This window comes from Hyperoodon ampullatus, assembly GCF_949752795.1.
Source record: "Hyperoodon ampullatus genome assembly, chromosome: 3".
Taxonomy (NCBI): domain Eukaryota; kingdom Metazoa; phylum Chordata; class Mammalia; order Artiodactyla; family Ziphiidae; genus Hyperoodon; species Hyperoodon ampullatus.
Genome location: NC_136916.1, coordinates 80,494,671 through 80,783,028, shown reverse-complemented (window position 1 = coordinate 80,783,028; position 288,358 = coordinate 80,494,671). Strand labels below are relative to the sequence as shown.

Below are 288,358 nucleotides of genomic sequence, written 5' to 3'. Positions count from 1 at the left end.
CTCTGGCATTCCTGTACACTAATGATGAAAAATCTGAAAATGAAATCAAGAAAACACTCCCATTTACCATTGCAACAAAAAGAATAAAATATCTAGGAATAAACCTACCTAAGGAGACAAAAGACCTGTATGCAGAAAATTATAAGACACTGATGAAAGAAATTAAAGATGATATAAATAGATGGAGAGATATACCATGCTCCTGGATTGGAAGAATCAATATTGTGAAAATGACTCTACTACCCAAAGCAATCTACAGATTCAATGCAATCCCTATCAAACTACCACTGGCATTTTTCACAGAAGTAGAACAAAAAATTTCAAAATTTGTTTGGAAAAACAAAAGACCCCGAATAGCCAAAGCAATCTTGAGAACGAAAAACGGAGCTGGAGGAATCAGGCTGCCTGACTTCAGACTATACTACAAAGCTACAGTAATTAAGACAGTGTGGTACTGGCATAAAAACAGAAAGATAGATCAGTGGATCAGGATAGAAAGCCCAGAGATAAACCCACGCACATATGGCCAACTTATCTTTGATAAAGGAGGCAGGAATGTGCAGTGGAGAAAGGACAGCCTCTTCAATAAGTGGTGCTGGGAAAACTGGACAGGGACATGTAAAAGTATGAGATTAGATCATTCCCTAACACCATACACAAAAATAAGCTCAAAATGGATTAAAGACCTAAATGTAAGGCCAGAAACTATCAAACTCTTAGAGGAAAACATAGGTAGAACACTCTATGACATAAATCACAGCAAGATCCTTTTGGACCCACCTCCTAGAGAAATGGAACTAAAAACAAAGATAAACAAATGGGACCTAATGAAACTTCAAAGCTTTTGCACAGCAAAGGAAACCATAAACAAGACCAAAAGACAACCCTCAGAATGGGAGAAAATATCTGCAAATGAAGCAACTGACAAAGGATTAATCTCCAAAATTTATAAACAGCTCATGCAGCTCAATAGCAAAAAAACAAACAACCCAATCCAAAAATGGGCAGAAGACTTAAATAGGCATTTCTCCAAAGAAGATATACAGACTGCCAACAAACACATGAAAGAATGCTCAACATCATTAATCATTAGAGAAATGCAAATCAAAACTACAATGAGATATCATCTCACACCAGTCAGAATGGCCATCATCAAGAAATCTAGAAACAATAAATGCTGGAGAGGGTGTGGAGAAAAGGGAACACTCTTGCACTGCTGGTGGGAATGTGAATTGGTACAGCCACTATGGAGAACAGTATGGAGGTTCCTTAAAAAACTAAAAATAGAACTACCATATGACCCAGCAATCCCACTACTAGGCATATACCCTGAGAAAACCATAATTCAAAAAGAGACATGTACCAAAATGTTCATTGCAGCTCTATTCACAATAGCCCGGAGCTGGAAACAACCTAAGTGTCCATCATCGGATGAATGGATAAAGAAGATGTGGCACATATATACAATGGAATATTACTCAGCCATAAAAAGAAACGAAACTGAGCTATTTGTAATGAGGTGGATAGACCTAGAGTCTGTCATACAGAGTGAAGTAAGTCAGAAAGAGAAAGACAAATACCGTATGCTAACACATATATATGGAATTTAAAAAAAAAAAAAAATGTCATGAAGAACCTAGGGGTAAAACGGGAATAAAGACACAGACCTACTTGAGAATGGACTTGAGGATATGGGGAAGGGGAAGGGTAAGCTGTGACAAAGCGAAAGAGAGGCATGGACATATATACACTACCAAACGTAAGGTAGATAGATAGTGGGAAGCAGCCGCAGAGCACAGGGAGATCAGCTCGGTGCTTTGTGACCGCCTGGAGGGGTGGGATGGGGAGGGTGGGAGGGAGGGAGATGCATGAGGGAGGGGATGTGGGAACAGATGTATATGTATGACTGATTCACTTTGTTATAAAGCAGAAACTAATAAATAAATAAATAAATAAATAAATAAATTTAAAGGAACCAAAAAAAAAAAAAAAAAAAAAGAATGGTCCCCGCTCACCGCAACTAGAGAAAGCCCTTGCACAGAAACAAAGACATAACACAGCCAAAAATAAATAAATAAATAAATAAATAAATTTAAAGAAGAAAAAAAAAATAGAATTTCTGTAATGATTCAATTTATGCAAGGAAGGGCTTGCACATTAGCATTATCTATTCTTTTTTTTTAATTTACAGTTGAACAACATAAAAGAGATGATGGTATGCATCTCACCCATAGCCTGCTCCTAGGGTGGGAGGAAAGAGTGGGAGGCTTGGAATCACCACAGAGACAAGAAGTTTGAAGAAATGGTCCATGTTATGTAGGCACTGGGCTATTGGATCTTCTTTGCCTCTGCTGGGCACCAAACTCACCAATCCCATTAGATTATGTCCTATCTGATGGAATCTGGAACTTGGGGCAAGGCTTGGCCTTGCATGCTTTACTCGTGTTCCCATTCTGGACCCGATCCTCCCCCACTGCTACGTTCTTCACCCTGCAAAACATACACAATCTCCCATGTTTGATTCCCTTGAAACAATAACTGCATTGCCCTGCTGCATGACCTTCTAACAATGGCTAAACTTTTTAGAGGATTGGGACACAGTGCGAAGAATCATTGAAAAATCTCCACAAAAATTGAGTTGTAATAAGGAATCACACAATAGCTAATTTCATTCTAAAGAAATGATTTTTCTTATTGAGTGAAGAAAAAAAATCTGGTGGAATATATGTCAGACAATTAACAATGATTACTTCAAGGGGTAGGATTATGGCAAACTTGGACTTTCCACATTAAAAATTGTAGTTCTATAATTTTTCTAATTTTTTGCAACAATCATGTTATATACGTTAACTAGAAAAGCCTTTAAAGATAAATAATTTTAAAATAAAATAAAACACAAGGGATATAGGAACTAATTAAACAGCAGCACAAGGAAACAAACTGACAAATCCAAATGTAGGATATATTCTAAGACAATTGAACTAGTTTTTGCAACATGACAATGGCAGTGAAAGGGGATAAGGGGTTGGTTTAGATTTTAAAAGAATTAAGGATCAACAAGCAAATATAATATACTGACCTTGTTTAGATCCTGATTTAAGCAAATTCTCTAAAATAAGACTTTTTTTAGGTAAAAAGGGAAATTTTATCATGGACTGGAAGATATCAACTTTTGTTGAGTATGATTATGGTGTTGTGGCTATATAAATAAGACTATATTATTAGATATGCATACTAAAGTATGTGGCAGCAAAATGACATGATCACTGGAATTTGCTTTTAAAAGAAAAAAGGAATAGATCCTTATGTGGGAAAATTTGATAATTATTGAATCTGGGTGAAGGGTATATAAAGGTTCATTGAATTATTCTCCTTATCTTTGTGTATCTTTGGACATTTTCATAATTAAAATTTTTAGTGAAATTTAAACATTACTTTTAAGAACTAAATTGCTAGTATTGGTAACTGTTGAAGAGAAGTTAACCGCCAGTAGCAGAGATTACCGGTCACCAAGGCTTATTTTGTATTGTCTTTCATCTAAGACCTTATCTATTCCTATGTTAACTTTACTGAAAAATAAGTATATGCACTGGTTTTCATTATGTACAAATTGCAAAGAAAAAAAAGACCCTAAGATATAAGTAATAATTTTAATGAGTTAACGTTTATCACATGCTTATCACAAGCATTTTCTAAGAATTAGTTCTTTTAGTTTTCATAACAGCTTCATAAGGTAGATTGTAAGATATCTTCAGGGGGACCTAGGTGAGAATTCTGGGCCACATAACTCAGACCTGTGGTCTGGAGTCTTAGCTCTGTGCCAGTCTACCTCAGGAATATTACAGATTTCTATCTCTTACCATATGTTAAAGAGTGTAACTCAGTGACCCAATGTTCATTGCAGCACTACTTACAATAACCAGGACATGGAAACAACCTAAATGTTCATCAACAGAGGAGTGGATAAAGAAGATGGGGTACATACATACAATGAAATATTACTCAGCCATACAAATGGACCTAGAGACTGTTACACAGAGTGAAGTAAGTCAGAAAGAGAAAAATATCATATATTAATGCATATATGCAGAATCTGAAAAGATTGGTATAGACGATCTTATTTACAAAGTAGGAATAGAGACACAGACGTATAGAGAAAAAACATATGGATACCAAGGGGGAAAGGGTGGGGGGAATGAATTGGGAGATTGGGATTGAGACATATACATTATTGATACTATGTATAAAATACATAACTAATGAGAATCTATTGTATAGCACAGGGTTCGAACCCTGGTCGGGGAAGATTTCACACGCCTGCCACGGAGCAACTAAGCCTGTGAGCCACAACTACTGAAGCCCGCACGCCTAGAGCCCGTGCTCAGCAACAAGAGAAGCCCCTGCTCACCGCAACTAGAGAAAGCCTGTGCACAGCAACAAAGACCCAATGCAGCCCAAAATAAATAAATAAATAAATTTTAAAACTCTAAAAAAAAACATATATATATTCTTTTTCAGATTCTTTTCCATTATAGGTTATTAAAAGATATTGAGTATAGGTCCCTGTGCTATACTGTAGGTCCTTGTTGGTTATCTATTTAACATATAGTAGTGTGTATATTTTAATCCCAAACTTCCATTTTATCCCTCCCCCCTCGTTCCCCTTTGATAACAATGAGTTTGTTTTCTATGTCTGTGAGTCTATTTCTGTTAGGTAAATAAGTTCATTTGTATCATTTTTTTAGATTTCACATATAAGTGATATCAATGACATTTGTCTTTCTCTGACTTACTTCACGTAGTATGATGATCTCTAGGTCCATCAATGTTGCTGCAAATGGCATTATTTCATTCTTTTTTATGGCTGAGTAATATTCCATTTTCTATACATACCACATCTTCTTTATCCATTCATCTGTTGATGGACATTTAAGTCACTTCCATGTCTTGGCTATTGTAAATAGTGCTGTTATGAACATTGGGGTGCATGTATCTTTTCGAGCTAGAGTTTTCTCAAGATAAATGCCCAGGAGTGGGATTGCTGGATCATATGGTAACTGCACTGATTTTTATATGCTGACCTACCCTTGCATTCCTGGGATAAATACGCCTTGGTTGTGGTGATAATCCTTTTCCTATGTTGCTGGATTCAGTCTGCTAGTATTGGGATGAGGAATTTTGCATCTATGCTCTTAAGAGATATTGGTCTGTAGTTTTCTTTTCTTCTGATGTCTTTGTCTGGTTTTAGAATAGTAGAAAGAATGAGAATATTTTCCCCTCTTCTGTTTTTTTGGAGGACTCTCTGAATGATTGGTATTTATTCTTCCCTAAACATTTGGTAGAGTTCACCAGTGAAGCTATCTAAGCCTAGGTTTCTTTCTGTGGGAAATTTTCTGATTATTAAGTCAATCTCTTCACTTTTTATAGGTCTATTCAAATTTTCTATTTCTTCTTGAGTCAGTTTTGATAGTTCGTGTCATTCTAGGAATTTGCCCATTTCATCTAGGTTATCTAATTTTTTGGGATACAGTTGTTCATAGTACCTCCTTATAGATTCACATTTTATTTCTGTAAGATCAGTCGTAATGTGTCCTCTTTCATTCCTGATTCTAGTAATTTGAGCCCTCTCTGCTTTTTTCTTTATCAGTCTAACTATAGGTTTCTGAATTTTATAATTATGTTAATGAGATTAGAAACCAAAATTTTCACTATAAGGGAAAACAGGTACAAGGATAAAACCTAAGAAGTTACGTAAATGCCTTGGAATGATCAATTGGAATTGTAAGTATCAGTATTAATGCATTATTTATTTGTTTGTTTGTTTGTTTATTTTGCCACTAAAAAGGTCTAGAAGCAATGAAAAAGCCTGAACAGTAATACAGAGTATTGCACAACTCAGACTGTAGTCTCCAACAACGATTCCTCACAAAAGTAACCAGAGATCATGCAGAAATACCTGGTTCCAGATCTGAGGAAGGAAATGCCTGCGACAGCTATGCAGAAAGCAGGGAAGCTATCTAAGAATAAATAATGGGATCATTTCAAAAGGACACAGAAGCCAACTTAAAAGGATCCTCATTGGCTGTAGACGGTACAGTGTGAATATCAAAGGCAATTAAGGGCTTTATTTGAATAAACTTGGTTAGTCCTTACATCAACCCTGTGAGTTATCTCCAGACTATAGATGGGGCAACTGAGGCACAAAAAGAGGTTAAAAGTCACTTGGCCCCTTTCTCACTGTTGGGAAGTGGTGGACCTGAGCTCAAACCCAGGCCCCCAACCCCAGAATGTGCACTTAACTTCCATTTTTATCTGCCTGTCAATAGTTATTTTATCATCAGAAAGAGAAAATGTTGTTTTTCAAAACTCTTACCATATACTCTGTAAGTTTCCTAAAGTTGAAATTATGAAACTAGCACTGACTTTTTAGCATTTGAACTTGGCTCTTTGGGTGAAATGCCTCAAACTAATGGTAGAGGCGGAGCATTATTTAAGATCATGGCTTTCATACTCTTTGGCTTGGTAAGCAGAACTGGGTTCCAACTCCAAGGTGCTGTCTGGAGGTTGCCCAGTTCTGTGCTGGAGGCTTATAAATAGATAGATACATCAAATACCAGATATTCAATCCATGGCAGCTCTTATTAATATGAAGATCCCATTTACAAAGGGCTTTTTCTACCCAATTGAATTGGCCCAGTAAAGTAATCCTGTTGAAAAGAAAAACCTGTCTCCAGAGTCCCAGGAGGAGTTGCATGTTATTTCCATAGATTTGCATATTAATTAATAGCTGGTGAAATTCCTCATTAAGGGGTGGATTTCTCCAAGCTACTGAAATCCAAGGAGGCAAGTATTTTTCAACTAATCAATGTAGTAGATTGGAAGTAACCTCTCTTTCCCTGCTACCAACCTCTCACCTCCAAAAAATAATAATAGTAAGTCTTCACCCCAAACCCAGGTTTTCCCTGGAAATTCTAATATGGGGTTGGGAGCTGGATGTCCATTGGTTGAGGATTCTGAAGGAAGGAGGCAAGAAACACACTTTAGGCCAGGAGCCAGCTCAAATCCAAAGGTAGCATCCTTCTCTGAGATCCAGACCCTGCAAAGGAAGCCCAGACCAAGGGCAGGAGCCCCTGGCTTCTCCACACCGTTTCTTTTCTCTGGTGTTCCCTCTCAGTTGCCTTATCTGATTTCCCTCTGCCTGTATCCAAAATTCCTTTAGTTCCATCCTTCCTTTCCCTCACATTCTTCCCCTCATCTTCAGTGTCCCCCTCTATAAAATGAGGAAAACAATAGCATGACCTCAAGGATTAAGGAGGGAAGGCCTAGCTCTATACATTTTTTTCCGAAAGTTTTATTGAAAAATAGCATCTGTGGCTAATTTAGGATACAAATTTGGATTATTTTTGGCTCACATCTTATTTGGCTTTTATATATATATATATATTCAGAGAAATTTTTGATTCAGCAATTACTTATGAATAAAAAGAAAAGAATATAACAGAGGTAATTCCCTCTTGGTCCAGTGGTTAAGAATCCACCTTCCAATGCAGGGGACAGGGGTTCAATCCCTGGTTGGGGAACTAAGAACCTACATGCCACGGGGCAACTAAGCCCATGCACCGCAACTACTGAGCCTGAGCACCACAACTAGAGATCCTGTGTGCCGCAACTAAGACCCAACACAGCCATAAATAAATAAATATTTTTTAAAAAAAGAATATAATAGACAATACTTTTGGGAAAATAGCTAATGCTAATCATAAATATTAAAATCTAAGTGGCTGGGATCACATTGAATCTGCAAACCAAATCATGGATAATTGACACCTTAACACTATTATCTAGCACTATACTGCATAGAATAATCAAGAAATGTTAGCTGTTTGTCTGGGTTGTCTGCATAAAAAACTGCCTTATGACTTAGTGACATAAAACAACCATTTTGCTTGCTCAAGATTCTGTGAGTCAGGAACTCAGAGAGGGCTCAGCTGGTGGCTTTTCTGCTCCACATGACATCTCCTGGGGTCATTCACTCAGCTGCATTCGGCTGGTGCTGAACTGGAGTGGAATTCTCAAGGCTTCATTCCTCTGTGCTTTTTCATGTGGCTTCTCTCTTTTCACATGCTTAGCTTGGGCTTCCTCACAGCATGGAGGTCTCAAGGTATTCATACTGTTTACAGTCTGATTCAAAAGGCAGCATTTTGAAGATGCTTCAAAAGAAAGCATTCCAAAGAGGAAAGCAGAAGCTGCCAATCTCTTAAGGCCTAGGCTCAGAAGTTACACAGTGTCACTTCCATTGCTTTCAGTTGGTCAAAATTAGTCCCACAGCTAGCACAGATTCAAAGAGCAGGGAAATAGGCTCTACCCGTTGATGGGAGAGTGGCAAAGAATGAGCATCCATCTTTTTAATCCACCTCATCGTTGTTTGGCAATGTTGTCCACTTCTATGCTCTGACTATGTGACTATCTTCTAAACATTTATCTATGGCCCTGGAAGTTCTCTCAAACCTGAGATCACAGGTCTTTTCAAAACACTCACTTAAACATGTCATCCTCTCTCTATTAAAGCCTTCTAGGTTCCCACTGTCTATGGAAGAGAAGCCAGATTCCCTAGCTTGGCATTCAAAACCTTTCATAAATTGCTGAGCTCTGCAGCCTAACCTCTGGCCACTCCACACACACACATGTGCAAACATATTTCCTCCCAGAGACACTCTCACACAAGCAAGCACGCAATACACACACTCAAACACACACACGCTGTTGACTGCCAACTTCCCAGAAGGACCACCAGAATAGCCTGTGCATCACACAGAGCCATGTCCTTTACCTAACCGCAGTCAGAGACAGCTCTACCCTGACCAACCCCAGGAGGGTCTCAGAAGGGGGAGACCAGGGCAGATACCTACTGGTTTTTGGGGTCTGAGCTCAAGTGGTTCAAGACTGGGAAGAGTTCATGATGTTATAGTTTACGACTGGTGGCCACAGCAAGGCAAGAGCCCTAGAGCAAGTCTTTATAAGTAAATGGTTGTTTGGCTAGTGGACTTCTTGCCCAGGTGAGCAGCCAGTTGTTCTGAGAATGGGGCTATGTGCCCAAATGTACAAGTCCTTATTAAATAAACTGGTTTTCAGGAATTTCCAAAGCAAACAGTGAAATAGTTAATTGTTTACAGTTTTATCTTCCTGTGCAAGAACTTTCTGGAATACACAGCAATCTTGTTGACACAGTTGGTTTCAGTCTTCCATCCTGAGAGCTAACCCAAGTGTGTCTCACTCCTAGCATAGAGTCACACGCACTCACCTCAGCCAGACTCGGAGTGGTCTTGCTCTTCCTCCAGCTTTGCATTTTCACGTGCTCACTCTCTTTCCTTATAAAGTTTATTTTCTCTCTTTGTAAGTGTAATGTGTGCTCATCCCTGGAAAGTTTGACAAGAAAAAAGGTTAAAAGAAGTCATAGTGTACACCTGGGGGTTAATGGAGAGAGATGGGGTTGTGTTATTTTCCTAGGGCTGCCAGTAACAAATTACCACGAACTGGGGGACTTAAAACAACAAAAATGTATTTGCTCATAGTTCTGGAGGCTAGAAGCCTGGATTCAAGATGTTCGCAGAGTTAGTTCCCTGTGGAGGATGTAAGAGAATTTGCTCCATGCTTCTCTTCCAGCTTCTGATGGACCCCAGAAACCCTTGGCTGTCCTTGGTTTGGGTTTGTCTTAACTCCAGCCTCTGCCCCCACATCCACCTGGCCTTTTCTGTGTGTGTCTCTGTGTGTTTTCTCTCCTCTTCTTACAAGGACACCAATCCCTGGATTTATGGCCCACCCTAAATCCAGGATGATCTAATCTTGAGATCCTTAACTCAATTACATTTGCAAAAACTATATCCAAATCAAGTCACATTCTAAAGTTCCAAGTGAACATGAATTTTGGGAGGCCACTATTCATCCACTGTAGGAGTATAAGAGATTCAAATCCTCATCTACCTTATCAGGAAGCCAACAGATGATGTCTAAAATTGATAAATCAAGAAATGTCAACCTAAGCATTTTATCGTGACCTAGGGGTGGGGAGAATTAAAGTCTTGAACAGGGTTCCCCAGGAGACTAGGGAAAACTTGGACGGGGGACCATTCTTTTTCATACTTAATGTTTTCCAGTACTTCTTGACTCTAAATTATCAGATTACATTTTTTGATAACCCAAAATTAAGAAGAAAGTCACCCATGTGCTTTTTATTCATTATGCTTTTCTGCACTTATCTAGAAAAAATTTTTTTTAATTTCAAGTGAATGAAAATTCCTCTTACCCGGTGATAATTAGAGTTAGCATGTTGGTGTATATATATTCTCCCCAGATTTTCTAGGTTGATCAGACTATGCAATAGTGAAACCAGTTAATTTCCACCTAACTTAATAATATAAACATATCTTCATGTTATCTTTGTATCATAATGAACATTATTTTTATTGGCTACATAAAATGCCATATAGTAAAAGAACCATAATTTACTTTAAATTAGTTCCTATTTTTTCACATTATAAATAACAGTGAAATAAATATCTTTGAGCAGTTTTTTGCTGTATTCAGATGACTTCCTTGAAATATATTCCAATTTCCAGAAGGTTCTATTACAGAGGTGTGGCTGTTTTGAAGACTTTGGATATATTTACCAAAGTACATTTTGGGGGAGAAAGAGGTAACAATGTGTCCTACCACCAGGTCATATAAAATTTTGGTCTTTCTTCTCAACCTTCTCTTCTCAGTGAAAGCCTATATGATAGGATATTGATTACATTTTTCCTGCTGCCCCCAAATTTTACTTATAGTCCCAAAGCAGAGGACTCTGATAGTACCCACAGGGCTTACTGAAAAGTAGGCAAACTGTCCTTCAATGCTTACCTCCAGCCAGCCAATAGAAGTAGAAAACTGAAGTCCTTTTGACAGATCCCCATCCATTTTTTTGGTTTTAGTTTCCTTCTGTTCTGTTTTTTGATCACTTCTTTACTTTCTGTCACTACGAGGTGAACCAGGGTCATCTTATATTTTCCCTACCCCAGCCCTAGAATCAACCATTTCTTCAAGGAGCCCTAGTTCCTTTTATTGGAGAATGTGGTTTAGAAATTAAGATGCGGGCTTTGAGTATGCTCATTGTTACCTGAGTGTCACTCTTTCAGGCCCTCTGGGCAGAAAGAGCTAGGAAATATATGTATCCATACCACCTTATGTTATTAAACCAGCTTAGGGCATTTTTTGCTTTATACTGCTAAACTTCAGGTGCTGAGGAAAACATCAGGGCTTGAGCCATCCTGAATTTTCTCTGTCCAAGAAGGCAACCTGCTAGCGAAAAAAGGGACCCCAGCAATTTTTTGTTGCATGTACTACTGTGGTAGATAAAATAAGTCTCTCAGTTAAAGTGGCATTTCAGATAAATAACAAATAAATTTTTAGTATAAGTACGTCCCATGAGAATATTCTTTATCTGAAATTCCGATTTGCATGGAGTCTTATATATATATATATATATATATTTTTTTTTTTTTTTTTTTTTTTTTTTTTTGCGGTACGCGGGCCTCTCAGTGTTGCGGCCTCTCCCATTGCGGAGCACAGGCTCTGGATGCGCAGGCTCAACGGCCATGGCTCACGGGCCCAGCCGCTCCGCGGCATGTGGGATATTCCCGGACCGGGGCACGAACACGTGTCCCCTGCATCGGCAGGCGGACTCTCAACCACTGTGCCACCAGGGAAGCCCTGGAGTCTTATATTTTTATTTGTTAATTCTGGCGACCTCACAGTGGGGGCAGAAGTTGAAGTAGGGGTTATAAGAGCTTGACTAGAGGAAGCATCATCACATCAAAGAAGTACAAAGACCTGAGCTCCTGCATAATCTCTGTACCTGCTCCCAACAGGGCCTGTCATATAAAGGGCATCATGAGCCATGAAAAATCTATAAATAACACCAAGGTCAATAAACTTGGTACACCTAGGTGCCCTTCAGAAGGCAGTTCAAATGTCACATCCTCCTTGAAGTTTCTTTAACTCTCCCCCAAGCCAAACAAACAGCAACTTGGCTGTGTTCTCCAAAGCCCCATGTCCACGTTCCCATACAGGCCCTAGCAATCTAAAGAAGAGGCAGGCATTGTTGTTGGACCATTGAGGTGATTGCCCTGCAGGTCTCTGAGCTCTCCGTGTGCAGAGCTCTCACTCTGTTAATCTCTGTAGAAACAGTGCCTACCATAGTCCCAGAAAGAGTCTGCAGAGGCTCTATAAACGTTTGTTCAACGAACAAGTGAATAAATGAATGATCGTTCCCATTTTAGAGATGGAGGAACCAAGACCCAGAGAAATTCAATTCAATTTAAGTCCACACTTTTGTTTGGTTCTGGGTTTTGTTTTTGGTGGGTGGGGGGTCTATTTTAATGGGTCCATCATGAACAAGAATAATAAATGATGCTTCAGAAGCTGGAGTGGAGGACCTTGATGTGCAGTGATGGGCACAGACGTCTGCTGTGAAGGACACTGAGCCCTGCCCTTCCTAGCCTGGGGCCAACATGGCAGTGAAGGTGGCAGGCCAGCTGCTGCCTTTTGGATTGAAGTCAAAAGCTTCAGGTTCCATTCTGACTCTGACCTTGGGCAAATCACTCTGTCTCCATTTTCTCCTCTGCAAACTGCCAGGAACGATCTAAACTAAGCAATCTCTGAACGGCTTTGGGCTTGTTTCTCTGTTTGTTCATCAACTAGCATTTGTTGAGCCCCTTCTGTCTGGATCTCTGAGGATACAAATTGAGATACAGTCCCTGTCCTCAGGGAACTCGCGGCCTACTGGAAAGACAGAGAAGTGAAATTAACTGGTCTGCAGTATGGCTGGTACCATGATATTAAAAGCAGTGGCCTCCATTTACTTTGCATGCACACTCACCATGTGCCAGCCACAGCACCAATTCCCACTGTCGTCTCATGACTGGGTGTCATTTTAATCCTCATTTAGGGAGGTGACATGACTTGGTCAAGGTCACTTAGCTACTAATCGCTAGAGCTGCCATTGAAACTCAAGTTTGTCTGATTCAAAAAACTAGCACTCGTAACCAATCAGGCATGCAGCTTCCCTGATAAAAGTATGAAAAGAGCAATGGAAGGTGCAAAGTAGGGCATAGGGAAAGTTTCTTAAGGCCTTTCTAACTATGACACAAAATCTGGGAGCAATTTAAAATAATTTAAATAATAATAGGTATCAAATATAGAATTTACCATGTTCTATAGAGAGCATTGTTAAAACTCTTTAAATATATTAAATATATTAAGCATTTAATCCTCAAAAAAGCCATATGAGGTCGGTACTATAATCCCCATTTCACAGATGAGGAAGATGAAGCACAGAGAAGCAAATTTCCAAAGTCACACAGCCTATTTACTGGCAGAGCTGGAATTTGAAGCTAGACAGTTTGGCTCCAAAACCTGTGCTCTGATCCATTATGCTATACTGTCAAAGTCAAACGTAAATGACAAATTGGAAGAAAAACAATATTTGAAACTCATATCACAAAGGGTTAAACTCCCTAATATATTAAGAGCTCCCCCTAAGAAAAAGGCCAACAACTCCATAGAAAAATAGGCAAAGCTTATGAATAGACAGCTCACTGAAATAACTACATATACGAAAAATGCAGATTTTAAGTCTGCTGAGCTACCATTTCTCACTGACCAGATTGGCAAAAACCCAAAAGTTTGACAAAACACTCTTTTGAGGCTGTGGGAAATGGCCTCACATCCATTACTGGGGGGAATGCAAATCAGTATAAGATCTATGGATGGCACTTTAAAATGGCAAACCTATATGTTTGGCAATTCTACATCTAGAAATTTTTCTCCAGGTAACTCTCCCATGCAAAATGGCATTACTGCAAGGCTCATCTTGCAACCTTCTTTGTGACAGCAAAGTCCTGAAAACAACCTTAATGCCCGTCAACAGAAACTGGTTGAATACATTTGGCACATCCATATAATGGAATACTTTGAACTTTAAAAATGTTGAAGAAGCACTGTATGGATTGATATGAGACAATTTCAAGATACATGAAGGAAAAAAGGTGCAGAACAGTGTGTGTGACATATTATTCTCTTGTGTATATTATATATTCTTTTGTGTAAAAAGAGAAAGAAAGGAATATTTCTTGTATTGACTTGTACAGATATAAAAAATACCTTTGGGGCAAGAGAGGAAAGGGGTAGATGGAGGGCAAGGATGGGAAAGAGAGCTTCCTTGTATACCTTTTGCATTTTTTGAGTCTTGAACCACATATTTGTATTTATTATTTTTAAAATTTAACAAAGAATTTTTAAATGAAAAAAGAAAGGCCTTTCAGAGGAAGGGTCATTTTAGGACTCTGGCTCCAAGATGACAACTCAATGGTCCCGTAATGAGATAAACTCTTAATGAACCCATCAGGGTTAAAAAAACAAAAGGGATATTAAAGATCCCCATGGGTGCAGGGAGATCCATTGCCTTTCCCCATTACGCTCCTGAGGCTCATTCAAAGCTAAGACTCGGGCTCCCCTGGTGGCGCAGTGGTTGAGAGTCCGCCTGCCGCTGCAGGGGACACGGGTTCGTGCCCCGGTCTGGGAAGATCCCACATGCCGCGGAGCGGCTGGGCCCGTGAGCCATGGCCGCTGAGCCTGTGCGTCCGGAGCCTGTGCTCCGCAACGGGAGAGGCCACAACAGTGAGAGGCCCGCGTACCGCAGAAAAAAAAAAAGCTAAGACTCAGGCGTCACTGACATCTGGTAACATAGGTAACCGTGGGCAACCAGGCTTCTCTCATGGTTGTCATGGCAACGGTGATGTTCCTACAGTTGGGTTTTCATTGTGAGCTAATTATCAAGCCTTGTGGTGGGCTCCTCCACATTTGCTGTTATTTACATCAATGACTGTTATGTATGAGCTTAAATCAGCTGCAATTTCAATCAAACTGTTAAGAGAGGCTGCAAATTGAGTCAGATTTACATATCTTTCCAACAAGGCTGGCAAACCTTTTGAATTGTATGCCTGGTGCAGTTCAGGGATGGAGGACCACTTGCACAGCAGCCATCAAGCCGCTGGATGGCCAGAGACCTCCCATGCTCCAACCCAAGATGGGCAGTCCTGTCCTTTCCTCCCCATCCACTGCAAGTCGTAGGAGCTGACCCAGCAGGCTCTTGGTTTCAACCCAGTATATAGAACAAAATTTCTGATTTATCAGAACTTTGTTAAACCCATAGCCCTATATAATTAGCCTTACTTTACACTAGAGAAATCTCAAGTTTCTGCTGCCCAGAGCATCTCCCCTGGAAAGTGATGGACCCAGGATCATTGCCACATCTCCGAGCTCCTTCCACTCTTGCTACCTCACTCAGGGGCTGGAGATGAAAATTTTCTTTGTGTTTGGAAAGTGACATTGATTTTCATAAAGTTCATGTGTCTTAGTGAAAAGAACAAGTGCTTCTGCATCTACCAGCCAAAGGTCAGTAGGAAGTGGCTTGGTCCTGGCAGCCAAAGATCCTGCTTGTCTCTGACAAGCTCCCAGTGACTCTTAACCCCATATACACCTTTCACCCCTGATTGGAGTGGATACATTATGCTCACTGTTGACTGAAAAAAATTGCACAACCTAAAAGTTGAGAATTGTGTTTTATTTGGTGGACTTACTGAGGACTTAATCCTGGGATACAGACAGCCTCTCAGATAGCTCTGAGGGACATTCCGAAGAGGTAAGGGAGGAGCCAGAATATATAGGAGCTTTTGCAAAAAAAAACCAAAACAAACAAAAAAACCCAGGTGGTCAAACATCAAAGATTACTGCTAATTAAAGAAAAATCTCAAGTTAATGAATTTAGCAATTTTCTATGCATGGGAAGATGCAAGAGCCTGGGCTTAATGAAATTATTCCTTTGATAGGCACCTTAGCTATCTAGGGCCAGTATCCCATTTTTCTCCATCCTGAATCCCCTGAGGGTGCATCATCGGGGCAGCTGCAGTGGCTAATTGTTTGATGGCAGCAACTTCCTTTGTTTATTAATATGACAGATGCCAATCTTTGTCCACATCACCCACATTCAAATACATTACCATCTCTCCCTGCGCTGTATTATTTGACTCCTCTGCTATGTACTCTCTTAGAAGTGAATCCATTTTGATGGCCCATCATTGAAATACAATTAAAGGAAGGAAACAGAAGAAAGGAATTATCTGGTAGGTTTTTTTTTTTTTGGCCGTACCTTAGTTCCCTGACCAGGAATTGAACCTGTGCCCCCTACAGTGGAAGCTCGGAGTCTTAATCACTGGACCGCCAGGGAAGTCCCAGAACTATCTGCTGTTCGGAAGAAGCATTGACTATTCCCCAACCTGTCCACACTCCTGCGCCAAGTAGGTGACGTATGGCTTCCTTTGAGCCTCAGTCATGTGGGGCAGCTCCAACAAGAAGAGTTGGGGATGAGTGAGGAGGACAATGGGGGCAGGGACCACGCACTGCTCTTAGCTTTGACTGGTCCTGCATGTGTGAGTCCCAGCAACCAGCTTTTTGGCTTCAGAAGGAAAGAGGATGGTGTCAAAAAGCCATAGAAAAGCTCCACATACATTCTACCTCTTATCGTTTTGTTTGGATCAACCAACCCTTCTTGACAGGCAAAAAAAGTGCCCTGAAGAAGTTCCACTCAGGCAGCCTTCATCCTCAGGGTCAGGGCAAAGGTTCTTAACCTGGGATTGAGCCATATGTCCTTGGGTGGGTTTCCAATACCAATGAACCCAAGGATAGTGTATACAAAATGTTCCACATGCAGCAGGTGTGAAGCTGCAGCCACCAATTCGGGTGTGTGAGAAATTTAGCAATTCTTTACTTTTGCTCAATGGATTTAAATCTGTGTCTAAACGTTATACATTTGGTTTGGCCAGAAATTCAGACATTATTGGTCCTCCTACCATACTATCACCTCTACCTTTATCTCACACTTCACCTCCATTTTGTGATGGTCTTGGCCCACGTGCTGCAAAGAGGCATTAGGAAGTCCCCTTGGTCATCGATTCATACTGTTTATCACTGAGATGTCTCCTGTTCTAGCTCACATGGTTCTCAGATTCTGGAACCGTGCTGTGTCTGTGCCACATTTGGGCATTGGCTCTCCAGGGTCCCCTCTGAGGACTTAGATCCCAGGTACCAGTGGGAGCCTTCAGATCCTTGACCTCAATACTAGGATTTAGAACTGAATTTGTGGACAGCAATAGGATATACTGTGGGAGAGGGTGATATAAAGCAGGGGTCTTCAAACATTTTTGAAGAGGGAGTGTCCCCCCAAAAGAGTTTTATAAATCTGTGCCTCTTCAGAAATTTTAAAGTTAGCATGCAAATGTTTTCATTCCCCAACTACATAGTTGCAAATTACATAATTTCCAATATATTAAAAGAGCAGCATTTTATTTTTTCTTTTAAAGTTATCTTTTCCACCTTTTTTTTTTTTTTTGGCTGCATTGGATCTTCGTTGCTGCTCACAGGCTTCCTCTAATTGTGGCGGGCGGGGGCTACTCTTTGTTGCGGTGCACGGGCTTCTCATTGCGGTGGCTTCTCTTGTTGTGGAGCATGGGCTCTAGGCGCGCGGGCTTCAGTAGTTGCAGCACGTGGGCTCAGTAGTTGTGGCCTGTGGACTCTAGAGTGCAGGCTAAGTAGCTGTGGCGCACGGGCTTAGTTGCTCCACGACACGTGGGATCTTCCCAGAGAAGGGCTTTAACCCATGTCCCCCAAATTGGCAGGAGGATCTTAACCGCTGTGTCCCGAGGGAAGTCCCAAGAGCAGCATTTTAAAACAAAATTGTTACACTACTCTTTTAAACATAGCCAGTAGAATCTAAATATAGTGAGTTGATACCCATCATTAGTCTTTTAAGAAATACATGAATGAGCTCTTCATCAAAAAGCAAAAAACTTTTGTCAGTGCTCCCCAGCTAAAAATGATCAGAAACAAAGCTGAGTTTATTGACTTTTCGGAGAACACTTACCATGGGGAACTGTGGGGCATCTCAGTGTCAGGGTATTAGAAAGGACCCACAGGATTTGGCTCGTGTTAGGTACTTTACGGAGAATTCAAGGAAGTGGGTCTTTGCTCTGAATTAGATGCTGTCAGGATGCAGTGGTAATTCTATGTCGGGTTAAATAAATCTTAGCTAGAAGGAGGGAAGAATAAGGAAGACTAAAGCTTTCATTGGTAGACAAGCAATCACTCATAGTAGCTGGGAGAGCAGAATTATATTAGTTTTCTTGCTTCATACAAATTACCGCAACTTTAGCAACTTCAATCAATACCATTTAAACTTTTTTTTTTAATTTAGTTTTGGTTGTGTTGGGTCTTCGTTTCTGTGCGAGGGCTTTCTCTAGTTGTGGCAAGCGGGCGCCACTCTTCATCGCGGCTCGTGGGCCTCTCACTATCGTGGCCTCTCTTGTTGCGGAGCACAGGCTCCAGACACGCAAGCTCAGTAGTTGTGGCTCACGGACCTAGTTGCTCCGCGGCATGTGGGATCCTCCCAGACCAGGGCTCGAACCGTGTCCCCTGCATTGGCAGGCAGATTCTCAACCACTGTGCCACCAGGGAAGCCCTATGCCTATTTTATTTTTTATTTTTTTTAACATCTTTATTGGAGTATAATTGCTTTACAGTGGTGTGTTAGTTTCTGCTTTATAACAAAGTGAATCAGTTATACATATACATATGTTCCCATATCTCTTCCTTCTTGCGTCTCCCTCCCTCCCACCCTCCCTATCCCACCCCTCTAGGTGGTCACAAAGCACCGAGCTGATCTCCCTGTGCTATGCGTATGCCTATTTTAGATCACTGATCCCCTACACATGGATAATTAGATGGCTTCCAACTTTCTGCTATTTCAAACAATGTTGCAAATTAAATCCTTGGATAAAAATTCATTCTCTGTATGAAAGGATAAACAAAATATGGTATATACATACAATGGAATTACTCAACTTTAAAAAGGAAGGAAATTCTGACACATGCAACAACAGAAATGAACTTTGAGGACATTATGCTAAGTGAAACAAGCCTATCACAAAAGGACAAATACTGTAAAATTCCACTCATATGAAGTATCTAGAGCAGTCAAATTCATAGAGACAGGAAGTAGAATGGTAACTGCCAGGAAATGGGGAGTTAGTGTTTAATGGGTACTAAGTTTCAGTTTGCAAGATGAAAAATGTCCTGGAGATGGCTGGTGGTGATGGTTGTACAACAATGTGAATGTACTTAATGTACACTAAAAAATAGTTAAGATGGTAAATTTTATCTTATGTGTATTTTACCACAATTTTTTAAAATCCATTTTCCGTTTTCTTATTTATTCATTCATGCATTTGTCTAATCATTCCATAAACCTATGTGTGCCAGAATCACACAGAGTTATGTAAGGACTTATCCTTGAGCTAAGAAAGACAAAAAGGAATTAAACAAGCAAAGAAATGACACCGGGACATTCCAGGCAGAAAGTTCAGGATGTCAAAACTCAAAAAGCTGCACTAGAGAGAAGAGGATGGAGAGGTAAGCAGGGGCCAGACATAACAACCTCAGGTAGGGACTTCCCTGGTGGCGCAGTGGTTGAGAGTCCGCCTGCCGATGCAGGGGACACGGGTTCATGCCCCGGTCCGGGAAGATCCCACATGCTGCGGAGCGGCTGGTCCCGTGAGCCATGGCCGCTAAGCCTGTGTGTCCTGACCCTATGCTCCGCAATGGGAGAGGCCACAACAGTGAGAGGCCCGCGTACCGCAAAAAAAAAAAAAAAAAGAATCTGCCTGCCAGTGCAGGGGACGTAAGTTCAATCCCTGGTCTGGGAAGATCCCACAGTCCTTGGAGCAAATAAGCCCATGAGCCACAACTACTGAACCCGCATGCTGCAACTACTGAAGCCCATGTGCCTAGAGCCGGTGCTCCACAACGAGAAGCCACCGCAATGAGAAGCCCACACACTGCAACGAAGAGTAGCCCCCGCCTGCTGCAACTAGAGAAAGCCCGTGTGCAGCAACCAAGACCCAACACAGCAAAAAAAAAAAAAAAAAAAAAAAGACCTCAGGTACCTTTCTAAAAAGAGGGGGTTTTATTCTGTAAGAATAAGTAAATATTCTGAAAGGTTTATACAGTACATCAACCTAACCTGTGTGTTACAGGGCTCTGGCTTCTGTGTGGAGGCTGGATTCGAGGGGGCCGGGCAGGAGGCCAGGCCCAGAGGAGATGGGTGAACAACCCTGCCAAGAAATGATGACAACCTCCACCAAGGCTCTCAAATTCACACATCCACACAGGCCAGGCACAGACATTCCCAAAAAGGCCACATGAGCCAACACTGTTGGACCACAGGACCTACAGCGGCCACCAGTGTAAGACCTCTCAGCTGGCCATGGCAGATGTTGTTAATGAAGTCCTCCAGAGCATCAGACGAGCCAGACCCAGGTTCACTGACTGCTGCCAGACAGGAGCCATAGAGACTGAAGCTGAAAAGGAATCCCTCTGTCCTGCTTTCCTCCAAAGGGGGAAGAGTAGCAGTGATGCCTGGGGAATCTTGACCTGTCCAGACAAAGACAGAAAGCAGGAAACAGGTGGCAGTAAATTAGGGTATAAGTCTCTGCTCTAGCAGTTTTCAAAGTGTGGTCTCTGGATCAGCCACATCAGTGTCTCCTGGGAGCTGGTTAGAAATGCAAACTCTCAGGCCTTCCTGAATCAGGAACTGTAGCATAGCCCAGCAAGCTATGCTTTAACAAGCACAGGTGATTCTGATGCAAGTTCAAGCTTAAAGCCATATCCCTAGAACATAATTCACCACAGGTGTCTTTTAAATAGCATGTTTCAGGCTTCTCTGGTGGCGCAGTGGTTGAGAGTCTGCCTGCCACTGTAGGGGACGTGGGTTCGTGCCCTGGTCCGGGAAGATCCCACATGCTGCGGAGCGGCTGGGCCTGTGAGCCATGGCCGCTGGGCCTGCGTGTCCGGAGGCTGTGCTCCGCAACGGGAGAGGCCACAGCAGTGAGAGGCCTGTATACTGCAAAAAAAAAAAAAATTAATAAATAGCATGTTTCTTACTCCTCCACCCAACTTGCTGATTAAACACTCTGGCTTTTTTTTTTTTATTGCAGTATAGTTGATTTACAATGTTGTATTGGTTTCAGGTGTGCAGCAAAGTGAATCAGTTATAGATATACATATATCCACTCTTTTTTATTTTATTTTATTTTTTTGGTTGTGCCACAGGGCATGTGGGATCCTAGTTCTCCATGCCATGCAGCATGTGGGACCTTAGTTCCCTGACCAGGGATCGAACCTGCGCCCCTGCAGTGGAAGCATGGAGTCTGAACCACTGGACCACCAGGGAAGTCCCTATCCACTCTTTTTTTAGATTCTTTTCCCACATAGGCCATTACAGAGTATTGAGTAGAGTTCCCTGTGCTACACAGTAGGTCCTTATTAGTTATCACTCTGGCTCCTTTTAACTTACTCAAAAAGTAGCCCATTTACTCAGTAGATAGAAAGAAAATGTTATCAGGACTTCCCTGGTGGTCCAGTGGCTAAGACTCCTAGCTCCCAATGCAGGGAGCCTGTGTTCGATCCCTGGTCAGGGAACTAGATCCCACATGCATGCTGCAACTAAGAGTTCGCATGCTGCAACTAAAGATCCTGCATGCTGCAACGAAGATCCCACACGCAGAAACCAAGATCCTGCACGCAGCAACAAAGATCCTGCGTGCTGCAACTAAGACCTGGCATAGCCAAATAGAAAGGAAGGAAGGAGGGAAAGAAGGAAGGAAGGAAGGAAGGAAGGAAGGAAGGAAGAAAGAAAGAAAGAAAGAAAGAAAAGAAAGAAAGGAAGTTCCCTGGTAGCACAGTGGTTAAGAATCCTCCTGCCATTGCAGGGCACATGGGTTTGAGCCCTGGTCCGGGAAGATCCCACATGCCGCAGAGCAACTAAGCCCATGTGCCACAACTACTGAGCCTGCGCTCTAGAGTCCACAGGCCACAACTACTGAGCCTGCATGCCACAACTACTGAAGCCCGTGCACCTGGAGCCCGTACTCCGCAACAAGAGAAGTCACCGCAATGAGAAGCCCGCGTACCGCTACGAAGAGTAGCCCCCGCTCGCCGCAACTAGAGAAAGCCCACACGCAGCAACAAAGACCCAGCACAGCCAAAAATAAATAAATAAATAAAATTAATAAATTAATTAATTTTAAGGAAAAGAAGGAAGGAAGGAAGAAAATATTATCAAATTTACCCCCCTAAAATTTACTTGCATAAACTTGTCACGAATATAAAGCAAAGAACAACTGTTTCATACATTTTACGTATATTCTACGTGGTTTCAAAAAACATTCAAGGTGGCTGGTAATTAATGTAATTAATATTTACCACACTTCTCAAAGGCACCTTTTGAAGACTGTTAAAAAACTTACTCCATAAAAGATCTGAAACTTTGTATGACCTGAAGGCCAGAGCTGCCTAGGCCAAAAAGTCAAAAAGCCTAGGAAGGATGCACCAAGAGAGACCTGTGAACCATCCAAAAAATACTGGGTATCAAATTGTCCTGGGGCCTTTAAAATGAGAGCATTCACCAGTTGTAGCCTAACCAGAGAGCATTCGTCTGTGAATTCGGACGTGCTATTGAAATTCCAGGAGCCCCATAGGAAGCTTCTCTAGCTACAAAATATATTTTCTGCCATTGAAGAGAGTTTTGTTCAGTCCTTCTGCAATCACTACAACGATTCCAGTTTTCTTATGGGTACATTCTATGTAATAAATGGCAGAAACACAGAAGCAGTGGGGCACAGTGGAAAAACACAGGCTCTGCATCCTGGCGTTGAATTTCAGGTCTCTTTACTAGTGACCTTGGGAAGGCAGCTTACACGCCCTTTGCTCAGGTATCAGGTAGGCAGTGTTGTGAATGCCTACTACAATACCTGAAACAAGGCAAATACTCAACAAGAATCTATTATTCATGTATCGATTCACTTCTGGGCCGGGAGTACAGCGACAGATCTCTGTAAAGCGAAATCAAACGACTGAGAATGGGCCCAGCGGTATAATAAACATCAGTCACCACTAGATGGCAATAACGGTGCTAACTAATTGGTTATTAACGTTGGTCCTCAGAACTCAGCACTACTTCTGTTACTGGGTTTTTGCTCCTTCATTCATTCCACAAGTATGTATTCAATGCCTGCTGTGTCCCTGGCACCACAGTTAGGATACAAGAATCCGCAAAGGAAGACATAGTCCCTGTCCATGGCCCTTATGGTCTAGGTGAGGAAATGGACAGAGCATCTCATCAATAAAATAACACACCTTAGTCAGTGCTGTGAGAGAGCACAGGGGGAGAACCAGCCTGCTGGGGAGGGGGGAGGCGTCCCTGAGAAAGGGACGAGGAAAAGGTGGAGGAGCCTAGATCCCGGGAAGAACAGGAGTTGGTAGGTAAGGGGTGGGAAGGTAGTGCTCAGGCAGATGGGATGGCCTGTCAGTGGCTCCTATTGAGCAGGATGACTGTTAGGCCACTTGGCTGGAGCCCAAAGAGAAGGGGTACAGGATGGGAACTGCCCACCCTGGAGGGACAAGCAGGAGACAGGCCATGCAGGGCCTTTGTTCTCTGGGGGGATTTGGGTCTAGATCCAAACAGCAGCAGGAGCCCATTGATGGGTTTTAAAGCCCAGGAGGGGAGAGAGCCGGATGACTAGAGTGTATTTGCATTTGACAAGGTCAGATTTGCATTTTGACTGGGTGACTGGGTCTGCTCTGGGGATTCAGCCAAAGCAGGAGCCTAGTGGATGCCCCGGAGAGCAGTTAGAGAACTACCATTGGAATCCAGGGAGGAAGGATTAGTCTTGGATCAGGGTAGGGGCACAGAGTTGAAGGGAAAGGGACTGAGAGATGGGGAAAGTACCAGAACTCAATGGCTAGGGTTTGTGCAGAAAAGAGGGTTGCCAGAGATGACTCCCCAGTGTCTGGCTCAGACAGGCCAGCAGGTGGAAGGGAAACTGAAGGAGGCAAGGGGTCTCAAATGGTGACTGGGTAGTAGAAAAAGAAAGTCATGAGTTCACTTTTAGGCATGCTGACTTTGAGGGGTTTTTGAGATATCCAAAGGGAAATTCCAGAAGGCAAAAGAAACTTTAAGTCTAGAGTTCAAAGACAGAATTGACTGAGTCAGCTGGGCTGGGATGAGACCACCAGGGCATGAAGACAGGAAAAGAAGCAAGGTCACCTGGATGAAGACCAACAGCTTGGGCACTGGAATCCAGCAATTGTCCACTGAAAGAAGGATTTCCTGAAGGCAGCATTAGAAATCTAACAGAGACAGAGATTGGGATAGAGATAGGGAAGGTTTCAAGAGAATTAAGGCATAAAAAGAACAAAGACTTGGAGATAATAGATTATAAGAAGCATGTGACTCAGTTCCCTTCCCAGCAAATTGCTCTCACTTTTCCCAAACTCACTGTCAGAGATGAGGGATGGCTCCTTTCCATGGTCCCCAGTCGCTGCAGGGGCTGTTTAAAAAGCCGGGTCCAGAAAACTCCGGACTACATTCCGGACACCTTATCACACAGTCAGGCTTCAGCTTACATGCTGTGGGAGGAGAGGGACCTGGCCCAGTAGGTCAGGGGCTCTGAAGCGGGGTTCTTAACATCTGAGAGACACTTCCCTTGTCCGGTCCTGTTTCAGACGGTTAAAGCATAATCAACTTGACCATCAAATCAACACCTTGTACACCTTAAACTTACACACTGTTATGTGTCAATTATATCTCAGTAAAGCTGGGAAAAAAACAATTGACGAATCTAGGGGATATGGCTGTTTATGAGACTATTCTTGTAATTTTTCAGTAGGCTTGAAATTTAAGTAAAAAGTTTTGGGGCATATAAAACTATCTGGCGGAGAGAGTGGGTATGAGTATAGATTAAACAAGATTGGCCATTAGTTAAGAATTATAAAGTTGGTGACAGGAGACTTCCCTGGTGGTCCAGTAGCTAAGACTCCACGCTTCCAATGCAGGGGCCGCGCGTTCGATCCCTGGTGAGGGAACTAAATATCACATGCCTCAACTAAGAGTTCGTATGCCTCAACTAAAGATCCCACATGCCACAACTAAGACCCAACACAGCCAAATAGATAAATAAATATTTTAATAATAATAAAGTTGGTGATGGGAACATAGAGTTTCATTCCATTATTTTCTACTTCTGTATATTCATTGTTTTTTTCATAACAAGTTTTTAAAAAAATACGGTTGCCCTCTGGGGTAAAAGATATGCAAAGTACCAGCACATGGTTGTTTGGTTAGTGGAATTGTCCTTAATCCCTTCCCATTTATTTTCACTTGCCCTTCTGCCCTAGGGAACACAGGTTGCCCTACAGTGCAATTTTCTTTTCAGATTTACTGTAATCGTAATTTGTTGCTGTTGTTGTTGTTTTCATTTTGTCTTAAAACAGCTGAAAATTGCTGATGACTTATTGGAAGCTTTGCACAATTCTTGGATTTAAGGGCGTGACAGCTGAATGGACTTCCCTTCCTGCAGGCATACCAACCCTGAGCCATAGAAAGCCAAAAGAATGCTGGGGAGGTAAATGCAGAAAGATAGAGGTGCCCCTTAATTGCACATTCACCCCACACTGCTCTGGCCAAATTCTGAGGTTCCCAGAGTCCTTCCTCTTGGCTACCGGGGCAGAGGCGGGCTGGGGGGGGCTGGCACCTGCATTGAGAAGTGTCCCTGCACTTCGGAGGCAAGTGCCTCATCTCTTGCCCCACTCTTCCATCACCCCACATTCCAGCCACGTTAAGGCAGTTCCAAGGTGGACTTGGCTCTCTCCCACGGGTATGTTTTTGCCCTTGATCATACAGTAGCTCACACCTGAAATGCCCCTCCCAGCATTTCCCTAGCAACCCTGCTTTTTCACTCACCAGCTGGGTGAAATTAAACAAGCTAGTTAACCTTCTAAGCCTCTCTTTTCTAAGGGGTTATTAATACCTTCCTCCTAGAACTGTTTGGAGGATCAGGAGAGATGGCATATAGAGATGGCACTTAGCACAAAGAAACAGCTCGACAAATATTTATTATTATTTAACACTTATCAGACTCTACTGAAATTATCTTATTCCCACATCTTTTCCTTGCTAGATTGTAGGCTCTCTGAGGACAGGAAATGTATCTATTTATCTTCTTTGCATCTCTAATGTCTATCATAATACCTGGTACATAGCAGATGGATGGACTTGCAAATGTGAAAGAATCATATGAGGGTCTGGTTTCTTTTTGTGTCAAAATACAGCTTCCTCGGCCCCAGCCCTATTGGGGAAGGGGACCTGACTTGTTCACAGCAATGACAGCAAGGAATGACCCTCTGTGATCTTTATCAGTAGCTAACCTTCATCTCTAATATGGATCTTTGCTAAATCATATGTAAAGTGCTACTTCAAAACAAGTCTTGTCCTACCCTGTATGAGTTTCCTAGGGCTGCAGTGACAATTTACCACAAACTAAGTGGCTTAAAGCAAGAGAAATTTATTCTCTCATAGTTCTAGAGGATAGAAGTCCAAAATTAAGGTGTTGGCAGAGCCATGCTCTTTCTGAAGGCTCAAAAGGAAAATCTGTCCCACACCTTTCTCTCTGCTTCTGGTGTTGCCAGCACTCCTTGGCATTGCTTAGCTTGGAGACTCAATATTCCAATCTCTGCCTCTGTAGTTACATACTCCTCTTCTGTGTAGTCAAAACTTCCTCTGTCACCCTCTTATGAAGATACATATGATGACAATTAGGGCTCACCCCAACAATCCAAAATCATCTCCCCATCTCAAGATCCTTAACTTAATCACATCTGAAAAGGCTTTTTTTTTTTTTTAAACCAAGTGAAGTAAATTCACAGGTTCCAGAGACTAGGATGTCTTTTTGGGGGGAAGCCATCATTCAGCCTCCCACACACCCGAACACCATCAGATTAAATTGAGGCAGATTTATAAGCTTCCCATGTGATTCTAATGTAGCTATGAAAACCATTGAGATGGGCACTTACCGGTTTGCTGAATGAATGAATGAATGAATAAATGAATGAACAAATGGCTTCCTCTACTGTAGAAAATCTCCCTCTTCTTCCATCCACCTCCTTCACTGACTTTGGATATAGACCCCCAGGCAGAGAGACCCTCCTATAATATCCCACTCCTAAAAAGGTCTAAACACACACACACACACACACACACACAGTTTTTGGAGTTCCTGACTCCAGAAATACAATGGGTCACAGACACCTACCATCAGTGAAGAGTATGCCCCGCCCCCCATTTAGTTCCCATTTGTTCATGATGCAAGTTTCCTCAGGAGGGTTAGATGTCTGCCCAGACTGCCCAGTTTCTCCTTTGTCCCAAGAAACACTTATGCAGTACTGGACTGATTCACCCAGGAAAAACTCATGATCCACCATTTGTTTATAGTTTGGTTTGATTAAGAGATTAAGGCTGTTGAAACATTGGCCCCAAGGCCACTAAGGGACTCCTGAGTCCACGTATATTGTAACACTGGGCAACCTGAGAGGAGCTAGGTGCCTTCTCTGGGCTTCTCCCAGCAGGGCCTCTGCTGTGGGGTGACAGGCTGTGGTATGCTGATACATGTTTAACAAGCAGTTCTCCAGGGCAAAAAACCTTGGATCTGTAGTGTTCACCTATTTCTGGGGAATAAATAATCCCATTGTGACTAATTTCAAGCTGCCAAAATGATATCACTGAAAGTACAGCTGGGAAGAAATGTGCACCATCATTCCCACCAGCTGACCCCAGCATGTCACTGCAGCTCCCAGCCACTGACTTATGGGAAGCTCAGTCTCCTCTCAGAGAAAATTTGCAGGGCCAGGAGCTGGACAATGTAGCTTTTAGAGCATCACTACAGAGAGCCAATTTCCTAGTTCCAGGGATCAAATACTACTGCTAGGAACAAGTGTCAATTCACGCATCTTTACAATCCCTTCCAACAATAAAGTTCTAGGCACAGAACAAACACTGACATCTTCCTCCTTTGAACTGTCATCAAGTTTTATTTCTACATCTCTTTTTTTTTTTAAGTTAAGATTTATCTAACGTTGACTCTGTGCCAAGCCTTGTTCCAAGGCAATGAGAAGCCCGTGCACCGCAAGGAAGAGTAGCCCCCGCTCGCCGCAACTAGAGAAAGCCCATGAGCTACAATGAAGGCCTGATGCAGTGAAAAATAAATAAATAAAATAAATGTTAAAAATTTAAATTATTTATTTGGTTTTTTTTTTTGGCTGCGTCGGGTCTTCGTTGCAGCATGCGGGATCTTCATTGCGCCTTGCGGGCTCTTTGTTGCGGCATGCAGGCTTCTCTCTAGTTGTGGCACACGGACTCCAGAGTGCGTGGGCTCTGTAATTGTGGCATGCAGGCTCTCTAGTTGTGGCTCGTGGGCTCAGTAGTTGCAGCATGCAGCCTTAGTTTCCCCACAGCATGTGGGCTCTTAGCTCCCTGACCAGGGATCAAACCCACATCCCCTGGATTGGAAGGCGGATTCTTAACTACCACAAGGGAAGTCCCCTTCATGTATTTTAGATATAGATTCATGTAAAAATTAAAAAAGCATTATTTATACATAATTAATTGTAAACGGAACCTAATACATATATAAATATACTGATAAAATTCTTCACAATGATTAATGTTGGGAATAACAGCACTTTGCCATCTCTACTGAAAGAGCTCAAATACCTTTGCAATGAACAATTAATGACACATCAATATTCCTCAGAGGCTAGGCATTACATTTACGGTCTGTTTTATGGTTATTTTATAGCTGTTATTAGTAATGCACCATACAATATGTCATGAAGGGACCAAAATTAGACGTGGTCATTGTTCAAAGGTTAAAAATAGAAACTAAATTTCTAACTAATAAGTATTTCATTATTAATAACATAACAATACTTCAAATTTATATAGCATTTTATGTTTAAAAGCCAGTCACGTGTAGTCAATAGAGTACATGGAATCTGCAGTCAGACCTGAATTCCAATTCTGTTTTCAGTTCTAACGCTGTTCTAAGTACAATTTTTACCTGTTTAATTTTATTTGGAATAAGATATAGATTCATATTGATGAAATAAAATTCATATATACGGCAAGACAAGAAAATTTTAAACATAAGTTTTTTTCTCTGCCCGTTTGGTCCTCCTCCCTCCGGTTAGTGTAGGTTGTCCATCTGCATTAACCAGACCTCCTTAGGAAATAACATTCTTTCTTAATCTCATAAAGGGTCACAACTCCTTAGGAGGCAACCATCCTTCTTAATCTGGTAAAGGGCCATGATGACCCATGACTCACTTTGTACATGTAAATCTGGATTTTGCAAACTGTCTATAATAATACGTCATTTGACAAATAACCCTTTCGTCTCAAAAAACTTATATAACTGTGCTTTGACCTCGAACAGGTGGCACAGTCCGCAGAGTTTTCTGAAAGAGTGTCTCCCAGGTTATAACCCTGTTGGCTCAAATAAAATTTTCCATTTCTTTCTTACATCAACTACTGATTAATTTTTCATCAACAATGTGACAGACACTCAAAATTTACAAAGACTTACAGAGGGGGAAAAAAAAAACTCTTCCCATCTCAGTCCTTCTAGCAACCTGCCTCCTTTCCTTGGAGGAAAGGCAGCATTAACTCTTGATAGCCTTCCAGGGATACTTTATGCGTATGAAGTACAAGCAAATACAATAGCACATGTAAGTTGACACCATTTTATACAAATGTTAACATTTTACCACATAGGATGTTTGCTACAGTTTCCTCTCCTGTAAAAGGGCGTGGAGAGGATTACATCACAGAATTAGGAAAATTCCTAACCCTAGTGCCTGGCACGGAGTTTGCACTCAAAGGGAAGCTGTCTTCCCTTTCCTTACTCTTAATAAGGCTACGAGGTAAGGGGTGTTTAGGGTGCCTCAGAACACGCAGTGTTTGTTAATCACAGATCGTCTCCCGGCCCCTCAGGCTTTCCAATTTAGCAGGTCTGGCGTTGTCCCCGCTATTTGCATTTCCAACCAGCCCCCAGATGCTGCAGGTGGTGCTGATCAGAGTCATATGACCACCTCAAGGCTTAGTGGGAACTTAGATGCCCCAGATTCCAACGCAGGTTCTGACTCTGGACCAAATTACTCACTGGGCTTCGGTTTTGTTTTCTTTTTAATAAAACAACGCTCGTCTCAAAGGCTGTTGAGCATTTTAAATAAGACACAACATATGCAGGGGCCTTTCTCATGGCAAACGCTCAAGAACTGAAATGTGAAAGGAACGTGGATAAGCTGGTAAGGCGGCGATCGCCCGGAACACAGGAATCGTGGCCCTTGGCTGCACTCAGACCCCGTACGTCGTTCCCCACCCCCTGCCCGGAAACGGACCGGGCCATGCACGCGCTCGGGGCCAGGGACCCAGCTGGGATTCGGTCTGCGAGTGGAGGACAGAAGCCACATCTGAAAAGTGAGGTCGGGGGCTCCTGTTTGAAAGTCCTGAAACACCGAGTGCCGCGTGCCGAAAATTCCTGGATGCAGTTGTATGGGGCTTACTGTTTAAACTGCGTGTAAAGGTGCCGATAACCCTCATTTAGCCCCGGTGGAAACGTCCGCGCCCAAGGCTGGGTGCACGGACGCCCCGCCCCGCCCCGCCCCGCCCCTGGAGCACGCCGCTGCGCTCGGCCCAGGGACTCGCAGCGGGGCGCGGACGTGCGGCCGGCGGGTAAAGAAATGGCGAGGGCTGGGCGGGGCGGAGTGCGGCCGGCCGCCAGGGGGCAGCCGCGCGTCTGCGGGCCGCGGCCGGCTGGAACCGGTCTGGCCGGAAGTTGGGGCGGTGCCTCGGCTTCCGCTGCTACGCGCCACGTGGCCGGCCGGGAGGGCCGGGAGCAAACAACAAAATGGCGGTGGCGGGGGGGCGGGGTCATCTGGGGCCCCTGAGGACACGGGTCCCTTAAAGGCGGCGTTGGCTGGGCGGCATGGGCTAAGTGCTGCGAGGTCCCTTTTGTCTAGCGTCCGAGGTCACGCGGCCCGGCCTGCACAGGGCCGCGGGTAGCTGCGCGAGGCCGTCGGGCCCTCCGCCTTCGGAGCCCGTGGGCCCGGACTCTGCCCCCGCCCAGGGTCACCGCGGCGCGTTAGCGTGAAGCCGCCGGCCTGCTTCTCATTCACGGCCCGTTTTCTTTTGTCCCCGCGTTTGCCGCTTTCTGCCAACCAGGGACGGGGAGAAACGCCTTCCTCAGGGCGTTTTCGTTCTTTAGGAGAGATTAGGTGCTGCATATCGAGCCGGGCAGTCCTAGTTGGATCGAAACGCACTCTTTCCAGCAGTTCGGACTGCCTTCTCATGAAGGCAAAAAAAAACTACCCTCAGTGATCTGGGCCTTAAGTTAGCTTCCTGGCCCTGTGCAAGCGTGGTCGGAGTTTGACTTGTACACAGGAGCTGCTCTGGGAGCTCGAGTGTGTGGCAGTCTGAAGTTCTGTTACTTCATGTCTGCCACCTTGGATGTGTTTTCAGAAAGACTAATGTAGATGTGGGTTGTTGCATATTATAAAATGCAGGAAATAAAGCAAAATCAACTAGTTAAAGGCCCGCAGTCTCCCGTTGTTGTCCAAGGATCTGGAATTGATAGACCGAGCCCTTCCATCTCTGCCTGGCCAGTCGCCCGGCTGGGTTTTCATTTCTCATCCCGTTTCATTTTACATGAGTTGGACGCTGGAGAGCCAGTGTGGGTAAAAATAGTTAACACAGTCATTCGGCTTGTGGTGGTATATTTAGAATAAAGGAGACGTTTGTCCTTGGTTTCTTTTTTTTAAATAAGTTTCTCATTTTAGAGTTAGGATTCTTTGTCTCTCATTCTCGCTAATTTGTGAGGCTGTTGGCAGACCTGAAACAACGTGACTTTTGTTTTTAAATAATGAAATTTGCCTCCGAAAGGTTTGGGAGGTTTAATAAAAATTTCTGAATGTAACAAGGGCCCTGCTACAGTGACAAATCTCGAGAAGGACATTACTTTCTCTGTGAAGGAGCCCTTATCGTTTCCTCAGTCTGGTAGAGATTTTAACACTTGTGCTGTGATCAAAACTGCGTTGCTGTCAAGAAACAGTATAATGAGATCAGGAAGGGGGAAAAGGAAAAAACATGCTCAAGGTTTTAGTTTTAAGGCTTAAATGCGGATTTTTTTTTTTTTTTTTTTTTTTAACCCAGAGATTTGAGAGAATTTCCCTTCGGCCCCTCCATTTTGTAACCGTGCCTTCAGAGGTTTCCCTTCAGACTTGTCCATCATTTGGCAGGAAAAGGGCTGGACAGAGTTTCCAAAGAATACTTTTACCTGGAGGGGTTAGAACCTTCCCTTCCTGAGCATGGGAAAAGAATGCAGCTTCCTTCACAGCATTTCTTCTGAAGGAGCCTGCCTCGTTGTGTTTATGTTTTGCAGTGATTACCCGCTTCTCTGTCTCGTTTTGTACAAACAATTCAGATAGAAACTTGGGCAACTTTTTCTGCAAATGCCCCTGATATACAGGAGCACAAGAATTAGCATCCTCAGGCCTTCAGTTATTTGTTTACAGAATTTCACTAGCACTGCCATCCTGTTAAAAGGAGAAAATGTATTTTAATTTTTTTAATGTTTTATTATAGCAAATTTGATTTTTTTTTCAAAAAAAGGAAAAGTAAAAAAATTTAAAAGAACTGTAGTCTAACAATTCAGAGATACTTGTCCTTGTAGGCATAGACTGAAGTTTTGGGGAGCTTATGTTTGTACAATTTGTTACCTTCTTCACTTGACTTTTTAAAGTATATTGTTTTAGTTCATATTACTTAAAACATTATGCTCAACACAAAACAAATAACACAGAAGAATACGAAGAAAAAAAATCACTCAATGCCATTAGCAAGGAATAACCACTATTAAACAAATTGTAGTTGTCTTAAAAGAACACTAAACCTAGTTTGTAACCTACATTTTGCATTTAGCAACTTGTAATGTACATTCTCTAAGGTCAAATAAGAATCTTCATGATTTTTAGAGCCTGCATGATATTCTATCAGATGAATATACCATAATTACCCACTAGCTTACCATTGGACACCAAATTTGTTTGCTATTTTTTGCTCTTATAAATATAACATTGGTATGAGTACTTCTGTACAAAAAGCTTTTTACAAATTTCTGTAGAATACAGCTTACAATGAATCTGAACTTTTTAAGGTTGGTTGATACATATTTGACTCCCCAAATTATTGAATTCATTGTGTTCCATCTGGAGTCTTCAAATGACTGTGCATCAGCATTCCAACCGAGGTAGATCCCATCTGTCTTACTTTTTTTACCCTCACTCTTCTAAATTTATTTTTAAATTATAAATCATATATTCTTTGTTATTTTTGTCTCTTCTTTTTTTTAACTGAAGTATAATTGATTTACAATGTTGTGCTTTGTATATTATTTTTGATATGAGTGTGTGTCTAATAACTACCAGACATGGATGTTTAACTTCAAGTTAAATATTTAAGAGGAGTCCCTTCATTGTCAGTCTATTAACAAGACCTCGAGGCCTACAGAGACCTATTTTCCTTTTAACAAGTTACTATCTATGTATAAATGTGGTACAAAAGAAACTAATTCCTGACATTTTCTTTCCAATGTACAGCAAATATAAAAACTGTAGTTCTCCAAAATTATCTAATATAAATGAACTTTGGGGTGGGTTTTTGGGTTTTTTTAGGGTAAAATCGTCTAAACATCATCTATCATCATTTTATTTGCTATTTTCAATTGTTTTATTGTGAGTATACTGCTAAAGCTTTATCCACAGGACAGGAAAGACAGCTCTGTTCAAAGCAAGGTGATCAATTAATTCTGTTTCTCCTCTATATTAGTTTAATGATACTTGGATACTCCTTACCAGGAAACCATTCCATAGCCTATTCTTCCAAAATCAAACTCTATTTCCCACAATCTTTCCTCTGCTCTCTAAAAATGATTTAGAAAACACAGAGAAGTACAGATGAATAAAACAAACACATGAATAATCGGAAAATATCAATCAGCACCCTTTACATGATCATCTTAAAATCACCAGAGAATGTGACCCTCTTTCGGGGAGTAATGTCAGTTCTGATCACCACATATACTTTAATCAACCCTAGTTTCTCTTTAGATGAAGTCCTTCTAATTACTATACTTGGAATAAGATACATTCCATTAAAATGGAGAACATCGTTTAAGAATATTCAAAAGGATTTGGGGCTTTAAGAGCTACTGTATATGGCAATCATTATTATTCTGTAATAGTCTTCCTGTTAGTGACAATACCCCAGTGCAGAGGCTTATGACTGGAAATATAGCATTTGAGGCCAGTTACTAAATAGTCTAATTCTACAGATAGACAGCAATAAACATACAAAGATTTTTTTAGCTACATCAGCCCTGTGTGTCTGAGATTAAAGTCTATTATCAGAGGTTCATTCACTGTCATCCTTTCAAAACAGCTCTAGACTTGTTTGTTTGTTTTATCATTTAGATTTCATAGCTGATACCCAAGGCAGTAAATGGATGAGTATTTTTCATTTTAGTTATTTTAAGGGGCATTGAATTTGAATAGCTTTTGGAGACTATAACTCTTAGAAACCTGTCTCCTAGGAGCTGAAGTTTAAAAATCTGCTGATATAGGACTTCCCTGGTGGCACGGTGGTTAAGAATCCGCCTGCCAATGCAGGGGACATGGGTTCGAGCCCTGGTCTGGGAAGATCCCACATGCTGTGGAGAAACTAAGCCCGTGTGCCACAACTACTGAGCCTGTGCTCTGCAGCCTGCAAGCCACAACAATTGAGCCCATGCACCGCAACTACTGAAGCCTGTGTGCCTAGAGCCCGTGCTCTGCAACAAGAGAAGCCACCGCAATGAGAAGCCGCAACTAGAGAAAGCCCATGAGCAGCAACGAAGACCCAACACAGCCAAAAATAAAAGTAAATAAATAAATTTATTTTAGAAAAATCTGATATAAATGAAGAAGTCGGGGGAGAAGAAAAATTATATTTTATTTCCAGAGCCTTTGAAAACATCAAGATTCCACTCTCAGCAAGGGAAGGAAAAGTTCTTGTAAATTTGCCCCTTAACTCAGCACTACCAAAAATCAAAGAGGGAATCTAGGTTGTCTCCTGTCCTAGACTTTAGGCCCAGAGTCTCGGCTGCTATGTTGGCAAGTTGTGGGCATGTTCCAACAGGGTCAGGGCTCTCCAGGCCTCTGCATCACTACCTTCTAGTCTCCCTAATCTCCCTCTCTTCCCCATATTAAATAAGCCTAAAGCCCTGCTTTTCATTCTTTCAAGGACCCTTGAAGCAGCAATTAAGAACTGGGGCTTGGGCTTCCCTGGTGGCGTAGTGGTTGAGAGTCCGCCTGCCGATGCAGGGGAGACGGGTTCGTGCCCCGGTCTGGGAGGATCCCACATGCCGCGGAGCGGCTGGGCCTGTGAGCCATGGCCGCTGGGCCTGTGTGTCCGGAGCCTGTGCTCTGGAACGGGAGAGGCCACAACGGTGAGAGGCCCACATACCGCAAAAAAAAAAAAAGGAGTGAGCAGTTCTATATGTACTGATTTCCAAAATATATTGTTAAATGAAAAAATCAAGGTATAAAGAGCTGAGTAGAAGATGCCTCCATTTGGCTGAAAAGAAGAGGGAGGATGATGCATTTATATTATATTTATATTAATGGAATGGTGGTGGTGACCTGATGAGCAGTCAAGGGTCTAGGTGAGGAAAGATTTCCTTTTCACTGTATACTTTTTTGCTCTGTTGGGAAAATGTGTAACTATTTGCATGAAGTATTAAATTTATTTAAATTAAAAAAAATACCTTAATTCCAGCATCACTTCATTTTGGGAAGGCTTGGCTGGCCGTCTCCCTCCCTTCCCAGGGAGTTTCTACCTCCTTCTTACTCCCTGTGGGTTTTTTTTTTTTTTTGCGTTACGGGGGTCTCTCACTGTTCTGGCCTCTCCCGTTGCGGAGCGCAGGCTCCGGACGCGCAGGTTCAGCGGCCGTTGCTCACGGCCCAGCCGCTCCGTGGCATGTGGGATTTTCCCGGACTGGGGAACGAACCCGTGTGCCCTGCATCGGCAGGTGGACTCTCAACCACTGCGCCACCAGGGGAGCCCACGCCCTGTGTTTTGAATGTAACTTAAATCCTATTGTAATGGATGTAACTGTCCACATGACTGGTTTCCCTGCAAAAGCCAGAGCATCTAGCAGGTAGGTTTTTGGGGTTTTTAAAAATAAATTTATTTATTTATTTATTTATTTTTGGCTGTGTTGGGTGTTCGTTGCTGCATGTGGGCTTTCTCTAGTTGCGGCGAGTGGGGGCTACTCTTTGTTGTGGTGCGCGGGCTTCTCATTGCATTGGCTTCTCTTGTTGCGGAGCACGGGCTCTAGGCACGCAGGCTTCAGTAGTTGTGGCTCGTGGGCTCAGTACTTGTGGTGCACGGGCTTAGTTGCTCCGCGGCATGTGGGATCTTCCTAGACCAAGGCTCGAACCCGTGTCCCCCACATTTGCAGGCAGATTCTTAACCACTGTACCACCAGGAAAGTCCTAGAAGTTAGGATTGATACTGTATTCATTTTTATGTTGTAAGAATCCAGCACAGGGCTTTCCTGGGGGCGCAGTGGTTGAGAGTCCGTCTGCCGATGCAGGGGACACAGGTTCGTGCCCCGGTCCGGGAAGATCCCACATCCCGTGGAGCGGCTGGGCCCATGAGCCATGGCTGCTGAGCCTGCGCGTCTGGAGCCTGTGCTCCGCAACGGGAGCGGCCACAACAGTGAGAGACCCGCGTACCACAAAAAAAAAAAGAATCTAGCACAAGATGATACACACACACACGCACACACACACACACTGGGTTTTTTGTTTTTGTTTTTGGAAAGAATGAATTGAAAAGGTCTCGTATCACTGTCTCTCCCACCACTGCCCTGATCCTATTCTGGTTGTCCACAGGAGAATCTGAGCTCTGTCTAGCATCACCTTTATAATCTGGCCCAGCTTTTACTATCTGACATTCCCAGCAAACCCTCTTGCAGCTCCGGCTACACCTAACTTTTCACTGTTTTTGTAGTTGTTGGTTTGTCTTTTTCTGGTTAATTTTTTTACAGTGGACAGTGTCTTCACACTTCTTCCCTTTGTACATGTAGTTCCCTCCACTAATGTCCTTTCCTACTTCAGCAGCTTAGTCTCCTTCATTTAAAATCACTTCCTCTTTGAAGCCTTCCTGTTTTTCTCCTGCCTTAGTCAGATAAACTTAACGTTCCCATGAGTCTCTGATCAAACTCGTCATCACTGGTAGTTATTCCAGTTATTTTACCTGTTAGTCCACATGACAAAAATAAGGATTTTTCAAAGACAGGGATTTTTACCTTGTTTATCTTACTCTTCCCAGAATTTATGCCTGCCATAAGGCAGGCACTCAATCAGTATTATTAGTTGGATGAATGAACAAGGCAATAGTAAATTTTTCTAAATATCAGCCCTTCATGATATTTCGAAGGGCTGCACGTGGTGGCCGTATACAACTTATTTGGGGCAATATACTTGTATGCTGTGTGTATTACATTCACATCTCAGCCTGGCACCTTGAACCAGAAGCTTTTGGTGGTGTCACCACTCTACCCTTTTTCAGCCCCTTAAAGCAGGATTGTTAGATTTAACAAATAAAAATACAAGTTGCCCAATTAAATTTGAATTCCGATAAACAACAAAGATTTTAATGTGATTATGTCCCAAATCCCACTTATACTTAAAAAAAGTATTCATTGTTTATCAGAAATTCAAATTTGACTGAATGCCCTCCTGTATTTTGTCTGGCAGCCCTACCTCAAAGACCGAATTCCCAAACCCTGTCTTCCTGCATTCAGACCCAGTAATTCTTCTTAAAAAATGTTATGAACTATGCAATTTTATCATCTTTATTAAATATAAGCAACCAAAATCTACCAACTCTGCTTACTAAAATTTTCTGCATATTTAAACACTTTGCCTTCTTCCAAAACTTTAATTATATTTCAACCATCAAATTTATATTCTAATTTATTTGAATTTAGCCTCTTAGCACTTAACAGTAGAATTGTATCTGAGAGGGAAAATCCAGATGACTCTCTACATCTGAAGTCTCTCTTTTTTTTTTTTAATCTCTATTTTGCAGTAAATTTTAAGTAACAGGAGATTATCTCTGGGCTCGGTAGGGCGATAGGGCCACTCTCAGCCATTAGAAACCCCGCAGCGCTGTTTGGGCTGTAAAATGCCACTTCCCTGTGGAGGAAAGGTGGTAGCCACAGTACCCAGAGCAGTCACCTGCACTGGCCAGCCCTGCAGCCACTAAGTATTATTACAGACTAGGTTTTCCACGACGAGACTATTTTAAAAATTAGAAACATCATCTTATCTGAAATGGGGCATTTTCCTATTTCAGTTTCTTGGCATTGGTAAACGATCTTGTAAGCAAAAAGAAATGCAAGCACCAAATGCAGCTGCACCTATTTTTGTTTCAAAGGCACAGTTCCCTTTACATCAAATCACATTCCCCTGCAGCTTCAGGATAGATGACGACTCTACACGACACAACTTCTGGTTACATGTAATTAATTAGTTTTCCCCGTGGTTCTGGAAACTAAGATAATGTCACAAGTGTATCCCTTCTTAACATCCAAACTTGAAAATTACAGGCTAAACAACGTCCTAGGTGTCTAAATCCATGCAAAACATTTGCTTAGTACTCCCATGTCTCAGCTCTGCGTTCTGAAAAACAAGAAAGGTTCATCAAAAATAACTAAGAAGTGGCGATTGTAATGTGAAGGATAAAAAGGGACGTGTTAAAAGGGGACTGGAGTGAAAGTGTGGCTTAACATGGCCGAGAAGCTTGGGGGAAATGGCTCAGTTGGGAGTGGAAAATCAATTTGCCAGGGCCATGATAAGACTGGACCATCACCTCCACAGTCGTGAGAATCCACTCTGACTCCCCCACTACTGTCTGCAGCCAGAGCCTGAGGACAGGAGTAGTAGATGGGTACGCCTGATGCCAGTTCACAACCGAAAAGACAACTGCCACTGAGCAAACCATCCGAGGAGGAACCGAGAGAAGGACGGTCTTTCATCCTTTCAAATGGAATGAAGAGACTTAAAATGTGAAGAGCTTTACTTCAGGGAAGACCAGTATCTCCATTTCATCCAGTTGTTACCAGGATGGCTTCTAGTAAATATTGCTTGGTAAGGGGACTCATTTCAGAGCCACGGAGAATATATCTTAGACGTTTACGTTACAAAAACCAGGAGAATTATGCTATTTATCTATCTGTTCGTTCCGAAAAGTAAGACAGCACTAAACTACCGCTTAACTTGTAAATCAGAAGAGCTTCCAACATGGAGAAAAAGTCTTTGACGACTAAGAAGCAGGAAAGAAATCCCAGAGATTATTTTTTTGTACTGTAAAAACCGATCTACAAAAGGATAAATTTTCTGATGCATGCTAAACCCACCCTGTTGCTTCTTACACACGTTTATTCTGGTTTTTGGTAGTTTTTAGTATAATTTGTCAATCCGTTTGTCAAAAATGAGTTTGCTTCAGGACCAATCATTTTTAAACCTGTTGCATAGTCAATGTGACATTATTCATGCAGTTGTTTCTTGCGTCCCGTTCCTGTGTGTTCAGTAGCTTTCTGCACCAAGAGTCGGTATTTCAGATTTTCAGTTTTCTTTTCTCAACTCGGTTAAGAAAAAGCCTGTTCATTCCGACATTACTTGCCTAAGTATAGACTAATGCTGCCCTGGAAACTGCGAACTAAATTTTATTTCCTCTAGGAATATAAAACGGACACGCCGCTTCTACAAGGGAGACTAGCGCCGAGGCTCCAAGCAGGAAATGTGCGGGCGCCTTTAAAAGGAAGCGCGGTAATTTTCCACCGCCCAGCCAGCCCTGCCCACGCGGTAGGTGGCTGGGCGCCGCGGAGTGCGGCTGCGCAGCGCGCGCCTCCCGTTGCCTGGAAACCACCTCTTCCACCCCCGGAGCCTGAAGCTCTTTTGTTTCCAAAATGGCCTCTGCGTCCTGTCGTAATACGCTAGGTACAAGGCCAGTTGAACACTCTTGAATTGAGCAGAAAGCAGGAGTCGTATGGCTAGTTTTAAGAGTGTTCTGTGTCAATATTTATTTACTTTTATAAAGTTACAAAAATCCTTTTAGTTATGTTGTCTGGGTGGGAAAAAAAATCAGGGAGTGCCTCAGGGTGTATAAACCATGGTCTCTTAGCCTTTCCGTGGTAGGGCTTTTGGCTTCAAAGTTGGTCATACGTTTGTTTCTTTTGATAAGATCTGGCTTTTCCTGCTAAACTAGCTCAGGAAGAAGTCTTCTTAGATTTAAACTAGACTATGACGCTTAACCACGGAGGCCATGTAATTACATGGAGCTCAATTAGGGTAATAGCCCCTGACTCTGTCCCCGCCCCTTTAAAAATACCTGTTGATTTTTCTCTTTCTTGAGAAGTTAGTTTATGCCAAAATTAATGGTACCATTATAGTTATTATAAGATTGTAAATTCCTCTGGGGATAAGTAACTATGTTTTCTCCATCTTTGTATCCCAGAAGTGTTTCTGCCTATAACAAACCTTCAAATAATGTTGTTAAATAATTCTAATTAACTACTGAGGCTTTATACTCTGCAAAGCACTGTGCTATGAAGTAGGTACCCGCATTTTGTCTCCCGTTTACAGACAGAGAAACAAAGACACCAGCAGGTTAAGTACCTGAAGCATCACAGCTAGTAAAGGATGGAACGGAGAGTCAAACCTGGACAGTCTGAGAGCCTGTGCTTGCCTGCCATTGTGCTATACTGCTGTCTGTAAATACTGCAGAGAGTACATGATATCTTCTAATTGCAGCACTTCAGAGAGGAGTGTGAAAGTCTCTTTCTCTGAAATATGTTCTGCTTTGTCATGAATAGACTTCCCACATTTTTATCAGTCAGGGCATTTAGATGCTTACCATACCCTGAGCTGAAAGACCCAAACCTAGCCAACCTTGGTGGCAGGTGTTGAGGAAGTATAATTAAAAACAAAATCTCCTGCCAACCCCAAAAACCTCTCCACAGAAGCAGAAGAGAAAGAAAACCGTTTTACTATTGAATAAGCATTAAACCAAAATACTATGTGCATCACAGGCAATCCAGTTAGAGATTGCAAAGACAGAAAGGAGTTTCACTTGTACAGAGCTAAGCAGATATATGCTATTACTACCTGTTCTCAAGATAAACAATAACTAGTAGAAGGACTTGACAATACCATTTATTACATAGTTCATCCTAAGTTCACCTCGGTAATTGGCAGCTGCTATCTGTGTCAACTAGTTTATCCAAAGGAAAGATTAACTTCTTATATTTTTACAACAGGAGGTAGGTTTGCAACTTGGAAAGAGGGACCTACCGAAGTTAGACTCCTACTCTCCCAGGGAGAGTAATCTTTCCACAGAGAGGAAATAGGGATGTTATCTTCCTTGATGATTCCATTTCAAAGAGATGGCTCCCAGGTCATTGAGAGAGATGTTTCTGTGTTGTAAAGCTGGCAAGAGGCTTATTTAGCTTTTAAAAAGGTTTGTGTAATTCTCAAAGGGACAGAGAAAGAATTTACAATCACAGTATTTCTAATGTAAATGGTGAAAGAAACAGAGCTGGGGGAGGGAGAGTCTCTTTCCCTTTCAGTGCTAAGGAAATTTATTTATTTATTTAGATTTGTATTTACCCTGACACAGGATACAGAAACAATTCAGTCTAGTTCTTCCAATCAAAGGGTCAGCTTGCATTCAAATTTTCACCTCACTGGCCCATCATTTTCACAGACATAATAGCCAAATATAGGAAGCCAGGAGAAGTGTATTACCAAAGGTTGAGGGTTGAGTTTTCTATTCTGATTCAAATTCTTACTTCCTAGTTTCTTTGAAATGACAGCTAATTCCTAGCAGATGCTGAGTGAATATGCGTCCTGCACCAGCCAGGAGAAAGTGTCGGAGAACTGCCAAACAGACAACTGGCTTTGATGTTTTTTGAGTTCAGTCTTCAGTCTTTAGTCCTCCTGCAGATGCCTGACAGGGAGGACCTCTTCCCTCCACTGCCCTCCTGAGTCTCAAACTTGTATCTTAGCTTCTTTAACAAAAGGCACTGGCTGCTTATGGCTCCCACACCTTAGCATGTGCTGATACCTCAGCCTGGACCACCACCTTTCTCCACCGTTTCTGCTTGCTTGGCTCAACTAGCAAGATAGCTCAGCTAGACCATCCTTCAGGAATTCTTCCCTGACCCTCTTCCCTACCCACTCACCTTCCTCTGATTTGGTTTCCCCGGGCTCGCAGACCACTTGGTAATTTCCCCTGTTACAGCACATACGTAGATAAGTGCATGTACTCATGTACGATATACTAGTCCATAAATTTTGTGAGAGCAAAAATCTTTTTTTTTTTAATCGTTGTATTCCCAGCATCTCACAGCAGAATACCTAGGTGAGCAGGTCTGAGATCTCAAACTGGTTACGTTTTTGTTTGGCTCTTTCTCAAATTTATTTTTAAAAATTTCAGGTCACATTTCAAAATCTGGATTTGCATACAAACCAGTGTCTTTGACTTCTCTTGAAGAATAAGATATGGCCCCTCTGGGCCTGTTTCCACATGGTAGCTGGCGCCTGGTGCAGAGATGGTCCCCTCTGGCTGAAACATGAGCTCTTCACTTGATTTCAGTCTTTGCCACTCCCTGTTGCTTCCTCATTGAGGCTCAGTGTGAGGTGTCATTTATATTGAATGTGCACTGATATTTTTCTTGGAGTGAACTATCTCTCAGTACCAAAGAGAGAACAAGACTAAAGCATCTTTCAGGAATAATGGGGGAGAGCTCATTTCTTGGTGGGAATGAAGAGTTGCCTCTGTGTTTATTAGGCACATAAAAAGTGTCTATCTCCATTTTTCTTAAATCCGCCTGCTTTGCTTAGTTACATTATCTTCTTGGCCCCTATAGGTATTTGAGTTTTTGACCCTTAGGATAGATACTCAAAAGCTGTTTGAGGAAAGAAGGAAGGAAAGAAAAACAAGTTCGGCAAATGGTTAAGGTTGCAAACTTTTAAATCCAGCTACTTAAACAGACTTCCCAAAATACCACCTTTAGCCAATCCTTCAATTTCACCCTGAACATCTTTTTAAACATTTGTTGCATTTTGGTTGGGTGTGCACATGATACTCAGATCCCTATAGCAACTACCTTATCAAAAACCAGTGAGATAAGTTCACATATATGCCCTCTGTCCTTAATGACTCAACAGGCATAGAATGCACACAACAAAAAAAGGCTCATTTATGCAGGTAATTAATTTTCCAGATCATTATCCACAGCACCTTATATATGACAGACAATGTTTGATGGGTAGAACTGAGAACTATTTTGTAAAACTTAGAAACAAGAGGAAATGGTTAGTCCTGTTATTATCAATGCTTACCCATCAAAATGAGCATCTAAATATATATTGTCTTCGTAAAGATACATGCACCTCAATGTTCATAGCAGCACTATTTATGATAGCCAGGATATGGAAGCAACATAAGGGTCCCTCAACAGATGAATGCATAAAGAAGATGTGGTATATTTATACAATGTAACATTACTCAGCTATAAAAAAGAGTGAATTTTTGCCTTTTGCGAGAACATGGACAGACTTGGAAGGCATTATGCTAGGTGAAGTAAGTCAGACAGAGAAAGACAATACTGTGTGATATCACATATATGTGGAATCTAAAAAATAAAACTAGTGCATATTGGGTTGGCCAAAAAGTGCATTCAGTCTTTAAGTAAAAATAAGACACATTTTTCATTTTCACCAAGAACTTTATTGAACAACGTATCCACCTTTTTGTTCCACTACCTTCTGCCATTTTTCAGGCAACTTCATAATTCCACCTTCCCAAAACTTTTTATGTTTTTGAGCAAAGAACTGTTCCAGGTGCCTTTTACAGTCTTCCAGGGAATTGAAATTTTTTCCATTAAGAGAATTTTGTAAAGACCTAAATAAATGAAAATCTGAAGGTGCAATGTCTGGTCAATACGGCAGATGAATCAGAACTTCCCAGCCAAGCTGTAACAGTTTTTGCCTGGTCATCAAAGAAACATGTGGTCTTGCGTTATCCTGATGGAAGATTATGTGTTTTCTGTTCTAATTCTGGACACTTTTCGTCGAGTGCTGCTTTCATTTGGTCTAATTGGGAGCAGTACTTGTTGAAATTAATCGTTCGGTTTTCTGGAAGGAGCTCATAATAGAGAACTATCTTCCAATACCACCATACACACAACATCACCATCTTTGGATGAAGATTGGCCTTTGGTGTAGTTGGTGGTGGTTCATTTCACTTGCCCCACCATCTCTTCCATTCCTCATTATTGTACAGTATCCACTTTTCATTGTCCGCCGCAATTTGTTTTAAAAACGGAACGTTTTCAATACATTTAAGTAGAGAATCGCTTGTGGAAATACGGTCAAGGAGGTTTTTTTCTGCTTAACTTATGTGGAACCCAAACATCAACGCGATTAACATAACCAAGCTGGTGCAAATGATTTTCAACACTTAATTTGGATATTTCGAGTATGTTGGCTATCTCCCGTGTGGTATAATGTTGATTGTTCTCAATTAATGTCTCAATTTGATTGCTATCAGCTTCAACTGGTCTACTCGACTGTGGAGCATCCTCCAGCGAGAAATCTCCAGCACGAATCTTCACAAACCGCTTTTGACATGTTCGATCAGTCACAGCACCTTCTCCATACACTGCACAAATCTTTTTTTTTTGCATTTCGGTTGCGTTTTTACCTTTCCTGAAATAATAAAGCATAATAATAAAGAATAATAAAGAATAAAGCATAATATGCCGAAAATGTTGCTTTTTTTCTTCCATCTTCAATATTAAAATGACTACACAAAAATTCACCAATTTTAATGTCTTTTTTTTAAATGCACACTGATATGATAGCTGTCACATACAATCTAACAAAATTGTTTCAAATGAAGTTAAAGACAACTACGTGCTACTAGAGCCATCTTATGGAAAAACTGAACGAACATTTTTGCCAACCCAATATAACAAGAAACAGACACAGAAAACAAACTAGTGGTTACCAGTGAGGAGAGGGGAGAGGGGAAGGGCGAGATAGGGGTAGGGGATTAAGAAATGCAAGCTGGGCTTCCCTGGTGGCGCAGTGGTTGAGAGTCCATCTGCCGATGCAGGGGACACGGGTTCGTGCCCGGTCTGGGAGGATCCCACATGCCGCGGAGCGGCTGCGCCCGTGAGCCATGGCCGCTAAGCCTGCGCGTCCGGAGCCTGTGCTCCGCAACGGGAGAGGCCACAACAGTGAGAGGCCCGCGTACCGCAAAAAAAAAAAAAGAAGTGCAAACTATTATGTATAAAATAAATAAACTACAAGGATATACTGTTCAGCGCAGGGAATATAGCCAATACTTTATAGTAACTATAAATGGAGTATAACCTTTAAAAATTGTGAATCACTATGTACACCTGAAACATATATAATTTTGTAAATTAAAAAAAAATACTATCTTTTCTCTCTAAACACTAGTGAGATGAGAAGTACTGATGCATGTACAAAGTAGAAGGATATTATTATTCTGTCTCGCATAAAATATACCAAGACAACAAATCCATATTTAAGAAGTTATAAATATTGTTTTTAATTCCAGAGATTTAACAGTGCTTTTGTTTTCAAGGAAAGATTTAAAATTATTATTTCCTTCTAAATTCTCATAGCTTAGAGTTACCTTATTTGAACAACAATCCTATCTGGTTTAGTGGAGTAGAAAATCTTTCTGAACACCTGGAATGTTCCCTGTCCTGTAATATTATTGAGTGTGGAATGATGATGTGGAGTCAAGTCAAAGTGTTCCTTTCTGCTCCACACCTGCTGTGACATAATAATATATAACTCAAGTCATCTTTCCCCTTCTTCTTGCCTGGGATTTTAAAGTCATTAAATTATTGTTTTTCTTGGCCTTATTAGTCCTTTCCAAATGTGTAGAATTATTAGGGCCGTCGTTGGGGCTTGGATCAGTTATGAAAGCCTCGCAGTTAATTCTGACAAACCCTGCCCTTAAGAACCCCCAGTTTTCCTTTTAGGCTCACTTACAAACAAGTCAAGGGTATACAACGGGGTTCTCAAGGGAAAGGGTGCATCAGATAATTTTACATCTATTAGACTCATGACTAAAGAATTCTATGGAGAAGGAGAAAAAACAATCAGCTATGCAAAATGCTTTTACTTTGGACTTGAGAAAAACAGAATGAAGCCACCACCCACTAGCAAGGACCTAAAGCAAAGTTAGAGTCCTAAGACCCGTGTTTTCATGAAAAGACTAAGTAGGGATGAGAAGGTGGCTGTACCAAAGAGAAAATGGAAATAAGTCTCCTCAGAACTTAGAAGCTGCCCCTAAATTTATTTATTTTATTTTATTTTATTTATTTATTTTATTTATTTTTGTCTGCGTTGAGTCTTCGTTGCTGCACGCGGGCTTTCTCTAGTAGCAGCAAGCGGGGCTACTCTTTGTTGCGGTGCGCGGGCTTCTCATTGCAGTGTCTTCTCTTGCTGCGGAGCACAGGCTCTAGGCGCATGGGCTTCAGTAGTTGTGGCACGAAGGCTTCAGTAGTTGTGGCTCGCAGGCTCTAGAGTGCAGGCTCAGTAGTTGTGGCGCACGGGCTTAGTTGTTCCGTGGCATGTGGGATCTTCCCCGACCAGGGCTCGAACCCGTGTCCCCTGCATTGGCAGGTGGATTCTTAACTACTGTGCCACCGGGGAAGTCCCTAAATTTAAATTCCAGTCTCTGTTGGAAGAACCAAACCACATAGCATATAGTAGGGTTGTGTTTTTTCTACTTGTTTGAAGTCATCATCCTCCAGATGTTTCAACAGTTATGCTTGATTATGGTGTTGGTACAAGGACCACAAAACCTTTAGTAGCTAAGGAAGCTCATTGGTAAATAGATTAATTGTATATGATATAAGACAGGCTCATTCAGAGAACTACACATTTACTTGTGGTTAGATGTGAGAAATTGAAGCCTTGAATATTGCCATTTCTCTAAGCCTGCTGCAATAATTGTGTCCTGTCTACAAAAATGAAGTAATACTTAATCTTTGGAGATTTTCATTCACTTCAAAAAGGGTATTGCAAATACTTTGATACCTAACCTTATTTAAATTTATTCAGGGCTGTTACTTCATTTGATGAGGAAAACACTCTGCTGCATGCTTACCTCCCAGGTTCAAGTTAGAATCCAGGTCCTGAATCTACACAGGATTTTTTCCTATCCTTTCTATATTTATTTCTTTTTTTCTACGTTTTCCTATTTTGAATATTTTCCTTTAAACACCCAAAAATGTAGTTAAGTAGAAGAAAGAGGCCAAAGCAGCAAGAGTTCAAAATCTGTTATCTATGACACACTTGCAGAAAGGTAGTCAAATGTGTGGTCTGTCTCTCAAGCTTTTGCACTGAGATGTCTCATGAAAGGCAGAAGATTTCACAGTCCAGGGAAATCTACTGATCCAGTCTCCCAAGGAGAGTAAAACTTGCTGACATCAAGGAAGGGTTCCATACACGAAAATGTGAGGTGGTGCGTGATGATTAATACCTGCTTTAGAACCAGGAGTGGACGACTACAAGTCTTAAGTTTAGCCACAGGAAGTGATTGGTCAAAATTTCCGTTTATACAAATCACTGGTAATGTAAAATCTAGTACTGTAGCCAGCCAGGCCACAGGCTTAGGCAGACTAGAGGTTTAAACTAAGTTTGCTTCATTTTATAGGACCGTCACACAAGCTGTAAATCAAAGAACCCCTGGCTTTAGGCCTCTTTCTGTTTGGGGACGTTAAATTTAAATCCTTTGTCCCCAGAACACCAACTCAAAGCAGTAACCTTGACTACTGCTGCTGCAGATTTCCAGTTCTATATTCAGGTTTAGAAAACTGGTTATGGTGAAAGGAAAAAAAACGATTTCACTTTGCCTCAGTTATTGACACCGAGAAGTACTCCTAAGACTGTTCAGAGGGGAAACAATGAGTCATTCATGCTGTCAGCCCAGGTGGTGCATGAATTCCAGACAGGCCGCTGAGTTAACCCCTGCAGGCCTCCTCTTGGCCCTGGGCTTCCCGCAGCCTCCGGGGAAGCAGGGCGGCCACAGAGGGGCCCTGTGCTGGGCAGCAAGGCCCAGCCAGTAACCAAGGCACTACCTCTGCAGTGTCAGTCCCAGAGGGCCTCTGAGCTATTTGTCACCATGTGATTGGCTCCAGGAGAGGGGTGGAGAAGTGAAAACACTCTGCCCAGGATATATTTAGTTGAAGTGCAGCTGGGGAAGCGTTTGAACAAGGGAGCTTTTGTCCTCATGCTGAAGTGTTTTTCTTAACTCCCCAAGGGTGAAAAACTCAAGCCACCCACTCTATTTTCTCTTCTTTGGGGGATGTTCTTATTCTGAAAGTTTAGAATTATCTAGGGTCTGTTGTCTACAAGGAAACTGAGCAACTTTGATGCAGCATTGACACAAAAATTTCAAGCAGACACCCTTGTTGGAAGACACAGTTAAGAGATTAATTAAAATGCAGATAATTTCTGAACACATTATATGTGTTTACCTTCTTGCAATTAATTTTCTTTTGGTTCAAACTGGAAATTAGGTATTTTCAAATGTCTTTACTGGGACAAATTTATGGAGTTAAAAACATAATTAAGTTTTATAAGCTGACAGAACCCTGTTTCACTTGAGTTGATTCACACTTTCCAGTAATGAAAGATTTACTTCTGCGCTGATGAGCACAGCTTCTTTGCAACAGATTACTGATGAGCCATGTAATGGCTCCTGCTCATGTCCTCCTCAGAAGACCACTGAGAACTGCCACCCTATGCAGCCACTATGTAAGTGTTGTATATCAAGTGCACACTGCCTACTATTAAGAAGTAGCACAGGAAGTATTTTACATGAAAATCCCATTTGCAGTTACAAACCAAGGGCAAAAACTTCTGGTCAAGAAGCTCATGGTTTTGGTGATACTAGAAAGCCAGGCTGTATTAGTCAGGGTTCTCTAGAAAAATAGAACCAATAGGGTGTGTGTGTGTCTGTGTGTGTGCTGAGAGAGAGATTGATTGGTTGATTGATTTTAAGGAATTAGCTCATGTGATTATGGAGGTCAAGTCCAAAGTCTGGAGGGTAAACTGACAGGCTGGAGACCCAGAAAGAGCAAGTGTTGCAGTTCAAGTCCAAAGGTAGTCAGCTGGCAGAATTCCCTCTTGTTTAGAGCAGGTCAGCCTTTGTTCTATTCAGTCCTTCAACTGATTGGATGAGGCCCACCCACATTATGGAGGGCAATCTGCTTTACTCAGAGTTCACTGACTTAAATGTTAATCTCATCCAAAAATATCCTCACAGAACCATCCAGAATAATGTCTGACCACATGCCAGGCACCATGGCCCAGCCAAGTTGACACATAATATTAACCATTTCATAGGCTAACACACTCATTTTGAAAAATTCAGTTGTTAAATTACAAGGTTGCTTATCAGGTTGAAGCTGTCATAAGGGTATAAAAAAATGGGTAAGATAGGATCTCTGTTTTCAGGAATCTCCCTCTCTCTCTCTCTCTCTCCCTTCCTCCCTCTCCTCTCTCAGGAGGCTTGCCCTGGGAACCCAGGCACAGTGTTGTGCAGAAGCCCAGGCCACATGGAGAAGCCATGCATGTGTATTCTAGACAATAGCCCCCAGCCAACACCAACATCATCTACCAGATGTGAGAGTAAACCAGCCCTCTGGGGCTCCCATCCCAGCCTTCAGTCTTCCAGCTGTGCCCAGACATGATGGAGCCAGTTGCACCCTGTCTCAATCTCTGATCCACAGAAACAGTGAGAGATTTTTTTAGAAGTTAATGCTATTTTAAGCTACTAAATTTCGGGGTAATTTGTTACACAGTAATAGGTAACTAACATATAAGATTATGGTTAACTTTGTAAGAAACTACCAAACTGTTTTCCAAAGTCATTTTAGCATTCTACAGTCCTACCAGCGGTATATGAGGGTTCCATCTTTATTATTATCATTATTTTTAAAATAAATTTATTTTATTTATATATTTTTGGCTGCATTGGGTCTTTGTTGCTGCACGTGGGCTTTCTCTAGTTGCGGCGAGTGGGGGCTACTCTTCATTGTGGTGTGTGGGCTTCTCATGGCAGTGCCTTCTCTTGTTGTGGAGCACAAGCTCTAGGCGCACAGGCTTCAGTTGTTGTAGCACACAGGCTCAGTAGTTGTGGCGCATGGGCTTAGTTGCTCCACGGCATGTGGGATCTTCCCAGACCAGGGCTCAATCTCATGTCCCCTGCATTGGCAGGCGGATTCTTAACCACTGCACCACCAGGGAAGCCCTGTTCCATCTTTATTAACACTTGGTATCTATCATTGAAGTCTTTCTAGTGGGTGTGGAGTTGTTTCTCATTGTGGTGTTAATTTGCATTTTCCTGATTTGCCACACCTACTTTTGATCAGAAATATTATTACCCAACTTAGAAACAAACCTTATTTACCGTGATATTTCATAGTCACATGTCATAAAACCAACTCATCCCCGCCCCTGCTATCAGAGAGCTTGTGCTGACATTTCCAATTTGTTTTAACAATAATTGCTACTACAATGAATCTGTATAGTTAAGAATTATCCACATCTGCATTTGTCAAGTTAGTTTGCAAGCCCCTGGAAGAGTGAGGAATAAAAGCTATCTAGCCACAGATGTGGGACTCCTGGGCCTAACAACACCATCATTTGTTGTTAATTGGTATTAATTTTTTTTTGAGAAATGCTATGTGCCAGGCATTTTACATGTAGAAGTTCACTTACCACAACACCACTATGAGGTCCATGTTATTATCCTCAGCCTATTCCTAAGGAAGAGGAGGTTCAGAGAGCCCAAGAAAGTTGGCTATGGCCACATGCTGAATTTGAACCCAATATCCTTTTACTTGATCTAAAACAGATTTCTCCTCACTTCTTTCTAATTTTATACCAGAATGTAAGAAGATATGTTGGCCTAAAGTTAACAGTGTGAAATATTCTAGACTGGGAGTTGGGAGATTAGGTCTTACTCCTGGCTCTGTCACTAATCAATGGTCCCCTCTTGGGCCAGTCCCTCTGTGGACCACAGTTCCTCATTACTAAAAATAAAAGGTTGGGTTAATACATTTTCCAGCTCAAAACTCGCTATATACCAGGCACTATTCTAAGCATTTTACAAGTGTTAACTTATTTATATCTCAGAAAAGCCCTATGATATAGGTACTGTTGTTTTGCCCATTTTACAGATGAGTAAACTGAGGTACAGAGATTAAATAACTTTCCCAAAGTCACAAAACTAGAAAATGGTATAGCTATGGTTTATTTATTTATTTATTTATTTTGGCTCTACCGTGTGGCATGTGGGATCTTAGTTCCCTGTCCAGGGATTGAACCCACGCCGCCTGCAGTGAAAGCTCCGAGTCCTAACCGCTGGACCACCAGAGAAGTCCCAAGTTGTTTATTCATTTGTTTGTTTGCCGGTATAGCTATGATTTCAAACCAGGCTGTCTGGCTCCAGAGGACGTAATCTTACTCAGTTAGGCAACATTTATGGAACGCTTAATTTCATTTTATTTTTATTTTATTTTTTAAGGAAAGCTTAATTTTAACAAAGACTTTATGACGTCATTAGCAGCATATTTCTCTCCCCATCCTCACCCTCCCTCCTACTCTTTGAATGAAAACACTGAGGCTTTAAAAATTTATGTCCCTTGGGACTTCCCTGGTGGCACAGTGATTAAGAATCTGCCTGCCAATTCAGGGGACATGGGTTCGAGCCCTGGTCCGGGAAGATCCCACATGCCACATGCAACTAAGCCCGTGTGCCACAACTACTGAGCCTGCACTCTAGAGCCTGCGAGCCACAACTACTGAAGCCCATGCGCCTAGAGCCCGTGCTCTGCAGCAAGAGAAGCCACTGCAATGAGAAGCCCACACACCGCAATGAAAAGTAGCCCCCGCTCGCCACAACTAGAGAAAGCCCGCACACAGCAACAAAGACCCAACGCAGCCAAAAATAAATAAATAAATAAATTTATATTAAAAAAAATTAATCATGTCCCAAGTCTCACAGCCAGTCAGTGGCAGAGCCAGGATGGGAAGCCCAGGCAGCTTGTCATCAAAGTCTGGGGTGAAGTGTCCCCAGGAGTCAGAGCCCTAGAGAGTGCGAGCGACCACAGCTCTGCTCACCCCTGGGAATCTTGCCAAAGGCCCACATGGAAGCACCTACAGTGACCTGACATGGCCACACCTTCCACTCCAAACTCCATCCCGGCTGGTTTGCCCTTCTTTCTCTTCCTCCCCTCTTACCAAGCCAGTTGCCTGGAAATTAGAAATTAGAGCTGCAAATGCCCAAGGGAACCTGCCCTGGGGCATGGGTGGGGCGGGGGGCCTCCCAGAACGAACACTGCTGCAGGCTCTTGAGGTCTCCCCAGCAGGTCCTCACTGTGTGATGTGACCTGGTCTCCCACCCTCCAGATCCAATGTTGAATTCATTTCCTGGGACTCAGGAGAAAAGGGAGCTTAAGCAGCCTGAATACTATAGTTCTGCTGCCTTGAAAGTCTGGCTTTGTTTCTACTTTTTCTAGGTAAGTAATTTTTTTTTAATAGCAAATATACACATGATAAAAACTCAACACATAAAGCATATTATATCTAGTGAATATGATTCTTCATTTTAACCCTGCCCCTATCCCCAAACATTAAGCCAACCTTTCTTGTCCTTCCAGCCAAAGATATTCTGGCATTTCTAACCATAGAGGTATATATTTTTAACCGCACATACCATACACTATTCTGTGTCTTCCTTTTTATTTTCATTTCTAATGCTCAGTATAGCTTGGAAATTATTTCCTGTCAATACCTAAAGCACTCTCTTGCTTTTTTAAAGGAGCTGCGTAGATTCCTATTGTAGGGCTGAGTCATAATTTATCTAACCAGTCCCCTGTGAGAGCGTTTAGGTTGCTTCTAATCGGAAGCTCCGACAAGCCAGCACCGTGAATCTGCTTGTTTTTTTGTTGCAATGCCAGGTAGGCCCCTCTGAGATCTTTAATGTCACCTGTAGGGGGAGGGAGGGCAGGAGAGGAGTTGATGGCAAGCCCTCTACCAGCCAGCAAGGCATACATTACTGCTGGAGTTTCCTCCTTGGGGCTGTAGTCAGAAGAGAATTCATACGGCTACATGGGGGTACAGCTCAGAAAAAGCATCCAGATGGCAGCTCAACTGATCACTGAAATCTGGCAGCAACAGCAGCAGCGGTAATGGAAACACACCACAACTTTTCCCAAATATGTCTGGCCAGCATGCCACTGCCATCTTTTACAGCAGGACCTTCAGTCCCGGGGACTGGGCTGATTCTGTGACTTGTGCAGCTGGAGGCACTGCTTAGAATCCAGGGACCAAGAGACAGGGAACGAATAGGATGGGGTTCTTTGAAGGTTACCTACCCGAGGCAGTTCCTCCTGTGAAAAGACCTGGGCATCCTGATTCAGCTCAGTTCCCCTATTCTCTTTGCTAAAATCAGAGCGTTTGGTAAGGCTAGTGGTTCTTCCTAGAGAAGCTGACAGCTGAATGTCTGCTTCTGCCCAGCTTTGTCTGAAGATGCCTCACTCGACCGACTGCCAGCCCTGGGTGAGCCCCTCCATGATTTTCCTCCCAAAGGGAGACACCAACACTGAGAAACCACACCCCCACTGCAATCCCAGAATACATTCAGCCAGGACAGAGGAGAAACCTTCTTAATATGGTGTCCACTGTTAACAACAAAAATTAGTTAAAAGTGACAAACATAAAGCCATTGATTTCCCCCACCAACGTTTTATCGTGTTTATTACAAACAAAAAGAGGCATTGAAAGAATTATGCAGTGAACACCCATCTAGCTACCGCTTAGATTCTGCAATGAACATTTTGTTGGATTTTCTTTCCTTATGATACATCCTTCAATCTCTCCAAGCTACTGATGTCTGAACCTTTTTAAAAACCTGGCTTAAATATTCAACTCACTTGCTTTTAAAACTTCAGAACCGGAAACGTAACGCCTTGTTTAGTGAACACAGAATAATTTAGTTCCATTCCAAATTAGGCTAGTAGGGAGGGAAGAGTGAAAGAAGGTTAGAGGAGAACGGAGAGGGAGAATGCGGCCAGGGAAGGCAAAGAGAGGGTGAGAGATGAGAAGGGGCCGCAGAGGGAGGGTGTGAAGACACAGGGTAAGTGTCTTGGGGTTTGCAAATGAGTGTGGATCAGGTCAAGAGCTGGGGTGTAGAGGTTTTATACCCAGGCAGCAGCTGCTACGCGGTGAGGGTAATGCTGAGGCCCAGAGCAGCTCCCAACACTGAGCATGCCTGTTGACCTCCCCCTGCCATGGTCAGGACAGCCACAGGCAGCTGCCCCAGCACTCCTCGTGGAGTCCTGGCCATGGAGCTCAGCTCTACAGACAGCGGTCAAATGGAAGAGATCTGGGATTTGAACCCCACCCGTGTTATTTACTCCTGACACACAAGACCTTGTACAGTTACTTAACCTCTCTGAGCAGCTATATTCTCATCCATAAAATGGGCATATTAAGAATATATACCGGGCTTCCCTGGTGGCACAGTGGTTAAGAATCTGCCTGCCAATGCAGGGGACACGGGTTCAAGCCTTGGTCCAGGAAGATCCCACATGCCACGGAGCAAGTAAGCCTGTGCGCCACAACTACTGAGCCTGCGCTCTAGAGCCCGTGAGCCACAACTACTGAGCCCGCGTGCCACAACTACTGAAGCCCACGTGCCTAGAGCCCGTGCTCCGCAATAAGAGAAGCCACCGCAATGAGAAGCCCACGCACCACAACAAAGAGCAGCCCCCGCTCGCCACAACTAGAGGAAGCCTGCATGCAGCAACGAAGACCCAATGCAGCCAAAAATAAATAAATAAATAAATAAATAAATAAAAAAGAAGGGGGGAAAAAAAAGAATATATACCTCATGGTGTGTGTGTGTGTGTGTGTGTGTGTGTGTATGTTGGGTAGGTAAACAGATGAATGCATATATGTAATAATGGTTAATGTGTTGCATGCCAGCTGTCTGCCAGGAATTGGGAGAAATGGCTTACACACTTCATCTCATCCCATCCTTATATGAGCCCTAGGAGGTGGACTTTATTGTTGGCCTCATTTTAGAAATGTGGAAACTGAAACTCAGATTGGTGAAGTCACTTCTTCAGGTGGCCCAGCTGGTAATGGTGGAGCCAGTCCAGGGCCCCCTGCCTGCAGAGGCCCCATGCTGTGCTGCCCTCAGCACCATGCCTGGTACAGACCTTATAACGTGTGACTAAACAGGTCTGCCACAGAGGGTTCTTGCAAAGTCAAAGTGAGACAACCCATGTGAAAGTGCGAAAACTACCACATCCTTTAAAATGTTTGTTGAATGACTAAATGAATGTTGGTGAGCTCATCAAATACTTGTCATATTCTTCAGGGGCTTTCTCCAATCATTAACTCTATGGACGTTTCCCTGTGATGGGGATAACCATGATGAAAAATCTCCCTAATCCCGCACTATACAAATGTTAGGTTTAACAAACAAATTACAAGGGAGTTGATCTTCTTTGTGTTCTGACCTCATTGATGTAACAGCAACATCAAACCTATTATATGTTTTGCCTGTTATCAAACGATAGGGCAGCAGATTACAAATGCCAGGGTCTAGGGCAAGCCCTTCCTTCTCTTGCCTGCTCCAACCTGGCATTGGACTTCTCCAGTATGCCAAGGGCAACCCAAAACCCAGGACAGCCCCAGAGAGCAGAGCCAGGAGCCTCTTCACCCTGTGTGACTTTGGTAAGGCCCCTCCATGGACTGGTTGCAGTGGGATGCTTTGCGTAGTAGTTTTCCACTTTTTGTGATTGACGTCCCTTTCAAAACTCATAAAATAATAACCCTATGCATTTATCCCTAACTGTAATAAAGATACATAGAATAAAGCAAGATCATCTATGGAAAAGTACTTTGAAAGTTTCTTTACAATTTTTATTCAAATGCAGGACTTAAAAAATCAGTTCAATAGCCAAAAAATGGAAGCATCCCAATCACCTATCAGTGGCTGAATGGATAATGTAGTCTATACATACAATGAAATATTATTCAACCTTAAAAAGGAAGGATAGTTTGACACATGCTACAACATAGATGGACCTTGAGGACCTTACGTTAAGTGAAACAGTCACAAAAGGACAAATACTGTATAATCCCACTTATATGAGGTATCTAGAGCAGTCAGATTCATAAAGTCAGAAAGTAAGATGGTGGCTGCCAGGGGATGGAGGGAAAGGGGAGTTATTATTTAATAGGTGTAGAGTTTCATTTTAGGATGATGAAAAAGCTCTGGAGACGGATGGTGGTGATGGTTGCACTGAACTGTACATTTTAAGATGGTTAAGATGGTAAATTTGATGTTATGTGTACTTTACCACAATTAAAAATAATAAATAATAATCAGTTCATTTGCGTTATGGTGGTGGTTTTGTCTCATTTCTACCTTAGCCAGTTAAGAGGACATTATATTTTTCACTTTTAGTAAGATACAGGGACAGGAGCGAGGAAAGAGACCGAGACAAGGACGAGGTACAGGACTTAAACCCGGAAGTTAGGGCTCTTAGACGCAGCTGTGGTCCAAAGATGACTGCAACTGCTTCCCTGACTGTCCTTCCCTGGAGTGGGGACCCGGTAGTTTTCAGGACTGAGTGAATGATGCCTAATTGAGGAGTGTTAGGAGAGAAGAGATTTGGAATGACAGGAGGTTCCTGGGAGGGTTTGGGACCATAGTACTGTCCTCTACAAAAAGAGGGGCCTTGGAGCCTGTCTTCGTTCCTTCTAGCTCTTATGTAGCATCGGCACCAACAAAGAAAGAACTCAACTCATAGACCTCTGCTTTTAGACAAGACCACAGTAAGCCAATTCATCAATTTTAAGGGATATGTGATGTTTGGAGAGAGTCAGAGCAGAAAGTTCCAAGTTAAGTGTTTTCAATTCACCTCTGTAGTTGTAAACACAGTGTGTTACCATTCCTCCTTTTCGGGGGGAGGGGGGTGATGATTTAAAATATCAGCAAGTCTCTACAGTCTAATTTTTGTATCACGGAACACTACATCTCTTTCCAGCTTTTAATTTCCAGGACAAACTAATACTTTTTTTTTTTTTAAAGGCCAGGTCTTTTAGTGTGTCATTGTAACTGGTTGTAATTTCCATTTCTATGTGTTCAGCATTGATATAAAGGAGTTAAATCTTTTCCATGCCCTTCATTACTTCTTTCTCAAAGGTGAAATTTAACTTAACGTTACAGCAACATTTCCGCAAGTTATGTCCCACATGCTGATTTCCCTTTACACATTGACACTGCTTGACCAAACCGAAGCTAACAGATGTCCTCTTTGCTGACTGTTGAACGTTTCCGTATGCAGCAGGAAAGAGGTGGATTATTGTAGTCAGGTTCTAGTCCAGCTCCACCCCTTCATAGCTGCATGGCCTCGTGCCTCCATCATTATAAAATGGGGATAAATTAATACTGCTTTGGAATTGTAGAGAGGAAAAAAATGAGATGATATTTACATATATATTTAATTCATGTATAGTAGATTTACAATGTCTTAATTTCAAGTGTATGGCAAAGTGATTCAAATATATATATATATAAATATATATATATATATATTCTTTTTTAGATTCTTTTCCCTTATAGATTATTACAAAATATTGAGTATAGTTCCCTGTGCTACACAGTAGGTCCTTGCTGTTTATCTATTTTGTATATAGTAGTGTGTATGTAATAGGGAAGAATCTTTTGTACTCTATTACAAGTTAATCCCTAAAGGTATGTTGCCTATAAGCTTAATTTATACATAATGGTCCATTTCTGGGAACCCTGCCTCCCAGGTAATGAACATTAAGCTAAAATACCTTTGTTTAGCTCACAGGAAACATCCTGACCAGGCCCACCTGTGAAGGGCTGCAGGGAAGACGAAATTAACAATCCCCTCTGGAGGCAGATGGGAGCCAGGAAGTGTTTGACTTTCCTCCCTCCCCTTTTAGTATAAAAGAAGCCTGAACTCTAACTCAGGCAAGGTGGTTCTTTGGGTGCACGAGCCCATCTTCTGGGTTTGCTAGCTTTCCAAATGAAGTCACTATTCCTTGCCTCCACAACTCATCTCTCGATTATTGGCCTGTCCTGCGGAGAGCAGTACAAGCTTAGACTCGGTAACATATATGTGTTAATCCCAAACTCCTAATGTATCCCTCCCCCGAGATGACAGCTATAAACGTTAGCTCCTGCCTCTTCCTCTTAGCCGTTTCATTCTTGCTTATTCTCTGTGAAATGAGAATTTCTTCACCTTTTGTTTTTTTCCTTTTTTCTTTTCTTTTCCTCCTTTGTTCCTCCTTCTTTCTCTTTCTCCTTCCTCTTATCAAGGGAAACACTACGGAAGCCACAAGAAATACAGCACATGGTTCCCTCTCCCCTGATGAAAAGGCACGCCCTTCAGATTTTACTGGGCTGCCTTCCCGGATTTCTGGCCTCAAGCTAGCGATTAGCAACCGGTGATCTGTCAGTTGGTGCCCTGCGATCTAGATACAGGCCATTGTTACCAGCGTCTCAATCTTTATTTTCTAGTTTAATAAAATTTTCCGATTTCCCGCCATCTAGTTTAAGTGCATTCCAGCGCATCTGAGGGTTTCCTTTCATTGAGGAATTGTGAAGCAAAGTCCCCTTCCACTAGCTGGGAGAACTTGGCTCACTTATTTTTTCTTTCTTTCTTTTCTTTTTTTGTTAATATCTTTATTGGAGTATAATTGCTTTACAACGTTGTGTTAGTTTCTGCTGTACAACTAAGTGAATCAGCTCTTTGTGTATATATATCCCCATATGCCCTCACTCTTGAGCTTCCCTCCCACCCTCCCTATCCCACAAAGCATCTAAGTCATCACAAAGCACCATTTGCTCATTACTTTTCAATGAATTTGGTCCTCCTCACTCTCTTGTTAACAGATCTTATTTGCACCTCTGCCTCCAATTCTGTGTTTTGTACTTCACTCAGCATCAAAGTAATTTCTTCTGTGAATTTCAGAAACAAAAACAGATCCTTTGTTCAAAATTTCCTTCATTCTCTTCCTCAGGCTCCCTCCCCCACCCCCCTCCCGGCTTTGTTTGTACTTTGTATCGAATAGTGGCTGTACCTTCCGGAACAGTCCTGAGCTGTTTTATGCTATACAATGCAGAGAATGCATTTTCTCATAATCTGGAGTTGCTGGCAGAGCAAAAAGAAACAAACAAAAGCTGCATTTCAGGAACTTCATTTAGTGAAATACACTTCCCTTTTGTAGTCTGCCAGTGAATTTCCTCAGCCCTGATGATATTTTGAAAGTAAATGGCTATGGGAAGTGGGGGGCTGTTAGTCAGTGAAAGGAATCAATATACTGAATCAAGTGCCAGTTTCAAATGATGTTATCATTCATTCATGAAACTGTAAAAAAGAGATAAATTCACAGGTGGATGCAACTTATTACCCTAACTGCTCTGTTGCCTGTCTCTCATATAGAGGAGAATAAAGAAAGAAAGAAAAAAAAACTGATGATAAAGGGATTGCTGTAGATTACGAACACCTCACAAACTATATTAAAACAAACTAATCTCTTAGAAATGCTCAAAATGGACCCTATATTACAAGGGTTTTTTTTTTTTGTAATAATTAAAACTTTGAGATTATATGTTTCCCTGCTTGTTGTTAAGGGGTCTTTAAATTAATTCAGCTATTAAGATTACAGGATATGTAGGCATTAAAAAGGTATTTTGCATTTCTCCATACAGAGTTTCATCAAAGAATTTCATCAATTATCTTGTTTTTCTCATTGGCAGATTAGCAAACTATGGTATAAAAGATATGTAATACATCTTAAAACATACAAGTCAGCGTTAAAGTAATACCCAGAGTGATTGATTTTAACTTCTACTCCCAGGGTCTTTAAGCACCAAATTATGTTATTTTCTTTCTTTTTTAAAAAAATTATTTATTTATTTATTTATTTTTGGCTGCATTGGGTCTTCATTGCTGCACACGGGCTTTCTCTAGTTGTGGTGAGAGCGCGCTACTCTTCGTTGCAGTGTGCGAGCTTCTCACTGCAGTGGCTTCTCTTGTTGCGGTGCATGGGCTTCAGTAGTTGTGGCACGTGGGGTCAGTAGTTGTGGCTCATGGGCTCTAGAGCGCAGGCTCAGTAGTTGTGGTGCACAGGCTTAGTTTCTCTGCGGCATGTGGGATCTTCCCGGACTAGGGCTTGAACCCATGTCCCCTGCACTGGCAGGCAGATTCTTAACCACTGTGCCACCAGGGAAGTCCAAATTACATTATTTTCTGTTCAACAGGTGTTTTTGAGCCCCCATTATGTGCCCCAATTGTGCTACACACTGTAGAAGAATGCAAAGAAATAGAAAACAATCCCTTCCCTTGAAGAGCTTTCCACATTCAGGAAGACGAGACACCCGTGAAATCCCTTGAAAACAACTCAAGACATCTCTATGAAAAATAAGATTAAATTCACACCATGCACTTTCAAAACGTTGGCAAAAATCCATGGACATGTTGAAAAAATTCAAGATGGTACAAAAGAGTACAGTGGAAAGTAATTCTCTCTCCTACCCCTTATCTAACTGATTTTCCAAAGGCAATCTCTGTTTTGAGTTCCTTGTACAGCCTTCCAGTGACAGTATAAACATGTTCAAGCACGTATAAGTTTATATATAATCATATACATCTATTTATTTACACAAATTCTACGCACTTTTTAAAAGAAGGCCAATCTAGAGCACCTAGCCATTGTTTAGCAATCTCAGGAAATGATCACGTAGTGGGCACCCAAATATTTCAATGACTAAATGAATGAACCATTCCTCTTTGTTAGGACACTTTGATTTCTTGCTATTTTAAATTAATCTGTGTGAAACATTTTTGTGATTCAACCCTTCTTTAGGTAGATATTCCCACAAGAGGAATTTCTAGGTTAAAGCTTTTAGGTATTGCCAGATTGCTTTCCAATAGGCTATTTACTCCCATCAGCACCATCATGGGTAGTTTCATTTTTCCTATATTTGCTAATTTGATTGATGTAAGTGTGATCTCATTGTTGCTTCTGTTTGCACTTCTTTTAATTAGTGGGGTTGGGCATATTTTTGCAAATGTTTGCCAGCCATTTATATAACCTGTTTTTGAGAGTTACCTGGTAGAAGACTCCTTTGCACATACATCTATTGGGGTTTTTCTTACTGAATGTTAAGACCTCTTTAAATACTAAGACTGGGCTTCCCTGGTGGGGCAGTGGTTAAGAATCTGCCTGCCAATGCAGGGGACACGGGTTCAAGCCCTGGTCTGGGAAGATCCCACATGCTGTGGAGCAACTAAGCCCATGCACTGCAACTACTGAGCCTGCGCTCTAGAGCCCGTGAGCCACAACTACTGAGCCCGTGTGCCACAACTACTGAAGCCCATGTGCCTAGAGCCCATGCTCTGCAATAAGAGAAGCCACCACAATGAGAAGCCTTGCACCGCAACGAAGAGTAGCCCCCGCTTGCCACAACTAGAGAAAGCCCGCGTGCAGCAACCAAGACCCAAAGCAGCCAAAAATAAATTAATTTAAAAATATTAACCATAAATACTAAGACTATTAATCCTGTTCCATGTTGTTAATAAATAGGTCCCCTGATCTAGTGTTTGCCTTTTGAGTGTTGATTTACTTAGCTTATTTTTGGCCTAGAAGATGTACATTTTTATTTGTTCAGTTCTCTCTACCGAGTCATCCATAATTCATTTCATTGCCTTTGAGACTAGAATAACCTACTTATTGCATCTTTTCAAGAACTGCGTAGAGGTGGAAGGAAAGTCCATCTTATGCTTATAGCCTGTCAACAGGGGAATTTTCTAAGCATTTATTTGTAGAGGTAAGTTTAGAATTCATACCATCTTTGGATCTCAGGTATGTGGACTTAAGAAAACATCTTAGACATCCTTCTGTTAAGGACTTTGCCTTATTGGTGCAACTTCCAAGTGGGAAGCAGATCATTTGGAGTTCTCAAATGCCATTATCTTTCTCCTCTCTTTCTCTACTACCCAGAGTGGAAAATTACTAAAGATTTGGTTTCTAGCCTCTCAATTAGTTCATCTCAAATACTTCTTTCAAACTTATCCTGTTCTCTAGGCTACAACTAAAAAAGAATCTGATCATGTCAGTCAGGGTTCTTGAGAAATAGAACCAATAGGGTACACACACACACACACACACACACACACACACACACACACACACACTATCTCTCTCTCTCTCTCTCTCTCTCTCTCTTTCTCTGTCTCTCTCTCACATTAAAGCAATACTGACAGTGAAGCACAGAGAGAGAGATTTATTTTAAGGATTTGGCTCACAGGATTGTGGGTGTTGGCAAGTCTGAAGTCCAAAGGGCAAACTGGAAACTCTGGCAGGATTTCCACATTACAGTCTTGAGGCAGAATTCCTTCTTTTCCGGGAAAACTTAGATTTTCCTTTTAAGAGATTCAACTGATTTGATGCAGCATTATCAAGGGTAACCTTCTTTACCTAAAGTCAACTGATTATAAATGTTAATCACATCTACACAATATCTTCACAGCAACATCTAGACGAGTGTTTGACCGGACAACTGGGTACCATAACCTGGGCAAGTTGACACATGAAATTAAACTTCACACTGATCTTCCCACAGGATTGACTTTCTTTCTTTATATCACACACTTAGTCTTCTTTTCCTTTAAAGGTCCCTCTCAGCCCATGCTTCCATGACCCTGAAAGCTTGTCTGTGAGTATGCAGCCCACCAGCTTTTATTAAATACATTGTAAGAATGTGTTAGTACTCACTTGTGAGCACAATCACTGCCAGAATGTTTCTATGGTTGGTTCACTGGCTATGCAAATGTACCGCTCTGAAAGTAGAATTTCAGTGAATTCCATTCTAGGAATTAGGAATACATCATGTATAGCTTTGACAATACAGTTATTGGAGAGTTTCAGATCTAATAGCACATGTGATAAGAGGGATTGTTGAGTGTGCAGTTATGTACCCCTTGTCTGGGGTTGGTGTGGAGGCTTGGGCTAAAAACATTAGCTCTGCCCTTTATTAGTCTTGGGAGAACAAGGCAGGGCCTGGGAAAGGGAGACTGGAGTCATTAGTTAGCCAGGGTGCCACTAAATCAGAAGGAGAATATGGAGCTAGATGTGAAAACCTGCAACTGCTCAGGTACTGGGAGGGTGAGGGGTGGGAGCTATGCCATCCTAGCAATGGGGGTGGAGCCATGTGGGTAGCTGCTGCTAAGCTGGTAATGAAGCTTAGCTTATGTATTAATACAAGGATTGGAGTTGGGTGAGAAAAAAGGACTTTCCACCACCAGCACTGATGGAGACAGTCCTGAATCCAGGTTCTCATCCAGACAGAAGAAGTAAAGTTGGACCTGCTTCCCTCTCAGCCTATTGAATAGGACAGGTCCCCTCCTTCATCTCCTGGAGACTCAGGAAGTAAGAGCAGTAACAATCACCCTTCCTAAGAAATCTAGAATCTGAGGTCCAGAGAGGGTAAATCTCTCACACAAGGCCATTTACCATAACCACATTCACATGTGTTATGAGTTGTGTCCCCCCCAAATTCATATGTTGAAATCCTAACCCCCAGCACCTCAGAACGTGACCATACTTGGAAATAGTTCCTTGCAGGTATAATTAAAGATGACGACATACTGGACTAGGGTGCGCCACTAATCCAATATGGCTGGTGTCCTTAAAAAAGGGGGAAACTTGGACACAGACATTGCACACAGGGAGAAGTCATGTGAAGATGATAGCAGAGAGCAGGGTGATAAAAAAACACCAGAGAAACACCAAAGATCACAAGCAATCACCAAAGATCACCAGCAATCACCAGAAGCTAGAAGAGAGGCTAGAACAGATTCTTCCTCACAGTCCTCAGAAGGAACCAACCCTACTGACATCTTATCTCAAGCTTCTAACCTGCAGAACTGTGAGAATAAATTTCCATTGTTAAGCCACCCAGTTGGTTGTACTTTGTTACAGCAGCTCTAGGAAGTGAACAACATGGAAGCATATATTACTCCTTTTTTTGTTTTTAATGAAGGGAAAGTTCTAGGCAATTGATTCAATTTCTCATTTTAAGTGAGAATATTTTTTGCTTAGCAAATTGAAACAGAAGCTCTTATAATAGAACAAAGATAATGGCATGAAAACTCAGACACTAAGTGTGTACTTATGCTATAGAGAAACCAACAGCTTTCTCAATGAGATAATTTGAAGGGGTACCTTCTTTTTTATGTGAAGCTGTTCAGAATGCCCACAGAAACTTTGAGAATTGCTGACTTCAAATCACAATCTCCGATTGTACAGGAGTTTCAGAGACCTACTATGTAAGGGAAGCAGGAACCAACATTCAAGTTTCTCTACAATCCATCATGAAACTAAACTATATTTTTTGATCTTTACTTTCATGATCATTTGCTCAGTAAGAGCTGTTTTGAAAGTCACATTGCAATTTCATCTGAATGAGCTGGAGAGGTTCATTTTAATTAAGTTTTTAAAAAATTTACTGGAATTTGTAAAGATTGAAAGAATAACCATCTTTCTGTATATTTAGCAGCAGCAGCAGTTGCTCAGGAAGACCTCTGGCTACACAGACATTTTAAAAATTTGTCACTCCACAGAATAATATGAAAGACAGCTAACTAAAGGGAAGAGTTTCTTGGTGAAATCTAATACGAGAAAGTTTAAAGTATCAAAGTAAAGATTACAGTCCTGTTTGGGAGATTTTTTTGCTTTTGAAACGGCAAATGGTCAATCATAAATAGTCAATCACAAGTATAAAAATGCTTAAACCAAAGGTAATTGAACCATTCAAGGCTACCTTGGAAATTTTAGCCTACTCTGTGGTCCTTTAATGTCCAAGAATGGAATTCTGTTGACTGGTTTGAACACTGTTTAGGTACCAGAAACAGGAAGTCACTTCAATTTGCTTATTTACTTTGTCATCTTAAAGTTAAGTAACATACCTGATGATCTTACAGGAAGAGAACAAGGAAAAATGTTCGTAGAGAATTTCAAGCTAATGCATACCTTTTAAAATTATTATCTAATTAAAGTACATGCTGCTTTAATGCATTTTTCATAAAAATAAATTCCATTAGAACTATTTTCTTCATGTAATAATTGCATTTCAAGGTCAAGATAATCTTAATTGTCAATAAAGATGATTGCTAACATTAAAATACTTAGATAATTAAAAAATTCACTGAATTTATTTATATTACATGCCTGAAAAGGAACGACCATCAAATAATATGTTAGGGGCTTCAAAAGCATCCAAATTCCCCAGAAAATTATGAAGTTGAAAAAATACAGGGAAATTATGGTAGCAGGCAGCATAATCAGAGGACTGACCAGGTTTCTTACCTCTCATCCTAGTACTGCACCCAAACAGGAGTCAGCCTAAGAAGCGACTAAAACAGTGATGTCTTAAGATTTCCCTGTGTTGAGAGTCCCCAAGACTGTCCCCGGGTTCAATAATTTGTTATGAGGACTCATAGACCTCAGCATATGGTTGTATTCATGGCTACAATTTATTACAGCAAAAGGGTACAAAACAAAAGCAAAGGGAAAGGCTCTCAGCTTGGCTCAGGCCCAGCGTCACAAATAGCTCCTCTGTCACTTCTACCCTGGTTTTGATTTGTTTTGTTTTGACTTCACCCTCTTGTATTGACTCTGTTCCATCTCTCTCAAGGCTCAGTTGCAGAAACATCACCCTCTGTTCCACCTTCCACTTCTCATTTTTCCTCCCTTTCCTCCTATAATAATAATAGCCAAGTCTCATAGCACTTAAGACACACCAGGCTGCTCTAAGTGTTTTGTATACTTACTCAATTAATCCTCATAGCAACCCAATAAGGTAGGTATTATTACCTCTGTATTAAACAAGAGAAAATGGAGGCAAAGGAGGTTAAGCAGCTTCTCAAGGTCTTAAAACTAGTAAGTAGCACAACTTCAATTCAAAGCCCTGCAGTCTGGCTCCAGACCCAAGCTCTCAACTCTGTAAGACTGCCTCTCAGACTATCACACTCTGAGCTGCACATAGGCATGCGCCCATGGCCCAACACTGAGCTGGTAACAGACTTTCCAGACACAGTGAAAAACAGGAACACTAACAGGTTTGAATAGCTGCTATATCAACATATTAACTTTAAAATGTACGGCTTTTCAAAAGCATGGTGTAGGGGGACTGACGGCAGCCCTGCTGCTTCCTACAGGTAGGAGCATCTACCTTCTACTTTTGCTTACCCAGGTCCTCACAGCTGAGGGTAAGTCCCCTTCTCTAAGAAGCTCCCCAGGCAATTTCCACCCACTCTGATCTTTCCATCTCTAGACCTCACAGAACCATTCTTATTTAGCCCCCCAATTTATTATATATTTATTTATTTATAATAATAATAATTATTATTATTTTTTTGCGGTATGCAGGCCTCTCACTGCTGTGGCCTCTCCCGTTGCGGAGCACAGGCTCTGGACGCGCAGGTTCAGCGGCCATGGCTCACGGGCCCAGCCGCTCCGCAGCATGTGGGATCTTCCCGGACCGGGGCACGAACCCGTGTCCCCTGCATCGGCAGGCGGACTCCCAACCACTGCGCCACCAGGGAAGCCCTAGCCCCCCCAGTTTAGATCCTTAATCATATTCTGCTTGGATTAGCCACAATCATTTCATAAATGCCCATCTTGCCACCTGACTTAGATGACAGGTTCTCAAGGGCAAGGTTCTTAGCACTTATTTGTGTTGTATCCTCAATGTTCCTGCCAGATTCCAAAAAGACAAGAGCTAGGAGGCTCTGGGAGTGTGCTGAACCCCCTCCTGAGAACATTATTTCTGGAATGAATCAGTTACAACTCTTCTCAGTCTTTTGATTTTCTGCTCAAGATTCAATTGACAGGGAGTTCCACTTTCACCATATATATGTATGGTATATACATATATACATATATATATATACCATATATATATATATATATATATATATATATATCTCCTATTGGTTCTGTTTCTTTGGAGAGCACTGACTAATACAGTGATTATAGTCAAACAAGAAGAAAAGACTAAAATTAATGACTGAAGTTTCCAGTGTCAGAGCTATGTAAACTTAACGTAACTAGGAAGAAGAAAATAAAAATGATGAGAGTAGTAATATAGGAGACAACAGAAAAAATTAAGAAAAAGGCAAAGTTGGATCCTTGAAAAGCTCAATACAGTTGATAAACCCCTTGTTAGACTGCTCCAGAAAAAGAGTAAAAATATAAATTAAAGACGTGTCATCGGTACAGGTCCTACAGATAGTAAAAGCATAATAATATTCAACTGAACAAAGGGGAGAGCAGAGGAGGGGTGAATGCGTGGCTAAGTTTGATTCATGTGCTGGTAGAGGGTGAAGATTTATGATGGTTTCTCTAGACAGTCTCCAATGAGGCAGGAAAGTTTCCCCAAAGCAAAATCAGGTGAAGGGTTGCTTAAATGGTCTAAAGAAAAAAAACCAACGGCCGACATGTCAGCCAACAATGACAATACACTGAAATAAAGTGAGAACAGAGGTATGTACAAAGAGCATATGTCTGAGAACTGTGCTCTTTCGCTCTTGAGCTGGAGGGTAGGGAACAAAGCTGGCCTTGTGCTGGAGCTGGTAGTCCCTGTTTTAAAGGTGAATGTGGAGGAGGAACTGACACAGGTACTTTGGGCCATAATCACAAAGCATATTACTTCACCGATCCTTCCATTTCCCAATGTATAGCACACTCGCTTATAAAGGGAGCAATGACAGAAAACAAACTTCTAAGGTGAAAAAAAATCAACACGAGAGAGTTGCAAATAATTACATTAATTGATAGAGATACATACAATTTGACCACGTTCTTCCGATAATTAGGGGTATTTTGGAACCCTGGTTCACAAACTTTGAAAAAACCTTGGGCATTTTAAGTAAGGCAGACAAGCAAAACCAGACCTCCTCCAAAAGTAAACTCTTCACCATCACTGATTTTTTTTTTTTTTAAAGAAGATGTTGGGGGTAGGAGTTTATTAATTAATTTATTTTATTTTTGCTACGTTGGGTCTTCGTTTCTGTGCGAGGGCCTTCTCTAGTTGTGGCAAGCGGGGGCCGCTCTTCATCGCAGTGCGCGGGCCTCTCACCATCGCGGCCGCTCTTGTTGCGGAGCACAGGCTCCAGACGTGCAGGCTCAGTAGTTGTGGCTCACGGGCCTAGTTGCTCCGCGGCATGTGGGATCCTCTCAAACCAGGGCTCGAACCCGTGTCCCCTGCATTAGCAGGCAGATTCTCAACCACTGCACCACCAGGGAAGCCCCCACCACTGATTTTAACTGCTTCTGTAAAAGAAAATAACTAAAATAAGTAGCAAGAAGAACGGCCTTTAGATTCTGAGAAGCTGGGGGCTAACAGGAACCTCAAAATTCACCAAATTCATTCATTAAGCAGACAGGTGTAAAATGTTAATAATAAAAGACTACTGTACCTTCTCCACTTGACTAAGTGGTCACTGAAAAGCCAGGATTATTAGATGTCTAATTAACTGGACAGATCAGAGGAAGATCTCATCCATAACAGTCAAAAGTTCTTCTGCTGGTTTTAGACAACTTCTAATATCCCTTCCTATTTAGGGCACTATATGGAAAGGGAAGCAATCCTATTACATAATTTCTCAGAAAAAGAAGCCATGTTTTCCTTAAGTGGGAAAAGGGTCTACCAAAGAGAAAAACAAAACAAGATGGAATCTCCCTGGATATAAAAGTTTACTTAACAAAAATACAAATACTGTATGATATCACTTATGTGTTACTGAAAATAGGCATATTCATAGGGACTGAAAGTAGAATAGTGTTTACCGTGGGTTGGGGAGGGAAGAATGGGGAATTATCATTTAATAGGTACAGGGTTTCAATTTGAGATGAAGAAAAAGTTCTGGAGATAAATAGTGGTGATGGTTGCACAACATTGTGAATGTACTTAATGCCACTGAATTGTACATTTAAAATAGTTAAAATGGTGCATTTTATGTTATGTATATTTTATCACAATAAAAAAAACTTAAAAAAATAAGTAGCAAGAATAGCAGTTTTTGATGAGACAGTAATGAGATGTCACAAATAAATTACTTAATTATACAGGAAACAAATAAATTAATGCTACAAAAAAAAATTTAGGTAAACCCTTAATTACTATTCCACAATCCATACTTTAAGAACTTAATATATAAAATATATAGTAAGTATAATTATTATACAAAAAATAATGACATTGTAAAAAACAAATGGAGAAGGTGTTAGCCTGTTCAAAGTTATGATTATTCCCTGCGTACAAGCCTACAATCTGGAAACAGATCAGGCCTGAACTACGTCAGCTGAGTTTCACTTTGTAAAGGATATGGATTGAGAATGGGGATTACATCCTATTTCTGGGTCCTGGAGAGGCAAAGCAGTGGTCAGGGTCACTCTGCTAGCACAGACGTGCTCCAAGGCCAGAACCTAGAAGCGGGATAGATCTCGGTATCTGTTAGCTGCGTGGGGTTTGTGAAGGTCACCATCCCATCAATGTAGGAGTTTACAGCTCAAGCTGGATTTGCTAATCCCTACTCAAAGAGCAGGCTTGAAGGTAAACGATTGCTAATTATTATCCCATTTTGTGTACGAGCTGTTTAAAAGTGTTTTTTTCCTCCGTGATCTCATCTGACCATCTCACTTAACTGTCCTGCAAAGAAAATGGGGCAGATATAATCATCCTTGTTTTAGGACTGAGGAAGTCGTGAGGGTGAGGTCCAGGAAGTCCAAGTCTTGAAGCTTTTAATGGCAGAGTTGAGGTCAGAACCAAAGCCTTTTGGTTACCAGGGTCCCTTTTCTCCAATTCTACCCTAATGGCAGGACTGGGATTAAGGTGAAGGCACTTGCCTCAGGCACAGAATTTAAGAAGCACCAAATCAAGACAAATACTATTTTAATGTAATATTTTAAAAAGTGAAAATTAATGCTAAAATATCCTTGATGAACAAAATATCAAACATTTATTTATTTTTAAAATTAAATTTTATTGGAGTATAGTTGCTTTACAATGTTGTGTTAGTTTCTGCTGTACGGCACAGTGAATCAGCTATATGTATACATATATCCCTTCTTTTTTGGATTTCCTTCCCATTTAGGTCACCACAGAGCACTGAGTAGAGTTCCCTGTGCTATACAGTAGGTCCTTATTAGTTATCTGTTTTATGCATAGTAGTGTATGTATGTCAATCCCAATCTCCCAATCCATCCCACCACCACCTCTCCCCACTTGGTATCCATACATTTGTTCTCCACATCTGTGTCAATATCAAACATTTAAATCAAGACTGGGTGTTTGCTTGTTCTCTGACCCTGCATTATTGTGTAATGGGAATAGCTGTTTCCCATCAGCCTGAGGCTTCCAGGTCCCCTAGGCCAGCTCATCCACCTCTCGTGGGTTTATGAGGGTTGACGATGGTGTGCAAACAGATGGGGCAATGTGGGGCTTTCTACAGAGTCATGATTTTTGATTGTAGAGGAGTATCAGAACGTGACTGGCATCAGAGAGCCAGGGAACAGCCAAGTCCAGGTTGGATCTCACAACTGAGGATGCCAAGGTCCCTGTGCTTTGCTTGCTGCTGTACCGCCTCTGTCCACTCTCTCTCTCCCCAGTGCCTATACCTACTAAAGAGAAAACATGTCAAGGAATCTCTACTGCACCCTGAAAATGATAAGAGCCCAGGTAAAGTCCCAAGGAGTTCTCAGGATGGTGATACTTCTGGTTGTCTGGTCAGGGGCTATTGCATAACATGCCCATGCCTCAGGGAGTCTATCAGAGTGCCAGGGGCAAGATCTATTTTTGACCACCGACATATATGGTGTGTCCTACATTTAAGGAGCTCTAATAAGTGGAAAATTCTATTTACATAACAAGTACATTAAATTGTGATGATTTACTTTGGCTAAATCATGCAGAAGCCCATTCAGTATCAAGGTCTCCTAATCTATTCAATGGAATTTGATTTACAGTTGGTGGGTATTTTAATAGAGCAAATCTTCCATCAGCTGTTATTTGAGCATCTACAACTGTGCAGTGGTAAACACAGTCTAAGTCAAGGTCTCTGCCCCTAGTCAAGCCACGTGGAGGCTACTCAGGGAGATATGATCCATATACCCAAGTAGACAAATATTAACTTACGATAAGAGCCCACTGAGTACTGAATAACATAGCCCTTAACTCATAGAAATTCCAGGGAGGGAAAGTAGTCACTTTGGAAGACAGAAAACAGAATAGTTTGCATGAACTGGTTCTGTCCAACGAGCACAGCCCACTGTACTCACTGGAGATGTGGGCTGCACACATTGGAGGACTGTGCAAAGGTATGGGGCAGTCAGATGCAAGACAGGATCACAGGAGCATGACACCATCCGTCTGGCTGAGTAGCTGCTTTATGAAGCTGGCGAAGCACCAATCTGACGCTTGAAAGTGGCTAGGGGAAGATGACTGAGAAAGAAATGGCTAAATCTCTCAGAAGAAAGCAGGGACAGTGCCATGTCAGGAAGGTCCAGGTCTGAAGAGTTCCAAAAGGTGAGGGGTCAGTGTGTGATGCAGGAGGAAAGTCAAGGAGAGAAACACTTGAGATTGACAGCCATCTCTGTAGAGGAGGGAGTGTCGTGATGGCATGACTTCACAGGGGCTCTACCCATCGGTTTGTCTGATACTGAACTTGCCCTTGACCCTGAAGTCTTTGAGCCAACAGATAAAACATAATCACACTCTAATTCATCTCAGTAGTGTGATCCTTATAATAAAATCTGAAGTATCTTTGGATACTTGACCACCGACATAATATTCCATTTTAATACGGGGGAAACTAGTTACATTAATTGCTTTCAGAGAGAAGTGCTGGGTGGAATGGGAACAGAGGTGGGAGACATTTCACTGTATACCTTTTGTACACTTTGAATTTTGAACCAGGTGTTAACTATTTAAAACCTTTTTAAAAATCAAAACATAAAATCCACATGTGTTGAAAAAAATGAATGAAATAGGAAAAAATGTTTCAGGAGTACAATCTTCGCAGGATCCTCCATCAAAAAACAAATAAGCAAACAAACACAGTTTTGAAATTTTTAAAGAAACAGCCTTATTGAGGTATAATTAACATACGATAAGCTGCATATATTTAAAGTGTACAATTCGATACGTTTTGGTTTTTTTGTGTTTTTTTTGTTTTTTTTTTTGCGGTACGTGGGCCTCTCACTGTTGTGGCCTCTCCCGTTGTGGAGCACAGGCTCTGGACGCGCAGGCTCAGTGGCCATGGCTCACGGGCCCAGCCGCTCCGCGGCATGTGGGATCTTCCCGGACCGGGGCACAAACCCGCGTCCCCTGCATCGGCAGGCGGACTCTCAACCACTGCACCACCAGGGAAGCCCTCGATACGTTTTCATGTGCATTTACATCTGCGAAGCTATCAGCTTAGAAAAGATAACGAATATATTCATTACCCATCTCCAGGCAACCAAAGCACTGATCTGCTTTCTATTAGTTTGCATTTTCTAGAATTTTATATAAATGGACTCATATAGTATGTACTCTTTTCTTTTTTTGGCTTCTTTTACTCAAGCAGAAAAATTATTGAGATCAACACTGTTGCCTGTATCACTTCATTAAAAACTGTTGAGTAGTATTCCTTTTTCTTTTTTTGGCCGCACTACGCGGCTTGTGGGATCTTTGTTCCCTGACCACGGATTGAACCCGGGCCCTTGGTAGTGAGAGTGCGGACTCCTAACCACTGGACCGCCAGGGAATTCCCATGTAATATTCCATTTTATAGACATGCCACCAGGGTAAATATGCTAAGTACGTTTAACTGTAAAGAAACTGCTAAACTTTTCCAAAGTGGTTGTACCATCTGGCATTTTTCACCAGCAAGGTATGACAGTTTCAGTTGCTCTATCTATATCTTCACCACCTGGCAGAGTGTTTTTATTTTTATTTTTCTTCTTCCAGTTTAATTGAGATATAACTGACATATAGTATTGTATACGTTTAAGATATATAGCATAATGATTTGACTTTCGTCCATCATAAGTGATTCGCACAATAAGTTTAGTGAATATCCATCATCTAATATAGGTACAAAATTAAAGAAATAGAAAAAAATTTTTTTTTCTTGTGATGAGAACTCTTAGGATTTACTCTTTTAACAGCCTTCATATATAACATACAGCAGTGTTCATTATATTTACCATGTTGTACATTACACCCAGCTGGCACAATCTTTTATTTTAATTAATTAATTAATTAATTAATTAATATTTTTATTTTTCCTGCATTGGGTCTTCGTTGCTGCACACGGGCTTTCTCTAGTTGCGGCAAGCGGGGGCTACTCTTCGCTGTGGTGCGCAGGCTTCTCATTGTGGAGGCTTCTCTTGTTGCAGAGCAGGGGCTCTAGGCATGTGGGCTTCAGTAGTTGTGGCTCACGGGCTCTAGAGCGCAGGCTCAGTAGTTATGGTGTACGGGCTTAGATGCTCCCCAGCATGTGGGATCTTCCTGGACTAGGGCTCGAACCCATGTTCCCTGCACTGGCAGGTGGATTCTTAACCACTGCGCCACCAAGGAAGTCCCCAGTCTTTTTTATTTTTTTATTTTTTTCTGGTACGCGGGCCTCTCACTGCTGTGGCCTCTCCTGTTGCGAGCACAGGCTCCGGACGCACAGGCTCACCGGCCATGGCTCACTGGCCCAGCCGCTCTGCGGCATGTGGGATCTTCCCGGACTGGGGCACGAACCCGTGTCCCCTGCATTGTCAGGCGGACTCTCAACCACTGCACCACCAGGGAAGCCCTCCCGGTCTTTTATTTATTTATATATTTTAAAACATCTTTATTGGAGTATAATTGCCTTACAATGTTGTGATAGTTTCTGCTGTATAACAAGTGAATCAACTATATGTATACATATATCTCCATATCCCCTCCCTCTTGTGTCTCCCTCCCACCCTCCCTATCCCATCCCTCAAGGTGGTCACAAAGCACCGAGCTGATCTCCCTGCGGCACAGTCTCTTAAGCTTTCAAGTTCCTATTATGCACGTAGTGGCGTCTCACTGTGGTTTCAATTTGGATTTCCCCAGGGACTAATGATACTGAGCATCTTTTTTTTTTTTTTTTTTGGCCGAGCCACATGGCTTGCAGGATCTTAGCTCCCCAACCAGGGGTGAAACCCGGGTCCCCAGCAGTGAAAGCGCCCAGTCCTAACCACTAGACCACCAGGGAATTCCCCTGAGCATTTTTTCATGTGCTTATTTACCATCTGTATATCTTCCTTGGTGAACTCTTTATATATTTTGCCCATTTAAAAACTTGCATTGTTTATTATTATTATTGAATGTTGAGAGTTCTTTATATATTCTGGAAATAATTCCTATCTCAAATAAGTGATTTGCAAATATTTTGTCCCAACCTGTGGCTTTTCATTTTCTTAACAGTTTCAAAGATGAGATGTTTCTAATTGTTATGAAGTCAGGTTATGAATTGTTTCTTTTATGGCTCATGCTCTCCTTCCCCAGGTACTCTGCCCTGGTAACTCCAGCCACCTTGCTCTCCCTGGACTCCCAGCCCATCTCCTCAGTTCAGGGAGATAGTGGGGCTCTGCCTGGGTTACCCCTTCCAGTACTAAGGCTTGGAGACATAGTTGTAATCCATGCAGTAAGCTGGGGCAATAGCAGTGCTCATCTCATTTGCTTCCTGCACTCAAGAATCACAGTCCTTTGTTACCTGATGCCTGATGTCTTAAAAACCCTTGCATTGTCTTGCATTTTGTCTCTTTTTTAAAGCTGTTTCAGGTGGGTATGTAAATCTGGTTCCTGATACTCTATCTTGGTTGGGAAGCACAAATTCCCTTACACTCCCTTTTGAAGTTTGATAAAACCAGACTTTCTGAGTAAAAGGGAAAGAGCATTACCAGAAAAGTCTGGCTTCAAGATGGAAATCTGAGTTCAGTTGCTAAGGTCAAAGGAGAGAAAAGACACTCTTACCCTGAAGTGCTTGCATGGACAGCAGGGGGTCCACGAACCTCCAAAATTACATGAAAAACTGTGTATGTGGGATGTCCTCATTTCTGAGAGTGCCTAAAGATTTCATTAGAACTCAAAGGCATGGATAATTTTTTAAATGACTATTCATCAGTACTCGGAGAAAGTCAAATTTTAAACTACACAGAGATTGAAGTTAACATTTTCACACGCTGCCATGGACCCAGGAAAGATGTTAGTGAAACTATCAGATAAAAGTTACTATATGGGAATGTAAATTGGTAAAGCCACTATGGAAAACAATATGGAGGTTCCTTAAAAACCTAAAAATAGAGTTACCATATGATCCAGCAATTCTGCTCCTGGGCATATATCTGGAGAAAACCACAATTTGAAAAGATATATGTACCCCAATGTTCGTTGCAGCACTATATACAATAGCCAGGACATGGAAGCAAGCTAAATGTCCATCAATGGAGGAATGGATAAAGAAGCTGTGGTACATATATACAATGGAATATTACTCAGCCATTAAAAAGAACAAAATAATGCCATTTGCAGCAATACGGATGGACCTAGAGATTGTCATACTGAGTGAAGTAAGTCAGACAAAGACAAATATCTTTCTTTCATATCAAATATGATATTGCTTATATGTGGAATCTAAAAAAAATGATATAAATGAACCTATTTACAAAACAGAAATAGAGTCACAGGTGTAAAAACAAGCTTATTGTTACCAAGGGGGAAAGGTGGGAGGAGGGATAAATTGGGAGATTGGGATTGACATATACACACTACTATATATAAAATAGATAACTAATAAGAACTTACTGTATAGCACAAGGAACTCTACTTAATACTCTGTAATGACCTATGTGGGAATAGAATCTAAAAAGGAGTGGATATATGTATACGTATAGCTGATTCACTTTGCTGTACACCTGAAACCAACACAACATTGTAAATCAACTATACTCCAGTAAAAATTTTTTTAAAAAGTAAAAAACAGAACTTGTTATAAATGTGGACAGCTAACCTTGGACAGGTTAGCTGGTATTCAGAGTAATAAAAATACATGAACTCTCCCCTACTGAAAACTCCCCCTGCCAAAAATAAAACATGACCCAGATTCTTACAGTGGGTATCTGTTCCCGATCATTTTGGCCACACAAACCTGGGGAGAAAGGCAGTGTTTGCACAGTATTTTTTTATAATGACATCTCTTGGTTTGCTGGTTCAGAATCCATTCCTCCTCCTTTTGGTAGTAGCAACTCGATTTTATTTCCCCCTCACAAGTTTGTGGTGCCCATCTCAGAACTCCAGAGCAATGACAGACCTGGCCGGCCAGCCACTGCTTCAGAGATGGGCATGTGACACAGGCTGAGCCAATCATCAAACATGCTAAGAGCTTTTTGTACAGAGGTCAATGGAAGGTTTAGGAGCAAGGCTTGATTTCCTGGTGGTCATCTTGCCACCACGTGGGAATGGTCTTCCTGAAAGAAGCCGACAGAGTAGAGGGCAGAGCTGAGAGGTGGGGAGAGTCCTGATGACTTACCTGTACCCATTCATGATTGCTCCCTCTCCCTGCCAGAGGTTACCCATTCTCCTGAGTTTTGACTTCATTTGAGTTAATCATTCTCTTTCTTTTTAAAATATAGTTTTGAAAAAACCCACCTAGATAGGTCTCCCCGAACAGTTATCATTTAATTTTGAAAATCTGAGTTGCAAGCACACACCTAGCTATCATGAGATATTGCCAGAGTTAGATGAAGGCTCCCAGGAGAAGACAAAGAAAACGGTCTGCAGGTTGTAGTCTGACTGCGGCTTCCCTGGGAATTTACCAGAACCTCTCCTAGGCAATGTCATGAGTGAACCCTGGAGAAGACATGGTGGCAGCATAGTTGGAGGATTGGTAGGACAAGCGTAGGAGGCAGATGTGAGACGTGTGGCAGTTATGTGGTCGGGGAGTACGCTGCTCTCTTTTTATCTGCTTCTCACCTCAGCCTAGGAGTAGATCAAAGCAGACCATGTCTGTGGGGGAAGAAATGAGTCTTCAGCTGGTCTAGGTGGCAAGCCTTAAAGAGGAGAGAGGAACTTTATCAATACATGGTCCAAGATAGGTCATGTACAGATTAGAATCTGGGTCAGGTTCACCTGGTTATGAACAATGGCAGACAGCATACGGATGAAGCCATCGTCATGTCTGTCTCTTGGATTACATTGCTCCAGTTCTGACTGGTGGCCGTCTGGAGCACAGTAGACAGCCTGGAATCTCCCTGTACCATCCACCCAAGGATTTTGTTTGCCTGCCTTTTGCAATAAATCTCCTCTGTCCTCTATCTTATGACTTCCTCTTTCTTGGTTTGCTCCCTTGTGGAATCCATTTTCCAATAGCTCCTTGAGAAAACATGCATGGGAGGTAAAATTTTTTGAAATTTTGCATGAAAATTGTCTTCCTCCTATCCTCCTATTTACTAGATGATTTGGCTAAGTATAGAATTTTAAGTTGAAATTCATTTTCCCTCAGCATTTTAAAGATGTTGCTTCACTATCTTCTTGATTCCAGTGATGTTACTGAGAAGCCTGAAGCTGTTGATTCCTGGTCCTTTGTATGTGGCTTTTTTCCCCCTTGAAGCTTGCAGAATCTTTTCTTTGCCTCCTATGTTCTGGAATTTCACAATGATGGGCCTCAGTGTGTGTAATTCATCTGTTGGTCTTGTTTGTTGGTCAGCCTTTCCATCTGGAAATTGTGCCCTTGAAGTCTGGGAAATCTTGAATTATTTAGTCGATAATTCTTTCCAATTCATTATCTTTGTTTTCTTTTTCTGGAGTTTCTATTATTCAAATGTTGAACCTACATGACTTGTCCTCTAATTTTCTCTACTAGTGTCCATCCCTGTCCTTTATGCTTTGTTTTCTGCGAGTTTTCTCCAATTTTATTATTCTTTCTATTGAGTTTTCCATTTCTGTCATAATGTTTTTGATTTCCAAGAGTTCTTTTTGGTTCTTTGAATTATTTCTTTCCTTGTTTCATGGATGCAATGTCATCTCTTTTCTTTTTGAAATACTAATGATGATTAAGAAATTTTATTTTTTGATGTCTTTTCCCTTCACGGTCTGTTTTTCCTTCAGGTTATTATTATTTTTTTCTTTGTTGGTTTTGGTCTTTATCTTTCATGTGAGAAGTTTTCTTTAGTTGTTTGCCATTAACCATTTATTCCTGATTAAAAGCACAGATTAAAAGGTTGTTTGGAAGCTCTGAGTGTGTTATTGGGCCTTGTTGTATCTTAGCCAAGGTTTCTCCCAAAGCAGAGCCCAAGAATTACACAGAGGAAGCTCATTTAGGAAGTGATCCAAAGAAGCAGAAATGAGGGATAGTGGGAGGGAAAAAAGCAGAGAGAAAGACAGTATAAGTGTTAGATATGTCACCCAGCTGGCCATTGCTGCAGTGACTGGTGCTGCATTCCATGGGATATCCTGAGTCTTGTGGGATGTGTCTCAGAACTGTCCACTCAGGGGATGAAAGAGGGAAGCCTTTGTCCTCAAAGGTAGCCCCACAGATGTTATCGTCCCTGACTTTCTGGGTTCACAGGACTGAATGCTGATACTGAGTGGTTCTGCAGACCCACATAGACGTTAAAGCTGCTTTGGGACAGAAAGCAAGATTCAGGGAGGAGATAGGTGTAGATATAGATATGATAAGGAATTGGCTCATGGGATTATGCTGAGAAGTCCCATGATCTGCCATCTGCAAACTGGAGACCAGAAGAGCCAATTGTGTAGTTCTAGTCCAAGTCCAAAGGCCTAAGAACCAGGAGAGCCAATGGTGTATGTTTCAGTCTGAGTGTAGGAGAAGACCACTGACCCAGCTCAAAAACTATAAGGTGGAGAGACTGAATTCTCTCTTCTTCTGCCTTTTTTGTTCTATTCAGGCTCTCAACAGATTGGATGAAGCCCAATATCTGCTCTACTCAGTCTACCAATTCAAATGCTAATCTCATCCAGAAATAGCCTCACAGTCACACCTAGAAATAATAGTTAATATCTGAGCATCTTGTGGCCAGTCAAATTGACACATGAAACTAACCATCACACTTGCTCTGGGAAGCTGTACGGAACTTGATGGAACAGTGGCTGCAACTCTGGGTAGAGTAAGAGGTGAGGCCAAGAGGATTAGGAGCAGTGCACAAAAGGTGTCTGATACATTGATCCTGAGCGTCACTGAAGGGTGACCTGGTTGGACCATTGTTAGGAGTTAGGAGGTCCCCCCGTGTCAGATCCTGTGGGCCTTCTTCATAGACTGAGTAGATTCCTCAAAAAGAGTCTTCCAGGCTTCCCTGGTGGCACAGTGGTTGAGAGTCCGCCTGCCGATGCAGGGGACGCGGGTTCGTGCCCCGGTCCGGAAAGATCCCACATGCCGCAGAGCGGCTGGGCCCATGAGCCATGGCCGCTGAGCCTGCGCGTCCAGAGCCTGTGCTCCGTAACGGGAGAGGCCACAACAGTGAGAGGCCCGCGTACCGCAAAAAAAAAAAAAAAAAAAAGAGTCTTCCAATCTCCGACTGAAAGGTGAATGTCACACTGCCAGCATCCTAAGAGCCAAATGGGGCAAGACAATTGGAGTCGCCGAATTTGCTGTGCATCTGGCCTCTGGATCCCCCGATCTCCAGTGTGGTACCTATGCCCTCCTTGTGCCTGGCATCCTTCAGACCAGAGACTCTTCTTGTAGGATAAATCTCCAATCTTCTGCTGGGATCAGGGATGGGATGTGGGATCTAACGTCTTCTCAAACTGCTTTCACTCAGCTCTCCTTATTTTAGCCTTCCCCTCCACCCTCAGTCCCAGTGGTCCCCAGTTCTGGTTTCTGAGCCTTCTGAGTGTAAGTCGGGTTGGATCTCAGCTTTCTCAGGCCTGCTAAATTTTTTTTTTTCCTGAGTTGTACACTTTTTAAAAATTTTATTTTTAACATCTTTATTGGAGTATAATTGCTTTACAATGTTGTGTTAGTTTCTGCTGTATAACAAAGTGAATCAGCTATACATATACATATATCCCCATATCTCTTCTCTCTTGCATCTCCCTCCCACCCTCCCTGTCCCACCCCTCTAGGGTGGTCACAAAGCACCGAGCTGATCTCCCTGTGCTATGCAGCTTCTTCCCACTAGCTATTTTACATTTGGTAGTGTATATATGTCAGTGCTACTCTCTCACTTCGTCCCAGCTTGCCCTTCCCCCTGCCTATGTCCTCAAGTCCATTTTCTATGTCTGTGTCTTTATTCCTGTCCTGCCCCTAGGTTCATCAGAACCTTTTTTTTTTTTTTTTAGATTCCATATACATGTGTTAGCATAAGGTATTTGTTTTTCTCTTTCTGACTTACTTCACTCTGTATGACGGACTCTAAGCCCATCCACCTCACTATAAATAACTCAATTTCGTTTCTTTTTATGGCGGTGTAATATTCCATTGTATATATGTGCCATATCTTCTTTATCCATTCCTCTGTCGATGGACACTTAGGTTGCTTCCATGTCCTGGCTATTGTAAATAGTGCTGCAATGAACATTGTGGTATATGTCTCTTCTTGAATTATGGTTTTCTCAGGGTATATGCCCAGTAGTGGGATTGCTGGGTCATATGGTAGTTCTATTTGTAGTTTTTTAAGGAACCTCCATACTGTTCTCCATAGTGGCTGTATCAATTTACATTCCCACCAACAGTGCAAGAGGGTTCCCTTTTCTCCACACCCTCTCCAGCATTTACTGTTTGTAGATTTTTTGATGATGGCCATTCTGACTGGTGTGAGGTGATACCTCATTGTAGTTTTGATTTGCATTTCTCTAATGATTAGTGATGTTGAGTATCCTTTCATGTGTTTGTTGGCAATCTGTGTATCTTCTTTGGAGAAATGTCTATTTAGGTCTTCTGCCCATTTTTGGATTGGGTTGTTTGTTTTTTTGTTATTGAGCTGCATGAGCTGCTTGTAAATTTTGGAGATTAATCCTTTGTCAGTTGCTTCATTTGTAAATATTTTCTCCCATTCTGAGGGCTGCCTTTGCATCTTGTTTATGGTTTCTTTTTCTGTGCAAAAGCTTTGAAGTTTCATTAGGTCCCATTTGTTTATTTTTGTTTTTATTTCCATTTCTCTAGGAGGTGGGTCCAAAAGGATCTTGCTGTGATTTATGTCATAGAGTGTTCTGCCTTTGTTTTCCTCTAAGGGTTTTATATTGTCTAGGCCTGCTAAATTTTAAGTTACCATTCATTCATCTATTTTCCAGCTTCTGAAACTGTGTTGCTCTTTTCTTTTGCTTTCCTTTCCTAATGAGTTTATGAAAAGAAAGAAAGGAAGGAAGGAAGAAAGGAAGGAAGGAAGGGAGAAAGAAAGGGAAAAGAAATCTCTTTAGTGAAGTTTTGGGATGGAGCAAAATTAGTTGCATGCATACCATCTGCCACCTTTACCCTAGAACTGGCGTGCACATATACACATAGCTGCCTCCTTTGTGTCCTTCCTGCTTTAACTGAAATGTCACCTCCTCAGAGAGGCCTTCCCTGACCACTCAACCTGAAATTAGGCCTCCATCATCATAGCACTTATCACTACCTGGTATTTTCTTATGTATGGTCTTCTGCCCCATTAGAATAGAAGCTCCACAAGAACAGACACCTCAGTCCATGTAGCATCCCCAGCTTCTAAAATAGTACCTGGAACATGGAAGAAACTCAATAACTCTGTGTGGAAATATTTTGAGTATCCAATGAGTTTCAACCCTGTGTGTGATGTACCCTGGGAAAAAGAAAGAAAGACTGCCCTGTGTGAAGAAGGAGCAGGGTGTATCCAGAAATAAGAGAGAGGCTGCATGTAAGTCATGTGAGCATGAGCAGCAAGAGAAAAGGCAAAGAGCAGGAGCAGAGCTGCTGGAATCTGAAAAGGCCTGTATTTGAAAACTGTGTCTCTGACTTGAGTCAAGGTCATCCTGGGTTTCGGCAGAGCCTCCACGATGAGTTGGGCTGAACCTCTCAGTGAGACACCCTAGGCAAAGGTGGACACGTAGGACAGGAAACAGGGAGGAAAGCATATCCTGCTCGCTCTTCTTTAATTACTGCAGGAGGAGAGGAGGACAGAAATGGGAAACAGACCTGGGGAGCTGCAGGGAAGCAGGGAGCACGGCAGGAAGCTCTGTTCTGCAGTGTGTGAGGCCACAGTACATGGGAAATGGGAGCTGCTGCCCATTTTATGTACCAGGGATCCTTACCATCAACGAGGGACATTTCGGGGGCTGTTCACATCCCTGTAGGTATTGAGTGTTGTGTGACCTTTATTTCAAAAAAAAAAAAAAAAAACGTTGCAGGCGTTTAGTGTAGCAAATGCAGATGACACAATAAAAAAAATTTTAAGTTACCTTTCTAATTAGTGTCAGCTTTTAGCTTAGGAGGTTTAGTTTATGTTTTTTTCTTTTCTTTCTTTCTTCATTAAAAAGGTAATACATTCACATGGTTCAAAATTCAAAAGTCACAAAGCGGTATAGAGTGAAAAGTGCCCTTCTCACCCGATTCTCCAGCCTCCTCTGAGGTCTCCTCAGAGGTGAGGCGTGTAAACAGATCCTAGTATCCTTCCAGAAATATTCTCTGCCCATCCAGGTTTTCTTTTGGGCACGATTAAATAGGAACCGAAATACTCAGAGTGGGACTTCCCTGGCGGTCCAGTGGTTGAGACTTCACCTTCCAGTGCGGGGGCAGGGGCGGGGGCGGGGCAGCCGGCGGGGGGAGGGTTCGATCTCTAGTCGGAAAGCTGGGATCCCTCGAGCCTCGTGGCCAAAAAGCCAAAACAGAAAACAGAAGCAGTATTGTAACAAATTCAATAAAGACTTTAAAAATGATCCACATCAAAAAGATCTAAAAAAAAAAAAAACTACTCAGAGCACACACACGCAGAGGCCTTTCCTCTAAGTCAAGGCTAAGGGCTGTGCTCTTCATTTTCGCTGGTAAAGAGACAGCAGTAATAGGACCCAGCGGGGACTGGGGGAGGGAGGGATCTCCTCTCGGTTCATTGGCAGATCACTTAGCATGAAAAGGAACTGTGGTGGAGATAGAATGTGGTCCGCCAGGTGTCAGGTGCTTTTTATTTATTTTTGTTGAGGATGGAGCTAGTCTAGGTTTAACGAGGATGGCTAAAGACTTGGTGTAGATGTGGCATAAAAATGACTGTCATGTGTGACAGGGAAAAAAGTTTCAATGTGGCAGAGAACGGCGTTCTCTGAAGAAGGCGCTGTGTGGGATGTAAGCTTGGGAGAAGAAAGCTGTTTTCTGTAAGACACCCAAAGTGTATCTCTTAAAGGGGAGTCACTCCACAGTTGAACTGTGGGGTCCGCAATCAAACAAGGAGTAAAACAAGAGAACTAGATGGTTCCCAGGTGGCATGCCAGGAGGTTGACAGCAATTGGGTGGAACCCAGGTCTGGGGATTAAGTTAGTATGGGTCTGATATTCCCCAATTGGAGGGAGGCCTGATTCTGAAGGTGAAGCACTTCAGTGAAGTTGGGGAGGGAGCAGCTGGCAAATCAGACAGCTCCCCACAACAGGAGATCCAACTGAACCTATCTGGCAAGGGGGCAGTCTTCAAAAAAAAAAAAAAAAAAAAACTGGGAGAGGCAGAAAGGAAAGGTTCTGGAGTCAGACAACTGGGTTCAATCCTGGTTCTAATAGTTCTTATCAGTGTGAAACTGGGCAAGTTAAACTCCTTGTGCCTCAGCTTCCTAATAGAGATAATACACAGAGATAATAATAGTCTCTCACAGGGGTGTTGTGTGATCACCTGAGTTAACCACCAATGAGGGCTTAGAACAATGCCTGGCGCATAGCTAACTCAATGTTTTTCAGCCATACCTATTTTTTTTTTTTTTAGCCATGCCTATTTTTAATAAAGACCCGTTCAGGCCAGTTTTGCTGGCATAGAGGTACTTGGTGATGAATCTGGACAAGCAGAATCATAGATGGATTTCAGGTAGTGATAGGAGGGGAACAGAGGGGGTGAACAATAGCATAGCAAGAACACATCAGGAAGAATGAGGAAAAAGGGTTCAGGGTGGGGCTGTTTCAGAGAAAACAGCCTGTTGCAGGTCTACAATGTTCAAAGCTACATTGTGTAAGGGAATTCTCTTGGAAGTTAAATGGAGAAAGTTTAATTTCAATTCAAGAAGCATTTTTTTTTGTGTGGCCACTTGAAGCTCAAATTATATTGCTAAGGAGGATGGCCAGTCTGCACAGAAGGAACCCAAGATCTATGAGTCAGGAGACTTTGGTTCTAGTTCTAGTTCTGCCCTAAGTAGCTGATGCCGTATTGATTCAAGTTAATTAACAACTGTGTCATCTTGAAAAGAAGGGGCCAGACCTAGTTCCTAGGCCTCATGAGTATTTAACATTCTCTTATTCTAATCCAAGAACAGGGTCTCAAGAGAATTTCAGAGTTGCTCACCTTTCCCCAAGACTCCTTCTCTCAAATAAATCCATTAAGACTAAGAGTATCTAGCGTTCCTTTACTTTTTACCAGGTCCCCAAAGGAGCAAGATTTCTAAAATGCTGGCATTGGGAGAGAGCCACTTTTTCTCTTCCCATCCATTTCAGGAAGGTTTAGGTTTTCAGTTATTCCTTGGTCTGCCAAGAGTTGCTTCTAGATTGAAGTAGGAAGAAGTAATGAAAACAACAACAGAAAAAAGGTGAGATTTGCTTAAAAGAAGTGAAGCTTGGAAGCTTGTTTTGCCTGATTCTCTGGCAGAAGGTGGTTGGCAGGTAGACTATGATTGTTCAGGTTCAAACTATCCCTTTAACAAACACTCCCTAAAGGGTGGAATCTGGCCCAACCAGGATTATGAGATACTGATTCATAATGCCGATGGACACCGGACATACTAATAGCCTGCTTCTCATAAACGGGGAACAAGAAGCTTACAATTCCTCAAATAAATGGCATCTCAATTCGGATATTGGGCTAGGGGGATGCGCTGGTTTAAAAAAACTGGCCCTAACTCTGTGACCCTTAGGGAAGGACTGGTTGTTTAGAAGCAAAATCTTGAGTTCTATAGCTCCTCAGATATGGCTGCTTGCCCAAGGGCTATGAACCTGCATCTTGTTTGCTCGTCATCCTGTCAATCATTTTCCTTTTTTTAAAAAAAAGAAGACAAAAATCTGAAGTCGAAAACACCGAATTCCAAGCTTTTTCCAGGGGCGAAGCCCTTATCTCTAGGGCACTGTACTAATAATACTGGCCTGGCCTACCCCACTCCAGGAACCCCCTCTAGCCTTCCCCGAGGGGTCCGCACTGCGAGGCGCAAAGCAACAGCCCAGCGCCAAACCCAAAGGTTCCATCACCAGCCAATCGCCAGCTGGGATCCCTCAAGAAAACCAGAAACACCTACGGAAGGTGAATGGCATTAAGACCAACCTATCCGCGGGGACGTAGCTGAATGGGTGGGGTCAGAATTAGCCAATAGTATTGAAGTGGTTGTTGTTAGGCGGGAGGAAGACGCCTGCGAGCGTGCGTGGGGCCGCTCCCGGGAAAGGGTGGAAGGAAGCTCGCAGAACCAATGGCCGCGGCGGGCGGGCGGTAGTGCGCATGCGTACTGCGACCTGGGTCTGCGGGCGGGAGGCGGGGAGGGTGGGGGAGGGGAGCGGGCAGGAACTCGGCGGAGGCTGCTGCCGTCGCAGCAGCCGCCGCCGCAGCAAAGAGGCCATGTTGTGTGGTGTGTGGGGCGGGGGGGGAGGGCCGGGGGGGGGAGGAGGAGGAGGGAGTAAAGCCGAGAGAGGAGACGGGAGAGAGACACCACACACACACGGCACAAGATGGCCGGAGAAGCAGCAGCACCCCGAGCTGTCAGGCGTTCCGCCGCGGCCGCGGGGCCCGCCGGCTGGCGGGGAGTTGCGCCCGGGCGGCCCGCAGGCCCGCGGGAGCGAAGCGGCCGCGGCTGGGGCGAGGCGGGCCGCGCGCCGGGGTCGGAGCCCGCGGCAGAGCCGCCCGGGACGGCCGGGCCCGCGACGCGGAAAGCGCCGCTGCGGCAGCGGCCGCGGAGGCTCCCCGGGGCCCGGGCGGCTCGACCCGGTACGGGCGGGAGGCTCGGGCGGGCGGCCCGGCGCGGGACTCGGGTGCGGGCGACCAGGAGGTGCCGACCGCGGAGCTCGGACCTGGTGAGTGGCTCCCCGGCTCCTTTTATTGTCCTTTGTCCTTGGGAGGAAAAGCAAAATGTCCTTGAGCGTGCGAACAGGAGGGGGCGGCGGGCCGGGCCTCGCCGGCCGGCTCTCCCCTAGCGGCCCCATAGGCGCCGCACTCTGGCTCTCCGGGCGGGAAGCGCCGCGGGGCCCGGGGCTGGGGGCGCGGGGGCCCCGCTGAAAACCGGGCGGGGGGTGGCCTCGTTGCCGAGACCGGCCCCACCGGGAAAGGGGCGGCGGCGGTGACCGCGGGCGGGAGCCTGAAGGGGACTGCGCGAGGAGAGCCCCTTTCTGTCCTGGTGAGTTATTTTGATATTTAGGGTAAAAAAAAAAATCCTTTTCAGGTTCTCCGACGGGGGAGCTTTTTAACTCCTTTCCGGTGAGGTGGGAACTCATCTTCGTTTTCGAATTTAAAAGAACAATGGAACCCTGACTACGTTTCAACAAAAATAAAACTTGTTTTTTTTTTTCTTTTGGGTGTTGGCTTTTAACTCTTTCAAAGCCGATTTTGAGAACGGCTGCAGTGTTGCAGATGAGAAGGTACTTGCTGCTTGTTCAAACCTTTATTGACGTTAAGGTTGTCTTTTAAAAATGCAAGTTGGAGGAGTGCTTCTGGTATTTCAAAAATTACGAAGACAAGTTTACTATGTCGTCAAGGCTGTTTAATGGAAATAGATTTTAATTACGGTGCTAGACGATGACGTTTGATTAAGGTAGTTTATTTTACTGAGTAATTACGCCAAGATTATTTGACATTCTGATGTTTGAACAATGATTAGATCTACTGTTGGTTACTTTTAAAAAGGTCATAAGGAGCCGTTATCTGTAACTTACCACACCTGAATGTTAGACCGTACTTGGGTTAGTTCCTAGACTTTTAAAAGTTTAAGTTCATCATTTGATGATTTTAAAAAATAATGTGTATTATCACAAGCCATGGTCGACAGAACTTTTACAAAGGAATATTCTGACACCAAATCTCTTTGTGAAGTTACTTTCTCGTAGTGTAAATATTAAAGTAGGACTGCTCGGTAATGGGCGATGAAGAGGAGCCATATTTGTTGCATTTGTTGCATGCATAAAAATCCAGATATGCTCAAAACGAAACAGTATTTTAATAGTGTATTTTGGTTTTTAAAAAACTTGCAGAGTCCTCTGTATAGTCTAGGAATTTAAAAAATTGTCTGAGAGGGAATTTGAGTTTAGTGATTTGAAGAACAAATCACAAATGCACAAACCTTTGTGTATTTTAGAATATATTTGTCTTCATCCTGCGGTAGCTCTGGTGTTGTAGAGGTGCAGATTTACGTAAAAATAGAGTTGGGCAGATTTACGTAGTGCTTATAAAATCAAAGATACTGGTGTAATGGACTGTGTTTTTGAGGGTATTTTTGTCAGTGACATTGTTTTATTTTCCTAATAGCATTCATATAGTGCTACACGTTACATCAGTTGCGCATATCTTGATTTTAGAGACTCTGTTGTTTAAGTAACAATTTTGGTTTTTCAGATCAACATTTCTGAAATTTTTGAACACTGCAAGTCGTTTGAAATTAATATTCTGAATCTAGTTTTTTTGAATAGTGAAAGGCAGAATAATTACTAGCAGTTTAACCTCATAACATCTTTTTACATGAGAAATGGGGGAAGGGAGAGACTGAAAATGTTCTAGACCCCAGTTTGAAATTGAATAAAGGTCATAGATACTACATGTTTTAGATTTGCTTTAAAGACAAAGCTAATATCCCACTTGGTGAGATCAAATAACTTGTGGTTTAAAAATTTAAAGTAACCAGTGGCCATTTTAACTTCACTAATTTCTCCTGGAGGAGTTAATTTTTAATTGCTCATAATTGTAAAAGGTATTTCTAGACGGTAAAGAAAATTTTAAGTTGATTTCAGTCTTTAAAAATGGTAAACTTTTCCTTTGTTTTCGTGTATTGCTTGCCATCAAAAGAAGAATAAAAATGAAAACAAGGTCATAATCTTAAATCTGTCCAAAAATGTGAATTTTTTGTTGTTAATCTCAATGCCTTAATCTCTAGTGTTTGTCCATACAACCAAAAGATGAGGAAAATAAAGACTGATAGGTATTAAGATAAATAACTGCAACCTTAAAATGTACAGGTAGCGTGTCGAGCCATTTCTTGAATTTGTCCAATGATCGTTGTCTCTGGAATATTTTCTCATTGTTTCATCACACTGAAACTTTGGCCAAGAAGTGTTTAAAAATCAAAACATTGATAATCATCTTCCTTTTTTTTTTAAAGGTAACTTACAAGATTAAAATTATATTTGGTTGATGATGGTTCTGAACAAATACAGCTCTTTTATTTGAGGTAAGAGTAAATTTTTATTACTTTGACATAAAAGTAAACTTACTAGGTTTTTATTTTCTTTGATAATATATATTTTTAGTGAATAGTGATTATGAGTATGAGTAAATATCTGAAATAATTTTGCAAGATCTTTAAACCTTTTCATTGTATGAAAAGTGTATCTGCATAGCCATTGCAACTTAATGTGCCTTTTGAATAGTTTAAAATACTGAAGGTCCTTTAAGCCTTTGTTTAGTTTTGGGAACAAGAAAAGACTGATTATACTTTGAGGAAAACCATAAACCAAAGATATGCTTTTTCTTTTTTGCTATCTAATATACTGTGTGAACAATTTAAATCTTTTAAATATTTAAAGAAATAATTTTTTTGGGAAATTTAAGCTAGTTACTATTCATACTAATGGATTTTAGGAAAGAATGCTTTAAAAATCGGGTTTTGTGAGCATAGATTTTATTTTTTCTTCTTTGTAATAAAAAGTTTTAAAACACATATTAGTATTTGGCTATTGGTGGTTCCATCAATAAATTGTTTAGAATATTGTTTTTTTTCCCCCAAAAGGTATGCCATTTTGAAGACTGAGACCGTGGAATTTATCCTTGAGGATAAATGAAATCTTTGCGATAGTCTGTATTTTATATAGCAAGTAAGTAAATGTTTTTATCCAACATCTGAAATCTAATAGCTACCAACAGGAGAATATCACTAAAGTTTGTCAGTGCGACATAAACTGTAGACCTTATCTCGAAAAAGGGATCAGAAAAAGCCCATCAAATTCTTTTCCTTACATCAAAGCAGTTTTAATGTTAAAATAGTTGATACATGTAATTTACATCAGCAGTGAGACATTCAGTATTTTTCAATTAAATGGTGCTTTAGAATTATGGTTAAATCAGTAGTTGAGTCATCAGAATTACGTATCTTTACAATCTGAAATGTACATTCTTTAGCCATTTTTTTGGTGATGCAGATTATGTTTTAGAAATGGCCTAAAATTTTGTATTTGCAGATCTTATGATTTATCTTAAAAGAACTATATTTCAAAAACTTAATAGACCCTTTCATATTCTAGTTATTATGTAATGGGTTTAAAATACTCATTTTACCTGTTTTTATGAGTCTTTTTTCCAAACAGGTGCAAAAGTAAGTTATCTTACAGGAAACTAGAATGTGACTAAAGAGATCTCTAATCTATAGCTTAGTCTTTTTAAAGCATAAAAGGAAGAAATAATTTCAACATGTGTATGGTATTTTGACATCTTAAAATTAGGTACATGAATGAAAAAAATATGTACAGAATTTTCAAGAATTACTTCTTACTCTTAAGTTAACACTGAAAAGGGGAAGTTACCGTCAAGTAGTATATATTAGGAAGGGATTTATCAGAGGGAATATATAATGAGATACCTTGGGAAGTTTTAAGAATAGCCAAATAACCAATTAATTAATGTAAGGGCAGGTTTACCTTTGTCCTTGTAATTTTTGTGGAAAATTCATCGTTGGTGTTGGCTTATTCTGTTGATTCAAATAGGTGATAAAGGTAATATTTTTATTGCTTTTGCTTTAGCTTAATTTTTGCTTTTCAGCCGTTTTGCAGTTTGATCAGATTTGTGTTTATTATAGTGTACAAAAGAAAACCAAATGTTAGACCTTTAACAATAATGTTTTAAAGATGTAACATATATAAAAAAGTTAAGACGTCTTTCATCCCAAGGTCGTTTATCATAAATGCCAAGGTTAGGGTTTCCTCTTCGTAAATGATAGGATATTAGGTTGGCATTCAGATGTGGTTGGACACTTATAAAAATTGAGAATTGGGCCTCTTAAGCCACAAATGTATGTGAAGTTTAACCTAAGTTTAAGTATAAATTGGCAGTAATTTATAATGGCCCACCAAAGGCGTAATTTGAACCCATAGAATAAAAAATGAATGGTTAAAGAAGATTAGAAATGTTAAATGAAAATTTTAATCTTTTTTAGTCAAGTATTAATAATTATAAAAATAACTTAAGTCTTGTAGTAACTCCTAAGTTAATGTAATGGAGTATAGTTTCCCCTTTATCACCAACAAGATAAAGGATTATAATAAGTCACATTTTAAAAAGACCTACATGTACTTCGACCTTCATGATAATATTTAGAGTCAGTGTTTTGAAATCTGCTGAGCCAAGCCTGTAAAATTGGCAATATTTTTGGTGGACAGAAATAATGGACACATGGGGGCAAATATAACTGAAGATACTGTTGTTTTTAATTATTGTATTTCATAAATACATTGTTCAGTTTACTACTATTTTCTGCTTAAGAACTGAAGTGATAAATATTTAAATATTTGTTTTTATTTTAGCATTTTGAATTCTTGAATCATAAAAGTCACCTGATCAAGTTGGTGATTGGCTTGCATTGCGTTTGTTATTATTGGTAATAACTGTTTGAAAAATTCCCTGGAGTTCCACAGAAATGAAAGAAGCCATGCCCCATAGTTAACAAAAGGTTTTCATGAACTACGACATAATAGAGGTTGGATTATGTGGAATAGGTAATTTTGAATAAAAATTTTCTTTCAAGTTTCGTTTACTGTTCACAGTTTCTTGATTATTTAAAAATTTGGACTGCGGACAACCAATTATTTTACCTTTTCTCCTCTGATTTTCTTTGTTGAGAGGCATAAGGGGAGAAATGTTAATTTGAGGACATCTCCATCTTTTGCATTAATGAGAGGTGTGTGATAGAGTGGAAAATATAACTGTGATTCAGCAGTCAGGAGACCCAGCTTCTAATGTAAATTAGCCCTGTAATCTGGACGTTTTATTCACTGTGGACCTTAGTCTCCTAATTTGTATAAAGTATTTGGAGTTTCCTATCTCTTAAGATACATTTTTGCTCCTGAATTGTGTGGTAAAAATAGAGTGTCTAGTTCTCTTAAACTGGAAAGTAGTTTTTGTAATTTTTGCATTGCAAATCATGGATGTTATTTCTTTGTTAAAGTTATTTGAATAAGATGAAACCTGGGCGATAGTGTACCTGACTTTCCTAATTTTAGGTGTTCTAAAATATTAATAAATAGTATAAATGCAGGCATAATGGAAAGTTGATCTTAAGCAGTTAAGGTGTGAAATTGTCTTTAAAAAATAAAGATTTAGAATGCTGCAATGAAAGCATTGTTTCGAATTTTTTCCTAATAATTATTTTATTAAATAATTTAAAGATTAGTGTATTTAACGTAACATTTGCACCTGACCATTGTGATTATAAATGATGATTTATAGCTTACGTGCTTGACATAAGCTATATAATTTCCCTTAAGAAATTTATATTTCAAAGATAAATATCCTCATCTTACCCACTACCTTTCCCTTCCAGATTGAGTGGGTCAGTACAAACTTTTAATTTTCAAATTGACTTATTTCTGAATATAATTAACATTTACAACTTAAATTCAGGGATATTCTGAACTTTATAAGTAAAAACTATGTGCTTTGATTGTTTACATAACTTTCAAGTAACATGTTTCCTACAACGATTTGATTTATATATTGTGTAAAGCTAGATAATCCAGTGTTTTAGAGAACAATCTTTGTTTTTTGAAACTATACCACTTATTTGAAATTGAATATTTCCCAAACAGGCAATTATATCCTAATGTGTGTATTATATAGTAGTCAAAATCATTTTAATTTAGGTTATCAAGCTAAATTATTTTTGCTTAACTTCAATGGTTTATGAGTTGTGACAGTTTTCTTATGACTTAATGATTTTATCACTAGTACCTTATTTTTGTGGATGGTTTCTTATATTTCACAATGCCCTCGGGTTTTATTCTTAATTAAAATGTAAAAATTGTTTTAAGGACTTTAAAAGGTGACAAAACCAAATCTTAAGAAAAGCACAAATGAGCTAGTAATGATAATATTAAGACTTGACTAAAGCCGTCTTTGCCTTTTATTATAAAATGACCAGCAACCAAAGTTGTTATTTATACCTATAATTTCATACTAAATGAGGGTCCTCGATACTGCAAAATATTAAAGATAGATAGGAGTATGAGCAAAACTATCAACTTTCGTAATCTGCTTAAGGTGAAATTGGCTTACCCCCCCTTTAAAGGAAGGCAGAGTACTACTTTGTCAATTTTGGGGAAGGAGATTGAGTGGTAGATTACATTGGTGTCAGTAATTTTTGTGGTGGTGCAAAGTGTGATCCAAGTCTTCCTCTGGTTTCGATGCAGTGAGCACCCCGAGCCACATACTTGTACTGGTAGGTAGCCTTTTTATAAGCATGTTGTCAGACTAATGTGTGATGGGTTTCCCTCAGACATTTCTTCCGTGGGTATTCCTTAAGTCATTTCTGCCCTTCTCTTAGGGGTTAAATCAATTTTACTTGATTGATTTAGGTTTTGTCATTGTTCAGTATAACTGTCTTTATAAGATCAGATTAAATTTGGAAGCTTAATAATAATGCTGTGTTTCTTGTAAATTGCTTTGTTTTATCAACTTGTTGGGAGGATATTTTAGCACCTTGCTCTTAAAAGAAATCTTGAAGCAGATCTTAACTATTTCTTGGTTATGACTAGTCAAAACAATTAAAGGGATTTAGATTTGGTAAGATAATCAGGAACTTGCTTTATAATTTGAAAAATTGGAAACCTTGGTCATGGAAAAAGCATTTAGGTAGCTTAGTTTTAGCTTAGATCCTAAACTTCTTTTGCTTTTTAAAAATCCTTAAATTGGTACACTTTAATATTGAACTTTTGAACAAAGCTTTTTGGGTAGTTCTACCTATTATTGTGATTATTATAATCATACTTTGGCACAGGAGTGACTGGAAAAAAGTATATGCCTGTATTCTCAATTTATTTGAGATACAGGAAACATCTTCCATGTTTATGAGGTATTTCAGTCTAACCAGTGAAAAGTAATGGTTATCAGTAACCAGATAAAAAGTAGTTTTTATCATGCACATATTTTAGAAAGGGTTAGTGTTGTGTAGGTCAATATAATTAGTAGAGAAAATTTGAAATTATGCTTAAGGTTTCTATCCTAGAAGAGAGTTGATTAAAGTACATGATATTATGAAATAATGTAGTAATATTGAAGAGTGAGAAACATGGCCTTGCCAGGTTGGTGATGGAAGCTTTCCTTTAGAAGTCTGGAAAGCAGATTAGTTGAAGGACCAGAAGATAAAATAATTCTGTACTGTTAAGGAAGGAGTGATGTTGGCTCTGTTAAACAGCTATTTTGCAACCATGACTACCTGTTAGGGAGCCCAGATTTTTACCTAGGAAGTTCTTGGGGCCTGAGACGTAACGTGTTTTTATAGTAACTTTATTCTACAGGTGAGCCCTGTGAACAGCCAAACTTAAGATCCTCTGGATCAGAACTTTTGATTTTCTGCTTGGATTGTATTTATAAATACATGTATGTCTCGGTCTTCTGGCTAGTGATACTGATAAGATGTTGAAGTTTCCAAATAAATCTGTTTTTGTCTTTTTCTGTACATACAATTATATTCTTTTTGATTTCTACAGAAATGTGAATCCTGAGGCTGAATTATCTAAGGGGCCAGTACAACGAAATAGATGTTGGTGGAAGAATTTAGTAAGTTTTTCTCAATTTACATGTTTAATTTGTTTTTTAATTTTAAATATGACTTTGGAAATTTTGAGTAACTGAGTCAGAGTCTGTAAAAATATAGAGGGATTTAGTGAGGCTCAAAGCAGTACAAAAATAAATCAACATGGTTAGATGTATGTGAAGTTTATTATTAAAATCTTGTGCGTTAATTTACTCCAACCTTTTATTATTTTCTACTTTTTTTTACTTAAGGTCAGGCAAAGTTAAAATGGAAAAAAAAACACATTTGAACATGCTTTTAATACTGCACCCTAGGACTTTGCTGGTGGTCCAGCGGTCAAGACTCCACGCTTCCACTGCAGGGAGCGTGGGTTCGATCCCTGGTAGGGGAAAACTAAGATCGCGCATGCGCTGTGCGGCCAAAAAACCCACAAAACCCTGCATCCTAGATCTGGGTGTTGGTAAACTCCCCCCTATTTTTATAAGTAAAATTTTATTGGAACACAACAGCTGTGCGCTTTCATTTACATATTATCTGTGTTTGCTTTCCAACTACAGCTACAGAGTTGAGAGTTGCTGTAGCTAATGGCCACAAACCCTATAAAATACTTAGTATTTTTTCCTGTTAGGCAACCTTGCCTACTCTTTCCCTGGATCCTTCCTTTTTGTCAACTTCACATGTGTAAAACTCAGAAGCCCTTAGGTTCTCTTGGTAATAGAGCGTACTTTTTAATGGATTTCATTGTTAGTAATTCAAATAAATGAAGTAATTATGAGCTTTCCTTAAACTTGAAAGCCCAACAAAAAGTGTTTTTTCACACTGGGGTTTTTGCCTTGATATTAGAAGGTTTGGTTACTACTACTACCGTGGAATTTCTAATTCCCCATCTGAAAAATAGTGGGAAAAGAGTTAGTGGTAAGATGTAGAAATGAATTTGGATGAATTCTCAAAAGGATTTATTATTGACAAAACTTTTTAGGTATGATAATTATTTAGTAGTTGTTTCATAAAAGTAATTTTTTGAATCACATTCGGGAATCTAGATTCTAGGTGATAATCTTTGCTTCTAATTACTACTTGAACTTCTATTGTATAAATGGCTACCAGGGCCTGTAAAATAGTGAATTTTTTTTTTTTTTTTCGATGGGGGATGGTGAGAGCAGAGATGAAAACTTTACTAATGTAGTGTAATTTATTGACTTCATGCCTTATATTTTAAAACGATTGCCTGGCACATAGTGGATGCTCAATAAATACTAGTTCATTTATTGTATATACTTGCTATTAAACATTATCAACTAGTGTTTTGGGTCTAATCTAGTAAAAAGTGAAATTCATTATTTATAATGCTTTAAATACTAATTTTTAGGTATGCTTGAATGCCAAAACTTGACTCTGTAAAATCTTTCAAGTTACAAGAGACCACAACTTTCAATCTTTCATGGACATGTAGTCAGGTTTTAAACTAAATGGGATAATGGGGAAGATTGGATTTGATTGTAAAAACCTTAAGTAAGATGACTCTTTCTTAGTCAGCAAAGTTGAACAACATAGTTTAACAATGTTGTGAACAACAGCTGGCTGGGTTTTTTGTAGTTAGTTTTTTATGCCTACTTTATTTAGGACCCAGACTTGTTAATAAGTTTTAATCCTGTTGAGGAGTCAAGCTTCTTTGGTAATAAGACAAAATATGTGAATTCACTATTAAATGTTTTCAGATTTAAAGACAATACGAAGAAGATTGAACTTATGTCATAAGTACCAAGAAGCTTAATTACATGATGAGATTGGTCATCATGTAAGCATCAATTTCTGCTTCTTATTGTAATTTTGTACCCATTTGTCCCACTGGTTTTACAGTAACAAATTGTATTTATTAGAGCCACTTGTTTAAAAAATTAAGAATCATTAATCTTTTTCCTTGTACTCTTTCCCTGTCCCAAACATTTTTTGTTGCTGTTAAAATGGGGGTTTGCTGGGAAGTAGAGGTAAGGAAATTGAACCCCTCTTAAACACATCCAGTAATGAATCACTTGCTTGCATTTCAAATAACAACTTATTTTACAATATCCCAGTGTTTTTTTGAACAAATTTACTGAATTAGAATTTAAGATCTCCTTGCTCAATTGTATGTTTTTAATTTCTGGATGTATAGTATTTGGGGATTTTAAGCAGTAGCAGGTACTTATTACCTTCTTACCATAGAAGTCTTTTCTTCCTGGAAATTATCTTAGAACAAGCAATTTGTTCTTAAAAAAAGGAGGTATAAAATAGTGAACATCATAGTGGAAAAATTCTCCTAACTTTTCATAGTATTAGCTTGAAGCTTGTATGTTTGATGATGGAATTCTAGATCAAACCATCATCTCTGCAGTGTTTCCAGTAATTCAAAAATCTGGAAAGATGTGGAGTAGTAGGGCTTAGATACTAAACCCTACTCAGTTTTCTGTACTGATCTTATTTTAATGCAAAATCAAATTCTCTTTAAAGCAGAAACTGTTTTGTCTTTTACAAGTTGACCCCATGATCCTATAGAGTTTTCAGAGATATCATGGCCATTGGAATATAAATTATTTTGATTCATTAAAGTTAGTTTGTAGGTCCTCAGGTACTTTGGTTACTGTGGTATATTGGAGGTCTGTTTATTGAGGTCTTTCTATATGCCAGGTAATGTAAAAGCTATAAATGTACTGACTCATTTAATCCTCACTACTACTGCCACGTAAGGTAGGTACTACCGTTACTTCTATTTTACAGATGAAGAACTGGATTTTGTTACCCAGAAAATTTCCAGGCTCAAAGAACTCATGCTTGCTTTCTTTTTCACTTTTTAACTTTGCTTATTTGCAAATTTAATTTTTGCAAGAAATTGGAATTCCATGAAAATAAATGGATTTATTCCTAAATCCTTTAATGTTGTTTAGGTGCTTTGATATTTGACTGAGCACTTTTGCTTATTAACAGAATTCTCACTTCTGGATTTTCATTGGCTTTATAGGAGTGCAGATTGATCATGGCTTTCTTGTAGCATTCTTTTTCTTCTCCTCCCCCTGCCTTTTTTTTTTTTTTTTTACTATGTTAAATATATGACAGTATATGTGATAGCACGACCAATATGCTAGTATTTTTAAATCTTTATTTTTGCCACACAAGCTGGTGCATTTTATTAATTAGTTTTGATATGGTTTTAATACCATTGGGCTTTCTTTTGAAATTTTTTTTAAAAATGTGGTTTTAAAAAGAAATTTCTTATAGTGTCTGCGATGAGGTTTTTACCTCTTACCTTGTGGCAGAAGAATATAAAGCACGGAGTTTATCACTTAATGTACTAGATTGAATAAATTGCACCTATAGCCGTTGAAATGACTGTAGCCTGATTATGAATGCATTAATATCACCGTTCATCATAGTAGTATTTACATTCCCAACTTCATTGACAACTTGATCCTGCATTGTAACAGTAGAGATTGGGGAGAAATTGGTTTATAATTAACTCTGCAAGAGGAATGATGGTATTTTTATTTTTATACTTTAATATAGAAATATGTCCCTTAATTGTAAGGAATGAACAAGTGGAAGATATTTTACTGATATGGGGAATAAATGAGTTATTTTTAGTTCTCCTTTTAGGCTGGAGAGAAATCGGCAAAAAATGTTTTGGGAGAAATAGCTTTCGTTTGATGTTTATTACTGATGTTGTGATGCTCATTTTCAGTATTTTTTTTAATGAGTGGTGGTGTCTCTTGGTTAATCAAATGGTTTATTAAGTGGATTTTTGCATTGTATATAATAGACAAATCCTCATTGTAGTTTTGGAATCAAGGTACTATCTAATGAGCAAAAAATGCCCTTATATTTAATAATCTCCTAGTCAGTCACTCAGACTTTATTGCTATAAATTTAGTTGGAGAGCTGCAAAATTTATAAAGAAGACCAGGGTTAAAACTTATTTTTCTAATTATGTTTTATCATGATGAATCAGGACCATTTATTTAATGGTAAAATATCCTGGCTTCCCTTAATCTCCTTACTTCAAAATTATTTAAGCAATGAATTTTTTTTTTAAAAAATGAGGAACGTTTGATGTTTTTGCAATGAGAATATTTTATTTGTATTGAATTTGAAATCTGATAGCATTTTATGGCAAATATCAAATAAGGCAGGGAGATATTTTGCATTTCTGATCATTTTGTTTTCTAGTGGCTACCTATTTCCTGCATTCTCATATATGTAGCTAAAGATGGTGACATCTATATTGGCCATTTGTGTTATCTATGCAAAATTAATTAAGATCTGTTGGACTGGAAAACTGCTGTGATCCACTGCTTCGGGTTTTTTTTAATCCTTTAAGATTCTTTTCCATATTTAGTTTTATTTGAAGAAGCTTGGAAAGTTTTCTGCATTGAGATTTAGAATCCATAGTGTTGCTGTAATTTAGCTTTCCAGAATTTTTGAATTTGAATTTTTGTTTTCACTTCTCACGTAGACAGTATAACAACATTACATTAACTATTAAAAATTTGACTCTTCACTGCCACATTTTTATGGTTACTGTGTATCTGTGACAGTAAAAGAACTTCGTTACTGGTGTGCAGTTTTGCCATGATTCTCTTATTGAGAAGTTGTATGTGCCTCACATACAACTTTAATACAGTTTTATAGTTTAAAGCTGTTATAAAATTATTAAAGCTTTGTGTATGGTAAGAGTATCTTCAAGGTGGGTGGATGTTCTCTGAAGGAATAAGATTATTGATATTCCAACAGCATTTTTTTTCTTTTAATGTTTTCATCAAGCACCCAGTCAGCTTGAAGTGTCTCAAATGGACCCTACCACTGAGAAATCAAGATGGCAGTCCACTATGGGGAATTGAGAAAAATGGATTAATACAAGAGTGCTGTGATAATATACAACCAAGACAGGGTTCTTTTAACATGGATTTCATGAAATGAATGAAGATATAGGTTTCTTACCCAGCACAAATGGACAGTGAATTTGACTTTCTAGAGACTTTGTATCATTAAGAACATTTTTGACATTTGGAGAAGAAAGATGGCACATTAACAGATGATAGTTTGTATGCCTGGAATTTTTTGCAGTTTGATTTGTATGAGTATGATCTTGTGGAATGTTAACTTTAATAAAATTTCTAACACTTTAAAATTTCTCAGTTTGGGCTTTTTTTTTTTAAGCTGAAGCTTCATTAAATACTCGGTGTCGCCTTAAATAACACTTTGACCTTTACAGTTGCCCAGCAGTAAAGTGTACTGAATAAAGCTGGTAAAATGGAAATGGTGTACTGGAAAATGTTTTACTTGGTTAATATTTGTCTTTTTACAAAGTTGTGGAAATTTATTTGTGCTTTAAAAGATGGTTGTCCAGTTAAAATGCTGTTTTATGCTTTCTTGAAACATCTTACAAAATAGGTTAAACAGTGGGTAATAATAGAATGTTTAATTTGCTGTGAGATTTTAATGAACTTTTAAAACAAAATGCCTTTTGCCTCAAAATTCAGCATGAGTGATACAGTATTATTCTGACTTATTTTGTTTTGATGGAAAAGGTCCCTTTAACCTATGCTTATTAAATATTATAAATAAAACATCTTGCAGAATATCTGAACACTTAAACTGAATCCTCCTATTGTCTTAATAGTTAATATTAGGTGAAGAGGTGTTGGATTTATAAGGGAAGGTAGGGAGGTCCTTAGGGTATTCACAAAAGGACTTGAAATTTTGGTGGCAATAATGTCTACAATAGATTTTATAAAATAGGATTGATTACTGTATTTTTATTATTCTGTACATTTAGGAATTTAGAATAAATGAACCACACTATGTCATAGATAACTTATGTTTGAATCCTAGATGAATACTGGTTTCATTCATTGATAACTAAAATCAGTTTCAGTTACTATTATGGGGTGTAGTAGGCTTTATTTTGATAAACCAGATGAATTGTTGATTATATTTTCCTGTTATACAGAGAACAAGTAATAGTGTAGCTTTAATTTTCTTCTGGTGAGAAAGTGTTAATCATACCATGTTTGTGATTAATGTCAAATACCAAGGTATACACGTCGATCATCAATATATATGCAGTATTCTCATTGGCTGATTTGAGTTGGTTGGTTTGTATAAATCAAAAGTGAGATTTTGGATTTTGATTTTGGTGGAGAATTATCTTGTAGAAAGTATGGAATTGAAGCTGGGTTTTGATTATGGATTATACATTTACCTAGGTGTGACATTGTTGCTTTTGTTGGGTGTAGATGTAAAATGGATTTCTCAGTGAGGGAAGGACATTGTTCTGGCAGATAATAATGTTGAGTAAGGAAAGTTGATTTGATTTGTTTTGGATGTGTGAATGTTTTCTTGGGGTGCTTGTTGAAAAGTGTTGAATAATTTGGCTTTGGCATTAGTAAATTTGTTTCCTTAGATCTCACGGTTTTGATATTTAGGAGAATTTGCCCTGTGACATTACTTTGATAACTTTCCATCAGATATGACAGATTGTTATTAGTTTACCATTGTTGAAATGGGTATATACTTAGAATTTGATTTGAAATACAAGGGAATGGTTGAGATATATGTGTTGTGTTGGTTTTGGAGGTGGAGTTTCTTGGGTTTGTTTTTTCATGATAGTTCCATGCTCTTGAATTTAAGAACATTGTTTTGCCCAAATCAGTGTGGTATGAGAATTTTTTGGGTAAGGTTTTGGCAAGGTTATATAATGGGTTAAAGAATTTTGTGAAAGTACGAAGAAAATTTGAGGTTCTTGAATAAAAACTAGTTGCATTAATTTTTGCCCTAATGCAGCTGAACACTAGGGAGGCGCTCTTGAGTTGTACCCCTTTCTTCCAGTTGGGATGGAAAATTCCCCCTTAAACTTAGTCCTTAGATAATTTTTAGGCTTCCTAAAGAAGGCAAGACTTGAATTTAATTTATTAAGTTGAGGTTTTGCTTTTATTTAGAAACCATTTTACCCATGGTGGGGGGTAGTTTTTAAAAAGATTAATACTTAAGCTGAGCTTTATATACTCTAAGAATTATCCCTCTTTCAAAATGGCTTGATAAAACACCACTTCCTGTCCAGAGAGGAAGTTATTTTAGCTCAAGGACTGAAATATTTAGCAGATCTTTAGACAAAAGGAACAAATTACATTTCTCTCTGGCTTAAAAAGGGTGCTTGAGCCAGAGGGGGTTAAGAAAACCCTCCCCCCTCCCCCTGATGGGGTGGTCTGGAGGGGCAGGGAGGGGTGGGGGTAGGGGTCCTTAGGCTCCCTGGGATGGAGGATCTTTTTTTTTTTTTTTTTTTTTTTTTGGTGGAGATGAAGGGGTGGGTCTATGGTACATCACCTGAGTTGTGGGGTAAATGTAGAGAGTGTCAATCAAAGGCAGAGCTCTCAGAGCTGGGAAGGAGGCTCTAGATGGCGGCTGTGCCTTAGAGAGAGCGCGCTCTGCTCCCTGCCTTCGCCTCACTTTACGCAACTTTCCCTAACTTTCAGGCAGCCTCAGGGGGCCCCCGCAGCCCCCTGCCTGTCCTAGTGACTTACTGGGGTCGATTCGAACCTTTTTTAGGGAGAAAAGCAGCTTTTGGGAGCTTTCTTTTCGTGCCTTGTTGGAAAGAAGCAGCCGTACTGAGAGCCCAGGTCGTTGTTTTTTCCAGCTTAGAAGCCATGGCGCACCTCCATTTTTGTGCGCTCTCCTAATGAGGTTTTTTTTCTTCCGGACCCGTTTTAGGATTAATTGTTGCTGTATTTTTTTGACCAGTTAACATATTTGAGGATAATTTTATTTATTTTTTGTTTTTTAACGGAGGATTTTGTTTTTATTTTTAATTATTTGGATCTGATATTTTTCTACTACTAGATAGGACTCTTGCTTTGGACCTACTACATGGATCAGGTAAGTTCATGATCATTAGTGATAATTTAAAAGATTTATATGTTTATGTTTGCTTTATTTTCTGTAAATATGAGAAATTCCTGGATGACGCAATAAGATACAGAGATTGTTATTTGTATCCAGTGTGTTACTTTGAGAAACTTTCCTTATTGATAGTGATGATTCTCCCTGTTCGGTTTAGCCTGTTTTTATGTGGTTTTTTTTAAAAGAAAAAATAGAAATATTTTGCTTTTTGGTGCTTACCGCTGTTGTGTTATAACAATATCGTTACATCGTCAGGACTTTGTTCCTGATAATAAAAACCATCGATAGAAGCTGGGACCTTACCTTTCTTTCAACTTTTGACAGTAAATACCTGGGCACAGGACTTCAAAGCAAACACAGATTCCCCCTCCCCCTTAATATTTAAGAATTAAAAGATGATGAGAAATAAGGACAAAAGCCAAGAGGAGGACAGTTCGCTACACAGCAATGCATCGAGGTATGAGCTATCAACTTTCTTCCTTTTTTCCTTTTTTTTGGGGGGGGAAACCTCAGCTTACATTGTTCACCTTGACAGACAAGGATAGCTATCTGTTTTATTTTAAGTATTTTACTAATTTGGATTCGTTTTTTAAAGCGTGACCTTGAGATTGCTAATATGCCACACCCTAATTTTTTGGTAGCAATTTATGAAAGTTAAGTTGTGACTTAAGGCCTCTTATAGCAGTCAAAAGGTAAGGTACCTTTATTCAAGGGGGCCTTTCCTGTAAACTACAGTTTTTTTGTCAATAAATTTCAGTTTTTAGGTTTTCGTGCTGTAGGAAAATGACCTTGTCGGTTTAGCCATTGCTGCATTGCACCATTTTACATACAAGGCAAATTTTTTCTTTGAAGAATCTAGGATACCCAAACTTGTAACTGAAGGCCATAGAGGAGCCTTGTGGTAGTAAATTATAGTAAATAGACATTTGAGAAAGTTATATGAATGAAAAAATGTACATTTTAAAATGAAATTGCAAAAAGGACCCTTTGACTGATGCCTCTCAGTTTATATTTTTATTTGACTCTGTATTTCTTTTGATACACTTGACATTTTAGGAAATTTTGATAAGATTTATCAAAACCTTTACTCTCGATGATTACAGTTCCTGCATTTATGAGATCAGACCTGTGATCACAGAAATCTTGGAATACTATTAATATGCTTGTATTTTGCTACTGATTGTAATTGTATATTTTATATTTAAAATACTTTATGGTTTGCATTTGTATGCTTATATTCAGACAATGCTCTCTGGTTGGTAGATGAAGTATTTTATCCTTGTATTTTAGTTGTAGCTGCTTTAAATTTATTGATTTATTTCGACAGAGTCGCCTGGAATGCTTTATCTCCTGAAGCTTACAAATGTACTGTTTGTTCAAATCATGATTTGTTTCACATTTGTTGGAGTTCACCATATTAGTGACTAAGTAATAAAGCCTCTAAGATGTTTTTGTTGTATGAAAAGCCTCTAAGATGTTTTGTATGATCTGTATATTAATTTTTTAAAGTATATATGAATGCATTTCTTGATGTGTGTTCTATGAATTGTCATGTTATAAATTTTAAATCATGCATTTAACAAGAATTTGATTGGTTATATGATTTTTTTCTCCCCAGCTTTGCTCTTTTATAATTTTATATAAACAATATACTTTATTATTAGGTTAGTGATTTGAAAGTTTTGAAAATGGTTTATTAATAATGTTAAATTTTTATGTTTTATAAGACTTAAAATATTTTGACCCTTGCTTTTCAAAATACCTTTCCAAATTCTTAATTGAGTTGTCACATAGTTTGGATTACTGTCTTTGGAATTGAATTGCCCATGTAATTACCTAGGTTAGATTTAGGACAGAAAACTTCTCTACTGATTCTAAACTGATTTTTCTGAAAAGTGATGGTGATTTGAACAAATAGGAATCCCCAGGTATCTTTGACAAATTATTAAAGATTCAATACCTAAAATTGGTACTCCCTTGAGTGTATGATTTGCATATCTCACATGGGTTTTGGCTTTCTCAGGCAAGGTTTGTGTTTAACATCATTGATCAGACTCTGCTTTCTAATTTAAAAAAATTAAGCGGTGTTGTTATTCTTTCTTTTAATGATACTCTGACCTGGAAAACTACATGGAAGTTGCCATGCATTTGTCTCCTGGTAATGAGGTTGCAGCTTAACTAGAGGCATGCACTGTACTTTTGAATGTGTTTCTTTGTCACGTATATTTTGATTCATATACCTGATGAGTGTCAAAAAATATTTGAGAGACTCCTTGAAAAGAAGATGGGGTGTTAAGTTACTGTTACCCTAAATTGCATACCTTAATGCATGCACATAATTATGACATCACTTCCTTTTAAAATTGTAAAGCTATAGAATGTTAGGGGTGTTTTATTGTAGTAGATTAATGTTATTTTTAAGTGAGCTAAAATTAAGGTGACTGTTACGGTAGCTAGAACTTGGTTCCTTAATCCATCAGAATTTCTCCATAAGGACCTAGTTTCTGTGGCATGAAGTCTAGCGTTTAGGGAATACTACAGAAATCAACTTTTGCAGCCTGAGCCACAGGAGAGGAAGGGAGGAGTTAGCAGGTAAAGTAAACTTTTTGGTCTGAGATTTACTTTAGGACCTGAAAGAATTGAGTGTAAATTTAGGTATGGCTGGTATGCTCCTGTTTTTGGAAATAATGGCAATACTTAATAGTCATTATGTAAGTTTGTTGTTCTTTTGAAGTTAATGCTAAAGTATAATGTTATACTTTGTATATCATGATTTTTGAAGGTTAAAAAGTTCACTTTCAAAAACATGATTTTAAAGACACTTGATATCTGTAAATTTTTAAATATTTGAAACAAAGTTTTCGTGATGGACATATATAGAAATGTATACCACACACTTATCTAAAATAATTTGCGGTTTGGGGTAACTTCAGTAATAATCACAAAATGGAAAGAGAAGGAAATGTGAATGGAACTGCACACAAAGAGCTGTGTGTGTTCTAGGACGCTGCGTTTTCAATTTATCATAAGAACTGAAACAGTTTATTGAATTTATCTCCAAAACTTCTGCCTCTGAACCAGATTTTATTTTGATAGCCTGAGGTGCGGGCAAAATCTTTTTAATCAACCTTTTAGTTGTTACTCTAAAAGGCTGGGGATAGTTAGAAATTGGCATAATGCAGTTGCTTGTGGAGTGGAACAGGGAGTTTTTAAAGTGGCAGCCATTTTATGATGCTGATAATTCTTAGGAATCGGGATTTTTTGAGAAGATTGAAAAAGTGAATTGAAACCTGAAATACCGAAGTATCTGCCCCCTCCCCCTTTTTTGTTCTTTGGTACTGAAATAAAGGGCAGCTTGGTAGTTAGCGCCGGCAGCAGCTCTCTGAGCCCCTGGCATCTTGGTGCAGGTCCAGCTCAGTCACAAAATGGCTGTTCCTTTGTGCCGCAGCGCTGACAGACATACTGCATTGCACTGTGTACTCGCCAAACAGCAGGAAGTTGCCGTGCCGAGTTCAAAGGCCGGCCGGCGCCGGCGCCGACTGCTGATTGGCTGTGCGCGCGCTTGGTAACAGCGGGTCAACAGCGGCGGCCTGTGGGCGGGCTCCGCCCTGCTACGTCAGGCGCCTCGCCGCCGGGAGGAACGAACGCAGTGACGTTAGGCTGCGTGCGCAGCCTACGTTGTTCCTCGTCGCCTAGGCAGCCGCACGCCAAGGGGCACGGGGTGGGAGCGGGGGTTGGTCGGGGGAGGAGAAGGGAGTGTTGTCTGGGACTTTCCGGTGGGCGCCCTCTCATGCGCGATTTCGCCCCTGGCGGCGCCCTTCGCCTAGCCCTGTGGCCGTCTCCACACCGCAGCGTGTATTTTTTGCCCATCCCTAGGAATGGTTTTCGTCTTTTAGAAGCGGCTTCTGCTTTTGGAGAAAGTAAAAGGCACTAATCGGAAACCTTCAAGTCGAAAACCTGCCAGTTTTTATCGTTTTCGCTTTCCTTTCTCATATCCTAGCGGGTCTTTTTTTTTTTCTTTTTCTTTTTTGTGTTCACTGTGACGAGATTAGTGAGTTTGTTACCATTGACCAAAAGCGTTTCACTATCAAGAGGAGATATTTTTATTTTAATTGAAACTTATTAACGGTGTTAGAGCTGTTGTTTAATACATGGCTCATAAACAAAGGGAAGATTACTTGAACTTGTCCCCGTGCATTTTTACTTGGTACCAAACATTTTCTCAATTGGCATTTGATGGAGAAAAACTCAGGTCAGTATGTGCAAAGTGATTTATTTTTAAGATTAACAACGGGATAGTTAAGTACAAAATAGCTAGAGATTTTCACCTGATCAGTAACTACTAGGTTACTAATATTAGGTTAACTTAAACAACAGAATACAGCAATAGGCATTCATAACTGTGCAAACAAGTGTTAGAAAACAACTCTTCTTAAGTGTTAAAGCACTTGCTGAAGAATAGTGACTCCCAAAGCTTGGCCAGTAGTGGAATTACTTGGCAAAATCTTAGGAAGCGTCTCAGATCCCCCATTCTGGAAATTTTAATTCAATCCTGGTAAACTTGTTAAAATGCTGTAATGATGCTCATGGTCTGCCGTGTTTGGAAACCCTTGCAAGGATTTCTGGTTAAAAAAAAATCATAGCTTACCAACGGGGACTGTAATTTGGTCACAAGTAATGAATTTAATTAAGAAGGAAAGACTGTATTGGTGTTTTCTTAATCGTACCCTGGTGAAAAGTTTTTTCTAAGCTTTTGGAGTGTTTTTAGCAATAACTGGAATGATCTGTCATAGTTGGCAATAGTTCAGAAATTTTTTATTGAGTAAAATATGGTATTTTGAAAGAGATGTTTACCTGGGTATATCGTGAGTTTCTGAATAAAGTTTATAGAAGATAAAATTCACTACATTATTAATTGGTTTTGTAGGTTCGCCATAGTCTTGGTTCTTTATGAAGAATTAGTTGTGGAAACTTTAGGTGAAATTGGGTTTTCAGTTTGTTTTATAGACTCGTTCATCAAAGCTTCTGTCAGTGATTTTTAAAGTATATGCTCAAATATATATGATGAAATTTTTAACAGCCTTAGGGACAAATACTTAAGAATTTGATGATCATTAACATATTAGCAACTTGTGAAGGTGGATATAAAGCAAGAAGAAGAAAGGTTCTTTCTGTGTATTGAGATTGAATTTTGGTTAGTTGTATTAAAATTTTATTTGCTAAATACCCTAAATTAAAAGATAGAATTAAGTAACACTGCAGTCGTGTTCCAGGATATAAACTGCTCTGTTGTAGATGTAATAAATATTGTTACTATGTGAGTTAAAATGAATATTACGATATAGCAGTATATCTGTGAACACTTTGCATGCTACTTGGAGCCAATTAACTTTAAAGAACCAGAGTATTAGGTCTGTTCATTGAGCTTTCTGTGGGTTTTCCTCCTGTGTGCAGAATGTAATGAAATGGCGAGAAAAGTGCTGATTAATCTTTCCTCTTTCTTTTGGATTCTTGTTTTGAAAACCTGCAGTTTCCAATTGATATTTGGCTCTTTGGAGAGTAGCATCTTTTGTAAAGGTTAAGCAGTTGCAGGAAGGTGGGCAAACAGTATTTCATAAGAAGCGTTAGTTATAAAAAGTTTTAGCAAGTTATTGTTTGAGAGATGAATCTGGAAGTTTAGTTGAATTTTACCTGACAGTATGTGAAACTCACAGATTTTATAATTGATTGGCTTAATTACCCCCTCCCATATACAGCAAACCCCTGACAATTGTGAGAGATACCTCCTAAAACCACCTATTTCCAGACTCCTATCATTCATTACTTGTGACCAAATTACAGTCACCATAAAATGTGGCACAGTCAACTTGCTCCTGACATAAAAATTAAGTGACTGCTTTGTGTGACATTCGGTAAATTTATTCTGGGCATGAGCATCAGTTTTTTAAGGTCTTTTAGCTTTTTTGTTTGTTTTGAAAACCTTAGAACTCAGTTGACTTTCTTAAGGAGGGTGTTTTAGCGACGAAACAGTGTTCTTTTTAATCACCCGAGAGTTATTTTGTATACATATAAAAACAACTATGTTGGCCTACTTAGCTGGTGTTTGGTACTATAGCTGAATAATTCCCTCCTGATTGATTGGGCATTGAATTCAAATTCATACCTCACCAAAATTGCCTATTACTACTTCTTTGGAACTTTAGTGTTACTAGTATAAATCCAAACAACAAAAGTTGACACAATTCACCAAATGCCCAGGGTCTGTTTTATGTTTATTTTGTTTTCAGTAATTTAGCACAGTGTTGGAGCACATATTTTATATGTTATGACCTTGCCCCTAATCAGTCTAAACTAATTGATAAGGGAAGTCTGGGGGCAGAGACCCTTTTATTAAAAGCTCCTATACTGGGTGTATTGGAGGTGGGGGGACAAGGCTTTGCTTGGTGAAATAAATCATGGAGAATGTAGGTGTATGGAAGGCACTCATGCTGCATTTCAAAACAGTTCCAATTTAGCTTCTTACTGTTAACATGTTTGGTTATGTCACCTTTTTTTCTTCCAGTTTTATTGAGATGTAATTGACATACAGCACTGTATAAATTTAAGGTGTACAGCATAATGATTTGACATACATACATCATGAAATGATTACCACAATAAGTTTAGTGAACATACATCATCTGGTAGATACAAAATTTAAGAATTGTTTTCCTTGTGATGAGAACTTTCAGGATTTACTTTTTAAACAACTTTTCTATATAACATACAGCAGTGTTAATTATATTTATCGTGTTTTACCTTACAGCCCTAGTACTTATTTGTCTTATACTGGAGGTTTGTACCTCTTAGCTATCTTCATTCAATTCCCCCTCCCCCCAGACCCCTCACTACCCCCGCCATCCCCCAACCCTGCCTCTGGTCCACAAATCTGATCTCTTTTTCTGTAACTTAGTTTGTTATTGAAGTATAATTGACCTACAACATTATGTTAATATGTTTGGCTAAGGTCACCATTTTTGTTATTTTAGTGATAGCTTCTGGAAAGTCCCCACAGTTTAGGGGAAAATGTGATTACTCTGATCTTGATGGGGAGAGTTGGCAGAAGAGCAGCAGCTAAGGCATCATTCTAAAGATAGTCTTGATTTTATACTTAGGATCCAGTTCTGATGAGTTATTTTGTAATTTGTGAAGTCTTTAACTGTTCCTTCCGTGCCGGGCAAGAGCTGTGTACAATGATGGGCACTAGTGCAGCATTTACTTTAGTACTGAAAACGTTTCTTCCCAATTTAGGCTAATGAAGTACACTGTTGGAATTTTCTCATTTCTGAAGTGTGGATATGGGACTTCCCTGGTGGTCCAGTGGTTAAGACTCCGAGTTTCCACTGCAGGGGGCTCGGGTTCGATCCCTGGTCCAGAACTAAGATCCCGCATGCCGCGCGGCACGGCCAAAAAAAAAAAAAAGTGTGGATAATGATAGTCTTCACTGGGTTATGAAGATTAAATCATACAATGCCTATAAAGTATTTAGCAAAGAGAGACTGTTACACTGAAAGTACTCAGTAACTGCAAGCTGCTAGTAATATTTTATTCCTAATGCTTCATCTTTCTTTCCTTTTCCGTTCTTTCTAAGTCCCTCTTTAAAAGCCAGGCTGCCCGTGAGGTTCTGTGGCTGGTGACCTGGCCTCCCACAGGAGTCTGGTCTATTTAGACAAGTTAGGAGAGAGGTTTGTTAAAATGACTTTAGGAGGCAGGTCCTCTTTTAGTTAGTTGAAACCTTGGGTGTATTTTGCAGTTAATCCTTTAATTGTTTTTATTTTTAAAATTTATCCCTCTGAGAAACCCAGCCTTTTGAAGGGAGCATATGATTCTTTCTGGACTAGACCAGCTTGTGTGAGTCATAGCCCTCCTCTTGGCAGTCACTCTGAGTAGATGCCTTATTTCCTCCTTCTGGAGCTGGTGATGATTGCCCTGGTTTACCCTCTGCCTCATTTCCCTCTCAAGCTGTACAAGAGTGAATAATTAATACCAAGGTGCAGTGCTGTTTGGATATAAATGTAGCTGCAGTAATATTTACAACAAAATCTAATTGGCCGTAGCTTGCTTTTACTAATCAGTCTTCACCATAGTGGCATTTAATTTAACATAATGCCTAATGCCCAGTTTATTCTGTTAGGCCTATAGTCTCATGATTTGTGTTTTGGGTTTTCTCTGCTTTCTTCATTTCCTTTACTTTTGGTTTATGAGTTTGTTGAATTCTATTTTTTGTTTCTACATCAGGTCTTGGAGAGCTTCTAAAAATACCAATGTCCAGCCCAACCCCTGTGATTAATTTTTAAAAGCTCTCCATGTGTTTCCAATTTGCATGTGTTTCCATATGTTTGCATGTTTCCCCATGTGTTTCAAATCTTCTGATGGAGCACTTGTTATATTCTTTTCTAATCCTTTGTCTCTCCATTCCTTGTCCTATTTTCTCAGTTCCCTTTTTAGGGCAGCTTGAATTTGGAGGTCTGGAAGCAATGGGGTGCTGATAAGGGGAAGTTGTATGCTTGATGGAAGAGGAAAAGTTTCCGTTTCAATGCCAGATCCTGCTGTAGCATACCTTTGAAATGTTTATACTGATGGGATATTTTCACCTCCAGTTGCTTTAAATTCTAGTGCTATATCTTCGTTACTGTGATTGTCTACTTGAACCCATTTGGAGACCCAAAAGTTTGGATTCCAGAATTAACTTTGAATGCAGTTACATTCCATTCAGAATTCCTTTTCCCCCCAGCTGATAAAGGTAACTTAGGGCTAGAGCAGTGGCCCTGGATTGTGCTATGAATCAGTTATTTAGAGTGATATTTGTCACCCACTGGTGGGTTGTGAATTGTAACCAGCGTTAAAAACAGAATAAGAGAATAGAATATAAAAATAAACCTCAGGGTATTGCATTTGTATGAGTTATTTCTTAGTCCAGTCGTGGCTGGTAATCTTTCATTTGGATTTTGTCATGAAAGAAAATAACATGTGAATACCAGAGTAGATTTGCATTTTATTGAGTGCTCTCTGTGTCAGGCACTGTTTCAAGGAGTTTTGAATGTATATTTTATTAGGTGTGAGAGTTATTGTAGCAGAAATGATAGTGACCTCCTTCCACTAGCATTCCCAGGTTAACTGTCACAGAGCTTTCTTCTTTTGAACTTCTGTGGGTGGTCCTGTGTCCTGCTGAGCTCTTCTTATACCTATGTCATCCTGTTCCTTCAGTGGGGTTGTATACTTACCGAGGATTTATAGTTACTTCTCCTATCCGTTTATTCTGGTTCTGCTTACAGTTGTGCATTTCAGTTAAGTATCAAACCAGTAGATGAAATGATCGTTGAGATGTTTCATTGAAAACTGCATTGTTTTGGAGAGATTCAATAATTGCTAACAATAGTGCCTACTATGAGCCTGCACCTTGTTCTAAGTCCTTGATATGTGTTACTCTGAGTTGTCCTCACATCAGGCCTGTGAGGTAGGTGGGATTATCACCCCTCTTTTGTAGATGAGAAAACTGAGGCACAAGGGGGAATAAAGGGTAGATAGAACTGGACTCAGACACGGGCAGTTTGGCTCCAGGATTAGATACATAGGTAAGAGGAAGCTATGTAGGTGATTGGGGAAAATAGCAAAACTGTAGACTAATTCTGTACTCTATTTGTCTTAAAAAACGTTACATTTTTAAAGAAACCAAAAGCTGAAAAATCACTGGTGTGATTTATGCCAGAGACAGATTGCTTTTCAAAAGGCAGTGATTTTACATGGAAAGATTCAAGTTAACTTGTATCCAGTGATTCCCCTGGGGGTAGTTTGAGAAACCTATGGGGAGTAGTGCGAGGAAAGGTGGTGGGTGGAGGGGTGCTGGAGACGAGAACCTGGCCCTCGTCTGGTTGGACAGACTCCAGCGCCACACATGCACTTTGGAGTGGGCCACAGTTTGTAGAGACTGAGCTTTGCTTCTAATTTTTGTTTTCTGTTGTGGTAAACTTAGTTCCCACATAGGCTTTGCATCAGAATCACTTGTGCATTTAAAAAACCCGGGCCCATACCTGATTGGATTTGGGGGGTCTTGTAGTGGGAGGGGAGGGAGGGAAGAGGAGAGAGAGGAGGGGAAGGGAGGGGAGGGGAGGGGAGGGGGGAGATAATCAGGATTGTCAGAAGGGCTCCAGGTGAGTCCATTGCAAAGCCAGCGTTGGGAACACTTGTCCTATAGACATGCCCTCTGGGGAAATGGTTCCTGAGTGTGGTGGCTGTCAAAAGCTTTAATTAGAGGACGCCTTCAGTTCCGGTTGATAATGCTGGTTGATTTGACATTAAAATGGAGGGCAGTATATGGCTGGTAAGTTGTCATTTTGAGGGAAGGGGGTGATGGGTCAAATTCTTGCAGTGTTCCAGTTCCCTTGCTTGATTAAAAAGTTTGTTTCCTCTGAATTTAGCTTTATATAGGCATTTAAGTCCCCAGATTTACTTGCTAAGAATCACCTGGGGTGCTTGTTAAACATATTCCCAGGTTTCTTCCCTGGAAGTTTGAGTTCAGTCATTCTGGGGTGGTGCCCAGGAATCTGTACGTTGAACAACAGCCTCCCTTGATTCTTGCACTGAGGCAGGTTTGGGAAACAAGGGCTAATGGAACGGGACTTTGGGTCTCTTTTCTGTTTCTTTTTAGCTGTAGAATCTCGGGCAGGAGCCTCTGAGCTTGTTTCTCTATCTTTAAAATAGGAGTAAGGGTATATAATATGTCTCTCTTGGGGAAGTTAGAATTAGTTTTCAGTTTGGGGACACCACCTCCTCCCCCAGCAAGACTTTTGGCAGTGTCTGGAGGTATTTTTGGTTCAGGTCGGGGTGCTGCTGGCATCTAGTGGGTAGAGGCCAGGGATGTTGCTCAACATCCTACAATACACAGGACAGCCCCCCTATTCTCCCCAAACAAAAAAACATCAGTAATGCTGAGTGTGAGAAACTGGTCTAAAACACTAAAGTGCTTGCCCCAGTGATTGTTGGCTGTTATTAAGAAAGTTGGGAGCCCTCACTTTTCCTTTTCTGTGGCCTGATTCAGGGACTTCACTTACTTCCTATGACAGTGTGGTCATAAGTTCCACATTTACTATTGAGATTAGCAGCCAGGACATTTAAATCTCCTTTGAGCTTTGGAGTTGCTAACTTATAAAAGTCTAAAACTATAGTCTAAAAGTTGTTAATAAGGAAAGATAAGACTCAAAGGGCTGAAAGGAACTCCTGGTCAAACAAGTTCATCTAACCTCAGGGTTCTAAATGGATGTAAATACATCAGTTGGTATGGTAGATAATAGGGAGAGTTCTCTCTGTAACTGCCTTTCATCGAATGAAGTGTTAGTCTTCCATGTTGTTAGCCGAGTAGAAAGCTTGCCTTGCCTTTTATGTTAATCCTTAGTGCTCTGCCAGACCCAGATTGGGGTAGGTATTTGTGAAATGAATATTTAATTTGTACCTTATCCAGGCTTCTTGTTATAATTCACTTTTCCCTAATGATATGTATGCCTGGGTTCCATTTGTTTAATGGTTCCTAAACTATTTAGGACTACTCAAATGTTTACTGGTTATTGGGGAGCAGAAGTAGCATAATAGAGATAAAGGTGACTTCTGCCTGGCACCAGTTGAGAATTTTAGAAATATGGTTATTAAAGGTAGACTTTTTTTTTCCCTCCTTTACCATTGGGTTTCTTAATCTTGGGGTGGGGTGGGGTGGTTTACTGATGGGACTGAATTAACCCTTTATCTTCTGAAACTACACAGCATTTTTGTGTGCGTTTTGTCTCACGTATATGTACCTTTTTCTGAAAAGAGGATCCTTAGTGTGTCCAGTGTTAAAGTGAGTTCCAAAAGAATTGCCGAATCCTAGGAAGGTCTACTCTGGGATACTGATCAGTTCTTCAGTGCTAGAAACAGCTCTTTTTTTTTTTTGCGGTACGCAGGCCTCTCACTGTTGTGGCCTCTCCCGTTGTGGACCACAGGCTCCGGATGCGCAGGCTCAGCGGCCATGGCTCACGGGCCCAGCCGCTCCACGGCATGTGGGATCCTCTCGGACCAGGGCACGAACCCGTGTCCCCTGCATTGGCAGGCAGACTTTCAGCCACTGCGCCACCAGGGAAGCACGAAACAGCTCTCTTTAGAAATTAAGAAAAATTCAGAGAAGTTCAAAGAATAAAATTAAAGTTTTCAACAAGTTAGATATAGTTAAAATCCTATTCACCCCTTTTCCCTAGTCACTTTCATGAACTTGGCATATAAAAACCTTGGCATTTTTAAAATGCACATGGTTCATGTAATATATTTTGTGTTTAAAAAAATATGATAGTTTTGAAGTCGTCATATTGATATTTATAGATCTGATTCATCCCTAGTCTTAACTGTTGTAGTTAATTGCATAGTATGAATGTTTCACATTTTATTTTTGCGTTTTCATACATGAACATTTAGGTTATTTCCTTCTTTTTAATCTTATGAGCAGAGCTCTGAACATTTTTATACTTTCCATCTCCTGCACACGTTTGATAATTTGTTTAGGTTATATACCCACTGATTGACTCACACGATTCATGCATATTTCTAGGGTAATATAATGCCAAATAGCTTTCCAAAGCTTCTACTGATTACTTTTTCAATAATGGTATATGAGTACTATTTTCCCTACTTTCTCATCATATGTTAATGTTAACCAGACTTTAATTTCTGCCAAGCAGATGAGTGTAAAATAATATGTTGTAAATACACTTCCCAAATTACCAGTGAGGTTTAATTACCTTTTTGTATGTTTATGGGCTATTGCAGTTTGGGTTTTGTAATTGTCCATTTCCTTTGCCTAGCTTTTTATTGGATTTTTCTTTGCTATGTAACTCTTCATATGTTGTATGTGTAAATCCTTTGTTGTGTATACATTGAACTTTCTTTTCTCAGTCTCTTACTTGTCTTAGAAATTGGTTTATAATGTAGCTTATTTTCAGAATCATAGGACCTGAACCAGAGGTGGAGGAGGTCTTAAAGATACTGTTCAATTTATTTAAGGAGCTACAGCCGGTATCTTTTTCATCAGTAAGAAACTCGTGACTTAATCTTTGCCTTTCTATCCTCTTATGACACATAGAAGTGACTGAGAAGGACTTGTTCTGCACCACCCTTGGAATGATTCTGGTCTTAATCTCTTGTTGGGTGATTTAATAATCTGTTTAACTGATTATGACAGGGACACCAACACCACTTAGAGGTTAATAGTAGTGTGGATTTCATAATTGAGGCTGTGGGGCTGGGGGATGACATACACACACTTGGGTTAGGCCTCTTATGTAAAATGAAGAGCAGGATTAGAGGGGAATGTTTGCAAATGGCACAGAAGTGCTCCACAAATGTTAGCTATTTTAATATTGATAGAACATAGTCTGGAGATAAACTTTATGGAATTCCAGTGTAGATGGCTTTGCGTTTTTACCAGATTTTGCTTTCACCACCACCAACAAAAAAAATCCAGCTCTGCCAAGCAGTTCAGCCATTTTGTAAGTTTAGGAAAATAAACAGTACCCAGTAAGTGCTGAAATGGCAGCTCTTGGGCCGAGAACCCACAGGCTTGCTCTGTAGCGAAGTGTTGCTGTGCTGCCCTCTTGTGGTTATTTGGGAAGCGGTGATTAAAAATTAAAAATGGAACAATAGCTATTAATGCTGCTTGCTTCTTCCAGAGTTCAGTTGTAAGAGACACTTAATCACTCCATTTTTGCCAGCTTCAAAAAGGATTTTGAAGAGATGTCAAATCCTTTTTATCAGTGAGTGAAGTGTTAAGCTTTTTTTTAAATAAGCATTTTTCTATTGGAATTGAAAAACTCCCAATTTTGACTTGTCCCTTTTATTTATTTTTGCATTGTATTTCCCTTGTGATGATTGTTCAGTCAAAAATTATGAAACTTGTTTGCAGCTTCGGTTTTGAGTAATTTTAGGTTTATTTTTCATGAGGATTCTGTATGGTGGTTAATTATTCCTGGAAATTCCGTTTTTAATTGCCTTATAACTATTAATGCCATTGGAAATCAAGTAATTTTATTACTTTAGATGAAAGCTTAGCTAAAGGACTACTCACCCACTAACTTGATTTGTCCCTTTTTTCAGTCCTGTGGACGTCCCACATCTCCTATTCTAAATCAACATGACAAGCTACAACTTAATATTGATAGTATTTAGTATTATCATTCGCATTAATAGTGAATCTGCATAATATTTCAGGAAATATCCTGCCCTTTGAATGAATAATTAGACCATCAGTGCCTTAAATGTGAAGGTATTTATAGTTTTTTCCTAAATATTCTTTTTCTATTTCAACATTTAGAAACTTGTCCTCCTAGGAGAAGTATGCAAATTAATTGAGTTATGCCTTTATTAAGGCTTATTTTTAAAAACGTTTTTTCCCCCGAATATTATTTTAGGTCTCGTAAATCTGACTTGTTTCAGAAATGATGGGGAAAAAAAAAAAACACTTGGTCTCACCCTCATTCATATCTTTAGCTCATTTTGTATAGGATTGGGGATACTTAACATCCCTTGCCTTGAATTTGACTCTTTTGGTTGGATTTTTTATGAACCATTTGAAACATTAAAAAGATTAATACTTACATAACATGACTATGAACTCAACCACTCAGCCTCAGTCATAAAACCCACCAATATCTTTTTTTTGTCCTTTGGTCTGTGTCAGCTCTTAGTTGAGGCGTGCAGGATCTTTTTTTGTTGTGGCGTGGGCTCTTCCTCGTGCACGGGCTTCTCTCTAGTTGTGGCGTGCGGATTTTCTCTCTCTAGTTGTGGCGCGTGGGCTCTGTAGTTTGCGGCATGCACTTAGTTGCCCTGTGGCACGTGGGATCTTAGTTCCCCCCGACCCACGTCCCCTGCATTGGAGGGTGGATTCTTTACCACTGGATGACCAGGGAAGTCCCCCACCAATACCATTTTCTGATTACATCTGCCTCCCTCAACCCCCAGAGGTAAATACAATTGTAAACTTGATGTTTATCTTTTCTTGGTTTTGACTTTCAGAGTTACTAATTTTTTTTTTTAATTGCCCCAGTAAGTAGTTCATGGAATCCACTAGGTACTTCAAATAACCCGTCCCACAGAGTAAACCACTGTTAGCAGTTCGGTGATTAAAATGTATTTATGCACATAGACATAGATGTGTTTTTTACCTAAAAGGTGTTATATGTATTTTTATGTTTCCAGAGGTCAATTTCCTACACAAACACAAATACAGAGCTGCACATGAAGGCATATATACAAAGATATTTATAGTTTTATTGGTTATAGTGAACAAATTGGAAATCTAAATACTCAGAAATATAGAGATATGGAAGTATATCACAGACATTTGTCGCTTGTTGGTTAAGAGAACAGTTTAAAAATAACCTAAATGTTCCATTAATAAGGGGGCAGTTTAAATAAATGTAGTGTATTCATCCTATGAGGCAGTTCAAAGGGAATGAGATATTCATATACACACATATACCCTGATGTGGGAATTGGCATTGGATGTTTCCATCACATTTGCAATGATTTATGTCACAGGTTAAAAGAGGGTACAGGCCTGAGATGATCTAGGACGGAGACCCAAGCCATGGAGGCCAGAGCCTACACCTTTTAACTGTACTTCCTCTTTTTTCCTCTTGCCTGGTGACCACCTTCTGAGTGGTCATGGTGGAGAATAAGTGACTTGAGATGCCTTAGTCAGCTGGACTAGTCAGCTTTACTGTGCAAAGGACCAAGGAGTCAGTAAGTATAATGAGGCTTTGTAGGCACTCAGTCGCTGTTACAGGGATGCCTGACTGGTTTTGGATGTTGTGTAACAGGGATAAGGTTTATTTTCTGAGTCTCTAAGGCTTTGAACTCTTGCGGTAAAATAGAATATGAGCTTTTTAGAGCCACACTTGAGGTGGAATTCCTGCTCCCCTCCCCGACTCCCCCAGCACTTTCTAGTTTTGTCATTGACCAGGTTATTTAAAACTTCTCAATTTTTTCATCCTTCACATGGGAATAATAGTGTCTAAAAGTGTTGTTCTGGGAAGTAAGCAAAATGAACATATACGGTACTCAGCATATTGCCTGGCACCTGTTAGATGATCAGGCAATTAGTCAATGGTCTTCCCCTTCTGCTCCCCTTCCCAAGGTAGACACCCTCCCCCTCCACTTATTCTCATTGCTTTCTCATCTTAACTAAAGTCCCCTCAACTGCATTGTGCCTGCTGTGGATCACACTGGACATTTGGGTCAATCCCCATTCCCAGTGTACTCTCCTGTTCATTCTGTGGACATGTTTGTCAAGTGATAGGGCCTCATTTCTAGTTTGGAAGGGAGTGGTGGTAAATAACAAAAATACAAAGCCTCTCTCTCTCTGTCTTTCTTTTTTTTTTTTGAGCCTTTCTGGCTTCGTGCCGTGTGTCTTTTATCTCCTAGTTGCTAAACTCAGGGGGCCCTTTCTGCTGATGTTACTCTAGGTTGTGGGTTGCTGCTTGCTTCCTCCTCTGCTCTGCCTCTCCTAAATGAACAGATAGTTTTTAAGCAGAAGAGTTGAGTGAGCTGTACACTTTTTTCCTGTAGAGTCCATCAACGTTAGGTCTTCTCGCTTTAGAGTATCCTCATTCCTACCAGCATGCCCATGAATTGCTTTTTAACTGTTGGAGAACGGGGTGGTATATTGCCTTCAATCTTCCCTGGCGTGCGTGCGTGCGTGCGTGTGTGTGTGTGTGTGTGCGCGCGCGCGCTTGCGCGCTTTCATCTACCTACTTACCATTGCTCTTTCCTGGGAGGGGGTTGGAATGAGGAAGGGGTGGGGGTGTGTGGAAGCCAATGGCAGTCTTCATTGGGTTAGGCTCTTTGTTTATTCTTTTCTGTTAAGTCTACCAGGTCTGGGACTCTCAGGAGATTTCAAGGCAGGAGTTCTGGTTTGGGGTTCGTGTGTATGTTTTAAGTTGCACCTATTTTTGAGAACCACTGATTGGATAATTGCAACCAGATTGCATTTTTATTCTTCGGGTGACTCTGCCTTGGTTTTGTTTTGTTCTCCATTGGTTTCTTTTTTGTTTGTTTGTTCGTTTCATTTTGGTTTGTTTTTGTCTTCGCCTTAAGTAGGGAGGGACTGATGATGAACAAATAAGACTTAGTGGATTCAGGCAGATGGACCTGGTTTCAAATCCTACCTGTGTCATCTTGGGAGAGTTATTTAACTACTTCTGAGCTTCAGTTTTTCCTCATCTGAATGAAGGACAAAATAATATCCCCCTTTTAATTTTTTTTAAAAAAAGCTAATCTATATAAATTAGGTGGCATATGGCATCATGTACATACTCAGGAAATGGTAGCTATTAGGGATGTTGAGAATGGGACTAATGACATTGTTTGCAAATAAGACTATAAAAGTGAATTAGAAAATTTTGATCTTGTATTACCAAATTACTATCTGCTGTCATATTAACACTAGGATTTTTATTTTAAAAGATTTATGTGGCAGTTCTTAAAATATTTAAATTTTTTTTTTTTTTAATTAAGTCATTCAGCATCTGAAGAAGCTTCGGGTTCAGACTCAGGCAGCCAGTCGGAGAGCGAGCAGGGCAGCGATCCAGGAAGTGGACATGGCAGCGAGTCAAACAGTAGTTCTGAATCTTCGGAGAGTCAGTCAGAATCTGAAAGTGAATCAGGAGGTTCCAAATCCCAGCCAGTTCTTCCAGAAGCCAAAGAGAAGCCAGCCTCTAAGAAGGAACGGATAGCTGATGTGAAGAAGGTATCGGCTTTGCTGTACAGTACAAATGTGCTGTGAGCTAGGACCAGCTAGCAGACCTTTGTTTCCCACGGAAAACTCCCTAGTGTATCTTGATAATGAAAACTCATCTACAGCCATCTTTTCTAATATTATACTGTCTGTGGGTCTAACTGGGGAATGCTTTCTGCTCTACTCATTAGACACAGGGCTATAAGGAAAATAATTACATAAACTATCAAATTATAGGGCAGAAAGACCAATTTTTGTTGTTTTGGTTTTTAACATTTAAAAAGGGTGGTTAAAATACATATTTTTTAATACAGCACTGAATTATACCAGAGAAAGTCATTCACAGATGATTGTGGAGTGCAGTTGTAGTGTGATGGATAATCCCAATTCAAGAATAAGGGTAGTTTTTGTTCTACTGAAGAATGGAAGGAGAAATACTCCTCACAGAAAAGAAATTATCTGTACCTAGGCAATGTAGGTATTCTTTGCTTAACGAGAATCTTCCAGCAGAGAATGCAAAAAGGCAAAAATTGAGTTGCATAGCATTTTTTCATTGATGTTCAAACTTTGGGATGCGTCCCTTTTGGGGAAGAATTAATGACTTGGTCTAGTTAGTCATGAGAAATGCAGCTGATCTTTTAAAATTCCCTTTTGAGAGAATTAAGTTAGAATCACTGAAAATATAAAAAAGATTGCTTTCAGAAATTTAGAAGTAAAATGTCTTAAAGAAACTAAAAGCTTTATGCTAAATCAGTTTTTCTTCTAAAATACAAACCTACATCTGCACACAAAGATTTTCGTAGAGCTACAAACAATTTAAAATTACCTACAAGCTTTACAAAATAGCTTCAACAGTCCTGAAATTAAAAAACAAAAACTGCTTTTAACTCTTGAAACAGAATTGGGATTAACTGTGTTATTTCATTTCTTCTATTCCCAGCATAGTCATTGCTTAATGGTAAGTGACGCTTAAGAGCTGGTGGGAGGTTGGGGAATGCTGATAGTAGTGTTAGGGACAGGAAAATGAAAGCTGTCCTTGCTGATTAATTCATCACCAGGGAAGTGACCTTCTAACACTCAAGTGTTGTGCTTTGTTGCCTGCTCAGTGTGTGGGGACCTTTCACAAGAGACATTTCAGGTGCTGACCTATTTCAGAAAGACCCTGAATGTCGAAGTGCCACTTAGAGATCTTCTCTCAGTGTCATTCAACTCAGAAATTTACCTGCAGAAGGTCTTGCTTGGCCATCTTTTAATTTTCTTCTGTACAGGGGAGAGTTCTTTACTTGCAGAGAGTAAAGGAAGCCATAGAAAACACGACTTGAGTCAGGTGTTTAAAACTTCACTGAATTCATGCTCACTGTCTGGAATTCACAGTTTAACTGTAAGACCATATACATATATATATATATATGAAACTCCCTTTAAAGAGATAAAGGGGAATAAGACTGAATTTTAAGATAGAAGTACAGCTTTAGTTAGGTGATAAGTTCTAAAAAGTTAATAAATACATGGATGAATGTACTAGCCAGTTAGAATGATTGGATTGTGACTTTAATAATTATTCTAAAATGAGCTTTTAAAGAAAGCTCTTTGTTTTCTGTACACACTTCCCTTTCACATGGTAGCTTTTTATTGAATAGTTGAATTAGATATCATTAGCCCTCAAAAGGACAAACAGGAACACAGGATGATTTTAGGATGTATGCATTACAGTATATACAGTGATAAAGTCCCAACAGGGGAGCCTGAATGCTTGTCTAATATTTTTAAATGGTAAAACTAATTGATGTAGTGCCATTTAAAGCATTGAGCCACCCAGTCAATAAAAGCTCCATAAATACCTGTGCTGAGTCATTTCATAGCTCTAGGAGAGGTCCAAAAAAGGACGGGGGAGGGGTTGGCAGGCAGCGCTAGAGCCAAGCTCTTTGCTGCCTTTCTTTCTCTGCCCCATTTGTTCAGAGTGTATGGCATGTGCTGTCTCTTTTGCCTAGATTTCCTTCTGCTTGGTTATTACTGACTCCTGGTTGGACCTTTTGTCCTCCAACTCATATTATTCTAAGGTTGTTAAGGATTTTCTACTTTTATAAACTGAATTTATAAACTGAGGATGCTGGATTACATGATTATATGGCTTCTAGTTCTAAAATGCCTATTCCTAGAACATCATGCTTGTTACCTTTGGAGGCCTTGTTTTTCTTCAGCTTACTTGGCTTTTTTTTTTCTTTTTTTAAAGGCACTGTTGATTATGTCCTTCCTTGGCTTAGTGACATTACGTGTTTTTGGATCGTCTTTCATCATTTTTGTCTTTTTGGGGGTCCACTTTCCACACATTTCATGATGAGCCTCAACCTGTGGCTTCTTGCTTCACTCCAAATATTTTCATGACCTTAGCTGTCACCCGTGTTTCGATGACAAACCCACATTTCTAATCTTGGCTTTCAAGCATCTCTTCTACATGTTTAACTCCTGTTGAGCATCTTCACTTCATTGTTCCACAATCCGTTTAAATTCATTTTGCCTATAGGTGATTGATTTCATTAAAAGAACACACAACATACCTATTAATAGTTATCTGTGGGAAGGAGAGTGAGGCTAGGGGTTAGACTAATTGTTAGAAGTGGAAGAAGGGGGGCCTTTTATAATTTTTTATATTTATTGATTTGAGTCTTTTAATAAAATGGTGTCAGTATATTGTGAAAAAAAATGTTCTCCTCAACTGATTCCTCTTTAAACTTTGATCACTAGTGAGGACTGTTACTAAAAATCAGGTCTTAAAGGCAAAGGGTTAACTACTGTTAGAGAATAAAATGAAGTGTGCTAGAGCAAGGGTGCCAGTGGGTCTCATTCTGAGAACGTCTAGCTAAACGTTAGAAATACCGAATTTGCCTGTATCTGGCATGTTACACATCCTGAGGAATTAAAAAAAATCTGCAAATGCACTGATTCTTATTTAATGAGAGTTGGTGGTGGGGCCCTGCTGAATTTTTTGAGTTTCTCAGATGAGTCTTGTACAGTCAAAGCTGAAACTGAAAGCATTAGGGACTTAAAATTCATCAGTAAATATTTTGTCTTTAGTGGAAGCAGTTGTTCTCTTATGTTGCCATATTATTCAGCTGTAAGTTTATATTTTAACAATGGGTAAGCAGTGTGACCTCTAGTTTAATGCCATTTAATAATGAAGAGGCATCGTTACAACTTTAATGAGTTCCCGGATAATATGCCTTATTCTTTTTAATAGGATGGTCCTTCACTGTCTCATAAACAAAGCTAACAAAACAACCCTTTTGATATATAACCAAATAACTAATTGAATTCTCTTAAATTGAAATACATGTTCCAGTAATGTAAATAGTAAATGGGGGTCAAGAAAAAATGATTCATGCGTGGTCTATTAATTTTACAGATGTGGGAAGAATATCCTGATGTTTATGGGGTTAGGCGGTCAAACCGAAGCAGACAAGAACCATCACGATTTAATATTAAGGAGGAGGTAAGAAAAAAAAATGTTTTAAGGTGTTACATTCAGACTCCTTAATTATCTTATCCTTTTTGCCTCTGATATGTATTACCATTGACGAGACTGAACTTCAGGCATGGGAGTTAAGTGACTTGAAAGTGAGCTTTCTCAATCTAATACAGAAGAAAAGCCACATGTGGCTTTTAAAAAAATAAAATTACCAGAAAGATCATGTCATAGTGAATGCTCTAGTAGAGAGTTAGAGTATTATATAGAACTGGCCTCGAATTCTCTTTTTTTTTTTTTTTTTAATGTTTCTCATAGTGCAGTTGATTTTAGCAAGAAGTTTACTTTTTAAAATATCTAGTATCTAAATCTTCTAGATTTTGTTACCTGGGTAACTAAGCAAATGTAACAATGGAAGTAGTTTCAGATTTACTGCTGAGAAAGGAAGGAGAGTTTGCTTAACTTAAGTATTTTATTTTACCTAAATGGTTTAAATTTGGTTTCCTAGTTCATTTTTAATGTGTAGTATAAAATGTTTAACACATATTTACTCTCTGATCAAATTGTCAGAGATTGAATAGATAGATGGTTTTTAAAATTAGTGTTATGTACTGGGTTCTGTTGTTTCTATAGAATCAGACCTTTTCTCAGTTTGTGTGATGTTTTTACGGAAATCCTCTTAAGTTTTACCTCTACGTTAGGTTTATAGACTGCATTCTGAAGACACGGTCTTTGGTCTCTCAGTGAAATGTCCCCTCTCTGCACTCTTAGGAGAACTTTGCTATTCTTAAATACATAATATCTTTCTGATGAAAGTTAAATATTAGTGGGCAAAGGTTAGTGAGTTTGGGGTAGTAAATACACTTAAAAAATTTAATTGACTGTAACACCTGCATTGCATTTATGGTGTTTTATTTTCAGTGACCTCTGAGCCGGTTTACCTTAGCTACCTTTCTTTTTTCCATGTTTGTTATAACCAACCACATCTTTTCTCTTTTGTGTATAAATTAACACATTCTCTGTAGGGCACAAGACTAACAGCAATGGGAGTAGTTTGCCAATTTGCTTAACTTGGGGGAAAAAAGAGTTGTTAAAATGTCTGTGACTGTATACTTACTTGGCCTAGTGCTTTTAGCAGAGGGCTGCTGGCTCCTGACTGAACATGCTCTTTAATGAGTCTGAAATGAAACAGGCCCGTAGTCACCGCCTTTAATGGCACACTAAATGTGTGTGGCATTTTTGTGTGACAGTCTATATCTGCAGCATCCAGTTTGGTCGCCATTAGACATGTGTCTTTCAAAATGTGTATTAATTAAATTTAGGTAAAATGAAAAATCCATTCCTTAGTCACACCAGCCACATTTCAGGGGCTCAGTCACATGTGGCTGCTGGCTGCTCTGTGGGCCACTGCAGATACAGGACATGTCCATCATCACAGAAAATTTTATTGGACTGTGTTCTTTCAGAAGTCAAGCTGAAAAAAATATTTCCTGGCATTTGTGTTCTTTCAGAAGTCAAGCTGAAAGAAATATTTCCTGGTGTTAGAAGTAACTCAGCAGTAACAGACAAATTAATTTTCAAAGCAAAAGAAAAGTGAGCACCACCAATCAGATGCTTAGGTTTCTTTCTGTCTAAAAACTCATATTGAATATATTGAGTAGATTGTTGAACCAGGGGGTAGTGTTATCCCTAAGAACTGTGAATTAAAGTCTGTAATCATTTTTTCCCCCTCACACACTGAAGGCAAGTAGCGGGTCTGAGAGTGGGAGCCCAAAAAGAAGAGGCCAGAGGCAGCTGAAAAAACAGTAAGTCTTTCATGGGGGAAATTACTTAATTTGGTAGTTTGGAACATGTGAGCATTTCTGGGACTGCCTTCATTGTGTCTGTAGCGCAGCCCAGGGCCCAGAGTCCGCTTTTGTCACTTGCTATCTTGGATTCCTGTTCATCTGAATCTGCTGCAGCAGCAGTGGCATTTGAAGCCCAGGATTCTTAGTTTTTCACGTGTAGGTGTTAGGCTACTTTTTGGGGCAAACCCCAGCTATTCCATCTGATTTGCCCAGTTAGCCCAATTATTTTTTTTCTTAAAAATGTGCACAAATATCAAGCATATAGGCATTTGGTATTCTCTTCTAGATAAACAAGGAACACATTTAGATTGGCTGTTTTTCCTTTTCATTTGTTCTTTGTGTTGGCATGGCAAAGTTATATTGGTTGGACACCCATTTTAGTATGAAATTTCACATTGTTGTTTCCATGTAGTTTTACTATTGCAGTTCGTAAGCCAGAAAATTTTAATTCATGGGCTTAATGTGAAATCCGTTTATGATATAGATTATGTATTTGTTATTTTAAAACTTAAAAAATTGTACTTATGGTAAAAAAAATTTGACTTTTTTGGGGGGGAGAAATAATTAAAAAAATCTTTTTTGGGGGAATGTGTGGATCCCTTTGACAAACTGAATTCTACAGCCCATCTCCTCAGAAAAATACTCAAAACTCTGCACACAAATTCAGGGGGTTCTCATGGTAAACGATTGTCCTTGGCTCCCACTGAGAGCCCCAGTTATATATTCTCTGTTTTAAAGTATTAGTGATCCTTAATTTAAGTGTTTGGCCTAAAGCAAAGTAATGTGAGTTTTTAAAATCCATTTCCTCCTCTCCAAAATAGAGTAATACTTATTCTTCTGACCTAACAGGGTTATTAGAAACTATGCTAAGAAAAGTCAAGTAGTATTTAATATTGCCCTGCCCAGAGGGCATACGATTTTCATTTGTGTTTTAAATATTTCGTTAGAGTTGGAGAAATGATAACTGAAGGCAAGCCTGTACTTCTTGGCAGCTCAGAATTCTCTTGTTCCCCAGTCCCAGGGCCTGCTTGGGAGACTCTGTTCTCAGCTTCCCAGGCTGATGGCCTTTTGGGGGCTTTTGGGAAGTCCATGCATGTGCTTTTTCCTCCACCGTCTGGCTACATTCTGCTGGTCTCTTGGCTGTACTTGAAAACATGAACTCCTCATTTTTTTTCTTTCTTTTTTTTGGCCGTGCTGCATTAATTCCCCAACCAGGGATCGAACCCGTGTCCCCTGCAGTGGAAGTGTGGAGTCTTACCTACTGGACTGCTGGGAAGTCCCTGAACTCCTCATTTTAATGGCTTTATCTGGGTGTGGAGAAGCCTTCCATTTTTTCAGTCCCTGTGTAACACATCAGACTTACTCTTTTTTTTTTTTTGGCTGTACGCGGGCCTCTCACTGTTGTGGCCTCCCCCATTGCGGAGCACAGGCTCTGGACGCACAGGTCCAGCGGCCATGGCTCACGGGCCCAGCCTCTCCGCGGCATGTGGGATCTTCCCAGACCGGGGCACGAACCCGTATCCCCTGCATCGGCAGGTGGACTCTCAACCACTGCGCCACCAGGGAAGCCCCCGGACTTACTCTTTTGACTGGCTTCTGGCTTCTATATTTACTTTCCCTCTCCTGTCAATCCTGAGAGCTCTCCAAAGTTGGCAACTCTCAGTGGCCTTCATGGACCTTTCTTTCCCTTGAGTAGAACCTTTTCATTCCTTGTGGGGGGTTTGTGTCTTCTGTGATGCTGCTTTTCTACCCCTGGGTGCTTCCATAAGAACTTAGCATAAGCTGAGGTTCTCCTCATGCTTGTTTATTTGGGCCCTGGGCTGGCCTCACTTCTTGTAATCCTCTGGGCAGCTGGAGAGTACTAGGGCTTATGGGGACCTCTCTCCTTCTAACATTAATTAGAGGAGGTCCTACAACTGCTAAGGCTCAGGTTGCAAGGCATAGCACTACAGGGGCCTCTGTGATCTGAGCAAGGGTAACAACCCAGTGTGTGTGCACATGAATTTCAGAATTGAGAGACTCACTCAAAGGGAGTGGAAATTTGGAAATATTAGCACAGGGAAGTGTTTTTCTGAAACCCTGCCCTACAGATTGTATTACAGATTTTAAAGTTTTTAAAAGGAGCCATTTTAAAACTTTTTTTTGGAATTAATTTCAAACTGGAAAAATTGTAAGAATAAGAGTAGTACAAAGAATGCCTGTGTACTTCACTGAGATTTACCGTTGGTTACCATTTTTGCCCCATTTGCTTTATCGTTGTGGGTGCTCTCCTTATATATTGCACACATGTTTCAGACTAAGATTCATACATCAAGGTCTTTCACCCCCGAGTACTAAGTGTGTATTTCCTAAGAATAAGGATGTTTTCTTTCATAAGCACAATACAGTTTTAACGTAAATAGATTTAACATTGCTACAACCCCTTTGTCTAATTTATATTCCCATTTTGTCAGTCAACCCAATAATGTCTTTCATAATATTTTTCCACCCCAAGGACAGGATCCAATCTAGGGTTAAATATGTGTTAGTTGTCAGATTTCATTAATCTAGAGCACTTTCACAGACTTTCTTTGCTTTTATGACATCGTTACTTCTGAAGTACAGTCTTGGAAGGGAGTAACTCTCCTTGAGTCATGTGAATTAGCATTTTAAAAGCTTAGAAGAGGAAAACATTTTTTGAATTAGTTGGCAGTGTTGAAAATTGAGGGATGGTATGTAAGAATCTAGATTTCTAGTTTTTGAGAAAAGCTGTCAATGCTGCCCCATATAACACTGGTCTTTGTAACCTTTGGAGAGGCCGTGAGTTCTCCATTTGACCCCATTTATGGTCCTTACCTGGCCCCAGTGGGTATTTGAGACTATAACCCCTGACTTAAAGTCATACAAACAAAATTTTGAGTTTTGCTTCACCCACTCAGGCTGTTTTGATCATTGAACCCTTTTTTTTTTTTTTTGCGGTACGCGGGCCTCTCACTGTTGTGGCCTCTCCCGTTGTGGAGCACAGGCTCCGGACGCGCAGGCTCAGTGGCCATGGCTCACGGGCCCAGCCGCTCTGCGGCATGTGGGATCTTCCCGGACCGGGGCACGAACCCCTGTCCCCTGCATCGGCAGGCGGACTCCCAGCCACTGCGCCACCAGGGAAGCCCCCGTTGAACCCTTTTTTATGTAGTCCCTATTCATGTTATCCTAATCTGTGAAATGTACGGAATTTCTCCTGACTCGTTACGGTCCCAGTAGTGCTTACCCCCACTGTACAGTGGTTCCAAAACCCTCTCTCCCAACTGGAATTTTAAAAAGTATTTCAGCTGTAATCATTTGAAGTTATTCTCCTGGGATTATAGTTATTTTTCCCTTTCCACTGCTTTGAATTGAAAGTCTTTCACAGTCCTGTGACAGTGGAAGAGAATCCTCATTAGCCCCAGATTTCCCCTCTTCACTGGGACTTGGTACTGAAAGGCATTCTCTTCAGGAAGATCTACTGAAAATCAGTGAAGTTAAAGCGACTCTTGCCCTCTTTTCCTTACCTGCCTTCTAAAGTGGAGGAGAAAGGAGTTCCCTTCTTTGAGCTGTTAGAGACAGTTAATAGGAAGCCTCAGTGGCTCTTGACCAGAGTTTAGGCCCATTTTATTTAAAAATGGCTTTTGTTCCTTCCCTCCTTTACAGTTCAGATTTGATTTGTGTCCTACTAACCACCTTTTCTTAGTAAAGGAAGAAAACTATACCCAGTTAACTTGCATTCTGACTTTTTCCTATCTATTTATATTGCCTTGAGGCCTCAGTGGCCAAATCTTGGTAGTTTTCTCCCCAGTTCCCAAAATTTTGGCAAAAATTTCCATTGATTCCCTTTTAGGGAATCCCATTGATGGCCTCTTAGAGCTGGATCTGGCAATTCAAGTCTCCTTTAATGTATGAAAAATATTTTAATCACGATCTCATATTTTAGACTTCTCTTCATTGTAGCCCAGCATATAATACGTGGCTTAGTCAGGGAGTCTCCCTCATAAAATTTGCATTATATAAGAAGCTAGCAAACTAGAAGTGGACATTGGTTTCACTTGTTGGAGAGCCAGGGTTGGGCAGTAATCTTTTTGTAATTGATTGCCCTTTTCACCCCTTATACAAAATGACTTAGTATTGCTGGTTGTAACTTACTTCCCCCCCCCCATTCTGGAAAATTAAAATGAAATTTGAAGTAATCCAGCCAATTTCAAATACACATACATAAGACTCATTTAGATCTTTTAGGCCTCTTGATTGTTCAGATCCTCCCAGAATGTATAAGCCTGGCTTTAATGTTTGCAGATTCTGTGGTCTTCAGTAGGTTATGGTTGAGAGTAGCAGGGGTGGGGATTTGACATGTACCAAACAGCTTTTGTTCTCCCTGGTCTTGAGTTTCCCCCTACCTGGGAAGAGGCCTTGGGACCAGACGATTTGCTAATTTTTTGTACATTCTTACATTGGGAGATTCTAAGTCCTCCTGGTTGTCTGTAAGTCTACAAATCTGCAGTTTAACTGGAAAACTAGACTCAACATCCATTCTCTCAGTGTTTACTGCCAGTTTAGTCTCCTAAAGTTATGGAAGTGGACCTTATTAGCTACCCTGATATAGATTCTCAATTTCTGGCAGAGTTATGTAAATTACAAATAATACTTGACTGTGGATCTTTCTCATCTGATCTGCTCTCCCTTAGGTCTTACGTGCATGTTCTTTCAAGCTTGTTGCCTGTGAAACCACTTCTCTCCAGTTTGACTGTGTGAGTTCCTTCTAAAGGGTAAACTGTTCTGGACTTGGCCCAAGGGAGACTGTAGCCTTAGGTGCCAATCTCCCAATTGCTGGAGACATCTTCCTTTTTTCCTTCCTGGCCGTCACCATCTATTCCTTGGATTCCTTAGCAGACATTTATTGTACGAGGCTCTAGGCAAGGAGAATAAAGCAGGTGCCCAGAGTATAGTTTGCTTTAAAGAGAGAGTGAAGGATATTAGGTGACAATAGTAGGCCTTAATATCTTACCAGTCTGCTTCCAAAAGCACCCTACCTGTCTGACAGTCTGATAGGACTCATTCTTTAATTATTTCTTTATTTAACAAAGATGTATCTCCATTTGCCTCCTTTGTGCTAAGCTCTGGTACAAAGATACCCTGCCCACATATAGTGACCTACTATTAGGTAAATGGATATGAGATGGTAGTGCCAGTAGAACTTGAGTAATGTACGTAGAAGTGCTCCACTGCGTTTTCATGGAAGGCTTGAAAAACATTTTTTCCCTTAATGTTTCCACTAATTGAAGTGCAGGGTGGCTCCTGGACCTGTTAGGAAGGTTCTTCACCTATTACTTTGACTTACTCTCCCATGAAGAATATTGATTTGACTTTGCAACTTGGCAAGAGTTGTCTTTAGCATAACCTCATTTTCTATACACAGACCCAGAGGCACAATGGTAATTGTTTTGTTTAGAGAGAACCCCAGGTTCTTGCCTATTAAGTTTTTTTTTTTTCCTCTAGATATTTCATGCTCAGTAGCTATTATATATGCTCCTTCCTTCTTCCCTGCAGGTGAGAAATGAGCTGAGTTTATGTGATGTCTTGTTTGGTATTCAAGTAAACTTCAAAAACTGTTTGGGGATAGTAGGGCACCTATAGGGTATGGCTCTCCCAAGTCTTCTACAATCTCGAGGAGCAAAAGAACACCTACTATATTTAATAATTATTAAAAACTACTTCATTAGTTGAACAGGTTATTTAGTAGGTAGTAGATTTATCACTGAAAAATAATTTTGGGGATTGTTTTCTCAGTATATTCTAAAGTTGTTAAAATAACTAGTATAGTAGTTCTCAAGTCTCTCACTAGCATCAGCATCATCTGAATTTGTTAACATTCAAATTTTTAGGCCTCACATTACACCTACTGAATCAGAAACTGGCTGTGGCCCAAAAATCTCTATTTTTTTTTTTTTTTGCGGTACGCGGGCCTCTCACTGTTGAGGCGTCTCCCCCTGCGGTGCACAGGCTCCAGACGCGCAGGCTCAGTGGCTATGGCTCACGGGCCCAGCCCTCCGCGGCATGTGGGATCCTCCCGGACCGGGGCATGAACCCGTGTCCCCTGCATCCGCAGGCAGACTCTCAACCACTGCGCCACCAGGGAAGCCCACAAAAATCTCTTTTAATAAGCCCTTGAGGTGGTTCTGATCCATGCTAAAATTTGAGAACCTCTGATCTAGTATATATTATGGCTTCAATCTGGTCAATGATAATAGTAAATAAAAACAGAATATTAGAGATTTAGCAGCATTTTTTTTTTCAGAACAAATGGTTTAAAAAATACAGCCTTAGCTTCCATTTTCATTTATTTTTGATACCAGATATAAAATAGGAATAGATATTACACAGCCCAGGAAGGAACACAAGCAAAATTTAAATGGAGCTAGAACAAATCTTTTAGCATAATATCTAAAATATACATGTTCTGCCTTTTTGGCTAATCAGATTGTCAGATTTGTCAGATTCTTCAAGCTAAACAATCTTGAAGAATTCTTTTAGAAAAAAAAATTTTGCTTTGCTTTTGATCACAGAGAAAAATGGAAACGGGAGCCCTCAGAAGATGAACAGGAACAAGGCACCAGTGCAGAGAGCGAACCAGAGCAAAAAAAAGTGAAAGCCAGAAGACCTGTCCCCAGAAGGTGCAGTGTTTGCTTGAACATCTCTGCTTCTGGTCGAGCTTAGTTTGTATTAGATTGAGAAGGACGATGTAGTGCTAACCCGAGGGCCTTAATTGCTGGGGTACAGTGTGTTGTGATTCCGGATTTTGAATGCCTGGATAACTTCTTGCCAGCCTGCATCATTAGCAAGTAATTCGATTACTGAGCTACTTATATTGATTTTGTGTGTTTGCATGGTACGTAGCTCAAGAGTGGATGTTACTGTTCATACTCCAGGCAGACTAGTTATGAGGAGCGAATGTATCTTCCACTCTTAAAAAAAGCTCCCTGTGTATTTGACTAGTGTACAAGTTCTTTTTGGGAGAACGAATTGTTAAGTTTAATTGGCTGGTTCAAAGCATACTTTACTGTTTGTTATCCTGTTCTCATAATCTTTATAACGTTAAGCAGAGAATCTGTGCAGGGAAGAAAGTAGGTGGAGATGAGAGGAAACTGGTAATTTTTGATCAGACATATGGCAATGAAAGGTACTGGTGATGGGGTATGGAAGGCAGGAGGCAGAGAGGCCCCAGGAAAATTTACCTCCTTGCAGTATTGCTTAGGATGTGTTTGGCAAATATTGACTTTGGGCCAGATCCCACTCACCACCTATTTTTGTATGGCCTGCGAACTCAATATAGCTTTTATAGGTGAACATTTGTAGTTTGGTGATGGGGAACACTAAATTTGAACCCTAGCGAAGTGAAATGTTATCCCTTCGAAAAGAATTCTGTTCTCGTTAGTAGATGTTGTATCACACAAAAAAGTACTCAATGATTATTATTATTTTGTTTTGACTTTCGTCAATAAAATATTTGTTAAAATTTATCTTCTCTTGTTATATAAGTACCTATGTAGTGGCCTCAGCTTTGCCTCTTGTCTGAGAAAGTAAAAAATACTTATCCTCTGGCCATTTACAGCAAACCTGTGTCTATCCCTGGCTTAGGACGTTGTACCTGACCCCTCACCTCACACCCCAGCAGGGAAATTCATCAGTGAGTTTTGTCTCCTTTCTTCTCAGTTTCAGTTCTCAGGGCTGGAATCTACTCCAGTTCTGTCTTCTAGATTTTACCCATCATTTATTGAATCTCTGATCATCTGTCTGTGTAGTGTTGGTTATGGCAGGTATGAGAGAAACAGGTGACTATGATTGTGAGTTTCCGTCTCCCTCTTTCTCCTTTCACCTTTTTACCACTGATGGAGAACTTGGGGATTTCCTCTTGAGAGCTCCTAGTCTGTGGCTCTCAGTCCTGGCTGCAGGGAAATCACTAGAGGGCCACCTCCTCAGTCTGTTCCATTGGTCTGTGGCAGGGCACAGTCTCTCAGGTAGCCTTCCTGGTATATTTAATGTACATAGGAGAAAAATATATGTGTAGTTATTTCTTGTCCTTTACTTCCTTTATACAGATGATGGCATTCCATGCGTCTTCTTCTGCATTTTTCTTTCATTATCTTGGAAATCTTTCATTATCAATGCACAGAAAACTCCCTTTTTTATGGTTACGTAGTATTCTGTTTATTGAACTAGTTCCCAGTTGATGAATGTTTAGTTTTTCCAATCTTTTGTTACTGCAAATGCCACAGTGAATACCTTACTGTGTCTGTATCAGTCTATATCTGTAAAGTCAATTCCCAGAAATAAAATTGTTATATTTGTAATTAAAAAAAAAAATAATTTATTTTATTTATTTATTTTTGGCTGCGTTGGGTCTTCGTTGCTGTACACAGGCTTTCTCTAGCTGCGGCGAGCGGGGGCCACTCTTCCTTGCAGTGTGCGTGCCTCTCATTGCAGTGGCTTCTCCTGTTGCAGAGCACGGGCTCGGCGCAGGGCTTCAGTAGTTGTGGCTTGCTGGCTCTAGAGCGCAGGCTCAGTAGTTGTGGTGCACGGGCTTAGTTGCTCCGTGGCATGTGGGATCTTCCCGGACCAGGGCTCGAACCCGTGTCCTCTGCATTGGCAGGCGGTTTCCCAACCACTGCGCCACCAGGGAAGCCCTGTAATTTTGATAGATATTTCCAAATTGCCCACCAGAGAGCTGCCATCAGCAATGTGCTGCATGTGTATTTTTATGTCAGGTGATCCTGAGGAACAGTTGAGAACCGTTGCCTCAGAACCCACAGTACAGTTGTCCCTTCGTCCCTGCGGGGGATTGGTTCCAGGACCCTTGTAGATACCGGAATCTGCAGATGCCCAAGTCACTTCCTTATATAAAGTGCTATAGTATTTTCGTATAATCTATGCATCTCCTTCCATATACTTTAATCATCTGTTGATTACTTATAATACCTAATACAATGCAAATGCTATGTAAGTAGCTGCTAATGCTCAGCAAATTCAAATTTTACATTTTGGAACTTTGTGGAATTTTTTTTTGCAAATACATTTTTGATCCATGGTTGGTTGAATATGCAGATGTGGAACCTGCAGATACAGAGGGCTGACTGTATTCCTATAAATGACTGAAGGGTATTAGCAGTAGAATCACTTTCATGTTTCTAGTGAAGCAGATCTCTAGTGAATTAGAATTTCAGGGAATGGGACTTGGGAATATTCATGTCTAACATTCCCCTGGTTAATTCCTATGTATGAACCCTGCTCTGGGAAATAACAATTATATAGATTTGAAGTAGACAACAGATGATAAAGTAAGGACTTTGCCATTTTTTCTTTTCTCATTTTAGAGCAATGCCCAAACCTCGTGTTAAAAAGCAACCTAAGACTCAGCGTGGAAAGAGGAAAAAGCAAGATTCTTCTGATGATGAGGATGAAGATGATGAAGCTCCCAAAAGGCAGACTCGCCGCAGAGCGGCTAAAAATGTTAGGTAGGTGATGCCCCAGAAGGTTTTCATTAGTGTGAAGGGAAGGTGATAGTGTAGTTGGCTAGAGCTTGGTTCTGCTAAGTCCAGGATTAGGCATTTGATAGGTAAAAATAATGACCTGTGTCTTGAGGTTGTATTTGGAAATCTGGTCAGGGTTCTTGCAAAAAGAATGGTTCTGGCCAATAGGAATATGGAAAGAATAGTGATAACTCATTTCAAGCCTTCATTCCTATGAAAAGAACTGCTTTATTTCAAGTTCATGTTTCGTTGAGGTGGTAGTGATGTTATCTTCATTTCATAACATCCTGTTTTAGGAAGGACATTAGGATTGTATTTTCACTTTTGAATTGCTCTTTGAATCAGACAAATTCTTTTAAGTTTCAGCTTATGTATTATTTGGATGTAATAATCTTATCAAGCTTACGATACGATATGAAGCATTAATAGAAAATGAAATAAAGGAATAGATATATGCAAACATAAATATTTTACTTTATATGAATCAAAGGGTATTTAATTTCCTTTTAGAGGATATGCAGGTTTCTTTTGGTCTACTTAAAGATGGTGAAGCTGAGTCCTGGAGTTATTAATAACCTGTTCAATGTATCCAGTTAATACTTTGAAAGCTAGGACTAGGTTTTGAGTATGTTAATATGTAGCTTAGCACTTTTTCCTCCTACAGCTGTACTGCATCCAGAATTGTGTTTTTCTCTTCTGTAACTCCCAAACCATTTGTTGTTAATATATGGCGGAAGGTTACATTTTAATATTTTATTACCAGGAAGTATGCTCAGTAACTTGAGAATACTTAAATTTCTTATTCTTGTTATTGGGAGACAAAATGCAGGGTCAATACATTCAATCTTAGACCTATTGCTCCGCTTTTATCTAATGGAATACTAGTAATTTTTTTCATTTGTCATGCATTTTCTTTCTTTGTAGTTGTTTTCTTGTTTATACATAGTAATGATCTCATTAAAAAATGAAAACATAGGAGTGTCTTTGTAGTAGTTTTCTATGTCTTGCTTACAGAAATCACTGTAGTCAGTTTTTGTTTTGAAATATGAGTTAGCCATGAGTTAGCCTTCCTGCAGCTATCTGTGAACATGCATTAATACTTTAAGCAGGAAAAAAAAATGAACTTCGAGCCCACTTTATCGTGGCTGATCTGCACAACAGCATGTTGGAGCCAAAAGGGTGTGGTTCCTTGTCCTGATGATACTATGTATGGTGGTGTTTGAATCTGAAAAGATAGCTTCTCATTTATTCATCATTATTCCTCATGCAGTTATAAGGAAGACGATGACTTTGAGACTGACTCAGATGACCTCATTGAAATGACTGGGGAAGGAGTTGATGAACAGCAGGATAATAGTGAAACTATTGAAAAGGTCTTGGATTCAAGGCTGGGCAAGAAAGGAGGTATGTGAAGACAACACTTCATTCTTGCCATAGGTGGCAACAGATGTTACCGGCAGGAAATCCAGATGTATAAACAGGAATAGAATTAAGGATCATCATTGCCACAGGCACAAGGAACAGCTTACTTTTTGCCAGGTTTCTTAATTCCACCTGTGGACAGGGACCCTTCCCCTTGGCCTTTGCTTTTAGCTCCTTGAGTTACTTTGCTCCTCTTTCTGTTTCTGCTTGAATGCTTCACCTTCCTCGTCCATCTCCTTAGCCTGATTCTTGGGTTGCTTCAGGGGCTTCTTGCCACCTTTGCAGCCAGACATGACATCTGCTGCCCCTTCCCTGCCATTGGAAGCTAGCAAATTACTTTTTATATCTGCTCGGTAAGGCCCAAATTTTATGTATTCAGCTCTGAAGTGATGAATTTCAGCCCATGCCCGTATTTGTTGTGAAATGTGGAAGTTTTTCTGACCCACAGAAAAACTGACCTGAGACTATAGGGCTGTGTCCCATATGTCTTTGAGATTTTAAAATTGAGCTGGTTAAAGATGTTTTAATATCTTAAAAACCAGTGATGCAGCAGAGATTCTTGATTATTAACATTAAGTAAATCTACCTTTAGTTACTTGTTTTTTTTTTTTTTCTTTTTTCTTTTTTCTTTTTTTTATTAGTTTCTGCTTTATAACAAAGTGAATCAGTCATACATATACATCTGTTCCCACATCCCCTCCCTCATGCATCTCCCTCCCTCCCACCCTCCCCATCCCACCCCTCCAGGCGGTCACAAAGCACCGAGCTGTAGTTACTTGTTTTTGAATCTCCTTGTGATAAGTGTTCAACGGGTTAAATACATATTTGGACAGTAGTGAAGAATTTTTTATATCCAAATTGAGATATCTCACAACTCAGTTTTTTAAAGTAACCTTTCCATATCAGAAATATCAAAATAATACCTAATTCATTTTTCTTTGTCTTTTTTTTTTCATCCAGCCTTACTTGAGGTTAAGAGAGTTAACAGGGAGTTTTGGGTGGATGAGTAATTGGGGAGATTTTAAATTCTCTTACCTTGTTCTTAATATTCCTGGAGAGAGAGACAGATTTGTTTTCTGAGTTAGTAGGGGCCAAAACAAAAGGATATTGCTGTTCCATTTTTATTGTGTTTGGATACAGAGATTTCTTTGATTTCACCAGCAAATTTTGTAATGTTTTAAGTAGTAAAAATTGGGTTTGCATCATGAAAATATTTGAAATTGTTGATCATGTTCATTCTGTATTGTTTATGAATTTCTGCTTATTTCAAGTCAAAGGATTTTGGTGCTTCATCCATAAAGAGACTCTTTAGACATTTGTGTATTTGGGAAGCTTTTCAATATCTGGTTTAATGTATTTTTTAAAATTTAACTGAATCCTTTTTCAGCCACTGGAGCTTCTACTACTGTATATGCAGTTGAAGCTAACGGAGACCCTAGTGGTGACTTTGACCCTGAAAAGGATGAAGGCGAAGTCCAGTACCTCATCAAGTGGAAGGGCTGGTCGTATATCCATAGCACGTGGGAGAGTGAAGAGTCCTTACAGCAGCAGAAAGTGAAGGGCCTAAAAAAACTAGAGAACTTCAAGAAGAAAGAGGATGAAATCAAGCAATGGTACATTATCCATCCTGGATAAAAGAAATACATTTGCAGCCTGGAGGAAGGGAAGGTTTTTAACTAGTCCATGGAGATCACAGCTATCCAAATTTTGCGTTTAGCATCTGAATGAACGTGGAGGCATCCACGATTATGTTTTATAAAACTGTGAGCTGAAGATAGTATATATTTTTGTGTATAGCCACCAAGTCTGTAGAGTTTAATAATAACTAGGTTGTGGAGCATTTTTCAGACATGATCTCATTAATCCTCACAGTAATCCTATGAGATTTGTACTGTTGAACAAAATGTTTTTTTGTGGGAAGAGTGAGGTACAGAGCAACTCTGTGAGAGGGCCAGGATTGGAATTCTGGCAGCCTGAGTCCAAGGCTAACATACTTAAGCACCTTGTACTTTCTGTGGTGGTGCTGGGGTAGCTTGAATGTCAGGAGTTAATATTCTAGAACTCTCTGGGTTATGATATACTTAAAACTAATCTTGGTTTTACACAGTTTACAGAAAGGATGTGACAGAAATGTTCTGAAACTGTGAAAGCCTGTTGTTTGTAGTTTACTTACAGCTTTGAACATGCTAGGTTGCATGTGAGACATACGTGGGGTCACAGCATGCACACACCTAAACTGACAAAAAGAAGCATAAGTTCCCCCGAAGACGTGTGTCAGTGTCATGTGATGAGGTTATTTTGTGTTAGGAATAGGGACAAATGGGTTCCAATTCCTATTTTATTACTATGCAAAATATGCTACCTCAGTAAATCAGAAGTTTTTTTCTTTGAGTCAAAAACAAAAATATGTATCCCTAAGATATGGGTAGTTTGTAAAGCGATTAGAATTTTAAAAATCCTTGAAAGCTATAGTAGTATTTAATTTCAAGTTGCTGGTGTTGTCGTTTTATAAGTATGAATAACTGGTTTTCTAAAAAAGCCATATTTAATCACACCTAAAGCCCATACATATTTGAAAAAAGGCAGGTTTTCTTGTAAATCTGGAAGAGTTTTATTGTCCTTGTCTATTAAGATATATGAATTTATCACATGAATTCATCACTCAAAATAGTTTTTTTTTTTTTTTTTTTTTTTTTTTTTTTTTTGCGGTACATGGGCCTCTCACCGCTGTGGCCTCTCCCATTGCGGAGCACAGGCTCCGGACGCGCAGGCTCAGCAGCCATGGCTCACGGGCCCAGCCGCTCCGTGGCACGTGGGATCCTCCCAGACCGGGGCACGAACCCGCGTCCCCCGCATCGGCAGGCGGACTCCCAACCACTGCGCCACCAGGGAAGCCCAAAATAGTTATTTTTAGGTTTCTTTATTAATGGGCCACATCAGAGAGAACAACTGGTGTGTCCTATAAGTCTAAGGTTTTTAGTGTTTTCTGTAAGTCTTACATGTTTTTCTTAAAATCTCTGGCCTAATTATTAGTAAAAGATTACTAAGGGACATATGAAAGTAAAGACTAAGTTTCCTTTCCTACCTTGACTTTGCATTGATAGATGTATATGGATCCCCCAAATCTAATAAGTATTTATTTTTTTTGTCTGTCTTCTGTCCAGGTTAGGGAAAGTTTCTCCTGAAGATGTGGAATATTTCAACTGCCAACAAGAGCTGGCCTCAGAGCTGAACAAACAGTATCAGATAGTAGAAAGAGTAATAGGTAAGCACATGGAAACTCATCTAAGCAGTGTTTGAGCTCCAGGAGTAATAGAACTTTTTCTTTTGGGAGTAATGTATATATATTGAAAAAATGCGGGACTTCGCTGGTGGCACAGTGGTTAAGACTCTGCGCTCCCAGTGCAGGGGGCCCGGGTTCGATCCCTGATCAGGGAACTAGATCCCACCTGCATGCCACAACTAAGGAGCCTGCCTGCTGCAAGTAAGATCCAATGCAACCAACCAACCAACCAACCAACCAACCAACCAAATAAATAAATAAATATTAAAAAAAAAATACATTTTTGTAGGTATGCTTTTGGAGAATAGACAGATGCCTAGATTTATTTTGAAGGAAAAGCTAACAAGCTTTGCCAGTAGATTTGGAGATGGGGGAAAAAGAAAGAGCTGGCAAGGATGGTGCCAAGATTTTTGACCTGAGCAAATAGGAGACTGGAGGTACATTTACTGAAATAGAAAGATTAAGGGAAGAGCTGATTTTTGGAATGGAAATCAAGAACTTATTTTGATATTTGTCAGTTTGATATACTTCTCAGTCATCTAAGTGGATAGTATTGTGAAGGCTGTAGCATATATGAGTCTGGAGTTTAGAACTCAGTCCGGGCTGGAGATTTAAATTTGAGGATATAATCCGTATGTAGATAGTATTTAAAGCCTAAGGTTTAATGAGATAATCAAGAATGTGTACGTGGTGATAGTAGAAGTCGGAGGGCATTCTAGCTTTTGGAAGTCAGGAAGAGAAACCAGCAGAGGAGAGTGAGAAAGGACAGCCAGTGAGATAGGGGGAGAGCCTGGAGAGGGAGGTGTGCTGGGAGCCAGGTGATTCACGCGGCTCGGGCAGGAGGAGGCGCTGCCAGTCAAAGAGGACTGGGACTTGATCCTTCAGCTTGGCAGCAGGCCTGGCCCTGGGGAGATGGACCCATGAGGTGGTGGGGCTACAGGCATGATGGGGTGGCTTCAGGGGAGAGTGAGGGGACAGTATGAAGAAAGCTCCCCCGGGGAGCCTTGTTGTAAAGGGGGAACAGAGAGATGGGGTAAGTGCTAGATAGGCTGCTTTTTCTTTTCTTTTTTTAAAGATATGAGGTAGTAGAGTATATTTGTACTCTTATTCAAAGGACCTAAAATGTCACCGTTTTCTTGGTTATGGTGATAACTTACCCAGCTTTCCATTTATTTAGCTGTGAAGACGAGCAAATCTACACTGGGTCAAACAGATTTTCCAGGTAAGCAAGACAACTTGTTTATAAATGCTGTTTAGCATTTAAGAGCAGTTCATGTTTTGCAGAATATTTACAGCTTTGCCACATGGTGTTTCCTTGGTCATACATAAAACAGAATGTCACTCCTCTCCTTTAATTGACAGTTGCTGATCTGTACATTTTTATATGTGAAATAGCTCACAGTCGGAAGCCGGCACCTTCCAACGAACCTGAATATCTATGCAAATGGATGGGACTGCCCTATTCAGAGTGCAGCTGGGAAGATGAAGCCTTGATTGGAAAGAAATTCCAGAGCTGCATCGACAGCTTCCATAGTCGGAACAACTCAAAAACCATCCCGACAAGAGAATGCAAGGTGTGCTGACTGCTGGCTTTTGAATTTTCAGGGGAAAGGTGTATTGCTACAAAGGGTTGGCCACATAGATAGATGTTGGGAAGGGAAAACACTACAAAAGTAAGGGATAATTCCTATTTTGAAGTGAAAGAAAATGACTTAACCTTGACATCAAAGGAAAATAATTAAAACAAAAGGAGAGGATGAGTTGTATAATGGCTTTGCTGACTTCTTTAATCTTCTTATTTACACAATTAGATATATCTAATATAGAGATATTGCAGAGAATACTGGGAAGAATTAAAGCACTTTAAAGAGAAATGACAGGAAAGAGGAGTGTCTGAATTCTAGGTTATAAACCAAATATATAGGCTCTTTTATTTGCTGGATTGGTTGTATAGTTCCTTTTCTTTCGTTGGAATTCATTCCCTGTGTAAATTGGTATGCTTGGGTCCTCAGTAATAAATGTTTATGTAAGACATGGCCTCTTTCTCCAAGAGGTTGACATTCAAATTCATGGCACCAAGCCTCTATCTGTGAAAAGCAGTGTGTAACTGAAGGTCAATGAGTGTGATAAAGACTATTGCAGAAGTAGGAGTCACTGAGCCACAGGGATCATTGAAGGGGTTTTAAAATGAGGAAATTGTGGTGCTTGAAGTGCCCTGTCCTTGAAGAATTGATTGGAGCTGGTTAGACAGACAGAAGGGGGCCCATGTTATTGGCCTCCCGTGAAAGATATTAAGAGAAAGATGTTTTTATAGTCAGTAGAAGGACCACTGGACCTCAGGGTAGGAAGAGAGGTAGGTGATATTGGCGAGTCACAGTGTGTATGTCTTGAATACCTTGGAGGGTATTTGGATTTTATTCTGTAGGTATTCATAAGCCTACCCTCCTGAGTAGAGCAGCAGGCAGGAAATAGTATTTCGTTTAGAAAGTTTCATCTAACGGCCATGTGTTGGAGACCAGAGTAAGCAGTTGTTATAAAGCCAGAAGGTCCCACCAGGAAGGTGTCGTAGAAGCCCATGGAGGGAGAATTAGTGTGAGGACGGGGGGAAGTGGCAGCAGCTGGGGGGTCGGATGGGAGAAACACTGTGGGGCAGACGTGGCAGAAGTGGACAGCCAGAGGCGTCTGATTCCATTTACTGCCAGCTGCTCACAAAGGAGAGCTGCAACTAACAATAATTACCTTATCAAATACATTATTAGGACGACACTTCTCATAATGGGGCACTATTCCAGAGAGTGCTAATCTTCAGAGAAATGCTCCCTGAAAAAAACACTATTGTGGCCAAATAACTTTGGGAAGTATTCCTGAATGAGTTTCTCCTGTAAGTTCACAGCATACACAAGAATGTTAGGCTTTGAAAAGTCATGAGCCGTGAAATTTTTTATAAGTTTTTAATCCATTGTTTCCCAAACTGATTTGGCCACAGAATCCACATTTTGTGCACACCACAGAGACATGGCTTCACTCGACTGCCAATTCTTCACACCTCTGGAGGTGAGAGCAGCATCCTTTCCTTCAGAAACCAAACTCACACAGTTGGGGGTTCAAAGTAGGTGGGCTGCAATTCAGAATTTACAAATGCTGTTATGGTAAAAGTTCCGCTGCATTTAGCATATACAGACTTTTCCAGAGTCATTGTTTAGAGTAAGCTAATGCCAAGATGAAAATAGGAGACTCAACTGCTGTACTGTAGAGATGATGTAAAGTAAGTGCTATTTAATGATGTTCACAAACTTACTTCAGGAAAGGAGCAATAACTAAAAAATATTTCGGGATGCAATCTGGCTTTGGGAACGCAGACCACAATGCAAGAGCTCGTGATGGGTTGGGTGTGGTTGGTGATTCAGATGTGAAATTTAAATCCTTATGCTTTGGTGTAGAGCACAGAAATCATGGCTAGCATTTTAACATAGGAACAGGAGGAAGGTTTTCTTCAAACCTGGGCTTTTAAATTTTGCATTTCAGGCCCTGAAGCAGAGACCACGATTTGTGGCTTTAAAGAAACAGCCGGCATATTTAGGAGGAGAGAATCTGGAGCTCCGAGATTATCAGCTAGAAGGTCTCAACTGGCTTGCTCATTCTTGGTGCAAGTAGGTAGAAAAATACGTTTGATGTTTTCTCTACTGTTTCTGGCTTTTTAAAACTGTTAGGTATAAAGAATTACTTCCTTTTCTTGTACATTATAGAAATAAAAAAATATATGATTGAGAGGAGCCACTTCTGGGAGTTTTTATGTATGTATAATTAGCAGCTTAGTCTGAAGTAAAAAGTACTTTGTTATTTAGTTATTTGGGGGTTAATTTCTCATAGCCAGAGACCTATGTCTTACTATGTTATTTATGAGTATATATAGCAAGGTAATTGGCCCATATCTTTAGTGGGGAAGGAGTTATTCTTAGAAGAAAGGAGGAAATGTCTTTTCTCCATTCAGTTGTCTTTCTGAGCCAGGGAAACCTTTAATTTTACATAGTGGTGCTGTAGAGTGATGTTAACCCCACCCCCCCGATTGCTGTACAGGCCATCCCTTGTAGAGGAAGTTCTCTGACAGTTGGACTTGTGAAATTATCCTTTACTTTTTTGTAACAAGATCACCATAGTCTTGGAAAAAAGAAAAAAAGAGATGAGACAACGAGGTTTAAAGGTACTTTGAGGCTGTACTCATAACTTTTATTCACCAAATTCAATTGCAAATTCAAGTAGTCCCTAATTAATATGTATTAGGGACCTAGGTAGGCCTGGAGAATTTTTTTTTAAGATTTTATTTATTATTTATTAATTTTTGGTTGGGGCTTAGTTGCGGCACGTGGGGTCTCTGTTGAGGCATGTGGGATCTTTCGTTGCAGTGTGCGGGCTCTTCGTTGTGGTGCGCAGGCTTCTCTCTAGTTGTGGCGTGTGGGCTCTGTGGTTGTGGTGCACGGGTTCCAGACCACACGGGCTCTATAGTTTGCAGCACGTGGGCTCTAGTTGAGGTGTGGGAGCTCAGTAGTTGTGGCGCGCGGGTTGCTCCAAGGCATGTGGGATCTTAGTTCCCTGACCAGGGATCGAACCCACGTCCCCTGCATTGTAAGGCGGATTCTTTACCACTGGACCACCAGGGAAGTCCCAAGTTCTCAAGACAAATTCTCAAGTCCCTTGAGAATTTAATAGTGAACCAAGACAAGACAGGAGTTCCCTGTCTTCATGGAACATACAGTGTGAGAAGTACCTTTAATGTATGTCTCCAGATTCCTTCCCTCACATGTAAACTCTTAATTTCTTCAATGTTTTATGGCAAAGCAAGAATTCTTATTTCAGAATTAGACTACAGCCTGAAGACAAAAACATGCCAGCTTCTTTTCTCAATGCCGAAAAGATGGTTTTTAAGTTACAGAGGTGCATTTACAATGACTTTCCCAATTGAACCATGTACTACTCTGTCTTGTAAAAATTTATGTAATATTTAACGTTCAATATGAGAATCAGAGATCTTGATGAGATTCAATTTCTGTGACTGAGAATGGAAGTCTGATGTTCTAAATTCCTTGAAAATTATTTTTGTTTCAGAGAATAGTGAGACCTGATCTTCCTAAAGGACGGTTATAAGTTAGGTGGAGCCTTAAGGAGTTGTGTAACTAACCCTCTTGTTTTGTAGTTGAGGGCTCTTAGGAGCCCTTGTCCAAAGTCACACCATGTAGAGTCCTGAGCTAGCATTACTTTAAACTAATTCAGAATCAGCTGAAAAGGGCCTAGGCAGCTACTAGGCCCTGGTCATGGGAACCTTGAGTTAAGTAACATGCTGTTTTGGTCTAGTTCCAGAAAAGCAGGCAAATCAATCCAAACTTCCTTTCATGTGTATAAATGGACAGTGGCAGTTTGCTAGGGAGAGGAAATGTTGGAGAAAATTAACTGTTTCCTCCCCAGTGGTGTGAAAAGGTGAGAGAAATATGAGGAAAATTACTCAAAGGAATCTCTTCTTGGTGAATTAAATGTCTTGTTTTTCTAATTGATTAAGTTGTCTTTAACTTGAATATTGGTTTTAGTTCTCTGCGGTCCACTGATTAAGCATGTATTGTATATGTGTAAACCTCCCATGGCCTGATTTTCAAGAACCTTTTAATATTTTCAAACTTATGGCATACACGCAGTCCTGGTTTCCTGCCAAATGGGCTCTTTTCTATTTCTGGAACATACTTTCCTAACTCTGGCTATTTCTTTCAGTTTACATTAACTTAATTTACTTAAAGGTTTTTTCTTAGTATCTTTACAATCCTTTTCTATTAGGATCCTGTTGAAATCCTGCCCTCTGCCTGTCTCCTAGAGCCTTGTTTCTCAAAGTGTGGTCCAAGCCATATACCCATAGCGCAATATCCAGAAGTACTTGTTAAACGATACAGATTCTTGAGCCCTTCCCCAGATAACTCTGATTCAGTAGGTCTGGGGTGGGATTCAGAGATCTGATCTGCAGCCTACCTCTGCTGTAGAGTAGTGTATTTAAAACAAACTCTGTGTACCTGCAGCATTTAGGTCTAGGGAATAGTGTATGTAGCATTAAACAACCCAGTGACCTGCAGTGGAATGGGTGGGCACTTTGAACAAAGGCACATGACTGTCAGCCTGTAGGGTTCATCAGCAGTGGGGATAGCCCATCTGCCCTTGCTTTCTGTACTGATGGAACCCAAGGTCATGTGCTTGCATACACCAATATAACAAAACCTGCCTTCTCTGTTACAGGGGATAGATGTAAAAGACCAAAATGCAAGATAAAGAACATATAGTCTGAATAGGCTCTTGTAGTAATCCAAACCTTGATTATACTTAGATTACTTGTTACTCAACTGTCTTATGTAGGAGGGTTAATTGCAGAGGAGAGGAAAGACATTAGTCTCACAACCCATGTCTTGCTTGGTGACATTGTGAGGCATTGATGCCTTTGCTGTTTGTGCACATACTGTTTTTTTGTGAACTAATGATATTTTTGTTTTTATCTTTTTCTTTTTGCAGAAGTAACAGTGTAATCCTTGCTGATGAAATGGGCCTAGGAAAGACCATCCAGACCATATCATTCCTCTCCTACCTGTTCCACCAACACCAGCTGTATGGCCCCTTTCTTATAGTCGTCCCTTTATCCACCCTCACCTCATGGCAGAGAGAGTTTGAAATCTGGGCACCAGAGATTAACGTAGTGGTTTACATAGGTGACCTGATGAGCAGAAATACGGTGTGTAAACAAAAAGAATTGGGATAGAATCTGTGTTATAAATGTATTTTTGGAAATTGACCTAAAGCCATTATAGTCTTTAGTAAAATGGTGATTCTGACACGGTGCTATGCTCCTGATATTGGGAGATGGATGTATCCCAAAAATACAATTCAGATAGTCTTAAAAACATATGCTTATTTTGTAAAGAACAGCAATAGCAGTACATGAATGGGAATCTCTCTTAGTTGGATTGCAGTATTAAGTTTTTCTTCTTTCTTTCCCCTGTACTTTCAAGACCACTTTATTTATAAAGGATTATAAGATAGAGTTAATGCCTTGTGGAATGTTAATATTATTTTTGCTATTTGAGCAGAGAGACATTACTGAAAATAATTGAGTTCTTAGAGTTTGTTTCCTAACCTTTTAAAATAGTGAGGTGGCATAACTTACAAGAAAGGAATAAAAGGACAGTGAGCCATTTTAGAGCTGCAGAAATGAGAATTATCTGTCTGATATCAAAGTGAACTTGAGCATCAGGAACTTAGAACACATGGGCTTAAGTTTGTCTTTGTCTGGCAAATCTTTTCTTGATAACAACTTTTTTAAAGGTATTTACTGTGTGCCAGGCCCTGTGCTGGGTGCTTTATATATATTATCTATAATCCTTATGATAGTCTTCAAAGTAGATGATGTTCTTTCCAATCTACTGATGAAGAAATTGACTCAGAGAGTTTAACAATTGTCCCCAGGCCAGCTGGAATGTGGCAGAGCTGGGATTGGGACAAAGACACGTCTGGTCCCAGACCTTTGCTTTTTCACCACTGTGTGTATGTTGGAATAAACTGTTTCTAGGGGATTGCTTATAATAAGTGCAAGCCATCAGGAGTCCTCAACCTTTGAGAGAGATGTTACAACCATATATTACCATGCTAATGCAAATTCATTTTTATTCAATATTTTCATTAAAATTTTCTAACCTAAACTCTGGCAGACTTCATTGCTCTAATTTTGAGTTTCTAAGTCTATAGTAGTTCTTAAGTTTGTTAATCCATTCGTTAACCATTAAAAAAGGAAAAAGTTCTAGATTGTGCAGAATTGCTTCAAGCACTACTGCATTGAAAGGTGAAGACAAAGAAAGTGAACTCTTAAAAAACTGTGGAATCAGGGACATTTTCTTTTCTTTCCAGTACTCCTTTTCTTTGTTCTTCTTCCCACTTTGTGGTGAGTCCCTGCAGCTCTCCTTGACTTGTCCTCCAGTTCTTAACTTGACAGCCAAACTGTAGGAGCTCTGTCATGGGCCATTGTGCTTACTGGGTGTCCAGTTAAATACATTATATTATACTTCAGTACGAATGTGTTAGTTTTGTGTTCCTTTGTGTTGACGTTATTTTCATTCATATTAAATTGTATTTTCATCCTGTAAGCCTCCTTTTCCTTTTTCTTGGGGGCCACATCTTTCTGCTGTATGATTAATGAAATTTCTGATCAAGCCAGAGGTTGGAATTTGTTTTATTTACTAATAAAAGTATGCCCTACCCAAAGAATGATCATATTGTATTTCCTTAAGAAAGTTCTCATTCTGGGAGATCCCTAGATGAGTTCAAGTTACCAGGGTTTAATTGCTGATGAAATGCATTTTTGTGGTCAAATACATCGGGGGTGGAGGGGGGCAGAGGGAGATGACAATTTATTTGAATTCTGGCAATAAAGTTTTTGCTGCTCCACGATAGATCTTTTAATTCTAACTCATATTGCTCTATACTTTGGTTGCTTAGGTCAGTTTAGAATGTATAAGGTATTCATTAAATTCTAATCAGATTTATTTTTTATTTGGTATATTTATTGCATCTGTCATAAGACTTGTTGGTGATATAGAAAGGTAAAGGTAGAAATTATACCTTAATAATCGTTTTCTCTTATAGATACGAGAATATGAATGGATTCACTGTCAGACCAAAAGGCTGAAGTTCAATGCACTTATAACAACATATGAGATCCTCTTAAAAGATAAGGTGTGTAATTGGTAACCATAAGGCTAAATTTTGGAGTGTGACTTGTCCAAATGATGGGGTCTTTGCCTCCCCCTTGCCATGTTACTTTTCTTTTCTTATTTTAAAAAAGCAAACAAATGAACAAACAAATCCATGAAGAATATTAAGGTTATTAAAAAATAAACAGAACCTTACAGTTGAAGGGGACCTTGGGTCACCTAAGCCAATTGAATTAAATAGGTGAAAGGGTATTGAGACCAGTAACTTACTGGAGATTCTAGTCAGTCATTGGAAGCTGGTCTTGAGTGCCCTCTCAGGTACTTCCCATCTTATTATTAAGCATTTCTCCAGAACAGATGTTGTGTAAGGGTCTCTGAGGAGGAGGACAGAAAAATGAAGCTTTTTAAATTATCTCCTTCCCACAGTTACTAAGAAATATGTATGTGCCAGGTGATCCCACTGGTGATAATAAGCATAAACAAGTTCAGTTTGGTGGCTCTTGGTGTTTCCATGCTTCAAGGTTGGGGTGGAGAATAGGCAGAGAAGAATCTTGATTAAGGAGAGACTGCAAAATCATGTATTTTTTGTTTTTGTGTTGTTTTTGCCCAGCATACCAGTTTTTTTGTTTTCACTTTGAGGCATGCAGCAAAACCTGGCATAAAAGACCCCCCCCTATAGCTTTTAGAGGATGACCTGCTCCTTTGAGTAGACACCAATCTGTTAACTAACAGAATAAACAGAAGAGTCCTGATATACTTTAAGTCAGTGAAGAATAAATGTTTCTTTGTATACCTTTGTGATGGTATTTGTACAGAGATAATTAACACTTGAAAGTACTTTTGGGTTCCCTTCTGACCTGGTGGCTCGTTCTGTTTTGTTTTTACTTTAGACTGTGCTGGGCAGTATTAACTGGGCCTTTCTGGGAGTGGACGAAGCCCATCGGTTGAAGAATGATGACTCTTTATTGTATAAAACTCTGATTGATTTCAAGTCCAACCATAGGCTCCTGATTACGGGGACCCCTCTTCAGAATTCCCTCAAAGAGCTCTGGTCCTTGCTGCACTTTATTATGCCGGAGAAGTAAGCTCCTTCCTATGTGTTTCAAAAGATGCTAGAATGTCTGAAATGCCAATGCTCTTTAACTTTTTTAGTAAACCTTAGGGAAAACAGATGGCGTGGTTTGGGGAAAGCAAAGCATTGAAGCAGCAACAAAAGTAGTAAAATGTTTCATAACAAATGATAGAAAGCTCAGAAATCAGTCCGTTAAGAAAGAAAGCATACTGTCTACCAAACATTTGAATCATTTAATGCTTTGGGGGAAATAATTGATAAATAGGAAACATCAGACCTTCTCCCTATTGTTATAAGGTGATCAATATAATTGAAAAAAGTATACAAGGTACACAATCTGACAAGTATTAAAAAATATCTTAACCTTTTGATAACAATAGCACTGGGTTTAGGTCTTATTAAAATCTAACTTAGTAAAGAATTGTGGAATGTCTTTACTGAAAAGATTTTTGTGGGAAAGATGGTATGCACGTTTCATAAAACTTAAAATTATCCATTGGTGTTCAGTGATACTTAAAATGAAATCTAAATTCTTTACCCTGATTTGGAATACCCTACTTAGTCTGACCCATCTCATACCACTTTCTCCATTACTAATTGTGCTCCAGCCATCCTGGCCATCTTTCTGTTCCTTTAACATGCCAAGCATTGCTATTCTTTCTGCCTGGAATGTTTTTTCTCCTCCTTATCTTCATATGGCCAGTCACTTATTAACATCTTTGCCTCAGCTTATATGACCACCTCCTTTTAGAGGTCTCCTCAGACCACTGAACCTCAAGTTCCTTATCAGACATGCTTATCATCCATACCCTGTTTTATTTTCTATATGGCACCTCTCTCTTTTTCATTTATTTCCTCATTCATACCATGTCATTAATTAAATTATGCATTCAGAAGTAGCAGAGATCTTATTTACTTTATTCATCCGTGGTCCACATTGCCTAGAATGGTACCTGGCATGCAGTAAACAGTTAAATTGAGAGTTGTCAAATTGACAGGTAAATGCTCCACAGTTTTTTTTTTTAAATTTAGAAAAGACTGAGTGCCTACTGTATGCCATAAACTGAACGAGGCATTTTGGATGGCCTAAGGAACAATAGAGAAATGGTCCCTTTCCCGATGTGTTGTTACCTTTTTTTTTAAGCAGCCTATTGGGATATAATTTACATACCATAAAATGTACCATTGCAAATATACAAATTAATATTTTTTAGTAAATTTATAGAATTGTGCAACCATCACCATTAGCTACTTTTAGAATATTTTCCTCACTGAAAAAAGTTCCCTCTCGTCTGTAGTTAATTTCTGCCTCATCTTCTAGCTGTAGGCAATCACGAATCACCTTTCATCTCTAGAGATGAAATTTCTAGAAATTTCATCTAAATTAAATCCTAATAAGTAGTCTTTTGCTTTTGGCTGCTTTTATTTAGCATAATAATTTTGAGATTCTCCCATGTTATAGAGTTTATTAGGAGTTATTTTCTTATTATGGAGTGATAGTCCATTGTATGCACATCCAGTCACCAGTTGATGGATGTTTGGATTGCTTCAGTTTTGGATTATTTTGTCTTTGTGTGGACGTATGACTAGATCTATAGGAGTGAAATTGCCAGATTGTTCAGAAAGTGTATATTTAACTTAAACTACCGGCTGTTTTCCAAAGAGACTACCATCTTATATTCTCAGCAGAAATGTTTTGAATTTTCTAGTTTGTCTGTATCATCACCAGTACTTGGTGTATTGTCAATCTTTTGGATTCTAGCTCTTCTGGTGGATGTGTAGTGGTATCTCATTGTGTTCTGACTTGCATTTGTATAATGACTAATAATGTTGCACATCTTTTCCTGTGTTCATTAGCCATTTGTATATCTTTGGTGAAATATCTGTTCAAATCTTTTACCTATTTTTCAATTGGATTGTTTGCCTTCTGAGTTGAAGAGGTTTTTAATTTTTTTTTTAAATAGTCTGTATTGAAGTGCTTTATATTAGACTCACATCTTCTCTAAGTAAAGGCTGTAATACTTCATTTCTCCAATGCAGGTGGATGCCTTTTATCTTTTGCCTTATTGTACTGGCTAGAACCTCCACGTTGAGTAGAATTGGTGGGAGTAGGATGTTACAGAATTTTTGTTACGCACCCTTTATAAGGTTGAGGAAGTTTTCTTGTAATTCCTAGTGAGTGATGGATTGAGTGTTGGATTTTGTCATATGCTGTTCTTCTTTATCTTTGAGGTGACCATGTGGTTTTTGCTCTTTATTCTACCAGTATGGTATGTAACATTAGTTCCTTTTTAGCCAACCTTTTAATCCTGGGATAAATCTGAGTTGGTCAGAATGTTTCAGATTTATGTTACTTTTTTTTTTTTTTTTTTTTTGCGGCACACGGGCCTCTCACTGTTGTGGCCTCTCCTGTTGTGGAGCACAGGCTCCAGATGCGCAGGCTCAGCGGCCATGGCTCACGGATCCAGTCGCTCTGTGACATGTGGGATCTTCCCGGACCGGGGCACGAACCCGTGTCCCCTGCATGGGCAGGCGGACTCTCAACCACTGCGCCACCAGGGAAGCCCTATGTTACTTCTTTTTAAAATATTTGATAGGATTCACTAGTGTTGCCTTGTGAGCTTTAGCTTCTGTTTGTGGGAAAATTTTTAATGACTATTTCTGTTTCTAGTTATAGGTCCATTCAGGTTTTCTATTGCATCTTGACAGTTTTGTTAATTTGTGTCTTTCTGACAATTTGTTTATTTCATCTAAGTTGTCTAATTTGTTGGCATAAAGCTGTAGTATTTCCTCATAATCCTTTTAATTTTTGAAGGATCAGTACTGATCTAAATAATTCTTTGATTATGGCAATTTTGTGTCTCGTCTCTTGGTCTTTTTAGGTAAAGCTTTTAACAATTTTGGGGATGTTTTCAAAGACACCAGCTTTGGATGTTATTTTGTTTTTTTCTCTATTTTAGAATTTCATTTATTTCTACTCTCATTTTTATTATTGCCTTCCTTTGTTTTTCATTTAATTTTCTTATTTTCTGTTTTCTTAAGATGGAAGCTTAGATTATTGATTTAAGTCTCTTTCTTCCTTTTCCCAATATAGGTACTTAAAGGTATAGGTTCCCCCTATGTCCTGCTTTAGCTGCATCCCATAAATGTTGATATCTTGTGTTTTTGTTTTCATTCAGTTTCACCTATTTTTGAATATCTCTTGATTTTTTTCTTTCATGCATGGCGGTTTTTTTTTTTGAGAAGTGTGTTATTTAATTTCCAAATATTTAATTATTTCCCAAATGATCTGTAGTTTACTTTTATCTTAGAGAACACGCTTTAAATGAATTGTTACTTGTTATATGGTCTACTGTGTTTTCCATCTTGGAGAATATATTCCATGTGTACTTGAAAAGAATAATGTTTATTCTGCTTTTGTTGGGTAGAATTCTATAAGTGTCCATTAAGTCAACTTGGTTAATAGTCTTCCTTCTGTATCTTTGCTGACTTCATGTCTAGTTGTTCTATCAGTAATTGAGAGTGAAGTATTTTAATATTTAACTACAGTTGTTGAATGACCTACTTCTTTCAGTTCTGTCAGTTTGGGGGTTCTGTTGTTAGGTATGTGCACATTTGTATTTGTTACATATTCCTGATTTATTGACCTTTTATCATTATAAAATGTCCCTCTTTATCTTTAGTAATATTTCTTGTTCCTTAGGTCTATTTTGATTTTCTTATAGCTCCTCAGCTCTCTTCTGGTATCTGTTTGCATGGAATACTATTTTCCATTGTTTTACTTTGAACCTGTTTATTTGGGTCTAAAATGTGTCTCTTGTAGACAGCATATAGCTGGATCTTCCTTTTTTCTCTAGTTAGACAATCCCTGCCTTTTGGTTGGAGTATTTAGTTCATTCACATGTAATGTAATTATTGATATGGTTGGATTTATATCTGCTATTTTGCTTTTTCCCTCTGTATGTCATATTTCTTTTTTGTTTGTTTCTTTTTTACTGCCTTCTTTTGTTTCAACAAGTAGTTTTTAGTTTGCCATTTGGATTCTTCTGTTAATTGATTTTTTTAAGTTTTATTTTGTAGTGCTTGCTCTAAGGTTTTTAGTATATACATCTTATCACAATTTTCTTAAAATTCATACTGATTTAATTTTGGTAAAATATAGCAACTTTTCTGCATCGTAGTTCCATTTTCACCTCCTTCCTTGTGTTGTAAACCTAAGAATACAGTGATATAATTATTGCTTTATTCAGGCTTCTGTTTTAAGGAAATTAAGAAAAGGGAAAAATATATTTATACAATCTTTTATGTTTACCCATTTTATGTTATCATTTCCAGTGATCTTCATTTCTTCCTGTGGATTCAAGTTGCCATCTGGTGTCACTTACTTTTTAGCCTTAAGGGCTCGCTTTAGTACTTCTTGTAAGGGAGGCCTTCTAACCACAAATTCTGTCTTCATTTGTCTGTGGCTGTTCTTTTTTCACCTTCTTTTTTTCTTTTTTCTTTTTTTTGGCTGCATTGGGTCTTCGTTGCTGTGTGCGGGCTTTCTCTAGTTGGGGCGAGTGGGGGCTACTCTTTGTTGCGGTGCACAGGCTTCTCATTGCAGTGGCTTCTCTTGTTGCGGAGCATGGGCTCTAGGGCATCTGAGCTTTAGTAGTTGTGGCTTGCAGGCTCTAGAGTGCAGGCTCAGTAGTTGTGGCACATGGGCTTAGTTGCTCTGAGGCACGTGGGATCTTCCTGGACCAGGGATCGAACTCATGTCCCCTGCCTTGGAAGGCGGATTCTTAACCACTATACCACCAGGGAAGTCCCTTCACCTTTATTTTTAAAAATTTTTTATTTTATTGCGGTACGCGGGCCTCTCACTGTTGTGGCCTCTCCCGTTGCGGAGCACAGGCTCCGGACGCACAGGCTCGGCGGCCACGGCTCACGGGCCTAGCCGCTCCGTGGCATGTGGGATCTTCCCGGACCGGGGCACGAACCCGTGTCCCCTGCATTGGCAGGCAGACTCTCAACCACTGCGCCACCAGGGAAGACCTCACCTTTATTTTTGAAGAGTAGTTTAAGACTCTTCAGAAGATGGATAGAGAAACTTGACCACTCTGATTTTGCATACGCTCACTATAGCTGTTAGTAGAACAGGCCTAGACTGTTTCCTTTTTTGCAGGTATCCTCACTATAGTATGCTTCTGAGAGAGGAGGCCCCTCTGCACCCCTGCTTCCTATGCCTTCCCTTAGAACAGGGTTTTCTCAACCTTAGCACTATTGACATTTTGGGCTGGATAATTCTTTTTTACAGTGGGGGCTCTCCTTTGCATTGTATGATGTTTAACAGCATCCTTGTCCACTACCCACTACATGCCAGGAATGACTCAGTTGTGACAACCAAAAATGTCTTGTAGCATTGCCAAGTGTGCCCCAGAGGGGCAAAATTACCACCAGTTGAGAAGCACTACGTGAGCAGGTTCCTCAGGTCTCCCCACATTGCTCATTCTGTCATCCTCCACCCTCCCCACCCCGTCTCACTGCTAATCTTTTGCCTGTCCTGTTTCCTGCTCACCTGGATCCTCTGTTCCTTCCATAGAACTCTGTAAGTCAATAGTAGTCACCTTTCTGAGGAGGGAGGCAGTTGCCCCCTTTTCTTTTTGAACATTGTGTCCATTCTGTAATGAATACCCTGTCCATATCATGTATTAGCAGAAGCCCATGTTTTTATAAAGTGTGCTTTTCAAAGGTTATATGTGCTGTAAAACAGATAATGTATAAAAGTTTAGAGACAGTGAGGGTATCAATTATTAGTTATTAATCTTTGTTTTCTGAAATGGATAAGAGAATTTTCATGTATATTACTTTATAGTTTTTATATTGTTTTCTTATATCTAATTTTTGATACACTCTCTATGTTTAGCCTCAGATTGTAATAAGAATATGCTGTCGTAGAGAGATGATGAAAATGTGTCTCATATCACACGGTTAATAAGTGGGTGGACTGAGTTCAGTTTCTGGCCTTCTGTGACCGAGGCCAATGTCCTTTAAACTTCAAATTCTAAGAGAAATAGTACATCCTTCATAGCACCATTGAGATGAAGTAAAAGCATTCTACATAGTAGGGATCTTGAGGCACTGTGGGAACATATGTGCTTGATATTTAGAAAAAGAAATGTGATGCCTAGTTTCCTCCAACGAATGATTAGCTAAGATTTGCCCTTCTGTACTTGGCTACTGAAGTGGATGGTAGGGATTTTGGCTCCTAAATGGCCATAATTCATTTTTTGTTGCTGTTAAGCACCTGTGGCATTCCACCCAGCATGGGCTACGTTTTGGAAAGAGAGGAACTTTGAATTACTTTTTCCATTAGAGATGATCATTCAGATAGTGTCTGCCAAAGTTTTCCATATGGCCAGTTGGATTACTTATTGAAGGATGGATTGGAGTTAGAGATGTGCTGTGTGTGTGTGTAAGAGAGCCTTTTCTCTTTGCAAACTTTGTTTTTAAAACATTATTGTTTTCAAACATTTAAAAAAAAATTATTTTTCACAAAGATGCGTGTATAAGAAGGAAACCCATTAGTTAAGGAGTGGAGATTTTCCTTTATGTCTGCCTGAGCTTACTGTGTGGGTGACAAATCCTTTGAAGTATTTTCCCCACCCTTAGCAGTAGTTCCTGAGGTTCATTATGGCTCTATACAACCACTTGTTCTTTTTAAGGAAATGATCCACTGAAGAATTGTTATTGTACAGAAGAGAATTAGGTTTGCTCAGGTAACTTCTGGACTCTCCCCTCCTCAACTGTGATAGGCCATTGTTCTCAACATCCAAAAGTTAGTCATCTTTTTAACCAACTAAAATGCTGTTTCCTTTGTGCAGAGTCAGTCCGAGCACATTTCCTGCATGGCGGCTCTGGCCAGGAGCCTACCCTTACTGTATGTTATTAGTACCCTTATTATAGGTTTATATCAGTGAGCCACTTTGTTTTGTATCTAGTATTTTGCACAGCATGGAGCTTGGCATTAAAGATAGAGCTATGACTACATCAGAGTTCAGCTTATAAAGATAATCGTGTGCAAATATGTACTTCATGCCCACCCTACAAAATAACTCAGTTTGATAGAGTATTTTCAGAGATCTTACCTCTTAGTGTTGAAATCTTTTTTTTACTTTTGCTTCTGCTGTCTAGGCCAGTCTGTGAATTTTTTTGCACTTTTCCTTTCACATATTTATCTCATGACTTCTAGTATACCATTCTCACTGCTTTGATTTAATTTTTTTTTTTTGTTATTCCTCAGTAGAGTGAGCTTCTGTTTTTCTAAAATCCCAAGATATGGAAAATTTAAATAATCAAAATTGTTTCTACTTTGGTGAGAGACATGTTAAATACAGAAGTTGATTAACAGGGAAATAACCAAAATAATGACTCTCTAGGCTGTGGTGTGGTATCATTATATCATTATAAGTTCACCACAATGACCATATACCTTTTATATATGTGGTATTATAAATTGACGGTTGTCTATTGCAGGGAACAGCAAACTTTTTCTTAAAGGACCTGGTAGTAAACATTTTCAGCTTGTAGGCATTATGGTCTCTGTCACAGCTACTCATCTGCTGTATAGACAGAAAGCAGCCACAGGTAGTTCATAAACAATTCAATGTGTATATAAAGAAATAGTATCTCATATTAACTCCTTTAACGTAGTAAGAGTACACTAGGTGGGTGAAAATATTTGTTCCCTAAGACAGTAGGGGAAGTAAGTCTTGTAAAAAAAAAGTTTATTATTTAAGTTTTTAGACTAGTAAAGTTTTAATTAATTATAATATGTGTTACATAAATTAAAACATTCTTTTGAAATTATCTCTCAGTTCTTCAGAAAATGGCCTGATATATAGTGATGGTCCCTCATTTCCAGTTGCCTCATACATTTTGTGTGTGAGATGGTATTGAGATAGCTTAGTTTACATTGTTCCTTTTAATCCTCTTATCAGTTTTAACTCATTTTATTTTATGTTCTTAGAGTACCTTCATAGCAGCGTGGCAAAATACAGTTTACTTTAGTTTTGTTGAGCTAGAAGCATTAATTATGTTTTTAGATCTCTACCCCAAAAGATCGTTTTGTCTGCTTCTCCAAACATGGTTGTTTCAGGCATTTCCAGCTGTCACTAGGGCTGATACTGATGCTCCTAGTGCCTGATGAAATGCTTGGCCATTCATGAGTTCAGAAATGACAATGGCAGCAGACTCTGTTGACATCCTTTTGCCCGGTGACAGTGCTAACATTTGCTCTCTTTGACTTTCTGTCTTATCAGAGAGCGTATTACATAGCTCTTGATAATGTCGAGTCACTGAGTTTATTATTCTGGGACTTCACTGGCCTCAGCAGAGCTGGGCCTCCTGATGTCAGAAAGCAGACCATGGGGCAGCGCCTCACCCACTGAGCTTCAGTCTGCACACAAAACTAAGCAACTTCTTCCAAGTACTTTGCTGGCTTTCTAGTAGCAAGTCAGAGCATATTTTCCTAAGCCTCATGAAATAAATTTCTTTCAATTATTATTTTTGAAAGAAATTTGATGTCCCATACTGGATTTCTGCCACAAATCCTTTAGTGAACCAAAGATGGTTAAATTAAGATTTAAACAGGAGAAACTTTTATCTGTAGAGTTCAGGCAAAATTATTACAGGTGATAACATTTTAAAATTCATTAATAAATTTTGTGTCCCCAAGTTCTATTAGTATTAATTTTGTATCACTTATATTGCTCTTCTTGTCTGGGGGCTGTCACTTGTTTACTGTCATTATAATCCATTAACTTTTTAATCTATGAGCAGTGAGGATTACTGATGGAAACTGTATAACTTTTACCTCTGACTAGTGATAGCTGTAATATCACCACTAATTATTCTTTGACCTCTGAATTTTGTTTTCCCAGTAAATTGCAGCTTATTAAAAGATACCTTATGATTAATTTTTCTGCCTAACATTTTATCACAGTAACTTATTATGTTACTTACATACTACTTGCATGATATACTGAAATATTTTGTGAACTCTAGATCCAGTCTCAGAATTGGAAACCTGCTGTTATCTAGTGTAGACTGATGGAATTGATTCAGTTGGTTTTCCCTTGCCTTTTTGTTTTCCCCTCTCTTGTATTCAAGAGCTAGTGACTGATAAAATTTATTTTTCCTTATAGGGAAGACTCATTTTTTTTAACAGATTTTTTTTTCCTATTTGGTTCCTTAAAAAAGAAATTTTAGTTGGAAAAATGCTTTTTTTCTTCTTTGTAATTAAGTAACACTATACTGTGTCATCTCTAGGTTTGAGTTCTGGGAAGATTTTGAGGAAGACCATGGGAAAGGGAGAGAGAATGGCTATCAGAGTCTTCATAAGGTGCTAGAGCCTTTCCTTCTCCGGAGAGTGAAAAAAGATGTGGAGAAATCCCTTCCTGCCAAAGTGGAACAGATTCTCAGGGTGGAGATGTCAGCCCTTCAGAAACAGTATTACAAGTAAGTTATTGGCTGGGTTAAGCCTGAGTGGGATTAAGATCAGTACCAGGGGTACTTCCCTGGTGGTACAGTGGTTAAGAATCCGCCTGCCAATGCAGAGGACATGGGTTCGATCCCTTGTCCGGGAAGATCCCACATGCTGTGAAACAACTAAGCCTGCGAGCCACAACTACTGAAGCCTGTGCGCCCTAGAGCCCGTGCTCCACAAGAGAAGCCACCGCAATGAGGAACCCATGCACCACAGTGAGGAGTAGCCCCCACTCGCCGCAACGAGAGAAAGACCAAGTGCAGCAATGAAGACCCAGCGCAGCCAAAAATAAATAAATAAAATAAATAAATTATATATTTTTAAAGAAGATCAGTACCGGGGGCTCCCCTGATGGCGCAGTGGTTAAAAATCTGCCTGCCAATGCAGGGAACATGGGTTCAAGCCCTGGTCCGGGAAGATCCCACGTGCCACGGAGCAACTAAGCCCGTGCATCACAACTACTAAGCCTGTGCTCTAGAGCCGGCAAGCCACAACTACTCAGCCCACGTGCCACAACTGCTGAAGCCCGCACGCCTAGAGCCTGTGCTCTGCAGCAAGAGAAGCCACTGAAATGAGAAGCCCGCACACTGCAACGATGAGTAGCCCCCGCTCGCCGCAACTAGAGAAAACCTGTGTGCAGCAACAAAGACCCAATGCAGCCAAAAATAAATAATAATAAATAAATAAATTAATTTTAAAAAGAGCCAAAAAGATCAGTACCAGGAAGCCATGAGATATATAACTGACAAATAAACTGCCTTTTCCAGTGAAGCCTCAAGACAGATTTAAGTAGCAATTTATTTATGGTCAGAAAGAGGAAGATTTACTGTTCTTCCTTTTTTAGGTGAGAATTTGCACAGTACTTTTCATTATCTAAGTGGTCTGAAATATATGTTCTTAGGCTTATCCCTCTACTAATAAACAGGCATGTTTTATTCATTCATATATTTCTTCTCTGCCATTCATTCAGTCATTTGCTTCAAGTTCTGCAACATGCCAGGCATTCTGCTAGATACTGGAAATATGAAGGTAAATGGAATGTGTTCCTGCCAGAAGCCTGTTGTTTAGTCGAGAAGATAGCCTAGAGACAAATAATACAAAGTGTTGTTTATAACTGAGGCATATGTAGGGTAGTATGGAAGTTCAGAAGGAAAAGCACTCACCTCTGTACCAAAGGTTGAAGACTCTTTTCTTCTAGCACTCCAAGTGGCATGGGCAGGTTATGGACTTGGTTTAGGTTATAATATGTTAAAGGTAAAATGGTGGGTTTGAGACAGAGGGTGGTATATAAGGTACTTGTCATGGGCTTTCAGTTTTGATGATTTAAAGTTGGATCTGGAATGATTGGAAATAATTGTATTGCCATGAAAATTACAGTCTTTTAAAGTTAGAGGTCTGGTAATCTTCCTAATGATATTCCTTGCTTTTTTTTTTTTTTAAACATCGTTACTGGAGTATAATTGCTTTATAATGTTGTGTTAGTTGCTGCTGTATAACAAAGTGAATCAGCTGTATGTATACATATATCCCCATATCCCCTCCCTCTTGCGTCTCCTTTCCACCCTCCCTATCCCACCCCTCTAGGTGGACACAAAGCACTGAGCTGATTGCCCTGTGTTATGCGGCTGCTTCCCACTAGCTATCTATTTTACATTTGGTAGTGTATATATGTCCATGCCACTCTCTCACTTCGTCCCAGCTTACCCTTCCCCCTTCCCGTGTCCTCAAGTCCATTCTCTATGTCTGCGTCTTTAGTCCTGTCCTGCTCCTAGGTTCTTCAGACGCCCCCCCCCCCCCCCCCGCTTTCTTTTTAGATTCCATATATATGTGTTAGCATACGGTATTTGTTTTTCTCTTTCTGACTTACTTCACTCTGTATGACAGTCTCTAGGTCCATCCACCTCACTACAAATAACTCAGTTTCATTTCTTTTTATGGCTAAATAATATTCGATTATATATATGTGCCACATCTTTTTTATCAATTCCTCTGTCGATGGACACTTAGGTTGCTTCCATGTCCTGGCTATTGTAAATAGAGCTGCAATGAACATTGTGGTACATGACTCTTTTTGAATTATGGTTTTCTCAGGGTATATGCCCAGTAGTGGTATTGCTGGGTCGTATGGTAGTTCTATTTTTAGTTTTTTAAGGAAACTCCATACTGTTCTCCGTAGTGGCTGTATCAATTTACTTCCTGCTTGTTCTTTTTTTTTTTTTTTTAACATCTTTATTGGAGTATAATTGCTTTACAATGGTCTGTTAGTTTCTGCTTTATAACAAAGTGAATCAGTTATACATATACATAGGTTCCCATATCTCTTCCCTCTTGCGTCTCCCTCCCTCCCACCCTCCCTATCCCACCCCTCTAGGTCGTCACAAAGCACCGAGCTGATCTTCCTGTGCTATGCGGCTGCTTCCCACTAGCTATCTACCTTACGTTTGGTAGTGTATATATGTCCATGCCACTCTCTCACTTTGTCACAGCTTACCCTTCCCCCTCCCCATATCCTCAAGTCCATTCTCTAGTAGGTCTGTGTCTTTATTCCTGTCTTACCCCTAGGTTCTTCATGACATTTTTTTTTCTTAAATTCCATATATATGTGTTAGCATACGGTATTTGTCTTTCTCTTTCTGACTTACTTCACTCTGTATGACAGACTCTAGGTCCATCTACCTCATTACAAATAGCTCAATTTCGTTTCTTTTTATGGCTGAGTAATATTCCATTGTGTGTATGTGCCACTTCTTCTTTATCCATTCATCCGATGATGGACACTTAGGTTGTTTCCATCTCCTGGCTATTGTAAATAGAGCTGCAGTGAATATTTTGGTACATGACTCTTCTTGAATTATGGTTTTCTCAGGGTATATGCCCAGTAGTGGGATTGCTGGGTCATATGGTAGTTCTATTTGTAGTTTTTTAAGGAACCTCCATACCGTTCTCCATAGTGGCTGTACCAATTCACATTCCCACCAGCAGTGTAAGAGTGTTCCCTTTTCTCCACACCCTCTCCAGCATTTATTGTTTCTAGATTTTTTGATGATGGCCATTCTGACTGGTGTGAGATGATATCTCATGGTAGTTTTGATTTGCATTTCTCTAATGATTAATGATGTTGAGCATTCTTTCATGTGTTTGTTGGCAGTCTGTATATCTTCTTTGGAGAAATGTGTATTTAGGTCTTCTGCCCATTTTTGGATTGGGTTGTTTGTTTTTTTGTTATTGAGGTACATGAGCTGCTTGTAAATTTTGGAGATTAATCCTTTGTCAGTTGCTTCATTTGCAAATATTTTCTCCCTTTCTGAGGGTTGTCTTTTGGTCTTGTTTATGGTTTCCTTTGCTGTGCAAAAGCTTTTAAGTTTCATTAGGTCCCTTTGTTTATTTTTGTTTTTATTTCCATTTCTCTAGGAGGTGGGTCAAAAAGGATCTTGCTGTCCTGCTTGTTCTTAATTAATACAACTGAATAAAAACAAGAATTTAATTTTCAAAAATTACTATCTGACTTTTTTGCCTAACACTGCCTTGATTTTTAAAAATCTTTTTATTATGGGAAATCTCACATACATACAAAAATAGAATGGTGTGTATCCATAATCCAGCTTTTATATTTACTGACTCCTGGACAGTCTTAGTTCATCTATATCTTCTTTTGCATCCCCATTTCCACCCCTAGGTCATACGAAACATATTCCAGGTCCAAATCATAAGTGTTTCTATATATCTCTAAAAGATAAGGACTCTTAAGAGTTAAGTAAAAAAACCCCAAAACCCCCCAAGCTCATGGAACAGATTGGTGGTTGCCAGAGGCAGGGATTGAGGATGGTGAGAGAAATGGGTGAAGGGAGTCAAAAGGTTACAGAGTTAAGCTATGACATATATGTCACGGGGATGAAATGTACAGCTTGGTAACAAAAATTAATAATTCTGAATTGCATTTTTTTTTGAAATTTTCAAGAGAGTAGATCATAAAAGTCCTCATCACAAGGGAAAAAAAGTTGTAGCTATTTATGGTGATGGATGGTAACTAGACATTGTGGTGATCATTCTGCAATGTATACAAACACCTCATTATCATGTTTTATGCATCTGAAACGAATATGACGTTATATGTCTGTACCTCAATTAAAAAAAAGTTAAGCATAATTTCAATACTATTTTTATTATGCCTAAAAAAAAAACCCCAGTAATTCCTTACTATTTTTATAATGTACAGTGAGTGTTTACGTTTTCCTGGTTGTCCTACACACACACACACACACACACACACACACACACACACACACACACTTTGCTTGTTTACATTGGGATCTAAGTAAGCTCCATACATTATGATTGGTTGACATATCTCTTAAGTTTATTTTAAGTCATTTTCCCCTCCGTCCTTGTAAATTTTTGAGTGAATAAACTGAGTCTGTGTTCAACAGATTTTTTTCACAGCCTGGATTTTCTGATTCCAGCTCCGTGACATCATTTAATATTTTCCTGAGAACACATTGTTTCCTTTACATTCACAGATAAGAGTAGAAGGTTGGTTAGACCCAGATTCAGTGTGAGTATTTCACAGAATGCAATCTGTTATAGGAGGTTGTCTTCTTGTGATATTAGCAAATGTTGATGAGCATTGCCTAGATCATTAATTGATTAGGGATTACAAAGTGGTAATATTCAACTTTTATTACTCCTTTGTTTATTAGCTGGAATACTTCTGTAAAAAGAAACTTCCCCACATCAATGAGGAACAGTTCATATAGGAAAGACAGAATAAATGCATGGTTCTTTCTGATTTTTGAATTTAAAAATTTTCATTTATTTACTGTTTTTTTAAATTGAAATACAGTTGTCCCTTGGTAACTACAGGGGTTTGGTTCCAGGGACCTCCCCTGCCCCCTGCTCGGATACCAAAGTCTATGGATCCTTAAGTTCCTTACATAAAATGGCAAAATATAGTTGGCTCTCTGTATTTGCAGATGTGGAACCTGTGGATGCGGATGGCTGACTGTACATTTGACATATAATGTTGTATAGTTTAAGGTGTGTAGCATGTTAATCTGATGCATTTATATATTTTAATCTGATGGCCATTGTAGTGATAATTAGCACCTCTATCACATTACATATGATCCTTTCTTTTTAGTGGTTGGGATTGTTAAATCTAGTCTCTTAGCAAGGTTGATGATTATAATACATTGTTGTTGTCTGTATACACTATACTGTGCATTAGATCTCTAGGGATTATTTACTACCCATTCCAGGTTTGTACCCTTAAACAACATCTGTCCTATCCCCCACTCCCCACCCCCTGGTAACCACTATTTTACTTTCTGTTGTTACAAGTTTGGCTTTTTTAGATTCCACATATACATGATATCATACGTTACCTTTTCTATCTCTGTCTGGCTTATCTCACTCAACATAATATGTTCAAGGTTCATCCATGTTGAATTTTTGACGTTTTCAAAAGAAAAAATGGATTATCTATCTTCCTTCCAAGGTTTGACCAATGAGGCTTATTGGTATGATTATGAATATTTTTGTATGATTATTGATTCATCAGTAAACATATTTGTGTTTTATTCTGTTGCAGTTATTATCTATACTCATGGTCTAATGGTCCCAGTTTTAGCCAGTGGGAGCTTGTTGAAGTTCTTTTGACAAAATCCAAGTTGTAGTTGATAGCTTCTTTGCTTTCTGGAATGATAAAATGCTCAGATTCATCTCGTTCATTTCCTGCCCCAGAACTAGAGTCAGCCAAAAAGCTTCACATACTGTTTCATTGGAAAATGGTATTTGGAGGTCACAAACGTCACTGGGGGTGCTCTTTGCAACTGCAGCGGATATTATTCACTGGTCTTTAAAGTGGACAGAGTTAGGAAACTTGTTTCTTTTTAAAGTTAAAAATACATCATGAGTTTTGTTCAGTTAAATAGTATTACAGAAATTTTATTTGACCTTAATGAATTTGTACCCATGCCAAACATTCGACTTCTCAAGTGCACCAGCCTAATTCACACTACACACACAGTCTTAAAATAATGGTGCCAGGATTACCACTAGCAAGATGAAGAACAAAAACAGGTTAAGGTTTTTTAAAATAGTATTTTTTTGTTTGTTTTTAAAGGTATATCCCACTAGAAATGGGTAAGAGGCTTAAAGCACTTGAGATGGTTTTTCTTCTCTTTGGTTAGGTACTGACTGGATACAATAGTTTATTTACTTCATTTTAGTGTTTTTTTTTTTTATTTTAGGGATTGCTTTGTTTAATTTTGGTCATGATTATTTGTAATATTTATAGAGTTCCGAAGGCAAAGCTGCCATGCCTGGCATGTTCAGAGATATCTGGCTTCAATCCTTGTCTCCTCCATTCTAGTCCCTTTTTTCCTTAGGTAATAATTACTTGTGTATTTAAAAACTTAATGTTTATCTTTCCTTTATTTTTTAATTTTTAAAATATAAGCAGATACATGTTAACTTTTTTTATTGCCTCCTTCTTGTGCAAGTGGTAGCATACTGTATGCATTTTTCTATACCTTACTTTTCTCACTTAGTGATGGGAATCGGCTGTGCTGGAGAGCACTCCATAGTAGTTTATAGAGACAGTCCTTTCTTTTTACAACTGCATAGTGTATCTGTAGCATAGTTTATTCAACTAGTCTCCTAGTGATGGACATTTGGATAGTTTCAAATACTTTTATAAATAGTGCTACGGTGAGAATCCTTGAGAATTCCTCTTTGAGATGGATTCCTAAAAGTGTGATTGCTAAAAGTGTGAAGAAATTTCACTACTCAGAAAAAAATCAGTTCTAATATTTTCAAACTGGGATAGAAAACATACTTGTTATGAACACTGTATTATGTAAAATACCCTTTTACAACAGTTTAAATGGGTATGTAGCTTCTTTTTTTTTAAACATTTATTTATGTATTTATTTGGCTGTGCTGGGTCTTAGTTGCGGCATGAGGGATCTTTTAGTTGCGGCATGTGGGATCTTTTAGATGTGGCATGCAGGCTCTTAGTTGAGGCATGCAAGATGTAGTTCCCTCACCAGGGATGGAACCCAGCCCGCCCGCATTGGGAGCGTGGAGTCTTAACTGCTGGACCACCAGGGAAGTCCCTGTAGCTTCTATCTTTGGTATATCTAATTTATTTAACTGATTTTCTAATTTGAGACATCTTAATTTCCACTTTTATACTACAATAAAGACTGCTTCAGTGACAGTCATTGTTTATATAAAATACATATATGTAATATATGTTCTATGAATATATATATTTGTTGCTATTATTTTCTTTTAATATTCCTGTGTTCATCCAGGTTGAAATAGCCAATAGAATGATTAATGGTCTGAATCTGACTGGAGATGTGTGAGGGTTCCTGGTTAGGTGGCAGGAGATATAAAATAAAGCATCCCTCCCTGCCTTTTTAACTCCCCCCGCCGCCTCCCACCCTCAGTAACACTATTTTCTTTTATAATCTGCTGGTATCCCCAACTCTCTTTCTTTGAATCTAATAATATCATTATTATCTTAATTTGCAGATGGATTCTGACTAGGAATTACAAGGCTCTTGCCAAAGGAACAAGAGGCAGCACATCTGGTTTCCTTAATATTGTGATGGAACTGAAAAAGTGCTGCAACCACTGTTATCTCATTAAACCTCCCGAAGAAAATGAAAGGGAAAATGGACAGGAGATTCTTCTGGTGTGTGCTTACCTTGTTTGTAATTACTTTCTTAAAGACACTTTAGTTTCTATAGATGCTTTTTACCAAAATGCTCCTTTTCCTCCTTGATAATTTCAAGGAGCATCAAAAGAAGCTTTAAAAACAGGTGAGAAAAGTCAAACAGCTAGGAAAAATCTGGAAAGTATATTGTCACAGATACTAGGTAAAGAGCATTTGAGGAATTGCTTGTCAGCTAGATTGCAGAAGGCTTCCAAAAGCTTAAAGATCATTGTAAAAACATGAACTCTTATTAGAGAGGAAGGGCAGATTGAAGTATGCTTTTGAACATGATGATTAGAATGTCTTTTCAATCTTCAGTCCTTGATCAGGAGCAGTGGGAAGCTGATTCTGTTAGATAAACTGTTGACAAGACTTCGAGAAAGAGGGAACAGAGTCCTTATCTTCTCGCAGATGGTGAGAATGTTGGATATCCTGGCTGAGTACCTGACTATTAAGCACTATCCTTTCCAGGTGAGGATGCTTGGTACTTGGGGTCTCTCCCTTCCTCCTTTCCTCCCTCCCTCCCTCTAGGTTGTATGCTTTGCTTGCTAAATTATCCTAAAGGAGAAAACAAGAGTTTTCTTGTTTGAAACAAATTGAGATTAAGGTTCCAGGCGGGTCTTAATTTTTACTTCCATGCCTTTAGGCTACCCTGTAATGAACAAGATCATGGGAAGATTATTCTTTTTTGGTGGGCGAGGGATGGGGATTAGAGAAAGGAAAATTGGGCAAGAGAAGTGTTGTTAGATGGTATCTTACATCTCTGAGCCTGTGGTAAAAGTAGCGAGGAAGGAAGTGTGAACCTGATGACAGAAGCCCAAATCCTAAGAAAGAAAGAAAAAGAGAGGTGACAGTGTTTTATATTACACCCCAAAGGAAGCTGACCCTGGCTGTGAGGCTGGGGAACTCAGGAGAACAGTATACTTGAAACCTTGCTCATCCCTGAATATACTTTGCAGAATTATAACTTTGGGTTTTTGTCTTCATTCATTAATCTCTTATAAGATAAGGAGAAAAATAAGGGGGAAAAAGAGTTTCTTCAGCATAATATTTTTCTACGTGTTAGACAATGGGAAACTTATCTCTGATTTATTTATAGACGTGTGCAATTTACCTTGATTTTTGGCCTAATATTTTTATAATGCCTTGATTTTTTTAAAAAATTAATTTTATTTTTGTCTATGTTGGGTCTTTGTTGCTGCACGCGGGCTTTCTCTAGTTGCGGCGAGCGGGGGCTGCTCTTCGTTGCGGTGCGTAGGCCTCTCATTGTAGTGGCTTCTGTTGTTGCCGAGCACAGGCTCTAGGTGCACAGGCTTCAGTAGTTGTGGCACATGGGCTCAGTAGTTGTGGCCTGCGGGCTCTAGAGTGCAGGCTCAGTAGTTGTGGCGCACAGGCTTAGTTGCTCTGCAGCACGTGGGATCTTCCTGGACCAGGGCTCGAACCCGTGTCCCCTGAGTTGGCAGTTGGATTTTTAACCACTGTGCCACCAGGGAAGCCCTGCCTTGCATTAAATAAATTTTTTCTTTAATTTTGGATGGACTCATGCAGTTATGCTGATACTGAAGATACTTGAAGGCAGTGATTCTCTCTAAGAAGGCCAAGCTTTAAAACTCAGTAACAGGTTTTCTTTCAGCATACCCTGAAAGGCGTTGTTATATCCATAATACCTTGTGTGGTCTTTCAGCAGTTGTCTTAGAATATAGTTAAATACTGTGGTTGTTACCAAAAATAGCACAGTACAGAGAGTCAGTGATCTCTCAGTACATCTGACTCCTGGGAGCTTTCAGGTCTAGCTCATCATTTGGTATCAAGTAAAATAAGAATACGTTATTTTTCTCTCTAGGGAATGAGTAGTCTGGTGTCCACTCAGGTTATCATGCCTAATGTCTTCTCTTAGAATATTGAAAAGAGGGCATTTGGGTTTTCTCATTTCAAATACTGGTTGTGAACATGCCATTTAAACTTATCTTTGGGTCACGGCTCTCAGTAGAGTTGGTAGTCAGAAAGAAGAAAGGGGGTTCCCATGTGTGATTCTACCTGTGATCGGTGGCTCTGGGTTTGGTGGACAGAGCGCTGAGCTGTAGGTCCTTCCACTGACTCCACCCCTCCCCTGTCACTGATCACTGGTCAGCTGACATCTGCCTGGTCAGTTTTGCCTTCGGTAAAATGAGGTAGTTTATCTCAAGTGGTGATTAAGGGAAAGTAATGTGAAAATGATTTTAAAGAGTGAGAAATGCTTTATATACAGCATACAAGTAGTAATTCTTCAGTATTTACATATTATATGGTTTCTCTATGGTGACATTGTTTTGGACCTAGAATTGACATATAGTCTAATGTAAGAATTGTATATGGTAGTAAATGCCAGAGGCTCTCTTGAAGATACATTTTGGCTGTTTGAACACTTTGCTCTGATTTTAGAGTGTAATTTTCAGAAAAGCTGGGATATATGATTCACTTAATTTTAACATTTTCAATATTATGGGGAAATGTTTTCCAAATAAAATTATGTAAATAATTTTTTGGTTTATGGAGCACTTAATAACAGGGCAACTTTTAGCCATGTAGCTAAGGAGCACCATTTTTCTTCAGGAGCTAATCATGAGGTGACCAGTGGTACTATTTCCTAATCTCTTTGGTACCCACAGATGTAGAAGCAGACAAAGCCTCTAAGCACAGCTTGGGTTGCCACCTTTCTCCTTATGTCCTGGTGGCCATTCTGATCCTTGGATAAACTTAGATGGCCGTTAGAATCAGAAGCTTCTGACCTTGAGTTTGTAACCGGAGAGCTTGGGGCAAGTCGGGTGTGCTGCTGAAGCACAGCCCCTGGACAGCACTTTGCCAGTGTGTTCCGGTTATTTTTACTCAGTGGGTGTTGGAGTGATGAAGGTTACAAGTCTGGTGTTCTATTTTGAGTGTAGCTGATCTTCCTACCTTATGATTTTCTTATGGTTTATTTTTACAGCGTCTGGATGGTTCCATCAAGGGAGAAATCCGAAAACAGGCACTGGACCACTTCAATGCAGATGGGTCTGAGGTATAGCATGCATGACTTTGTTATTTGGGCAGCTTGGGCTCTGTATCAAGGGGAAAGCCTTTCTAGCTTAATGTATTCTGTTTCAGAAACATTTCACAGTGCAACTCTCCTACCTGATAAGGGAAGGAGAAATCACTAAAGATGCCTCTTAATTTTGTTTTTTGTCAATCCAGAAAAGCATATGCATGCTTGTTTGTCTCCCCTGGTCTGGATTAATGACTGAGTAGTTCCGGTATCAATTGAGGGTTCTCTGGTGGCTTTCAGATGCCAAATTTCTGGGCCTAGAAGAACCACAAGGCAAGGGTTGGGGAGGGCTGGCTGGTAGGATTAATTTTGACATGTATGTTACATCAGAAGGTTCTGATCTAAACTTTTTTTGATGACTTGCGTCTTGAAAAGTATGTTTGCTATGTCTCAGATTTGTTGGACCCTGGTAGGATGTGGCTTAATTCCCTTGCTTGGGCTAATAGCAACATTGGTTAATCTGTTAAGTATCCAACTTGAATTTGGCATTATAAAGTATTTTGTTTTTAAGGTACATGTGGAAGAGCACTTAGGACAAGTTAGAAACCGTGGTAACCTTGTAATTTGTGCATATCAAACTATTAAATACCATGGGATGTGAGAGAAGAGGGGAAAAGAAGTTTAGTGTAAGTAAAGCTATAGTGGCGTGAGGAGTTAAGAAAGCCATGGTGAGGGCCAGAGGTAGAACTAGAAGTGTTTTGGAGAGAACGTTAGAGCTTCTGAAGTCTGGGCCACTATTCTGTATAGATAGACCAGGCTTAACTTTCTGCTTTCTCAAGAACTTTGAACACTCTTAATGTCTGTCTGTCACTCCAGAATGGTATGACTCTTGCCCCTTGAATAGCACATAAGCCTAGTTAGACTATGGTATTCTGGCTGTTTCTCCAGCCTAAAATTTTAGTTCTCCTTGAGGAATTTTGGGCACTAATCTCTTCAGAACCAAGGCTCTCAATGGTCAAGGAGAAGAGGACTGTAATTACTAAAAACATTGATAACCATCTAAGTCCATCCTCCTCTCTCTCCTCCCTATTTTCTCAACTGTAAAAGCACCCTGATGCCCTACTTCATAATCCTGCTGTGACGACTAAGTGCAATACTCCACACATAGCACTGAGCGCAGGGCCTGGTACATAGCAAGCACCCCATCAGTGTTACCTGTTTCTCTTCAGTATTTGTTGAGATTGGTTTTTTGGTCCATACTGTTAGTTTAAAACACAGTGTGAGTTGAATGTTTCATATCGCCCTTTCTCAAAAAAAAGCTAAAGTGCCTTTCTTCGTAGCTCTCTGTTGATTCCCCTGGCTGATGGCTAGATATAGAATAGAGATTCTTTACCATTTTCTGCAACTCTGAGTCTTTTTAAAATTAATTTAAAAAATTACTTTATTACTGGGGGAAAGTATTATAAACACATTTAGAAATTTTGGAAGATGGTGAAGAGTACAAAGAAGAAATACTATACAAAGAAGAAAACTTCCATCCCAGAGAAAGCTTGCTGTTCACATTATTTGGGTGCATTTCCATTCATCCTGGAAGAAACCCTTTGTTTCTTTCTGTGTTTGCCCAGTTGGGATCATGCTGCATATAGTTTTGTGCTCACCTTTCATTCAAAATTCTACTCTGAGCATTTTCCCGTGTCATTAAAGATTTAAAAAAACTAATTTCTAATATTTTCTCATGCCTGTTCCATCATTTATTTGACCATTTTATTGTTGTCGGATGTTTAACTAGGATATGAGCATGTAAAAAAGATTTTGATACATTTGCTAAATCACTCTTTCCAAACAATTTATATTCATAATGTTTATGTATGAATATTTCCATTTTACTATTTGATAATAGGCACAAATAATGTCAATATAATTCATATTGTCTTTGATAAAGAGTGACATTGAAAATATTTCTTATGATCATTCAGACCCCAGATTTCATTTAAGTTTTAGGTGTCTCATTCTCAAGTGTTTACCTGCAGGCTTCTCTTCAGAGTGTGGTGTTGCTTGGTATCTCTACCAAGGCTCACAGACTATGCTTCAACCCCCCTGTTAATCAGTTCTTTATTGGAATTGTTTAAAGCTCTTGTGAGACAGCTCTCTCCATTTTTATTTCTATGGCATAATGTTGGTGAATGTGACTGTTATTTAGAATGTGGAGACCTTTTCATTGCATCTGTGTATATGTATTAAATACACCCATTTATCAAAATGTAACTCAGAACTACCAGTTTTTGAGTGCTATTTCCATGCCAGAAAGGTGTCAGTCTTTGATACATGACCAAATTCCCTGGAAATAGAAATCTGTTTGGCTTTGGTTTTCTCTGGCTCATAGAGTTTATTCTCTGCCTCCTGCCCATTTTTTTTCTGAGCACTCAGATGCAGGCAGGTGTACTGTGCCTGCCCAGTCTCTATTATCATTGTTGTGGAAACTGGAATATGTCAGTGCCTGGGTCTTTCCCACACACTGCTGTTCGGCCACACCTGCTCTGGTTTTCTCTGTGCATGTTCCGTGGTGATTGAGGATCCTGTGCTGTCCAGTGGTTCAGTCATGTGATCTCTTAGTGTATAGTGTTTCTGTATTCCTCACCAGCCTAACAAATGAATGGACATTTACCCAATGAAGTCTCCTTGCTCATACTGACTGCCTTACATGGCATAGTCCACCTTTACCCAGGAAATAAGTATCTAAGCAACTTGCTGAAACGATCCTCATGATAATTAAGTTTGTCTGGTTTCTGTTAACTGCTTGTATACTAGTTTTAGCCAGGAGAGAACACCAATTCTTTTGCTCCTGTTGCCTTATCAGATTCTACTTTACTCCTTAGTTCATTGCACTGACTCTTACCTCTTAATCAAATGAAAATTCACTCTGCCATCAAGTCCCTAACATTCTTGTAGCCTCCATAAAGTTTGTCCATCATATCTCACTTTTCTTCACACCTGCAGGGGTTTCCAGGTATAAGGGCTTATTGGACTGTGAAACTGTTTCTGAGAAGGCCACTGCATAAAGTAGTATATTGCATTGTGTACAGGACTTCTGTTTCCTGCTCTCGACAAGGGCTGGTGGCCTGGGAATCAATTTGGCTTCAGCGGACACAGTCGTCATCTTTGATTCTGACTGGAACCCCCAGAACGACTTGCAGGCACAAGCCCGAGCCCACAGAATTGGTCAGAAGAAGCAGGTCAGTGGTGAGGGGCCTCTAGATGCGGCTTGGAGGGGAGGGGGCAGGGGAGGTTATTCAGCCCTTTCAGGATGTTTGTACAATGCTTTTTTTTTTTTTTTTTTTTCCTGTTTTGTCTTCATTTCCCCAAGGGTAGATGTCTGTTTGTTAATTAGTACGGAGAAGCTGTCTTCGGGGCTGAGATGAGCTTATAGATATGAAACTATTCTCTTTCTCTGTTTGAAAAGTATATCACCAGTAACTTTCTGGCTTACTCAAAGATATATGATGAATAGACTTAGAATTGAAATTTTCCATCTATTTTATTATGGAAAAGCTGTTAAAATATTCTAACATTGTTCAAGGTGGTCTACTTTTATTACACATGACCAATATTAGCTCTGTGGTATGTTGGAAACGTACACACTTGTTTCCTTCATAGATGAATTTCAAAGTCTGCTCTAGTACTGGGTACCTCTTAAGTTTCATATGTGGCCAAAGATTCAATTTCAGTGAGACAGATCATTCTTTAGCAGCATTTTTATTGTTAGAACAAGGCTATAATAACAGTTCCTTAGAGGCTATTTTATTTAAGAATGTAACGTGCTGCAAATAGTAAAAATATTGCATGTACAATACTTAAGTTGTCTGCTTGGATGGATGGCTTACAAGTGGTATGCCATAGCAGAGGACAAATATTTTTTTATTTTCCCCCTTGGTTTTAGGCAGAGGTAACTTTTTTGTATGTGTGATCAGGCATAAGCATAACATTTCCTTTTCCTACAGGTAAATATTTACCGCTTGGTTACAAAGGGGACCGTGGAGGAAGAGATCATAGAACGGGCCAAAAAGAAGATGGTATTGGACCATCTGGTGATTCAGCGCATGGATACCACTGGCCGGACAGTTCTGGAAAACAACTCTGGAAGGTCCAAGTAAGTGCCAGAAAGATGGGAGAGGTAGCAGAGTCAATTTTATGTCAACATTTGGTATAATTCATTTTTCTAATAGGATGCTTTACAACAGACATTAATCCATTAGTTACCTGGAAAAGGCCAAGCCAAAACTGCAAGAAGATTGCATTTTTATTTTATTTTGCTCTCACTGTTTCTCCTTCTTCTTTGGGTTCTTTTTTTTTTTTTTTTTCCCCCATATCAGCCCTTTTCTTATGTGCCCTCTCTCTCTCTTCTCTCTTTCTTTCCTGCCTCTCTTGCCTTTTGCTTTTGGCTCTGCCTGTGACATATGACACAGCAGCAGCAGTGGCAGCTGTGTGCTCCCCGTTGGGCTTTCATCCTGGCACAATGTTGCCTTGGACTTTTCAGCAGTGAGAATGCACCAGATTGAATTGGTATCTATTTCTTACTGTTGGTAAAAATGTTTGTGTGGAGATTATCTTTCCTATTGAAAACAGAAGGCTATAAAAGGAAAGTGGTTAAGTTTTAGTTGGCTTTATTTGGAAACACAACTATTTCTCTTAGAGAGTTTACATTTTGACCAAATTGTTGAGTATCTTCTGAGGCAGTCCTACAACTTGTGTTACAGGTGAGATCAAATGAGCCCTTCCTAATTAGATGATGATAATTTTCCATTAAAGAGGAAACTAGGCAGAAAAAGCTTGTTCTTTTATTTTGGACCAGAGATGAGGAATTTGAAAATTCTTGGTGAATGGTAACTTTCTGAGTCAAAGGACAAAGAGAGAACTCCCTTCTCTCATGTTGCTAATTATCTTTCTTGCTTAAACATGTAACAGATGAATCAACAGGAAAATAACTGATTTCTTAGTCTTTTGTTAGTTTAGGTTTACCACTGCAGAATCATCCTGTGGATTAAAAAACATGAAATATTTGTGAGATCATTTTTCTTGTGGCAGAATTTATATCTTCACCAGTAATTTGACCTCTATGAAGAATAGATATTTAGAACTCCATAGAGGTTATCTGACATTCCTAAAAGATTACAACTACATTTTATTTCTGCAGTTCAAATCCTTTTAATAAAGAAGAGCTGACAGCGATTTTGAAATTTGGTGCGGAGGATCTCTTCAAAGAACTTGAAGGGGAGGAATCAGAGCCTCAGGTAGTCAACAATAAGGGAAAAAAATTTCTTGATAAGTATCATCTGTGAGAGTCTGACTTTTTCTGGAAGCGATTCTGAGTCTGAGGCTTTTATAAGGAAACGGTAGTTACTTGCAGAACATAGTTTCTCTTTTTTTCTTACAGAGCTAAAAGCTCTTACTAAATTGACTAGGAAAGAATGAGAAAAGCATTTGAGGATTTTGTCTTTGGTCTTTTTTTTTTTTTTTTTTTGCGGTACGCGGGCCTCTCACTGTTGTGGCCTCTCCCGTCGCGGAGCACAGGCTCCGGGCGCGCAGGCTCAGTGGTCATGGCTCACAGGCCCAGCCACTCCACGGCATGTGGGCTCTGCCCGGACCGGGGCATGAACCCGTGTCCCCTGCATCGGCAGGCGGACTCTCAACCACTGCGCCACCAGGGAAGCCCCTTTGGTCTTTTTTATTCCAATTTTATTTCTCGTAATTTCTGAAGTTTCATCTTATCATTTGTATAAATAGTAGCTTGAAACATTAGATATAAAGGACATGAAACTGAGAGTATAAAAGAAAATGGAATATCAGAGAAGAGAGTTGGTTTATTTGGACCAGTCATTTTCAGTAAATGCTTAACACTGCTTGCCTTTTTACCATGTTTGTGTTGCTCTTGTTCTTTTAGGAAATGGATATAGATGAAATTTTGCGCTTGGCTGAAACCAGAGAGAATGAAGTCTCAACAAGTGCAACAGATGAGCTTCTGTCACAATTTAAGGTATGAAAATCATTGTCTGAGAAAGTCTTTGGCATTGATTCATGAACCAATAATAAGTAATGCCTGTCAGTACTTTCTGGGTGCAGGGGACTCTGCTTTTCTCTTTACCTAAGTTGACTCATACCCCTCAAAATTATTCTCTAGAGTTCCAAGTATGATGTGGGTATAGACTGTATAGTCCTCCCCATGAGGGTCACCGCTGAAGTGGTCCATCCTGCCCAGATTCAGTGGGTAGAGGAAAAGAAGTCGGTGTGACAAGGGCTGAGAATAAGCTGTCAGTGGGATAGGTGAAGAACTTGATAGTGTGGAGCTCTGGTAGGGGTGGAGAGGTTGTGGGAGAGACATTAATAGAATCATAAGAAAGAGAGGTCAAAGGTATGAAAATAGAAGGTGACAATTGGGAAGCTCTTGACTTGGTGGGATTTTTTTTTTTAAGGATAGTTATGGGGTAGTTAGTGGTATTTGATAGAAAATTAAATGAGATTAGGACTAAATGCAGAAGCTGGGCACCTGATGAGTAGGAGATGACAGCATTGGGTATAGACATTATTAAAAAGCTTAGTGAAGAGAACAGTGAAAGTAATTTATGAGGATAGAAGGGTCAAGCAAGGCAAAGTTTTTTAAAGGTGTTACCAGATTTCTAGGTTGAGGAAAGAAATTGAGAATAGGGAAATACTGAAGGTTCTAAGGAAAGAGGAAAATTTGATTGCATATTGCCCAGGAGGAGACTGGAACAGATATAGTCAAAAGCACAGATGGAGGAACTGGCCTTTGAAAGAAAAAGGGAAGTATACACTTCAGGGAATAGAGGGGAGAGAAGATGTAGGAGTTCCAACTGGTGACCTTAATTACCAGTAAATTAAGTGAGGTGTTTGCTGAGAAGTGGAAAAGATTTGGAATAGTCTCATCCAGGGGCCAGGAGTTGCCAGGAGGAACTTGGTTTAGGGTGTAGAGCTGAATTTAGAAGATGGGGCTTCACATTAGAGCCAGTCAGCAGGATCATATGACTTGCTCCAGAAATACTTGAGGTCAGAGAAGTTGAATCAGTTGGCCATCCCAAGGTGGGAGATTGGCTTGGGAGGCATCGAAGAGTCATCAAAGTGGCAAAAGTTTCCCAGATTCCAATGAGAACGTGGTTGAATGGATTCATCATGGTTTGATTCCATGCATGTTAGAGAAGCAGGGAAGACCTAGAGGTTACATTGATGGTTATGTGTGGTAGACCCATAAGGGTTGAGGAAGAAGTGTTTGAAAGGAAGCATTATTTTGTGATGAAGTCCAGGGTTGGCCACAGGTAGAAGTTGTCCTGGTGGAAGAAAAAGGAAGGAGTTGAGTGGATCATGGAGCTCTAGGATCAGAGTTAATGTGTCTGTGGATGCAGAGGATGGAGGTGAATTGCTAGTGTTCCAACTGGATTTCACTTCTATGGCTACTGCTCCCTTCTTAAACAGAAGTAATCTTCATGATGGTGTCCTGGTCTAAATATCTTAAATATTTGATATGAAATAAATGGAATATTCTTCCAGGTTTTTTTCAATTTTTGCATTTTGTGTTCTTGTTTTTATTCCTAAGACTAACGTGCAGTTTTGAGCATATGAAATTCTTACATACCTTTAGCTTCTATACTTTTGATAAAAATGAATAAGGTAACCAATAGCTACTGCTTTGAGTTATGGGTTGTTTCAAATGAGCTCTATTCAGTAGCGATTTATAATGTATAGGACTGTAAGTTTGTAATGGATTAGTATTAGGTTTTCAAATGTTATAATCTAAATAAATCTAAAATTTCTAGTTAGTACATAAGAACGTGTATGATTTAACAGCAAATCTTTCAATAAAACTTATAATAAGACAGTTTGTAGCTTTATATCTTTCCCTGTTTTTCAGTAAAATTTCTGATGAACTTCAGGATTTGGCAAGTAGATTTTGTTGGGGGGGGCGATAAGGGAGAGATGAGTAGAAAATTGATTATTTGATTATGTAATATCACAGGAGTCCTATTATCATTCATAGCATGTTAGATTAAAAACAGTGCTTGAGTTGGTGTGTTAGTAGATGGTGTTTGGGAAATAGGGAAATGTCAGACAATGGGTTGTCCATTTGTTTTAAGGTTGCCAACTTCGCAACAATGGAGGATGAAGAAGAACTAGAAGAGCGTCCTCACAAGGACTGGGATGAGATCATTCCAGAGGAGCAAAGGAAGAAAGTAGAGGAGGAAGAGCGGCAGAAAGAGCTGGAAGAAATTTATATGTTACCTCGAATTCGGAGTTCCACTAAAAAGGTGATCAAGTAACATGAAAGATACGGAAGTATTGATACTTCTTATTTTGTTCACCTTATGTTGTTGTCCGGATGTGGAGGGTTCCAGGGCAGAGTTATAGGAAACCTAGCAGAGGGAAATGGAAAAATACACAAGGCTCATGTGCATACCTATGAGCCATTTGATCTTTGCAGATTGGCTCTTTGTGAGATGGCTGGACAGGATTTGAGTTTGACAGAAGTTTACATTTTGCCCTTGAGATTAGAACCAGTAAGTCTAAGAGTTTGGTTCTAATTGGCAAGGCCTTTGACTCTGAGTCAAACCTCTTTTCACCTTTAAGTGTTTGTTTATGGCACTTGGCATACATACTTAGTAAGAGATTATATAAAGGTGCTTCAGTTTACAAAGCTCTATCATAGGCACTATCTAATTTGATTTTTGCAACAACATTTAAGTAGATAGACTGTTTTATTACCCAGTTGTTGGAGATAACAGACTCAGGTTTGTCTGAGAACCTAGTAAATCAGTACTAGCTAATAGTAGCTATCATTGAGTATTCACTGTATGTCAGGCATAAGTTAGTGCTTTTCCACTTACTGACTCATTTAATACGTATGAAAACCCTGTATTATAGGTGCTATTGTCCCCATTTTACAAATGGAAAACAAAGGCATGAAGAAGTAAAGTAATTTGCCCAAGGAAGTAAACATGAAGCCACAATCCAAATATTTTTATTCCAGTTTACTTAATGACATTACAGTATGTCTCTGGCAGAGTGACTATCCCAAGCAGATCTTCTTTCATCACATGCCATCTGCCTCCTTCTTTCTTAAAGGGAAATTGACTTGCCTGATAGGATGGGAAGTTCTGAGTATTAAGGAGTTAAGATGGCCTGGTCTTAGTCCTTAGATCTCTTCGACCTGGCACTTGCTACAATGTGACTTTGCCTTTTCAGGCTCAGACAAATGACAGTGACTCTGATACTGAGTCTAAGAGGCAGGCCCAGAGATCCTCTGCCTCTGAGAGTGAGACAGATGACTCTGATGACGACAAGAAGCCCAAGCGCAGAGGGCGCCCCCGAAGTGTGCGGAAGGACCTCGTGGAGGGATTCACTGATGCCGAGATCCGGAGGTTAGTGGGGGCTCTGCTCTCCTTCCCCCTCACATTTGGAAGGACATGCTGTAAGCCTCAGGTTGATGGATCCCTGACATTGATGACAGGGAGGTCAGAGGAAGGCAAGGGGGACTGAGTCATGCTCCAAGGCCCCAGGATGATTCTCCCTTCTCCAAGGCTCTCCTCAGTTGAGCTCTTTCTTTTTGTTTACTTCTTGTTCTGGGTTCTGAACATTTCACAAAGAAAGTCCAGCCAAGAGGAAAGAGGCTGTTGGAGGTAAACTTGGATTGAAACTTTCTTTTTTGTTTTTATTGAAGAATATGAATAAATACATACATACATATGTATCAATGTGTATAAAAGAAATGGTATAAATATAAAAAATTAAAGTAGTACAGATAACCCCAGTTTACTTTCCATCAGTGTTAGTGCTGATATCAGTTTGGTTTATTGGTATATACAACGTACTGTTCTGCAGCTTCTTGTCACTTATAACCAATTTTAGGCATCTTTCTATGTCAGTACTTATTACACATTTGTTGGTGTCTGATTCACACCCCCTTTCCCTCCAGAAAAATCTAAAATTATTGCTTCCAAACCACTTTTCCCCTAGCTGCCATGTTATTTTTTTTTAAAGCTGAAGAAAGTAGAAAATATGAAAATGATTAACTTTATGGTCTAACCCAAATTTTAACTATTATCAGATAGTCCTTTTAGGTCAGTATTTGAAATCACAAGGTCTTTGTTTCCCACTAAATGTTAATACCTGTCTTTTATTCTTTCTTTGTTTAATATATTGTGGAAAAATGTAAATGTATACAAACATTGATAGAATATTAGCGCACCCCCTCCCCGGGTAATATTTTAACCATTATGAGTTTGTAGTCAGTCTTGTGTGTGTGCCATATTTCTATTTTCCCCAACCCTCAGTGTTATTTTGAGAATAATGTATATTCTGCTGCAGTTGAGTGGAGTGTCCTATAGATGTTTTTTAAGTCTATTTGGTTTACTGTTGTTCAGATCTTCCATTTCCTTATTGATCTTCTGCCTGATCTATCCATTATTGGAAATGGGGTATTGAAGGCTCTGTTATTGCTGTATTGTTTATTTCTCTCTTCTGTTCTGTCAGTTTTTGCTTCATATGTTTTGGGCCTCTGCTGTTAGGTGTGTATGCTTTATAATATGTTGTCTTGATGAATTGACCATTTTCTCATTATAAAATGTCCTTCTTTGTCTCTGGTAACAATTTATGTCTTAAAGTTTATAACTTGGTTAGATATTAGTGTAGACACTCCAACTCTCTTTTGGTATTGTATGTGCAGTATCTTTTTCCTTTTTTATTTCAATCTATTTGTGTCTTTGAATCTAGCTTGCAACTCTTGTAGGTAGTATATAGTTAGATGTTTTTTTAAAATCCATTCTATTGATCTCTTCCTTTTGATTGAAGTCTTTAAACCATTTACATTTAATGCAGTTACTTATAAGATAGAATTTATGTCTGCATTTTGCTGTTCGTTTTTTATGTCTTGGGTCTTTTTTGTTCCTTTATTCCCCCATTACTGCCTTCTTTTGTATTACATATTTTTTAGTATACTATTTTAATTCTCTTGTTTCTTTTATATTTTAAAAGTTATTTTCTTAGTGGTTTCCCTGGAGATTATAATTTAATGTTTTAACTTAGAACAGTTTGGTTTGGACTAATACCACCTTAATTTCAGTGGTATTCTAAAACTTTACTCCAGTTTACATACATTTCTTCCCCCTCTTTTGTGCTTTTATTGTCACACAGATTATATCTTTATACTTTATAAGCCCACCAACACAGTTTTATAATTATCGCCTTATGCAGTGATAGTTAAAATCATTTAGGAGAAGAAAAGAGTTACTGACAAAAATACATATCCACTGTCTTTTTATCTACTTACTCAGGTATCCTCCTGAGGCTCTTATTTATTCATGTGGATTTGAGTCACTGTTTCATGTCTTTTCATTTCTGCCCAAAGTACTCTCTTTAGTATTTCTTTTAGGGCAGGTCTGCTAGGAACAAATTCTGTCTTTTTACTTATCTAGGAATGTCTTAATTTCTCCTTTGTTTTTGAAGGCTAGTCTTTATTCTTTTTCTGTCTTTCACATTGGATAATCTCAGTTGACCTTTTTTTTTTTTTTTTTGTAAACGCATCTCGTTGTTTTAATTTATTTTTGGCTGCATTGTGTCTTCGTTGCAGCAAGCGAGGGCTACTCTTTTTTTTTAAATTAATTAATTAATTAATTTATCTTTGGCTGTGTTGGGTCTTCATTTCTGTGCAAGGGCTTTCTCTAGTTGTGGCGAGTGGGGGCCGCTCTTCATCGTGGTGTGCGGGCCTCTCACTGTCGCGGCCTCTCTTGTTTTGGAGCATGGGCTCCAGACGCGCAGGCTCAGTAGTTGTGGCTCACGGGCCCAGTTGCTCCACGGCATGAGGGCTCTTCCCAGACCAGGGCTCAAACCCGTGTCCCCTGCATTAGCAGGCAGATTCTCAATGACTGCGCCACCAGGGAAGGAGGGTTACTCTTCATTGTGGTGGGTGGGCTTCTCATTGCAGTGGCTTGTTGCAGAGCATGGGCTCTAGGTGCGCAGGCTTCAGTAGTTGCAGCATGTGGGCTCAGTGGTTGTGGCACGCGGACCCTAGAGCACATGGGCTTCAGTAGTTGCAGCACACGAGCTTAGTTGTTCCTCGGCATGTGGGATCTTCCCAGACCAGGGATCAAACCTGTGTCCCCTCTAATGGCAGGTGGATTCTTAACCACTGTGCCACCAGAGAAGTAAGTCCCTCAGTTGACCTATCTTTTAACTGATTTTCTTAACTGTTTTTCTTCTGTCAATTCATATCTAATCCTGAGCCTCTCTAGTGATTTTTTTCATCTTAGTTATTGTACTTTTCAACTCCAGAATTTATATTTGACTCCTTTATATAATTTCTGTCTCTGTTGATATTCTCCATTTAGTGATATATTATTCTCAAATTTTCTTTTAATTCGTCAGATATGGATTCCTTTAGCTCTTGTATATATTTATAATAGTTGATTAAAACCTTTGTCTAATAAGTTCAACTTCTGGACTTCCTCAGGGTCTATTTCCATTGAAAACCATCTTCCTTCCCTGTATAGGGACCATACTTTCTTGTTTTCTGTAATTTTTTGTTGAAAACTAGACATTTTAAGTAATACAATGTGGCAAGTCTGGAAATCAGATTCCCCCTGCCAGCAAGAGTTTTTTGTGTTTGCTGTTTGTTGTTGTTGTTGTTTGTTTAGTAACTTTTCTGGACTAATTCTGTGAAGTCTGTCTTCTTTGTCTTTTGAAGTCTCTGCTCGTTTAGCTTAGTGGTCAGCTAATGATTGGACAGAGACTTCCTTAAACACCTTAAGTCTACCAACCAGTAAATCTACCAGCCTTTGCTGAAGGGCTACTTGTGTATTTTGGGGACGTCTTCAATGTTCTGGTAGGCAGTTTACAGCTTTGCCTTAGCCTGCAGTTCCTGTTTGTGCAGAGCCTCAATGCTAGCCAGAGGTGAGAGATTCACAGCTCCTCAGGTCTTCTCTGTGCCTGCACATAGCCCTGCATATATGAAGCCTTCTAGATACCCAGGAATTTGCCTGAGCTTTTCAAAGATCCCTGTGGACATCCTTTCCTCCAAGTTTTTCCATTGCAGTTTTTGGTCAGCCTGTTCATATTGCCAACTTATAATGCTGCCTCAGGCAGCTGTGGTGTTAAACCTTTGCCTCTAATTGTTTTTTGACTAATGAACTACAGACAGTGTTCTTCATACAGAGTCAGGTCAAATGAAGACAAGTCTGAGAATAGAGCTTCTCAGGGTGCTGTCAGTCAGGTCAAATAGCACTGTTCTCTGGGGAAAGAGCTTTTGGGGAGCTCTAGGCCTGTTCTGCTCCCTCTAGTGGCTGCTGTTTTGCTTCTTTGCACAGCTGCAGTAGTGGGAAGGTGTAGTTTTCAAGGCAGTCATGGAGCTGGGGAGAGGGCATGGGAAATAGAGCAAGTCAAAATGCCAGAGAGCTCACTGTTCATACTGAGATTCAGCCATTTTCTTGAATAAATGCTCATAAGATGGCTGCAAGCCTTTGGTTAATTTCCAGCATTCTAACAAAGTTGATTTTGACAATTTTGCTAGTGTTCTTGTTGCTTTTACGGAGGAGCAGATTTTCAGAGGTCCTTACTCCACCATTCCCGGAATGCTTCTCTGTCTCAATATTATTTTGAAGTAATCACAAATGGCATATTATTTCAGATGTAAAATATTTCAGTATATATCAAGAAGAAGAAATGTAGAGTGGAGGAATAATCCTCAGGTTTGCTTTCACATATAGTACTTTCCTAATCCATGCTATTCCTTTAATTTTGTTTCTTAGCTATTGTTATATTCATCCCCATTTTCTTCAATTGCTGTGCCCTCTCTTTTCATTTTTTTTCTCCATAGTATCTCTCCCTTCATTTTTATCTAACCAGGTAGTTTGGCATGTTACAGTGATGCCCTTGATATATCATGGCATCTCGCTTTTTTAGTGAAAGTCTAGTGGTTGGCTCTAGGGAGGGGAGTGGATTACACATGGATTGGCATATACCATGGTTTAGGCTAGAGACTTGTGGAAGGATAGATTAGATTTTTGGCTGGAGACAGTGTTTGGCAGAAGGAGTCAGAGTTTCCAAAATAGTTTTGCCTAAAAAGTTTAAAATCATATGTTTATTTTACTTTGCCTCATTACAAAAAGTATTTGAGGCAGTCCTAAAAACCTTATATTTGTATTATTGACCAGAAAGTAACGGAAAATATTGTAGTGTGGAATTGAAAGTAACAGTAGTGGACTGAATAGACCACTTAACTGTACTGGATTTTATTATAAGAGGTTGTGGTTTTTAAATCATTTATTATGTATTGAACTCCATAAACTTGTACCTTCTAAAAATGATAGTACTAGAGTTAAGTCACCATTCTCAGTTATGTCCCTAAGCAGTTTCATGACCAGTCACTGAGAATAAAGTTAATCTTTGGTTTGAATAGATTTTTAGCACTCATTATTTTAAGCTGGCCATTTTCAAAGGCCACCTTTAGTTCATTTAGTGGCAGTCACAAGGATTGGGCCCAGTCTCTTTTTGACAGTTTTTATGGCTCATATTTCATCACAGGATGTGTTTGCATTAATATAGCTGAAGTCTGTTTTTTTAATGTGATTTATTGATTATTTTCTTAGGTTCATCAAGGCGTATAAGAAGTTTGGTCTCCCTCTTGAACGGTAAGCTTAGTAATATAATAGTTCCTTATCCGCCTCTTTTTCACTTCTGTATTGTAGAGGTTTCTTTTTTTGGTTCTACTTTCCATTTTTAAGGTCTGGCACCTTTTGACAGCCTGGTTTTTAGACATTAATTTACTCACCTGCTCCAGATGACTTGGAGATCAACGAAACATATTGTACATGTAACTGTACTTCGCTTCTAGGAACATTGCAGTGAATGGAAGTAGGCTAGAGAAAGGAAAGTGAGCACAAAGAAACAAACTAGTGCAAATAGCTTTGGGGCACTTCACCTGCTACTGTTATCAGACAGCACATTTAGTTAATAAAGAAAGCTGAACCCTTTCCCCTCTGTTTTTTGAAATTAGTCTGTTTTTGTGGACTATTCCAAGTCAAATTCTTTATGAGGAAAGTAAGTCATCAGTCACTGTCCGAGGGTTCTTGTTGGAAGGATCAATTAAGGCATGTAGAGAAAGGTCTTTGCAGGAGCAAGCTTATGTGAAACCAAATGGTAGCTCACGTGACATTAGAAACGTGGGCACAGGGCCTTGAGGTATCCCCGTATTTGTCTTTCCTCAGGCTGGAGTGCATAGCACGTGATGCTGAGTTGGTAGATAAGTCTGTAGCAGATCTGAAGCGCCTAGGGGAATTGATTCACAACAGCTGTGTGTCAGCAATGCAAGAATACGAAGAGCAGCTGAAAGAAAATGCCAGCGAGGGTAAGTCAGCATGTCTCCCTCAGTGATTCTCAAAGACCTGGCACTTGTGGATTGGGATCTCTGCTGCTAAGGATCTTTTTTTTTTTTTTTTTTTTTTAAGATGAACACACTTATATCCCATGCATCCCTAATTTTTTGAGGTGTGTATTCTCACCTGCCTTTACGTGAGCTCAGTTTTAAGATTCCAAAGATTTACTCACAAATGAAGTTGATTTGCGGAAGGTGCAAAGTAATGAACAAGATGAATGATTTCTTTTAATGTTACTGTAGAAAGTTTAGATTGGTTTGTATGATGTAAAGACCTGAGTGGATAAAGCTGAGTGGACACATTTGCATTTTGGCTGTAAGTGAGGACATTACAGACCACAAACATCAGTAATTATCTTGGATATACATACATGTATTGTTTTGTTGTGATAAACTTAAAGGATTTAGAGAATTAGAATAAAAATAGTAGGTGAATATTGTAAACCTTTTTGTTGCAATGAGACTCTCTTGGCACTAGAATTTGCTGTAATTTGATTCGACCTGTAGTGTGTTTTGTCTTATACACCAAGAGTGCTTTTGCCTGTCCTTTAAAAGCAGGAGGTGTCAGGAGAGAGCTGAGGTCCTTGTTGTTAAAGGACACCCTTATAGTTGAACCTCAAACAAAAAGATGAGGGTGTGGTCATTCTACAGTTCACTGGACTGTGGTTTATCTGTGCCATTGCCCCCATTCTTTTGTCACCCTTCACTGATGTTACAGGAGGCTCTGTCATCTGTGGTTAAGTATTCATGCCCTGGAGGCAGCCAGTTTACCTGGAATCTTGGTCCTGCCATTTCTTAGCTGCAAGACCTGAGACAAGTGATAGCCTCTTAACAGTCTCATGTGCAAAATAGAGTAGTAGTCCTTGCCTCAGAGGGTTTGGATGGTCACTTGAATAATTCCATACATGTGAAGTGCTTGTCATCACATCTGGCTTGCAGTGTTAGCTATTTCATTAAATAAAGAAGTATTGTGCTTTGAAATTTTCTTCTTAAGGCTGTTACTAAAAGTAATAAAATTTTAAAATATCTTGAATATAGTCAAAAACATTTTTAGATTCTTTTTTTCCATGAAAGAAACTTAAATAACTTGAGTGGTTTGGACAGTGATCCAAATATGTGCTTTTATAGCGCCAAGAATACATCCAAAAGTAAATCTTAACTTTACAGTTATTTTTTTCTGTGTAATTGTTTTGAATAAGTATTACATTCACATGGCTCAAAAATGAAAAACGGGTATCCCTATTTCTTGTCTCCTTCTAGAAATATAAAAATACATATGTTCAAAAAATGAATAGATACTGTTTTAACACAATTGGTGCTGTAGCATGTACACTGTTCTGTACCTTGCTTTGTCCATCTCACAGCATATTTGGAGATACTTCCTTGTAACAGTCCCTTCCTTTCCACATGTTTCTTTTCTCTGCATGTTCACATTCTGCATCTGGTTGATCGCTTCCTTCTGGCATTGCTTAACTTGTTTCCATATACCTGTATTTTCTATAAATTGGCATTTAGCATATTCCTGAGTCCAGGTTAACATTTCCAATTCTAATGTAAGATTATTGATATCTCTTTGCTTAAGTTGAAAATATTATTCCTAAAAATGTTAACATAATCATGTATTTGTCTTATACATGTTTCCAAATATTAATACCAATTTTACTGTTTTTGTTTGTTTTTTTTCTTCTTTCTTTGGCTGTGCTGTGCGGCTTGTGTGATCTTAGTTCCCTGCCCAGGGATTGAACCTGAGCCATGGCAGTGAAAGCGCTAAGTCCTAACCACTGGACTGCCAGGGAATCCCCCTAATTTTACTGTTAACTATAAGACTTCTTAATGCAGAGTTTGATTTCTTTGTGTTTCTTTTTGTCCTTAAAATACACCTCATTAGTAGTACACAAAGTACTATGTTTTAAAATTATTTGAAATTGTTCTTTTATCTGTGTGGTTATACCACCAACTTGATATATAGTTTAGTATCTTTTGTTTTCTTTTCCTTTCAGTTTCTAGGGACTACTTTTCTCCTTTTGATGAAACTTTGTTTCTTTAATTATGTAAAACATTTGCATGGCCCAAAGTCAGAACAAAACCAGGAACACGATGAGAGAATCTTGCCTTCATTCCTGTTCCCCCAGTACTGTTCTCTTCCTCCCCTGTAGGTAATCATTTCTGTTAGTTTTGGGCTTATCTTTCCATTGTTTCTTTTTGAAATTTTAAGTCTGTGTGTGTGTATTTCCTCTATTACAGGAGATATCATACATTATATTCTGTTCTGCATCTACTTATTTTTACATACAGCGTTCACTCCATCTTACTGTGTAGAGTTCATACCTTCTTCCTTTTACAATTGCACAGTATTCCACTGTGTAGATAGATGTTAATTCAAACTTTATTGTCCCCTAGTAATAAATATTTGGGTTGTTTTCAGTCTTCTGCCACTGTAAATAAAGCCACAATGAATAAATAGTCTAATGAATATGCTCTTTCATATCTCTGCCAGCATATCTTTGGGATAAATTTCGGGAAGTGGGATTGTTGAGTCCTGGGGAAAATGCATATGTAATTTGGTTAGATACTGCCAAATTCTTCATAAATCTGATACCATTTACATTGCCACCTACAATGTATATTCATACACAACAGAATGTATTGTCAAATGTTTGGATTTTTGCCAAACTTACAGTTGGGAAATGGCATCTCACTTTTCTTTTAATGAGCAAGGTTGTGCATCTTTTCTGAGGGCCACTTGTGAACTGTCTGTACATATATTATGCCCATTTTCTATTGAGCTGTTGGTCTTAATTTTTAGGATCTCTTTTTCTTGTCTTTTTTTAAGAAGATTTAATACAGGGAATTAAAAAAATTTTTAATTTATTTTATTTTTGGCTGCGTTGGGTCTTTGTTGCTGCGCGCGGGCTTTCCCTAGTTGCGGCGAGCGGGAGCTACTCTCCTTTGCAGTGCGTGGGCTTCTCACTGTGGTGGCTTCTCTTGTTGCGGAGCAGGGGCTCTAGGCATGAGGGCTTCAGTAGTTGTGGCACACGGGCTCAGTAGTTGTGACTCACGGGCTCTAGAGCGCAGGCTCAGTAGTTGTGGCTCACAGGCTTAGTTGCTCCGCGGCATGTGGGATCTTCCTGGACCAGGGATTGAACCCGTGTCCCCTGCATTGGCAGGTGGATTCCTAACCGCTGCACCACCAGGGAAGTCCCAGGCTCTCTTTTTCTGATAAAAGTTGCCAGTGTTCTCCTCCAGTTTGTGATTTGTCCTCTCACTTTGCTATGGTATTTTGTACAGAAAACTTAAAAAATTTTTATATAGTCAAATTTATCAATCTTTTACCCTGTTGTTGTTTTGGATTTTGATTAGTTAAAAACATTTTCTCTACAAAACAGAAACAGACTCACAGACATAGAAAGCAAATTTATGGTTACCAAAGGGGAAAGGGATAAATTGGGAGTATGAGATTAGCAGATGCACACTACTATATATAAAAGAGGTAAACAACAGGGATTTAATATAGCACAAGGAACTATTATATTCAATATATTGTAACAAACTAAAAAAATTTTTTTTTTTCTACTCTGAGGATATAAAGGAAGTCATTAAGATCACCCCCCCACCACCACCACCAATACCTATGTGATTTCATTTACTTTTATATCTCTGATTCACTTGGAGTTTTTCCTGGTATTGCATTCAGGTTTTTTGGATTTTGGATTTTTTCTATATGGCTACTATATGTCTCAACACCATTCATTAAAGATGGTTGATCTTTTCTCCACTGCCTGATTTTTTTTTGTTTTTTTTTTGAAGAGCTACATAATCTGTTATGGATTTACAATATTAGTATCCTGTTAATGGGCGTTTAGCTTTCCAGTCTTTTGCTTTACGGTGTTGTGGTAAATAATCTTGTGTGTATGCCACTTGCGCCATATCCTCCCACCAGCATTGACTAAAATGGCAGTGTCTGTTTCCTCTTAGTCTCACCGACATATTTTCAAATCTTTGAATTTTCCCAACCTTAGGTTAAAAAGGCTATGTCTATATATTTAATTTGCATTTCTCTTACCATGAATGAGGTTGAGTATTTTTCACATGGAACCATTTGTATTTCCTTTTCTGTGAATTGTCTCTTTATCCTTTGCCCATTTTTCTGTTGCAGTCTTTTTATTTTACAGATGAGGAAACACAGACCCAGAGAGGTTAATAACTAGAAGTGAGAGGGGAAAGGGGACAGGGGGTAGTTTGTACAGATCTGGGAATAAATCCCAGATTTCTGATCTTCGGAGGAGGTGCCTTTCCCATTTTGCCACATTCTGTTCCAGAACTCATCAGTATTGTTGGGAATAGCATTTGCAAGTGGAATTCTAGTGGATTATGTGAGAATCACTAAATAATTGTTTATAATTGTAGTGCCATTTCATCGACTTGAATGTTAAAAAAAAGAAATCTTTTCTCAGGCTCTGAGCCATCTTTTCCCTCACAGACAAGTGTCATTATCATGCATTTTGATTTGGACTCTTTGGTTAGAATTGACTGCTTTGTTTTTACTTCTAGGATTACTTTAATTGGAAACGGGCTAGGGTAACCTTTCCATGACTTCTTTTGTTCATCATTTCAAATGTGTTAGGTATTAACTTGATCTCATACTTTTTTAGTAGAAAAGATCATCTTAAAGCACTTAAAAATCTGTTGATGGGTTAGAAAAACAAAAAAAAAACTTCAGCATTAATACTACTCCTTTAAAATCTTCTTTCATAAATTTTATTAATTTTAGAGCCAAAGTATAAAATAAGAAGATTAAAATATAATTATAAACACTACTGGATTAAAAAATTCTAAATCTTAAAAAACTGAATTGTTTAGAGATTATTTTACAAACATTAATTGAGAAAATTTTTTGCCTTACTTGATTATATCTTTGAATTAATGATAAACCAGAGATATACGCTGAGGGAATAAGAGTTCAGGATTTGTTGACCTATGTTTTCTGTGAAACTTCAACGAATTCTCACTTAACGAATATGAAATTGGTGTTCTTTAGGGAAAGGACCAGGGAAAAAGAGAGGCCCAACTATCAAGATATCTGGGGTTCAGGTTAATGTGAAATCTATTATCCAACATGAAGAAGAGTTTGAGATGCTGCATAAATCTATCCCTGTAGACCCTGAAGAAAAAAAAAAGTGAGTATAATACATGCCCATGCATGGGTGGTTGTGCCATTAGAAAACAGATTTGAGTTACAGTTATGTGTAGTTATGTATTATTTTCATTGTCTTTTGTCTAACATACCAGAATGCTTTGCTCATTGGTGTTTATTCCCAAATCAGAAAGACCCCTCCTCTAATGTCCTCCTGCTTTGGAAATCTTTTCAGATACTGCTTAACCTGTCGTGTCAAAGCTGCACATTTTGATGTCGATTGGGGAGTAGAGGATGATTCTCGCCTATTGCTGGGAATTTATGAACATGGCTATGGAAACTGGGAGCTCATTAAAACGGATCCAGAGCTTAAGTTAACTGACAAAGTAAGTGTTTCTGTGATGCTGGAGATGTCTAGAAGATTTGTTGTATAATATTTTTATATTGATTACTTACTTTTAACTATTTTCTGGGGGGTGGGGATCAAATTGGAAATTAGAAGAATAGTAAATTCCTGGGATTTCTTTATCCTTGGAAACATTACCATCTTTAGTGGACTGTGGCACTATTTCAGAGATGACGATAATAGCCAGGTGAAATTTTTGGGAAATTATAGGAGAAGTCTTCAAATTCTGATTTTTATTGTAGGTCAAATCTCATTGCAACAAATACCAGGGTAAGATTATTAATAATAAGAGCATTCCTCGGCCTTAGTTGTTGGCACTTTCTTTAACAATATTTGAAACAGCCATATTTCAGTTCTACACATGAAGAAAGAATGAGCCATACCTTGGTATTTTTTGTAATGGAATTAAACTCTGGCTGTACTTCTCCCACAAAATCGAGCCTCCCACCCTATCCGTTGCACATCAGGCTACCAAGTATAGTAAGGCCGTGCTCAGAGCTGTAAGCAGGGAAAGCTGGCTCAAATTTTAGTAGGATGCGCTCCATGTTGTGCTCCTGGCAGGGCTTTTCCTGGCACGTCAAACAATGCTCATCCCAGGTGCAATGTTCTCAGAGGGTGACAGCACCCTGCCATAAGCACTGAGACCAAATCCAGTCTGGCCTGAGAGGTCCAGCTGTGTCCTGGCATAGCTCAGTGCTTTCCAGCAATGCTCTAAGAAGCATTTTCAATCTAAAACGAAGCTTTAACCTAGCTCCAGGGATTCCCTGCTCCTGGAAGGAGGAAATCCACGACGGCTGGGATGCTCTAGCAGATGAAGCCAACAAGCCCCTCCTACCTGAGTTGTTCTACCCTGTTAACAGCACAGGTAGGAGCCAGTGGGAGAGCTGGATTTCTCCATCCCATTTTGTAAAACGAGAACGGCTCATAAGGGATTTTCAGTGACTGGGAGCCATGGACATGAGATAGGATCTGAGGCTTTATCTGTATTTTGGGTGGTGGGGAGGGAAAGGACTGCTCAGTTGTTCGTCATCTCTGTTCATCCTGATCCACTAACCGGGCCATGGGCCGTGGCGGGTACTTCTCTTCCTTTCCTGTTGAAGATTCTGCCAGTGGAGACAGATAAAAAGCCCCAGGGAAAGCAGCTGCAGACCCGAGCGGACTACTTGCTGAAGCTGCTCAGGAAGAGTCTGGAGAAGGAGGGGGCCGTGACGGGCGGGGAAGAGGTGAGTGCAGCTGCCAGCCGGGCACTGTCCACGGGTCTGAGGCTCCAGCCCTGCAGGGTTAGGTAGGGGAAGAGATGCCCTCTCCAGGTGTCTCCACAGAACGCTAACCCTCTCCTTGTCAGGTGTTGGTATTGAGGTTCCAGTAATGATGGTTTGGTTGGGTAATGATAGGAATGTTCATTTAGTAATTGACCTAAACATCTTGGCATTCTCCTCAAATATTGCCTCAAAATAGTCCTCATTTCTCCCAGTGCCACTGGTCTAGACATACTGCTGCTGTGTCTTTATGCTCCTTCCTCAATTTTGGAATATAGTTCTCAGTACTGTGTGAATATCACTGGGTTTGCCTGTTGTTACAGCTAACACTCGGCTACTTGTAATCATGGGTCCCAGGGATAAAATGGGGAATTAGGATACACAGTTAATTCAGAAACCGGACTTCAGTTACAGTTGCCTTACTTGCTCAGTGAAAAATTTCAACCGAGTTACTAATGGACTCATCTGAGCTTTAGCTTTTATTTCCCCAACTTTTCATTTCAATTCAGGCCTAAAAAGATGAGAATCACAGTTAGGAGATACTATAAGTTACAGCCAGTAGTAGTAGCCTTTGTGTGTGCATGTTCCTTAAGTGCTCTTAGAGCTATGCCATTTGTATTAATTTCCCTATATTATAAAGAAAGCAAATTTTAGAAAAAAAACCAATCCCATACCTTGTCCTTTTTTGTGGAGTAGTGTCATAATTAATGTCATTCTTCACATAATATGTTGAGGATATTCTATAAGTTAGGTTCTGGGGAGACAGATGGCATCATGTTTTTTTTTTTTTTTTTTTTTTTTTGCGGTATGCGGGCCTCTCACCGTTGTGGCCTCTCCCGCTGCGGAGCACAGGCTCCGGACGCGCAGGCCCAGCGGCCATGGCCCACAGGCCCAGCCGCTCCGTGGCACGTGGGATCCCCCCGGACCGGGGCACGAACCCGCGTCCCCTGCATCGGCAGGCGGACTCCCAACCACTGCGCCACCAGGGAAGCCCATGCATCATGTTTTTACTTGCTTAAATTACTGTATCTGTTTGAGTAGATGAACACCTTTTCATTATTTTTAGATATAACATGCTTCTAGTTTTTTTACTGTTACTCTTATTTTACATATTATCTTTATTTATATCTTTGTACATAAGGTTTTTTTTTTCTTCTTTTGAATTTTATCTTTAGATTGAATTCCAAAAAATGGAATCAGTAAGTTCAAGGGTATGGATGTTTTTGTGTGGCATAGGAGATTTATAAGGCCTATAGTTTCTTTTTTTCTACTTCAGGTAAAATTGGTTGCACTCCTTTGAATTTTCTCTGAGTTTCCTTGTTTGAATTATATGGCTGCTGCTGTTCCAAAGAATCATGATGTTATTTGGTCATGCTCTTGAGGGACTTGATTTATCATCGTTTTCTTACCCTTTCCAGGCCAAATTAAAGAAGCGGAAGCCTCGAGTAAAGAAGGAAAACAAAGCACCGAGGCTGAAAGATGAGCATGGAATTGAGTTTTCATCTCCTAGACACTCAGATAATCCATCAGAAGAGGGAGAAGTAAAGGTATGAGGCTGCATTTCAGTTGAGATTATTTTTAAGTTACATTTATTGTGCCAACTCGTATAAAATCATTTGAAATGTGTTTGGTTTACATGCCAGAGTAGATGAAATAAAAATAGAAACTATGTTATGTCTTTGCTTAACCTGTGAGAGAGGAATATAGTTGTTCATTTAAAATCAGCAATTGAAAATTCATAATAGAAGTAAATTTGTAATGGAAGGAAATGAAGGGAACCATGCAAATTTCAGTGATAAATGGCAATTGACACTCACCCTCATTGCTGGGAGCGATAGGGAGTGGTGGAGACTCTGGTTAACCAGGGAGCTCATGCCTAATGTATAGGGGCAGCTGTTACCATTGTTGGGCCAAACAAAACTCATCTGTGGATCAGGTTTGGCCCAAGGCCTGTCAACTTGTAACCTCTGGTCTAAACAATATGAAAAGTAACTTGCTAGCATTCAGTCTGTTGTTTCAGTGACTGAAAACTTTATGGGATTTTATTTTGTTACTCTTCAAGTGTAATTGCCCTTTGAGGTTATTTCCAGGATCAGCAGTGGGTATGTGAACTAGCATGGATTTGAGTCAAGCATGCATGAATTCAAATACTAGCAACCTTACCAGTTACTACCTGGCAGGTATATAATCTCTTTGTTCCTCAGTTTTTTCCACCTGTGAAATGGGAATGATAATGCCTGTGTTGAAGGGTTGCTATGAGAAATAAAGAGAAGATGTAAGTGAAGAGCATCTGCCTCTATAGGCTTCACTTTAAGCAGATAGCTTTAAGGCTTTATGCTTGAGAACATGCTTCTGTGGACACAGTGATGAACCATTGGGGGCAGTGCTTTTTTTTCTAGAAAGTAAATGAGGAAATGTAAAGTTTGTGGCAAAAGCTCATAACCTTGTTTGTTTTCTAGGATGATGGCTTAGAAAAAAGTCCAATGAAAAAGAAACAGAAGAAGAAAGAGAACAAGGAGAACAAGGAGAAACAAATGAGTTCTAGGAAAGACAAGGAAGGGGACAAGGAAAGGAAGAAATCAAAAGATAAGAAAGAGAAGGTATCGATGTCATTCTACTTACTGAGATGCCCGCAGCCTTTGAAATTCCCTTCTAGGATTTAGAAGTAGAATGGGTTTGAGGGCCCTGAAATAATTGTCATTTTATGAGTATATCCCAGAAGGAAGGATGGGGCTGTCAGGGGGATGCCTGCACCTCTTCCTGCAGAGAGGGGAGTGTGTGAGTTGTGGTGTTCTTTAATATAGAATCCTTTATTTGCTCTTTTATTACACATTTCAGAGGGGCTGTTGGAATGAGACAGGACAGGTAACTACTTGATACATGGTCTCAGACTCATGGTAGAAAAGCACAGTCCACAGATGAATCTGAATACATGAAATACTATCAAATAGTATCAAGAGTTAAGCTTTTGGAGTAGAAATGGGTGAAAGCCCTACTATTATTATATAATCTTCATGTCGGGGTTTTATGAAGTTCATTCCAAACCACAGAATTCTGGTACAGTGTTGCATCTTGCTGACTTCTGATGAAATTATTTTGCAGTTAATCTTTAGTCATTGTTAAAACATACAAACAAATAACTGCCTTAATTCCACCATCCAGTTATAGCTCTAACAGATTTCTTGATGAGCACCTTTGGAACTTCTTTATTATGCATATAAGAACAAATATAAAATAAAAATCAGACCAGACTGTTTGGATAACCTTTTCTACCCACTTAGCAATATATCACAAACAGCTTTCCAAGTGAATAAATAAAAGTTAAAATCATTTTTAATAGATAAGGAAGATTTGTTTGATTATAACATTTTGGAAACAATTTAAGTTTCCCATATTGAAATTGCTTTCAAATTTCTAATGTTATAAACTGTACTGTAACAGATACCTTTCTTTGCATCTGTGCTTCTGCAGAAAGGTATTCTTCTTTTAAGGTGAAATATTTAAAAAATAAAAGCACAAAGAATGATTTAGCCAGCATCCATGTGTCCACTACCCAGATATTGCAGCTGTTGTTAACATTTTTCATGTTTACTTCAACTAGGTTTTTTTTGGGCTACTGTATTTGGTATCCATGCACTCATTACTGGGACTCCCCTCTGTTTCTTCTCCCAATTTCATTGCTCTCCTCCCTCTTCTCTCCTCTGTAACACTGCCCTGAAGTTCGTGTGAAACCTTCCTGCCCACGTTTTTATACTTTTACTACATATTACATAATCGTAATCAAAGCATAGTATTGTTTTATGTTTTTAAATGTTCATACATAAAGTTATTTTTTATATGTATCTCTGTCTCCATCCTTCTGCACCCTTTCATGGATAAATGAACTTTACCCATGTGGATTTATGTAAATTTCAGTCACTTGAAATATTTTAGTTAATACAGTTTCCAAGATCAAAGTGTACTTTCATTTTTAAGTTGCTACAAGCTACTCTGTGAGGGCTTTGCCAATTCACAGTCTTAACCTCTTGATGACATTTTTATGCATTTTATGGATAAGAGAATAGAAGCCAGAATAGCATTGATGAAGCTAAAATTATAATTGGCTGTGTTTAGAGACAGAAGTGGGAATGACATATGACTAAACTGTTAATCAACTAGGTTTGGCTTCATGATGTCTCAAAACTGAGGCCATCCTCTGTACCCACTTGTAGTGATGTGACATAGCTGAGAAGTCCAAATTGCAAGACAGGAGTACGCAAATGACAATGATTCCTTGTAACTCTTTTTTAAAAGCCTAAAGGTGGTGATGCCAAATCTTCAAGTAAATCAAAGCGATCTCAGGGTCCTGTCCATATTACAGCAGGAAGCGAACCTGTCCCCATTGGAGAGGATGAGGATGATGATCTGGACCAGGAGACATTCAGCATAGTAAGTCCTGAAGTTGAGGAATTCTGGTGTCTGCAGCCACAGTGCTTGCTGCGGCTTTGCCTTTCATAGTTCCCGCCACACAGCCTCAGTCGGTCTAAGCAGCATGACCTGAGACGAGGCTGGGGTCCTGGCTGCGTGAGCTGGAGCGGTGGCGAGCACGGCCTATCTTATGTGTTCCTGTGTTGCGGGGCTAGGAGCCAAGATGTGGCCTAGGATGTGGTCCATCTCCTCATAGGAGACAGGGCAGGTGAGGGGAGGAGTCATGGACCAAGGCTTGTATGGGATGGAAACAGGCCAGTGCGTCCTCAGGGACTTAGGCCCTTACTGAAGCTGCACGTGTATATTTCATCGTGTTGCACTAGCTTCCCTTCCCCTCCTCTCTTGAGGTCTTTTCCTTTACCCAAACTTTCACACATCACTGTTCACTTGAATAGTTAATTTAGTTTCAGAGAGAAAGTGATCTTCCAAATCTCAAAATATTCCTGCTCTGGGGAAGCAAAGCATAGAATTTTGACCTCATCCTGTAAGGCAGTCTTCTCTCTTTTTACCCATTTTTTCCCGTGTTCCCAGAAACCTGTATGCATACATGTATTTTTTTTCTCTTCGCACTTATCTCATTTTTCTTAAATCCCTTTACTCTTCTTCCTGTGAGCTCTCTGAGGGCAAGTACTGTGTCTTATATAAAGTATGTGTAGATGCTAGAAGTAGCTCAATAAATGAGTAAATGAATAAATTCATTACACAACCAGCTCTCTGGTCTGTTTCCTGCTTCTTCCTTAGCCCCGTGTTTATAAGAGAAAATCATAACTAACGCTTCTGTGGTACCATACTATTTAAGAAATTGCTGTTATACGACATTGTAAATCAACTATACTTGAATTAAAAAAAAAGAAAAAAAATTGCATTTACATACTGGCTCATTTACTCTCGTTTTTATATTATGATATCTTCTAAAAATACAGAAAAATTTCAGGAATGTAATAGGCATTGATAGAGGTACCATCAAGTTTTGTCAGGTCTGAATTTTTTAAGGCTCAGGCTATAGAGTTGAAGCTTCTGGTCATGGTTTGTTACCTCCCTAGAAGTGACCACAATTCTAATTTCAGTGTAGATCAAATCGTAATTCTCATGTGTGGTTCTAGAGTTTTACTACTTAATGTCTCTAAAGACAGTAAGTAATAGCTCATATAAACAGCCAGGCATTATTAGTGTGCTTTTTGTGTATTTTCTCCACAACAACCTATGAGGTAGGTAATTATCTCTATTTTACCCCTTAAAAAATAAGGTGAGGAGAGTTAAGTAACTTGTCCAAGATGTAGAGCAAAGATTTGAACCTATCAATAAATGCCACACTGTGTGTATCCTGTAACTTATGTTTCCTCCCTCAGCATGTACACTTTTGAGATTTATCCATGTTGATAATTATGTCTCTGATTTCAGTGTTTCATATTATTCTGTTTTATGACTTGCACAATTCATTCTTTCTCCTATTGATGGACATTGGGGTTTTCCAAATGTTTACTACTACAAATTGGCTGCAGTGAAATTGTAAATATTTTCTTATACACATGTGTAAGAGCTTCGCTCGTGTGTAGCTTGAGCTTTTCTGCTGGGTGTTTCTTTGGGTCTGCACATCTACTGCTTTTAGATGTTGTGGAATTAGTCTTCAAAGTGATTGTAGAGATTTGTACTCTTTCCGGCAACGAATGTGAGTTCCAGCTGCTTCCAGTTCCAGTCTTGGAAACACTTGGTAATTTCTAACTTCTTAATTTTTGCCAATCTAAGTGGTATGAACTATTGACCAGTGGTGCTGTTGACCATTTACTTTCATATTTATTGGGCATTCATGTTTCTGGTGAATTGCCTTTCCATATCCTTTGCCTGTTCCAGGTAATTTTTCTCTTCTTACCTTTTCTATAGGAATCCTGTATCCATTCGCAATACTAATCTTTTATCTGTTACAGTCATGTATCTTCCAGTTTATTTTGTGTGCTTTTAAAAAATTTAAGTACAATACTGAAAAATAAATTGTAAGTATATAGCTATGGAAATTATCACAAAGTGATGGAAGTTTGTCAGATTTTCACTCTTCTGAAGTTACATGGACATGTTCCTTAATAGTTCCTTATATTAGATACTTAGTGGCTGACAGCCATGCCCTACAGGTCAGAGAAATTTTCTTAAATTATTTTGTGATAATTTCCTCCTCAGTTCTTAATTTTATCCTACTTTTTGGATATTGGACTTTGGGAGTGGTCCCTAATATTATCTTAAACTTTCTTCCATTTCTTCTTTTCTAACTCTACTTTCTTGGAGATCTCCTTAGCTTTATCTGCCATTATTTCTTTTGAGGTTTTCATTTCTCTTGTCATGTGTTATTTCCAAGATCTTTTTTCCCCATATGGTTCTCTGAATGTTTTTATATTTCTCTTAGATTTGTTTTCCGTCACTCATGTTAGATATTTTTCAAATGGCTTGGTAATCCTTGGTTGTCTGCTCGTATTTAAGAGTAGGGACTAAACATCTGATTGGAAGCCCTGAACATGTGGGTGGGGCTTGATCGACTTTGAGAGTGTTCTCTGTAGGGTGATCTGGCTGGGCTGCTTCCTTGGAAAACTTCCGAAAGTGGGGAGGCAGCATCATTTGATTCTTCCTCTTGGGTGGTCGGATTTTGGGAACGAGAGTCCTCCAGTCTCCTGACTGGAGGGTTAAGGCCTAGCTTTCTTCGTTCTAGAATCTGAGAGGCAAAAAATAAACAAATAAATAAAAAGACTGGGCGGTGGCTTATCTAATATGCATATATTCATACAATGCTATTCTTAGTGTAGTAGCCTTGCCTCTCAACTATGCCTGTGTAGCCCAGTTCAGAGACTTTTCTTTTATCCTCTCCAGAGAATAAACCTCCGTATCTTTTGTCGGGCAGAGTTGGAAGTCTGGGCGTCTATTATAAATCTGTTCCTCTTAGGCAGTCTTAAAAAAACAAAACAAAACAAAATCCTTATTTTTAGCCCTCATCCCTACTTCCAGAGATACTTAGCTAGCCTCTACAGGAATTGCAGTATAAATCAGGTTGGTTCTCAGCTCTCTCCACTGCTGGGTTAGGATTTCATTGTCTCAGGTCTATTGAGTCATTTCACTTGCTGCCAATATTTTGTTGCTGTTGCTTCCTCTCATTTTCCATGTCTTTGTGGGCTTATCTCTTCTTATGGTGATTCCTTTACTGTTGTTTTAGTGGATGGGGAGGGGGAGAAAAAGATTTTTGTGTTCAGTCTACTATCTTTATCTGGAAACCGTTCTCTCAGTTTCTTACAAGTCTAAAGGACTTGTAAATATTTTATCCTGTAGTTTTAGATAGTTTGTGATGGGAGGTTTTCAGGTTAGGTCTATAATTTTGCTTCTCATTTGTCTTCATAATGGCCTTGGGAGATTATTATGCCCCTCTTGCAGATGAGGAAACAGAGCAGCGTTTTGAGAGGCCAAGTAAGCTGTAAAAGTCATCGCTCTAAGCGATGGAGCTGGGACTTGAACCTCAGGTTTTTCCGACTCTAACATTTATACTTGTTCCCCTGCCATTACCTGCTTCTCCTCTAGTGATTATGTGGCCTGGGGGGCGCTGTGTGTTCTCTGGGGATTTAGGGCACAGTAAGCACAGCTGAAGCTGTCTTTGCTGCAGGTGTTTTATGTCTCTACTCTTGGTCTGTTCCAGTGTAAGGAGAGGATGAGGCCTGTGAAAAAGGCACTGAAACAGTTGGATAAACCTGACAAGGGGCTCAGTGTACAGGAACAGCTGGAGCACACCCGGAACTGCCTGCTGAAAATCGGGGACCGGATAGCCGAGTGCCTTAAAGCTTACTCAGACCAGGAGCACATCAAACTGTGGAGGAGGTAAGCAGCCACAGCCTCAAATTGCTTGGTTTGATTTGATGACAAAGTGTGTGTTAGGGGTTCTGTTTTGTTTTATGCAACATGACACAGCCACCTAATGAAAAATTTTTTTCCCAGCAAAAGCAGTCTATTAGCAACATACCTGCAGGCTTCAGTTTTCTTTTCCTGAAATAGGCCATTCCTCTGAGACCAATCTTTTGAATGGGTAGGATGATGTCATTGTTTTATGAGAGAAATACCGTGATACTGAATTTGCTGGCCTGTCCTCAGAATAAAGACTCAGTCTTTAGACCTGGAAGGGATAGAAACCATCTATAATTTCACTGCTTTACCCATCTCAGGTTAATATTCAGAGATAATATAATAACTAATTGGTTAGTTCTCTGCTAACCTCATGAGAGGAAGCAAAGGCTAAAACCACCAGAGCTATGAGTTCTCTTCTCTTTAATAATTGAAGAGCTCTAGTAGTAATTTGGATTAATGCAGTTAATCCAGAACTTCAGTTTGTAAGGCATTATGACTTACATATATTCATTTATATATTCACTTTTGATGTTTTAAGAAAACATGACTGGAATTTCTCAAAGACAATTGTAACATTAAGTCTCTTTCCATACTCCACAGTTACATTGAACTCATATATTGATACTTCATGGTTAATGTAATTATCTTTGTATAATATACGTAATATCAGTGGATTGGCTTTTGAGTGAAAAAGAGATTTAAGAAAACCTTCTGTCATGATGCTATCCATAGCATGCTTCACACTCATTAAAAAAAGAAGATCTAAGTTTTGAAATGTGACTTGACTTTCCTTTTACACTGTTACCAAACCAGATCCCTGTACCTAGCCATCTGGTTTTCTGTGTACTGAGCTTAATCCCTATTGGAAGATAACAAAAATGCATCATCCTAATGTATAGATCCACGAATAGAAGCTGGGCTGGATACTGTGCACTGGAGCCAGTCTGTGTTTAGATGTGCCAGGTACTATGGTCCTGGACTGCTGTGGTTCATAAGCAGTTCCCTGCCCACTTGTGAGGAACTGTCCATGATGAAGTGGTGATTAGAAGATCAAGTATAGTAGGAATTCCAAGAAGGAATAAGCACATGCAGAAGAGTAGTGAGGGAGGGAAGTCTTCTGAGGGCTGGGCAGGTGCACTCGAGCTGGCCTGGAAGAGCAGAGTGGACCTGCTTAGATGAGGAGAGGTCTCAGGCTTCAGCAAAACCTTGAAAGTGGGACAGTGAAGGGACTGGGAGGGTCTTAGGGTTTAAAGGCAGTTCGGTAAGATGACTGAAGCCCTATTACAGAAGGCTTTAGAAAGGCAGGCAATGGTTTTCCACACTCTGCAGCAGGTTTACTTGTCCGGAGCCAGGGCAGCGTCTTCTGAGTGGCATGGCACGGTGTGGTGTGACTGCTCTCCGGGAAGTGTGGGAGGATGTGAGCCTTCCGTTCCATCTCATGGAGGTTACCTGTGCCTCCTTGTCCTACACACCCGTTTTACCAGTCACTCCCCTGTTGACAGTGATGCCATGCTAGAGTGAGTGCAGTGGAATTGGAGGAGAAGAATCCCTTGGAGTTTTAAGGTAGAAATGACAGACCTTGGTGGTGACGACTGGGAGGAAAGAAGGGGCAGCAAAGCAGAGATGCCCAACCGTACATAGATCCCCACCTGGGATATGGTGGTAATGACAGATTGCCCGGCAGAGTCCAGGGAGTGCAGAAGGTGGAGGAAGACGTTAGGTCCAGAGTCCTAGGTGCCAGTGAAATAAATTAGAGGGGTTTTAGCTGTGAGACAGACCCTCGTCTCCAGACCCCTAGGTCAAATTCTATTGATAGTAGCATTTAAAGGTGTATTTATTATTGATGCCAAGACCTGAAAGATTATTTCTGTAACTTATTTTCTATACTTGGAGAGTATTCCACAGCAAAATTCAATAACTTGCCATCTATAAAGAGAATAGTTATTTTTAAAATCCTGTAATTTACCAGAAAAAAATTTTTTTTTTAAGGAACCTATGGATTTTTGTTTCCAAGTTTACAGAATTTGATGCTCGAAAATTGCATAAGTTATACAAGATGGCTCACAAGAAAAGGTCTCAAGAAGAAGAGGTAAAATACAAATTTAATCCTATTTCATACAAACAGATAAAAACCATTTCCACAGAAAAATTCCTTAATTACTGTTTTTTTCCTGAGGAGATGATCATAGACTCATAGGTTGTTGGTGCTAGAAAGGGCATGGGTCCTCTGCCCTTACTTTGCAGATGGAGGTCTAGGTCCAAGAGGGGGTGCAGGAGCCCACCACAGCCCAGCCTGTCTTGGATGGTGGGCTCTTTCACTGTGTTAGCTGTGCAGTTTCTCCACATGTTCCACGAGTAGTCAAACTAACACTTAAGACCTGATGGGTAAAATAGCCAATGTATTGGAACCAGACAGTGTGGAAATTCTGACAAGGAGTTGTGTTCTTACATCTCTGTGTTCTTACATCCTGGAATCATTTATTCACCAGGGCTTTTCTTGCATATGCACATGTCTTATGGTAGCTTATAAATGTGTCTCCTGAAAGATAACAGTTATGGGCAGCACATAATTTTTCTGTTCTTTTCTGGGCCACATGTACTTGGTGTCCTTCCAGCTTTTGTACGTAGGGTCCCAACCGCTCCTGTAAAGGAGCAAACATGAGAAGGTGCCCAGAAGCTGCCTCCCATTCTTTGGTGGAGAGGCATGGGCATGAAGTGATTTGGCCGATGCTGCAGGGGCAGTGTTCCTTGTTCAGGCATGTCCGTTTGCAGATCTGGTGACTTGCCACGTGGGCCCTACCCCAATTAGTGCCAGTCTAGGAACATTTAATACCTCCTTCACTACCATGTCAAGGCTGAGGTCTTATGTCTCTCATCCCCTCCCGTATCCTCAGCACCTGGAATGGTGCCAGGCGCAGGGCAGGTGCTCAGAAGTATTTGTTGCATGAGCATATCCTGTGCCCAGCACTGTGCTGAGCTGTGGAGTAGCACCCTCAAGTGGTTTATAATTTAATTTTACATGGAAGAATATGGTAGAACAGTAATATACAGGAATAATATAGTAATACTGCTGAATGTTACTGTGAATTTTATACATTGTAAAAAGTCTCTGAAAGAATAGTCAGGAAAAGCCCCAGGAGGGAATGAAATGGTTGGGGAAAGGCCCTCTAGGAAAGAGTGAAAGTTAGGATGAGTGAAGTTGGACAAATGATGTAAAGGGTAAAGGGCTTCATTAGTCTAGGTATCAGAAGTTAGGATAAGATGAATAATCAAAGTAGTGGTCCCACTAGTTGGGGTTATAGTATACATTCACAACCTTTCTGGAGGACAGTTCAGTAAGATTTACCAAAAGACTAAAACATGCAATTCTCCTTCTAAGAATTTAGTCGAAGGAGATAATTAAGGGTTTAAACATGATTATATGGAAATGACTCGATATATCCATATCAGGGAATATTCAACTATAAATATAATATTGTGGAAGTAAGTATTCACATAAGATTTTTACAATACATTAAGTAAAAAAAGAATATCAAATAATATTTTTGTTTAAAAAAATACGCACGCATGCACACATACACACGCACGCATGCGCACACACACAGACAGCAGTTCCCCCCACTGTGGTTTGCTTTCCACAGTTTCAGTTACCTGCAGTCAGTCATGGTCTGAAAATATTAAATGGAAAATTCCAGAAATAAACAATTCATAAGTTTTAAATTGCGCACTGGTCTGAGTAGCGTGATGAAATCTCGTGCCGTCCTGCTCTCTCCCACGTGGGACGTGAATCATCCCTTCGTCCAGCGTATCCACACTATACGCTACCTGCCCATTAGTAACTTGGTAGCTCTCTTGGCTATCAGATCGACTGTTGTGGTATCGCAGTGCTTGAGCTCAGGTAATCCTTATTTTACTAAATAGTAGCCCCAAAGCACAAGAGTAGTGATGCTGGCAATTCGGATATTCTCTTACTGTGCCTGATTCATAAATTAAACTCTCATAGGCATGTATGTATTAGAAAAAATATAGTATGTGTAGGGTTCAGTACTCTCTGCAGTTTCAGGAGTCCACTGGAGGTCTTGAAGTGTATCTCCTGTGGATTAGGGGGGGTCTACTGCATTATGTATAAACACGCAAAATGGCTCAGAAAGACGTAGACCAAATTATTAACAGTAATTCCCTTGGTGGTAAGATTTTAGGTCACTTCACAGTTCTTATTTTTTCCTTATTGTATTTTCTGATGTTTTTATGTCAAATATCTCACTTTTGTGGTAAAGGTATGGTGTTACTTAAACATTTAGATGTTTAGCTTGATGACTTTGGCATGGGAACTAGTTCCCACTGGGCCAGTCAGGGGTTGTTTGTTTGAGTTAGCCTGAAGAAGTTGGTGGTCCCAGTTTTACATGGCCTGAGAGCAATTTCCAAGAGTGCTGACAGCCTGACCCCTGTTCCTCGCCCCGTGCAGTGACATCCAGCGGCCTGGGCCCTTGTTCTGACAGCTGCAGGTCACTGGAGATTGGCTTCTTTGTAGTGGCCTGGCAGGTTGAGCAGCAGATGGAGCTCTGTGAGGCTTTCCATGCCCTGGGAGCTCAGTGGAATTTATGAGCATTTTTTTCCGAAGAAGGTAGTAAACAGCAGGGAAGCCGAGAGGGATTTGTCAAAAGTCAAGAGGGAAATATTTAAAGGTGATGATCTTTATACTGTTCTTGGGAATTCCACCTGGGATCCTGAGGGTCTTTGGTTTCCTTTTACTCTACAGGAGCAGAAGAAGAAAGATGATGTGATTGGTGGTAAGAAACCATTTCGACCAGAGGCCTCGGGTTCAAGCCGGGATTCCTTGATGTCTCAGTCCCACACCCCGCACAACCCTCACCCTCAGAAGCCTCATTTGCCTGCGTCTCATGGCCCACAGATGCATGGACACCCAAGAGATAACTATAGTCACCCCAACAAGAGACACTTCAGTAATGCGGGTGAGTCATTAAGTGAAGTTTTAAAAACAGGTGCCCAGGGGACTTACCTGGTGGTCCAGTGGTAAAGAATCTGCCTTCCAGTGCAGGGGCTGTGGGTTTGATCCCTGGTCGGGGAACTAAGATCCCACATGCTGCGGGGCAGCTAAGCCCAGGCGCCTCAACTAGAGAGCCTACGTGCCGCAAACTGCAGAGCCCACGCACTCTGGAGCCCGTGTGCCACAACTAGAGAGAGAAAACCTGCATGCCACAGCTAGAGAGAAACCTGCATGCCACAACTATAGAGAGTGTGCAACTCAGCGATGGGCCCACACACCGCAACTAAGACCCGACGCAGCCAAAAATAAATAAGTAAAAATAAATAAACAAATAAATAGATACACCAAAAAACAAAACAAAACAGAACTCAGTTGTTAAAAAAAAAAAAGGTGCCGAAAGAAGAATCTTTTTTTTTCCCAAAGACCATAGCTGGACCTTTGTGCTTTATTCTCTTCCATCACTTTATTGTCCTCTTTTTTCTCAGTGAGATGAAGCATGAGATCCAAAAGGCTGTTAATTCAACTCTAAGAAGAACATAACCAACATAAATAAGCAAAAGACAAATGAACAACTCAGGGAAACAATTTACATTATATATGACAGTTAAATGATTAAAACTTCTAATATTGAAAAACTCCCTATGAATTGATAACAGAAGGATAACCAAATAGAAAAATGGACAACGGTTAGGAATAGGGAATTCATTTGGAAGAGGAGATTCAAATGGCCAGTAGGGCAAGATGAACAATTGCTGCTAGGGAAATGTACATTAAAGTAACAATAAATTAACCAATTTCTTACCCATTCAGATCTGCAAAAATTAAAGGGTGAAATGCACACAAGTTGCTAAGAGTGTGAATTGCTACAGTCTTTCCAGAAAATAATCTGAAATATCTAAATACGTAGGCCCTTTTTCTGGGAGTCTGTCCTGTAGTAATGCAAACACATACATGTATGAGGATGCTGTTACAGCCTTATAATGGCAAAAAGCTGGAAATAATTTGCCCATTAATAGAAAAATGGTTAGATGAATAATAGGACATTTGTACTCTATATTATTAGCCGTTGTTAAAAAAATGAGTTGGCTTTATAGGTAAAAAAAAAATTGGAGGGGAAAAAAAAGCAACAGCAACAACAACAGAATCTCTGTTGTGTGTGTGTTTAACTTTATTGGAGTGAAAATCACATAACATGAATAAACGTAACCATTTTAAATGAACAGTTCAGTGGCATTTAGTACATTCACAATGTTGTGCAACCACCACCTAAATCAACTGCCAAAACACTGTGCTCACCCCAAAGAAAAAACAGTTTTCATTCTCCCCTCTCCCCAGCTTCTGGCTACCACCAGTCTGTCTTGTGTCTCTATAGATTTACTTATTCTGGATTCTCTGTATTAAAGGAATCACATGGAATCGTACAATATGTGTCTGACTTCTTTCACTTGGCATCTGGTTTTCAACGTCCATCCATGTTGTAGCATGTATCAGTATTTCATTCCTTTTTGTGGCTGAATAATATCCCATTGTATGGTTAGACTAGAATTTGTCTTTTCATTAGTTGATGGATATTTGGGTTGTTTCTGCTTTTTGGCTATTGTGAATCGTACTGTTGTGTACATTTGTATGCAACTATTTGAGTACCTATTTTCAATTCTTTTAGATTTATACCTAGGAGTGTGGAATTGCTTGGTCATGTGATAATTCTATGTTTAACTTCTTGAGGAACCACCAAGCTGTTTTCTGTTGTATATATTTGAATAATATATTTGTATAAGCACAGAGAAGGATGTGAAAACATACACATACCAGTTACCTTAGGCTGGTAAAAATATGGACGGATTGTAGGAAATTAATAATTTCTCCACTGTCTGTTACTTCACTGGTTACAATGAGCATGAATTACTTTTAAAGATAAAAGTAATAAAAAGAAAACATATAGTACAAAACCTTAAAAGAATATAGTATATATAGAAGCATAGTATAAAATTTTACAGAGAGTCAAGTGTTCCATAATCAAAATGAAGTATACATTTTTGCTAAACTTCAATGTTAGGATTTCCTTTTTTTTTTTTTTTTTTTAAGTACATTCTAATCTTCCAGTAAAATTCTCAAGCTTCTAGGAAAATTGATTTTCTCCATCTTTTCCTCTTTTTTGGAACACATTAATTATAGGTATTTAAAAATTCTTGACTGTTATTTCTAATATCTGAATTATTGTGAACCATTTGTATTGTATGTTTTTTTTTTTTTCTTGGTTTTCAGCCATACAGCCCTATCTTTTAGCATGGCTGGTTATTTTTTATTGTAGGCACTGTGTTTTAAAAATTGTAAAAGCCCCAGATGATGTCACTCTGCCCCAGAGAGGATTTACTCTTTCCTCCCCAGGCACATAGAGTGGGAGACGATCATCTTAATCTAGTTCTCGTCTGGTCCCCCTGTTCCTGGGGTTTGGCTCTCCAGGGTACTGGACGGAGGGCCTGCTGCACTCTCTGCCCCACCCCACTGGCAGGTCTTAAACTACGACCTTGGTTTCCTCAGCACCGTGAGACAGCCCTGAATGGCTCTGCTTTTCAGAAGGTATCTTAGCTTAGCTTTTTAGCCTCCTGCTCCCTGCAGATTCAGCAAATGTTCTAAGGGAAAACTGGCTGTGTGTTTGCAGTCCCTCAAGTGTCCAGTGTCCCTCTAGCTTAGAAGGACCACCAAAAGCTCTGCCGGTGTCTCTGTTTCTCCAGCAGTGGTTCTCGGCTGGGAAAAGCCCAGATATTCAGCTTCTTGCCCAGGCTCAGAGTCACAGATCTCCCCAGTGGCTGCAGAAGTCAAGTCAACTATTATTACCTCTGAGTGTTTTTTTTGCTCTTCAGAATCTTAGTGCTTCTAGTCTTCATTGCTTTGGCTGCTCTTTGATGTCTTTAAGCAGATTATTTTCTGTTTATCTGGTGTTTTCTTATTGTTCTTGGCAGAGTGTAATTCTGTGGCAGCTACTCTGAATTACCTGGAAGCAGAGGTTCCATATCTTTTAATCTTAAAACTCTTAGTTCAATTAATTGAACACCATTTTATTAGTGGGGGGAGGTAATGACTGTACAGAAAGATGGTTGGGAAATGTTTCCATGTTCTTAGATGTAGTTGTATCAGTTGTATTTATTTTTCTCCTGGGATTAGACTGGTTTTATGTCATTCATATGATGTCACTGATTTTATATTCTGATCCTTTGAAAGGACTCTTCTTATTAAGCTACCTGTAGTCTTTTATTTAAACTTTGGATTTCTCATTCCTCTCCTTAATAGTCAGTACTTCCTAACCAGTTATCTACCCCATGAGGGTTCAAGAAGAAAGAAAAGCACCGTTTACTTTCTCTGGAAATAAATGACTTGGCCATCTCCATAGTACCACAGACCTTGACACCCTGTTTGAAACCTACCTTTCTATTTAGTTTGAAGCCATCTTCAGATGATCCTTTCATGTTGTGAAGGTGTCTCTTTTTGTTGTTTGTTAATTTTTACGTTGAATAGTCAAAACTGTTTTACTTTTTGGTTCCCTGGCCTGCTCCACCCTGGGTCAGCAATGAATTTAAGCCACTGGTTGACTATATATTGTTTTGATGGTATAAATTTCTAAGCTACACAGGTTCCTTTATGGTATTATTCTTTGGCTCTGTAAAAAATGCTAGAAGGCCAACAAAACGAGTAGAGATATATTTGGTGGCATGTCTTTGATCTTAACAAATTGTAGCTGGAAGATGGATTTCCCATGAGGCCACATAGTTCCTACTAGTTAAGCCTCTGTATTAGTTTCCTAAGACTATTGTAACAAAGTGTACTACAAACTGGGTGGCTTAAAAGAACAGAAATGTATCCTGTCATAGTTTTGGAGGCAGAACTCAGAAATCAAGGTGTCACTAGAGTTGGTTCCTTTTGCAGGATCTGAGGGTGAATCTGTTGCACGCCTCTATCCTGGCTTCTACTGCTTACCAGCAAGCCTTGGTGTTGTGGCTGCACTGCTCCAATCTTTTTTTTTTTTTTTAATTTAATTTTATTTATTTTTTTATACAGCAGGTTCTTATTAGTTATCCATTATATACATATTAGTGTATATATGTCAACCCCAATCTCCCAATTCATCCCCCCCCACCCCGCTGCTTTCCTCCCTTGGTGTCCATACATTTGTTCTCTTCATCTGTGTCTCAATTTCTGCCCTGTAAACCGGTTCATTTGTACCATTTCTCTAGGTTCCACATATATGCGCTAATATACGATATTTGTTTTTCTCTTTCTGACTTACTTCACTCTGTATGACAGTCTCTAGATCCATCCATGTCTCTACAAATGACCCATTTTCGTTCCTTCTTAAGTATGAGTAATACTCCATTGTATATATGTACCACATCTTCTTTATCCATTCGTCTGTCGATGGGCATTTAGGTTGCTTCCATGTCTGGGTTATCGTAAATAGTGCTGCAGTGAACATTGGGGTGCATGTGTCTTTTTGAATTATGGTTTTCTCTGGGTATATGCCCAGTAGTGGGATTGCTGGGTCATATGGTAATTCTATTATTAGTTTTTTAAGGAACCTCCATACTGTTCTCCATAGTGGCTGTATCAATTTACATTCCCACCAACAGTGCAAGAGGGTTCCCTTTTCTCCACACCCTCTCCAGCATTTGTTGTTTGTAGATTTTCTGATGATGCCCATTCTAACTGGTGTGAGGTGATATCTCATTGTAGTTTTGATTTGTATTTCTCTAATAATCAGTGATGTTGAGCAGCTTTTCATGTGCTTCTTGGCCATCTGTGTGTCTTCTTTGGAGAAATGTCTATTTAGGTCTTCTGCCCATTTTTGGATTGGGTTCTTTGTTTTTTAAATATTGAGCTGTATGAGCTGTTTGTATATTTTGGAGATTAATCCTTTGTCTGTTGATTCGTTTGCAAATACTTCCTCCCATTCTGAGGGTTGTCTTTTCATCTTGTTTGTAGTTTCCTTTGCTTTGCAAAAGCTTTTAAGTTTCATTAGGTCCCATTTGTTTATTTTGTTTTTATTTCCATTACTCTAGGAGGTGGATCAAAAAATATCTTGCTGTGATTTATGTCAAAGAGTATTCTTCCCGTCATTTTCTCTAAGAGTTTTATAGTGTCCGGTCTTACATAGGTCTGTAATCCATTTTGAGTTTGTTTTTGTGTATGGTGTTAGGGAGTGTTCTAATTTCATTCTTTTACATGTAGCTGTCCAGTTTTCCCAGGACCACTTATTGAAGAGACTGTCTTTTCTCCATTGTATATCCTTGCCTCCTTTGTCATAGATTAGTTGACCATAGGTGTGTGGGTTTAACTCTGGGCTTTCTATCCTGTTCCATTGATCTATATTTCTGTTTCTGTGCCAGTACCATATTGTCTTGATTACTGTAGCTTTGTAGTATAGTCTGAAGTCAGGGAGTCTGATTCCTCCAGCAATGTTTTTTTCCCTCAAGACTGCTTTGGCTATTTGGGGTCTTTTGTGTCTCCATACAGATTTTAAGATTTTTGGTTCTAGTTCTGTAAAAAATGCCACTGGTAATTTGACAGGGGTTGCATTGAATCTGTAGATTGCTTTGGGTAGTATAGTCATTTCCACAATATTGATTCTTCCAATCCAAGAACATGGTATATCTCTCCATCTGTTTATGTTATCTTTAATTTCTTTCATCAGTGTATTATAGTTTTTGGCATACAGGTCTTTTACTTCCTTATGTAGGTTTATTCCTAGGTATTTTATTCTTTTTGTTGCAGTGGTGAATGGGATTGTTTCCTTAATTTTTCTTTCTGATCTTTCATTGTTAGTGTATAGGAATGCCAGAGATTTCTGTGCATTAATTTTGTATCCTGCAGCTTTACCAAATTCATTGATTAGCTCTAGTAGTTTTCTGGTGGCATTTTTAGGATTCTCTATATATAGTATCATGTCATCTGCAAACAGTGACAGTTTTACTTCTTCTTTTCCGATTTGTATTCCTTTTATTTCTTTTTCTTCTCTGATTGCCGTGGCCAGGACTTCCAAAACTATGTTGACTAATAGTGGTGAGAGTGGACATCCTTGTCTTGTTCCTGATCTTAGAGGAGATGCCTCCAGTTTTTCACCATTGAGAATGATGTTTGCTGTGGGTTTGTCACATATGGCCTTTATTATGTTGAGGTAGGTTCCCTCTATGCCCAGTTTCTGGAGAGTTTTTATCATAAATGGGTGTTGAATTTTGTCAAAAGCTTTTTCTGCATCTATTGAGATGATTATATGGTTTTTATTCTTCAATTTGTTAATATGGTGTATCACATTGATTTGCGTATATTGAAGAATCCTTGCATCCCTGGGATAAATCCCACTTGATCATGGTGTATGATCCTTTTAATGTGTTGTTGGATTCTGTTTGCTAGTATTTTGTTGAGGATTTTTGCATCTATATTCATCAGTGATATTGGTCTGTAGTTTTCTTTTTTTGTAGTATCTTTGTCTGGTTTTGGTATCAGGGTGATGGTGGCCTCATAGAATGAGTTTGGGAATGTTCCTTCCTCTGCAATTTTTTGGAAGAGTTTGAGAAGGATGGGTGTTAGTTCTTCTCTAAATGTTTGATAGAATTCACCTCTGTAGCCATCTGGTCCTGGACTTTTGTTGGTTGGAAGACTTTTAATCACTGTTTCAATTTCAGTACTTGTGATTGGACTGTTTATATTTTCTGTTTTTCCTGGTTCAGTCTCGGAAGTTTATACCTTTCTAAGAATTTGTCCATTTCTTCCAGGATGTCCATTTTATTGGCATAGAGTTGCTTGTCTCTTAGGATGCTTTGTATTTCTGTGGTGTCTGTTATAACTTCTCCTTTTTCATTTCTAATTTTATTGATGAGTCCTCTCCCTCTTTTTCTTGATGAGTTTGGCTAATGGTTTATCAATTTTATCTTCTCAAAGAACCAGCTTTTAGTTTTATTGATCTTTGCTATTTTCTTTGTTTTTATTTCACTTATTTCTGCTCTGATCTTTATGATTTCTTTCCTTGTACTAACTTTGGGTTTTGTTTGTTCTTCTTTCTCTAGTTCCTTTAGGTGTAAGGTTAGATTGTTTATTTGAGATTTTTCTTGTTTCTTGAGGTAGGCTTTTATTGCTATAAACTTCCCTCTTAGAAATGCTTTTGCTGCATCCCATAGGTTTTGGATCGTCGTGTTTTTGTTGTCATTTGTCTCTAGGTATTTTTTGATTTCTTCAGTGATCTCCTGGTTATTTAGTAACGTATTGTTTAGCCTCCATGTGTTTGTGTTTTTTACGTTTTTTTCCCTGTAATTGATTACTAATCTCATAGCGTTGTGGTCAGAAAAGATGCCTGATATGATTTCAGTTTTCTTAAATTTACTGAGGCTTGATTTGTGACCCAAGATGTGATCTATCCTGGAGACTGCTCTGTGCGCACTTGAGAAGAAAGTGCAGTCTGCTGTTTTTGGATGGAATGTCCTATAAGTATCAATTAAATCTATCTGGTCTGTTGTGTCATTTAAAGCTTGTGTTTCCTTATTAATTTTCTGTTTGGATGATTTGTCCATTGGTGTAAGTGAGGTGTTAAAGTCCCCCACTATTCTTGTGTTACTGTCCATTTCCTCTTTTATAGCTGTTAGCAGTTGCCTTATGTATTGAGGTGCTCCTATGTTGGGTGCATATATATTTATAATTGTTATATCTTCTTGGATTGATCCCTTGCTCATTATGTAGTGTCCTTCCTTGTCTCTTGTAACATTCTTTATTTTAAAGTCTATTTTATCTGATATGAGTATTGCTACTCCAGCTTTCTTTTGATTTCCATTTGCATGGAATATCTTTTTCCATCCCCTCACTTTCAGTCTGTATGTGTCCCTAGGTCTGAAGTGGGTCTCTTATAGACAGCATATATATAGGTCTTGTTTTTGTATTCATTCAGCGAGCCTGTGTCTTTTGGTTGGAGCATTTAATCCACTCCCGTTTAAGGTAATTATCGATATGTATGTTCCTATTATCATTTTCTTAATTGTTTTGGGTTTGTTTTTGTAGGTCCTTTTCTTCTCTTGTGTTTCCCACTTAGAGAAGTTCCTTTATCATTTGTTGTACAGCTGGTCTCGTGGTGCTGAATTCTCTTAGCTTTTGCTTGTAGGTAAAGCTTTTGATTTCTCCATTGAATTTGAATGAGATCCTTGCTGGGTAATCTTGGTTGTAGGTTCTTCCCTTTCATCACTTTAAATCTGTCATGCCACTCCCTTCTGGCTTGTAGAGTTTCTGCTGAGAAATCAGCTGTTAACGTTATGGGAGTTCCCTTATATGTTGTCATTTTTCCCTTGCTGCTTTCAATAATTTTTCTTTGTCTTTAGTTTTTGCCAATTTGATTACTGTGTGTCTCGGCATGTTCCTCCTCAGGTTTATCCTGTATGGGACTCTCTGCGCTTCCTGGACTTGGGTGGCTATTTCCTTTCCCATGTTAGGGAATTTTTCGACTATAATCTCTTCAAATATTTTCTCGGGTCCTTTCTCTCTCTCTTTTCCTTCTGGGACCCCTATAATGCGAATGTTGTTGCATTTAATGTTGTCTCAGTGGTCTCTTAGGCTGTCTTCATTTCTTTTCATTCTTTTTTCTTTATTCTGCTCCGCAGCAGTGAATTCCACCATTCTGTCTTCCAGGTCACTTATCCGTTCTTCTGCCTCAGTTATTCTATTGATTCCTTCTAGTGTATTTTCATTTCAGTTATTGTATTGTTCATCTCTGTTTGTTTGTTCTTTAATTCTTCTAGGTCTTTTTTAAACATTTCTTGCATCTTCTCGATCTTTGCCTCCATTCTTTTTCCGAGGTCCTGGATCATCTTCACTATCATTATTCTGAATTCTTTTTCTGGAAGGTTGCCTATCTCCACTTCATTTAGTTGTTTTTCTGGGGTTTTATCCTGTTTCTTCATCTGGTACATAACCCTCTGCCTTTTCATATTATCTATCTTTCTGTGACTGTCTCTCCATTCTCTGTCTTCATCTCTCCATGGCCTTCCTCTCTGTGTCTCTTTGTCCCAAATCTCCATACGCCTTTCTCTTAACAGAATATCTGTCATTGGATTTAGGGCCCACTGTAAATCCAAGATGATCTCAACTCGAGATCCATCATTACAACTTCAAAGACCCTATTTTCAAGTAAAGTCAAGTCAGAGGTTCTAAGTGGACATACATTTTGGAGACCACATTTCAACCCAGTATAGCCTCCTTTCCTCTACTTCTGTGTCTTCACTGCCTTTTTGGATTCAGATAAGTGTGATTCTTCTCCTCAGGGGAAAAGGGAGGCTTACTGAAGCTAATACAAATTTCAGTTTGGCTCTGTCCTTGAGAGTTACAGAATCCAGAGTTAGAGCAATCACTTTTTACAGGAGGAGTGCCATTCTTTTGGTGTGGGCTAAGGAAGAAGAGTAGAATCAGTAGGTATAGTCTGGAAAGATTTTCAGGGACCAGGCACAGCTGATGGTACCAGCAGGTAAATAGACCTTAGATGTGTAAATGGAGGGTATTACCTTGTGGCTGTGAAACTCAGCAGTGCCTTTTTCCAAATTAATGTTTGGTGTGGGTTTTTTGTTTGTTGTTGTTTGTTTGTTTTAGTGAAATCTCATTTTAAGGGTAAGCCCCAGGTTGGAAGGTAAGCAGGTGTAGAAAATGAAAAGCAGTAAAAACAAAAAAAAAACGAAAGAAAGACAATGAAAAACAGTGGTTCTTAAATTTCAGAAGGAGAAAGGTGAATTTTTTTTTGCCTTAAAATTTTGGGGAAAGAATTTTGGACTCATTACTTGTATGATAACCAGCAGCAAAAAGGCCAAGAAGGAAGAAATGTAGTGTTTGTAACATATGTCAGGCCTTTTCAGTTTAAACTTTAGTGGAAGTGAAATGCAGCCAGTTCTTGGAATCATGAGATCATTATTTCTTTTTCTGCAGATCGAGGCGACTGGCAGAGGGAAAGAAAGTTCAACTATGGTGGTGGCAATAACAATCCACCCTGGGGTGGTGACAGGCACCATCAGTATGAGCAGCACTGGTACAAGGACCACCATTATGGGGACCGGCGACACATGGACGCCCACCGTTCAGGGAGCTACCGACCCAACAACCTCTCCAGAAAGAGACCTTATGACCAGTACAGCAGTGACCGAGACCACCGGGGACACAGGGATTATTATGACCGGTATGCAGAGGGCCCTCAGACACCAGGCACTGACCTCTGCCAGGGGCTTACTATTTATAGGTGGAGAGACAAGCAACAGAAACTTAATGTATTTATCCATCAGATGCTCATTCTTACCATGTGCCAGGCATGATCCCAAGTCTGGTGCTGTGTTTCTGCCATCAAGGCATTTTCAGAGTGTTGGGGAGAAATCGTGATGTAGGCAGCTGACATTGTGTGCTAAGTGGACAGTTGAAAGAATGGATTTTTGAGTTTTTCCTGAGGGCTGAGGAAGAGGGGAGGCTGGTGATTGTTGGTTTGGGCCCTGGAGAATCAGCTAAGCAGAGAGAGATGGACTAGGCATCACAGGCCCAGGCCAAGGATAGGCCCCCCAGGAAGGGATGCCCAGAAGATGAACAGGTTGGATGTGGGGGTGGGGCTTGAATGCCAAGTTACAGGTTTGAAGTTTTATTCTCTGGGCCAAGGAGCCATTTATGGTTTCATCATCACACTTGTGCAGGGGGAGTTTTCTGCCATCGTCTGAGGAAATCTAGAGAAGTGGTAGCCATAAAATATTAGAGTCTGCAACCAAAATGATTAAGCTCTGTGCTATGCTGTCAGCCACACTAGGTGGGTACCAGCCTGTGGTCCTTTCATGCTAGGAGCCCACAGTTTAGCGGTCAAAGTCTTTTGAAGTTGTCCCTTCTCTACAGCTATATAATATCATGATATGATGGGCCAAGGTTTTGTGGGAGTAGTTGTGAGAGTTAGCAAGTACAGGAAGGGCTGAAGAGGTTTTATCTATTCTTCTTAATTTCAGGACTTAGCTGTATTTTAGCTTCCTAGCAACTTTGGTTTCCCCTAGGCTAAAGATATGCTTTGACTGCACCTTGAAATTAATATAGGAAAATTTCATATAAACATCTCCATGTCCTGCCTTCTTTTGGAGGATCTGGTAACACCAGGCTGCTTTAGCACAGCAGCTGTGGCCGAGTAGCAGCAGCCTCTGTTAGGAGGGGTCTGTACCCCTCACCCCCCACCCTTCTGTACCATCTTATCTGACTCCAGTGGGCATTTGCCCTACCTACATTCTTTTGTGTAGATCTGTATTTCCATTTTGTATCATTTCTCTTCTGCCCGGAGGACTTTTGTTTTAGTGTGAGTCTGCTGGCGATAAATTCTTTTAGCATTTGTATGTCTGAGGAAATCTTTATTTTGTCTTCACTTATGAAAGGTATTTTCTTTTGGGTATAAATTTATAGATTGACACTTCCTTTCAGTACTTTAAAGATGTTCCTCTATTCTCTACTTGTATTGTTTCTGATGACAAATCTGTCATCTTTCTCTTTACTCCTCTTTACATGATATGTCTTTTTCTTCATCACTGTTTTTTAGCAATTTGATGATACTGTGCCATGGTGTATTTTTCCTGATGTTTCTTGTGCTTGGGGATTCTTGGATCTGCACCTTTATCATTTTATCAGATTTGGAAAATGTTTTACCATTATTTCTTCAAATACTTTTTTCTGTTCCCCCACTCTGCTTTGAAGATTTCAGTTACACCTGTGGTAAGCTGCTTGAATTTGTCTCACAGCTCACTGATGCTAGGTTTATTTTTTTTAATTATGTTTTCTCTGTTTCATTTGGAAAGTTTCTGTTGCTTTGTCTTCAGGTTCACTCATATTGTCTTTTTCAATATCTAATCTGCCTCGAGGCCCATTTATTGATAGTATATTTTGTATTTCTTACATTGTAGTTTTATCTCTAGAAGTTGCATTTGGGTCCTTTTTTTTTTTTTTTTAATCTTCCATGTCTCTCTTTGACCTTTTGAAATCTGGTATACAGTTTCAACATGGTATTTCTATCCTTGTCTGCTAATTCTATGATTTGGGTCAGTTTCAATTGATGGATTATTGCCTCATTATGGGTCTTATTTTCCTGGTTCTCTTCTTTTTCATGTTCTTTTCCATTACGGTTTATTACAGGATGTTGAATATAGTTCCTTGTGCTATACAGTAGGACCTTCTTGTGTATCTATTTTATATATGGTAGTTTGTATCTGCTAATCCCAAACTCCTAATTTATTCCTCCCCCACATATTTTCCCCTTTGGTAACCATAAGTTTGTTTTCTGTGTCTGTGAGTCTCTGTCTGCTTTGTAAATGAGTTCCTTTGAATCATTTTTTTTAGATTCCACATACGAATGATATATGGTATTTGTTTTTCTCTTTCTGACTTACCTTCACCTAGTATGATCTCTAGGTCCATCCATGTTGCAGAAAAATGACATTATTTCATTCTTTTTTATGGCTGAGTAGTATTTCATTGTGTGTATGTACCACATCTTCTTTGTCCATTCATCTGTCAATGGACATTTAGGTTGTTTCCATGTCCTGGCTATTGTAAATAGTCCTGCTATGAACATAGAGGTGCATGTTTCCTTCTGAATTATAGTTTTGTCCAGATATATGGGCAGGAGTGAGATTGCTGGATCACATGGCAACTCTTATATTTAGTTTTTTAAGGAACCTCCTCCGTACTGTTTTCCATAGTGGCTGCACCAACTTAAATTCCCACCAACAGTTGCAGGAGGATTCCTTTTTCTCCACCCCTTTCCAGCATTTGTTACTTGTAGACTTTTTATTGATGGCCATTCTGACCAGTGTAAGGTGATACCTTATTATAGTTTTGATTTGCATTTCTCTGATAATTAGTGATGTTGAGCATCTTTTCGTGTGCCTATTGGCCATCTGTATGTCTTCTTTGGAGAAATGTCTGTTTGGTTCTTCTGCCCATTTTTTGATTGGGTTGTTTGTTTTTTTTTTTGTTACTGAGTTGTATGAGCTGTTTGTATATTTTGGAAATTAACTCCTTGTCAGTTGCATTGTTTGCTAATATTTTCTCCCATTCCATAGGTTGTCTTTTCATTTTGTTTATGGTTTCCTTTTCTATGCAAAAGCTTGTAAGTTTGATTAGGTCCCATTTGTTTATTTTTGCTATTTATTATTTCTCTATGCTGGGTAGTTTTTGATTAGATACCTAGTTAAGTGCTGGACATTTTTGTATTCCTATAAACGTTCTGGAGCTTTGTTATGGAACACAGTTAGGTTACTTGGAAACAGTTTGATTCTTTCAGATCTTGTTGTTAGGATTTGTTAGGCAGAACTGGAGCAGTGCTCAGGCAAAGGCTCATGATTTCCCACCACCGAGGCAAGGACTCTCATGGTACTCTACCAGTGCCCCTTGGATCTTGAGGTTTTCCCATCTGGCTGGTGAGAAGAGAACAGGCACTGTTCCAACTCTGTGTGAGCACAGAGCACTGGCATCTCATCCTTCTCAGTGTTTTTTTCTCCTGGCCTTTGGGTAGTTTCCTCACATATACACCCTGAGCAGTATCCAGCTGAACACTCGAGGGGGAACCTTTGCTGGTCTTTGAACTTCTTTCTCTTTGTAGTACTTGCTTCTCTTGCACTCTACACTTTGAACACCTCCACCCCAACTCAGGAAGTCTGGGCTTCTCCTGAGCCGGTGCTTGTAAGGCTTATCTCATTAGTTTCTCATCGCATAGGGATCGCGGTTCTTTGTTACGTGACACCTGGTGTCTTGAAAACCATTGTTCCATACATTTTGTCCCTTTCGGATTGTTTCAGCAGGAGAGTAAGTGTAGCCCCTGTTACTCCATCTTGGCTGGAACGTGGGCAGCCTCTCTCTTTACCTCTCTCCCTTCCTCCCTTCCCCTCTCCCTCTCCCTCCCTCTCTTTTATTCAGGTGAAATCCACATAGCATAAATTAATTATTTTAAAGTGAACAATTCAGAGGCATTTCGTACATTCACTATGTTATGCAAGCACTACCTCTGTCAAGTTCCAAAACACTTTCATCACCCCAGAGAAAACTCTGTAACCACTAAGTAGTCACTCTCCATTCTTCTCTCTCCCTAGCTCCTGGCAATCACCAATCTTCTGCAATCTGTTTCTGTGGACTTACTTAGTCTTGATAGTTTGCATAAATGGAATCATACAGTATGTGGCCTTTTGTGACTGGCATTTTTGACATTTACCATAATGTTTTAGAGGTGCATCCACATCGTAGCATGTATCAGTACTTCATTTCTTTTCATGGGTGAATAATGTTCCAGTGTATGTACATGCTCCATTTTGTCTATCCATTCATCCATTGATAGGCATTAGAGTTTTTCCACCTTTTGGCTCTTGTGAATAGTGCTACTGTGAACATGGTATATAAGTGTTTGTTTGAATATCTGTTTTCAGTGCTTTTGGGGTATATACCTAGGATTGGAATTGTTAGTCAGTAGCAGTCCTATGTTTAACTTTTAAGGAACCACCAGAATGTTTTCTACTGCAGCTGACCTATTTTACATTCCAACCAGCTATGTGTTAGAACTGCAATTTTCCCACATTTTCGCCAACATTTATTTTTAGTGTTTTGAATGTAGCCATCCTAATGGGTATGACATGGTATCTCATGGTAGTTTTGATTTGCATTTCCCTGGTGATTAATGCCCATTAAAGATGTCGAACATCTCTTCATGTGCTTAGTAGCCATTTGTGTATCTCCTTTGGAGAGATGTCTTTTCAGCTCCTTTGCCCATTTTTGAATTGTATTGTTTGTCTTTTTGTTGTTGACTTACACAGATTCTCTGTTAATAGTATAACAAGCAGTTTGCCATGGTCCTGACTAAAAATTTTAATATTCTTCACATTGAGTACATTTTAAAATAATTTAATTAACCCTGCACTTGTTGTTGCATATTTAGGTTATAATTTTTGCTGTTACTAATAACTTACAAAATAATTTCTGTGGCTCTTTTTCTCCTGGGCTGGGTTGAGGAACATGAGGATGTTTGTAGATCTTGCCAGTTTTCCTGAAGGGAATGTGAGTTTACAAAGCCATCAGTGATTCAAGTGTGTACTTGTTTCACTGCAGACTTGATGAGGCTTATGTCATTTCATAGGCTGTGTTTTGCCAATAAGTATAAAATAGCCCTTTGTTACTACTTTAGTTTTGTTTTTTTCGATTTCTAGTAATGTAAGTATTTGCCTCTAAGTTTCTGGAAGCGGCCTTAAATATGAGTGCATGAGGAAGAGCCAGTGGGTGACGGAGGAGGGGTGGGAATCTGGCTTTGGTCTCCAGCTGATCCTTGTATCTCTGTTTCAGGCACCATCACGACTCCAAACGGAGGCGATCCGATGAATTCAGGCCTCAAAATTACCACCAGCAGGATTTCCGACGAATGTCTGATCACCGCCCTCCTATGGGCTACCACGGCCAGGGACCCTCGGACCATCACCGCTCTTTCCACACAGACAAATTGGGGGAGTATAAGCAGCCCCTCCCCCCGCTGCACCCCGCAGTCTCAGATCCTCGCTCGCCCCCTTCTCAGAAATCTCCTCACGATCCCAAGTCACCCCTGGATCATCGGTCTCCTTTGGAGAGATCACTAGAACAGAAAAACAACCCAGATTATAACTGGAATGTTAGAAAAACATAAAGATAGTTTGGAAAGAAGGGGCGTGCAAGAGTCTTTAAGCACCTGGATGTTTTTGGTCTGATCCACAGGAGCCAGTTATCTAGACCAGTGATGGCGTTTCTGGACACGCTGCTGCTGTCAGCTCGCCACTGAGGGAGCAGTTCAGGGAGTGGGGGGCCTTTCGCTCGGTCCAGCTTTGATTTGGGTCACCACTCCCGCACTTGGGCACCCCATCCCATTCCAGCCTTGTCCTGGCCTCCCACTTCGATGGGTGCTAGGAGGAAGAGATGACGTTTTGTCTACCAGCTTCACGGCCTGTTCCCCAGTGAAGGAAGAAAGGATCTTAGAGTCATGAATGTTTTATCACCAGGGCTGGCGCGCCCTGGACCTTGGCGCGTGGTCGGGGAAGGCGCGTGTGCATGAAGGCTGCCGGGACCTGCTGGACAGCACGGGGTTTGGTTCACCATGACGTGACGGATGCTGCTGATGGGGAGCGGGGCGTGGGGACGAGCGGGTGGGGTCTCGCATCATAGGACTTGAAGGGGATCAGGTACCCCCCTCAAATGTGTTCTTGGGAGAAGTGACACTCGGCCTCATCATGTGACAGCTGTGGTGCTGGGGGCGTGGGGGACAGAGGGGGAAACATTTCCACAGCAGCCGCTTCCCCACCAACACTAAGTTTTCCCACACTGTACATTTCAAAGCTTTGGTCTCCCGGGTGGGCCTTGTTTGCCCCCTGTGCCAGGGAAAGTAGGGCCTGTGCAGCTGACTTCTGAGGACTGTGAGTTGGGCAGCATTGACGTGGGCGTGGGTCCTGTTTGGTTGGGAGTGGGCTGCACGCAGAGCAGGCGGGGCGAGGGCTGGGTGTGTGCGGCCAGGGCACTGGAATCCCTGGTGGATTCCGATTCCTGGGATGAGCAGTAACGGGAGGGGGCCGAGGGAGCAGGCCTTCTGACGAGCTGGTTGCTGGCAGCACCAGGGCGGGCCGCTGGGGAGGGGCGGACGGGTTTCCCAGCCTGGGGGTTGGTAGTGTGGCAAGTTGGGGAGGACCAGTGTGGCAGCTGGTCACCATCCGCAGCTGTGTCGGAGTTCCCTTCGCCCAGCTTGAAGAGGTAAGATTCCGCAGAGTCACACATCTCCTGCCGCTCACGTGGTGGGTGGACAGACACAAGTTGCCTGTGGTGAACACGTTTCCACTGCTAGTTGGAGGTCATTAGAATTGAACTCAGTATCTTTTAGAATGAAGTCAAGTTAAGTGTAAACCTCAGTTCATTTTTTTTTTTTTTTTTTTTTCCAAAACAGGAAACATCCAAGGACAGGGTAACTGAGCTGTAGATAGGGTCAGACTAGAGTTGAATTGAGTCAGGAAGGGAGGCAAGTTGGTTACATACGTTAAGGAGGCTCCTTTCATTTGACTGGTTCTGGGGCCTTCCGTTCTGTTCACTTTAAATATAACTTGCCAGTAATTGTTAGAGTATCCAAAGGCCTTTCTAGATGGAGACAGAGTAACTGACTTGAACATACAGTGTGCCTATATGTGTCCAGGCTCAGAGCTGCTGGAAACCCTTCCACTGGGCATATACAGGGTTAAACTCCCCGCACTAACCTGAGGGGACTTCATAAAATCATGATCACTTACATGCTGGTATCCTGGGCAGCACCATTGATGCCTTTACTGTTGCCTCACCAGTGAAGCAGAGGTGGCTTTCGGGGGCCGTCACACTCTGCTTCCCAGAGCATCCTTGGGCTCGCCTGTGCTGAGGTCCACATGAGAGTCTGGGTCCGCACAGCTCGTGTGGGGAGCTCAGTGGGCCCACCACCTCCTGATCTATTTCTCCTCCTGGTACTTGGAGTTGTTCACCCTGGGCTTGTACGACACGTGCCCGGAGCACAGCCCCAAGGGACCACAGAGGAGCCCCCGGCCACCGTCACCCCAGTGAGGACGTATGAGACTGCTCCGTGGGGTTAGATAGGAAATCATGCCTCTGCTTTGGCCACAGGTTGGGCTTCTTGCCAACAGTACTGACACTACTTGTGTTTGTCTTGCTCAGACCAAAGGGGACGGGCAGCCTGGCTTGCAGATCCTTGAGCCATCCACAGGCCCTGGAGGTGGGCAGGGTGGGCCCCAGCATGGCTTCCCCTGTGGGAAGTTGGGTCGTGTCCTTTCAGTTAGAGGAGGCCAGGAGGAGGAATTGGAGGGCCTGCATTTCAATGCTCATCAAGGTTTGTTTTTTTTTTTTTTCCCATGAAGTTGTTGGTAGGAGATGTGAGTTATTCCCAAAGATGTCTCATCATGAGGAAACAGGAACTTCCTTTTGTTCACATTCAGGATTTTTCGTGCCATATGATGTAGCAAAAGGCAATGTCAGCCAGGTCAGTGTTAAATTCATTATGAAAAGTACAGTATCCCCATAAAAGCATCTATTTTAGGTGTCGGAGTATGTTTGAAGGGTGGGTTGGGAGAAAGGAGGCATTTCCTCATTGTCCTGAATCAGTATGAATACTGTATGCTTATATCAAAACCAGAAATTTGCACAGGTAGGAATTCTCTCACTTGTGGTTGGGAGAAGCTGCCCCTGGAATCTGAGGATGGTGTTCCATGGAGCCTAGCTTTGAAAGATTTAGTTACTAGGTAGAAAGAGCAGGGGCTGAGGAAGAGGGAAGTTGAACAGAACCCGGAACCTGAACAGAAACCCGGATTTACATGTATGTCCTAGTCCTGGCAGAGGACACGGTAACTCCAGACTCGTCCCCGCCATCCATCGCTGGCCCCGGTCTCCCCTTCCTTTTAGGCATTCCGTAACGCTCTTTGATGGGAACCCAGAACACTTCTCACGTCCTGCTGCAGACACTCTAGCCTGAAGTCGGAGAGCCGCATCAGGGTGCACGGTGCAAACACGATTCAGTTATGAATTCACACAGTGACACTGAAGTCCTACAGACCAAAACCAGTGCGTCAGCAGGAGCGGTGGCCCAGGGCCCAGCGCCAGCGCTCGCTCCTCTGGCTCATCCGAGGGCTGCCGTGTCGGGCAAGGAGAGCCAGGCCAAGGGTCCAGGCTGCTTTAGTCCATCTGTGTCCCACTCGGTTGGGGACAGATGGTTTTTCTTTATTGTAAAATTGTGGACTTTTAAAACCTGTTGACTAAACATTAATTTATATTTGTGAAAAATGCCACTGTCCTAGTGATTTCTGATGTAAATAATGTTGTTTATATAGTATGTATTAAATTTTCCTACATTGTAAAACTGCTGTACTTTTGATTCTTGTATATTAAAAAGTGTTACTAAGGATTTTTAGAATTGGGCGAACACGTTGCATTGCGTTGGCGTGACCCGCGACTGTGCCTGCCTCGTCTGCCTCCCTTTGGTTGCTGGGTCATCAGGATTGACAACTTGTGAAAGGGAGCCTTTTAAAGTTGCGTCTTTTCCCCCTACCCAGGCCCAGTTGTGTTGTCGGGTCCGGGTCCTTTCACCACACGTTCTAGATTTTCTCTGAGTAGCTGAGGCTGATAGTCCCCCGGCCCAGCAGCAGTCGTCTTAGCCCGAGTCCCTGCACTTGATGAGTTGCCGCCAGTGGCTGAGGAGAGTCACCCTCAATTTCCATGTTGGTCGTGCTGGGCGGGGAGGATCCCGGGGAGACCCGTACCCATCAGGTGCCCATCAGCAGGGGTCCCGCAGCCCCCTGTCAAGAGGAAATCAGAACACCGGGTCTGCCAGCCTGCAGCCTTGAGAGTAATTTTACGGTTGGGTTGTATATTCTTGAAGGGGGAAAAGAGCACTTTATAATGGAAACACTGACACAAATGTTAACTTGAGCATTTGGCACCGGGCGGGACTGGCCCAGCTCCTGCGAGCCCCAGACAGAGGAAGGGTGGCACAGCCGCGGCTGGAGAGCCGTCTGAAGAGGAGGCGGAGAAGTTTGCCAAACCCAAGGGGTTTTGCTAATACTTAGGTGACTCTGAAACCAAACTTGAGTCTTTGTGAAGGTCTTAATTGCTGATAACCAAATAAACCCGTGTGTGTGTTCAGGGCTGAGGGCTTAACTCCTGTAACTGTCAGGCCAGGACACGTGGCTGCAGGGAGCCTTGCCCGCCTGGTGGTGCCGGGGTTTTAGTGCATGCAGTGGGAGTCAGAGACTCAAGAGCTGAGGGGTCTTCCTGCCTATAAACTTAACTCACAATCGTGTTGCAACTCACAGCTCGGCTGGAACAACTTTGGGAAATTTTAAGAACAAGTGCAATAATCAGCTTATGATTTACAATAGCAACCAGGCTTCTAAACTGACCGCTGCCAAAAAACGCCTGCCTTTTACTGGAAGGAGCAGGCCCAGGCCCCTCCGCGCTCCCTGGCAGGGCCTCACACATCTGGCATCAAGGCAAGTCTTTCTCAATTAGCGCCAACAGAAAGGTCACTTATTGAAACACAAGGCCCCGCAGTTTGCCAGATCTGTGGCTCTGGGTTCCAACCTGTGGCTCTTAAAGGACTAGGACCAGGTTTGTCTTGGAGGCAGCCTTTCCATCACGTTTTGAGTCTGGAAAACTACTGGGCTTATGTCACCTCCCAACCTGCATTTGTTCTGCTTTGTGAAGTGGGGAAGAGACATGGCTCATCGGAATAAGTGCTCCTTATCCTGTAGAAACGGGGGCCCTGGTGGGTCTGCCCCTGCTGCGGCTAGTGGGGTCCTAACCTGGGCTGAGTCTTGGGGATTCCTGGTCAGTTCTGTGCCGTGTGACCGGGCTTTATGTGGAACACAGGCAAATCTCTGACCTACGGACTTCCGACCTCGAAGATGGGCAGAATGACAGCCATTTCCTGGGGCCAGAGCTGCCCCACAGAGGGTTCATACGTGCTGTCTTTTTCTTAATGTCTTTCGTGATCCAAGAGGGAATTGTCGTCACTAAAGCATGGTCCCCACTGACCCCGTGCACTGGGTTGGCCTTGGGGGGCAGGGATGGTCTAGGAGGCGGGCAGGGAAGTCGGTGCCTTGTCTCCTTTGGTCCTTCCCTGTGTGCAGTAGGGCAGGTGGATTTTTCACCTTCAGTTTCACACGAAGCAGGCAGCTCCTAGGGTTAATGTGGTTTGTAAGTGAGAGCTCCAGCTGTGGGAAAGGAAGAGGTTTGCAAGCCCCGGGGACCACCCGGAAGGAGACAGCATCCATCAGTTCTCAGCTGGGGAGGGTGCAGGTAGAGGAGGGGAGGTCAGGGGTACCTAGGATGTAGCAGCCCTCGCCCTGGAGGCGGCCAAATAATTGGAGCTGCCTGTCCTGGGAGCCCGGGAAAGGGGCTTCTGCAAAACCTGCTCTGGGCGATTAAACCCAAGGAGGAAGGCCCAGCAGGGACTGGAACCATCTAAACACGGAGACAAGGCTCCCAGTCTGGTGGGGGAGACACAGCTGGGACTAGACAGTCATGAGAGACAGTTTCTCCCTGTGGGCTGGGCCCTGTTCTGGGTGGTGTGGACACGCACAGAAAGGACGGGGCCCTGCCCTCTTTGAGTTGATTTCCTAGCTGGGGGCATTGGGGAGGCAGACCCTAGGCAAGCGAACAATAAGAGGACAGACACAAGGTCTGACAAATACCAGGGAGAAAAGAGCCAGGAGATGAGTAGAGGGCGGGGGTCCAGGGAAGGCGTGAGGACCAGTGGGAGGCGTGGGTCTGTGAGCTGCACAGACTTGGCTTTGAACCAGCTGGCATTCTTGGGCGACCTTGCTGCCTCTCCAAGCCTCAGACTCAAAGTCCGCATGAGAGCCCTTGGTCAGGCTCCGGTGGCCTGAGTGAGGTCCCTGAGGGGTCCCTGATGGGCTCGGCATCCGTCGATATTATCAAAGGGGGACGTTGAGACATCCTGAGGCGCTGGGGAGCTGCACCTGGGAGACCACTGTTGCCACCCATCTGGGGTCTGCGTTGTGTGTTTTGGGATCAGCTCCCGTTCTCCGATGGAGGGCCCTGAGCGAGTATGGTTCTAGAACTGTCCTGCAGGGGGCAGCAGATTTCCACTACAAACGGCCTGTCTCGGCCACCACCTGAACCCAACCCTGGGAGGGCTCAGCCGTCACTCCCCTGCCCCCTGGGGGCCGTTCTCCTCGGTTGGGAGCCCACACTGGAGCCAGAGACCTGGAGGCACCTTGTCCCTGCCGGAAGTGTGACGGGGCGGGGACACAGGAGAGGGCTAGAGGCTGCAGGGAGAGGCTGGCCTCACCTGCTTCCACCAGCAGGAGGCCCAGGGGCCGTGCTGACCACCACCACCCAGCCTCAAGAGGGGCCTCAGGCAGCCGGGTGGGCTCTCTGCCCCGCAGGGTGGACGGGGCAGCCCTGCTTCACGGTCACTTCTAGCCATCCTTCAGGGATACACAGGCTCCTCCCAGCTCCAGCCTCTCCTCCCTCCCACCTCCATGTGGCAGGAAGAGGGTCCGCCCTGAGCCACAAGGCCCAGGCATCACTCTGCTGCTCCCCTGTGACTTTCCCCTTAGCTCTAAGCTCGCTGGTTTGGGTCCGAGGCCGTGGGCAACAACCTGCCCTGCTGGCCACGCTCATCTTTGTCTCCCTGAGCCCCTGGCTGCAGCCAGCCCAAACTGCTCCTGCAGCCTCAGGTATCTGAGGGTCTGCTTCTAGGCCACTGTTCCCGTTTCCCCACCTCCTTCACCTGCGCGTGCCTTTGAATCCTGTTCAACCTCAAGATGCAATTCAAGCTTGGTTTCTTCTGAGCAGCCTTCTCTGACCCTGCTGTCCCTGTCTCGTTCCTGTCTGTCCCTTCCCGGTGCCCACAGATGCCATCAGAGCCCCTGGCATACTCTGTTGCCCCCATGTTGTCATAGCCACCATGCCCCCCTGGAAAAGTGGGGCTCCCAGCGGGGACCAGGTTTCCTTCACTTCCAGCTCTGAGTCCTGACTCCGCATGGGCCCTGTGGGTGCTGGGCTTGAAGCCTTCTCTTGTGAGGTGCCCAGAGAAGGGATCCGGGGAGAGGAGGACCGGGGTGCTCCCTTCCCTGGAGGATGAGCGGGCTGGGGGCTCAGGCCAGAGTTCAGGTCCCAGTCGGCAGGCCTCCTGGACCAGGGGGACATTTAAAGCAGTTAGAAGCCAGTTCTGGGCAGTAGAAAAACTTCCCCAAGGCTTCCTGGCCTGCCGGGCATTAACCTTTCATTTGCTGGATTTTTAGAATCTCCAGGGAACGGACTGGAAGGATGATGAGGCTTTAGAAGCCTGGGGCAAATATTAAGTAGAGGCAATTTACTAGCCATGATGGTATTATTTCAGCATCGTAGCTCCTGGAAGGGTGGCTATGCTGCGGCAGGCATGCGGGTTCCTGGTCCCCGGCTGCCTCACCCGGGGAGGGAGGTACCCAGGCCCGGCCTGGGGCTCGCTGTACCAGGCAGGAGGGTGAAGAGGCAGCAAGGTCTGGGGTGGCAGCAGCAGGGTGGAGAGCCTAGTGGACTCACACAGGAGGGCCCCAAGGCCCGGGGAGGAGATCCAGGGCCCTCACAGCAGCCTGGCTGACAGCATGGGTACCAGAGAGAACGTCTCACTTCAGATCAGGCTGCACCCCGACTGCTGTGACCTGGGTCAGGTGTTAACCTCTTGGGGGGTGGCGGGGGGAAGCGTCACCCACTTGATGGTGGAGCAGTGCCCGGCCATGCTAAGCACCATGCAAGGGAAACCTTAACTGCTGTGGCCAACTCCTCGGGGCTGCTGGTCCTCAGCATGGACCAGCCTGGCCTGGGCCTGGTGATCTGTCCTGAGGCCCAGCCCACTCCCTGCCCTCCCTGCCCTGGAGAGGCTGGAGATAAAGGCTCTGCGGGCCTCCCTGCCTCCTTCCCACATTGCTCTGGGCTCCTGTGGTCCCCAACCCACCACCCGGGGCCTCTCTGCCTCCTCCTCTGAGCCCCATGTCACGTCACTCTGTCCCCTGCACAGAGCCTCACGGCCCCCTTCACCTCCTGAGTTCTGCTCTGACAGTGGGTGTGGATGGGAATCAGATTAGCTAACTGTCGCCCGACTAGGTCCTAGTTCAGTGTTTCCTGAACTTGGGGCCAACAGATGTATGGTGGGGAGGGTAGTCCTTTGAGATCTCTAGAAGAATTGAAATTTTTATATGTTTTCATATTGATGGACATCTTTTTCAATCAACTGAAGCGAATCCTGGGTCATTGGGAAGGGCAGGAGGGAGAAAGGAAGCCGGGACTGGAGGGGTGTATTGGAGCCGAGGAATCAGTGCTACTTCCCCGGGGGGACGAGGGAACTCACACCCGAGACGGGCTTCCCAGGGTCAGAAGACTGAAAGCCAGGGGGACAGATGACAGGCAGCTGAGCTGGGGAGAGCCTGGCCCAGACACTCCCACCTCCGCCCCCCTCCATCGCACGGAGAGGGCCCACTTAGTGTCTGCAAAACATCACGCATTTCTTAAATCAATGCTGTCCCTTTGCGTTTTATTGGTTTTGTAGTTTTGTATGGGCTTAATTAATAAATGTCTTGACTTTATAGTTGAAAGGAGCTATAATTACAAAGATTCTCTCCCTACCCTCATAAATTACACAATGAACTCCAGCCCTGGAGGGCCTGGGGAAATATTGACCCCTAGAAAGCATCTGTATGTTATGTATCTTTGGGAACCCCGAGCTGGTCACGGCCTTTTTTTTTTTTTTTGCGGTACACGGGCCTCTCACTGTTGTGGCCTCTCCCGTTGCGGAGCACAGGCTCCGGACGCGCAGGCTCAGCGGCCATGGCTCACGGGCCCAGCTGCTCCGCGGCATGTGGGATCCTCCCGGACCGGGGCACGAACCCGTGTCCGCTGCATCGGCAGGCGGACTCTCAACCACTGCGCCACCAAGGAAGCCCCTGGTCACGGCCTTGACTTGGGTGTGAGTGAATAAAGCAGCTTGAGTGATAGGCCCGTGAGCAGAAGCCACCATCTACAGAGGGTTGGTTACTGGGTGCCAGGCTCTGGGCCTGTTGTTTATTGTGTTTTCTCGTTGAGCCCTCACAAAATTGCCATGAGGTCGGATTTATCCCCATTTTCCAAGTGGGGATCCTGAAGCCCAGAGACTTGAAGTAACTTGCCCAAGATCACACAGCTAAATGGTGGAGCGGATTCCAACGCGGTTCCTCCCGCCTCTAAAGGCCGAGCTTGTCCCCTACCTTGTTCAATGGCTTCTCTGTCACCCAAGTGCCGTTGACTGGTGTTATCTTATTCTCCCGACGGCCCTGTGACCCAGTCCTAGTCCTTCCCCAGGACTAGAAAGAGAGGCTCAGGGGCAGCGTGTGACTGCCTCAAGGCCAGAGAACAAGGTGAGCAACGTGAGGACCAGCGCAGGGCCATTTCCCGCCGCCGCCATTCTCATCCCCTCCCCACTCTGTTACACCCTGTGTAAGTCATCCGGGGAGGGCGGCCACACTCGTCTCCTGGGAGCACTGCTGTGTCCCCAACACCACGCACAGCCCCAGACACGGCATAGGGCCTCACTGAATGTGTGTGGACTAAATGAATGTGTCCCCAAACCCACATCATGACCGGACACACAGGGGAAGCACCAGCCAGTGTCTGTGCAAGGACCAAAGAGAGAGAGAAGGGAAGGTTAGACCCAGTCAGCACCCAGAGGGAGGGGCCTGGGCACTTCCTGGAGGGATTCTCCGCCCCCTTCCACCCTGACCATTAGCAAAGGGCAGGATGTGTCAACTCACCAAGGCAGATGCTGCAGTTGCCCTGCCCGGCTCACCTTGGCATTGGTCCCTGGTGGTCCAGGCCCCCAGCCTTGACTTGAGGGCCACCTGGGAGCCCTGCTGACCAAGCCCCTCTGATGGAGCCCAGGATTCCAGTCCCCTGAGCTTCGGGAAGGAGGCGGCGGGAAGGGGGCTCCGCTGTGACAAATCAGTCCTTGGATCAAACACTTGGCAGGGCGCCTGGCACATGGCAGGTGTCCAGAACACGTAGCTGTCATGGCACTGGCTGGAGACTCCAGTCCCCATGCATTTGGGAGTGGGGTCCACACCAGCAGCTGGATCATGTCTGGGATTGCCAACAAGGCCGACCCCAACCTGGGAAAGCTGATGGCCTCCCGTGGACTGAGGTGACCCAGCCGAGACCCCACAGGCAGCCAGGGCCGTCTCCTCCTTCGACCCCAAGCCTCTCAGGCTTCAGGTCTGGCGTACCTTCTTTCCCATCCTCTTTCTCTTCAGGGTCTGTTGAGGTCCCCCTACCTGCCCAGTCTCCAGGTGGGGGTCTGGCCCCCTGCTTCCCCCAGGACCAGAGCCTTGGCTTGATGCCACCCCTGTTTTGGGGCTCCTCAAGGGAGGAGCAGGTGGGTGGCATGAAGTTCACCTGGAAACCAGGTCGATGGCATCCGCCTGGTAGGGCTGTTGTGAAAAGGGTCAAAGGAACTGCAAGTTCAGGGCAGGTGCGGGCGTATGCATTTTGTCTGCAGGAAGACCACGTGAGGACACGCGGTCATCATCCCTCGTGGCTGAGAGAGCTGAGGCTGAGAATGATCACACGTCACCCCCAACCATGAAGATGAGGCAGGTACGTGATTCCCCCAACACAGGACTACTCCATTTAAATTATCTGACTGTTTCATTTAAAGTTCTCAAAATTCCTTGGAAGAATGTTTGAAGAATTTAAAATCCTCACTCCCGCATTTCCTTATGTCACACAGTCAGTAGGTGGGTGACAGGGCTGGGATCCTGGGCCAGGTCTGGTCCTGGAGGCTGGGCTCTTCCCTCTGCCCAGGTGTCCCCCTGCCCACACCACTGCCCATCCCTGGTCATCCAGGCCCACCCAACCCAAGGCACACATCCCCTGCCCCCAGGTGAGGGCTTGGCCTTGGGCAGGGTGGGGCTGTTCCAATGGACCAAGCACTTGCACTGCTTCCTTGAGGGCGTGCTTTGGGGATGGCCTCTCCACCCATTTCCAGCCCTCTTAAACCCTTTAGAGGCCTGCTTTCAGGGGTGTCCCCCTCAGCCCCAGCCAGTTCACCCACGTTAATAAAGTGCCCAGCCCCGGAGACAGCGGATACTGTTGCTGGACTTGTGCACAAAAGGAGCTTGGAGTGAACTTGAGACCCAGACCCCATGACCTTTCCGAGCATGTCTTTGTTCTCCCCCAGCAGATGTGCTTGGCCAGACAGTTTGCTCTGGCTAAAGGGGCCGGCCTGGGGAGGGCTCTGCTTCCTGCGGGAGGGAGGGTCGAAGTGGGCAGGAGGAGTTCAAATGCGGAAGAATCTGTGAGCCTTCCCAGCACTGCTTTGGGCAAGGATGGAGTGATGCCCGGCGACACGCCTGCCTCGGCCTCGGGGATCCAGGCTGCCTGGGATTGCGTCCCCCGGTTCCAGAGACACCCTTGCCCCCAGCACATCATGCCTTGCACACCTGCTGCCTGTTGCAGTTTCTTAATTAAGTCCATCCTTCTGGGACCTTCTGAGCGAGTTTATTTCTGTTCCTTTCCTTCAGGGCTCTTGCACCAAACCCACGGCAGAGGCAGGAAAGGATTAAATGGTCAAAGGTACTGAAAAGCCTGGAAAGGTGGGGAAGGTAGCTAAGAGGGAGCTGTTGAATCAGGTGGTAGAGTCTTTGGTCCCACTGATTCAGGAGGTGATGATTTCCCAGGGACAAGGGACACCTCCCTGGGATTAGGGGTCCTTAGACTCCTGATTGGTGCCGGGGGTTCCCACTGACCACTGGCCAGAACACCAAGCTTCTTCAGCCCGTGTGGCAGCTGGATAAAGAACTCTTGAATTGTTTTTTTTTTTTTTTTTTTTTTTTTGTGATACGCGGGCCTCTCACTGTTGTGGCCTCTCCCGTTGTGGAGCACAGGCTCCGGACGCGCAGACTCAGTGGCCATGGCTCACGGGCCCAGCCGCTCCGCGGCATGCGGGATCTTCCCGGACCGGGACACAAACCCGTGTCCCCTGCATCGGCAGGCAGACTCTCAACCACTGCGCCACCAGGGAAGCCCCCTTGAATTGTTTTAAGAGTCTAAGTAAGGCCAATCAGACCAAAGAGATGTGATTCCTGGGCCATATTCAAGAGATGAGCACATGGTAAAGGACCGTGAACCAAGCAGGGTCCCCACCCTGAGTGTCTGGTGGGAGACAGGTATGTGAGGCTAAGGGTGGGCCTTTCCTTCAAGGCACCCTCTCTCCAGATCTCATCGGTCAGCTGGGGAGTGGGCGGGCGCAGGGGCCCTCCTGGTGTGGGAGCTGCCCCAAGCAGGCTTGCTGGAGGAGGGAGTCCGTGAAGGTGGTGTGAGCTGGGGGGATGAGACGGGGAGGGGCTGACACTAGCTGGGGTCTGTGGTTTCCTTGGTGCTTCCTTCCGTGTTCTCTCTCATCTTTGCCTGTCTTCCCAAGAACCTCTGCAGCAGGACCACCAGCTTCATTTGGCAGATGAGGAAACAGGCCACAGGTCCTGCAGCCAGCAAGTGGCAGGGCCACCACTTGAAGGGGACTTGTTCCAGCCCACAGGGGCTCCAGCACATCATCTGGTAGCTGTGGGGAGTAAGTATGCCCCTCCCAGGCTTCCCTCCTATTCTTTTAACTTCCTTTTTTCAAATTTTAGCATCGTTGTCCTCATCAGGATCAGAACTTTGGTCTATGCGTAATTGGGTATTTGCCGTAAAGCCCAATCTTAGTGAAGCCAGCTGTCCTGGGCCACCCAACCCACCAGGCTCCCAAGATTCTGTTGGGTTGTGGCCTTCAGATGTCTTTATCCCCTGAGTGACAGCTGGGAGACCCCTGCCAGTCCTCTTACCAACCGCGGCTTTGCAATTGGCTCGTTCAAATGTAACACATTTCCCTTTGGGAGGTTTATTCTGTGAGCGTTGCACTTCTTAAGAAGTTTTTCTTGGAAGTTTTGTCATTTAAATTTAAAAATTAAGAACAATCCAGCTGCATGTGCTTTCTAACATGTTCTAAAGTAAGATTTGGAGGTCGGGGTCCCGGATCTGCTCCTCCTGTGGTCCTCCCGGGCTCGGTAAATGACACCACAGCTTCCCCGGGTGCTGAGCCCACACACCTGGAGGCAACACCTTGGTCCGCTCTCAAGTTCTCTCGCGCCCGAAAGCTCCACCTTCACACTGAACCCCAAAGCCCGGCATTCGTGCCACCTCTGGCTCTGCCACTGCCCTCCCACTTTTGGCTGGCTTTGTGCCGCAGCCCCTGACGGCCTTTCTTCCCCGCAGTGATCCCGCTCTTTGCTGGAATGATTCCTTTAAAACCAGAGTCCAGCCCATCTCCCCATGCTCAGAGCCTGCTAGCAGCTTCCTATGGCAACTAGAATAACAAGGCCTGTCCTGCTCCAGCTGCCTGTGGCCTCACCCTGCACCCTGATCCATGCACCTGGTTTCCTGCGGCCCACACTCTCTGGGCTGCTGCTGTGCCAGGGCCTCTGCATTCATCATTCCCTGTGGAGAACACTCTCCCCAGATCTTTGCACGGCCCGTTCTCCGGATTCACGCAGGTGAACTAGTCCGAGGTCCCCGCTGACCCCACCGGAGAGGAAAGCCTCTCCCCACCATCCCCCAATCCAGGGTGTATCTCTCTCGGGTCCTTTGACCCGTGAACCCTTTCTTCATGTTGCTGTCACATGGGACATTCGCTGATGTAACTGCTTGGTTAGGGACCCGTCTCGCCAACAAGCATGCAAGGGAGTGTGTACAGATCTCTGTCGCATCCCCCCAGCACCTGCGATCACGAAAGAGTTATCTAATGAATCAAGGAACACGGGCAGTTGCAAAGGGAGGAGATGGCCATTTCTGGTGGCCTCTCCATGCTGCCAGGGCGCCAGGGCTCAGTGTGCAAGGCAATTTATGAGCGTTAGTTCATTGGGTTTCTGTAATGGCCTTGGGAGGTAGGTACTCATAATTCCATTTTACAAAGAAGGAATCCAAGGTTCAAAAAATCCAAGGGAGACCACACAACGACGGGCAGAGCCAGTTTGGATGCCAAGTCAGCCTGCTGTCTGAGACCAAGTGCCCACCCCCACCCCCACCCCCCCAGTCCGTGCAAACTCCGGCTCCACCCTCCGCGCTGGCATTGCTCTGATGAGCCCCACTCTGGCCTGGCTCAGATGGGTTCTCGGTAAGCGGGGGTGGTGGAGCGCGGAGAGGGGCCTGCAGCTCCATCTGCTAATGTGCTTACCTCCAGGCTGACTGGCCTCGGCTGAGTTGGCACAGAAGCGTCTCTGCTCCAAACCCAGCCTGCGGAGTAAGATGAAGCTGCTTCTTGGGAATCATTTGGCTCACGACTCTGTGTTCCATATTCATGATGAAATGCAAATTTCCATGTTCACTGAGGGCAACTAGTAGCATGGTACTTGGAAAAGAATTCCAGCTGGTTAATTTTAGGGTCCTGAACAAATTCCAAACCAAGACTCTTTTCTGGCCAGTGCCACAGCTTTTTCATCTGATGGTGAATGAGATTGTTTTTTCTCTCCCGTGTGCCCTGGCCCTGGCTTCTCAATAATCTGTTCTTCTGCGCTGGCCAAGTGCCGACAGCCCTCGTTGGTTCCCACCCCCTGCATGAGTATGCATTTCATCCTACTTTCTAGTGAGGCTGAGAGGCCTATCAATTTGGGTGACTGGGTAAGATGCGTGGCAATGTCCCAGTCTTGTTTTGTCCCTTCCAGGATGGTTCTTCCTTCCAAAGCCCAGACTCCTGTGTTCTCTCTGGGAGCCTGCTTAAGAACAGGGCTCTAGAAAGTTCTCCCTTCCTATTTTTAGCTTCCTCCTCGGCTTGGGACTGGTGTACATGCTCACTCTCTGGTTTTCTCGGTTCACCTCCCTCCCGAGCTTCCAGGGTCCACGTGACCCTCTCCCCTCTCCTTTCACCCACCGTCTCGCTCAACCCTTCTTGCTTTGGGATAATAGTGACACCAACACTGGACACTCACTGTGCACCAGGCCCTGTCCTTAGTACTTCACAGGAATTAACTCACTGAATCTTCAAACAACCCTATGGGATGGACACTCCCCACTTTACAAAGGAGGGGATGCAGGCTCAGAGAGGTTGACTTGCCCAAGGTCACAGAGCTAGGAAAGTGGAGAAGCTGGGACGTGGCCTGGCTTAACTGGGTTGCTATTCTGCTGCCTGGCATTTAGTATTAACAGCAGGGACTTTGGGGGCAAAACAGGCCTAGGTGTACATGTTGGCCCTGCCCTTGCTAAGGAACCCTAGGCCAGTCAGTCCATCTCCCCGAGTCTTTTTCCATCCGTAAAATGGGCATGCATTTGTTCCTGACTCACTGGATAACTTTAATAAGATGAAATGTGAAGACCTGGCCTCAAGCAAGCTTCAGTCCTGTGCACGCTGATGGACCCTCTGCAGTGCCACCACCCTTTCCCTGGGCTGTGGGCAACGAGGGGGACCTTTGGGGAGGGAGGCAGCCACAGTCCCAGCTCTGGGTCCTAGACTGATGGACTCCTCCTGGATCTCAGGCCAGCCCACCCAACCTCATCCCAGAAGGCCCTCATGTCCCTCCTCCATGTGATCATCTGTCTCCAAGACGGTTCCAGCTTCGCGAGGGAACCTGGACCCCTCAAGCCCCAAAGGCAGCTCGTCGCAAGGAGAAAAAGTAATTCTAGAGAAGCAGGGGGCTTTGGTTGTTTAATTGCTTCTCCTTCTGCAGGCACTCACAACACTCAACTCACACACACACACACAAGCGCGCGCGCACGCTGCCGTCTCCCCTTTCCCTGGTACATACACTGTAAGGGGGCAGCCACCACCAAAGTCAACCCTCCACCCCGAAAGGAACCAAAGTCCGTTCAGAAAACAAACTCCAACACGTAGTCCAAAAGAAAGTAACAAAACAAAAATCCCAAACTTTACTTGCATTTAGCCATTAATAAATAATTTACAGTATGTACACGCGGTGACACTCCACACAGGTCGCAGACACGGGACACAGTGAGGGGCCCCCACTTCCAAGCAGAACGTGATCAAACACAACCAAAATAAAGTGCTTCACTTTTTACTTCCAACATAGGGACCATCTAAAAACCAGCAGGGAGGGGCCGGGGCTGCGCCTCCCACCCACCTGCCCGCCTAGCCCACGGCTTGGCAGAGAGAGGGAACCTCTCGGGGGGGGGGGGGGAGGCAGGGACCAGTCCGCAGCCTCCCGGGCCAGTGTATGAGAGGTCCCTGGGCAACAGCAGAGGGGCGGTCGGGGACAGTGGGGCCTGCGGGGCTTCTGGGAGGATCGCCCTCCAGGGCACGGCCGCACCTTTAGGAGTGGAGCCCAGCTCGGTGCTGGTCCCCGGGGTTCTCTGAAACAGCAGCAGAGGTGGGACTGGTTCGGGGTTCCTCGGATGGGCAGCTTGGCTGACGTGAGGTGGGAAAGTCTCCTGGCTGTGTGGCCACGGGGCTTAAGAGAAAGGCCTAGAAGGAGGAGATCCTGCCAGGGATGCTAAGGGCTGAGACACCTTCCAGGCCTTGCTCCTTTCCCCAGAATGCAGACCTGGGTGGACAGGGCAGGGAGCAGGGCTCTGGGGGGCAGGTGAGGAGAAAGCAGAGGATCAGGGCAGGCCAGCTGGCCCCATCCGCTGAGTCTCCAGCCCTCACCCTGCGGCCTCAGTTCCCCTGCTCACCTCCTCTTGCCACCTGCTGGGGAGGAAGGAACAGAAATCAAGGGGGTAGTTCTCTGTTTAGACATTTAGAAGCAAAGACTCAACTTCCAAAGAACAGTGGGGACCAGGGGACAGGAGGATGGGCAGTGGGGGAAGGCGCCAGAGCAGGCATTGCTCAGAGCACGTGCCGACGACACGTGTCGTCCCCCACCTGTGGGGCCTGGTAACTGGGGCCTGAACCCGTGCCCAGCCAGGGTGGTCTCTCCTTGGCTCGCAGGGAGGCCACAGGTGGGAAGGCACCAGGAGGGCACGACTTTTTGGCCAAAGGGTTACATTAGTTTTCTAAAGATGCCAAGCAGCACCCCGGGGGTGTCCTAAAGCCCAAGAGGAAAGGATGCCCTGCCCAGGGGTCCATCCTCGAGGCTGCCTCCGCCCCCCCGGCCTTGTGTGTGCGAGTGTGTACGAGTGTGTGTGCGTGGGGTGGGCGCAGGTGGCCCGGGATGCGCGTGCAGCAGTCAGCCGGGCCTGTTTCAGTGCATTGCAGGGGTGAGGACAGGTCGACCCTGCCCACACCCAGTGTCTCTGTTGGGGTGAGGGCTTAGGCCTGAGGGGCTCTGATTTGCACATTCACACGGCGGGGCGGGCGGAGAGGGGCAGCTCTCCCTCTGCACAGCTCTATGTCACAAACGTCACAGCACCGGTCACCACAACCTTGTCCCGGGCCCCGGGGGAGGGGAGGGAACGTCCCACGCCCCCAGCCCTTGCCAGCAGGCAGCCCAAGGCAGCGCGGAGGTACGTGGCCGCTGGGGCTCCCGACCCCTGCAGGGACTGCGGGGCCACCGGGAGGCCACCACTGGCCCTCGTGCAGTCGCCAACCAGTTTGGGGACGCCTCGCTCTCGGTCCTAGGCGGCCTCCAGCAGCACAGGAAGCAGGGGCAGGAGTAGAAGGCTGCCGAGGAGGGGCCAGGGGGCCGGGGGCAGCCCTGCGGCAGCCGCCTGGCCCGGCGGCTCCCGAGTCCTCTCGTACAGGTGCAGCTTGTCCTTGTTGGAGTGGAGCATCTTGACGTCCTCCAGGGCGTAGTAGGCGGCCAGCGTGAAGTTCACGTCTCCTGTGGTGAGCAGGTCGAAGACGCAGGCCTGGTAGTAGAGGTCCTCCACGGGCAGCTTCTCCTTGCACTTGGCCACGGCCGTCTCGTACGGGAAGGTGTCGGGGGCTGAGGGGGCGGGGCTGGCGGCTGGTAGCCTGTGGGCACCGGGGCCCTCGGCGCCGGCTCGGAAGGCCTGGAAGTCGATCTGCTGGTTGAGGGGGCAGCCCCTCAGGCAGAGGTAGAGGCCCTGGCTGTCCCGGTCTTCCACGGCGTTGACTACCTCCTCGGGCATGCGCACCGCGAAAGTCAGGTAGCCACCCACCTGGCGGACCACGATGGTGGTGCCGATGTACTTGGCCTGGATCTCCACGTGCTGGCCCGACACCTTCTCGGTAATCTTCAGGCTGTTGGCCCCGTGCTTGTCACCGCCGTTCTTGGAGCCATCGGCGAAGGCGGCAGGGAGCTCGTCCATCTCGGCCTGGTACACCTTCTGGTCCACGCACTCCTGGAAGTTCTTGAAGATGATGGTGAGCTGCAGGGCAAGGGGGCAAAGAGAGGGGGTGAGGCAGTGCCGGGAACTGTGGAGGGGACAAGGTCCAGCCCCATACTTACAATGCTCTGGACTGAGCGGAGGGATGGCAAGAGCCTCCAGGATGTCCCAGACCGCCCCTTCCCCACTGTGGTCACTGTGCAGTGCCACCTGCCCTATTACGCATTTAATACTTTTCTTTAAAACAATTTGCATTTTTGCTTAAAATTTTTTTTGACTTAGAAAGGGAACTTTATACTCCTCTCCTAAATAGAAAACCAGCTCATTTACTATATACAGAGAGGAACCATAAAAAGAAAAGCATGGCTAATTAAAAATGAAAGGTCGTTATCCACTGTAGTAGGCTGAAGAATGGCCTCCAAGATATCAGGTGCTAATCCCTGGAACCTGTAAATGTTAACTTATATGACAAATGGGCTCTTGCAGTTGGGATTAAGTTAAGGATACTGAGGTGGAGAAATTATCCTGGTGGGCTCTAAATGTAATCACATGTGTCCCCATAAGACGGAGGCAGAGGGAGACCTGACGGCAGAAGAGAAGGCAGAGTTTCCACAGAGGCAGAGACCAGAGGGATGTGGCCACAAGTTGAAGGATGCTGGCCAGCAGGAGAGGCCTGGAAGAAGCAATGAACAGACTCTCCCCTGAAGCCTCCAGGGTTGGTCCTGCTGACACCTTGATGCTAGCCCCTTAAGACTCATTTCAGACTTTTCACCTTCAGAGGTATGAGAATAAATTTCTGTTTGTTTGAATCACTTAGTTTGTGGTACTTGTTACAGCAGCAGTAGGAAACGAATACGGACCGCAACCAAAGGACCATAAGCCACAGGTTGAACATAACAGCAGGTAGAAGAGACTGATGTTCAAAGAAAGAACGGGCAGGCAAAATCCATGCAGGCAGGCAGGCAGAGGTCAGCAGAGGCCACTGCAGCAGGGCTGCGCTGAGGGGTCTCCCAGCCAGGCCTTGGCAGTAGCAGGAGTAAGAGGGAGGGGAGGGAGGTGCCGGTCAGCAAAAGGGAGATGGAGGCTCCAGGTTAACGGGCAGCCCTGGCCAGGGGAGCAGAGAGGTGCATTTCTGCCGGAGCCCGCAGCCGGGGTGAGGGGCTGCGCTGAGCTACTGGAGAAGCAGAGGGCTAAGCAGCTCCATCAGCAACCGTCCTCCTGAGAACCACAGACACGGGCACACTCGCTGCATTTATTACTTCTGGGCCTGTGCGGCGCTGCAGGGAAGGTGACATTACCTCGGATTTATAGACAAGGAAATTCGGGTACAGAAAGTAAAGTGACTTGCCCAAGGTCACACAGCCAGCAAGAGGCGGAGCTGGGATTAGGCTCTTGGTTTCCAGTCCCGGGCATTTTTGGCCAAAAAGTCATAGGGTGGGAGGCCTGGGAGAAGGACAAGAGACCAACAGTCCGGGGAGTGATGTGTTGCCCCTGTCACCCTGGGTGAGACGTCTGGCTGTTCTTTCCTCCGTAACCCTAACCAGGAAGATGGGGTGGAGACATGAGTGAAACTGGGAAACTCGCCCCCGCCCCGTTCCTGCTGGACTCTCAGCCTGAAGCCAGGGAGGGAGGCGGGGCGATGAGGGCAAGATGGTGCCCAGGCCTCTTGGGACCTCCCGCTAAAAGCACCCCCCTCCGTCCCGTCCCGGCCCCAACCTCTTCACGGCCCCCAGCCACCATTCCCAGGCCCTGTCCCCTTATCCCCGCCACCAAGCCTGGAGAAGAGGGGCCTCACCAGCTGGGGTACCACACTTCCTCATAACGTCTGTAGGCCGAAGGGGCTCTAGCAAAGAGCGGGGGGGCTGCTGATGACATGTATGGTCAGCCGTGGCTAAATCCTCTGCCTGGGCACCCCGCGGGGACATGGCAGTTGAGGGGCATGAAGATGGCCTGGACAGCTCTCGGGGTTGAGGGCAATGCGGCAAAGCACTAGGGGAATTTCTGGCCGAACAGTGGGTGTATGACAAAGGCGAGGCCCCAGACTTGCTAGAAACCAAAGAGGAAACCCAAAGCAGCTCTGATGGGGAAGGGAAGGCGGGGAGAGCTGCCACAGGACCTCAGCTCAGGCAGGAGGGTCAGGGAGAGGCCGGCCAAGACAGGCGGAGGGAGGGGAGGTGCCGGTGGGGCACAGGCCAGGGAGTGTGTCTGGCTGCAGTTCCGGGGTGGCTGGGGACACAGCCAGGAGGGGGAAGCCGGCAGGGAGTGGCCTTGGCTGGGGGCCCCAGGAGCAGGTGCTGAGACTCCTGAGGACTGGAGAGGGGCAGCCTAGGGGCTGCAGAAAGCTCTAGGCTGAGCAAACCCACAAAGTAGCAAGAGCTGGGCTGGAGGTGTCGCCGGCTCTGTTTCACGGCTGCTCTGTGCGTCCCCTCAAGCCAGTGTAAAGCGCAGGGGTGACCAGGCAGGGAGTGTACGAGGGGCCCTCAGAGGGAACGCAGAGAAGACCCCAGCCCTTCTCACCCCGTTCCTGAGAGATATAAGGATGAGAGGAAGTCCGAGACGGGCAGGCCGCAGTATGACTTTTGGGAACTCCAGGGCACCTGGGCCTTGCTGGGTCCCTTCCTCTGTCAGAAACATTAAAAACTACATTTGTGGCTGAGATTGGGATTGACATATACACGCTACTATATATAAAACAGATGACTGATAAGGACCTACTGTGTAGCACAGGGAACTCAATACTCTGTAATGACCTATATGGAAAAAGAATCTAAAAAAGAGTGCATATATGTATAACTGACTCACTTTGCTGTACACCCGAACCTAACACAACATTGTAAATCAACTATATGCCAGCAAAAATTCTTAAAAAAAAAAAAGATGCTACATTTTGGGACTGCATTGGTGTAAAGACTAATATAGTCTCGGTTGGATCATGTTGGTTTTTTCCTTCTGACTTTAAAAGGAAGGAAAGCCTTCTTGTGGCCCTAGAAGTCTTGGGGCCAAGGCACTGCACCTGTGGGGCCTGACGGGTGTGCAGGGGGCACTCTGTGCGGTCTTCATGGGACACGAGGAGGAGCTGGTGCTCTGAGGTCGAGAGCCAGAGGCCCGGCCAGAGGCCACAGCGGGCTACAGCGGGAGGCCCGCGTGCACAGCTCCCTGAGCCCGGGGCTTTGCTTCCCCGTCTCCTCCCTGGAGGTCACAGGCTGGTCCCGGGACGTGGCTCTTCTGCTTCGCTCTGGGATGTCCAAGGTGGCTGCAGCCCCTCCATCCTGCCCCCAGCCCCACGCATCATCGAACCCCATGAAACTGCCGCTCCTTCACTGCCCAGACCTATGAACGCGGCGACTTCACAGGGATCCACCTCCTGCTGCTTCCTCTCTCCATCCTAGGCTCCTGCCCTGATGAGAAGGCCGCCTGCCTGCCTGCCTGCCTGCCTGTGGGGGACCGGGAGGTGGGCCAGCCGGGGTGGTCTGGGCAGTGGGTGGTCCTGCCATGGGTGGAGGGGCGTGCGATGAGGGGCTCTGGTGTCCCTGCCTGGTGTGCAGGGCCACACAGACACTGGGGGCGGGGGAGTAGGGGGGTGGCTTTCCCAGTGCCATCAGCCTCCCTGGAACAGGAAAGGCTGGTTTCGCTCTAACTGCCATCTCTTGCGGAGACAGTCTCCTGGAAGGCTGACAGGCTGCTTGACTCTTCCTGGCACCGGTGCCAGGGACTCAACCGCAAGGAACAGCATGAAGGGGGCCTGTGGAAAGCCAGGCGGCTCACTGCCCACACAGCCGCAGGCGTGGCTGCCGCCTTTCCCCAAGGGGCTCGCACCCTCTCCACCGCTGGGCACAGGGCAGAGCCCGAGTGTCATCAGAACTATTCATGGAGCACCAACTGTGTGCCAGGCCTGGGGCTGGGGGCTGTGTCCACGTGAGGGGAGGAAACGGCCCAAGACCCCTGTCCTCACGGTGCTCACACTGGGGGGGTGGAAGGTGATGTCACAGACTAAGCGCATGAAGGATGCCGTGTGATGGAATGGAAGTGCAAGGGGGAACATGCAAGGGGGCCGCCGTGGGGGGAGGCACCGAGATCCGAGTTCCCCTCCTCCCTGAGGCTCAAAAGGGTGAGTTCCCTTCACCCCCTGCGCGGGGGTGCCACCCGCGCAGCCAGAAAGAGGAAGACAGAGCAGGGGGTGGGCATGGGAGGCAGTCCCATGGGAACAGGAAGTTGAAATGTCAGCTTGGGCTGGAAAACACTAGATCTCGACCCTCCACAAGAACAGAGGGCTAGGCAGGGTCGGACAATGAGAATACCGTGCTCCTGGGCAAGGCACCACGGCTGAGGGGAGTGGGAAATCACAAAAGCCCAGGCTCCACCACCTCGGGGATAAAAGCCCACACTCTGCCTGGCTCTGCTGCTGCCCTCTCCCGTCCTGTCCTTCGGGGGCCAGCTCAGGGCATGGGCAGGCAGGAGGCCTTCCCCAGTGCTCTGTGTACTTGGGCCAGTCCCCCGCCCCAAGACCCTCAGCATCCTGCTGCCCCAGCACCCATCACCAGCATCCCGTGGCTGATCTTTGTGCTCCACTATTAGCCTGGGAGCTGCTGAGACGGAGGCGTCGCCGAGCACAGAGGCTGGCACAGAAGAGCTGTTTGGTCAATGTTTTCTGAATCAGCGAAGGAACACACACACCTGAGTAATGGAGGCCCAAGAGAACAGGCAGAGGCAGGCCGAGGGCACTGGGGAACCAGCCACCCATGCCTCTCACCCGGGTACCATGAGACCCCAGTCGGCCCTGAGGCCTGAGACTGGCTTGGCCACGGACACGGAGCCTGTCACTGCCCGGCCTCCAGCAGAGCCTTGTGCTGCCTCCTGGCTGATGCGGAGATAAGAGAAGGCTGCTAAAACTCTTCACCTGCTGGGAAGATCAAGGTGGCCCTAGGTCACCGCGGAAATGGGCTGGCTTGATCAAAGGGCTCTGCTGCAGAGCCCCAGACCCTTCTGGAAGCTTCATGCTGGGACAGGAAGGGAGGCACTCCCATGCCTACTTGGGCAGTTCTGCTGGCCACAGTGCCCAGCAGTGAGCCTGAAACGGAGTGAGCATTTGAAAAATGTGGGCTAAGTGAATGAATGGACTACAAGAACAAATGAATGAATGAATGAATAAGCCATTTGGTTTGTGGATGGCCTCGCTGAGCTCAGGGTCCCACTGTGTGCCAACAGAGAGCCGAGGGTGGTATCCAGGGGTTCTAAGCCCAGGCACCTCACTCCGGCCTGCAGGACCCACTAGTATGTGACCCAAAGGCTCCTTCTCTAGCTTTCACCTCCAGTCAAAGGGGCCAGCAAGCCGCCCTTGCTGGTCACTAACCACAATTCCTCCCAGGTCTGTTATCCCACCTGATGCTTACACCACCCTTGTCAGGAGGGGTAGGCCTCCTGAGGTCCACAGCCCCCTCACACCCTCAGACCTCCTGTATGCCCCCTGCCAGCTTGGGACAGGGAGGCGGGGTCCCCTTCCACAGTGTGTTTGCTGCTGAATTTAGAAGCCACAGCCTCAGGCTCCAGGCATTCATTTATCTTGGCTCTAGGGAGGGAGGCGGGTAGGTGAAGGCGGCCGCTGCAGAGAAGGCAGCCGGCACCTTGATTCAGGCCCCCCTTAGTCTGTGGAGGGCTGAGAGGGGGGAGGGGGAGGAGGGAGCCCTGGCCGCAATTTGCTGCCCACTAGGCTTCATGGCCTGGTGCCAAAGGCTTGTAAGAGCATCCATGGGGCTAAGGCCTGCTTGTCTCCTACCCAGCAGCTGGTCCCAGGAAGAGACCCCCGTGGGCATGCAAGGGCCACCGGAGCAGAGGGAGGTGGCAGGAATTTTCCTGGCTGCCAGGTCACCTCAGTGTCCTCCTCTGGGGCATGGAGGGACGAGAAGGAACAGAAACGCCCTTGTGGGCCAGCCTGGCACTGCCCCACACACTGCCTTGCAACGTGCTCTTCCTGGGAAAACAGACCCGCTGCCAAACCGGAAACCCCAGGGGCTCTGGTGGCCCAGACCCCGGGGAAGTAGAGTTGTCCCCATGGCCTGGACTCTGATCATCCACCAGCATCCTGGACCTGAGACCACGTTCTCCGGCTGAGTCTGAATGTGAGGTCACGGGAGACCCTCCTGGAAAAATGCGAGGGAGAATCTGGAGTGGACAGGAATGTCCCATTGCCTGGGCCACGGGCCACATCATGGCTGCCTCTGGCTGTGGCTCTGTGAGCAGGACTTGAGTCCTGCCACCCAGACACTGAAGCCTCCTTGGGTCAGAAGATGATTGGCTCTCGGTGGCCTCTGGGGCTCCAGATGGGAACCTCCTCTCCTGGCAGTGAGAACATGCTGGGCTCTGGAGTCCCCTGGCTCCAGTGAAATCCCAGCTTGGTTCCCAGCCGAATGCACTTTGGGTGGGGAGGCCACTTTCCCTCTTAGAGCCTCAGGTTTTGGATGCATTAAATGGAGCTGCCCTGGACAGATGGGCTGCATGGGTGGCCCTGGGGGTGCTCAGTGGGCTGATGCCCTGTCCTCACTTGTTCCATCTTCCCTGTGCCCAGATACCACGGCCCTCTCTGCTCTGAGGCTGCAGCCTTACTGTGTTGGTGTGGGACAGAGACAAAGGGCAGGATGGTACCCTGCAGCCCTGACTGGCCCCAGCAGCACCCAGCAGCCGTGGCCTCCAACCAGCGTCCTCAACGTCCTCCATGCCCCAGAATCACTGGGGGCTTTAAAAAAAGAACACATCTGACCTCCACCCAGAGACGTGGTGTCAGAGCGGCCTGGGGGGCCCAGAACCACCATCTTCTAAAATCCGCTCGGTTCGTAAATGTGCAGCCACAATGAGAACCCCTGGGCAGGACCGTCACCTCCAGGAGGCTGTTGGGTCCGCTTGCCTGGGGCAGGGTTTGATCCCACTGGACAGTACGCTCCGTGATGATAACGACAGAAACATACCTGCATATCGGCTCCTCTTTATTGGGATTTGACACCGGAGTTCTACGAAAACATAGTTTGGGGCAAGAGAAGACTATCCCAGAAGTTTGAAACTGAATGCTCTGGGAGTGTTTTTAAACTTTCTGGACTATTAACCCTAGTAAGAAATCCATCTTATTTACAGCTAGACCCAATGTGCACGCACATGAACAAACGCACACAACAGAAACTAAGTTTCCTAAATGTTTACTCTTGCACTTGGAAAGCATTCACCACAAGCTGCCTTAATATAGGCTAGGTTTGGCTATCCTGTTCCACCCTGCACCCCCCAACCCAGACCCACCCCCAAACTATGCCTGTGTGCTAGCTTCTGACGCCAGAATGCTGATTTCAAAGACCCCTAGTGGACGGTGTACAGCAGCAGTTTGAGAAACACTGCACTCTGGGCAAAGGGCAGAGGTGGCTCCAGGGTAGTTCACCTGATGGCAAAGAACGTCCAGAATATTCATGCCTAAATAATTTGCTCAGTTACCGACGAGAGGAACATGGCGGGTCAGGGGGCGTCTGGGTCTGGGGGACGAAAGTCCGGGCCCTCCTGACGGCAGGGCCTGTTGCCCTGACCCGCCTCACCACCCCCAGCCCCCCTCCCTCGTACCTTGCTGGTGGCGGTGGCGGCTGAGCCAGGCAGCACCGGTGTGTTGGTAACCTGCACGTTTAGGTAATTATTGTCGATGAGCGGCCAGGCGCCCTGCACCTTGCAGGTCTGGAAACGGTCTGTGAAAGTCCGGAGGTGCGGGTCCCCAAAGAGGCCGCAGTGCGTGTAGTTGGGGGCGGCCGCGCGATTGTGGAAGCTCTTCTCGTAGTGGCAGATCTCGGGGCTGTCCGAGCGCTCCTGGCTGTCCCCCAGTGGCGGCGGCAGCGTGCGCAGGTGTGGCTGCGACGTGGGGCCATCCTTGGAGCAGTTGTGCTGGCTCATGAGGTCCTCGATGCCATGGACGGCAGAGTGGTAGGCCAGGTCCCCCCGGCAGGTGCGGGCCGTGCGTCGCGTGCACAGGGCGTAGGTGCGCAGCGCTGCGCAGAACTCGGGGGCGTCGTCCGGGGCCGGCGCGTGGCTGCCCGCTGTGGCGCTCCAGAACTCAGAGTTGCACTTGAGGATCTTGCACGAGGAGGTGGCTGCGGATACAGGAAGGGAGGCGCTGTCACGTTGGGAGTGGTGAGCCCAGGCCTTCTCCACCCCCGTGGGCCAGGGCTGCGGGGCATGTGCAAGGGACAAAGGACGCCTCATCTCAGACGTTGGAAGAGTTCCTGCAGGGGCCGAACCTGCCTTTCCCACTTTCCCGATTCTTCTGCGCAGCGGTAATAACCCTGAGTGGCTAGGCCTGTGGACCTGCAGGCTGAAAGGCCTGGTGTTGGACTACTGGCGCCCCCCGCAGCCCCCCACCGCAAGCTCTCCGCCCACCCTTGGGCCTTTGGCGTCTGTTGACACTTTCACAACTACTGCCAAGAATTTTGGCACAGCAAAATAAATCTGGCAGGGAATTAAGCCCCGCTATTCAGCATGTGTTCTGATCTCTGCCACTGTGTGACCTTGTACAAATCATTTAACTTCTCTGTGCCTCATTTTACTTATCTAGAAAATGGGGTAATATAGTCTCCACCCTATGAGGTTGCTGAAAGTGTTAAAGGACTTATCCCGGCACCAGGTACAGAGCAGAAGCAGAAGCTCAATGAATGTTGGCTATGGTGATCATTATATTAGCCCTGGTCACAGAGGGCCCGGTTCTGTCACTTCGTCTGCAGATGGAGGGCAGCTTCCCTCTTGGTCTCCGTAGCTCCATCCCCCATGATCCTGCTCAGGACAGCAAGCTGGGAGGCAACTGAGTGGCAACCTTGGATCTGCTGTAATTCATGCTTTTTTTTTTTTTTTTTTTTTTTTTAAGGTCACTTACAAGCGTTGAGACCTTAGTGATAATTAGCTACAGATAATTATCATGCCTGAGAACTGTGACTTCAACACACCTGCATCTTGTACCTAGACACATGGAATCTGCCCTTTCCCGGCCTCCTGGATTCCTCTGCACGGCCCGTAGTGACCAGAAGTGGCAGCAGGAGGGACGTTTCTACACAGGCTTCCAGGTGCAAAGGGGCCAGCAGACCAGCTGCGAGGTGCAGCCTTTGGTGTCTCAGCCCAATCAACAGGGGGGAAGGAGGCGCTTGCTCCAGCCACTCCTGGCTCGACCACTAATCTGGCTCTTAACCTTGGAAAAGTCAGTTTACTTCTCTGTTACTGGCTTTTTACCTATAAAATCAAGTTGTGCCTAAAAGCAGGGACAGAAGTATATGAGGGCAGGCTAGCAAAAGAACCATCCGGGCAGCTGCCTTGTGTGGCCCTGGTCTGTGCTGCCAGGCCCTGTACCTGGATGCCTGGGCCACCTAGCTCATGGAGCTCTCCCACCTCTGCAGGTGCGGGCACCGTTCTCCTGGAGCTGATGTGACTTGCCCCAAGTCACACATCTGGTAAACACGGTGCTTGTCCTAAAATTCAGGCTCTTCCCCTAACTTGACCTGTATTTGTCACACCTCTGGTAAACAAGGTCATTTCAGGAAGTATCTGGGTGAGCATTTTTCTTTTCACTTGAGAAGTTACATATTTAAATATGTATTAGGAAAAGTAAAACAGATTTGATAGAAGAGCTACAGATTTCCCATTTTAAGCTGAAGAAGCATGCTGACCTAAAGAAGCAGATCCGGTAAATGATAGGTGGTGAACTCTGAAGAGGTGCCCGTCCAGGGAGACCCCCTGTGTGGTCGCCCTCCGACAGAGCCATGTTCCTGGCCCAGGTCTCCTTTGAAAGGCAGCTAGAAGATTCTCTGGCCCTGCCATCTTCATGATTTCCCAACCTGTAGAAGATGCCCAAGGGCCCAACATCCCTGTGGGCTGCAAATGCTACTGTGGCCTGAGTGGGAGACGGTAAAGGGGGCCTCGAGGTGGGGGTGTGTGTGGAAAGGATGCTGTGGAGAACAAGCAGCGTGGGGGAACACAGGTCAGGGGAACTGGCCGCTGCAGCTGCCAACCCTCTACCTCTAGTCTGCGGCCTCCCTGTAATGCCCACTCCAGTAGCCTCGGTGATTACAGGTGAGCTGACCTGCCATTCTGCTTTCTCAGAATTCTGGAGGTAGGCATCTCAGAGGAAACCACCCCAAAGGGACTCAGGCCTCGTGCTGAGTGGCAGCTACCTTGGCTCTGCCCACTACCCACTGGCCCACCAGCCCTGGGTCCCCCTCTGGTCCTCACCACGCCCAAAGGACAGAAAAGACAGTGCCCGTCCCTTTACAGCCAGACCACTGCAGCACACGCAGGGCTGTGCTGGCCTCAGCTCTCCACCAGAGCCAAGCTGGGGTGGCAGAGACTGAAGTCCCAGCTAACTGACTCTGTTCCAGGCTCAGTGGCCTGGGCCCTGCAGGCCTCACCTCATTCGGGGCCCCAGGCAGCCTCACGGGTGGGCACTACAGCATCCCCGCCTCCCAGAGAGCAGAGCCAGGCTCAGCGAGGCTGACTTTCTTGCCTGAGGTTCCACTGTGAGGAGGAAGCTAGATGTGAATCCAGCCCCTCAGACCCGAGAGTCCAGGCCCTTGGCAGTGCCAAGACCTCGGACAACCTTGGCGCATTCATGATTCCCTCCACCGGCCCCTGGGTGGTTCAAGGGCACACGCCGCCACAGGTGGGCTTCAGCCTCTCCCTGAGGACCCCTCCTGCGACGCTGAGAGACCGCCACCCGCCGGGAGGCCCATGGTCCACACGCTCCGCGGCGTTGCCTCCACAGACTAGTTTCCAGGGCCTGTTTCTCAGGGTGCAGCCAGGGGGTGGGCAGGGGCTCGAAGGCTGGGGTCGGGATGCTGCCCAGGGCAGGGCCAACCTGCACACAGACAGCGTGGGACGCGTTGGGGGCGTCCCATTCCCGACCCCCGTCATGCGTGGCTCTATTCCCCGCAAACGGGCGACGGGGGTCTGCTGTCTGCACAGCCTTGACACCTGGGCTCAGCGGTGTCTCAGCGAAAGAGCTCTCTGGTGTGTCTGGAATGCATGACCGGAATCCCACTCCGGTGCCCCCAGAGGGAGTCCCTGAAGTGCTCTGGGGTCATCGAGTGGATCTGTTCAGAGCCGCGCTCCTCGAATGTGCCCACCAGCCACCGGGCTCTGCCTCCGCCGGGCCCAGTGGGCCTGAGGTCTGCATCGCTGTCAGGTGCTCTGGGGGTCATTTTCTCTTCAACAGCCAGTCACAGAGGGGCCAAGTTGCCCGCCCCCACCAGCACCCCCCGCAGGTCTGGAATGTGTGAACGGGGCATGTTCTCGGGGGTGGGGGGCGGGGGGCTGCAGGCAGAGGGGGCAGTGAGGAGACCGGCCTCCCGAGGAGCAAGCCCAGCTGCGACCCAGCTGCCAACACTGAGCGGCCCGGGGCACTCAGGCTGTCAGCGCTCGGAGTCAACGCCTTTCATCTCTCCGTTCACCGTGGCTCCGCCCCTTGCTCCCCTCCCCCTCCTGAGCCACAGGTAGCAACCGGCCACCCCCAGAGGGCGCATGGCAGCTCCGTCCACCACCTGCAGGCGGCGACAGGGGTTGCTCTCCCGCTGCCCTTGCACCCAGGGCCTCCCTCCGGCCTCCATCCCGGCGGGGCGGTGGCGGTAGAGGGGCTGAGCCCGGAGTCCTGCCAATCCCATTTCTCAACCCTCTGGAGAACATTTTCGATGCGATCGCCCACGGCTGGGCCACAAGTGGGGAAGTCTGGAGGCGACGCTGGTCGCGTGGGATGGCGGGCAGAGTGTGCGCCGGAGGGAGGGTGTCTGGTCCAGAGTCCCACTCTGTCTCCTACGAGTAGTTGTGGGAATTGGACTTGACCTCAGTTTCCTTATCTGTGAAGTGGAGGTAACACCCACCTCAGAAGCTGCTGAGGATTGAGGAGATGTACTTGGCGTGCCTGGGACCCAGTGGGCACTCAACAAATAAGGTCCCCGACAAAGGTCTCAGAGGGGGACAGATACAACCACCCTGTGAGGTCAGAGGTTAAAAGTCACCAGGCAGGGGATGGAAGGGCATTGGATGGGAGCCGGCCCCTCCCACTGCCTCTTCCCTAGTGAATCCCAGGGACTGCTCTCAGCCCTCCACCCTCCTCCTCAGGTTAGGGCCCTGGCTGGCGCTCCCATGTGCCCTTCTGCCTTGACTCAGATCAGCTGGGTCTGGGCAGCTCTTCCTGTCCACTGCCCACTCACACCCAAAGGCCCAGCCCCGCAGCCCACCTGGATCAGTCCAGGACCATGATGCCCGGGGCCACATTTCCCCGATGTCCTGGGTTTCCCCAGCTGTCCCGAACCCTCGGGCCTTGCACATCTTCCTAAGGGTCTAAGAGGAACCCCAGGCGCTCCCATCATAAGGGAGAAGCCACAGATCAGGGTGGGGGAATGGTGTAATCAGAGGCCACTGAGAGTAACGAGAGCTGGGACCAGAACTGGGGGGAGATCCCCTCTGCCCTCTCTCCAGGTGGTAACGCAGCTCTCCCAGGCCCGTCTGCCATCATTTCCTGGGGGCCTCAGGGAAGGGTGCTGGGGATGCCAGGGCTGGACGGTCCCCACGGGTGGCGAGCCGAGGGGCCCTGACCCCCATGGAGTCATCCTGCCGCCCTGTGTTCCACTCCAGTAAATCATAGGCTGAAGGCTCCCCAACCCAGGTCAGGGACCTGAATGTAACCTGGCCCAGCATCAAAAGGAAAAGCTCTGGACCGTGGCGTCACCTGCCAAAGAGACCCCAGAGGGGCTGATTTTTATGTGCCGTATCTTAAAAAAGAAAAGAAAAGAAAGACCTGAATTCCAGGCAGTAAACCTTGGGTTTTTCTGATGTGAGTGTTCAAGGAAGAAGGAAGGAGAGGAAAGGCCGAGAGTTTCAAACATCTTTTACTGCAACTCGTGTGAGTGGGAAGAGGAAGCGAGCTTTTCTGAGCGCGGCTTCCTTGGCGCTTTCAGTGCGACAGAAGGCGACCGGTTGCCCTGTTCCTGCCTGGCTCCTGCAGACAGCCACCTCGCCATGGTGCCACGGCAGCCCATGTGTGCACAGCCAGGTGATTAAAGTTCTCCTGAGCTCCTATTTCCATCTCAGACGCTGTGTCCTCGGGCAGGGGGGCGCTCTCAAGGGGCCCCTTCTGACCCTTGGTACCTGGAGCTCCACCTCAGACACCCAGGAAAATGCAAAGACCCCTGCACAGACTTTATGCTCCTCGGAAGCCTATTAGGCATGTTTTGATTTGACTCAAGCCTCTTGAGACGTAGAACTTTTGGGATTAGCTACTAGGGAACAAACAGAAGAGAATCCAGAGGCTGCAAAGACAGTGGCCAGCCAGACTCACCACCAGGAAACCCGATTCCCTCTGGCGCCCCATGATGCCGGACGCTTGGCTCAAAAGGTGAGGTACAGGCTGGGACCCTGGGCAACCACCGGACCCACTCGCTCCCAACTTGTGCAGTTAGGGCCAGGGCTCCCACTTCTCTGTGCAATTGACTTTGTTAAGATCACTTTATCTAATGATCACTTGGCGACCAAACTCCATGTGGGCTCCCCAAGGCGCACCATGGAATTTTAGAACCTGGGGCCTGAGGGATGCCACAGGTCACCAGTTTGTACCTCCAGCCAGCCCCCATGGCAGGAAATCTGCCTGCAGCATCCCTGCCTGGTGGGCGTCTTGGCTTCCACTGCCATTGGGACTCTGCTGGGCAGGTCTGGCCCCTCCTGCTCTGGACAGCTCCAGCTGTGGACCCACATCTGCCCCCCAGGGAGATCCGTGGGGCTTTGGCCCTTCTCCAGAGCCACACAGAAAAGGCTCAAGTGTAACCCTGCAAATACTGGAGATGGCCCCTTGGCTTCCCTGTGTCACCTTCTTTGGTCTCACCCTCTGGCCACTCCTCTCTGTGGGCCTCACTGAACTGTCAACCATCGACGCCCCAGCTAGGGTGCCACCTCCTGCCTGCAAATTCCCTGAGAATCCTCTGACTCCCACACTCTACACTCAAAGCATCTGTGCTCCGGCACCCCACATTTGCAACCTTTCACTTCTGCAGGAGGTAGGCTCCAGACTGCCTTCCTCATGGTCTGAGATGCAGCAGAGAGAAATCACAGCCACACAGGGCTTGCCTGACTTAATTCTCTTCCTTTAAATAGCAACCCAGCTACTCTTGGAGCAGAAAGACGGGGGAGGGGGTGGGCGGCGGCAGCCAGGAGCTGGAAGCTGCAGCTGTACCAACCCAGGCAGGATGAAAATATTTATGCACCAGCGCGGCATTAGCCGCTTTCAGAGACCTCCTTTGAGCTGTTAATCAAGCCCAATCTTTCAGAATAATAGCCTGATTATTACCGCCTTGTTTGCATAACAAAGAAGCCCAATAAAACTTACTTTGCTGAGCGCCACGGGGTGTGAAGGCTCGGCCCTGAGAAAGGAGTCTTAGGAATGCAGGAGCCGTTCCTCAGCCTGAACCCAGGAATAAAGACAATGCAATTTGCCACCAAGAAAAGCCCAATAGACCAATAAATTGCCCTCGCGCAAAGGGATTAGATCAGGTTTCAGTTGCCCTGCAGGAGGGGTGGGGTGAGCCGGGAAAGAGAAAAACCTGCCTCTTCTTAAAGGAGTATAAGGCTCGTTTGAATGCAAGCCCCACAGTCACGTTGGTTTTGCGCGACTCTGTGGTTCGCAGGGTAACTGCCTGGATTCATGGACTTGCTGAAGGTTCTGGACCCCACTAGGTGCCAGGCACGGTGCTTCCTGCCATTCCTGGAACAAGCCCCAGTTGGTTTCTGTGCTCAGGTGGAGTCAGCTACACAGACCACCGGGATGCAGGGAAGAAGACACGGTTCATTTGAACACAGACTTAAGGATGGAGGCATAGAGGGTATCAGGGAAGCAGCCTTTCCACCAGGTCCTGAAGGGCAGTGGGACTTGACAGGTGATGCAGGGCAGAGGTCCAGAAGCCCAAGTGGCTCCAGAACTGCTGGGACTGGCCGGAGGTGAAATGCCGGATGGTTGAGAGTGTGGCCGCAAGTTTGGGGCCAGGCACGATGAAGCAAATGTCGTTCAGCTTCAAACTGCTTTTCTCTGCTCTGTGTGGGGCTGGGATGCAGCAAACCCCATTTCCCCGTTCACCCAGCTCCCTGTTAGATTCCACCACCAGGGAGCACTAGACGAGGCCCAGCCAGGTTCTGCTCCGAGGTAGCCAGACCAGCCAGGCAGCAGCCCTCCTCAGGGCCTGGGCCCCCAAGGTCCTCTTCCCTTTGTCCCTCCAGCCCCAGGAGTGGAAGTCGCTTCCTGCAACTCTGTGTGTGCCTCCGTGGTCCCTTGTGGCCTCTTCCGTCCTCCCACGCCCATCTACACACTGTCCCCTATATTAGGTTCCCTCTGTGGCAACACCCCATGTGGTTTCTGTTTTCCTGACTGGACCCTATATGCCAGCCTAAGGATTTCAGACCAGAATCCCGCTGACCGTGGGGAGCCCGCTGGATCATCTTCAGTAAGTACCTGGCATGATGAGAACACTATTTTAGGAAGTGGCATAACCTTAAGAGGCGATGGCTTTAATTAGGGTAGAAGCAGGCAGAGCAGAGGGAGAGCAGCTTCAAAGAGAATTCACTGCACAGCCTCTGGAAGGAGCAGCATAGAGGCCTGAGACCCGCCCCGTCCTCACTGCCCACCTGTCCCAGGCAGCGCCGACGCTGGGGCTCGCCTCTTAGCAACGAGTTGGGATGTGGGTCCCAAAAGAGGTGGGAAACGTGCTTGCGCCCAGTGGGAGACCCAGGCTGAGCACCAGCATCAGAAGCAGCGGACCACTCTCCACCCTCTCCTGTCCCTTAGCACCGAAGCTGGGAGGGGACAGTGGATGGATCTAGCGCCAGAATTTGGCAAGCTCTTGCCCGGGCAGTGTTCTGGAGTCTCTTTGCTTGAGCGATGCCTGTGGCTGCCGGGTCTGTGTCGCTCCATCCAGGTGTCTGGCGTCAGATACCGAGAGGAACACACCCAGGTGAGGGACTGGATTTTTCACCAGGTGCAGCAGACCCTACATTACTTAACCCACAAGCAGCCAGAATCGATCAGCTTTCCTCAAAGGCATTCCTCCCAGTTCAGCCTAAGAATGTTCCAAGGAACCGACCTAGCCCGTGACTCCAAAGTGTCTCTCGCCCCTTGAGAGCACTGGGAGTTTTCTCAGGGGCTTCCTCCAGGGACCTGCCTACCCGAGAGGGGCAGGAGGAAGCTTCTCAGAGAATCTGCGTTGGCTTAGGGAGTGGAGATGGGGAGATGGGGGAGCAGTGGTTAACTCACTAAGTGTGGGCACAGGTGGCCGAGTGCCACTCACCAAGCTGAGGCAGGAGGCGCTGCCCCCTCGTCACACCCAGCCAGGCTGCTCCGTCCCAGCCTCCACACATGCCAAGTCGCTGCAAGAAACCAGGCCGAGTGCCAAGGAAAAGGGCACACCCACTGGGGCCACACGGAGCCAGATCAACAGCCGAGAGAACGTTAAAAAGCACGTGTGCTCGCCCTCGGGCCCAAGGCCACAAGCAGCCCTGTCAGTCAGGCAGCTGAGGGCTCCTCTGGGTTAGAGGGGCCCATGGCGGGAAGGGGCCGGGCACAGGATTCCATGCCAAGACCACCCTGCCTTAGGGCAGGGAACTAAGCGACTCTGGGTTCCACGAGAAGGATGGTATGGGCAAAGACATCACTTTTCAGGTATAAATGAAGCTTGTAGGCGAGCAGTTGGGCTTCCTACTTTGAGGCATAACCCCTTTTCCTGAGTCTAGGACTGGCTCTAGAGGTGATAATTTTCCATTCTGGTTCTGCCTCTAGTAACCCTGGGCTCATCTGCTTGGCTGCTCCGGGTCAAAATTCATCTGAAGTGGCTTTTCTCCCCCACTTCCATCTGCAGGCAGGCCTTCCTCCACCTTCCTCATGCACTGGGAGGGCACACGCCTGGCTGGTGCACACCCGAGTGTGAGCCTGTGTTCATGGGACATTCCTTAGCATGGGGAGCAATAATGGGCTCCTTTCTGCAGGGACTTGGGCGCAGAGGGATCACTTTAATGACTGCCCAGGTGAAGTGCTAAGTGAAATGAATAAATAAGCAAAACCCAAAAGACACAAATCTGACTTGGGAAAATTTGCCCCATGATAGCTCTGCCAAAGTTGTTTTCCCAACCTACGGCTGGGTGGCATGTGCTTTGGAATGCTAAGACAGGGATAGACAGGGAGCAGAGAGGGCCTTTGGGAAGAGGCAACAATGTGAGATCCGTGGAAGAGTGTGGTCACTCTTCATTCTGCTGTCTAATCATATCTCCAAAGTTTCTTATTCTTTTTCCCCCACCTTAAAGCCTTATATGCTACATAGCTCGAAGTGTAAAATGCTACGGAGCACGTTTAATGAGTGTGTTTACCCAAAATCTGGTACATGGAAAAGCACAGGGGTCTGGGCTGTACTCCTGGCTCTGCCACTAAGTTGTGTGATGTCAGGCAACCTCTCTGACCCTCTGGTTCCTCATCGATACAGTGGGAATGATGCTCACAGGGGAGGGGTGACCATCTCATGAGGTGACACATTTCAAGTATTTAGCAGAGTGCCTGGTATATGTGGCCACTCAATAAACGGAAGAGCTTTAAAAATTGTTGTTCTTCTTCAAATGATCATATTTTGGAGAAAACAATATGAAGGTATTATGTCTTGAAGGTTATTCATGAATGTCAATTAGTGATGGTAGTCTGTGGGAGATTGGAATTTGGGTTATTTTCATTTTCTTATTCATCCTTTTCGGTCTTTAGATTTAAAAATGACTATTGTCTTTATAAGCAGAAACAAATTTTTTGAAAAAAAGATTGGGGAATCTGGACATCCCCCCCACCCCCCACCCCAAACCCTGTGGTCTCTGCCTGTTGAGCAAAAAACAAACAGACACACAGAAAACCTAAGGGTCCTGTAGTTTCCAGGATTGTGCCGGGTGTGTTTGGGGTGCAGAGCAAGGAGAAGGGTATAAAGAAACAGGAAATGGGGTTCCTGCCCTTATGAACAGCTCCAGTGATTTAGAAGAGGATTAAAAACCCAAGACCCAGGAAGCAAAAAGGCCAAGAGGAAGCACAGGCATCAGCAGCCAAGGTGACAGGTACCCAGGTCACTGGAGGGACGGCACTGGACCCCAACAGATGGCACTGGCCCTGGACTTTAATCTAGTGGGCATTCCCATTCCAAACTGGGCAGGGGCGTCAGCAAGGCCTGGGGGCTGCCCACCGTTAAGATGTGGTGGGTGGTGACAGAGTATGGGGAGACCAGGAAGGACCTGGAGCCTGGGGACATTCCAGGGAATGAGGCCAGGGATGAGTGTGGGACCAGATGCCAGAGGGTCCTCCCTTCTGGATGCTCCAAAGAGGGCCACAGGGAGCTGTGAGTGCCTGAGCAGGAGTTTTAGAGCGATTCATTTGGCAACTTGGAGCGTGACGGTGGGGCACCTGGGAGGCAGGTCCAAGCTCAGCTGCTTGCAGGTGACAACGGGAACAGGCAGGAAAGGGTGGAGGAAGGAGGCCCAGCGCCAGGTGAACGGACAGGAGGGAGAGGCCACTTCACAGCCAGGACTTAACGGTTCTGGGCAGTGGGGTCTAACAGACACAGGCCAGGCACTAATGCAGGCGACAGGAGGAGAGTCTAGGGAGACCCACCATCGTGGTGTGCCCAGGACTCAGAGGGCTTCTAAAAACACGGGACTCTCAATTTTAGAACAGTGGAAAGTCCTGGGTCCACTGAGATGAGTTGGTTACCCTAGAAGAAACAGTGCCTTCAATTTTAGTGTAGCCAAGCATTACAGCGGCATGGCACCCCCAATCACTCAACCAAACATAAACTGGGGGTTTCTGCCCACTTCTGCTGAGGGTCTTGCACATTGCACCCGAGAGGGAAATTTTAGCAGGAACCATATGACCTCCGACATGTAAAGTGGTCCCCACGCGATCCTCTCACCTCCACAGAGACCCGGGGCCCCGGTTCCCCATCTCATGGAGCAACCTTATCTGAGCCCATGGATCATCTCTCCCCAGTTCTCCTTTGGGCACTGGGGTGACTGCTAGCAATTTCTCCAACCTTGCAGAGGTTTCCCTTCTTAAACCAGAAGACCGCAGATCCTATCCTTACTCTCCAACTCATCCTCAGGGCCAAAGGGGCCAACCATCTGCAGGCCCTCCCTGGGAGCCAGGGCTCTGTCCTGCAGGCCCCTTGGTGTGGCACACACCAGCCTACTGGCTGACGCTGCTGCCATCTGGCTCTTGCAATGGGACTCATTTCAGTCTTTCCCTCTGGGACACAAGGTCCTACTGGGAGGACAATAACATGGTAAGTAGGTTGACTTGCTTGTACAATTTTGAATAGCAGCTCCGAGATAAATATTCTCATCTCTGCAATGACACAGATGTACTTTGGTACTGCAGAGGACTTGGGTCTCTGCAAGCCTTAGTTTCCCCACTGAGGACTAATCTTTCTAAAACAGCTGTGGTTTAAAAGGAAGGGGAAAGAGGAAAAAGGAAAGGCCCAGGGCCATAATTTTTCAAACAGTGGTCCTCACACTTGAGGTGCATCAGAACCCTCTGGAAGGCCTGTTACAGTACAGACTGTGCATCCCACCCCCAGAACATCAGCTTCAGTAGGTTTCTAACAAGTTCCTGGGGCAGGGGGAGGGAGGGGGTTGATGCTGCTGGTCCAAGGACCACATTTTGAGAACCACCAAGCTGGAGTATAGCACTCATATGTAGCCAATGGGAAGCATGCCAGAGTGTCTACAACATATGACTTTGACGGGTTCCTCTTGGAAATCTGTTTTATTAAGCCAGGGTGGTTTCAAAGTTTAAAAAAGTATCTATTAATTGTGTTTTGAAGCAGATGCTATTAGTGAAAGACTCTCCTGAGAAGTCCTTCTTGGCCTCCTGCCACCCACTCCCCTCCCAGCTAGACCACAGCAGTGGCCACTCTGTCCATCTGCTGAAGGCACAGCATGGTCCCTGCAGACACCCTGATAGCCCAAGGGACACCGAAGGGCCCCTGTCCTTCCACCAGGACTGAAGGCGGACGCCAGCCTTGCTCAGATGAGGGCCCCGAATGCTGTCCCTGTGTCAGGACCACAGGAGGTGTGCCATGCACGCTGAGTACATGTAAACACTCTCAAAAGACACAAACCCTCTCAGTCTAGCAGAGGTTAAGGCATCTTTCTCCACATAACTATGTCCAATTTAATTTGCACTCTTATGGGTTTACTCCTGGAAGCCATTCAAGTCGACTAGCACCGAACAAGCCTATGCTTTCACGAGGCTGCTCCAGCCAGATTCCACCTGTCTTTAGAGGGAGGGGCTGGCACACAGGGCCCCTGACTGTCTGTCTCCAGTGCTTTCTTTTTTTTTTTTCTCTAACGCCCACCCAGCTCCCCACCAGACCTGCAGGTTCTCTGACTTTATCCCCAAGCAGCCCCTCTGCCAACAGTCCACCTCTTTGTGGTGGAAATGACCCATTTCATCTCTTAAGAAACTGTCTTCTTGACCCAGGTTTCTGGAGCACACATGTTTTCAGAGCCCCCAGTGTATTATTTCATGCGGGCATACTGGAAGCTCAGTTTTCAGCAAGGTGGGCAATTTTGACTAAATGCGGCTGTCAAGGCCTCAGATTAGAAGAAACATTAGCCAGTTGGCATGACAGTGCAACAGCTATCTGCTCTATCTGCCAGGTTTTAGTTACCAGCCTTGAAGCCAAAAAGAAATGGGCTTCTTGGAAACAAGTGATGGAATTCGGGTTATGAATTATATAACCCACCAGCTTTCCTCAGACTATGGGGGAGACTTTTAAAATAAAGTTTTTAAGATGGAGAGATGAAAACAGCAAAACTCCACCACCCAGCCCTGACAGCTCCCTCCTACCTCTGAGTACCTCCTGCCAGCCCTTCCCTTCCTCTCCCTCCAGCCCAAGAAGTTAACAAGTGCTGCCGCTTTAAGAGTGGGAAGGTGTTGTTTTAAGGGCTTCTAAGCCCCCCTTCTCAATTTCAGCTCCAAGCTGAGATCACATCCCCCATGGCAGCTAAGGGACAAAAGCCATTTATCAACCCATCTGATAAAACTTCCAATGGGCTGGATCTTTATCTGGACCAAACCGAGATGCACACACATTGCAAACTTCTGCATCTCTAAAAGGGGGATTTCTTTTTTTAAGAAGAGGATCATTTCAAATTTTATTTTCTTAGTTCTTGGGAGGCACCCAAATCAGCCTTTCAGCCAAAACCTTCTATAGGTGGGGAAACTGCCTTTTTTTTAAAAAAAAAAAAAGGGGGGGGGGAGGGAAAGTAGGACTCCCTGCTGCTTGACCCTCTATGGAGGTTGTAATATTCTGGGGCGAGGGTGCACGGGGTCTAAAGGCTCTTTAAGGCATTGACACCCCCCATTTTGTCTTTGGCAGGGGCCTCCCCAATGGAATCCAGGGCTGCGGGCAGGTTGCGACTCTCCGGGGACGCCCTTGGGGCGCGCGGGGGCGGGTGGGTTTTGGGGGGCCCCGGAGCAGGGCTGGGGCGGGAAGGTAAACGGATTCCTCCTCCCTTACCGCTGCCTGCATGTCCTCCCACCGGGAGCCCCAACTTACAGCCAGGCTGAGTCCGGACTGCCCAGTTCTGCCAGTTCCTGAAACCCAGTTGGCTGAGGAGCAAAACAAAACAACCCAATCCCGGTCTAACGCAAGTCCTTTCTTGCAGAGCTCGGTAGAGCGCTGCGGCTGCGGATCCGTTCCGCCTGCGGAGCGAAACAGGCTCTCATTTTTGCAAAAAAGACACCTCGGCATCCCGCAGTACAATGGAAACAGCCGGGAAATCCCGCCTTGCATCGGGGACCATTTGACCCGTGACGCTGGGTTTATTTGTATTTTTAGCAAGGGGAAAATGGGTACAAAGGGTTTAACTGGCATTTCCAGGCTGTGAGTAGCATATGGCAAAAATGGAATAAACTTTTTGAAACATTATAAAGAAAACAGACCCGGGATTTAAGTTTCGTGCCTTCCCCCTCCCCCTCCCCCTCCGAAAGGGGGGGAAAAAAAAAAAAGTAAAGAAACTGGAGCGTTTGGGAAGGAACAAATGCTTCTCTGTGGAGTTGGTCTCCCTTCCCCCAACAAAAACAAGAGGTCCGGGCTCGGAGGAATTTGAAAGCAGCGATCTGCCAAAAACATTGTGAAAAACTATGGGGGATTCATTGGAAACAGATGGGCTTTTTCAGCTTTAATTCTGAAATTCTCTCCCTTTCTGACACAATAAAAACAAACAGGGGGGCGACGCGGAATGTTATCAAACAGGAATAAGGGCCCTTCGTAGCCCAGTCCGTGGGCTTCCCCGCGCGGGCGAGCGCGGGGGGGAGGGACGGGGTCCCGTGGGAGGGGGCGGTCCGGGTCAGGCCTGGGACCACAGGGGCGCCCCCAGCTCCACCCCTGGGCACCCGGCAGGTTTGCAAACTGCTGGGCGAGGAGCTGGAGAAAGTGCCCCCTGCTCCGAGTCCGTGCCTTCTCTTCTCCCCCTTCTCGGGGGCCCCTAAGGGGCGCATCCCGGTACCCCCTTTTTCTCGGAAGCTGGGAGACGTCCCCGGCGCCTGCGACCTCCCCGCCTGGCTCTTTTTCATTATAGCCTGGGAGGGGTCCCCCCAGGTCCCCACGGCCGCATCCATTGCGCCTTCGGCGGGACGCGGGAGAAACAAAGACGCGCGGAGATGGGAGGTGGGGGGCCGGCGAACTTGAGCTCCGAACTCGCCGACCTGTGGCCCGGCGCTGCGAGGAGACCCGGGGAGCGGGCCCCGCGCGCCCAGCCGGCTGTCCCCGGGCGGGGGGCAGTGCCTTACCTGCGGGGAAGCTGCAGAGAAGGAAGGCGAAGGTCGGCCAGAATCCCAGGGCTGAAGGTCCTGCCCCTCTCCCCATACCCATCCATCCAGCTCGGCCTGTTACCACTAGCCTCTCCCTGGAAGAAGAGTTCAGAAGAAAAGAACAAAATAAATCACGCTGCGGAGAAAGGGCAGCCTCGCTCCGCCGGCGGGAGCAGCGAGCCGGGAGGCTCGGTCCACCTCGGCCGCGGGCGCCCGGCGCGCCCCGCCTCCCCGCGCGCCCCTCCCTCGCCATCCATCACCCAGTTCGCCTCCAATGTCGGCGCGGCCCCGCTGCCCCAGCCGTCTCGCGTTCCGCCCCCTCGAGCTCGGGTTTCAGCGCGGCCCGCTGGGGGCTGGGGGAGAAGAGCTGGGCGGGGACCGAGGCAGCGGGGCTGCGGCGCTGGCCGCGGGGACCTGGGGAACCCAGGGCTGGAGGACGGTGGGCGCGCCCCGGCTCCCCGAACCCCGCGGCTTTCCACGCAGAAAAGGCCCAAATCCCCCGGGACAGCCAAGGCCGGCAGAGTGCAAGGACGGCCGCGCCCCTCCCCCCATCTTCCCTATACGTATCCACCCCAAGTAGAAACTGAGCTTGGAGAAAAACCCCAGGACCCCTTTACAACTAGACTGCTGTCCCGAAGACGCCACCGACACCCCGACTCATTGCTCTCACTCAGATGTGTCCCCAGTGCAGGAGGCTGAAAAATCCGCTTCCGAGTTGTCCGGGGTTGGGCGGGATGGCCCAATGGATGTCGGCCACTAAAGCACCTCGAGGCTCCCTCCCTACCATCCCCCCCTCCCTTGGCCCCGGGCCACCCACCCCGCCTGGGCTCGCCCACCCCCAGCATCCCCTCCAGGCACCTCGCTGCTGCCCCAGGACTCGTACTGGCCGCGCTCCGGAGTCGGGGGGCCTGCGAGCCTGACAGAGGCGGCAGGACAGCTGCCACCCCAGGAGGTGTGGATGCAGCGGGCCCCCGCGGTGCGCAGGGCCTGGACGCTCGGCGCTGCCAGGGCAAGGCCACCAAGGCCGCTCTTGGGAGAGCATCAGGGTGGTGACTTCCTTTAACTTGGTCACTTATTTTTCCAGGAGCAAAATGTCTCCTCCCCAAGATTCCCTAGGCTCCGCAGCTCTCCTGCCGCTGTTGGGATATTTAAGACTGGTCACTTCTCCTGAGAAGCATCTTTTGGATGGAACACAAATACGCCAGAGCAAGTGTTTTTAGTCAAACCAATTGCTCCTTTAGCCCCCCCTCACCTCACTTCCAAGGCAACTCATCTGGTTCTTTGGAAAAAATTCTGAGTTTTTATCCAATTTAGATGCTTCTCTTAAGCACCATGGCAGTCCTCCCTTGCTGAAGGCCACAGAGGCTGCAGGGCTGCGTCTGCATTTAGGACTCTGCCTGCTGGGAGGGGAGTGCAGCTCTGAAGGAGAAAGCTTTGGGCTAGGGGAAGAGGATCCTAGGTCTGTGGATGGAACCCAAAGCAGTAACACTTCTGAATCTGGCTTCTACAAAACAAGTACGAAAGGGGACTAATGCCTCAAGCACCATACCATGGGGCAAAAACAAGCTGTTTTTTCCTTAGGGCAAAATGCCGTGATGGCTACTGCTGGCTTTACAGTTTGGGGTGCCACCGTATTTCCCTCAAAAATGTGGGTCTCAGTCCAACAGGCCCTGTCTAATTATCATTCCCCCAAACCGGGATTCATTTTAAGCCCCCGTTGGCAAAATGCTACACGTCTGTCCAGTGAAATGCTACAGGTTTGTCTCAAAATCCAGGTTGCGATTCGCATTCCTCTCAGGCTTGGCCCATCCGGGAGCCAGAACCACAATTTATTCTCTAGAAATCACAGGACAGCCCTGGCACACTGAGGCAGGCACAGAGCCAGACTGCACACAGGCACCTTTGAGGTCCACCAATTAACACCCTTTGCTAGATCCTGCCTTACACAAGTTAGTTCTAAAGCTTCTCACTAATGAGAGAGAAAGGATCCATTAGCATTCCCAGCAGCCCCGACTGTAAATTCACCACCACCACAGCTGCAGCATCTCTGGGTCGTAGAACGTAGAACGTGGCTTAGGATCCAGCAGAGAGGCTGTGCAGGCTTCAGAAGGCCTGGAAGCAGGCCCTCCTGGCGCTGTCCTTGCCCAAGAGTGTGGACCTTTGGCTGCAGCCTCTACACCTCAGTTTCTTCATCTGTAAGGGGCAGGCTGATAATACTGTCACCCCAAGACTGCAACTGAATACAAGCAACCCTTGGAGATATTGAGGGTTCCGTTCCAGGCTACAGCAATAAAGCAACTAATGCAATAAGCAAGTCCTACAAATTTTTTTTGCTTCCCAGTGCATATCAAAGTTATGTTTACACTATACTGTAGTCTGTTAAGTGTGCAATAACATTACGTCTAAAAAACAGTATACGTACCTTAATTTAAAAAACTTTATTGCTAAAAAATGCTAACCATCATCTGAGCTTTCAGCGAGTCGGAATCATTTTGCAAGAGTAACATCAAAGATCACTGATCACATAACAGACAGAACAATAAAGGAAAAGTTTGAAATATTGAGAGAATTACCCAAATGTGACACAGAGACACAAAGTGAGCAAATGCTGTTGGGAAAATGGCAGGGATAAACTTACTGGATACAGGGTTGCCACAGGCCTTCAATTAAAAAAAAAAAAAAAAAAAAAAAAGAGCAGTATCTACGAAGCACAATAAAACGAGGTGTGCCTGCACAATCTGGGAGGGGCACTGGGCCATGGGAGCTCCCCAGCCTTCCGGCCAGGGGACTGGCTGTCATTTTGGGAGGAGATCCAATTCCTATGGCATAAGCAAAGCATTTGGGAAAGGGACGAAAAGGGCTTCCTTCTCAGAGGAGAAATGTGTGAGGCTGAATTTGGACATCACAGAAGTAGAGATTTGGCTTTTACACAGTTTAGACTATGAAGAGAAATCCAGCCACAAATAGAGCAATATGAGGTTGTGTTGACCTTGAGGAATCTGTCTATACCGGCCAAACCAACCAGCTTATTGACAACTCCCCAAATCTTTGCAAAAATAAGAAAGTCTTGAAATGTTGGGTTTTGGAACTCAGCACTCTATTTGCCATAGAAACTCACTTAACTCAAAGTGTAGTTGACTTCAGGGCTTCCCTGGTGGCGCAGTGGTTGCGAGTCCGCCTGCAGATGCAGGGGACATGGGTTCGTGCCCCGGTCTGGGAATGATCCCACATGCCGCGGAGCGGCTGGGCCCGTGAGCCATGGCCGCTGAGCCTGCACGTCTGGAGCCTGTGCTCCGCAACGGGAGAGGCCACAACAGTGAGAGGCCCGCGCACTGCACAAAAAAAAAAAAAAAAAAAAAAAGGTGTAGTTCACTTCAGACTGACAGCTCTCATTATAGAGTCTCACCACGTATGCGTTTTCCCCTGGGTGCAGCCTGGGCGGAGGGGCAGAGACCTTTTCATGCTCCTGTTCCCTCTCCGCCAGTCCTGGCTGTGGAGGCCCCACCACTGAACCCTCGCCCCCCATCTCTCCCTCTCCATTTTCGGGGGGTGGGGTTGTGTGATGAAAGGGCAGGGAGCTTCTGAAAGGCGAGGTCTACATAAGGTTGAAGCCCTCCCAGGGGCAGGGGAGGGGAAGGAGTCTGGCTTCCCCTGCCTCTGGGTATGAACAGGGTGTTCTCAAATCCAGGGCCTGAGTCATCAGTCAATAAATACATATTTAGGACTAGTGCATGCTAGTCCCTGGGGTATAAAGAAGTCAATAAGACAACTCCTATCTTTGAACTGCTAGTAGAAACAGATATTAGAGGAAGGTGAGGGGTAAAACAGAGGTGAGGAGTGAACAACTAACTACCTGGGGAGGGCTTTACCGAAAGGGTGGTGTATCTTGCGAGGTATCTTCAAGGATTCATTTTCACTAAGAATGATAGTAATAATGGCTCATGTTTCAGTGTGCTCTTACATTATGTCAGGTGCTGGCTAAGTGCTTTACATTTCTAGACACTTTAAGCTAAGGTGGGTTCTATTACTATCCCCATTTTGCAGATGAAGAAACTGAGGCTGAGTGAGTTTAAGTACTCACCCAATTACCAGCTAATAAACGGCAGAGCCAAGCACACCGATCCCACCCCTGACGTGCTGTATGTGCCCTTCATTCCAATGGTGCAAGTCCACACTGGGCTTAAAGTCAAGACAGATAACTTAACAATCACTTTCAATAAGGCATAACACAGACGCTGACGGGGAGGCACAGAACACGGGTGCCAGGGGCCTCCAGCCCAGCCTGGGGTGCAGCATGGGAAGGGAAGTTTTCCCAGTTGGGAATGTGCCAGGGGAAGGTGGTGGGCAAGGGAGGAGGAGGAGGGCAGGGCTTCCAGGTAGAAGGAACACTGAAGAAACCATGTACCAAGGTGTGGCTTGCCTGAGGAGCTGGAAAAGCTTGAGGATTGCTATAGGAGAAAGAGGTGAGGCTGCAGAAAGAGAAAGCAGGAGCCTGGGAAAGCCTGGGAACGGCCAGCACATGCTCTGCTAGGGTATGCATTTTTAGCACTTGGGAGCCCCACCCAAAGCCTCACAAAGGAGAGGGGTTTATTCTTTTGGGAGATCATCATGGGGGATTTAACAATAATACAAATGCCCAGGCCCCACTCGGAGCAGCTGAATCTGAATCTCGGGAGGTAGAGCCTTGGGTATCACCATTTTTAGTCAGCTCTCCTGGGTGACTAATGTGTAGGGACTTGTAGGTTCTAAGTTCCATCACCTTCCATCAACTGTGGGTGCACATAAGACCCAGGATGAGTCAATCAGTTTATCCTCTTGGACTTAAAGTCCAGGCAAGACAGAGAACCTAATAATTGATTTCATTAAAGCAGTGACTGGCACATGACCCAAGCTGACCAATCAGAATCTGTCCTGAGACTGTTGCCATGAGGGAGCTCCCAGTTCTGATCTCTGATTCCTCCATAGGATGGGTCTGGGGATAGTAATCTGACAGGAAGGTGAGTATTGATGAGTGTTGTGGGTTGAAGCTGTGTTTGCAGAGTTGGCATACTGTTTATACTAAAATTGCATTGTGTCTGGTGAGCTTTTCAGGGACTGATGGCGATTTCAGGGCTAACCACGCCCATGCCACTCTTCAGCACATGATTCTCTCTGAAGCTTCTTCTTAGCTCCTCAGAGCTACACGAGGACCTGCTCCAGCTATGGGAGCCAACAAAGTCCTTGTTTTGCTGAAACTGGTTTGATTTTGGTTCCACTCACGTCTATGCACAGATTCTTGACCAATCAGGAGGAAGCTAAGGTCCAACACTGGTCCCAAGAAGTATTTTAGCCATCTTCAGAAGTGCAGGGATGTGTTGTTGATGGCTCTTAATCCATCATCCATTTACTGGCAAAATTTCTTGAGCCTACTCCCATCCCCTCCACTCCCCACCTTTGAAAAAATTTTGCCCTATACCACATTTTGAGGAACTCCGTTGCTTCACTTTACAACTCAGAGTGGGACCCAATCCTTCTTTGTAATTTGTCCCTCAAAATCCTCTTTCAAACTTCAAGGGCTACACTGGGCCTGTCCATCTCAGATTTGATGAACCAGAGCTGCTCAATCTCTGCATAACCTTTACGGTTTTATAGACTTTGATCATATCATCTTTCTGGCTTCATCTTTCCACACTGACGTCCTTAAAGAACAAAGCAGCCCAGCTTCTCAGGAAAGCCTTCTGCCTGGGTGATTACTCACCTTTCTACGGTTTTGAGATATTTTTCTCTAGGAGAAGGTCATAAAACTGCCAGGTTTGGGTAGAGCCCAGGGAGAAGACTATTTTTGGCTTAGTTTCCAATACCATTTCTGAATGCTTGGTCCTGCACAGTCTTGGACAAACAAACATTTTGCAAAGACCCCCAAGATCCCTTGGGGGCTATAAACAGACTGGACACAGTCCGTTATTTTTGTAATTTGGATTGTTTTCCTAAATGTATTAACTGAGGCTTGCCCCTGCAAAAGCTTAATATGCATCTTCTTGCAAACTCATAAACTGGTCCTGCAGTTAATCACCATTTGTTTGCCATCTCTCTGGAGAGCCTGGAACCATTTCATCTGCAGGCCTGGAACCAGTCATTCCTCCAGATGATCTATGGACATTTAAACAAAGTCTGGGAGCATCAGTGATCCTTGGGGATCCCCACTGTTTATAATTCTTCATCTAGAAAAGTACCTGTTTATCCTCTTTTTGTTTCCTGTCTCTAAGGACAATTCCGATCCATGGAGATTTCCCCTTATGTTCTGGAGGAATTTACTATTGGAAATGACCTTTGGGGTGGAACTTTGTCAGAAGGAATTTTGAACGTTTAAACATAATTCATCCCTGGGTCTCTCCAGACCTGTTTCTACCTCCTCAAGGAATGCTAATAGATTGGTCCAGTTTCATGTTCTCTTTTCAGAAAGCGTGTTGTGCTTTGGCCAGTTAATTAGGACTTTACAAAATGCTTGCTGATACTACTTTTTTAGTATCTATTCCACAAAGTGGTTATTAAAAGTGACCCTTCCTGGATAGGTGGGCTTCCTTTGTGGGCAGGGGGCCCAGCATGTATGCCCTTGGGTGCAGGCCAGGTGTGGAAGGAAAGTTGCATATTTTGGCCACCAGGATATGACTGTCATTTTTAATTGCCATTGCTCCCTTCTCTCCAGACGTTCCTGGGGTAGAGGGCCACAGGCTGTCCTTGACCTATTTGTTTCCATGACAATTTAGGAATCTCCCTGCTTCTCTTCTTCCAAAGCATTTTTGGGTCTCACTGTCCTTACTCTGGCATCAAGGAACCTCTTTACTGTTGATTGCAGAGAGCCTTCCAATGTGTTCCCACTTTGGCTTATCTTGGTTTTGTTTGTTTGTTTGTTTGCTGGAGGTTTACTTTCTCTGTGTGTGCACACTACTTCCTTGGCTTATGAGCTCTGTCCCTCACCCTGAGGGATGCCTATTCTTAGTAATTGAAACATACAGATTTTATTCCAATATTTTAATGGGTTTTTGAAACACACATTTCCCTGACATTCCAACAGCTCTCTTCAGAAACTGAAGAAATAGGTCACTTTCTCTTTGAACTCTCTCAATGGATTTAAAACATTAGCAGATTTTATTTGCTCTTGGACATGTCTTTTAATGTCTGTGATCAGGTTACTAAGATCCACACCCCCACCGATCTCCCCCCACCCCGCCCCCCACCCCACTCGCACATGCAAGGCAGATTCTTTTAATTTATTTGTTTTTATGTTTCATTCATTCAACAAGCATTCACTGAGTATTAGGCTCTGAGTGGGTTTTGGGGGTTTTTGGATGAACAGCAGACAGTTCACCCCCCAACCCCAGGAAGCCCAGGAGCGCAGGCAGTTGTGGAGACAAATAATTCTAGTTCTGAGGACTCTGAGAGGGGTGATTGTGTGTTGTCTCAGGAGCCCCACGTTTATTCCCCATCCCTGTTGCCGCAAATTAACTCGGGACTTTACCAGGCTGAAGAATCTTTTAAAATGGGGGGTCTTTGTCAGTAGCTTCTTTAACGAACTGGACCACTGACTGCAAAGCAAGACTTCATTAGTACCAGATCTGGTGACAACTGCGTCACCATTGGCCTCATACTGTCTGGTACACATCTGTCAAAATTCCACCTTGTGGACAAACCACATCAGACTGCTCCGTGGGGTAGCAATATCCCTGCTTAGGAGTCCACTTTGGAGGACCAGGTTGGCATGGGACATCAGCATGGAGTGTCCACCTCAGAAGCTTCCAGAAGCACACCCCTGCTTGGTAGGCATGGGCATATTCATGGTGCTGGAAAGATATAAAAGGGATCTTTTTTAAAAGAAAATGCTAGGAGAACAAATTTTCTGGACTTTCCGTTTCCTTCGATCTAACATCACATTTATTTCAAGAAATTGAAACAGTAATATACACACATGTTCAAAAATCAATTTCCTGTTAAATGAAATCAGGTCACTATCCCTGGAGGCCATAACTATCAACAGTTTCATGTGCATCTTTCTACATATTTCCATATGCACATAAGCACACATAAAAATCAATCAATCGGGCTTCCCTGGTGGCGCAGTGGTTGCGAGTCCGCCTGCCGAGGCAGGGGACACGGGTTCGTGCCCTGGTCCGGGAAGATCCCACATGCCGCGGAGCGGCTGGGCCCGTGAGCCATGGCCACTGGGCCTGCGCGTCCGGAGCCTGTGCTCTGCAACGGGAGAGGCCACAACAGTGAGAGGCCCGCGTACCGCAAAAAAAAAAAAAAAAAAAAAATCAATCAATCAATCAACCTATTTATCTATGTAGCTAGGTATCATTTTACCAAAAAGTATTAGCAAGCCCTCAACTGCTCCCTCCCCAGTGGGTATTTCCTTTTTTATTCTGACTCTCAGTGAAATAGCCCTATGAGTCCCTCCATTATGTCAGGAGCTGAGGACTCCCAGAAGAACTGAGTTCCCCAGCCAAAGGGGATGTACGTATGTAGAGATAGACTTAAATATAAAACAGTCCATGTGAAAAAAGCAGCAGACTCAAAGGTACAGAGAACTAGAGGTCACCAGTGAGGAGAGGGAAGGGGGGAGAGGAAATATAGGGGTAGGGGATTAAGAAGTGCAAACTATTAAGTACAAAATAAGCTACAAGGATATACTGTACAACATGGGGGATATAGTCAATATTTTGTAATAACAATAAATGGAGTATAACTTGTAAAAATTATGAATCCCTATATTGTACATCTGTAACATATAATATCATACATCCACTATACTTCACTTAAAAAATAATAAATAAAAATAAATAAATAAAATAAAATAGTCCATATGAGGAATGCCAAATGCCTTTAAAAACTACATCTTCTTCTCTTCCTGGACTTCAATTCCCATTCAAAAACACATCTTCTCTCTTCTGTCATCCAGAAGTCAGACAACCCTCATTTACTCCAACTTACACTGCAGAAGGCAAGTAACCTGCCTGAGGTCACCCAGCTGGCTTGGTGGCAGAGTAGGGTTTGGGCAGGTCTGGGTGACTCCCAGCTGTCATACCACCTCTGATGAGCTCACTAACTCCTTCCCAGGCATGGAGACGTTTGGTCTTCTCTCTGCCTCCACTGACCCTCGTGCATCTCTGTACTCATCCTCTTACTCAGAACAGAAGGAAGGACTCCCTTTGAGGTCCCCCAGCCTCAGCCCAAGCTGGGTTGGAGCCCTCCTGATGACATGCTAACAGTTTCTGAGGTCACATTTCCATAATTTAAGCCCCTCCTTCTGACCTCTCCTTCTTGACCTCTGAGATTCTCAGTAAGCTCCTGGGGCAGCCTCATTTATTCTTTTGATACCTCTCCCCTTTTTTGCTAACTGGGATTATAAGCTAGTACATAGCTGGAGTTTCATGTATGAAAGTCTTCCTCACTTTCCTCTTGAGCTCTTGTCTGAGACTCCAGTGCACACCTACTAGCTGGTCTACAGTTGCAAATTCTTCTGCCTACAAAGCCCAGTACGAAAGTGATAGTATTTGTGAATTGCTTCATTGTCCGTGTTGAGACTGAGAGTTTTTAGACACTGCAGTGGATGTGGGGAAAGAGAGAGACCTGGGATTTGGAGCAGTTCTACCTCTAGCTGTGTGGTCCCTGTCCTTTCCTACCTCTGGACCCGCAGCTTCTCAATCTGCAGAATCGTGGCCTGGCTGCCCACCACATCCCACCGCCCCCACAAGGGTGGGGGCGGTCTCCCAGCTTCACGGTCTGGTATCTCTAGGAATTCAGTGAACTAGTGTTGGCTTTGTAACTAACTGGCCTTGCCCATACCTGACTCTGAGGACCCATCCTGGGGCCTCATCTGGAACATTTCTGGGTTCTCCCAAGCGAAATGTTGCTGAGCAAGTAGGAAATGTTATTTGAAAAGTGACACTTCTATGTTTTAGGGTCAGCATGAAATTCTTCAGCAGTCATACCCAGCAATACTACTGTATACCTGAAACCACACCTTATAAACATTTAGTAACCTCTCTTTTTTTTTTTTGTGGTACGCGGGCCTCTCACTGTTGTGGCCTCTCCGTTGCGGAGCACAGGCTCCGGACGCGCAGGCTCAGCAGCCATGGCTCACGGGCCCAGCCGCTCCACGGCATGTGGGATCCTCCCGGACCGGGGCACGAACCCATGTCCCCTGCATCGGCAGGAGGACTCTCAACCACTGTGCCACCAGGGAAGCCCCTAACCTCTTGTTTTAAAGCAACTTCCGGGTACCCATACTGAGATGCACCAGGTTCCTGTAAGGGAGGACAGACCACCCAGTGTCTACTTCTCCCCATTCCAGTAAGTTCTTGGGAGAAGAACCAGCTTGGACCCATTTATCCACCAAATGGCAACTATTTGAATTGATCAGCGAGTCTGCGTCTCTCTCCCAACCAGCAGAAGGCCGCAGTATTTGGATTAATGAACAAGTCGGTGCCGAGCACAAATACCACAGACATTTAGCAATAGGAAAAGAGGACCAAGTTATTCATCAAATTCGAAATTGTTTAGAAAGGCTAATGCAAAGCTGAAATAAAGAAGATCCCCAGCTGATGGGCGGTGGGGAAGGGTGCCAATCGAGAAAGAACAAATGTGCTGCTTATGTGACATTATCCTCTACCACCATGGTATTCTTTTTTTCAATTTGTTGGAGGCTGAGGAAATGTCTTCACTTTTACATTACAGAGGCAATATGGCATGCTGGCCAAGAACATGCAGTCTGAACAGACTGTCTAAACCTCAGTTATCTCATCTGAAAAATGGGGATATACTCTGGCTCCCTCAGAGGATTATTGTGAGGATTAAATGAGTTAACTCAATAATAGAAAACTTAGAGCAGATGCCTGGCATAGAGTAAGTGTTGATAAGTAGTTGCCAATGTTAGTTTTATATCATGGATAAGAACCATTGTTTTGATTGTAACAAAGTATCTACTATGTACCTGATTCTGCTAGAGCCTTTGTATGTGTGGGGACTGGGGGGAAATCTGTAGAGTTCCCCCAAGGACTTTTATTTTATTTTTTAAATTAAAAAAATTTAAAAATTATTAATACAATTTTTAAAGGTTACACTGCATTTACAATTACTACAAAATATTGGCTATATTCCCCATGTTGTACAATACATCCTTGTAGCCTATCTTACACCCGATAGTTTTTATCTCCCACTCCACCAGCTCTGTATTGCCAGCCCCTCCCCACTGGTAACCACAGGTTTGTTCTCTATACCTGTGAGTCTGCTTCTTTTTATTTTGTTATATTCACTAGTTAGTTGAATTTTTTTAAATTCCACATATAAGTGATATCATACAGTATTTGTCTTTCTCTGTCTGACGTATTTCACTTAGCACAATGCCCTCCAAGTCCATCCATGTTGCTGTAAATGACAAAATTCCATTCTTTGTTTATGGCTGACTAATATTCCATTGTGTGTATGTATATGTGAGTGTGTGTGTGTATATATATCTATATATCTCTATCTCTATCTATCTATCTATCTATATGACATGTCTTCTCTATACATTCATCTGTTGATGGACACTTAGGTTGCTTCCACATCTTGCCAATTTTAAGTAGCACTGCTATGAATACTGGGGTGCACGTATCTTTTCAAATTAGTGCCCAAGAACTTTTAGATAACCTTGAATTCTGGGTGGGTTCTAAATGCATGATCAGTAATACTCAAGTTTTGTTGATCAACCACTGTAAGACAAAGTCTCCCACGTAACTGTAGGGTGGTCTCAACTATGGGATGGGCACAGCTGTCTCCATTTCAAAATGAGGAGACTGAGACTCAGGGAGATTATGTGACTTGTCCAGGGTCACCAAGAATATAAATGGCAGGGAGAGGCTCAAAACCAGGCCTTGTGATGCCAAGTCCAATGTATTGCCCACCAAATCACAGCTACTTCTCATCTTCACTGGGGTTTACTTTTTCCTGTTATGCTCCATATGTATAATGATGGGTCATTCATTAGAGATGTGAGCATGTTTAGAGATACACTGTTTTCCATAAACAAACAAAAATATTAAAATGCTTTAAGGAAAGAAAAATTTTCCTGAACCATCTCCCCTACCCCCCTAAAAACTTATGAAGTTGAAATACTTATAGAATTCTTCTTCTTTCTTTTGGATGTTAAATGGTATCTTTAGGTCAAGGTTTCATAAAGTGTTTACCTGACTTAATAGCCTCTGAGTGACAGGTAAATATTACACAACAAGATGTTTAGGTAAATCTATCTACAGTATCAATTCATCACAGTCCGTTCAGACCTCAAGCTATTCAGAGCATGTCTTAATTAAATTCAAAGCCAGATGGCTTCCACCCCTAGAGATTGGTCATTGACCCAGAAAGGGAGGACTTGGGTGCCATCTTGGTTTAGGTGCCGTTTTGGCTTGGGTTTGCTTTGCCCTCATTGACTCTTGGCCCAGGTGTGTGTATGTAGGGAGCAGTATGCTCCCTAGCAATGAACCCCTGAAGTCAGTAGACTCTGCCAATAGCATCCATTTGCTCATGAAGAAATCAGATGCTTGGAGTTTAGGGGTCTCCTTTCTCAAAATGCTCTTAGCAGAGAAAAATAAAAGTAATATAAAACCCTCACAGCACTGAAGAGGGTGGCATCTGGCTTTTCCTTACCATATGATCTTGAGATACCCAAGGATACAAAACCAAGTATGCCTCAGAATAGTAAGGGAAGCACTTTGAAATCAATATTCTGAAATTTGAATTTCAAACTATTTTAGCTACACTGACTGATGTAAAACAACACAAATTAAACTCCCACGAATCCCTTGTTCTGGGGCAGAATGACCTACCAACCTTAGGAGTGAGGGGTTATTAGCGGGTCTGGACCTGTGAGGGGGAGCCCTCATGAACCTCGTCACGTCTACAGGTGAGCCCGCACTCAAAGCTCTCTCTCTCTCTCTCTACTTTTTATTTTGGCCATACCACACAGCTTGCGGGATCTCAGTTCCCCGACCAGGGACTGAACCCAGACCATGGCAGTGAAAGCCCCGAATCCTAACCACAAGACCACCAGGGAACACCCATAAGCTCTACATTTCTTTTTGCTTGCATAAATGGAAGCCCACCTGAGAAAGCGCAATTGTATTAAAAATCTATTTATTATTTATATTCTACCTCTTTCCATAAAGGATATTAAATGTAAATGTAAATGAAAGTTATATACCAAAACTTCCAAACAAACATTAATTCTTATTCTTTCCAATTAATTCTTATCCTTTTCAAGGTACCAATTGTTTTGAAGAAAGCTGGTAGTTTTTATGATTCTGTGAATGAAATATGCATTTCCACGTGCTCTTCTGTTATGAATCTGTCACATTCACACTTGTCAAGTGGAGCACAAGGTGCTGGATGGTGAGCCAGGGTTCAACTACAGACAACGAGAGAAACTGAAATAGGGAAGCTCATTACTCACAGGTCCTGGAGGAAGTACCTGGTGCACTTCTAGGGGCCACATGGGGAAGTCAAGGCCCAGTGCAAACAGAAAACAGGACCTGGGGCACATGTCCTTTTTTTTTTTTTTCGGTACGCGGGCCTCTCACTGTTGTGGCCTCTCCCGTTGCGGAGCACAGGCTCCAGATGCGCAGGCTCAGCGGCCATGGCTCACGGGCCCAGCCGCTCCGCGGCATGTGGGATCCTCCCGGACTGGGGCATGAACCCGTATCCCCTGCATCGGCAGGCGGACTCCCAACCACTGCGCCACCAGGGAAGCCCTGGGGCACATGTCTTGATTAGGGTCTGTGGGCAGACTGCTTTGGGGTTCCTGAGCTAAGGCCAGATAAGTCAATTCAAACCAAAAGAGTGAGCTTTCGGTGAGCCTGATGGGGGTCTTAGCTGAGGGGTGCACAAGGGGCAGGCCCTGGGGAGGAGGGGAGACTGTGGATCACGAGGGCTGGCTGCTACCTAGCGCATGCACTTGCATGAGGGGGCTGGTGTCAATTTAAGGTCCTCGTAGGCCACTTGGCCAAACAAAATGGATGCAGAGGCAGCAATACCATGGGGTAGCTTAGCTGTACCCTCAGCAGTCCAAGGGACTTGTTCTTGTAAGAGTCATCTATTCTATTTTATTCTATTCTATTCTGGGGCCGAAAATGCACACTGGCAGCAAATTTCCAAGTCACTGCGATGGCCCAGCAGATGTTTCCTGAGCTAGCCTCTTTGACAGCCAGGTAAATGCATCCCTGCAAGGGGTAACCAGGAAGGTGTGGTAGTCTCACAAGTGGATTGGACTTTGATGAAGAGGATAAAACTGTGAAAGCACCTTGAACAACTTGATATCATGGATTTTAAATAGCGAACCTGGAGGAAAATACACACTGTGGTCCAGATCAATTGGGAAATGTATTAAGAAGTCTGTCAGGAGACTGAATTCTCAGGTGGAATGTCCACGTTGTAACCGACAAGGTTCATACCATGACGGATGTTTAGGAAGCCATCATGGGTCAGTCTTTGTGTGTTCCTATGTTTCTACCTGGTCTCGTTTAAAGAAGTCATCAAGGAGAAAACTCCTAAAGAGGATGAAAAATTGTTTGCATCCACCTTCAAGAAGAATAATGTGCTAAGAAGAAGTAATGGGAGATTTCTCAAAAAACTAAAAATACAACTACCATATGACCCAGCAATTCCACTCCTGGGCATATACTTGAAAAAAACCAAAAACACTGATTCTAAAAGATACATGCATCCCCATGTTCATAGCAGCATTATTTACAATTTACAACTGCCAAGATATGGAAGCAACCATAGATGTGATATATATACATGCTGGAATACTACTCAGTCATAAAAAAAGAATGGAATTTTGCCATTTGCAGCAACATGGATGGACTTGGAGGGCATTGTGCTAAGTGAAATAAGTCAGACAGCAAATAACAAATACTGTATGTAATCACTTATATGTGGAATCTAAAAAACACAACAAACTAGTGAATATAACAAAAGAGAAGTAGACTCCCAGACATAGAGAACAAACTAGTGGTTACCAGAGGGGAGAGGGAAGTGGGGAGGGGCAATGCAGGCGTAGGGGATTAAGACATGTCAACTATTATGTATAAAATAAGCTACAAGAATATATTGTACAACATGGGGAATATAGCCAATATTTTACAGTAACTATACATGGAGTAAAACCTTTAAAAATTGTGAATCACTATATTGTACACCTGTAACTTATATAATGTGGTATATCAACTACACTTCAATAAGAAAAAGAATAAGTAATGGTACCGAGCCTCTTGCTAAGGACTGAGGGAGAATATCTCTGTTCACAAGGGCAGATGTAGAGTGGGTATCATCAGGAACCAGGACAGATTGTTGTTGTCAGCCAGGGCAAGCTGCTGCAGAGACCTTGAGCTCTGAGCATCTCCAAAGACAAAGAAATAAAACAGAAGTGGAAACCACATCGGATGGTAACTACTAAATGATACCCTAGTGAGATATCAAGCAACAAGCTTTAGGGCACTGGTACTCATATCCACTCATCTCTGTTATGTCCTGTGGAGGACACAGAATCTGTAAGAATTGGTCTTGTTTTACCAGATTGTTGACAGAATCTTTTGTTTTCAAGTTTCTGCCAGATTTTCAGACTCTGGCAAATCCAGGGTCCTGATTCCTGAAAGTCCTCCATCTTGGAATGTTGCTTTAAACAAACAGTTGAAAAATGAGAAGTAAACTCAACCGGCAATTTTGTCATTATTTTCCACAAAAACAGTGCCTGCTACACTTCAATTTTTTACAGTAGTAATCTGGACATAATAATTTTATAAGGTACACAATGCGCATTTATGTTTGTCAAGTAGCAGTGACTTTAAATCTTTCAAACGGGGCTATAAGAGATACTTGCATTTAGCATTTTTTCCGATTTCTGCCCAAATCTCAAAATTTCTTCTTCCTGTTGCCCACAGATTATGAAGTTTCACACCTCAGTGGGTATTCTTGACTCCTGACCCAGAGGCTCTAGTGTGATACAGCATTTTCTGCTCATAGGTCAGACCTGGCTAAGAAACTGGCATCGTTTTAAAAGATGTTCATTTGTCACCAAGGAAACTGATTTCTGCCTGACCTTGTCTGCACACTTGGGCAAGACAGTTCTTCATTTTTTCCATTGCCCTGTTCATTGGTCTTCAGAGCTCTGTTGCTAAGGGAAGGGAAGCTGAAATTGTGGTGTCATTCAGTCAAAATAAGAAAAAGAGAAGCCTGTCATCTGAATGGGGCTGGATACCACAGGTGAGAAAGCCTGGGTCTCCTTCAAGTTAAGTCTATGTTATGTTTGCTGAATGAATAAACAATGAATGTTGTTTGAAAAGCAAAGCCATTCTCCAGAGAGCCACAGGAACACTGCAGACACGTAAACGTGGTTTGAACTTACACTTGGGATGTTATAAGTCAAGTTCTAGAACAGTGATCTTTAAGTAGGAGTGCCTCCTTGTTTCACAGAAATAACAGATTCCAATAAGCCTGAACTTTGTTTATGATCAGTTTCATTTGGGTATATCCTGTCTCTTTTTCTGGATTGCAGGCTTCTGGAGAGATGGGTGAACCTATCTCCTATGGCATGCCCTATTTGGGGACCATACTTGGTAAAACCAAGTGTTTGAGTTTAATTCATTTGGTAGCAAGGCTGTAGGGAAAAAAGCACTTTAAACTCACAGAACCTTGGCTATTCCTCTTCACCTCTCTGGGCATCAGTTTCCTCTTCTGAGAAGTGGAAGTGCCAGCACCTCTTCCTGCCTGCTTCCTAGAAGCAGCGAGCATCACTGTGAGAGTGACTTGAAAAACTCCTTGTCCCAATGTTAGGAATGCTCAGTACCTATTCATTTTATTTTGCGTCTCCTCAACTAAGAATTCCTGTATTGGGCTCCCACAGGGCGGTTGAAGAGCCAAGTCAAGGGTCATATTAACCAGGAGCTTTTCATCCTCCATTCTGTATTATTACACCCACTGCGGGGAGGGAGCGAGTCACGCCTTGGAGAGGCTTGTAAGGAAAGAAAGCAGACAGAGGTTTCTTAGCAAAGGTCAGAGAAGCCCTCTTTGAATAAGATGCCAGGTTACTGCAAGACCCTCTTTGTCATAAATCTAGTTATTAAATAAACACCTGCAAATGGCCAGGCAGTTTGAGATAGTGTGGGGAGTAAGCAGATAAGCCACGCACCACTCCATATGTCTATTCAGAGCATAAGCACCTGTCACCTGGGAGGGAAATGATGGGAGCAGGGCTATTGAAAAAAGGAGGCTGGGACCTCCCTCACCACCACCACAGCTCAGAGGATCTTAAGGGGGCAAGGGTCCTCCCCACAAGGAGAACACCACACTGCTCTACAAGGAAGCAGACTACACTTCAGAACAGGGAGAGTCAAGCTCAGAGCTAATATCATCTGGCCTGGAAGGTGGCAGCAAAAACCAGGCACCAAGGACAGGGAGCCCCACCCACAGTCTTTGTCCGCTCCGCTTGCTGTCCAGCAAAGTCTGCCCCAGTTGCTAACTGGAGATCATGTCTCTCTCATAAAGGAGGCCTGCTTGTCACTCGCTGTGGTAGTGGAACAGCACGAAGCCTCTTCTTTGTGTACAAAAAAAATGCCATTTTGGTATATTATACCTTTCTTGTACAGATCTGCACCAGACTCTTTCTCAATGCTCTCCTTCAGCTGCCCTTTAGAGCACAGCCAATCTCTTTTCTAGGGGTTATGGCTCAAGATTCTCCTGAAAAATCACTCATCTGTGATACACGGGAGAAGACCACGGTCCGTGCATAGGTTTTTCCAATTTCTGGGATAGATGCCCAGAGAACAGGCACAGACTCACCGGCAGGCAACATTTTACGTTATGCTCTTGCTAGAGGACCCTCAAGCCAGAAGAAGGTGACGATCTCCTCGAGGTGACAACCTGCCACTCAGTACGAGCTGCAATTCTGGCCGTTGAGCTCGGCGTGCGGAGCTGGGGGCGTCGCTGAGCTCCCGCTCAGCCGGACTGTAAATACATCTAGAAATACTCATCCCAGGACCCGCCTGCTGGTTCCTGCCTCCATGCCTCGCGCCGGAATCTCCTACTTTGAGAACACCCAACTTCTCGGCCTAAAAGAAACGCGCAGCGTACCATTTCCGCTAGATGGCGCGATTTCCCCTAATCCGATCGCAAGACATCCGATTTATAAAATAAATACAATCCAACGCCTTCCGAAACCACACCACATAATAGCAGCTCGCAGGCTCCCATTAAAAAACTCGATTTGGGGGAAAGGATTCTACCTCCGAGCAAATCTTATGCAATTACATTAAGAGGATGCAATCAAGAATTGCATCCGAGCGTCCCCCACATCGGCCCTCCCCCTAAATTACACCTGTTCCGCTGTCCCACTCGTTCCCTGGGATGAGCCACGGCTCGGGCCACGCGCGCAGCCGTCGCTGTGCCCGGCCCGCCGGGCCCACCTGTCCACTTAGGAACGTCAGGGCCACTCGGGGATCCTATCCCTTAAACACTCATCCCAAGTCCCACACCTTCCTGCGCACCTGCCCTCCCAGGCGAAGGACCGCTCGGACCCGAGCTCAGACAGTGCGCCGCGTCGACGCCCCCCGGGGCAGGCGCTCCAGCCGCAGCTCTGCAGCTGGCTAGGCAGCCGGGCGCAGAGCAGGAGGAGGGGGCCGGGCGAGTCGTGCCAATGAGGTTCACGGCTGGACAGCCGGGTGGCCCGCTCAGTCCCAGGCTCCGTGGGCCGATTGCAACGGCCGCGCGGGAGAAAGGGAGCTCCCAGCACGCGCACAGTGGTACAGACGTTCGCTGGGTCTGCCCAACCACGCGCGCTGCCGGCTGCCCGGGGAGAGCACTTTAGGAAAAAAGAGCAAATACCAAACCACAAAAACTTTACTGCTGCCAAGAGCTAAAGGGATCGAGGCGCACGCAGCAAAGCTCCAAATCTGGGCAAGATGGGAACAAGATGAGACGCAGGGTTGGGGAGGACCACAGCGGTGTCGTGCCCCGAGCAAGTGGCGGCGGCGCCTCCGGGATGTCAAGAGCCGGGTCCGTCTCGCTCCCGGCCCGCGCTTACCTTGGCGGCTGCATGAGCCCCTGCAGCCCGCGGGGGGTGGCGCTGGCGGGGCCGCGGGCGAAGACGGGGTGCCGGGGCGCCACTCGTCGGCCCCGGGGCAAGGTGGGAGGGGTTCGGCAGGCGATGGTCCCCGCCGCCCGGGCCGGCTCAGCAGCGGCCCGGGGCGCGCCGCCTGCTCCCGGGCTGCATGCCTGCAAGCGCCTGGAGGAGCCGGCCCGTGAGCGAACGGCTAGTGCTTTCCCAGCCTAGCGGCTCGGGCGGCGCAGCCCGCGCTCGGGAGACTACTGCAGAGTCGGGCTGCTCGGGCTAGCCCCCTCCCTCGCCCGGCCCCAGCCGGCAGCCGCGGAGCGCGGCGTCGAGAGGTTCGTTTGCGCGCGGAGGGGAAGGGGCGGGCCGGCCGCCTGGGGCGCAGGCTGGGGGCGAGGCGGGCGGGGCCGGCGGGGAGGGGGCGGGATAGGAGGTGGGGGTGCGGGCTCGGATTGCCCCGCCCGCCGCGGCCGCACCTTCACGCATCAGCACCAGTGCGGCGGTGGGGTACGGACGCTGCGAAGTCAAGACTTCCCTAAACGCAGGGCTAGGGGGGCGCGGGCGGCAAGTGCGGCGACCCGCGAGGCGCCTCCAACTTTCCTAATCTCCCGCTGGGATGTCCTGGATAGTACGTTTCCATCATCAGTTCCATGATGGTCCAAGGGTGGGCGGGCGCGGGGTGTTAGTCTGAGGTTTCTGGAATAGACAGTCACATCCACGAGCAACGCTGCTGCTCTCTGCAGCGATGCACCTTTGTTGTACTGAGATGTTTGTTGGTTTAAGAATCTTCTTTAAAAAAATTAACACAAATGGGGCTTCCCTGGTGGCGCAGTGGTTGAGAGTCCGTCTGCCGATGCAGGGGACACGGGTTCGTGCCCCGGTCCGGGAAAATCCCACGTTGCCACGGAGCGGCTAGGACCGTGAGCCATGGCCGCTGAGCTTGCGCGTCCGGAGCCTGTGCTCCGCAACGGGAGAGGCCACAACAGTGAGAGGCCCGCGTACCGCAAAAAAAAAAAAAAAAAAATTTAACACAAATGTATTAAATGTGTAATACGCGAATACGTTCTTGTGTACAATTTTACAAAGCTCAGGCATATCTAGAGTAAAAAGAAGACCATATCACATCCCCTCCCCATGACTGCGACTCCCCAGAAGTAACCTCGGGTCAGGGTGTGCTCCGCTGCGGGTCTTTCCGGTCCTTGCTCTAAGATTTTACATGCACACGCACGGATTGCGAGTGGATTTTCACGGGCTTTTCAAAAGAATGTTTCACCATGCAACGCATGCACACACTGGCGAGAACACGGCCACTTCGGCCGCGGTAAATTCCCCAGAGGCTTCCGGAGTCCAGCGAAAGATCCTTGCAGTGAAACAGCAAAGAGCCACCCAGTCGCCCTGTGCAAATCTGAAACTCTAGCCGGGGCATGAAGTCAGCCTGAACACACAGCTCACGCCTAAATTAGCATTGCACGGTTAGAGAAATTTGCTAGTGCGTTTCAAACAGGGTTATGGCCTTTGCGTTCTTACAGAAAACAAGCTGTCTTGGATTTTGATACGATGAGAACTCTTTGGATTTGCAAAATAAAAAGGTATCATCTACATTAAAACACGATCATTATTCATGCTTGTGGTCTTGAGAGGTGTGGTTTTAACTCAATAGTTTGTGTTTTATTGGCATCGAGGTAATCTATAGCTGGGATATAAATAAAATCCAGGTGATTTAGCAGAAAGAGATTGGGTATTGGGATCGTTGGTTTCTATAATTAGCTCTGACCTTGGGCAACAGTTTTAGCTCTGTTGGGCCTCAGTTTCCTCACTTATAAATAGAGGAGTTGTACTGGATGTTGGGGGTGGAGAGAGAGAGAGAGGGAGAGAGAGAGAGAGAGAGAGAGAGAGAGAGAAATCCAGCCCTAATAGTTGGTGAACAACAGATTTCTTCCTTTATCCATCTTTCAACTCAGCTCTAACCTCGCCTCCTTAGGGATGGCTCTCCCAGCACTGCATGCTTTCCTTCCTAACACTGATCTCACTTTGCAGTTATGCACTGGTTAGCATGACCCTTACCTAGTTGGGCCTCTCCCATCAGACTCTATGTGCCTTGAGGGCAGTAACCAGGACCGCCTGGGGCCATCATTACATCCCTAGCACTTATTTTAGTGCCTGGCATGTAATAGGCACCCTACAAGAATCTCTGAATGACTATCACCCAGATAGTAGATTTCTTACTGCTCTTCCAAATCCCTTGGCATTTTGAAAAGATCTGTAAGTGGAAACATTTTAAAATGAAACCTTTGGAAAGTACCCAGCAGGGTTTTTCCATCTTGGGGGGACAAACAGTCCACTGTCTAGATGAGGACAGACGATTCTTAGCTTAACCATAGGCTGTGGAGACAGCCAGCAGCTATTTACCTTGATGAGCATCAGCTCCCATGGAGAAGACAACGAATATTAATGTTACTCATTAAGTGCTTGATTAAGTTGGAACCAGGCATAGGCAGTTGCAATGCACACAGGAGCACTCAGAGTTAAATGAGGCCGTGGGGTGTGTTTAGGTTGCAAATTAACAAATGTACATGCTCTGAACCAGCAATCTAGAAACATTCCTAATATCAAGCTCCAGGGAATGCTTGCCTTTCTTTACTGCAAAGGGTTTGAATTCCTTAAAAAGTTGCACAGGAAGTGGGCTAACCTGGGTTCAAGAGTTAAAAAAAAAAGATTAAGGCCATTATGAAATAAGGGGTGCGGGGTGGAATGAATGTCTAATGCAGCATAAGACTAATATCTCTTAGTCTCTCTCTTGTCCCATGCAGAGTTGCCAAGGGAGAGGTTAAGATCTGGCTTCACATTTAAAGAGGAAAACAGGAGTGCTAGGGTGTCCGTTTCTCAGCCACTCTTTTCTCTTGTTTGGAAGGGGTAGGTACAGTCCCGGATGCCCCTCCAACCCCCTTGCGGAAACCTTTGGTTTCTGCGGAGAGCTTTAGTCTTCCAGGAAGGGTGCTATGTCAGTGAGGCTGATGGGGCTCCAGCTGGTGGGAGGAGGTGCCACCCCAGTGCAGGGAGTGCCTGTGCTACTGGCGGGTGGAGCAATGTGCTGTCTGTTTCCAGTGAGAGATGGCACCTGCTGCCGAGAGGGCACCCTCGGAGAGTGGATTCCTGGTGAAATTAAGGATTTCTTCCCAGCTGGCAAAACAAAGTGAAGTGATTGGCCTGACTCTCCACTGAGGGCTGGCACCAGGAGCTGTCCCTTTGGATTGGGTGTCACCCCATTATGTTTTTCTGGGTAAATTCAGGTTCAAAAGTAAAAGTGCAGCTTAAAGGAGAAGCAGGTCAGGAGCTGTCGTAGGAGCCTTTTAAAGAGAGAGGGGCCGACTGTCACATCCTTGGCTTCAGTCAGACGCAGTGAGGCAATAGGTGCTGAGGGCTTACTTGTTTTGCACAGACGAGAAGACGTTGTGCTAACTGGACGCATCCCAGAGGCATCACCTGCTCTAATAAATCCAGTGTGTTTTGTGTCAAGCAGCTATTCTACGGCTGGCACTGTGCTTGACCCTGCAGTAGGCATTTGCTTGAGGAACACAGCCTCTGTCTGTAAGACAATTGCAGTCCAGTGGAAGAAAGAAAAGAAGAGCAAAGAGGTCTCAGTAGTTGGGGTTTGGAGGGTGCCTGAGCAGCTCCATTTTTCATCTCATCAGCCCCTCTCCTCATATATTGTAATTATAGTGAAACATGGTGCTTGTGCAAGTGCAGCTTTTTTTTTGTCCTGACTTTTTTTTAAATTTAATTTTATTTATTTTTTTATACAGCAGGTTCTTATTAGTCATCAATTTTATATACATCAGTGTATACATGTCAATCCCAATCACTCAATTCATCACACCACCATCCCCCCACCCCCGTGGCTCTCCCCCCTTGGTGTCCGTACATTTGTTCTCTACATCTGTGTCTCAATTTCTGCCCTGCAAACCAGTTCATGTGTACCATTTGTCTAGGTTCCACATACATGCGCTAATGTACAATATTTGTTTTTCTCTTTCTGACTTACTTCACTCTGTATGACAGTCTCTAGATCCATCCACGTCTCAAAAAATGACCCAATTTCGTTCCTTTTTATGGCTGAGTAATATTCCATTGTGTATATGTACCACATCTTCTTTATCCATTTGTCTCTCGATGGGCATTTAGGTTGCTTCCGTGTCTGGGTTATTGTAAATACTGCTGCAGTGAACATTGGGGGTGCATGTGTCTTTTTGAATTAGGGTTTTCTCTGGGTATATGCCCAATAGTGGGATTGCTGGGTCAAATGGTAATTCTATTTTTAGTTTTTTAAGGAACTTCCATACTGTTCTCCATAGTGGCTGTATCAATTTACATTCCCAGCAACAGTGCAAGAGGGTTCCCTTTTCTCCACACCCTCTCCAGCATTTGTTGTTTGTAGGTTTTCTGATGATGCCCATTCTAACTGGTATGAGGTGATACCTCACTGTAGTTTTGATTTGCATTTCTCTGATAATCAGTGATGTGGAGCAGCTTTTCATGTGCTTCTTGGCCATCTGTGTGTCTTCTTTGGAGAAATGTCTATTTAGGTCTTCTGCCCATTTTTGGATTGGGTTGTTTGTTTTTTTAATATTGAGCTGTATGAGCTGTTTGTATATTTTGGAGATTAATCCTTTGTCTGTTGATTCGTTTGCAAATATTTTCTCCCATTCTGAGGGTTGTCTTTTTGTCTTGTTTATGGTTTCCTTTGCTGTGCAAAAGCTTTTAAGTTTCATTAGGTCCCATTTGTTTATTTTTGTTTTTATTTCCATTATTCTAGGAGGTGGATCAAAAAAGATCTTGCTGTGATTTATGTCAAAGAGTGTTCTTCCTATGTTTTTCTCTAAGAGTTTTACAGTGTCCGGTCTTACATTTAGGTCTGTAATCCATTTTGAGTTTATTTTTGTGTATGGTGTTAGGGAGTGTTCTAATTGCATTCTTTTACATGTAGCTGTCCAGTTTTCCCAGGACCATTTATTGAAGAGACTGTCTTTTCTCCATTGTATATCCTTGCCTGCCTTGTCATAGATTAGTTGACCATAGGTGCATGGGTTTATCTCTGGGCTTTCTATCTTGTTCCATTGATCTATGTTTCTGATTTTGTGCCAGTACCATATTGTCTTGATTACTGTAGCTTTGTAGTATAGTCTGAAGTCAGGGAGTCTGATTCCTCCAGCAATGTTTTTTTCCCTCAAGACTGCTTTGGCTATTCGGGGTCTTTTTTGTCTCCATACAGATTTTAAGACTTTTTGTTCTAGTTCCTTAAAAAATGCCATTGGTAATTTGATAGGGATTGCATGGAATCTGTAGATTGCTTTGGGTAGTATAGTCATTTTCACAGTATTGATTCTTCCAATCCAAGAACATGGTATATCTCTCCATCTGTCGGTATCATCCTTAATTTCTTTCATCAGTGTCTTATAGCTTTCTGCATACAGGTCTTTTGTCTCCCTAGGTAGGTTTGTTCCTAGGTATTTTATTCTTTATGTTGCAATGGTAAATGGGAGTGTTTCCTTAATTTCTCTTTCAGATTTTTCATCATTAGTGTATAGGAATGCAAGAGATTTCTGTGCATTAATTTTGTATCCTGCAACTTTACCAAATTCATTGATTAGCTCTAGTAATTTTCTGGTTGTATCTTTAGGATTCTCTATGTATAGTATCGTGTCATCTGCAAAGAGTGACAGTTTTACTTGTTCTTTTCCAATTTGTATTCCTTTTATTTCTTTTTCTTCTCTTATTGCCGTGGCTAGGACTTCCAAAACTATGTTGAATAATAGTGGTGAGAGTGGACATCCTTGTCTTGCTCCTGATCTTAGAGGAAATGCTTTCAGTTTTTCACCATTGAGAATGATGGTTGCTGTGCGTTTGTCATATATGGCCTTTATTATGTTGAGGTAAGTTCCCTCTATGCCTACTTTCTGGAGGCTTTTTATCATAAATGGGTGTTGAATTTTGTCAAAAGCTTTTTCTGCATCTATTGAGATGAACATATGGGTTTTCTCCTTCAACTGTTAACATGGTTTATCACATTGATTGATTTGCATATATTGAAGAATCCTTGCATCCCTGGGATAAACCCACTTGATCATGGTGTATGATCCTTTTAATGTGCTGTTATATTCTGTTTGCTAGTATTTTGTTGAAGATCTTTGCATCTATATTCATCAGTGATATTGGTCTGTAATTTTCTTTTTTTGTAGTATGTTTGTCTGGTTTTGGTATCAGGGTGATGGTGGCCTCATAGAATGAGTTTGGGAGTGTTCCTTCCTCTGCAATTTTTTGGAAGAGTTTGAGAAGGATTGGTGTTAGCTCTTCTCTAAATGTTTCATAGAATTCACCTGTGAAGCCATCTGGTCCTGGATTTTTGTTTGTTGGAGCAAATGCAGCTTTAAGGCCAGTCTCTGGCCTTCCCTTCCAATGAGACTGCTGCTCAGAAGCCCCTACAGACTCTTTGGAGTTGACACTGCAAGGTAGAGAGGGAGAAGAGACAGAAGGAAAGTGTGCAATGTCACGGGATTTAGAAGGCAGGTTCGTTACTAGTTGGAAGGATTGGGAAAGTCTTTAGAGAAGTGTTGCTTGAGATGGTCTCTGATGGATGGACTTGATTTTAGTGTAGAGATGATAGGGAAGGAGGGAGAGAATTCCAAGCAGGGGCATGCCATGAAAAAAGGCCTGGAGATAGCAAAAGGTGGGCAAGTTCATTCAAGAGTGGTTAAATCTAGTTGGAAGTCATATGCTGGAAAAGAGATGTCATGGAGACAGCAGGTTAGGGTGATAACGTGGGAAAGCTTGGTTGCAGAATGACTAATAGGGAGCCATTGAAGGTTACTGAGCAGAGGAATAATGTAAGTGAAGCTGCACTTTAGGTAGGTCAATGGAAGATGGTTTGGAGAAACAAGAGGTGGAAGACCAGCCAGAAGTTTCTATTAATCTTGGCACATTTTTGTCAGGAGCATGATCCAGGGTCCTAAGAGTGTACTGAGAGGTATGAGGCTGGTAAAAGACCCACATGCTTTGCAGAAGTGGGAGACAGGAGTATCAAAGTGTCAGAAGGAGTAAGTGCTCATTATAGAGACTGGTAAGGTATGAGGACAATCTTGGAAGGGGTGGATGTCTATTGGACCAATCAACGTTGTCCCCACATGGGAGGGAGCCCTAAAACCATACTGAGAAAATCACCCAATATTCCATATTTGATAGT

The 288,358-nt window shown here is 42.8% G+C and overlaps 2 protein-coding genes, 1 long non-coding RNA gene and 1 pseudogene across 4 annotated transcripts; 2 read left to right on the top strand and 2 right to left on the bottom strand.

The window, feature by feature from the left end:
* The first annotated feature begins 86,965 nt into the window (after nucleotides 1–86,965).
* LOC307050069 lies at nucleotides 86,966–99,621 on the top strand. The gene is made up of 5 exons (XR_013810778.1): nucleotides 86,966–87,088; nucleotides 88,819–88,887; nucleotides 89,446–89,530; nucleotides 94,412–94,481; nucleotides 99,253–99,621. It is a non-coding gene; the product is annotated as an uncharacterized lncRNA (long non-coding RNA).
* A 3,090-nt stretch (nucleotides 99,622–102,711) lies between these two features.
* On the top strand, nucleotides 102,712–221,044 carry CHD2 (chromodomain helicase DNA binding protein 2). Its single transcript, XM_079700161.1, has 38 exons — nucleotides 102,712–102,844; nucleotides 119,959–120,190; nucleotides 123,582–123,668; nucleotides 125,385–125,446; nucleotides 132,058–132,165; nucleotides 134,863–135,003; nucleotides 136,289–136,422; nucleotides 137,828–138,053; nucleotides 139,605–139,705; nucleotides 140,901–140,945; nucleotides 141,119–141,297; nucleotides 143,249–143,373; nucleotides 146,264–146,480; nucleotides 148,385–148,474; nucleotides 149,343–149,533; nucleotides 158,834–159,022; nucleotides 166,590–166,752; nucleotides 167,092–167,244; nucleotides 169,739–169,810; nucleotides 172,858–173,007; nucleotides 173,773–173,921; nucleotides 174,966–175,062; nucleotides 175,713–175,805; nucleotides 177,916–178,086; nucleotides 179,021–179,196; nucleotides 184,417–184,458; nucleotides 185,035–185,174; nucleotides 190,240–190,378; nucleotides 190,571–190,721; nucleotides 191,842–191,964; nucleotides 193,419–193,547; nucleotides 194,460–194,600; nucleotides 196,294–196,428; nucleotides 200,135–200,313; nucleotides 202,327–202,426; nucleotides 205,097–205,310; nucleotides 215,291–215,537; nucleotides 220,694–221,044. The coding sequence occupies exons 1-38, from the start codon at nucleotides 102,783–102,785 to the stop codon at nucleotides 221,025–221,027; spliced, it is 5,487 nt and encodes a 1,828-aa protein (XP_079556287.1). The 5' UTR covers nucleotides 102,712–102,782; the 3' UTR covers nucleotides 221,028–221,044.
* LOC307050709 (translation machinery-associated protein 7-like) lies at nucleotides 136,544–136,733 on the bottom strand (annotated as a pseudogene). Its single transcript has one exon. The product of its transcript is annotated as a translation machinery-associated protein 7-like (transcript).
* A 17,418-nt stretch (nucleotides 221,045–238,462) lies between the features above and the next one.
* Nucleotides 238,463–262,080, bottom strand: RGMA (repulsive guidance molecule BMP co-receptor a; the record flags this gene model as incomplete). Its single annotated transcript, XM_079700238.1, has 3 exons — nucleotides 261,984–262,080; nucleotides 246,731–247,248; nucleotides 238,463–239,179 (listed from the first exon to the last, which is right to left on the bottom strand). Exons 1-3 carry the CDS (start codon nucleotides 262,063–262,065, stop codon nucleotides 238,463–238,465), a joined length of 1,317 nt encoding a protein of 438 aa, XP_079556364.1. The 5' UTR covers nucleotides 262,066–262,080.
* Between the last annotated feature and the right edge of the window lie 26,278 nt (nucleotides 262,081–288,358).

Bases quoted from the DNA above. Each gene is read 5' to 3' on its own strand.
- CHD2 (XM_079700161.1), top strand. From the start codon at position 102,783: ATGATGAGAAATAAGGACAAAAGCCAAGAGGAGGACAGTTCGCTACAC. The intron at 146,481-148,384 runs GTGTGTAAACAA...TTTCTCTTATAG, and splicing joins ACCTGATGAGCAGAAATACG to ATACGAGAATATGAATGGAT. The intron at 196,429-200,134 runs GTAAGTCCTGAA...GGTCTGTTCCAG, and splicing joins ACCAGGAGACATTCAGCATA to TGTAAGGAGAGGATGAGGCC.